This window comes from Phocoena phocoena, chromosome 2 (assembly GCF_963924675.1).
Source record: "Phocoena phocoena chromosome 2, mPhoPho1.1, whole genome shotgun sequence".
Lineage (NCBI taxonomy): Eukaryota > Metazoa > Chordata > Mammalia > Artiodactyla > Phocoenidae > Phocoena > Phocoena phocoena.
Window position 1 is genome coordinate 12,365,480 of NC_089220.1, and position 286,278 is coordinate 12,651,757.

A 286,278-nucleotide genomic window follows, 5' to 3' on the forward strand; every position below is an offset into this window, starting at 1 on the left:
AAAGACTACATACTATATGAATCCATTTATATGAAATGTCCAGAATAGGCAAATCTATAGAGACAGAAAGTAGATTAGTGGTTACTTAGGGCAGAGGAAGGGGGGAAAAAGAATGTGACAGCTAAAGGATACAGGGTTTCTTTTTGAGGTGATGAAAATGTTCTAAAATTGACTGTGGTGATTACTGCAATATCTAGGAATACAGTGAGTTGTACACTTCGAATGGGTAAATTGTACAGTATGTGAATCATCTCAATAAAGCTATTTTTAAAAAGAAAAAAGGGTCTCAAAACAACGATCTAGTTTCCACTCTAAGAAGCTAGAAAAAAAAAAAGAGGAAATGAGACCCAAATCAAGAAGAAAATAAAGAATAGAAATCAATTAAATTGAGAATAGAAAAATAGACAAATTATTTTCCTTTCGAAAAAAATCAAAGTTGATAAACATCTACCTAGAATTATCAAGGGAGAAAAAAGAGAAGATACAAATAACAAACAGCAAAACTGAAAGCCGAAAGGAACATCAGTACAGACACTCTAGACATTAAAAGGATAATAAGAGAATAGTATGAACAGCTTTTTGCCCTAAACTTGACAATTTAGATGAAACAGAAAAATTCCTTAAAAGACACAAACTACCAAAATTTAATCAAGAAGAAACAGATAACTTGAATAGTTTATATCTATTATAGAAATTAAATTTGTAGTTTAAAACCTTCCAGCGATTAGAACTCCAGGCCAAGATGTCTTCACTGGCAAATTCTACCAAATATTTAGCAAGAATAATGCCAACTGTACACCTCTTGGAGGATACACAGAGGAGAGAACATGTTCTAATTCATTTTATGAGGTCAGCATTACTTGACACCAAAATCAGACGAAGACATTACAGAAAAAGAAAACTCCAGATCAGTATCCCTCATAAATACAGATGTGAAAATTCTCAACAAACTACTAGCAAATTGAATCTAAGAACACATAAAAATAACCAATCATCATGGCCAACTAAGGTTTATCCCAGGAAAGCAGGGCTGGTGAAGCATTTGAAAATCAATTAATGTAACCTACTATATTGATAAAAGTGACTATGTAACAATATATGATTTTTTCATGGCAAAAACAAACACTATAAACAAAGTCAAAAGATAACTGATAAACTGGCAGAAAATAGTGCAACAAATATCACAGATAAAGGGGCAAAAAAATCTTATACGAAGAACCTTTAAAAAAATTTTTAGACATCCAATAATCTTATAGAAAAAATGGACAAAAGATTTTTAAACAGGTAACTCACAAATAGAGATTCAAAGGTAGCCTATGAATATGATGTTCAAGTTCACTCACAATTAGAGAAATGCAAATGCAAACTACCTGAGATTCCATTTCTTTCTGATGGGACTGCAAAGGCTCAAAAGCTTGACAACACCCTATACTGGTGGCGTGGTGGTGCAAACAGGTACCTAGGTCTGAACATTTGATCATAAAACGGTGTTTTCAGACCCCGAGAGTTAGGACACTAGTCAGAGCCTACAACAGGCTCTAAAAACGCTTTGTCCTGTTCTGCCTTGGCCGTATGAGCAGAGATTTTCAGGTAACTTTTCCAACGGCCAGGAGAAGTCGATTTCCTGTTGATTTTTTAAAAATCCCCTTAAACAAGTAAGCCTTTGTTGAAGGTATGCTCCCTCTCAAGTGTTGAACAACAGACACCAGTCTCACCTATAGACTGTTCCAAATGAAAACATACTACAAGTCTGGAGTTTTGAAGTGAACCAGCCGGGTCTGGGCCTCAGAGAACTGCCCTCTTTGCTTCTTCCTGCCGTCTCTCTCCTCACTCTGTGACACTTGGGTAGGCCTGTACATTTCAAACCTTGTTTCTCCTCCACTACCCACGTACTTCTGATGCCAGACACAACTGAACACGTTTATACTGTGATGTGTCGTTTAACCCTGCATCTTTACAGTAAATCTACCTTTGCCAAAATGGAGGCTCATGCTAGAGGCCAGCTGGCAATGAAAGGGTGAAGGGAAGCAGGGCGTTCTCGACCCTTGCTCCTCCAACTTCCAAGTGCACAAGAATCCATCAGAGACCTTGTTAAAATGCAGATTCTGATTCAAGTTGATCTTGAGAGGGTTCTAAGGTTTTGCACCCCTACTAAGCTCCCCGGTCACACTGATTCACAGGCCAGGCCTTGGGAAGCGACAGTCTGTGCAAGGCCTTTGGGCAGGGCTGCCAGGGGTGGCGGCATAACGCAGTCTTCCTCCCTACCCCAACATTCAGGGAATTACCAACTCTTCTCTCCACTTCTTCTGCTCTAGTTTGGACCCTAATCATCCTTCAGGTGGATGACTGCAAAAATCCCCCAATCTACCTGCCTTTTCCCCTCTTTGATCCATTCTTTGAGACTGCACAGAGATGATCTTTCTAAAATGCCAGCCTAACCAAGTCCCACCCTGCTTCAGCCCTTTTGATGACTCCTTTTTTTCCTTAAGATAATGTCTAAACTCCTTAACTGGGCCCCCTCAGGCCGCTCACAAGCTGGCCCCTGCCAGCCCCGCCAGCATCACCTCCCTTTATGTCTGTGCCATGTGGGGTTTACCTGCCGTTCCCTCCACATGCCCTGCACAAGGAGTGCCCACCTCTCTGCGAGACGAACTCTTGTTCACCCTTGAAAACGCTGGTCAGAGATCACATTCTCAACAAAGCCAAGTTAACCACAGTCTCCTCTGTACTATTTCTATACCTTACACAGGCTTTCCAAGATGTTCTTTTAAAGTACTTGATTCACATGCTGCTCCCCCCTGCTATGCACCATAACGCTCCCAAGGTCAAGAACCACGTTTTAGTCTTCACTGTGTTCTCACTGAGCACAGAGTTCTGAGCGGACACACAGCTTTGCGATCTGGCACATGTCTCCCATGGAATCAGGATAAGAGAGCATGGGACTCATTCTGGAGGCCTGGCTCTCAGGTGCGAATCTGCCAACGCCCTGCATGTTTAGGCAGATCACTCAACCTAACTCCTCCACTGAGATGCGATGATAAATGACGACGAAAGTGAGAATGCTTTGAAAGATATCAAGTGCTGTAATAATTTTACCAATTAAAACAGTCACTTTTCATTGGTCCCCTTTGGTATGCCAAGCACTTCACAGTGATGCTCCCAACCCTCACAACATCTGTGTGAGGAAGGTAGTAGGAGCCCATTGTGCGGACAGGCAAACCACAGTTAAGAAGCTCATTTAAACTGACACCACTAGGATCTGGAAGAGCCGGGACTCAAACCCAAATCTTTGTTGGCCCCAAATGCACACATTTTCTAGTCAGGTTTCCTCAATACATAAAGGTATATTGCCTCATTTAATAATCCAGCTTCATAACAAATGACAACTTTTATTTTTATTGGCCTCGATGCAGCTTTAAAAAACACTAAAGATTTAACTTGACCTGTGTTCATTTCTTACTCCCTGTTGAGAAAAGGTTCCTGTCTTTTTTTTTTTTATAAATTTATTTATTTATTTATTTTTGGCTGTGTTGGGTCTTCGTTGCTGCACGCGGGCTTTCTCTAGTCGCGGTGAGCGGGGGCTACTCTTTGTTGCGGTGCACGGGCTTCTCGTCACAGTGGCTTCTCTTGTTGGGAGCACGGGCTCTAGGCACGTGGACTTCAGTAGTTGTGGCACACGGGCTCAGTAGTTGTGTCTCGCGGGCTCTAGAGTGCAGGCTCAGTAGTTGTGGCGCACAGGCTTAGTTGCTCCATGGCATGTGGGATCTTCCCGGACCAGGGCTCAAACCCGTGTCCCCTGCATTGGCAGGCGGATTCTTAACCACCAGGGAAGTCCCCATTATAAGTTATTTATATATATATTGGGTGGGCCAAAAGGTTCATTCAGTTTTTTCCATAAGATGGCTCTAGTAGCACTCAGAGCCATTCATTCGAAACAATTTTGCTAGATTGTATGTGACAGCTGTCATATCAGGGTGCATTTAAAAAAAGACTTATCAAAATTGGTGAATTTTTGTGTAGCCATTTTAATATTGAAGATGGAAGAAAAAAAAGCAACATTTTTGGCATATTATGCTTTATTATTTCAAGAAAGGTAAAAATGCAACCGAAACGCACAAAAAGATTTGTGCAGTGTATGGAGGAGGTGACTGATCGAATGTGTCAAAGTGGTTTGCAAAGTATCGTGCTGGAGATTTCTTGCTGGACAATGCTCCATGGTTAGGTAAACCAGTTGAAGTTGACAGCAATCAAATCGAAACAATAATTGAGAACGAGCAACGTGACACCACGTGGGAGACAGCGGACATACTCAATATACCCAAATCAAGCACTGAAAATCATCTGCATCAGCTTGGTTATGTGAATCACTTTGACTGGGTTCCACATAAGTTATGTGAAAAAAACCTTCTTGACCATATTTCCTCATACGATTCTTTACTGAAGTGTAATGAAAACGTTCCGTTTTTAAAACGAATTGTGACGGGCCATGAGAAGTGGATACTGTACAATAACGTGGAACGGAAGAGATCGTGGGGTGAGCAAAATGAACCACCAACAACCACACCAAAGGCCAGTCTTCATCCAAAGCAGGTGATGTTGTGTATATGGTGGGATTGGGAGTCCTCTATTATGAGCTCCTTCCAGAAAACCAAATGATTAATTCCAACAAGTACTGCTCCCAATTAGACCAACTGAAAGGGGCACTCGACAAAAAGCGTCCAGAGTTAGTCAACAGAAAATGCATAATCTGCCGTCAGGATAACGCAAGACCACATGTTTCTTTGATGACCAGGCAACAACTGTTACAGCTTGGCTGGGAAGTTCTGATTCATCTGCCATATTCACCAGACATTGCACCTTCGGATTTTCATTTATTTCAGTCTTTACAAAATTCTCTTAATGGAAAAAATTTCGATTCCCTGGAAGACTGTAAAAGGCACCTGGAACAGTTCTTTGCTCAAAAAGATAAAAAGTTTTGGGAAGATGGAATTATGAAGTTGCCTGAAAAATGGCAGAAGGTAGTGGAATAAAAGGGTGAGTACGTTGTTCAGTAAAGTTCTTGGTGAAGACGAAAAATGTCTTTTATTTTTACTTAAAAAACCAAAGGCACTTTTGGCCCACCCAATATATACATACACTTTGCAGATTCTTTTCCATTATAGGTTATTACAAGATACTGAATATAGTTCTCTGTGCTGTGCAGTAGGTCCTTGTTTATCTATTACATACACAGTAGTGTGTTTTGGTTAATTCCAAACTCCTAACTAATCCCTGCCCCCACTTCTCCCTTTGGTAACCATGTTTGTTTTCTATGTCTGTGAGTCGATTTCTGCTTTGTAAATAAGTTAATTTGTGTCATATTTTAGATTCCACATGAGTGATATACTTGTCTTTCTCTTTCTTACTTCACTTAGTATGACAATCTCTAGGTCCATACATGTTGCTGCAAATGGCATTATTTCATTATTTTTTATGGCTGACTAATATTCCACTGTGTGTGTGTGTGTATGTCTGTATCTATATCTATATATACCACATATTCTTTATCCATTCATCTGTCAATGGACATTTAGGTTGCTTCCGTATCTTGGCTATTGTAAATAGTGCTGCTATGAACACTGAGGTGCACGTAGCTTTTTGAATTAAGAGTTTTTGTCTTTTCCAGATATATGCCCAAGAGTGGGATTGCTGGATTATAACTCTATTCTTAGTTTTTTGAGGAACCCCCATACTGTTTTCCATAGTGGCTGCACCGATTTACATTCCCACCAACAGTGTAGGAGGGTTGCCTTTTCTCCACCCCCTCTCCAGCATTTATTATTTGTAGACATCTTGATGATAGCTTCCCACATGACTAGTGTGAAGTGATACCTCATGGTAGTTTTGATTTGCATTTCTCTAATAATTATAGATGCTGGACATCTTTTCATGTGCTTTTTGGCCATCTGTATGTCTTCTTTGGAGAAGTGTCTATTTAGGCCTTCTGCCCATTTTTTGATTGGGTTTGTTTGTTTCTTTAAGATATTGAGTTGAGCTTCCCTGGTGGCACAGTGGTTGAGAGTCCACCTGCCGATGCAGGGGACCCGGGTTCGTGCCCCGGACCGGGAGGATCCCACATGCCATGGAGCGGCCAGGCCCGTGAGCCATGGCCACTGGGCCTTCGCGTCCGGAGCCTGTGCTCCGCAAAGGGAGAGGCCACAGCAGTGAGAGGCCCGCGTGCCACAAAAAAAAAAAAAAAAAAAGATATTGAGTTGTATGAGTTGTTCACATATTTTGGATGTTAACCACTCATCAGTTGCATCGTTTGCAAATATTTTTCCCATTCTGTAGGTTACCTTTTCATTTCATTCATGGTTTCCTTTGCTGTGCAAAAGCCTTTAAGTTTAATTAGGTACCATTTGTTTACTTTTGCTTTTGTTCTTTGCTTTCCTCCAGGAGTTTTATAGTGTCCAGTCTTACATTTAGGTCTTAATCCATTTTGAGTTTATTTTTGTGTATGATGTTAGAGAATGTTCTAATTTTATTCTTTACATGTAGCTGTTCAGTTTTCCCAGCACCACTTATTGAAGGGACAGTCTTTTCTCCATTGTATATTCTTACCTCCTTTGTCATAGATTAATTGACCGTAAGTGTGGACCGTTGAGTATGTACATTTATTTCTGGGCTTTCTATCCTGTTCCACTGATGTACGTGTCTGTTTTTGTGCCTGTACCATGTTGTTTTGATTACTGTAGCTTTATATTCAATAGTATAATCTGAAGCCAGGGAGCATGATACCTCCAGCTCCGTTCTTCTTTCTCAGAATTGTTTTGGCTATTTGGGGTCTTTTGTGTTTCCATATAAATTAAAATATTTTTTGTTCTAGTTCTGTGAAAAATGCCATTGGTAATTTGACAAGAATTGCACTGAAACTATAGATTGCCTTGGGTAATATGGTAATTTTAACAATATTGATTCTTCCAACCCAAGGACATGGTATATCTTTCCATCTGTTTGTGTCATCTTCAATTTCTTTCATCAGTGTCTTATAGTTTTCAGAGTACAGGTCTTTTTCCTCCTTAGGTAGGTTTATTTCTAGGTATTTTATTCTTTTTGATGCTATGGTAAGTGTGATTGTTTCCTTTTTCTTTTTCTGATAGTTCATTTTTTTAAAAATATTTATTTATTTATTTGGTTGCACTGAGTCTCAGTTGTGGCAGGCAGTCTCCTTAGTTGCCAGCTCATGGGCTCCTTAGTTGCAGCTCATGGGTTCCATAGTTGCAGCTCACTGGTTCCTTAACTGCAGCACATGGGTTCCTTAGTTGTGGCGGGCAGGCTCCTTAGTTATGGCTCACAGGCTCCATAGTTGCGGCTCACCAGCTCCTTAGTTGTGGCATACGAACTCTTAGTTGAGGCATGCATGTGGGATCCAGTTCCCTGACCAGGGATCAAACCCAGGCCCCCTGCATTGGGAGCATGGAGTCTTATCCACTGCACCACCAGGGAAGTCCCTGATAGTTCTTTGTTAATGTATAGAAATACAACAGATCTCTGTACATTAATTCTGTTTTCTGCAACTTTACCGAATTCATTGATGAGCTCCAGGAGTTTTCTGGTAGCATCTTTAGGATTTTCTATGTATAGTATCATGTCATCTGCAAACGGTGACAGTTTTACTTCTTCCTTTCCAATTTGGATTCCTTTTATTTGTTTTTCTTCTCTGATTGTTGTGGCTAAGACTTCCCAAACCATGTGAAATAAAAGTGGGGAGAGTGGGTACCCTTGTCTTGTTCCTGATCTTAAAGGGAATGTTTTCAGGTTTTCACTGTTGACTATGATGTTAGCTGTGGATTTGTCATATATGGCCTTTATTATGTTGAGGTAGGTTCCCTCTATGCTCACTTTCCGGAGAGTTCTTATCATAAATGGATGTTGAATCATATCAAAAGCTTTTTCTGCATCTATTGAGATGATCTTACGGTTTTTATTCTTCAGTGTGTTAATGTGGTGTATCACACTGATTGATTTGCGAATATTGAAAAATCCTTGCATCCCTGGAATAAATCCCACTTGATAATGGTGTATAATCCTTTTAATGTATTGTTGGTTTCAGTTTGTTAGTATTTTGTTGAGGATTTTTGTATCTATGTTCATCAGTGATATCGGCCTGTAATTTTCTTTTTTTGTGATATCTTTGCCTGGCTTTGGTATCAGGGTGATGGTGGCCTCACAGAATGGGTTTGGAAGCATTCCTTCCTCTGCAGTCTTTTGGAATAGTTTCAGAAGGATAGGTGTTAACTCGTCTCTAAATGTTTTGTAGAATTCACTTGTGAAGCCATCTGGTCCTGGACTTTTGCTTGTTGGGAGTTTTTAAATTACCAATTCAATTTCAGTACTGGTAATCTGTCTGTTCATATTTTCTATGTCTTCCTGGTTCAGTCTTGGGAGATTGTATCTTTCTAAGAATTTGTCCATTTCTTCTAGGTTGCCCATTTTATTGACATATCATTGCTTACAGTAGTCTCTTATGATCCTTTGTATTTCTGTGGTGTTGGTTGTAGCTTCTACTTTTTCATTTCTGATTTTATTGATTTGGGCCCTCTCCCTTTTTTTCTTGATTAGTCTGGCTAAAGGTTTATCAATTTTGTTTAACTTTTCAAAGAACCCGCTTTAAGTTTCATTGATCTTTGTTATTGTTTTCTTCATTCTATTTCATTTATTTCTTTCCTTCTGATCTTTATGATTTCTTTCCTTCTACATTCTTTGGGTTTTGCTTGTTCTTCTTTCTGTAGTTGCTCTAGTTGTGTTAGGTTGTTTATATGAGATTTTCTTGTTTCCTGAGGTAAGCCTGTATTGCTATAAACCTCCCTCTTACGCCTGCTTTTGCTGCCTCCCATAGGTTTTAGATCATTGTGTTTTCATTTTAATTTGTCTCTAGGTATTTTCTGATTTCTGCTTTGATTTCTTCAGTGATCCATTGATTGTTTAGTAGCATTTTTTTAAGCCTCCACGTGTTTTGTGTTTTTTGCAGTTTTTTTTCGTATAGTTGATTTCTAGTGTTATAGCATTGTGGTTGGAAAAGATGTTTGATATGATTTCAATTTTCTTAAATTTACAGAGGCTTGTTTTGTGGCCCAGCATGTGATCTATCCTGGAGAATGTTCCTTGTGTACTTGAAAAGATTATGTATTTTGCTCTTGGATGGAATGCTCTATAAATATAAATTGAGTCCTTCTGGTCTAATGTGTTATTTAAGGCCTGTGTTTCCTTATTGATTTTCTGTCTGGATGATCTGTCCATTGATGTAAGTGGGGTGTTAAAGTTTCCTACTATTGTTCTGTTACTGTTGATTTCTCCTTTTATGTCTGTCAATATCTGCCTTATATACTGTGGTGCTCCTACGTTGGGTGTATATATATTTACAATTGTTATATTTTCTTCTTGTATCGATCCCTTGATCATTATGTAGTGTCCTTTGTCTCTTGTAACAATCTTTATTTTACTTTTTTAAAATATTTATTTATTTATTTATGGCTGCACTGGGTCTTTGTTGCTGCACACTGGCTTTTCTCTAGTTGAGGCAAGCAGGGGCTGCTCTTCATTGTGGTGGGCAGGCTTCTCATTGTGGTGGCTTCTCTTGATGCAGAACATGTGCTCTAGGTGCATGGGCTTCAGCAGTTGTGGCTCGCGGGCTCTAGAGCACAGGCTCAGTAGTTGTGGCGCACAGGCTTAGTTGCTCTGCGGCACGGGGGATCTTCCTGGACCAGGGCTTGAACCCGTGTCCCCTGCATCGGCAGGCAGATTCTTAACCACTGCACCACCAGAGAAGCCCACAATCTTTATTTTAAAGTCTGTTTTGTCTGACATAAGTATTGCTACTCAGGCTTTCTTTGGATTTCCATTTGCGTAGATACCCATTTCCATCTCCTCACTTTCAGTACACAGGTGTCTCTAGATCTGAATGAGTCTCTTGTAGGAGGCATATATACTGATCTTGTTTTGTATCCATTCATCCATTCTGTGTCTTTCAGTTGGAGTATTTAGTCCATTTACATTTAAGGTAATTATCAATATGTATGCCATTTTGTTAATTGTTTTGGATTTTTAAAAATTACTTATTTATTTATTTGGCTGTGCCAGGTCTTAGTTGTGGCATGCAGGATCTTCGTTGCCACATGCAGGACCTTCATTGTGGCATGAGGGATTTTTTTAGCTGTGGCACGTGGGGTCCTTTAGTTGCGGCATGCAAACTCTTAGTTGTGGCATGTGGGATCTAGTTCCCTGACCAGGGATCGAACACAGGCCCCCTGCATAGCGAGTATGGAATCTTAGCCACTGGACCACCAGGGAAGCCCCTGGATTTGTTTTTGTAGGTCTTTTTTTCCCTTTCTCGTTTTGTTCTCTTCTCTTGTGATTTGATGACCATCTTCAGTGGTATATTTGGATTCCTTTATCTTTTTTTGTGTATGTCTATGATAGATTTTTGGCTTGTGGTTACCATGAGGTTTTTGAATAGCAGTCTATGTATATTATATGCATGATTGTTTTAAGTTGCTGATCTCTTTATTTCAAATGCATTTTAAATACCCTGCATTTGTACTCTCCTCCCTTCATGATTACTGTTTTTCACATCATATTTCACATCTAATTGTTTTGTGTATCCCTTAACTGCTTATTATGGATACAGATGATTTTACTACTTTTGCCTTTAACCTCCCTACTGACTTTGTGTGTGGATGATTTCCTACCTTTACTATATGTCTGCCTTTACTGGTGAGCTTTTTCATGCCATAATTTTTTGTTTCTTGTTTCTTGTTGTGGCCTTTTCTTTTTCACCTAGAGAAGTTCCTTTAACAGTTGACGTAAAGATGATTTGGTGGTGCTGAATTCATTTTGCTTTTGCTTGTCTGTAAAGCTTTTGATTTCTCCATCAAATCTGAATGAGGGCCTTGCTGGGTAGAGTATTCTTGGTTGTAGGTTTTTCCCTTTCATCACTTTAAATATATCATGCCATTCCCTTCTGGTCTGCAGAGTTTCTGCTGAAAAATCAGCTGATAGCCTTATAAGAGTTCCCTTGTATATTATTTGTTGCTTTTCCTTTGCTGCTTTTAATATTCTCTCTTTAAGTTTTGTCATTTTAAATACAGTGTCTTGGCATATTCCTCTTTGGGTTAATCCTGTATAAGACTCTCTGTGCTTCACTGGACTTGGGTAACTATTTCCTTTCCCAGGTTAGGAAGGTTTTCAGCTATTATCTCTTCAAATATTTTCTTGGGCCCTTTCTCTCTCTCTCCTCCTTCTGGGACCCCTTTAACGTGAGTATCAGTGTATTTGATGTTGTCCCAGAGGTCTCTTAAACACTCCTCGTTTCTTTTCATTCTTTTTTTCTGTTTAGCAGCAATGATTTCCACCACTCTGTCTTCCAGCTCACTGATCCATTCTTCTGCCTCATTTAGTCTACTATTGATTCCTTCTAGTGTATTTTTCATTTCAGTTATTGCATTCTTCATCTCTGTTTCATTCTTTATATTTTCTAACTCTTTGTTAAAAACTTCTAACTTCTCACTCTGTATCTCCATTCTCCTCCCGAATTCTTTGATCATCTTTATGACCATTACTCTGAGCACTTTCTTGGGTAGACTGCCTATCTCCACTTCACTTAGTTCTTCTTCTTGGCCCTCTGTAGGAGGCGTCCTATGCATCCCAGCAGAGCACTCCCCTTGCATCACCCAAGCTATATGCTCTAGGGGTTCCCCCTAAGAGAGCTGCATGGGTCCTTCTGTTGTGGCAGGCTAACTATGAGGGTGGTCTGGTAGGCTTGGTTGGCCCCTAGTCTGAATAGGGTGCCAGGCCCTGCCTTGTATAGATGCAACTGGCTGCTGTTTAGTGGGACCTGGTCACAAGGTGGCTGGCTGCAGAATCCTAGGGGGCCCCAGGGCTAGTGTTGGCTCACTGGTGGGTGGAGTCAAGGTCCTGGTCCTGAAGACTCTGGGGCTGCTGCCCACTCCCTGGCACGTGAAGTCAGATCCTGGGGTTAGTGCCAGACTACTGGCAGGCAGAGGTGGTTCCTGGAATCTGGCTGCAGGGCCCAGGGATTCCAGAGCTCATTTTAAATCACTGGCGGAGTGGGGCTGGTTCCTGACACAACTGGGTGTGGGGTCTGGGGTGTCTTGAAGGTTGCACTGGCCTGCTAGTCAGCAGGGCCAAGGCCCAGATGGGCTCAGGGTAAGGTTGGGCCTGCTTTGTGGGGTCACGGTTTTCTTGCTTCTGGTGTCTGCCCCCTGGTGGATGAGGCTGGTCTAGAGGCTTCAGCAGGCCTCCTGGCAGGAGGGGCCTGTGCCTGTTCACTGGTGGGTGGAGTGCGGTGTTGGCCCTCCGGTGCGCCAGGCCATGTCTAAAGGTGGCTATGCGCTCTTTAGTCTTTAGGCAACCTAAAAATCCAATATGTCAGCTACCAGGAGTGTTCACACAGCTAAATTTTCCCCAATATTCACAAGTGTGTATGTTCCCAGCATGAGTCACAGCCGCCCCTCTCTTCTCCAGGAGACTCTCTGGGACCAGTAAGTATGCCTGGCCGAGGCTAATATGAAATCTGCTTCTGCCCTGGGTCCCAGCACATGTGAAATTCTGTGTGTGCACTTCAAGACTGAAGTCTCTATTTCCCTCAGTCGTGTAGGACTCCCGCAGTTAAGCCCGGCTGGCCTTTAAGTCAAATGCTCTGAAGATTTGTCTTCCCAGGGCTGGACACCTGGAATGGGAAGCCTGATGTGGAGCTCAGAACTCTCACTCCTGTGGGAGAACCTCTGAAATATACTTATTCTCCAGTGTGTCATCTGCATACCTGGGGAGTACGGGATTTGATTATATTGTGAGTCTGCTCCTCCTATCCATCTTGTTGTGGTTCCTTCTTTATATCTTTAGTTGTAGATCTTTCCTGGTAGGTTTTGGTTCTTTTAAATCAATGGCTGTTCTGCAGATTTTGGTGTGCTCATGAGAGGAGGTGAGCTCAGGGCCTCTCTACTCCACCGTCTTAGCTGCTCTCCTCTATAATTCCACTTATTTCAATACTTCAAGAATTTCCAAAATGTCAGATCTGTGACAGAACATAGAACTATTATAGAAGATGACTTTTTATTCTACATGCTTATATTTCACTTATTTTACACTGGTTTATGCAGAAATTATTCTGAAAAAGTTGTATTTAAATCAAACCTTTAAAATGAAAAATGAAATATCAAAGTTAAATGAATTCAACTGAGAACTGACCATTTACTGGACAGTTGTGACAAACCCTGCAGGCATCAATATCCATTCAACTTATTTTTTAAGGTCAAGTTTTCTTATGTAGGTTTGACTTTTTAAAAATATTTTTAAGCTTTTCCTCTAAGATCAGTAACAAGGCAAGGATGTCTGCTTTCACCACTTCTATTCAACATAGTACTGGAAGTTCTAACAAGAGCAATTAAGCAAGAAAAAGAAATAAAATACATTCAAATTGAGAAGGATAAAATACAATTATTTATGTTTGCAGACGATATGATATTAAATGTAGAAAACCATCAAGATTCTGCAAAAAAAAGAATAAATGAATTCAACAAAATAACAGAATATAAAATTAAAACTCAAGAATCTGTTGTGTTTCTATGTACTAACAATGAATAATCAGAAAAGGAAATCAGGAAGACAATTCCATTTTCAGTAGCTTCAAAAAGAATAAATACTTAGGAATTAACCAAGGAAGTGAAAGACTTGTATAATGGAAACTACAAAACATTGCTGAAAAAAGTTAAAGGAGACATAAATGAATGGAAACACATCCCATGTTCATGCATTGGCAAGACTTGGAAAATGTCAATAGAATTGACCCTTGAGCAACATGGGTTTGAATCGCATGGGTCCACTTACATGCAGATTTTTTTTTCAATAAATATGTATTACAGTACTACATGATATGAAGTTGGTTGAAACTGTAAATGTGGAGCCTTGATTACAGAGGGCTGACTATAAAGTTATATGTGAATTTTCGACTATGTTGGGGGGGGTGGCATCCCTAACCCCCCTGTTGTTCAAGGGTCAACTGTATTATCGAAAGCAACCTACAGATGCAGTGCAATCCCTACCAAAATCCTAATGATGTTTTTTTGCAGAAATATAAAAACCACCCTAAAATTCATATGGAAGCTCAAGGGACCCCAAATATTCAAAGCAATCTTGAAAAAGAATAAACCTGAAGAACTCACACTTCCTGATTTCAAAACCTACTATATAACAAAAATAAGAGTTGGTTCTTTGAGAAGATAAACAAAATTGACAAACCTTTAGCTAGACTAACCATGGAAAAAAGAGACGAGAACCAAATCAACAAAATTATAAATGAGAAAGGAGACATTACAGCTAATACCACAGAAACAAAAAGGATCATAAAAGGCTACTATGAACAACTATATGCAAACAAACTAGACAACCTAAAAAAATGTAAAAAAATCTCAGAAACATGCAACCAACCAGGACTGAATTAGGAAAAAACAGAAAATCTGAATAGACCAAACACTAGTAGGATATTGAATCAGTAGTCAAAATCTCACAACTAAGAAAAGCCCAGGGCCAGATGGCTTCACAGGTGAACTTTAACAAACATTTAAAGAAGAATTAGGGACTTCTCTGGTGGTCCAGTGGCTAAGACTCTGCGCTCCCAATGCAGGGGGCCCAGATTCCACCCCTAGGTCCCACATGCTGCAACTAAAGATCCCACATGCCACAACGAAGATCCTGCATGCTGCAACTAAGACCTGGCACAGCCAAATAAATAAATATTTAAAAAAAGAGAAGAATTAACACTAATCCTTCTCAAACTCTTCCAAAAAATATAAGAGGAGAGAATACTCTAAAACTCATTTTATGAGGCCTTATACCAAAGCCACAAAGAACACTACCAGAAAAGAAAACTACAGGACAATATCCCTGAAGAATATGGATGCAAAAACTCTTAACAAAATACTAGCAAACCAAATTCAGAAGCACATCAAAAATATAATTCACCATGACAAAGTAGGATTTATCCCTGGGATGCAAGGATGGTTCAACATATACAAAATCAATGTAATATATCACATTAATAGAATGAATGAAAAAAAACATATGATCATTTCAATAGATGCAGAAAAAGCATCTGACAAAACTGAACATCCATTTATGGTTTAAAAAAACTCTTTAAAAATTAGGTATAGAAAGAATGTACCTAAACATAATAAAGGTCATATATAATAAGCCCACAACTAACATCACATCAATGGTGAAACGCTTCCTCTAAAATCAGGAACAAGACAAGGGTGCTCACTCTCACCACTCCTATTCAACATAGTACTGGAAGTCCTAGCTAGAGCAATCAGGCAAGAAAAAGAAATAAAAGGCATCAGAATTAGAAAGGAAGAAAAAATTGTTCATATATGCAGATGACATTATTTTATATATAGAAAATCCTGAAGACTCCCCCGACCAAAAGTGCTAGAATAAATGGATTCAGTAAAGTTGTAGAATACAAAATCAACATACACAAATCAGTATCATTTCTATGCACCAACAATGAATTATCTGCAAAAGAAATAAAATGATCTCATTTACAATAGCACCAAAACAGCAAAACACCTAGGAATACATTTAACCAAGGAGGTAAAATACCTAATCACTGAAAACTATAAGACACTGATGAAAGAAATTGAAGAAGACACAAATGAATGGAAAGGTATCTTGTGTTCATGGATTCGAAGAATACTGTTAAAATGTCTATACCACAAAAGCCATCTATAGAATCAATGCAATCTCTATCAAGATTCTAATGGCATTTTTTTATAGAAGTGGAAAAAACAATCCTAATATTTATATGGAACCACAAAAGAGCCTGAATAGTCAAAGCAATTCTGGAAAAAAAATAACAAAGTGGGAGGCATCACCCATCCTGATTTCCAGCTATATTTTAAAGCTATAGTAATCATAACAGTATGGTATTAGCATAAAAAAAGACACAATGGAAACAGACCAATGGCACAGAATAGAGGCTCCAGAAATAAACCCATGCACAGTCAACCAATATTTAACAAGGTAGCCAAGAATACTCACTGGAGTCTCTTCAACAAGTGGTGTTGGAAAAAGTGGATATTCACATGTAAAAAAAATGCAACTAGATCTCTATCCCTTACAAGAGTTAACTTGAAGGTGGTTCAAGATGACAACATAGGAAGATCCTGAAATTACCTCCTCCTTCAGACATACCAAATCTACAACTAAATTTGGGGAAATTTTCTTTGAAAAAGACCTACAAACTAGCTGAGCAACTCTTCACATTAGGCAAATGAGAAAAAGGAAACATGGAAGCAGGTAGGAAAAGCTGAGACACAATCTTGCCAGAAACCCCACCCCTAGGGCAGTGACCCACAGTTGGGAGGGAACTCACAAACCTGGAGCTTCTCCCTGAGGAGCAAAGGGTTCCTACCTTACACTGGACACCACAACTTTTTTTTTTTTTTGGTTGTGTTGGGTCTTAGTTGCTGCGCACGGGCTTTCTCTAGTTGCAGCGAGCGGGGGCTACTCTTTGTTGTGGTGCACGGGCTTCTCATTGCAGTGGCTTCTCTTGTTGCGGAGCACGGGATCTAGGTGCACGGGCTTCAGCAGTTGTGGCACTTGGGCTCAGTAGTTGTGGCTCATGGACTCTAGAGCGCAGGCTCAGTAGTTGTGGTGCATGGGCTTAGTTGCTCCACGTCATGTGGGATCTTCCCAGACTAGGGCTCAAACCTGTGTCCCCTACATTGGCAGGCAGATTCTTAACCACTGTGCCACCAGGGAAATCCCTGGACACCACAACTTTTAGGATCTGCACCTGAGAGACAAGCCCCCAAAACATCTGGCTTTGAAAACCAACGGGGCTCACAATCATGAGACCCTAAGGGCTGCAGCAAACTGAGAAATGACTCTTAAAGGGCTCATGTGTGAACTTACTCACCCCAGGGCCCAGTGCAGAAGCAGCTATTTGAAAAGTACCCAAACTTTATACGAAAGAGATTCATTTGATAACCTTAAAGCATCAGCCACAGGGGCAGGAGTCTTCTGGGATACTCTCTGGGGATGGAGGCTGTTGGGTACCATTTTATGCTCTCCCTCTGCCTTGCTAAAGGCAGGGGGAGGGCATCATCTTTATTCCCATCCTCAGTGGGCACCATCTTCACACTCGGTCTCTGCTGTAATCCAGAGCACTGGCAGCTCCTGGAGGGGAGCTTTTACATGTCAGGTGCCCCCGTTTTTATGTCTGGTTCCCAGGTTTTTGTGGCTGCTGTCCAGGGGACACCCCTTGATCATTTAGCTCTGGTGGTCAGTGGGGCTTATACTTACAGGTCCCAAAGGACTGTAACCAATAAAGAAAGAGTTCTTAAACAGTTATGACCTTCAGGGCACAGCAAGAAGCAACAGACCCCAGGAGCTCAGTCTTCCTCTGAAAGCAGCCTAGTAGTTTATCATCATAGCTGCAGCCTGAGGGGAGTTGACTGTAAGCCTTCCAGAGACCTCGAAGGGTGGGTGCCATCTTCACCCTCTTCCTTTCTGCAACCCCAGAGCACCAGTAGAGCTCTTACACATGTCTGGTGCCCTGGATTTTGTGGTTTTCCCCCAGGGAATGCTTCTTGATCACCCAGCTCTGGTGGCCTGGGGGGGCTTGTGTCCCTGAGCCCCACAGCACAATAACAATTAGAGACAGCTCTTGGCAGACACCACCCCCAGGGCACTGTGCAGACAGCAGACTGAAACACACCCCCAGTCTTTCTGTGAAAAAGGCCCACTTGCTTGTCCTGGAGCTTCTGCCTGAGGGGCAGGCTTCAAGTCTGGCACACATCCAGGTGCCTACAGAGATGCTCTCAGGGAATGTAGGGCAGGGGACTCCGTCTTTACGTTCTCCCTCTGCCTTGTTCCAGCTTGCCTGTATCTCCCAGAGAAGAGCTTTACACTCATTTACAGCCCCAATTTTCGCAACTTTCACCAAGGGGACACCTCCAAACTGACGGACTCTGGTGGCCAACAGGGCTTACGCTTGCAGGTCTACAGAACTCTGCACAGTTGGATACTTTATAATTGCATACTTAAAAGCTGCTGCCTGAGGGTCTGGCTTGCAATCAGCCTGAATCTAGGTGCTGAGATCCTCCCATTTGAGACATGAACAGGTCTTGGCACATCCTCAACTACTGGGAGCCATTAAAAGTAAAATAAGCTCGCTTGCACAATCATAAAGGTTTGAAAGACAACCAAGAGCTATAGGGCAAGTGTGAATGCCAAAGTTCATCTTCTACATGTGGCCACTCCTTCAAGACGAAGAGAGGTGGCTGTTTTATCTAATGCACAGAAACCAACACGTAGTCAAGCAAAGTGAGGAAACAGAATATGTTCCAAATGGAAGAACAGGAATAAACCTCAAATAAAAGCTTTAATGAAAGAGATAAATAATTTACCTGATAAAGAGTAATGGTCATAAAAATGCTCAGCAAACTTGGGAGAAGAACAGATGAACATAGTGAGAACTTCAACACAGAGAAAATACAGAAATTAGCAAATAGAAGTCACAGAGCTAAAAAATACACTAACTGTACTGACACTAGGGGGGTTCAACAGTAGACTGGATGAAACAGAAGACAAGATCTGTGAACTTGAAAACAGGGCAGTGGAACTCATGCAATCATATCAGCAAAAAGAAAAAAGAATTTAAAAAGTGAAGACGGGGAATTCCCTGGCAACCCAGTGCTTAGGACTCGGTGCTGTCACTGCCATAGCCTAGGTTCAGTCCCTGGTCGGGGAACTAAGATCCCACAAGCCACATGGCATGGCCAAAAAAAAAAAAAAAAGTGAAGACAGCTTAAGGAAATTATAGGACAACATCAAACACACAAACATTCTCATTATAGGGGTCTCAAAAGGAGAAGAGAGAAAGAAAGAAAGGTGCAGAAAAGTTATTTGAAGATAGAATGGCAGAAGACTTCCCTAGCTTGGGGAAGGAAACAGATGTCCAGGTCCAGGAAGCACAGACAGCTCCAAATAAGATAAACATAAAGAGATGCACACAAAGACACATTATACTTAAAATGTCAAACGTTAAAGACAAGAAGAGAGTCTTAAAAGGAGAAAGAGAACAACAACTTCTTCTATATAAGGGAACCCCCATAAGACTATCAGATATTTCAGCAGAACCTTTGCAGGCCAGAAGCGAGTGGCACAATATATTCAAGGTGATACAAGAAAAAAACTTCCTGGCAAAGTTAATACTCAGATTGAAGGAGAGATAGAGTTTTGCAGACAAGCAAAAAACTAAAGGAGTTCATCACCACTAAACCAGGCTTACAAGAAATAAGGGACTGCTTTACACTGAAAAGGAAGGGTGCTAATTAGTAACAAGAAAATATATGAAAGTATAAATCTCACTAGTAAGGGTAAATATATAGTAAAGATAGCAGACTATTCACTTATAAAGCTAATATGAAGGTTAAAAGATAAAAGTAGTAAAAATAACTATAACTACAGTAATTAGTCAAGGGATACAGAAGATAAAAGATGTTAAATATGACATCAAAAACAAAAAACTTTGGGAGGGAGTAAAAATGTAGAGCTTTAGAGCATGTTCAAACTTAAGTCATCAACTTATAATAGATTGCAACAAATATAAGTTATTATAATCTAAGTCTCATGGTAACCACAAAGCAAAAACCTGTAGTAGATACACAAAAGACAGTGAGAAAGGAATCTAAGCATACTACTAAAGAAAGTCATTGAAGCACAAAGAAATAGAGCAAGAGATGAAGAAAGGAAGAGAGAGGAACTACAAAACATCCAGAAAACAATTAACAAAATGGCAATAAGTATATATCTATCAATAATTACTTTAAATGCAAATGGACTAAATTCTCCAATCAAAAGACAGAGCAGCTGGATAAAAAAACAAAAAAGAACACCCCAGTATATGCTTCCTATAAGAGACTCACTTTGGATGTAAGGACATGTATAAACTGAAAGTGAAGAGATGGAAAAAGATATTCCATGCAAATGAGGAAACCAAAAGAAAGCTGGGGTAACTATACTTACATTAGACAAAATAAACTTTAAAACAGAGACTGTAAAGAAGCATAGCATTACATAATGATAAAGGAGTCAATCTGACAAGAGAATATAACATTTGTAAACATTTATGCACCCAACATAGGAGCACTTAAATTTATAAAGCAAATACTAACAGATCTAAAGGGAAAAATAGCCAGCAATACAATAATAATAGGGGATTTTAATACCCCAATTACATCAATGATCATCCAGAGAGAAAATCAGTAAGGTAACATCAGCTTTAAAGGACACTTTAGACCATACGGCATTAACAGACATATACAAAACATTCCATACAAAAGCAGCGGAACATAAATTCTCCTTGAGGGCACATGCAACATTTTTCAGGATAAATCATATGCTACGCCACAAAACAAGTCTTAGTAAATTTAAGAATACTGAAATCATATCAAGGATCTTTTGTGACCACAATAGTATGAAATGAAATCAATTATAAGAAGAAAACTGGAAAATTCACAAATATATGAAGATTAACAACATGCTGATAAACCAGTGGGCTAATGAAGAAATCAAAAGTGAAATTAAAAATACCTGAGACATTAATGAGGGATTGCTTGCCTCGGAGGCATTTCACAGAAGCAGGCTTGGTCCTGACCAGCAGCATCCTAGGCTGTCAGGATAGACACAAACTGGGGCTCTTCCATCTGTGAAATCCCCCAAATCACAGCTGCTGACCCAGAATTTTTTAGACCCTCTCAGCCTTTTAAGGCCGAAGGAACTCAGTGGCGAACACTCCTGGGGAGGTCTTCCTTTCCTTGCTACATCTTCAAATTAAATTAAGGTGAATGATCACAGCTAAATTTGAGAAATTATTAGCGCAACTGTCAATCAAATTCTCTAAATGGAAAATATTATTCTTTAGAACAGAATCTGAGTTCAGAACCCATCTAGGATTTTTCAGCACCCTTGGGATCAACTTAAAAATTCCATTACCTTTCTTTCCAACGCAGACGTCCATCAGGGTAATGTGGTGGGGTTTTCTTCCAAGGCACTCAACTTGACAAATCTGGTCACAGAGAGGAAAATATTGTAAAGATGTCAAAAATAACAGACAATGGCATTCAAAATATTTGGCCCATCTCTAACCTTAGTCGTTTGCCCTAGTGAAGTAAAGCAAAGAGCTAGTTAGTTGGGGGTTTTTTGGGGGGTAGAGTTTTGGAATTAGTGTAGATAATAATTATTTAGCTCCTACATTTAGATCTAAGAGTGAATTTTTGCATATAATGGGAGGAAAGGTATACTTTTTTTTTTTTTTGCCTTGGCATCTTTCTTGGAAAGCAATTGATTGTGACCATAAGGGCTTATTTCTGGACATGCCATTCTGTTTTATTGACCCATATGTCTACGTTTATGCCAATACAAGGTTGTCCCAGGGAATTCCCTGGCAGTCCAGTGGTTAGGACTCCGTGCTTTCATTGCCAAGGTTGCAAGTTCTATTCCTGATTGGAGAACTAAGATCCCACAAGCTGTGCGTTGCGGCCAAAAAAAAAAAAAAAAACAAAGATTGTCCTGATTACCTTTATAGAAAGCTTTGAAACCAGGTAGTGTATCCCAACTTAGTTTTTTTTCAAAACTGTTTGGCTCTTCTACGTTCTTTGCATTTCCATGTAACTTTTAGGGTCAGGTTGTCAAATTCTATTATACCAAAAAAGATTTTCATGGGGATTATGTGAAATCTCTAGATCAATTTAGGGAGGACTGCCTCTTTAACAGTAATTGAGCCTTCTAATTGATGTGCATGGTACACCTCTCCATTTAATCAGACGTTCAGGTAAGTATCTCAGCAATGTTTTAGGAGTTTTGGTGCATAGTTCTTGCACTTTTTTGTTAAATTGATTCCCAAGTATTTTGTTCTTTTTGATGCTATTGTGAATGAAATTGCTTTTTAATTTCATTTCTGAATTGTTCATTGTTAGCACATTAAAATATAATTAACTTCCTAAAAAAATAAAAATACCTGAGACAAATGAAAACTGAAATACAAAATACCAAAATTTATGGGATGCAGTAAAAGCAAGTCTAAGAGGGAAATACATAGTGATAAATGTTTGCCTCAAGAAACAACAACAGTCTCAAACAAATAACTTTATACCTCAAAAAACTGGAAAAAGAAAAACAAAGCCCAAAGTTAGTAGAAGGAAGGAAATAACAAAGATCAGAGTGGAAATAAATGGAATACAGACTAAAAAGACAATAGAAAAGATCAATAAAACTAAGAGCTAGAAGTTGGTTCTTTGAAAAGATAAACAAAATTGGCCAACATTCAACCAGACTGACCAAAATAAAGAGAGGAATCAAAAAATAAGATCAGAAATTAAAAAGGAGACATTATGGGCTTCCCTGGTGGCGCAGTGCTTGAGAGTCCACCTGCCGATGCAGGGGACACGGGTTCATGCCCCGGTCTGGGAAGATCCCACATGCCGCAGAGCGGCTGGGCCCGTGAGCTGTGGCTGCTGGGCCTGTGCGTCCGGAGCCTGTGCTCCGCAACGGGAGAGGCCACAGCAGTGCGAGGCCCATGTACTGCAAAAAAAAAAAAAAAAAAAGGAGACATTACAACTGATCCAAAGGATGGTAAGAGACTACTATGAACAACTATAGAACAAACTGGACAACCTGGAAAAAAATGAGTAAATTCCTAGAAACATACAACCTTCCAAAACTGAATTATGAAGAAATATAAAATCTGAATAGACCAACCATTAATAAGGAGACTGAAACAGTAATCAAACACTTCCCAACAAACAAAATTCTAGGGCAAGACAACTTACTGGTGAATTCTACCAAAACATTCAAGGAATAAATATCATTCCTACTCAAACTCTTCCAGAAATAAGAGGAAGAAACACTTCCAAACTCATTTTATGAGACCAGCATTACCCTGATAATGCAAAACCAGATAAGGATACCACAAGAAAATTATAGACCAATATCACTGATGAACACAGATGCAAAAATCCTCAATAAAATATGAGCAAGCCAAATTCAACTATACATTAAAAATGATCATATCCATCATCGAATGGGATCATCCCAGGGATGCAATCATGGTTCAAAGTCTTCAAATCAATCAATGTGATACACCACATTAACAAAATGAAGGATAAAAATCATACATGCAGAAAAAGCATTTGACAAAATTCAACATCTGTTTACGGTAAAAACTCTCAACCAAGTGGGTAGAGACGAAATATACCTCAACATAATAAAGGCCATCTATGACAAGGCCACAGCTAACATCATACTCAATTGTGAAAAGTTGAAAGCTTTTTCTCTAAGATAAGAAACAAGATAAAGATGCCTACTCTCACCACTTTCTTTTCAACATGGTATTAGAAGTCCTAGCCAGAACAATTAGGCAAGAAAAAAAAATAAAAGGTATCCAAATCAGAAAGGAAGAAGTAAAACTTACTGTTGGCAGATGACATATTATATATAGAAAACCCAAGAGACCCCACCAAAAAAACTACTAAACTAATAAACGAATTCAGTAAAGTTGCAGGATACAATATCAATATACAAAATCTGTTGCATTTCTACAAACTAATAACTATCAGAAAGACAAATTAAGGAAATAATCCCATTTAAAATTGCATCAAAAAAGGGACTTCCCTGGTGGTGCAGTGGTTAAGAATCCGCCTGCCAATGCAGGGGACACGGGTTTGAGCCCTGGTCCAGGAAGATCTCACATGCCGCGGAGCAACTAAGTCCGTGAGCCATAACTACTGAGCCTGCAATCTAGAGCCCGCAAGCCATAACTACTGAACCTGTGCACCACAACTACTGAAGCCCATGTGCCTAGAGTCCGTGCTCTGCAACAAGAGACGCCACTGTAATGAGAAGCCCGTGCACCGCAATGAAGAGTAGCCCCCACTCACCGCAACTAGAGAAAGCCTGCACGCAGCAACGAAGACCCAACGCAACCAAAAAAAAATATATTGCATCAAAAAAAAATAACATACTTAGGACTAAATTTAACCATGTAGGTGAAAGACCTATACACTGAAAACTATTAAGATAATGATGAAAGAAATCAAAGACACAAATAAAATGGAACGATATTCCATGTTCATGGATTGGAAGAAATAATATTGTTAAAATGTCCAAGCTGGGGCTTCCCTGGTGGCGCAGTGGTTGAGAATCTGCCTGCTAATGCAGGGGACACGGGTTCGAGCCCTGGTCTGGGAAGATCCCACATGCTGCGGAGCAACTGGGCCCATGAACCACAACTACTGAGCCTGCGCATCTGGAGCCTGTGCTCCGCAACAAGAGAGGCCGAGAGAGTGAGAGGCCTGCGCACTGCGATGAAAAATGGCCCCCGCTAGCCGCAACTAGAGAAAGCCCTCGCACAGAAACAAAGACCCAACACAGCCAAAAATAAATTAATTAATTAAAAAAAAAATGTCCAAGCTACCCAAAACAATATACAGATTCAATGCAACCCCTATCAAAATTCCAATGGCACTTCCCACAGAAATAGGAAAAAATAATCCTAACATTTATATGAAACTATGAAGACCATGAAGAGCCAAAGAAATGTTGAGAAAGAAGAACAAAGCTGGAGGCATTATACTTCCTGATTTCAAACTATATTACAATGCTGTAGCAATCAAAATAGAATGGTATTGAATAAAAACATCACATATGTCAATGGAACGTAATAGAGTCCAGAAATAAACCCACCCATATATGGTCAATTATTTTATGACACAGGAGCCAAAAATATGCAATGGGGAAAGGACGTTCTCTTCAATAAATGGTGTTGGGAAAACTGGACAGCTACCTGCAAAATAATGAAACTAGACCCCTATCTTATACCATACACAAAAACTAACTCAAAATAGATTGAGTTGAATGTAACACCTGAAAACAATAAAATTCTTAGAAGAAAACATAGGCAGTAAGCTTCTTAACATCAATCTTGGCAATGACTTCCTTTTTTTTTTTTTTAACATCTTTATTGGGGTATAATTGCTTTACAATGGTGTGTTAGTTTCTGCTTTATAACAAAGTGAATCAGCTATACATATACATATGCTCCCATGTGTCTTCCCTCTTGCGTCTCCCTCCCTCCGGCAATGACTTTCTAGATCTGACACCAAAAGCAAAGGTGACAAAAGCAAAAATAAACTCAGACTAAAAAGGTTCTGCACAGCAAAGAAAATCATCAACAAAATGAAAGGCAACCTATGGAATGGAAGAAAATATTTTCAAATCATATATCTGATAATGGGGTTAAAATCCAAAATATATTAAAAAAAAAAAACTCATACAACTCAACAGAAAAAAACCCAAATAATCCAATTTAAAAAATGGGCAAAGGACCTGAACAGACACTTTTCCAAAGAAGATATATGAATGGCCAACAGGTATGTGAAAAGATGGTCAGCATCATTATACTCATTAAGGAAATGCAAATCAAAAACCCGAGAGATCACTTCACACCTATTAGAATGGCTAGATTCAGAAAGACAAGAGATGACAAATGCTGGCAAAGATGTGAAGAAAAGGACTCCTGTGGACTGTAAACTGGTACAGCTGCTATGGAAAACAGTACGGAGGTTCCTAAAAAAATTAAATATAGATTTACCATATGATCCAGCAATTCCACCTTGGGGTGTATACCCAAAAGAACTGAAAGCAGGGTCTTGAAGTGATACTTGTACACCCATGTTCACAGGAGCATTATTCACAATAGCTAAAACATGGAAGCAACCCAAGTGTCCATCCACTGATGAATGGATAAGCAAAATTCAATATATACATACAATGGAATAGTATTCAGCTTTAAAAAGGAAGGACATTTTGCAATATGCTACAACATGGTTCAATCTTGAGGACATTATGCTAAGTGAAATAAGCCAGTCACAAAAAAATACTGTGTGATTCCACTTAATCAAAATAATAAAGACAGAAAATAGAATTAGGTTTTCCAGGGGCTAGAGGGATGGAAAAGGAAAATTATAGGTATAGAGTCAGATTTACAAGATGAAGAGAGCTACAGGGATGGATGGCGGTGAGGACTGCACAACAAAGTGAACGATTTAATAAAATTAATTAAATTGTACTGAACTGTACACTTAAAAATGGTTAAGATGGTACATTTTATGTTATGTATATTTTAACACAAAAAATTATGCTCATCATAACAAAAAGTAATTACAGACATTAACAAATACCCAGTCTCCCCCCCTCCTCAAAGCTGTACAAATTATTTAAGCTCCTATCAAATTACAGAGATGCCATTAGCTTACATTGATGAGCCAGCATTTTCTGGGGAGAAAATTCCTTTAGCAGAATGAAGAACATAATTAAAATACTACTTCTGTCTAAGAAGCAATGTATAAAGCAAATAAATTATTTTTCATGCAGAAATGAACAAGAAAAAAATTTAAGTCTCAGACACATGGAGTGAAAGCCAAGGTCTGGAGGGACAGGCAGGGGATAGAGGGCTACTGCTTAGTGTTTAGTAGATGGTCTGTGTGTTTGCTTCCTGAAGCTTATGCCCCAACCCGATGGAGACTTACGGGAAACAACTCTTATTAAAGTAGTGATAGAAGGGGGCAAAAGATGAGACAATAGTGAGGAGATACCTTTATAGACCCTTTTACATGCATCACCTGAACCTCAAAATTACTCTGTAATGTCATACAGGGAAAATGTTCTTATTCTGATTTTACGGAGTAAGAGGATTTCTAGGAAGTGCCTCATCCAGGTCATCCAGCCCTTTGAAGCCTTCCACCCCGGCAACCTGGGCACCATCCAGTTTACCTGACACCCTGCCTCATGTAGGAACAATGACGCTGAGCCAGCTCCTTCTGAATGGGGTGAGATGGGGTTGAGCCAATGAACTGCTGATGCATCAATGATAATGAATCAACACAGCAGCTAACTGACCCCAAAACAGAAATTCCTGACGTGTTTGTGGCGCAGGGACTGTCAGTATGCCCTAGTGACAAATTCTCTCCCCAGGAAGGGAAATGTCTTACCACAAATGTCAGAAAGCATTTGTCCAATGTGTTTCTCAGTGTGAAAGATAATGCTTATCAAATAACTTTAAAGATCACCTCCTTGTCTTTCCAGAAGAGTTGGGGTCAATGGGAAAAAAATTTTGCGCGCACAGAACCGGGCTTCTAAACAGAGATGGGCATAGATACACATTTTACCTCTTTTCCAACTGATTTTACAATATAGGCAATTAAGTAATCAAGGAACTAATGAATTTCTGGTGCACAAGAAAACCACATAAGCTCTAAGTTCTTCTGCAGTCTCCCGCTTTCTTTTCTGTCACCCTGACTTCCACATTTCTCTTTAGGGACCCCCTAGCCGACTTGGCTACTGGGGCCACAATCTCACCCCCTCTCACCAGCTCAACAAGGTACTGCAGAATTCGGCTGCAATACCACATTTCACCGGTAGATGTCGGACCCCCAACACTTGACAGAGTCAACGTTCACATTTCTGACAAGCAAACCAGCAGCCATTTAGCGCCTACTGTCTACTCGCCGACAATTATGCTAGGCGCTTTCAGGTCAATACCGCACCGGTGGGCTCATCTGGGAAATGCGTGAGGATTCGATTAGTTAAATTGTATAAAGTGTTTTGCACAATGACTGAATCGTAGTGTGAAATTATTACCGGCCCAAGGTGAGGCGGCAGAGACCAGCCGGGGTCCACCGCAGCTGTCTCAGCAGCGAGGTCTGCGTCTGGGCCCAGGGCTTGCTTTCCATCCAGTTGGGGCACTTGTCCTTTTTCCTGTCGCCTACCACCAAGCTGCTGGTACGTCCTCCAAGTTGGGATCCGGAATTTGGCTCCCCTCTGGCAAAGTGACGGTGGTGTTGGCGGGTGGAGGAAGGGGTGTCACAGTTGGGGCGGGTCCAGGGCGGGGCAGCTACATCATCCGCTTTCCTGCGGGCACTTATAAAAGGCGGGCAGCCAGGGAGGTGGCACGGTGGGGCGCAAGACGTCGCGCTCCTAAGGTCTAAACTGAACACAAACTTTCCTCCTTTGACTTCCGGGCCTGCGCTCTACCTGCCCGCGAGACCGACCCCCGGCACCTGAGGCACGCGGGCTTGGCCCGCCCGCCGCGGAGCCGGGCGGGGCCTCGGCTGCACCTGGGAGGCTGCACTTGCCTGGGGCCGCCAGTCTCGGGCTGGTGGGCTCCGCTGGGCCCCCAGCGTGCGGCGTAACCGGGTCGACTTCGGCGGGCAGGGCGCCCCGGTCGCCCGCCTCCCGGGGGAAGGACAGGCCGGGACCCACGCTCCGGCGCTCCGGCCCGCACTTGGCGCTGGGGCCCTGTGGCCGACGCACACGCGCAGAGAGGAGCCAAGTGCCGGGGCCCCAAGCGCGCGGAGGGTGCGCTCGACGTAGGCGCGCGGCGGCCGCCCCAGGTGCCGGCAGCCGGGACGCCCCCTCCCCCTACGCACGTGCGGGCCGCCGCCCCCTCCGGGCTACCAGCGCAGCCGCGAGGCGGCGCGCCAATCGCCCAGGGCCGCCGAGGGGCGGGGCCGCTGCCCGCATTGTTCCTCCCCAAGCGGCGGGCCCTCCCCTTCCCCCAGTCCCGGGCGGGGCGCGGGGCCGCCGAAACCGCGGAACGTGGGCTCGCGCCCCGCCTTTGTCTCCCGGGCGCGAGCCGGCGCAGACCCGCCCCCGCCGCTCGCTGCCAGAGCCGCTTTGTGACGCGGCGCGGGGGACGGGGTCGCGGGGTGCTGAGCCGGCGGGCACAGCCTCAGCATGGACGTGACCGTCTCGGAGCTCATGGAGCTCTTCCTGCAGAGCCCGCTGGTGACCTGGGTGAGTGTGCCCGGCCCCTCGCCCCATTGTTGGGGCACTAGCTCCACTCCCGCCCGCCTGCAGTCGCAGCAGACCCGACCCGGCCGGGGCCCCGGAAAGCCCCTGGACGCAGAGGATTCATCAGGTGCCCCCGGCCGGTCATCAAGTGTCCCGGAGTACGGGGGTATTTCCAGCTCTGGAGCCCGCGCGCCCGGTGCAGGACCCCGCCGCGCTCTCGGCCCGGCTGGGGGCTGAGCGGGTACACCTGTTCCCACCGGGGCGTTGGGCCGGAGGCCCTGGAGCGACAGTCTTCCGGTGGTCACCCTGGCCTCCCATGGCTTTGACCATTCGAGAAAAGGACCCATTCCCCAAAACATCCTCGTGTAGTTTCTGAACCTCTGAGACCAGCGGGTGGATGGCGGTGGGGATTAGGGGATTCCCAGTGAGAACGTGTACAGGCTGCGCTGGGCGCACTGATTTCCAATGGATTTGAGACGTGAGAAATTTATTGAAAAGTCCCTTTTATTTTTTTTTTCCGCTCTGACACGCCGGAGAAAAGTGGCGAGGAAGTTTTCTTTCTGCTGTCTCGCGTCTGTTGCCTGGCGCGGGGAGGGGAGAGAGGCCCTGGAGAAGGGTGCTGTTTGTTGAAGGGTGGGTGGTCTTGGGTGACCCCCTCCTGCCCACAGGGGCTCTGCTCGCCTGGAGAGCTTTAGACTGTGCGCGTGGAGCTGACTTTTCCTGCCTTTCTCTCCGTGTCCCCTACCCGCAGGTGAAAACTTTTGGCCCCTTCGGAAGCGGCAACCAGGACACCCTGACAATGTACATGGATTTAGCGGACGGCATCTTTTTGAACCAAATCATGTTGCAAATGTAAGTTATATTCGGGGAGGAAGGAAGGAGTGAATGATGCCTCAGCAAGTCGAAATTTAAGCTTGTAGAAATGGAATGTGAAGTTGCAGTGGAGGGTTCTTTGCACGTCGCGCCACTGGTATCTCCGCATTAACGTGTCTTTTCGTCGTTTGTGGGGTATGGAGAACTCCAGGACAGTGGGTTGGCAGCTTGTTTGATGAAAGGAATTTGAAATTGAGTGACTGTCATCCACATGGTGTAGATAGTGCAATTGACTTCGAACTCAGGGACTTGATTGTTGTTTGAGTAATGACACGAAAAAAACCCTTTTCTTTGGGGGGCAAGGAACTGTAACGTAGAGTGTCTGGTTACAGGAAGTGTCGGGTGGGACCGGAGCATCCGTGAGTGACTATAAAGTTTCATTCGAGGTCAGGACGCCTGTGTTTCTGAGCTCCCCTTCATCTTCCATATTCAGTTGCCCCAGAGCAAGTACAGTTGGTTAATAAGTCCCTTCTCAGGGACTGGATTTAAAGTTACTGTGTTGGGAGAGGCGCAGGGAGCCAGGATACTGTGGTACTGTTTGTCTTGAAGCTTGAGGCTTAAACAGGGTCTTGGTGGAAGTTACAGTTGCTAGCATGTTGGTCTGACCACATCCTTTCCTGTTGCTGAATTCTGCAGAGCCTGTCTGATTGACAGCCTGCCACATGTAGGTGTTGGCTCCTGCCGCTGCATTCTGTTTTTAACTCAGGAACTGCAGGGAACATGTTGGCACTGAGTGTCAGTATGGTTCACAGGCACTTAAAGCAACATAAAACATCCTGATCTCTGTGGATCAGGCCCTTATGCTCACCTACTCACCTGCAACTAAGCAAATTGTCATACTGGAGCATGAACCTGTTAGCTGATGAGAATCAGCTTCGTTTTTGGCCCGCGTGGGAGGAGGAACAGTCAGCTTTGGTATATTCAGAAAGTGGCTTAAATACATCTACCTACAAAGATATATTTTAAAAAATTTCTCGAGAACATTGCTTCTTTGGTTTAAGAAGTTACCTGATGTCGTGCTCTGGGAGATACATCTCAGTCTTATTTTTTTTTTTTTTTTAAGGCACTACCACTGTTACCAGTCTTGAGTTTGATTAAATTCTAAAGAGACAAATCTGTTGTCCGCTTTGGCAGCACGTCTCCGAGAACATTGATGAGAAGTTTTCCTCGGGTTGTCTTGTGGCATATTCAGGTTCTGGCAACTCTTCCCCCCTCATCCTGTTAGACCCCGAAAATTGCTGGATTCCATGGGTACAGCAACCAGTGAAACTTAGAGCTGTCCTGTTTAATTAAAAAAAAAGCAGCAGTATCCCCCAGCCTTTTCATTCAGCTTTTACACCCAGGCGAGGGGAGAACAAAAGCCCTGGGACTGTTTCTCTTTCTTCCCTGACCTTTGGAATTCCTGAAGCGTTTACCACTTGCTTGTAAATCAGGAAAGCCTGTTGGACCATTACTTTGAGAAATGCCAGCTCATCACTTGTTCACACTCGGCTCGCGGCTGAATTCAGTTTGACGGGCTTCTCCCTTCCCCTTGACAGTTTGAAACGTTATTTTCTCCTCTGTGCCTCGCCAGGGTAATCGTGCTGGAAGTGGGAACTGATACGTTTGCAGCTCTTCAGGCCTCAAGCAGTGCTTCTGGGTCCTCTGGCCAGGGTTGGACACCGAGGAGGGGACAGTGGGGAAGATGGGTGGCTTTCCAGGAGGAAATCAAGGAGGGAGAGGCACAAGCAGCACGCAGTTTACTGACTGAGTGATAGGAATGACCCTGTTCCAGGTGATAGATATCAGAGCATTGTTCGCTCTTGAAAGTGGGCAGGGATTGACTAGAAAGGGGGCACAAGTGAACTTCTGAGGGTGGTAGAAATGTTCCATATATTGACTGGAGTATATTTCATCTTTCAAAACTCATCAAGGTGTAACTTAAGATATATGCATTTCACCCTAAATGTAAAAGTTACCTCAGGGGGACTTCTTGGGTGGTCCAGTGGTTAAGACTCTGTGCTTCTAATGTAGGGGGTGCGGATTCGATCCCTGGTGGGGGAACTAAGATCCCACATAAAAAATTACCTCAAAAAAACAACAACAATGAATTTCAACCCTAGCGTTGAAAGCCTAGATAGCCAGCTTGGATTCAAACCCTAGGTCTCTCTCATGCATGCTTTGTGATGCTGGGCACGTCACTCAACCTCTCAGTTTCCTCACCTGTGAAGTGGGAAGGAACGTACCTTCCTTAAGAGATGGTTGTGAGGATTAAATGATGTTAGTAATTAGCATAGTGCCTGCCACTTAATAGGTATTGGCGTTGGTTATGTCCTTATGCATCCACCTTCTTAATCCAGAAAGGATTTGGGGCACCCCCTAAGAGTTCTTTTTTTTTTTTTTTCCTTTTCTGTCTACCTTTCTCCTGCATTCCTAGTCTCCTAGATTACCACATACTTCTTAGCCTTAGCTCGCTCCCAGCAAGATCTAGGGCAAAACTGGACTCTGGGACCCATATCCTAGCCCCACATCTAACACTTCTTAAGCCAAGCCTGTTTTCACTTCTCCCAAGTGGAGACGTGTTGGGCTAACCAGCAGGTAAGTGATAAGGCTGTTCTGCCTTGTCTCCCATGCTAGTAGCCCCAGCTGTCTTCAGTTCGCCTATTTTGATAAATTCTCTCCAAGTTGGTAGGACCTGAGAAAATTGCAGAGAGCGGTGTGCTAACCTGTTGCTGGAGTTCAGATAAGAGGCGTGTTACCTAACACTTTGGAGCCATATGGAGGCTGGCTGGGGGTCACGTGACTGCACCTGGGCATTGTCTCTGGCAACTGAAGAAGGCTGCGGTAGTAGTCTCTGGGCCCTGGCCTCCTAGTGACATCAGTGCCTGGAAGCTGGAAAGCCCTGTGGGCTCAGCTTTCAGGGGAGGCCCAGGTCTAAGAGAATTCCTGAATGAAAGTGAGGCATTGAGTGGCGTGGATGGAGATGCTTGGGAAAACTTGCTGAATAGCTCCTCTGTAAATGCAGTTTCTCTGGGTACCTACTGGTAGTCCAGGGAAAAACTAGGTGTCTGATTCACTTTGGACACATTTTTCATGTTCTCATAGGAAAATTAAGAGTTTCGACTCTAGCATCAGGCAGACAAGTTCAAATCCTCCCTCTGCCACTTACTAGTGCTCTTATCTTGGGCAAGTTACTTAAACTCTCTAAGCCTCAATCTCCTGATTTGTAATAAGGGGGATGGTATTTTATGGATTTGGGGAGGATTAAATAAGATTATGCATTATGCATGTATAGGAAATGCCCAACAAATGTCAGTCATCATTATTGTTAGCGTGAAGCCCAGAGCTGGGTTTGTGTGTGTGTGCCCACGTGCGTGTGATGTTGTACATCTGTGCATGTGAGAGTGGACACCTGAACTGACGCAGTGGCTGTTGAGTTCAGCTAAGAACTTAGGACTGGCTGGGGCTGAGAGCTTGTGCCTGGGCAAGGCCTGCGTTAAATCCAACACTGTTTGCTTTGTTCAGACTCCTTTCTAACCCCTTGTACTAGCTGCAAAATTACGGGTAATATGTTAGTTATTCAGAAGTTGGGAATAGCCTCAGACCAATGCGAGAGTTCCTTAGGCTTCTCAAAAGCATTTGAATGATAATTTTTTTCCTTAGTGTGCTGGAGGAGGAGTTATGTTCCCATTTTGCAGATGTAAAAGCTGAGGATAAAGGGGCAGATACTGATTAGTTGAATGAGTTTGTGTTGGTGCTAGAGAGTTGGAGCAAGAAAGATTTTTACTCATGAACTTGAGTGATGTTCTTTCATGGCTGCAGCATATGACACTCTTCATGGGGCCTTTGAGTCTGTAAAAAGTTACACAAAAAAATTCACGTTTGTTGGAGGGAGGTCAGAACATACAGATGAGCAAAACAAACATTGCCTATAATTTTACCATGTCGAGGTAGCAGAATTAATATTTTGGTGTTCCCCAGATGTTGTCTATGGTATATACGTAGAATATACGTTCCTAATGTTCTCTTACACAAATTTGGGCTCCGGCTACTGTTTAACACCTTTTTTATTAACCTGTGATAGATTATCAACATCTCCATCATCTGTATCAAACATAGTTTCTCATTCAGGATTTTTTGGATTCAGTTTTAAATTTAGGAAGTCTTTGGAATATGATGAAAAGTTGGGGGCTGGCCTTTTCACAAAGGAGGGAGGCAAGGTTGCTATAAATCTAAATTATAGTTCTCTTTAAAATTTTAGGGAAAGTTGATTTCTTTTTTTCAAGCTAGAAGTTTTTATCAGAAGGAAGCCCCGGGGGCCCACACTTTGGACTTGTATCTCTCCAAGTTCGGACAAGCTACCAGATGCTTTGTTGAACCCTTGTCTCTCTCCTGTCCTCTGACATCCTGATGTGGGGCTGTGGGGCTTTGCTTTCTAGGGCTGTCGTACAAAGAAGATCCTTATTCTTAATGATGGCTTTCAGGGAAACAGTCTTGCAGTGGTTCTATGATGTCCTCTTCCTGGGATCAAGAACCAGGTACCACGTGTGCCAGTGCGGACCTGGCCTCCCTAGAATGATAACCTTTTAGTGCTGGAAGGATCCTGTGGTCATCTTGCAGATGAGTACAGTGGGGCCCAGAGAACTTTGGCCAGTCCTGGCCCCATTTCCAAACCAGAATCAGTAGCTCCTAACCCACTTCCTGCTGAGGGACAGGGCGGGGTTACACAGTGCTGGGCAGAGTGGGGATAGGCCTTCCTTCACCATAATTGACTTTTGTTCGATTGGTTTCCTAATCTCTCTTTACCCTGAGAGCCTGAGTTAAAGGAGGGAGTGCTAATGATCATGATAATTAGTCTAATTACTCATATAGAACCCCTCCCCGACCTCCGCCACCTGACAGTCTCCCAGGCCCCGACCCTGGATCCTGGGTGTGTGTTGTGCCATTGCCCGTGCAGTGAATGTCCACGTTTGCCAAGGTCTTCCAGCTTCTGGCACTCCTCAGGGGGTCCCCGTCTGACTTAATGAAAGCTGGGACTACAATAGCAACAAAAAACAGAAAAAGCCCTGCGTGTTCTGAAGTTCTGCTATCTTAGGAAGCACGTTTGTTACGTTATGAAATTGCTTCTCATCTCTTAAGGTGTCTATAGTAAAGGGAAGAGCACTGCACCCTTAAGATAAATTACTTTGTCGTGCTAGGTGCACTTCTGTAGCTAAAATGCCTTTGTGGTTTAAATTCTGAATGCCTCCTCTGCTGCTAAATGAATTGCCACTGAACTGTTAACCTTTATTTTCTCAGTAATGAATGGCTCCAGGAGAAACATGTAACATGTAAATGGCTTGGCCAGATTCTAGTACTGTGTGGGGACAATAAGAAACGTTGTCCCCGGGCTTCCCTGGTGGCGCAGTGGTTGAGAGTCAGCGATGCAGGGGATGCGGGTTCGTGCCCCGGTCCGGGAGGATCCCACATGCCGCGGAGCGGCTAGGCCCGTGAGCCGTGGCCGCTGAGCCTGCGCGTTCGGAGCCTGTGCTCCGCAGCGGGAGAGGCCACAACAGTGAGAGGCCCGCGTACCACAAAAAAAAAAAAAAAAAAAAAAAAAGAAACGTTGTCCCAGGACAGTTGAAAAGAGGTCCTCTGGTTGTCCCAAGGAGCCCATGTGACTGTTTTAGGAGATACAGGATGATTGAATAAAGTCCATGGCTGATTATCGCGTGTGATTCGTAAAGGGTTTGCATATACACAATCCAGTGTAGGGACTCATAGTGTTTATATCAAATATTTACTTAATGGTTGAATTTTAAACAGCTTGTGTTATTAAGGAATTGTGCTTATAGTGGCATTTGAAATAATTTCTGTTTTTAGATTTTTTTTTCCTGTTTGTCAGCTTTGTATAAATTATTGGCTTTGAATGAGCTGAATGGCATTGAAATTGATTTGCTTAACTCCCCAAATTCCCCTTCTTGTCCTCTCATCATCATCATCATCATCGAGGGGCCCGAGTACCGAGGAAGGAGGAAGAGGCCTGTCTCTCCTCCATCACAGCAGCCCCTGGAAGGCACCGCACCCTTAGCACAGGGCTCGGACGACAGAAGAAACTGTGAAGACAGCCCTCATTTGAATGAAACATCCTTTGTGGTGCCTTGGGACAGTCGAATGGCAGGGAGGGCTATGTTAGGCAAAGCTGTGTGGGGTACATGGGGAGAGGGAAGGGAAATCCGTTCTGTTGAGTCTGTTCTCTTCAAATAGGAAATATTTTTTGACACTGAGAATTTTTGAGAAATGTCCTGTATGTAGATGAGTGAAATTATAAATCACTTGATTCAGATTTCTAGTTTCATCACAAGCAGACCTGACTTTTGCCTGAGATTGGAAAATAAATGACACTTCGGGGGTTTCCCCCAGGAATTACTTGTGTCTCTTCACATTTCTCGTAGGGTGTGTTGTACACCACATAGCATCGCATACTCATGGTGGTGGTTTTTGAGATAGAATTGTGCCCCTGGAATGTAAATCACAGGCAAGAGCAATTTGGTGACATAGGCAGGAGACCGGTTTGAAATGGAACATCAATGACTTTACTGGTTTATGAAGTCAGAAAGTGTACTGTTTCCCCCTTTTCCATCTTTCTTGATATTTCCCGTATTTTGCTTTGGTCAGCTTTGAATTCTTTTTAATCGTAAAATATATTTGGGGGGTAGGTTATTGATGTTTACACAGTGCAACTTTTGGGTCTGCAGTGACACTTGGTTGTTTATGGGTGCTCTGGGGCCAGAAATAACATTGCTTAAGGGCCGGTGGGGGGCTAAGTGCTTGGCGGGGGGACAGGAGGTGATGTGGCTCCCTGGAGGTCCACGGCTTGGCAGTGGCAGAATTAGGACTTGACTTGAGCCACTCTGTCACAGCTGCATAGTAACCTAGGCTTGGAGAGGACCGAATGCTCAGTAGCGGCTGGGGTAGGATGGGGTGTGACAGATGCTGGGAGATGCAATTTTCCATTATCATTTTTCTTCCCCTAGAGATCCCAGGCCAACAAATCAACGCATCAACAAACACGTCAACAATGATGTGAACCTTCGTATTCAGAACTTGACCATCTTAGTGAGAAACATTAAGACCTACTACCAGGTAAGGCGGGACCCCCCGCGCCGCCCTCCCCGGGTTCTGTGCGTCCGGCAGTACTGTCATTTGAACAGTTTCCCTACAGGAAGCCAAGAGGAAACGGTGGTCAGGCATCTGCTTGTTGAAACTTGGTGTGTTTGCACATGCATCCCTTTTTTTGGCATTGTGAGAAGGGTCAGAGGTGGGATTGCTTTACTTTGTCCAGGGAATGTTCTTTGAGCCGTGTGCAAAACATCGTGCCTGGTGCTGTGAGGGCCCCAGAGACGAGCCTTGGTTTGCAGCCACGGCCCAAGCACACAGTCGAGTGGGGACTGGCTGGCACGGGCTCTGGGAGGAGCAACCTGACACGGTTATCACCCACAGCTCCGTGAGTCTGTACAGGAGTGATTCAAAGGGTTGAGGGACAGAAGGGACCACAGAAGAGTTATGTTCAGGCCAAATATATAATCAGTGAGCGCCCAGCTGGCAGACAGGAACACCGGGTTCACAGTATGGGGTATCTGCTTGTGAAATGCTCCCCATATCTCATTAGAAGGTAGTCGGTGGGTCAGACAGGAGGGTCCAAAGGGGGAAGGGCTGTGAAAATCCCCATCCCAGCCTCAGGAAGGTTGGGTGAGAATCTTTGATGATGTTCATGATCTTTAGATAGCCGGCATTGATGGGAAACATATTTAAACTTTGCACCTCAGAGCCCTGATTGTCAAACTTAGCAGTGAAACGTTTTCCCCCATATGATTTTCTTGAGTCCCCAGGTGAAGCCCTAGCAAATCTGATTGACTTGAGGGCTGGGGAACTCTAGCGCCCTCAGCTCAGCCCCTCTTTCTCCAGGGCATCTCTGTGGGTTTCCAGGACCCCAGGGAACACAGTTTGAGAATCACTGCTCAAGAACCAGTCTCCTTCCAGGTTCACACTGGGGTTTCACTGAACCCTCTGCCTCTGAGACCTCCCCTAGCACTCAGCTTCCTGGGCTGTAACTTAGTCCTGGTTCTGGGGCTTGGGAGAATCTTCAGAGTCATGAGGACCCTGTCACCATGAGGAAGCCCTCCACCCAGCTGTGGCTTCCCTCTCTGCCCTCGTGCAGTGGTGCTGGTTCTGAGGTCACTGAGGTCGCTGGCCAGGCGGCCAGGTGGAGTTTGCACTGTGGCGTTGGGCTGGGTGCTGGGTCCAGTTCCTGCAGAGGGCTGTGGTTGCTGCTGGATCTGAAAAAAGGAGGGAAAAGGAGGGAGTGGACAGTGTCTTGGGTTTTCTGAGATGATTATTTCCATTTTCCTCCCACTGGGGTCGGGGTACATGAGAGGGGGCTTGGGGTGCTGGGATGTCTTGCTCGTGTGGCCAATTCAGCAAGCCCCTTGTGCTCATTCCATGGCCCGTTGGTGGCACAGCACTGTGGACACTCCGAGCAGCCTTTGGGAGGCTTGGCACCGGGCCCATGCTTTAGTAACAGAGGCCAGCTGTGCTGAGGAGGGGTCCGGGGGTGCGGGAGAGCCCTGTGAGAACTGGATCTATAGGGGTGACGGGGGTTTGTTTCCTTGCTGAGGAGAGCCACTGCCAGGGCTGGGCACGCCGTCAGCAGGTGGGTCTCAGCTACTGCTTCCCTCGTGACAGCCGCAGTCAGGGGAAATGGGTGCTGCCAGTGAACTTGGGCCTGGGTGTGGAGGGGGGTTGCCTGGTGGCCATGGTGATTGTTTAGCAGGTACTCGGGGCTTGATCTCTGGCTGCAGGCACCATTCATGGTAAGCAGTGCTTTGGACGCTGTGTGCTAAGTGCCAGGAGAAGCAGGTGGTGCTAACAGTTGGAGACAAGACCCCTAACTCTGGACAGGTGAGTCTCCTGCCCCAGGTGTGGCTGGGAGGTGGTAACCCTCCCTGCAAGCGCTGGGGTGGAGGTGAGGTTTCTGGCTCTGTACGCAGCATGGAACAGTCACGTGCTTGCTGCAGGCTGTTTGGCCTGGCAGGTGCTGCCCTCTGGGCTTGGCGGCCCAGTAGGACACATGCTGGTGGCACTCAGCAGCTCTGACAGTCCAGTCTGGGCCGGCCAAAGGGCTTGAGACCCTCTACTTGGAGGTAACGTGCCCCTCTTAGGGCACTGTGCCGAGTTCCAGAAGATGGGAGACAGTCACAGGAAGGAAACGATCGCTAGTCCATTCTCAGGGCCCAGAATGACTTATGGGTAGAAAAGAGGACCCTGCATCCTTGTTCTGTTTCTGTGCTGTTAGCTCTTTGAGGGCAGGGCTGCTGTGTATTGGCAGCCTCAGCTCCAACCTGGAGCAAATGTTTGCTGAAAGCACTTGCTAAAGGCCATGAGGCGTCCCTGACCCTCAGCCAGCCCTGCTCCCTTGGAGGAAGCTGGCAGGACACTGCCCTTTGGGCTGACACAGCTTAGGTGTGGGCAGTGTTCTGTTGTGTATTTTTTCCTTCCAACTTATGATAAAATAAAGTTTAGTTCTATTTATATAAGTAATATGTGCTCTTAATAAACAGCTTAGAAAACAAACAAGTAGCAAGAAGAAAAGAACCACTCATAACCCCACCACCCAGAGACAATCACTATTAACATTTTTAGAGCTTCCTTCCAGTTTTTGCGTGAATAGTTTTTTGTTGTTGTTTTGTTTTTAACATCTTTATTGGAGTATAATTGCTTTACAGTGGTGTGTTCGTTTCTGCTTTATAACAGTGAATCAGTTATACATATACATATATCCCCATATCCCCTCCCTCTTGCATCTCCCTCCCACCCTCCCTATCCCACCCCTCTATGTGGTCACAAAGCACCGAGCTGATCTCCCTGTGCTATGCGGCTGCTTCCCACTAGCTATCTATTTTACGTTTGATAGTGTATATATGGCCTTGTCACTCTCTCACTTTGTCCCAGCTTACGCTTCCCCCTCCCCGTGTCCTTAGGTCCATTCTCTACATCTGCATCTTTATTCCTGTGCTGCCCCTAGGTGCTTCATGACCATTTTTTTTTTTTTTTTTAGATTCCATATCTGTGTGTTAGCCTATGGTATTTGTTTTTCTCTTTCTGACTGACTTCATTCTGTATGGCAGACGCCTGAAGAGTTTTTGTTTTACACCGTTGTGGTCGGGACATACATACAATTGCATACCCTGCCTATTTTCCTTACCACCTGACAATTGTAGCATAAACATACAATAACAATAATGGGTTATTATTTTAAAGGGACATTCAAGGAAGTTTCCCAAAAGAAGTACTGCCCAGCATCCCCTTGTGAGAGAGACCCTGCAGGTTGTAAGGGCTTGGGGTGAAGTGAGACAAACGTGGTTCTTACTGTGGCTGGGGTGGCTGGGAGGGTGGGAGGTCACCCCTTTGGGAGGGGGACTTCCTCTTGCCATGGCTTTTCAGTAGACACACCAAGGTCATGGAGTCCAGCCCCGGGTCTTGTTTGCAAAGCAGTGGTTTGGCTGCCCCCAGGCTGTCCCCTTCTTTTCTGAGGCTCGTGGGGCAGGGACAGTCAGCAGGGACAGTCAGCAGGGACAGGGGCCTCTCGTGAATAGCGTGGGCTTCTTTCACAAGGAAGCTCAAGTTTTGCCCCTGAAAAGCCCTGGAGACAGAAAAGGTCCTTGACATTTTTCTGGGGCAGAGGACAGGCAGTGGGTGAGAACCAGCACGGCCAGGTTCAGTCTGACCACCAGTGTCGCAGGCCTCCCTCCGACCTGCTGCTCGGACTCTTCCGGGCATGGCGCCTGGAATCGGCATTTTCAGAAGTTCCCCAGCTGTTTGAGTCTTAACATCCTTCCGACAGGATGGGGAATCAGCAGGCTAGAGATAGAGAGGTGGTTCTCAAAGTGTGGTCCCCAGACCAGCAGCATCAGCATCACCTGGGAACTTGTTAGAGATGCGGGTTGTCAGGCCCCTCCCCCAGACCTGCCGTGGAGGTCCAGTAGTCTGCATCTTAACAAGCCCTCCGGGTGATTCTGATGCACATGCGTGGGAACTAGTGGGTTAGAGCATTTCTAGTGATGTCTAGGAGGGGCGCCTTCAGCCAGGTCTCCTGGGGCGGGGAGAGGGCTCAGTTCTCACCAGGTAACTCCTCTCCATCACATACAATGGACACACATCTCATCTGCCCCAGGACGGGAAGAGGAGAGGCTCTGAGGAGAGAGGCTGCAAAGATGAGGGGGTGACCAGAGGGAATAGGTGTCACCGAGGGAGTTGCTGGGAAGGGGCAGAGGAAGCCAGAGTTGGACAGGACCTTGGGAAGAGCTCCCAGTTCAGTCTGTGAATTTTAAGGACGGAAAGGCTGATCAGAATGAGCATAAATGGGACATCTGCGGAGAGGCCTGGGGGACAGGCGGGCCTGGACCAGAACTGCACGCTGCTTTGAGCCGCCTGGCTGGTTAGCGATGAGCCCAGCATCACATGAGGCTTTTTTTTTTTTTTAATTGGTCCCTCAACTCACTTCTTTTTTTTTTTAAGATTTATTTTTATTTATTTATTTATTTTGGCCGTGCCGGATCTTCGTTGGGGCATACGGACCCTTTGTTGTGGCATGCAGGGATGTAGTTCCCCAGCCAGGGATCGAACCTGGGCCCCCTGCATTGGGAGCCGGGAGTCTTACCCACTGGACCACCAGGGAAGTCCACATGAGGCTTGTTTTACTCACTCAACAGCCAAACTCTTTTCCATCTGAGTCCTTTTCAGTTAAAATTTGGATTTATAGAATGGTTCATTGTTTACATTCAGAGCCTTGAGTATGGACATTGAATGCATGTTCATTTGATCATCGAATCAGTAGGAAAATAAGGCAGTATACGCAGAAATCCCCGGTGCAGCAGATGGCTGATACATGCTTATCCTTGGCGGGTTGCTCATGGTGTCAACTGCCGTCCCCTGCCCTGGACACCTGTGACCTAGGTCCTCGCGACTCTTAGAGCCTAATTGTCATGTGAAGTTTCTGAGGTTTCTTTGGCTTTCTGCTGGTGGCAAGCACTTCACACGGCGGCCTGGACAAGTGCAGTGTGTGTTGGTGGATATGTGAGATGTAAGTCTTCATTGTTGACTCACATGTGGATATCGATCCTGAAATCGGGACCCTCAGGTGCATGTAGGGACCCGCCTGCAGGACTGACTCTGAAATGGGAAATTGGCTGAGTTTCTCTGAGCATCTCCCCTCGCTGGCCAAGCACTGGGACAGGCAGCTTTCCTTCTGTGGGCCTCCTGAGTTCTCATCTGTCCGAAAGAGGGTGGGCCCTTGTGGTTCTGAAATTCCACAGTCGCATAATGGCCAGAGACCACCAAGATTTAGAGTTTCAGGTGACCTCGAGGAAGCTCTGTATTAACGAGTTCCTGGAACTCGGCTCTTCTGGTTTCTCACATGGTTGGAAGGCTAGAACGGACCCAGAATATTGTTCTTTGTCTCAGAATGGTTTCTTCTCAGCAGAAGAAACGGTTCAGGGTTGCCCTATCTTCTATAATCTCTTTTTTCCTTCATTGCCTTGAAAAATTAAAAATAAAACAGTACAAATGGTTATAATGAACACCTGTGTATCTGCTCAAAATAAATATGAACATATGTGAATATTTTTCATATTTGCTTCAGACCTCTCTTTCAAGAATCTTTTTTCTGATTGAAGTCTTCAGTGTGCCTCTACTGCATCCAGTTATCCTTCCCTCCCTCCCTGGAGGTACCGCTGTCGTCAGCTTGTGTGCGTATACGTACCGTTTTATGTCATCTCTTCAGATAAAACCTCCATATACTGCCTGTACCTCTTGTCCACTCAGCCTTGCTTTTGCTTTTGAGATCTGTCAGCTTTCTGTGGCATTTATATTAGATAACCACGGGCTGACTACTAAAAGTTAGAATTATCTTTAGGGCTGTGCGCACTCAGTTTGAAAAAACGAAAGACTTGTCAAAAGTAAGAACAGAAGGAAATGTGTATTTGACATTGTTGGTGGGAACAAAGTAAACTGTCTCCTTCGTGTAGTCTCAGGGTTTTTAGGTAAAGTGATGTCTCCTTAGGTGGGTGTGATGTGCTTTGCTCTGGTGGATAGAGACAGTGTTCAAGGGAACTTAGAGTCTGCTCAGGCCCTGTCTACAGGTACCAGTGGCTTTTGCTTTATGAGTAAATACAGTGTATTGAATTTGTAGGGGAGAAATTACTTTGTCCACTCTTTAAAGGTTAAAGAGTAAGGCTGTGAGATGGGTATTCTTGTTGTAGCTTATATCTATGTTTTGAGGAAATTAAAAGTAATGTTTTTGATTATAATTTCTTTTTAACTTTTTTTTAAACATCTTTATTGGCGTATAATTGCTTTACAATGGTGTGTTAGTTTCTGCTTTATAATAAAGTGAATTAGTTATACATATGTCCCCATATCCCTTCCCTCTTGCAATGATTATAATTTCTGATTACAGATTGGGAAATATAAAGAAAATTAAATCTGCCCACTGTCTCGTCACCTAGGCATACCATTGTTAACATTTTGGTATTTATGCTTCCTGACTTTGTGTCTGTTACTACATGTGTTTCAAGGTGTGGGTTGTATGTAACCTTCATTTTCATTTACTGTGTAGTGAGCATTTTCCCATGTCATTAAATATTCTTTCGTAATATGAGTTTTAGTGTCTACATGGCACTTCATTATGTGGCTGTACCACTATCATTGATACCGAGTTATTTCTGTCTTAGAATTATAAACAATACCCCATGAACATACTTGGTCCATAAATCTTTCAACAACTGTTTTTATGTTCTCAGGATAAATTCCTAGCATGGAATTCCTGCGTCAAAGGGCATGAACACTTGGAGGACTTTTGCTACTTATTGCCAAGATTACCTTCTTTACAGGCCTTTTGTTTTTCTTTACTGAATTGTACCTTTGTGCCCTTCACCCATTGTGATGGTACCTGTTACAATGGCGTATTCTATGTTGCCACTGAACACTGAAGTTTTCTGTGTCTCTGCCATGTGGATGAAGGTCTGAGATCACTTTTACCGTACATCTGGGCGAACTGCCTTGAGTTGGTGGGTCACTGGATTCTGGTTTGGAATCTCCAGCAGGGTTATGGCGTGGTGACCGAACACAGCAGTGAGGCGGGGTGGTCCGGACTTAGGACCGGAGGCCTTCGTCAGAGGGGGTCCTGTCCCCATATGAGCAGTGGGAGCCTTTGTCTGCCGCAGACTTGACCCAGGAGATTACCGACTTGCCTGTGAATGCTCTCAGTCTAAAGTTCAAGAGAAAGCCTTCCAGACTGTGTCGGGAGGTGAGGCTGAGGAGGGCGGTGGTCTGTGCGGACCCCGCCTTTCCTCTTTCCTTCTTCTTGCTTCCCGTCCCCCGTTCTCTCTAGTGCAGGTTGATGAAGTGTGGGATGAGGGAGCCGTGGTGGCCCTGCCGGGGCTCACCCAGTTCTCTTCTCTGTCCCGCCTCCTTGTTCTTAAGGCCAGTCTCCATGCCTGAGATGCTGTGTCTTGTGGGGTGGGAGATGGAGCGGGTAGACCAGCTGCTAGAATACCTGTGTGTGCACAAGACATGGATGTCACGGGACATGGGAGGGAGTTTCCCAGCCTGGGGTGATGAAGTGTGGGATGAGGAAGCTGTGATGGCCCTGCCGGGGCTCACCCAGTTCTCTTCTCTGTCCCACCTCCTTGTTCTTAAGGCCAGTCTCCATGCCTGAGATGCTGTGTCTTGTGGGGTGGGAGATGGAGCAGGTAGACCAGCTGCTAGAATACCTGTGTGTGCACAGGACATGGATGTCACGGGACACGGGAGGGAGTTTCCCAGCCTGGGAAGGGGTGAAGCTCACAGAGAGCTTTCTGAAGGGGGTGACGCTTGGCCTGAGTCCTGAAGGATGGGTAGGGAGCTAGACTGGCAGAAAATGGGGTGCATGGGGGGTGTCCTGGGAGAGCAAAACCTGAAAAATGTAGAGACATAAAGCAGCCGGCAGGCTGTCACCTCTGAGTGGCTAGAGCTTGGGGCTTCTGTGAGGAGTGGTGATGGTGAGGCTCGAAAGATACGGAGGTTCCAGAGGGCGGATGCCACGCTAATGAATTTGAACTTCATCCTGAAAGACCTGGGAGTCTTTATAGCATTTTTAAAGAAGAAAGTTTAAAACAGAAAACTCTTGACACCCGTATTGAGAATGGATTGGTGTCAGGAGAGAGTGGGGAGTCAGGGCAGGTCGTGGCAGCCTGGACCAAAGCAGGCGCAGAGGAGAGAGGGGTATTGGCCACGCAGGGCCGTGGACGGCAGCTTGCTAGGTGCCCCACCCAGAGCGAACATCTGGGGGAGGATGAAGTGCTTTCTCAGGCCCAGGAGAGCTGAGCCCTGCAGCAGGGTGCTTGCCCCCCGGGCTTCAGGGCAGGGCCCGATGGGGTTGAGTGGCAGTGGCTCCAGGTCAGCCCGACAGGGGCTGGAGCGGGGCTGCAGCAGGGTGGCAGCTTTCAGGGCCACCCGCATTCTATTTCTCCACACTAAGCAGAAGGTGTCTAGTCCTGACCTGTGACCCTCCCTGTCTTGCTGGCCAAGGATGGAGTGGACAGGGCTTCGGACACCAGGTCATGGGCCACTCAGTCCCACACCTTTCCAGAGGTGGGTTTGTTTCTGCAAGATGTGAGACCAAGTGCCAGTTGGACTTGGTTTCTTTTTTTCTCTTTTCTCTTTTCAGAAGAAATGCTATGGAGGCGTAATGACTAGTAAGCAGGAACTTTGGGACCCAGCTCTGTGCCGCAGTCGAAAGGCTGAGAGGAGATAACTGGGTGCCTGCTGTAAGCCACGCACTATGCTAGGAGCTTTCAGCCCTGTCACAGTGAGGAGGAAACTGCTGTCCCTGTTTTACAGATTAGGAAAGTGAGGCTCGTGGAGTAAGGTGCGGAAGCCCCAGGGAGCTGCAAGTTTTCTTGGTCATCGGCTGCTTGGGGAAACGTCTAAAAATGAAGCTTTCTGCAGTCGTGTAGGGAGCTGGCTTGCTGTGGGCAGACCAGCTGTTCTTTGAAGGTGGGCAAGGCCATTCAGGATATCTGCACCAGTGTGGGATGGGTCCTGAGCCCGAAGCCTCGCCAGGCTGGGAGTGCCGCCTCCCCAGGGTCTCCTGCTTGGGCTCCCCCTTATTAACCAGATTTCACACCAGCCGGGAGCCTCAGAGGAAGGGGCTAGATTGCTTCAGGCGCCTCCTGAAACCAGCACTTCCGGGGCTGGGCAGTGGGTGGGACAGAGGGAGCAGCTGGCCTCAGACTTCACCCTGCTGCATCCCCCAGAGCAGCAGGAAGCAGAGAATCAGGGCTAATTGCAGAGGGTGGGGAGAGGTGAAAGGTGGGTCTGATGTAATTAACGGAGCCAGAATTTGACCAAGCCCTGGCGGCTTAAGGCCCGTAGACCCGGGGAGGGGGGTGGGGGTGGGAGGTGGTGTGTGTGTGTGTGTGTGTGTGTATATGTGCGTGTATGCGTGTGCATATGTGCGTGTATGCGTGTGCGTGCGTGCGTGCGCATGCACAGCTGTTGACAGAATCTTTCTGGTCTCTCTGGGCTCCTCCTCCTGGCCTTGAGTCCAGACCTTGAATTGCTGGGGGTTTCCCTGCTCTCTCTGAGCGGCCAGGCTCTCCTTTGCCTTGAAGGAAAGGAAGCAGCTTTCACTTGGAGTCTTGCCTTTGCACCCGGGATGGCCCCTGAGGCCCCCGTGGGCTGCCGCCTTGCTTTGGTCTGTTCTACACGGAGCTGAGCCCAAATACGCAGTACACAGTTGGCCCTAAAGACCTCCTCACGTTTACAGATCTGGACTTCCTCAGTGATTCTGATATATGTTCTCTCGCCATGTGTTTACTTTTTTATCTTTTGCTCAACTGTTCTCTTAATCCATGGCCATTCGTTTAAAGTGTTAAGTTTTTGAGCCCTTCTTCCTTTTGTAACATAAAGGAGGGAAATGGATTTCTCAAGTTTGTAAAAAGAAAGTCTCTCCCTTGCCTTGGGTTTTGGTGTTAAATGCCAAGATCAGCGTGTTTGATATTATAACTGGTTTGTGAGAGGGACTCATGGGAAAACTTGCCTGGGCAGGCTTTGCCCTCCATAAAGCTGGCTGCGTGGCTCGCGTCCAGGGCTAATAACAGTTTCTCTTACTCAACTGTTCTTTGTGGAAAGGCAGTTTCTCTGCTACTTTGCCGTGGCATTCAGGGCCTTGGTACTTTACGATATAACTTCAGTCTTATTTCTCTAGTAATGAGAATGACAAAGTAATGAGGATGAGGCAGTGCTTGTCTTAAGTTGGTGATCTCAGCTGGGATTGTTGGAGAGGCCACAGCTTGTACCCCCAATTCTGAGTTTGAAGTTTTGAGAGGAGGTGGAGGTTTCAGGAGGGTAAAGAGGCTGTCAGCTGAATGCCGCGAAGGTTCCATTGGTTTGGGATTGGGTTTCAGCAGGTTAAGGGAAGAGGGATGGTGCTCTAAATATGGGGCCACTCTCCGTGGGAACAGGGGGGTACAGTGTAACTTTGGGGAGGAGCCTTGCGTTGCCCCCCATAGCTGCCCACCCCCCTGGGCTGGCCCTGGCATCGGCTCCAGCTCTGCAGGGGGAAGTCAGGTTTGCTTTCTCAGCTCGGGGTAGGCGCTTAGCCGCCACCCAGTGGAAGAGGATGAGCTAGCTCTGTGGGGTCACTTCTCCAGTGCCCTAGAAGGTAAGGAAGGTGAAGCCAGAGGAGGAAGAACAAGGTGGGAGGGGAGAGGGCAGAAGTAAGGGCGAGTCATTTAGTTTTTTTTCAAGGATCTAGAAACTTGTGTGTCACTGTTCCTAACCATATGACTTGGGGTGCATCATTTGATTTCACCTCTAAAATATGGGTAACACCTATTACCGGTCATGTGGGGCTCAGGTGAAATACTGCCTAGTTTCTGAGTCAGTGAAGAGCAGTAATAGCGCTAGCTCGTCCTCCCAGGCTGACTTTGCGGGGCCGCTCCCGTGCGTTCACGCTCTGCAGATGGAGGGGCCACGTCGCTTGTGTAGGTGGAGGACCGGGGACACAGGAGATGCACACCAGGTACAAATAGGAAGAGAGGAGGAAAAGCAGCTGCAAGCTCCTTTGTCTGCAGAGGCAGAAGGTGGAGTCGTGGGCTCCATTGAGCTCACCTCTCAGAGTTGTGGCCTTGGGTAATTTCATCTCTGAGAGTCTTTCTTGTTGGAAAAGTGGGGATATTAATAGTGCCTGCCTCAAGCATTGCAGCGAGGTTAAGGAAGGGCTTTGGACAGGTTCATGCTGGCAGTGCTAAGATGCCCACCGGTCTAGCAGAGGTGGGGGGTCGTTACAGAGACCCGCCACTCTGGGCTGGGCTTCCTTCGTTTGTTAGTGATCGGATTATGGAGGGGCCCTTCCAGAGGTTACACTCTGATTTACTTGGATTAGTCCAATACGCGTGCGCATACGTGCTTGACTCTTGCCCTACACATTTTTCTCCTATATGAATTTTTAATTTAAAGCATACTGTTTGCTTCCAGTGAACTGACTGTCTGAGGCACATTATCTCTTGGCAGCCTCATGAATGTCTCTCCCACCAGCAGTGACACGCCTTAAAAGTAGGTACCGCATCTCTGTCTCTGTTCGCCTCTTACCACACCAGCATGGAAACATGCCTGCCATCAGTCAGCGTGTGCTAGTGACAAGATACAGGGCCACAGAAGCCGTGACTAACGTCATCGCGTTCAGGGAACATATTACTGGCCTGGGCCCAGGATCTATCTCCAGGCTAAAATAACCCTATAAAAGTCCTCGACTCCTTCCCCATTTCTAGACAGTTGAATAATTGGAGCACAGGGCCCTCCTTTATTCATTCTCTGTCCCTTGAGTGCCTGACACATGTCAGGGACTTAGGACCTGACTGTTACGGGGGTCAAGGGGGGCAAACCAGGATGGAGATGCAGTGCAGTGGGGTGAGGGGGAGACTGGAGCCTTTGAATCCCACTCTAACAGGGGTCCCCCGCGGCTTTCACGCCGACCTGCAGGCTTTTCACATGGTGTTTGCTTTGTTGATGTAGATGGCATATGTCAGGTACCCGGGAGGCTCAGTCCCTGGGGGGTGGAAGTTAAATTGATTGTTTTCAACTTTGTCTAGCCAGCTTGGCTCCCTTGAGCTTGCCAGTGTTTAGGCTTAATGACTTTGACTTTAAAGTTAAATCCCTCCTTTTCCAAACCACAGTAACCAAACAGGCGGTCCTCCTGTTCTTGGAACCAGTCAGAAAAGTTGATTTCCCTTTACATTGTGGAATCATGGTTGCTTAAGATATCAGAAACTCTAAAGCAGTTTTGACATTTCTGTGCTAAGTTGGTCTTCTAAACACCTTCCTCTCCTCTCCCCATTGTTCGGATGAGAATTTGTGACATTTAAATGTTACAGAGTAGAGCTTACAAAATTGGATTTTTCCAAGGTGAATGGACTGAGTCTCAGATGTGGGTGTCCCAAGCTTGAGATGCCGAAAGAAGAAATGGTGGTTTCTGATAACTCCAAGCTCTCCTTGAGCCACCTGAGACTGAAGCTTGTCCAGACTTTTAGAGGAAAGCAGAGGAGGACTGAGGTGTGGGTTGCCTGGGAGGATGGCCGCGCTCGGGTCTGTCCGGCTTCTCTTCTCACCTACCACTACCCTGGTTTCTTCCTTTGGGAGGGAAACTCCTCTCAGGCTGCCTTTACCTTGTCAGCCCCTCACCTGCATCCCAGGGGAGCCTCAGGCCAGTGTCCTCCCCATCATTCTGGAAACAGCCGGCAGCTGAGTCTGTCACCCCTGCCCCCCTGCAGCCTCTCCAGGGGCTTCTCCTTCTCCTGAACAAGTGGGAATCCCCTCGCCCACCAGACACCACACACAGCGCTGTGACCTGGGGCAAGCAGCCCGACCCCTCCAAGTCATTTCGTCCTTTGTCCAGTGGGGATAACAACCAAACGCGAAGCCCTGGGTTGTGAGTTCAGAGAGGGTGCCTGCGTGTGAGATGCCTTGGCTTGGTGCTGCTGTAGAGCTGGAGCTGGTGAGGGTGGACTGTGCTGGTTCCTGGGCTGCAGTGCTATCTGTGCTGTGCCATCCTCCGCACTCAGGCATCGTGCCTGGGCACTTCTCCCGCCGGAGCACCTTGCCTTGGTCTGCCTCTGTGAAGCCCACGCAGAGGCTCTGAACCTGAGTGTAATTATTTTCATTACCACCGTCATCACACTCTTCGGCTCTCATCTGCTTTCTCTGGGTCCTGCACGAGTTTGCAGGCTCCCTCAGGGCAGGGACTTTGGCGATCTTTGCTCTCCCAGGGTCTAGGAGCACAGTAAAGGCCAGCTGATGGGCTGCCGTGATACCTGCTTCCATCCCGTGAACTGGGTCCAAAAGAAGCAGACGTGACTGGCCCAACCGTGCCCGCCTGGGCCGAGGGTCCTCCCTGGGGCACGTTTATGTGATGGGCTGGACTCTCAAATGTTCCTACTTTAAGGCGTGGTCTGTACTGAAATTCTGGGTCTTTATTGACCCTGGGGTTCAAAAGGTGGGATAAATTGATTTCTAAAGGCAGACAAAGCCACTTTGATAAGCCTTTTAATCTCGTGCTTTTTAAATAGAAAGTAACTGGAAGTGGGACCAGTGAAGCCTTCCTCTGTTTTTTCCCTTTGGAAGTATTCTCCTCTGGTTCTGACCGAGATTTCCTCCCTTGCTCTGGAAGGTCAAAGTCAGGACCTCAGAGCTCCGTGTCCATAACCATCCCCAGCTCCAAAGTTACTGGGTTTGGTTTTGGTGGGGGGGCATGGTGGGGCACATTTGGGATGGGGTGATCCAGTGCCTAAGTTCATAGGTCATTTAAATTCCAGGGTGTGTTTGAACTCCTCCTAGGTGCAGTCTCAGGAAGGAGAGCTTGAACCCCTGGAGATGGCTGGGTTGGTGGGAACAGAGTGAGCTGGAGCAGCTGTTGTGGTGGCCCAGTGGCCGCCACCTTGAGAGATCCCAGAGGTTTGGGAGCAGACAGATGGAGTTGGGGGGTGAGTTCATCGTGTGGCTTTGAAATCCAAGTGTACATTCAGCTGTGGTTGGAAACAGTTTAGAATATGTGAGAAGAGGTAACTAGACTTTATTCTAGAGTAGACCAGAAATAAATAAGAAAGGAAGAATATGGTATGCTCAGGAGAACTTGACTTTTGGTCTTCTTGATTTGGAAATCACCTTTGACTTTTAAAAATCAAGGAACTGGGGCTTCCCTGGTGGCGCAGTGGTTGAGAGTCCGCCTGCCGATGCAGGGGACATGGGTTCGTGCTCCGGTCCGGGAGGATCCCACATGTCGTGGAGCGGCTGGGCCCGTGAGCCATGGCCGCTGAGCCTGCGCATCCGGAGCCTGTGCTCCACAGCAGGAGAGGCCACAACAGTGAGAGGCCCGCGTACCGCAAAAAAAAAAAAACAAGGAACTACACGCACTTTCATGGTGTTATTCACAGAAGCCAAAGGTGGAAGCAGCACAAGTGTCCATCTGTGGATGAATGGATTAAGAAAATGTGGTACAGGCTTCCCTGGTGGCACAGTGGTTGGGAGTCCGCCTGCCGATGCAGGGGACACGGGTTCGTGCCCCAGTCTAGGAGGATCCCACATGCCGCGGAGCGGCTGGGCCCGTGAGCCATGGCTGTTGAGCCTGCGCGTCTGGAGCCTGTGCTCCGCAGCGGGAGAGGCCACAGCAGTGGGAGAGGCCACAGCAGTGGGAGGCCCGCATACCGCAAGAAAACACACACACACACACACACAAGAAAATGTGGTACATGCATACAATGGAATATTATTCAGCCTTTAAAAAGGAGATTCTGACACATGCTCCAGCATAGATGAACCATGCGGACATTATGCTGAGTGATATAAGCCAGCCACATAAAGACAAATACTGTAAGGCTCCACTTATATGAGGTACTTATAGAGTAGTCAGATTGAGAGAGACAGAAAGTATAATGCTGGTTGCCAGGGGCTGGGGGAAAGGACTCTGGGAATGGGGAATTAAGTGTTTAATGGGATGGAGTTGAGTTTTGCCAGAGGAAAGGAATTCTGAAGATTGGTACAGCAGTGTGAATGCACTTAACACTACTGAATTGTACACTTAAAATTGGTTAAGATGGTAAATGTTAATGTGTATTTTATGTGGTCTTTCTGTTATGTGTTTTCTACCATAATTGTACCCAAAAAGGGACTGAACCCACACTTTTTCCTTCTGGAGGCCCTTGTTCTCTCCATTTTCTCATTCACAGGTGCACCTGGGATGCAGGCAAAGGAAGTATAATAGGATGTTTCTACTCCATTCTATGGACTTGGGGATTTTCTGTGTTGTTTGGGGTTTTGTGTTTGTTTCTAACTCCTTCAGGCTCTGGGAATAGAATGACACCAGCTGTTGGCTCTTTGCGTGTGGAACCTGGAAGGTGGCTTCGGGGATACCTTTAGGAGGATGTGGTGGGTATGACCGTGGGCTGTTAACTCCTAGGGTCCAGCAGTGTGGACCTGGAACAGCCAGTTAGAAAACCAAGAAGTTGGACTGGTGGGTGCTCCAGCCCAAGGTTGTCCAGTCTGGCCTTAAGTTAACACTGATACAGCTGAGGTGCCAGCTGTGTCATCTCTGCATTTAGCATAGAGCATGAGACGTGATTTGGGCATTGCACTGAATTAGATGGGTCCCCACCCTCTCTAATATGGTAATGAGGTGGAGATGCTAGGAGCGTGAACTGAGAGGAGGATAGAAGGTTTTTGTGGAACGTATGGCCGTGTGCCAGATGCTGGTCTCAAGTATTTTCTGAAGGAATGAAGAGGGCATCCAATAAGAATGTCCGTGATGTTAATCATACAGGGTGTGGAACCTCAGCCCCGGCTTTAAAAGTGGTGGGTCTTTCCCACTTAGTGGCTAAATGACCATACATGGCTAGCTGAGCAGAATCGCTCAGCATTTCTTTCCTTTCCATTTTTTTTTTTAACTCCTTCTTTTTTGTTTGTTTTAAAGAAAAAACCTTTTCTCTTGGAGTCAGCATGGGGGTTTTTCCACATTGAAGCACTTAGTCTTAAGCCTGGAGAGCCAAGATACTCCTGTTGGTGATGGGTAGTCCTAGGGTATGAGGACTTCTCAGCAGTTCATGCCTAAATCAAACCATGATTAAACTGTCAGAAACAGAAGCATCCCTTCCTTTTTTTTCTTTTTTTTTTGATGCTCAACGAACTTCATTTATTTTTTTTTACTGAAGTATAGTTGATTTACAATGTTGTGTTAATTACTGCTGTATAGCAAAGTGATTCAGTTGTACTCACACACACATACACATATACACTCGTTTTTTATATTCTATTCCATTATGGTTTATCACAGGATACTGAATATGGTTCCTGGTGCTATACAGTAGAACCTTGTTGTTTATCCATTCCATATATAATAGCTTACATCTGCTGACCCCGATCTCCCATTCCACCTCCCCGCCTTGGCAACCACAAGTCTGTTCTCTGTCTGTGAGTCTGTTTCTGCTTCACAGATAGGTTCATTTGTGTCATATTTTAGATTCCACATGTAAGTGATATCATATGGTATTTGTCTTTCTCTTCCTGACTTACTTCACTTAGTATGATAATCTCTAGTCGCATCCATGTTGCTGAAAATGGCATTATTTCATTCTTTTTCATGGCTGAGTAGTATACCGTTGTATATTTATACCACATCTTTTTTTTTTTTAGGAGTTTATTAATTTACTTTTGCTGTGTTGGGTCTTTGTTTCTGTGCGAGGGCTTTCTCTAGTTGTGGCAAGTGGGGGCCACTCTTCATCGCGGTGCGTGGGCCTCTCACTATCGGGCCTCTCTTGTTGTGGAGCACAGGCTCTAGACGCGCAGGCTCAGTAGTTGTGGCTCACAGGCCTAGTTGCTCTGCAGCATGAGGGATCCTCCCAGACCAGGGCTCGAACCCATGTCCCCTGCATTAGCAGGCAGATTCTCAACCACTGTGCCACCAGGGAAGCCCTGCATCTTCCTTTTTTTTTCTTTTTTTTTTTTTTCTTGTATGCGGGCCTCTCACTGTTTGGGCCTCTCCCCTTGCGGAGCACAGGCTCCGGACGCGCAGGCTCAGCGGCCGTGGCTCACGGGCCTAGCTGCTTCGTGGCATGTGGGATCTTCCTGGACCGGGGCACGAACCCGTGTCCCCTGCATCGGCAGGCAGACCCTCAACCACTGCGCCACCAGGGAAGCCCAACACATCTTCTTTATGCATTCCTCTGTCAGTGGACATTTAGGTTGCTTCTTGGCTATTGTGAATAGTGCTGCTATGAACATAGGGATGCGTGTATCTTTCCGGATTAGAGTTTTGTCTGGATATATGGAAGCATCCCTTTCTTCTTGAGGTCTTTTGGGTCTAGGTCACTGATGTCAGCTTTGGACTTGGAATCACATGTGTCTAGAAGAGCAGTTGGTGACTTGGCCCTGACGAAGCCGGGGAGGATGAGGAGGAAGGTGGTGGAAGAGGTCAGGGTGCACAGCACCCGCTGTTCCCATTTTAGCGTCTGGACTTGGAGGGAGGGCTGATGGAGCCACTTCTTCTTTCTCCTTACTTACCCCTGCCCGGCCTGTAAAGGCCCCACTCCGTTAGCCGTTAGCTGCTGAGGCTTTAAAAGGAACTAATTTGACCCTCGTCCAGGCAGAGGACAGGAGTGTTCCCTGCATGCTTGGTTTTCCTTGGATTTGGTGCTGGTCTGGTGTCCTGACTAATGTCCTGCCTTGGGCTGGTGAACAGACTGGGGGAGGGGTCATATTCCATCTGGGAATGAGCTTTCCCCACCCCTGCGAGGGAGACCTTGGCCCACTGTGCAGAATCAGGAACCTGGATGCTTTCTTGTCCGCCTTGTATTTTTATCACATAGATGATACTAATCAGAATAAAACTTGGCCTAAGAAGAGAGAAGGCAGATGTTCCCCACCATCCTGCCAACTCAGCACATTAAAGTGGTTCGTAGTTCGCTATCCTTTGGAGCCTGTGGCCGTTCCCTGGGAAGGGAATCTGTGGCTTTCATGGGGACAGCTGATGGCTATTAATACCCCGAGGAAGTCCTCTGTGCCAGCCGCAGAGGGGAGGGGTTAATGTCTTCCTCCCCAAGCATGCTTCTGGGCCACGGCCCACTGTGAGAACACATCTCTTTCTTTGGTTGAAATGTCACGTGTTGCGCTCCCTTTTTAAGTCATCTTCTGTGTTCCACAAGTGGCTGTCCGCCTTGCCATGTGCATCTTTTGTTTACAGATCTGTTTGAGAGCTTACTGTGAGCATCTGAGCTTAGCCTGAGCACAGACGCAGTCTTGGTCTGTTCTTCGAGGTTGCTGTAGCTTGTGTCACACAGGAAGGGCTGAGGCCATCAGCCAGGACCTAGAGTCCCCGTGGCAGAGATGACAGACACCCTAGCCTGGGGCATTTCCAGAGCAAGTGCCGCCTGATGCCTGCCCGGACTTCAGAGGGCAGGAGGCCTGGGGGTTAGAGGGTGGCATCATGAGCTGTGGAAAGCTGGGCTGAGGAGGCCCAGAGCTGCAAGGAGGGGGATTGGGTGGGGGTGGCGAGAACGGGGAAATGGGCTGTGGCCACGTGGCGAGTTATTAGCAGAGCTGGAAGCCAGTTCCCACGTGACATGACAGAAATCTGGTCATAGTTGGCTGGGGCTCATTACCACCCATCCTCTCTTTTTCTTGCTGGCCAGGGGCACAGTCGGGACATCCCTGGGCTTCATAAATGTTCCCCTGCGTTGTTAAGCCTCAGCTGACTCTAATGGAGGGTTTTGAACGAGTCCCAATGGCGTGTGGCTGGTGGAATGTTAAAGCCGGAAGTGGCCATGGGTGTTTGTGGCCCCGCCGGCCACATAGCAGGACGCCGGGGAGCTCCTTCCACGCAGGCCCCTCCCCAGAGAATGAGAGATTCTGATGCAGCTGGTCGGCGGGCTTGGGTATCAGTATCGTTGAAAAGCTCTCTTAGGTGCTTCTGATTAGATGGTTCTGATATGCAGCCAGGCCAGGAACCGCTAACCCTCTCCCCCCTGCTCCTCGTTCAGCAAATGGGGAACGAGAAACATGGGCCATCCAGTGGTTTTCTTTGGTCCTTTCAGCGATTCGAAGTCACAGGCAGTTTGAGTCCAGGACCTGAGGTCTGGGCTCCTGTCCCCTGAGGTCACCTCGTCCCCTCCTGGCCTTGCCTTCCCGGCAGGCATCAGCCAGGGATCTTCACGAGGCTGCGGAAAGCCTCGTGGAAGTCGCCAGAGGGGCTCTGGCTCGTGTACCTGGTGTGGGCAGATGGGTCGGAGAACATCTGAGTCTGCTTCCTGGTGACTTTTCCAGCGTGACAGGGCGGGGCAAGAGAGCTCGGGATTTTCTGTTTGCACCCGGCTTTGAACTTTGAGGAGAGTGCTCACAGGCTCGGTGCCATCTGAGTGTGGCTTCTGTGGCACATGCCGCCCTGGAGGCTGGGCCTGAGCAGGTCGCAGGGAGGAGACGCGGGGCAGCCCGCGGGCCAGGCCTCCCCGGGCTGAGGCCTGGCTGCCCCTACCTGGGGGTCCCAGCACCGCGGTCAGGAGAGCATGGAGCTCCACAGGCGCCCCCAGGGGCTCACCTTCTCAACACGGGCCTTTCAACCTGACCGGCTTGGCTTCAAGCCCCCAGCGGTGAGGCTAGAAAACACACACTGTTGTTGAAGACCTGGGCGACGGTTCGTACATGAGCTTATCGCTCCTGCTCTGGCTGGCATGTGATGTAGTTATCTTGTTTTAAATTTCAAACATCCAGGGCTTCCCTGGTGGCGCAGTGGTTGAGAGTCCGCCTGCTGTTGCAGGGGACACGGGTTCGTGCCCCGGTCTGGGAGGATCCCACATGCTGCGGAGCGGCTGGGCCCGTGAGCCATGGCCGCTGAGCCTGCGCGTCTGGAGCCTGTGCTCCGCAACGGGAGAGGCCACAGCAGTGAGAGGCCCGCGTACCGAAAAAAAAAAAAAAGAAATTCAAGCATCCAGAGAGGTGGTTCAGAAATGTCAGGTGCTTTTTGTCCCGTTGAGCCCCTTCTCCGTTGAGAGTCCTTTGCAGAAAGCCCTGGGTGCCCCTCACCCCCATCCCGCTCCAGGCTGGCAGCCTCTGAGAAGGCCGTCCTTCCCCTGAGCACCTGCTGTGTGCCCTCCATCTCCAGGGCCACCCTGGGAGGTACTGCGGATGCAGGAACTGAGGGGCCACCGAGAGGTTCAGCCACGTCGCTCGGCCACGAAAACACCTTTACCAGGTTCAGAGCCCAAACTATCTGACGGCAAATTCCACAGACAGATTAAACAATACTTGTGTGAACATTTTGTGTTTCCAGCCCTGAGGTTCATTTTCTTTTCCAGCACAGGTCCTTGCATTAGCGGCTGTGCGGTTTTTATGTGAATGGCTACACCAAAAGCTGATACCACCTTGGGCCTGATCTCTCTACTTCCCTATGCCTCCGTTTCCTCGTTTATAATATGGGAGTCACAACAAGGTTGCGCTGAGGATAAGTCAGTGTATTTAAAATAAAAGAGGAGGGCCTGGCGCTTAGGGTGTCAGTATTTGCAATCCCTGCTACGGTTGCAGCTGAAAGCAGAGGATGCCCAGAACTGGCCCGTTGCAGTGGGCTCTGGTTGCCCTCTCTGGTGCCATAGTAGGTTCTAAGGCCCCTGAGGTGGTCTAGGGGACTAGACTGGTTCATAACCCACGACAGCAGAGCCCAGGATCCCGCAGGCCATCCCAGCGCTGGGCGTGAGGAGGAAGGGCCTAGGGAATCAGTGAGGACTCCCTCCTGGTTGAACAGTCATGTCACACACTGTGATGTGGGTGTCATGGGAAGCCTACAACATGCCACACAGGCTGTGTGGGCAGAAGACACAGATTACCCTCTAGAATGGAAAGTGTCAGCTACCAGGCCAGGGAGGAATCCAGATGTGACTGTGACGAGGATTGTGTGTGCGCCCACGTGTGCAAATAGACACAAGCCCTGTCCTAACACGAGTCTGCTGCTGCTTTTACTTTTTTAATTATAGGTTCGTCATAGGAGAGAGAACACTCAGTCATTAAAGGATTATAAAAAGTATGAGGTAGATGATTCAGGTCTTATTACCCCCATTTGTCAGATGAGGAAGTAAAGCCCTGGGATGTTAACTGACTTGCTCAGGGCCACATATAGCTAGCGGGCGTCAGGCCTGAAGTTGGCGCCCAGGCCTTTGTGCTCCTGGTGCAGTGTTTTCTTCTGCGCCGTATGGCCTCTGAAGTAACACATGTGGATAGTTTTTTCAGAGATGAGGAAGTGGGTAGAGATGTGCCGTAAGCAGCGAGCCATGTTCCCCATCCAGGATGAAAATAGTTGGGGTTTTCAAACCCCAGAATATCCAGACACCTGTTTGGCACACCCTGGACTACCCAGGAAGGGCACCGGCTCCTGCCTTCAAAGCTACCTGCCACCCGGTGACCTGAAGCCTGTCTCCAAGCACAGGTTTCATTCCTGCCTGTTGGCTCACTTTCTCATTGAGGCTGCGGGAGGCTCCCGCCTTCGTGATGCGTGCCTGGGTACCACTGTCTGATGTGGGCCGTGGGCCCCAGGGGCCGGGGGTGACAGGGAGTGCGACCCTGGCGTCTTTTCCTCTGTTAAAGTTACTTGCTTCGGTTGGGCAGCAGAACCCTGGGTAGGGGAGAGATGGAAAGGCGTGTTGGACCCTGACAGTGGTTGGATGACATTTGTTGGTAGACCTCTTTTTTCCCTAGATTGTTAGACATATCCAGAGTCCTGTAGATCAAATCCCTGGCCAACAGCCTGCACTTTTCACCTGGGTTCCTGAGGTTTGGGGTCCTGCAGACCTGCGAACCGAAACCTCAGAGCAAACCCAGCCTGGGGCACTGTGCTCCTGGTAGAGCTTTCCTGTGTCAGAAAGGGAGGATTTGGCGGTGCAGGTCTCACCAGGTGGCTCGTTGGAAAAGGTTCTTGGGGGTCTAAGTGATCACGTTGCGTTGCTTTACGGGGAGATGTTACTTTGAAAGAAAACAAAGAAAAACTTTGTCTTTAGAGAGTAGGGACTGTATTGTCCTTTGATGCTGGGTGGACGGTGACCTGAGAGCCACCCTTATGCTGTGGACTTGAGGGGCAGGATTCAGAGCATGAGATGCAGCCATGTGCTCTCCTCTGGTGACCAAGGGTGTGCCAGTGGGCCTGGGTCCACCTGGGGGCTGTCTGGACCAGGGAAGTGAGGACCTCAGGGCCCAGAGTCCAGCAGTGCAGGAGAGAGTGGCTGATGGTGGGGGGACAGTCAGCTGCCTTTTTCCCTGTGCTAGTGCATAGTTCACAGCACAATAGTGAGAGTCACGGTCTTTTCTCCTGAGAATATTTAGATGATCCTCGTGGTGTGGATTTTGATGCATTGATTCTCTCACTCCAGTCTTACTGGACGCACCAGTGCACGTGGTCCCCCGGTGTGGTGCCCTCTGAATGCCTTCCCGGGATGCACAGGGTGCCACGGTCCCCCAGGTGTGGTGCCCTTAGGATGTCTTCCCAGGATGCACAGGGTGCCTGTTCCCCAGGTGTGGCTCTCCAGAAGACATCTCCCTCACACGGATGCAGAATTGGCCTTCATAGTGGAGATAGAGGGATGCTGCCTTTCTGCAGGTTTCACAGCATCACCTGTTACTGGAAAAGTTTACACGCACAGATAAATTGGTTTGCCTCACTGTCGGGAAAATGGGCCTCATGAAGTCTGATGTAGCCGCATTCCGATGGTACAGCCCTCTCTGTTGGCGACTCCTCCCTGCCCCAGCACGCAGCGGACAATAAAATGGTTTACAGTCTGTGGGAATGCTTGTGTCTTTTCCCAGCGCTTCGTTTCCCCGAGAACAGCGCTGTTCCCAGGGGTGTCCGGTTTCCCACTGCCATTCACCAAGCCCCACACCGTCTTTAAGCAGCAAGAACTGGTTTTACCAAGTAAACCGATACCTCCACGGGTATCCTGGGCGAATGAGGATGGGGTGGCTTAATAAGTCACTGGCGGACCTTTGAGGAGGCCGAATGGCCCTGGCTCGTCACCTCTCCTGTTCCTTAACACTCGAGTGGTCAAGCAGAACGAGGCAGGGCCTCCCTTGCCTCCAAGTGGGGAGGAGGGCTCGCTCCATCGAACAAAGCCAGTCTTGCCTGGGGCCCACTGTGGCCCCCTGAAGTTCCTGGCCAGACCCCCACTGGATCAGGGCAGGCCTGGCCCTTTAAATAGACTCCCTGGGAGATGGGCCTCTCTGTCCAGCTGACTGCTCCAGGCGCAGGGGCCTGGCAGAGCCGGGCCACAGGGGTGAATCTTTCACCCCATCTCCAGCTCTGCAGCTGATGGTGAGGCGAAGGGGCTCCTACAGGCAGCTGTGGGCTTGTAAGCTTTTTACATGCTTTGGCGGGAAGGCCCTGGGGCTTGGGAGCCTGACAGGTGCTGAGAAGGGGACACAGCGGAGCACGGGAGCCAGATCCCCTGGGGTCTTCAGCCAGAGTCTCACCTTACCTCCGAGGCTGCGGTCAGTGCCTGGAGGGGCTGCGAGGAGGGAGGACAGCCCCAGCCTTGTGGGGGACAGGGAGGCGACTTCAGGAGTGAGGGCCTCCTTCCCTCCTGGAGCAGTTGGGGGTGACCGTAGGCCTGTGCCACAGGGTGTCACAGAGGTACAGCCAGGATGATGCCGCGTGTCCTGAGTGGGTACAGGTTAGGATTTAAACCTGGTGGCAGGGCCAGGTTTGGGGGGTGTGGTTGAGTCTGTGCCTCATGTCCAGGAAAGCTGTGGTCTCCCCTTGAGTTTTCTGTAGAACACCAGCCAGTCTGGGACCCAGGGGCCACCCGCTCATGCTTGCACCCACTTCTCAGACTGAAGTTAGACTTGGTTTTATTCCCCAGCCGTGGGGGCTGTGTCTTTTGCCTTATTCTCTCTCTCACCTGCTGGTTGGCTTCCTTGGGGCCCAGCGTGGATCAGCTCGGCCCTGGGCCCCCAGGAGGGATGGAGAGATGAGCAGACGTCCTCCCGGCTCTGGAGGAGCTCAGGGTTAAGACACCGCAGGATACAGTGGAGACTGGGCTGGAGACGACACAGCTTTGTAAGGGCCATCATTCATTCCTAACAACCACTTCAGAGTCCAGATACTCTGGGGAAGGATTAACCGTTCCCACTCTTTGTGTGGTCTTCTCCTAGGTGCTGTGTTATGGGACCACCATGTTTACGGTGTCCTTAGAAACTGTCTAGTCCAGGGAATGGCAGGTGGGTTTAGATGGCATCTCTTGGGTGCAGATGGATTAGTTGTGGCTGCTCAGAGTGCTGTGTTGAGAAGAGCTGGGAGGCCTCGCCCTGGATCTGTGGGCAAGAGTGCTGTAATCGATTAGCGATGTCTGCCATGCAGGCGAGAGGAGGAGGTGAGTAGTGTTCCCTGCACAGTGTGTGTTATCTCTGATTTTACAGATGAAGAAACTGAGGCCCAGAGAAGTTGTGACTTGTCTCCGTGTTTGGTGTTGGGTCTGGAACTGGAGCCTAAGGCTGCTGCTCCCAACCCAACGCTCTTCCCACTGCCCTGACACTGAAGAGCCCATCCTCGCAAGGGGCCAGACGTACAAGCGTGAAGCAGTGAGGAGAAAGTACCAGACTGGGCCCTTCAGAAAATACACCACAGAAGAAATCAGGATGGAGGCGGGGAGATGGGCTTGGACAGGAGAGAGGAGTGAGCTGGGTCTTGCAGGAAAGGCCTGATTTGGGTGGAAGACAGTTCTGACATACCTCCACGAGGGCTCTCACCAAGGCTGTGGGCAGAAAGTGCAAAAGCTGCCACCCTCAGCTCTCAGTGTGTCAGGTTTGAAAGTGCTTTTCTTCAGGAGCAGGAAGAATGGGTGACTTTCTGGGCATTGAGAATGCAGAGAAGACAAGATCCTAGACCCCAAAGGTTCTTTCCACGTTTGCCAGCTGGTTTGTCCCGCCTGCCCTTTGCCCAGCACCCTGAGACCTGGGGTTTGTAGCCCTTGTGGTCCCTTCGGTAGCGTGTGATGCGTCTGGTGGGTCACAGCCCCCTTCATAGGGCAGGCTCCCCACGGAGTAGCCTCTGCACCTTTAACTTCCACCCAACCAGTGCCTTTTTGGGAGCCATTGTGCGATGCTGGTGTGGCATATTCCGTGATGGGAGCAGCTGTTGTCAGCGGGTTAAACAAAGGGTGGATCAAGGCATACGCTGCTTCACGTCCCCCGTTTTTAGCTCATGTTTCTTGCAGGATGAGAAGTCAGTTTGGCCCTTACAGGAGTTGCTTGATTTTTCCACCAACCACGTTACTCCACCCTTGTGTGTCGTCATTCCCCCCATTTCACAGTCTCCTTGGCCAGTGGTTGGAGTCACAGAGACCTGCTCGGGGCAGGGGGGTGCAAGTCAGAAACACTGCCTGGAGCCTCTGCAGGTTCACCAGCAGGAATCCTGTATCTACGCTCTGCCCGCCCCTTCTTCCTCTTCCCCGCTACCCTTCTCTCCCTCCCACTTCTGGGCTGTCCTCCAAAAACGTTCAGAGTGCTTCATTTTAATAAGCACATAGGGAAAAAAATTTCAGAGCATGTAATTGTGGTTATGTTAGAAAACACCAGTATTCTTTAGAGATGCCTTCTGATGGAGGGGTGAGATGACAAGGTGCTGGAGTTTGCTTTAAATTTTTTTTTTTTTTTTTATATAACAAAGGAAGAAAGATGGATGAAGCAAATCTTGCACATGGTTGAATTGGCATGTTGGGTACATGGGGGTTTACTGTACTGTTGTCTCTCCTTTTATTTACATCTGAAATTTTTCACGTTAACAGTGTTTAAAAGTGTATAAGATTCTACTGAAAACTTTGTGTGTATAGTTTTTGGTGCTCTTCCATAAAACTGCTTTAACCTGCTTAGAGGTGCGTGTCTGGCTGACATGCCAGCACTTTGCTCTGTGTCCTTGCTTCTTCCTCCTGCTTGTTGAAACTGATGTGCTCCTTTGTGTAGCATTTTCTGAAAAGTTGTAGTACATTCAACCACCCCAACGTGACGAGAATTCTATCAATAATATTTTACAAAGGTTTTGGGTACTCTTGCATAAATGGCAACGTGAGTTTTGTTTTTATTGGATAAACATTTATTGAGCATCTCTGTATGGAGACAAAACACATATGAGGGAATGAATGCTGTGGGGCAGGGGCCCTGCCACTCTCAAGATCAACTAGAAGCTGGGAGGTACGGGTCCTTTTAGGATCCCACCCCATAGCACGGAGGTGCTTTCTCACAGTGGGTTTGTTCAGGCCCCAATATCTCACTCCCTTTTAAGAGACTGTAACACCTACATTCAACCCCAAACACCTTTGCCTTTACTTAAGTTTTCTCATCCTGTTCTCAGGGTAACCTCTTTCTCCACTAATTAAACTGCTTACAATCAGAGAAAGTTGATTTTTTTTTTTTTATGTTGGTGTCAGGCAGGCCCACTGGAAATGGGGAAGGAGTCAGGCACTCCAGTGGAAAGCCCAGGTGCCGCTGTAGGTACAGACCTGGCCACGGAAGGCCGTCGCTGGCACCTGGCGCCTAGGAGAGGAGGTGCTGGAATGGAGTGGAAGGAGGTGGGCTCAACGTGAGGAGATGAGGAGTCAGGGGCGGTGAATGACGGACTGAGAAAATGCTGGCCATGGGAGGCCGGGTCAGACTTCGCAGTGGCTCGTCCCGTGGGCCCCCAGAGACAAAGGCCAGATTCTGTACTCAGACTGTCCTGGGGTGTCTGTGTTTCAGCCCTTGACCCCAGGCTTGACCCTACTGGGATGTACTTCTTGATGTAATCCTCTGACTGCAATGTCATCCTTGCCCTTCCAACCCTCTCCCTCCGGCAAGAGTTGGCCAGTTGAGTGGGAGGCCTTGGCGGGAGGGACACCAGGTTTTAGAGTCACGTTGGCTGGGGGCCAAGAGCCAGCTGTCGCGCAGAGTAGTTTGTGATGCGGGGTCATCGTTTGCTCCGTGTGAAGGAGGCGCTGACCCAGGGAGTTGGGAGGGATCAAAGGTCTTGGTGGCCAGTGTGTCGCCAGTGATCGCTGCAGTGTTTCTCATCCACTGCGAAGGGAGTGCAGATTGGCGCAGGCCCTTTGGAAAACAGTCTGGCATTAAAGCCTAAAGCTCAACATCCACTGCCCTCCGGCCCAGCTGATTTCACGCCTAGGTGTATACTGGAGAGAAACTCCCGTGCGTGGACTCCGGGGGACTTGTACAAGAGTGTTCACAGCGTTTCTGTGCAGAACAGCAAAAGGCTGGAAGCAGCCCAGACACCCATCAGTGGGGGAGTGGATGAACACGCTGAGACGCGACCATACGATGGAATATTATACAGCTGTCCAGACAGATTAACTGCGGCAGCACGCAATGACGTAGATGAACCTCAGCTGTGTCGTAAAGACTGGGTAAAAAGATGTGCTCCCAGAGATTACATACGGCACTAAGCCTTTTCTGATAAAGTCAAAAGTAACTAAAATAAATGTGCATTTTTAGGAACATTTTACAGATGCAGTAAAACTGTAAAAAAAAAAAAATGGGGAATGTGCACTTCTGATTGAGGTTGGTGCTATCTGGGATGGGGGGGTCGGGGTGTGGAATGGGGCACCGTCTGGTTAGATGTAGGTTATTGTCGAGGTCCCAGCCTTTGCTGGGGCTGGTGGGTTTGCAGGTGGTTAGTACGTTGTGAAAAAAAACGAAATGAAAGTGAGTCATGTGTGACTACAGGTGAATGCCGGGAGCCAGGGATTATGATGAATAATTAACCCAGTTCTGTGCATGTCAGGTCCAGCACTCCCCCACTCCCACCCCAACTCGTTTTAGCAAAGGCTGTGATGGCCCGGTATTCGCTGGGCTGGGGCGGAGCCTACGTTCCCGTTGCTGCCCCTGCCCTACCCCCCACTCCCTGCTTTTATCCGGCTCAGGCCTCCCTCCAGGGTGCCTGCTGGCTGGAGTGACCTCGGCCGGCTTGTGGCTTTGCTCTCCCTTAACCGCTTGCTTCCTATCTGTGTCACACAATCGGTGCCTTGTTATATGTGGCCTCACCCACTAATCGGTTCCACGTGTGTGTATCTTTCTAACGCGATGGTTATTTCCACGAGGCCAGAGGTCACGCTTTATCTCCTCTTATGTGGCAGATCACTCCCCTGCTCCTGTTCACGCACCCCTTCTTCCTTAATAAAGGAGCCCCCAGCCTCTCCTCCAGCTGGGCATGGCCATGCCGCCGAGGGACGCATAAGCGGCAGCGTTGAGCGCTGCTTCTGAGAATCCTTCCTAAGAGGAGGTGGCAGCATGCCTTTCCTTCTTCCCCCTTCCTGCTGCCTGGAGTGCAGTGCAGTGCCCAGGTCCCTGACACCCTGGGGTGGGGGGTAGGGTCTCGTGTTCTGCTGGTCTTCTAATAGCTTGAACCCTGGGTAAGTCCCTATTTCCGTGTCTTCGTGGCTCACAGATGAGTGTAATTCTCGGGGATACAGCATGTCACCACCCCGCCCCCGTGGCTCTGAGCACCACGAGTGCGTAATGATTGCACCCTGAGTCCCGTGGATTCAAAAGGCCAGCAGCACCTTCAATTGGCACCTGGACTCCAAGGAGCCGGTGCCGGGTCCTGGGCTCCACCCCCCTGCAGGTGACCTGGGCAGGTCACCTAACTCCTGTGAACGCCACTAGATCTGCAAGTTGGGAACCGGGCCTGCGACAGCAGAGGTAAAGCAGCAAAGATGGTCGGCCATCCAGTGCCGCGTGCCCCAGACACTCACTTGCTCGGAGTGTAATTTTCACGGCAGGTTCCACTGCAGAGGCGTGAAGGCCCTCGAGGCCCGCCCCCTGCAGCGGCCTCACTTTCCCGGAATGGACTTGCGGCCTCCACCACACATCTGCCCCTGTTGAAGATGCCCCTCACGGCCTGATGCTTCTGCCCCTTCCTGTTCACTGCGACTCCTCAGCTCTGCGGACCGTGTGAGATGAGATGAGCTTGCTTTGTCAGATGGGGGAGCTTTATTATAGCTTCTGTTTAATTTCTTTCCTTTAGCAAACTGTCTCGGTGGACACAGGGTGAGAGCCGCTCTTTGCAGGGGGGCTGGCGGCCGTGCTGGTGTGTGGCGAGCGACAGTGGGGGCAGCTTATGTGTGCGTGGAGCTGCAGCCAGAGCCAGGCCTGCCCGGAGCAGTTCTGCACCGTGTTCGGCCAGGTTCGGCCTTGCTTTCCTGGGTCTGAGTGGCCAGGGTAGTGGCACGTGACCGTCGGCAGAAGAGGCCTTTCCTACTTCGACAGGCCTGGCGTGCCTGTGGGCCATCAGCCATGGCCTGAGCTAGCGCCGTGGCTTATCCTACTGCCACCGTCTGTCCCCGGGCTCGTGGCCCCAGCTGGGAGCACAGCACATCCTGCTTTTCTGCATCTTTCCTCTCTGCTCCTGGGGATTTATGATGACCGGTTGCCGGCTTTCCAGCGTTCCTTCTCTCCTTTGCATTCATTCAGGGAACGTGTATTTAGAGCTTGTCCCGTGCCCGATGAGAGCCCCGTTCCTGACTCTCAAGCCCCGCTTGATAGTGGGGGCGGTTGACAAATGCCCGTCTCCACCACGAGTCTTGAGTTCCAGGCGGGCAGAGATCCCATGTGCTTTCACTCGCCATCACACCCCCAACTCCTAGTGCACTGCCCGGAGTAGACCCGGGCTTGTTTTAACAAGTAAGTGTTTGCTGAATGTATGGAGGAGTGAACGAGTGAATGTAAGATTGAGGCAGTTTATGGGAACACAGAGGACTGTGGCTGAGTTTGAGGAAGCAGGTGCAAATAAAGTAGCCCCCAAAGCCAGCGGCACAAATGTCCTAAGAGAAGCGCTTAGGTATTTTGAGGCTCTGAGAGGGCAGGACAAGTTGCTCAGGGCGAGAAGCCTGACGTGTTTATTGACAGCCTCTCCCGGGGCCTGAGTGACCCGTGAAGCCTTTCCTGGCCACTGCAGCCTGCGGGGACCACTCCACCTCCCAACACCTTGGGGTCCCTTCTGAGGATGCCCGTGGGCTGCGAGCTCACTGGGTTCACGTCTCTTCTCGCCAACCGTGCTGTGAACTCCCTAGGTTCCAGCCCCAGCTTGGTCATCACTAGCCACATGACCCAAGGCCCAACTGCATCTCAGTTTATTCCTGTGTCACAGTTCAAGCACCTGCCCCACTGGACACAAGATGGTGTGGACACACTGGAAAGGGTTGGACCAGAGTGAGATGCTCCTTACACACGCCCCAGCCCTATGCCTAACAGAGCCTCTGCGTTACTGTGTGCTCACTAAATGTGCAGAGGTGGGCCTTAACTTTCTTTGGCTTAGCCTGGAAGAGTCCACTTGCTGCAGTGGCAAGGTGGGCACAGACTGCCATCCTGCTCGATTCGGGCTCAGGAACAGCTGGTGAGGGTGTCTGTATTTGCTTGAAGTGTGGGCTCTCAACTGGCCCTGCAGGAGGCCGGGCAGCCGGCCTGCCTTGTGACCAGGTGCTGGGGCAGGTCTGCGTGCTTAGTTCTCCTGCGTCTTCTGAAATGTTCTTTAAATCTGGTGGTCCTTACACCCACCTTGCTCACATCTGAGGAAAAGCTTCCCTTTTCTTTTTTTTTTAGAGAATGAAAGTTAGCAGATGTAAACTACTGTATCAATGTATAGGATGGATAAACAACAAGATCCTACTGTAGAGCACAGGGAACTATGTTCAACACCCTGTGATAAACCATAATGCAAAAGAATATGAAAAAAAGAACGTTCATATGTGTATAGCTGAGTCGCTTTGCTGTACAGCAGAGATGGGCACAACATTGTAAATCAACTACAATAAAAAAAATCTTTAAATAAAGAGGATAAAATTTTTTAAAGAATGAAAGAAAGGGGTTTTTTGTTTTTGTTTTTTAGGTCCTCAGATCAGAGCCTCATGCAGTAGGGCCCAGTGATCTAACTGTGGAGCACTGTTTCTGCCCCTGTCCTACAGGATCCACATTCAAGGTCTTCACCTTGTGAACACACACACCGGCCTGGGGCTCGTGGCCCTTCATTAGCTCATCTGACAAATGCCGAGTGAGCCCCTGCTTGTGCCAGGCCCTGGGGGGCAGTGGGGAGGGAGATAGTCCAAGTGTCTACCCTGGGGAGCCTGCAGCCTGGTAAGAAGACTTGGAAAGTGAAGCTGGTTTAGCAGAGGAAGTTCAGGTCGCGGGTTTATAACTAGCGGCAGAGGACTACTGGTCCCTCCCTCACATCCCTTCAGTTTTATACCATGCTACAGTGCTTATCACACTGGGTGGGTTACACAAGGGTGTGCCACGGCCGCTTAAGTCCTGGCTCAGCAGACATCACTAATCAATCATCGCACTCTCTGCCTCTGAGCCCAGACCTGGCCTCAGAATCCTTCTTAACACAGCACTCCAGATACCACTACCAATCACCTGTGCCTGACACCCAGGCTTAAACCCTCTTTCTAACCCCTGGTGTCGTGGTGAGTTACTCTTGTGAGCACTCCTTGTGCCTCCCAAGGCTTCAGAGTGGGCTGTCAGACCGTGAGGACCACTGCACTGCTGGCTCTGGTTAGGCTGGGCCACCACCAGTATCGGGCTCAGTGGGACTGCACAGCATGTTCTAGTCACCTTCCCATTTGCTGTCCCCTCTGCCTGTAAGTCTCGTATTCCACACGTCCACCTGGCGTGCTCTCTCTCTCTCTCCACTTGCGTTTGTTCAACTGTTGCTTCATCGGAGGACCCTCTCTGACCACCTGTCTGTAACAGCTTTATTTTCCTTCACTCTTGGGTCGTCCTACCCTTATTTTTCTTCTTAGCACTTCTTACTTCCTGGCACATCGCATGACCTTTTCATTTACCTCTTTATCTCCCTCATTTACTGTGGCATCCCCAGCAATGAAAAACATTTGATCAAGTGCGTCTTGTGTTGGCAAATCCTAGTGGGCCAGGTGTACCCCCTGCCAGTTCGGATTAAATGAGATAATACAAAGTGTGGAGCCCAGGCTCTGCTTTAGCATCGTTCAAAAGAAAGTGTTCTTTGCACTCTAGCAGGGGGAGGGTGTGCTCAGTTGAGACCCTTCCTCCCTGTGGTCAGTTGGTTCAGTTTAGCCAGCAGCTGGCGAGCGCGTCTGCTGCGGACAGCACATGCAGAGGCCGGGGTGGGCGAGGATTCAGAAGTGAGCACGCTACAGTGCCCTACCCCCGGAACCCAAGGTTCCCAGTCACCTCGAATGTGGGGTACACTGCGCTGGGGCTCAGGGGGCACAGATGAAGTGATTATTTCCAGCCAAGGGGTTTGGGCAGGGAAGGAGGCGCTGGAGGTGGGTGGAGGGGTGGAGAGGATTGCACCAGGTGCCCACCCCGCCAGCGTGGACAGCTGCCTTGAAGTCGATACCATCTGTTGAGATTTTCACTTCCTGCTGAGATGGTGGTTATTACACATTTGTTTCTTAACCTTTCTCCTCCCCAGTTTTTCAGCTGTGTCCTGAATTGCCCTCCCCCAGTTTCCTGCTATAGAATAAGTTCTTGGTGACAGAATGAAAGAACCTTCCAGAGTTTCTCGCTCTCTGGGTGAAGTCTGAGCATTTGTTGCAAACTCGCATGATGACGAGAAGTGACTGGCTTGCAGGATTTGTTTGCTTGTACCACCTGTTTCACCGGCAGCTTTTTCAGAGGGGCACGCGGGGGCGAGGGGAGCAGTAATATGGTCTCACCTCGCTCCCTTATCCGCCACGGAGACTTCCCTGCTCCCTCGGTGCTCCCACCGAACTTGACCCACTTCTCCAGCCTTCACCATTCTCTGAGGCTCAAGTTCTGTTGCTGTGCCCAAGGCAGGGATCGCTAATCAACCATGCACACTTTGCCCCTGGAGCCAAGACCTGCGCTTAGAACTCTCAGCCTAGCACCCCGCCAGCCCTTCAGAGTTGCAACCTCTGCCACCCTTCGCAGTGGAAGCTGTCGTGTGTGTGCTTTTCCTCTTGAGACCAGAGGGAAAAGAGGGAAGGCAGGAGCAAAGGAGGGACACTGAGATGCTCCTGTTCAGCCCCTCCTCCTGCCCGGCCCTAAGCCCCGAGGGATAGAGCAGGAAAGGGGTGTGGTTGAGCCCAGGGGTGGGGAGGATTTCCCTGGGCCTGGGGATCTCCAGGACAAGCCCCTGCACCCCAGTAGCCGTGGCCGTCTCCTTATGGGTTTCACTTTCCGGTCGCTGCAGGCCTCCTGCATGTGTGCGCCGCAGGGCTGTTCTAGGCTGGGACCCTTGAAGCAGGAGGAGGCAGGCGTGCTTGTTCTCCCTGAGCGTGTCTGGGACAGCACCCATTGGGGACCTGATTACATGCCAGGCGCTCCTGTGGGTTGGGTGTGATACCCCCCTGCCCAGCCACTTGGGGGGGTTGAAGCAGTGATAGGCTGGTGGTGGACCTGGCTAGGGGACTCCGGAGCCACTGATGCCACTGTGGAAATAAGCACAGAGCGGGTGCCAGGCCCCAGCTCCCTGTGCAGGGCTTCCCTTTCTCCATTCTGGGGCTGCAGTGGGTGGGGGTGGGGTGGGGAGAGACACAGGGTGGGGGCGGGTCTTCTGTTACTTCCTTTGCCTTTGTTGCCACCTGGACGGCACCTGCTCTTTGTTTCCATTTTAGCCGAACACTCCCTCCTCCTGGAAGCCTTTCTGGATTAGTCCTCCTGTGTGCTCCCATCGTCCCCCAGCTCAGATGCCTCACATCCGCTCTGTTACAGCACCAGGCTTGCCAGCAGGCCCGTCCCCTGCCAGGCTGTGGGCTCCCCTAAAGCAGGGCCCCACCCCGTGCACACACCCTGGACACCCTCACTTCTCCCTCTCGGTTTTGTTGAGCTTGTTTGTCTGTCTGCATTTCCTAGATTCGAGGACAGAGGTCTTGTCTATGTATTCTGCCACCACCACCTGACCAGCACACCACCTGACCCCCAGCAGGTGCCCAGGAAATACCATGGTGTAATTAACAGAGTGAACGGCTACCCTTCTGCTCTCTCTGCCCGCCAGGCCCCTGCCCTGGGGCGATGGGCGTTAGGGAGCAGTGGTGCCCCGAGGCCTGCGATGCTCACGCTCTGTGGTGGCAGCAGTGGCCTGGCTTCCCTGCCTGCCTCTCCCTGCCCTCACGGGTCCTGCAGGCTGCCACCTGCCGCTGATGCGCCCACACACACTCTGCTCCCCCGTGTCCCCCGGGAGTGAGGGAACTGGTGCAGCACCGTCTGGTAGTGGGTAAGGGCTGCCGGGGTATGCCGCCCGCCCCGGCCCTGCCCTGCCTGCCTGCCCTGAGTGGTGGGTGGAGCAGAGTGGGGCACAGTGGCTGCAGAGACAGCTGCTTGCTGGGACAGGGGACGGCTACCCCTCTCCCGCTGAGCTCTTTGGGCATGCCCAGGGCAGAAGGTGCCAGGAAACCAGCCTGGAGCCGCCACCTGGCGAGGGTGCAGGGGAGCAGGATGGGTCCCGTGGACCTGGTGGTGTTGGTGGCTCCACCAGCCCCGCATGACGCGTGTCCCCACCCTGCTGTGACCCTGCACACTGCGCTCTGGCCTGAAGGTGGTGCTGGCTGTGAGCCCCGTGCCCTCCCTCTGCCCATCAACAAAAATGTTAACTTTTGCCAGAAGCCCAGGGAAGGGAACTCTACAGCTGCTGATTTGTAGCTCCAGGATCCCTCACCACCATAAAATAGGGTTCTTCGCATCAACCCCAAGCACGGATGCTGCTGCTTTGCTGGGAAGAGAGGGCAGGGCAGCCCTGAGCCCCTCTAGGCATTGAAGCGTGAGGATAGGACCACCCTCCCTCCCCATCCTGCCTAAACGTCTAAATCCTTCTTCTCCCTCCCCCAAATCCCCACTGCAGCCTGGTCGTGGCATGTAGTAGGCCCTCAGTAGATAACTGTTGAATAGAAGTGAGCTCCTTGGAGCAGAGGAAAGGAGCCCTAGGGCAGAGCTGAGAAATCCTGGCTTTATAGACCCAAATGGGGACGCTACACCCTCTGTGATGTTCCTCTCCAGGCCTCAGTTTCTGTGTTCCGTAGATAATCTATAAGGCTCTACCGGTTTTATTTTTTCTTTTTCTTTCGTTATTTTTTTGTGTGTGGTACGCGGGCCTCTCACTGTTGTGGCCTCTCCCGTTGCGGAGCACAGGCTCCGGACGCACAGGCTCAGTGGCCATGGCTCACGGGCCCAGCCGCTCCGCGGCATGTGGGATCTTCCCGGACCGGGGCACGAACCCGTGTCCCCTGCATCGGCAGGTGGACTCTCAACCCCTGCGCCACCAGGGAGGCCCTATTTTTTCTTCTTTTTAATATTTATTTATTTTTGGCTGCGTCGGGTGTTAGCTGCGGCATGTGGGATCTTTCGTCGCGACGTGCGGGCTCGGTAGTTGCGGCGCACAGGCTCCAGAGCACGTGGGCTCTGTAGTTGTGGCGTGTGGGCTTAGTTGCCTCGCGACATGTGGGATCTTAGTTCCCCGACCAGGGATCGAATCTGTGTCCCCTGCATGGGAAGGCGGATTCTTAACCACTGGACCACCAGGGAAGCCCCCTCTGCTGGTTTTGAGTTCTGATTCTCACTGCCCTCTGCTGTTGGCTGGGGTGGTATGGGTCCAGCTTGCCATCGCCCCTGCTGCCCCTCTGCTTGCTGGTGGCCTCACCGCAGACATTCTTCCCTAGAGCCCAGCTTTAGCTGCTGGTGACGAGGCTTGTATTTACCATGGAAAATGTTTCCTGAGACACCATTTATGGGCAGAATTTCTTCTCAGGAGATGAATGTGGTACCCTGCCCGTGCTTCTGGAGCTGCCCCCACCACCTTCCTTGGTCCAGGAACTCAGCACAGATGCTTCCTAGCATCAGAGCAACCCAAAGGGAGGGTGGCAGGCGTTCCCGGGGACATTTGAATTGTCCTCCAGTCCCGTCCCTGTGGGTTTCCCCTGGCTCTGCTGGGACGTGTGGGCCCTTGGCTGTTTTCAGAGTTGGCAGCCCTGAGTTAGTAACTATAAAGATGTGCTGTGCTTCTCTGTGCCAGCACCCTCACCCCACCCTCCCTCTAAAGGAGCCAGACATCCCTTAGAGAAGGTCCTCCTCCTGTTATGGATGAGGGTGTGGCTCACAGAGGGACTGTGACTTGCCTGAGGTCACACAGCGAGTAGCTTTGCCCTCACTTGGTGTTTGAGTTTCCAGGTGTTCCTTCCCACACATCTCTTCCTCCTGGGTCAGCTCAAAGGAAATATTTGTTTTCCTCTCTGGGAACAAAGGCTGGGCTTGGTTTGTTTCTGTGAACGCAGCCATGAGGAGAGGCAGTCACCAAGTGTTCAGGGGTAGGGGGTTTTCTGACGATCTGGGAACCGCAGATGGCCCAGGTTGGTGGCTTTAAATCACTGGGTTCTGAGACTCGGTGTGGCCTCATTAGGGGAGCCGGTGCTCCTAGGCTTGTGCGGACCTGAGCTAGTTTCAAGCCCTGGGGACCCCAGGCTTAATTGAAACGAGGTGGAACAGATGGGCTGAGTCTATCAGCAGCTTTACGTGACAGTCTCTTAACATAAAAGCACTTCATTACCCACTCATTTCGCCGGGGCTTCCTGCCCCAGTCGGAGGGAACGTGGCGGAAACGAGAGCCTCTCGTCCAGATGGAATCACAAGCACGTGGCCTGTGGGCCCGTCTCTGAACGGGCGGCCGAGGATAAATCATCAGGCTTACGTCTCCGCACAGCAGCTAAATTAAAAAAACCGTTCTCCTGGCTGTAACATCGCAGAACGAGGGCCGTGTCGCTGCGTTTGGGGGTCAAGTCCCCGTTGCTCTCAGATGGGATAGCATCGAGGGAGGCATGATTGGTTGGGGGTGGAGGCAGCAGGCTGTCACTAGGGAAGGTATGAGACAAGCGTAACTCTAGAAAGTGCCCCGGCCTGTGGTCTCGGGGAAAGTTTACCAGCCCAGAGCACCCAACCTGGCCCTCGCTCTGCATCCCGCCGTCAAATCCCTTTGCCAGCGTCGTGCTATGGTTCCCTCCGGTTGGAAATCCTAGTTATTCTTGTCCTGACCCCTTCACATGACGTTGGGAGGAGGAAAGAGAGGGGACCCTCCCTGTGTTTGGGTGTGTGTTTTTGTTTGGGCCACGATGTTGTGGAAGGGAGTTCAGGAACCCCTCTTGGCCAAATCGAGGTGGGAGTCTGGAGGAGTGCTAATCGATGGCAGGAGTATAAGCCCTGTGATGTGTGCAGAGACTGCCAGGAATACTACTCCTGACTTTCTCGGTCTGTCTGTGTGAGCGTCTCAGCTGTTCAGAATCCCAGAGGCACCTCACCTGTGTGAACCTTAGCTGTGCGGTTTCTGGAAAAGTTACGGCTGTGGGGTTTGCAGTCTCTCCTCCTCTCTTGGGGCACTGGAATAGACGCTGGGGACACTGGAATACGTGTGGTGGCTTTCCCATCTGAGTCACGTCTACTGTTGAGGAATTTTAAATTCCCCTTGCTTTGCTTTGTTTGCTCATAAAACTATGACATTTGGGATTTTACAGTTGGAAAGCCTGGCGTATTCAAACCAGCATTACAAATTCACTTTGAGATGTTTTGAACTTGGGTTAACATCTACAAGCTGTGGGATCTTCAGGCACATGGTGGATGATTTGGCTAGGTAAGATAGGAAGTAACTTAACAGGGCAGTAAAGTAACTTGTAGTCGTGGAGCAGAGTAGTTAGTTTTCAGGACTTGGTCCCCTTGTTCATGTGAGAAAGAGAAGATACCACTTCCAAAAAAGAGACTTGAGAAAGAATAAAACCTCAGTATAAATTTTGAGGAATATTTTCTGATCGGTCTCATTTTGTCAGCTGTCACTTAGCTGCTTTTTGCTGCCTGTGCGTGGGGAGTCACGGGCGAGGCAAAACGTGAAAGTGCCACAGAAGTGGGAGGGTGAAACATTAGGAGTTGAGGGGAAAGAAACTCATATATGATTAAGGGCATCAAGGATGGCTTCATGGAGGAGGTGACATTTTCGCTGAACTTCGGAGGATGGATAGGATTCTGACTGGTGGTGATCGGGGCCAGTGATGTGTGAAGATGAAAGAGCGCCCCAGTGGGAAATGCAGAGTATGTACAGTACACTGTGACCAAAGGTTTGACTTGCTGGCCACACTTAGCAGCTAATACATTTCCTGGCTCTCTCCTTCACCTGCGGGACTCTGAGCATTCTCCACAGCCCAGCTTAGAGGCTGCTGCCTCTGAGACGTTTTCCCAGACTTGCCTGGGCAGAGTTTGGCAGTGCCCCCCGTGCTGTGCTGCTCTGGCACCTGTCCTTTTGTGCTGTGACGGTCTACCTCCCTGCCTTCTCCGCCAGCTGAGAGTTCTCAGCTCACAGCCAGGCCACTCGTATGTGTTTCTGAGTATCTGAACCCCAGACTTAAAGGTGTGCTGGGTGCGCACTCAAAGCTGTTATTACTTGTGTTACTGATTCTCAGTATTGGATGGGTCTCTGTGTTGCTTGGACCGTGTGGACTACACATTTTGCTGTCTGGACCATCCTGATCTCCTTGGCAACCGTGAGCATCATCTTCCTCCTGGATGCCTCGTGTGGGTGTTTGTCTTAACTCCTCTGGGATCTCCCTCTCATTTCCTCTATATTAACTCCTTTTCAAACTCTCATGGAGGGTCATTCTGTACACCTAAACTCAAGGCATTTAGCAGCGTTTATTCTTCCTTCCTGGCAAAATGTCAAGCCATAAAATTCACTTGGCAAGAGAAAAGGATTTCTTCCCATTTTGTTGTGAAATCATTGTGCTTAATCCAACAATCCCAGTGTTTCCAGTGGAAACTGAAGATAACCTTTGCCACAGACACACAGAGTGTTTCCACCCTGCAACTTTCCGGGACCTTTCCTTTCTTCCACCAGCGGAGAAAGTGACCTTTCTGTTTGAGCATGCACAGAGGTTGACATGAGCCTTGGCACGATTTTAAGCCTTTTCAGCGAGGCCCCTACGTTGCCTCAGGCGGTGGGTGAACTTCTCTGGGATCCCTGAGCCTCCGTTTTCCAGGGACTGGTGGTCTGGGATCCCACCGCTTCCCCCAGGGCCTCCTGCCTCAGGTCCCAGCGCAGGGCCCAGGGCTGTAAGCCAGCCTCTGCCCTCATCCCTCAGTTCTCCTGGCTGGCATCTCTTCTTCCCGGCCGATGGAGGCTTTGCAATTTCTGATGGGGGATGCTGGAAAAAGTTTGATTGGGGAGGGGGCGGTGATTAAAAGAATCAATAATCCACGTCATTTTTTGTGTTGGATACATTGTGAATTGTCTCCGGAGAAAGGCTTTTTTTTTTTTTTTTTTTTTTTTTTAGTGGACCTGTCATGTTCACGGTTCAATATCTAGTAAATAGATGCTGCTGACATTCTTTGGGGGAAGCCATGCCACAGGGTTAAAATAATTTAAGGTGTTAGAACCACATTACAGAATCTTTTTTAAATGTTGGGAAAGCTTGCTCTTGTCCTGATCACTCTAATAAAGAGAGTTCTGGGGCTTCCCTGGTGGCGCAGTGGTTGAGAGTCCGCCTGCCGATGCAGGGGACACAGGTTCGTGCCCCGGTCCGGGAAGATCCCACGTGCCGCGGAGCGGCTAGGCCTGTGAGCCATGGCCACTGAGCCTACGTGTCCGGAGCCTGTGCTCCGCAACGGGAGAGGTCATAACAGTGAGAGGCCCGTGTACTGCAAAAAAAAAAAAAAAAGAGAGAGAGTTCTGTCATTTTAGTATATTTCCTTTGAGGGTTTCTTCTTTTTTAGCATATCTTTAATTTTCTACATTCAGTTAGGCATCCTTTTATTCATTTCAGCATTCTTTGCCCTCTTCCTACCCAGCATCGCGGCCGTACCTTCCATTATCTAACCAGTCCCCAGCGCAGTTTGCGGCACAAGTACTCAAGTGCCACTGCCTTATACACACCCGGTCATACTTGGATTTGTATTTTGAAGGTGGTTGTTTTAGAGCCTCCATTTAATATTCTGCTGTTGACAGTTTTGTGGTGAAGTAGATAGCTTGCTAGGAGTTTGGGGTACACACACTTATTCTCAGAGGTAAGTTGAGGGGGTCAGTTTTGGGGGGGCCGGAGCTGAGTCCTCCTTTTCCAACCAAGGGAGGAGGTCCTGGAGAAAGCACGGCTTACCTGAGGGCTTCCAGGACATTCACTGCCATGGCTCCGTGGGTGCTCTATTTATAAGTCCTGGATAGAGACTGGCTAGAGAGGAATTAGGAGGCCCATCTCCCACAGGGACTGAACAATTTGATGGAGGCAACTGGGCGACACGCAGAAAATGAGCTTCACCTGCAAGCCCCGGGAACCGCAGGTCACCTCTGGCCCAAGGGACAGACCAGGTGGAGTGAGGCATCCAGGCTTGTGCTGGGGTCTCTCGCAGCTCCCTCTGTGCGGCCCCCAGCCTCTGCCTTCCCTCCCCCTGTCCCCCTGCCTCTCCCAGAGCCCCACCTCCAGAGGGCAGTGACGGATCCCCCAGATCTTGTTATCTCAAGACTTAGCACCACCTGCACATAACGTGGAGGCGCTCGGGAAACCTCGAAGCTTCCTTGGGAGGAGTGAGGTTTGAGGGAGTTTGGGAGGGAAGGAACATTTAGGCTGGAGCGCTGGCCTGTGTGAAGGCTGGTGACAGGAGGGATGACGAAGGCCCAGGTGACTCCCGGAGCCAGCTGGGAATCACAGCCTGGGCCCCATATTGGGTTTTGACATGTGGGGATCCCTGCTCACCAGCTGGGACGAGCGTTTGGTGTAGTGGGTTCAGTGAAGCCACATGCCTGGGTGCTGGTCTCGTTTACTCTCGGGGGGCTGGGAGGTCCTGCCACCACCAAGGCCACTTGCTTAGTTGTAATCATGTGTGAGTTCTGCACATGACCTGGTGCCTCTGAAATCTGCTCTCCTGCTCCTGCATCATCCTTCCTGCCACTAGCAGAGCTCTGTCACCTGTGAAGCCTGGACTGGGGCACCCCCTCCCGTGTCCTGGATTTTCCCCACTGGGTACGTTTGTACTTGTCATGAGAGGATTCTAATAGGAAGGGAGTGTCTTCCTTCCACTCAGCTTCCTGGTTCTGTTCTGAGACCTTCTCTCCACCTGTGACCCCTGGGAGCCAGTGCCACGGCCTCAAGACGGCCCCTCGGCACTCCCCGTGTCCCCCCAGGTTGCCTCTGGAGGGTCCAGATCAGGAAGCTGTCAATCCGAGGGTGGTCTGAGTCTCTGGGCTTATTGACACTGTGTGCGAAACCAGATGCAGCCCCTGGGAGCCCCAGCTGGGGTGCCAGACGCTTCCTGGAGTGTCCTGCCCGTCCCATCCCTCCCCGAGGTGTAGGGCCTTGTTTGTGTCAGGACAGCCCTGGGAGGAACTTCAGAGTCGATAAGATCCTAACTTTTAGATTTGCAGCCTGGCTGGGGTCAGGTGGGTTCTTTCCCCTTGTACTTATAAAGAGCTTTCTAGCCCCGACCCCCTTGCTACATGAGAATCCAAGTACCACCCTGCTCTGACCTACTTTTGTGACTTTTCTTTTAGTTGGTTTCAAGTGGTTAGCAGTGAGGTCCCTCCAGCATGCAGGTAGTGCAGTTGCGTTTAGGAAAAGGAGAATCTGGGGTTTCCCCAGCATCTTATACTAGGACCTCAGAACACACCTAAAGCAGGTGCACAGAGGAGAGGGAACGGGGGTACAAAATCTGCTCTGGATCTCGGTGCTTAAACCCACCCCCTGCCCTGCTCCTGCCTCTCCGCAGGCCAGTTCTCTGTGGAGGCAGGGGTCTCTGGGAGGGCTGCACCCCAAGCCTGACTCTTCCCTCTTGCCATCAGGCCGCAAGGGTGGGATGAGACAAGAGGCCGCAAGGCTCGTGTGTGCCCTTATCCCTCGTCCTGGCCTCGGGATGTGACAGTGTGCTTTGTTTCTGCCTTTGCAAAGGCCCGGGTGGCACCAGGAAGGCTTGTTGGCACATTTGGGGGCTACACAGAGCACACCTTGGGGCCTGTGCTCTCCGTCCTCGCTCCGTGTCCCCACTCCCGCAGCCGGCCGGGGTGTGACCAGTGCCCACCGAGCCCGCCCGTGTGTCAGCTGCGGTCTCCACAGTGGCTTTCTGTTCTGAGTACCAGGCAGGAGGGGCCCCTCGTCAGCAGCCTTCTCACGTAGCGGGAGGGCCTGGCCCGTCGCCCTGGAGGCCCCGCCGCCCTGAGGGGACGCATTTGCTCAGCTTTCCTCGGGGAATCCCCTCGTCACCAGTGTTGCAGAGCACGGCAGCCACTAGCATGTCACATGTGGCTGGCGGGGCCTCCAGACGTGGCTAGTGTCACTGAAGAAGTGAATTTCTAGTTTGTTTAGGTTTGAAAGCTGATGCTGGATTCAGTTACTGGAAACTTTTTAAGTGTGTTTGGAACAACTTCGGTTTGCGACTCTGCTTATGCAGATCGTGTTTCCAGTGACAGTTTAGCATCTGAATTGCGATGTGCTGTGAGTGTAAACTACACACTGAATTTCAAAGACTGAGTGTGAAAAAAGAACGTGAAGTGTCTCTTTCATGGTTTTATGTTGGTTATGTGGTGAAACAATATTTTGGAAATGTTGGTTTCATTAAAGCATATTATTTGTATGTTGTCACTCGTTTCTTTTTACTTTTTTAAGGTGACTCCTAAGAACATTTGAAATTAATGTGTTTCCTGTATTTCTGCTGGCCAGCTCTGACCTTCGTACTCAAACCTCTGAGCCTGTTTTTGCTGGAAATGTGATTGGTGGTCCTTTGGGGGGAGCAGTTAAGGTCTTGGGGGTATCTTTGGCCCCCAAATTTTGGATTAACTTTTGGGAGGCCCATGATGTTTTGAGAGGAACACATCATGGAAACATTGTTAATAAAACATTACTTCTTCATTGTGCAAGTGATACATATTTCTTGTGGGAAAATTAGAAAATACTGATTAGACAAAATTAACCATCCAGTTTTGGAAGGAGAATACATGGATTTTCCAGCAATATTTTCTAGCAGTGTTTCCAGCAGTCTTTTGCTTAGGTAATCATAAGCATAAAAATACCACTTTGCGTTATTGCAATGCAGAGACCTTCAAGATGATTTCTCATTCTGTATCTCCTTCATAAACGTGTGCACCCTTCTTCAAGCACCCTGATAAATAGGGCTGGCACTCCAGACAGTTGGACTGTGGCAGAGGAAACCAGCCAAGACTTCAAAGGGGACTGTAGCTGGTTGGACAGTGATAAGAAGGAAATCTTCTAGAAGTTGGGCTGAGCACTTGAGTTTAGTGTTGAGGCTGGATAGGGACTCCATGACAGGATGGACCCATCTGGTTGGGAGTCCTTCCTTTTGCTAGAAGTGGATTGACCTGATTTTACTCACAGTGTGTGTTTTGCCCCCAGGGCGGGACTGTGGAATCCTTTGGTGAGCTCATTCAATTGAGAAATAGTTTTTTCCGCGTTGACTTTTCCAAGCCCTGAAGGAGAGCTGAGGCTGTAACGCAGCTCAGACTCTGTCCAGCACTGAGACTTGTTTGAGAAAACATTGGCCATCTCTGGTGAGGTGACACGTGACCTCAGATAGTAAAGAAAGACATCCTCCAACACTGAGTGCAGAGGGGCCCGTGTGTTTGGGAGTGGGGTACTCCTCCTGGTTTAGCATCCCCTCCCCTCAATTTCTGGTGTGGCAGGAGCCATGGAAAGATAATAAGGAGAGTGGCTCAAATCATTTTGTACATTCTGTGAAGGTGTTGGCCTTTCCAGGCGTGCTTGCCTAGGCCACCATTCTCAGGATTCAGAGAGCTCTGAGGTGTCCAGCTGGGCCCTGTGGGATTAGCCGGTCGTGTTAATTGTCCCCTTTTTCTTCATCAGTGCTGGTTGGCAGTGTACTGAGTACAGAGGTTCATCACGTCATCAGTAGAGCGACTGCTGAAAAAAAAGTCGTGTCTCAATAGAAACATTTTATTTATTTATTTATTTAATTTTTGTGGTATGCGAGCCTCTCACTGTTGTGGCCTCTCCCGTTGCGGAGCACAGGCTCCGGACGCGCAGGCTCAGCGGCCATGGCTCATGGGCCCAGCTGCTCCGCGGCATGTGGGATCTTCCCGGACCGGGGCACGAACCCGTGTCCCCTGCATCGGCAGGCGGACTCTCAACCACTGTGCCACTAGGGAAGCCCGGAAACATTTTTTTTTAAGGCATAAGAGGAGCTTTGTTGGTCAAGAGTTTCTTGACCACTTTTGTAAGACCAAGAATACTTAGGAATCCTACTACCTTTCTTGTCTTCTGTAAAATTAGATTTTTTTTATCTTCCGATTTGTGAAAAGCAAGGCACATCTGGGCAGGGAAGACCAATGTGCCCTGAGAATTGCTCTGGGAAGCATGAGTGGTGGGTCGGCACACTCTAAGGAGAACTTTGTTAGCCATCCCTGCCCCAAGGGGACATGGCCAATGGCTGGTGCCTGGGCCTTCTTTCAGAGGCCCTTGGTGTGAGGGCAGAAGGCGGCTCACTTCCCGTGTGTCCCCTCTCTGACGGGCACAGAGTAGCTGTGATTTATCCCTCCCCCAGGGAAGTCACTGCTGAAAAGAGAGAAGTCTCACTTACAGCCTGTACCAAAGACCTGCTGAAAGCTAGGATCCCAAATCGTCAGCTTGTAAAGACGCAGTAGCATCCCTTTAATCTTTGTTCTGTATTTTTTAATTGCACAAGCAAAGCATACCGTAAAAATAAAGACATCTTTTAAAGAGAAACTCCTGATCCTGCTAATCTAGCATCTGATATATCTTCTTTTTCCCAAAGTCTCTGTACACACGCAGACCTAATTTTTATTTGGTAATAATCAAGGCGGAAGCATAATTAGCTTTTTTGACTTTTCGCTTACTGGTATCTTAACTATTCCTTTCTGTTATATGGTGTTTTCATAGTTACTGTTTAATGGCTGGCACACGCATCCAGCAACTTGGTAAACTGTAATTGTCTTAATCAGTCTTTATTCTGTTTTCTGTGCTTAATGGTATCCTTTCCCCTTTGTTTCTGTAGGAAGTTCTCCAGCAGCTGATCGTAATGAATTTGCCCAATGTCTTGATGATTGGCAAAGACCCGCTGTCTGGTGAGTGAAAGCCACCCCCCGACACACCCCCCCCCCACCCCCCGTAGAGCCTGGGCAGTGCCATCAGCCCTGGGCAGCTGTCAGAGGCAGAGCTCTGGCTGCCAGCTTGGAGCCAGCACAGTGAAAGCACGTGATCATTCGGGTGTGATCGTAACGGGTGGGTTTATTGCCCTGAGGCATCACGCCAAGAGCACATTTCTTCCTTAAGAATATATCCTCTGACCCCTGGGATTGGAGCGCAGAGGCAGGCGAGGCCTCGGGCTTAGGGCCCCGAGTTGTATGGTGGACGCCCAGGGGTCTCTCCTCACACCATCATGGGGTGTGGTCTCTATTGGCAGGAAAGAATCTTTGGAGGGAGCTAATGTCCCTTCCGCTGGGATCCTGTGCTGCTTTATTCCCCCCATGGTAGATCTCACCGGGACATCCTGTCGTGTGTCTGTTTTCACGTCTCCCTCTGGTCTCTGAGGCCCGGGTGGGCAAGGTTCTAAGTCCTAGTCTCGGACACTCGGTGTGACTTTGAAAGACTGAAATGCCCTCCTGGACACCTTCCAGAGAGCCAGGGCTTAGTTCATCCCTGATAGTTAACACACTGGGTTGGTTAAACAGGGTGATAGATTTCCTCCCCTCCACATTTGTGTGCGTTCACCTGGACCCATGGCTCGTGGATGAAAGCTTGCAGGCCCCAGGGACAGATGTGCTCGCTGACTGGAACTTCCCTGGTTCCCGTGGAGACCTTGTTAGCCTCCTGGGCTAGGTGTGGAGTCAAGGAATGCAGGAAGGATCCCACACATTAGAGACTTTTGCAGAAGGAACTGAAGCTTCCCTCTGTCGGTCCCTCCCCGCCCTGCTCTCCCTGGAATCTGGCTGTCCTTGCTCCTGTCCACGTGAGCTCAGTTGGCTGGAGAGCAAAGGAGAAGTATACCAAGTGACCCATCGAGGACATTTCTCATAGAGGAGCCCTGGCCCTGAGAGCAGCAACTTCTGGGGCCACCGGGTCGAGGGCAGCTGAGCATTTAATCACTTTGTTCGTGGAGGCGGTCCTCCTGGGCCCCACTTCCCTTTTCGCTACAGGAGCCAAAGGAAGGGGGTTCCTTGACCTCCTGTTCATCTTCGGTGCCGCTGACCGGCAGGCACCTCCACTCGCCAGAACCCTGGCTCCAGCCCTCCCCCTAGCTGAGTCTCTGTTCTAGCCCCTTTGAACCACATGGGGCCAAGAGACTGTCCACATGCAAGGAACCCAGGTCGCACCTCGGGTCTGGCGCTGGACAGACACACCTGCAGAGATGTGGATGCTGATTTTTTAATAGCTTTATTAATGTATAATTTGCATACCATGAAATTCACCTATTTTAAGTATACAATTTAGTGATTCTTTTCATAAATGGACAGAGTTGTGCAACCTTCCCCAACAATCCGGTTTTAGAACACTGTGGGGAAGCCGCTTTTAAGCTGACAGGTGAATTGCCTGCCCTCTGGTCCCCAGCACCATATAGAATCAGTGCACGTCAATTGAAGAGGTTCTGGCCCCAGTTCTGATGGAGAAGTTGGATTGATGAGATGGGGATCCCTGGGAAAGTTAAGGACAAGAATCCCAACGGCTGCAGCAAGCTCAGAAGGCCCCTGGCAGGCAGGGCTTGACTGACAGCAGCTTCTGCGGGCTCTGCTGAGAGGGGAGGGGCTGCCTCCCCTGAAGTCAGGGCTGGAGGGCTGAGAGCTGGGCGCACACATGGGTAGGTTTTGACAGGAGTGTCGGGGGGCTCCGAGAGCAGAGGAGGTCGGCAGGAGAGGTGCACCAGCGAGAAGACGCAAACATGAGTGCCAGAGACATATTTGTGGAATAGTGTTTTCTGTTTTAAATTTTAAAAATAGATGCGTGAAGCATTTGGGGTTTCTTTTAAAATAGAGAACAACGTTGATTTCTTTCTTGCCGGGCGGCTTTTTTTACGAATTCTGCCACATGGCTCAGGAGCATGTCTGTGCTCTTTTTGGCAGATGTTGACACTGTACTGTTATTTATAACATTTCAGTTTTTGGTTATTTTTTGTTTTTGGTAAATGCACCTCAGTGGAGCCAGGGCAGGGGCAGGACAGATCCCAGCAGAACATCTAGTCCAAAAACACACACACACACACACACACACACACTCTCTCTCTCTCTCTCTCTCTCTCTCTCTCTCTCTCTCTCTCTCTCTCTCTCTCAACGATCCCAAGACACCAAGCATTTATCCCCCTTGCTCTGACCTAAAAAAGGAAGCTGTCATGACTAATACTATTAGAAGATTTTTCTGTATGTCTGTCCTTCTGCACCCATCAGACAAAAAGATGTTCTCTTTTTTCCTACCCTGGATGGGATTCAAGGACGGTTTAGTGAATGTGGGAAAACACTTCACGTACTTTAAAACTCCATCCTCAGCGTCTGCCCTCCTGGCCCCCAATCCCCCCAATTCTCTTATTTCCTGTTTGTACCTCGAATGACCTCTGGATTTCCTCTCTGATTGTGCCTGATTTTATAATCGTCTCCCTGGATACCCGACCGCGGGGAAGCATCTGTCCAGCGCCTCGTTACTGTAGATGCTGCTTCTTGGAGCCTGACCTGGGGTCCTGCAGGACCCTGCTCTAACCCTCCCTCACGTACAGTGGCGTGTAGCAGAAAAGCCTTCCCCGGTGGCTGGGCCGTGTGTGGACCCCCAGGACTGGATGTTGTAGGGTGTCCTTTGTCTTGTTTCCACTTGGCCAAAACGTATCCTTCTCTCCTACCCCACCCCCATTCCTCAGGCAGTGCCCTGGCTTTAATTTCCAAACAGCTGAGCTCTTCTCTCCTCCTTCCCCGCTGCCCACCGGTTCCAGCCACCACCATCCTCCTGGCTAGCACCGGAGTGGCCTTCTGTCTGCCTGCCTCTCTACCTTTGCCCCGTGCCGTCTGTTGCTGTCTGTTCTCAACACAGCAGCCGGTCCTCGTAGAAAGTTAGATTATGTCCCTTTTCTCCCTGTGCTGTGCACTGGCTGTTCCCTCTGCCTGGAATGCTTTTCCCAGATACTCACAGGAACAGATCCTTCCAGTCTTTGCTTGCATATCACCTTCTCGGTGCAGCCCATCCTGATGACCTCCCTGTTTGCAGCTGCGTCCCTCCCTCGTCCTCAGGGCTCCCAGTGCTTTTACCCTGCTCTGCCTTCCCTTTCTTCATAACCCTTAACGCCCTCCAGTGTACTCTCTCGTTTACTTATTTTTCCATGTCTGTTGCGCTGCTTATTTTCCCCCCTCTAGGATGTAATCTGTCACGAGGGCAGGAATCTTGGGGGTTTTTGTTGTTGTTGCCAGTGTCTTCTAAGTGTCTAGAGCAGTGCCTGGCATGTAGTAGGTGTCGAATAAATAGAGCATAAGCGCTGGAGACCCACTTTGTCGTTTCCGTCTCCTGTCCCCACTTCCCTCTTCCATCAAGCTAGTGATCCTTACGGATGTTAACCGCACGCTCTCACAGGTACAGCGGTCAAGTGTCAGCGGTCAGGGTCAAGTGAGAGTCGACCTCTGCCCAACACCATGTGTGTGGCTGCCCTAGGCCGGTAATGATGCACTGAAAACGGCCTGCACCCCCATCTCGCCAGCTGTGCGTCCATTAAACATATTTACATGGCTTATCGAAGAGCGTATTCTACATGAGAACCAAGAGATCACAGTGTCCACGGCATCTGTAAAATGAGGGAAGGCGTGGGCCAGAACTTCAGGCTCTGGTTTCTCAGCAGCCAGGCTTGTCACTGTGCCACACACACGAAGCAGACTAGATTTGTCTGACAGGAAGCCAGGGTGTTAGCAAATTAATTTCTGCAATGAATCATAGTGCAATCATGCTGGAAGAGAGCACTGTTCTTTCTTCCAAGGTTTGTATCTAAGTGCAGTTGTGGTTTTCAGACTCGTGAATTGCTGACCACTCCTAAGCTGTTTAGAAAGGAAAGGGTGGAGCCATGTAGGTGTAGAAACCCAGCCCAGAGAGGGGAGGGAACTCATTCAGAGACACACAGCACGGTGGTCCCATAGGTAAAAGATGTATTCATTACCATAAGTTACGCAGATGGTTATATCTGTGGACGGTCAGCCACTGGTTCCAAGCCGGAGGACCAGCCACTGTCATTATTCTGCCTGGTGTCTCTTGAGTTCTAAATGCCAGGCAAGATTCCTGGGTCCAAGGAGGGGCTGATCCCGTATTCGCAGCCTACAGGGTCCTGTCTGTGAATACAGCTGGAACCTTTGAGGATAGCCTCCCATTAATTGCTGTTCGGTGATCTGGTCCTCGTCCTCAGTTTTTTCTCTCGTGATGGTTACAGAAGGGGCTTGCAGGGACAGAGAAAGCACCTTGAGGAGTCTGAGATTCTGTGTCCCCGGATTCTGTAAATGTCGTTCCTTCACAGCTCTTGCAAACCTCTGTTCTCCTGCTGCTCTGACCAAAGAAACCAGAAGGCCAGTTTCTGACCGTCCCAAATAGAAGACGGGAACGCGCTTGCATCGCTTCTCCTCACAGAGGAGCTCAGCCCGAGCCCCCCTCCAGCTTTCTCTGTCAGATGCCCACCATGGGCGCAGTGGCCATGGAGACGAATAGGCTGTCTCTGTTCAAGGAGCCCCCAGTCTGCGTTGGGGCAGGAGGGGAGGAAAGTGTCCATGACTAGCCTGTTCCAGGGCGAGAAGCGGTGCGAACATGCTTCCCAGAGTGCAAGGCGGGCAATCAGTTCTGCCTGGGCAGGTCAGGAGGACTTCCTGGAGGAGGCTGTATGTGGCAGGGCCTCAAAGAACCCTCGACAGCAGCAGAGGGAGGTGTCCAGGTGTGACAAGTTCAGAGGAGTGGAAGTGTGCTGACAGTCCCATGAGGAGGAATAAGCTCAGGGCACAGGGAGGAAGTCTCTGTCACAGCTGAAGTTTAGGTTTCAAAGGCCAGAGGGAAACGGAACTCCTGAAACTCCTTGGAATTTAATATTTAACCCTCTAGGATTTACTTGCTCTCCTATCAAGGGCGTCCTTGAAGTGCTTTTCGGTTCCCACGGAAACCTTCCCTCACTGCACCGCTCTGCCTTTTGATGACGAGCTGGAACCCCTGAGGGCCAGTGCACCCTGGTGCTGGCTCACCTCCAACCCCGGCGACCGGAGAGAGGGCTCCAAACCTGGTTTATTACAAACGGTCTTCCTGCCGCTGAGATTGTTCTTTTAGAAAGCGGGCGGGCTGCCTTGCCTTCCCTCCCCTGCCACCTTCCTGCGGCTCTGCCCGCCCCAGTGCCCTGCTTGCCAAGTGACATGGTGGGTTGAGGGTCTGCCGTTAGGTGTTAATGAGTGATTCTTGAGTTCTTTTTCTCAACCCTAAGCTATTTTTTCATTTCTCCTGAATTCTGGTCTTGTTTATATATATGTATAAAACTTTTGTGTTTGCAGAAACCTTAGGTCCTTTAAATGAGGAGGGAAGAAGTAAGTAAATAAAGAAAAGCTAATCTCGCCAGGCATTCGATCCTCATCGTGCTTCCTGTTTTCTCCTGGAGAGAGCACGTTCAGAAAAGCACCCACACGCGATTTCATGTGGCACGGCTTGCGGCCTGCTCCTTTGCTTCTGTGCTGCCTGCTGGATTGAGAAATGAATTCTCTGGTCCCTGTAGAGCGCAGGGGGTTGCCGGGCCCTTGAGCTGAATGCCAGCACTTGGCTCTTCTAGGAACGTGAAAAGCTTGGTTAGCAGCAAGCACAGCGATCGTTAGAGCACGGCCAGATGCCAGCCTTCGGAGCAGCCGCGGGACCTGCCTGGAGACCAGACTTTGTTTGGTCACCTCCTAGTGATGGGCTGTACACAGAGAGGGGGCTCCCCAGCTGCATGACCGTGCATGGCGTCCAGCGGGACTGCTCTCTGTGGCCGTGGCTGCCCGAGGAGGAGGGATGAGCTGTTATTTGTCAAAGGTCTCTATGTTCACCGATAATATTGGGGCTTTGCATTTTCTGCCTGGTGCATGGGAGGGACCCTTTCTCAGATCACCTCCTGCCTCTGCCACCGTCTCACCTCCAGCCGGTGGAGACTCTGGGTTGCAAGCTGCATTCTTGTGGTTGCTGCTCCTTTTCTGATCTTTAGTCGTTTGGTGCTAGGGAATGCATTAGTTCTCAGCTTCTGTGGCCTAGGCAGGCTGGGCTAAGGAGGCAGTTTTGATGATGGCGCTGTCTGAGGGGCTTGATGTGGCGGTTGAAGTTGCTCTCTGGGAGTGGCTGCCTTGTGGCATCTGGGCAGAGGTTCTCGTTACCCACACAGGATGGTGTGATGGATCCCTGCGGGTGGGGGCAGACTGTGGGGGGTGAGAAGGAGAGACGGTGCGATAACGGGGCCCTGGGTCAGGGTACGCTCTGGAGCCACCCACATCATTTCAAACGGACATGTGACTTCGAGCCTGCGAAGTCCACATGTGAAAAACGTTTGCTGAATGACTAATAAATGGGGGAGTGCCTGGTGGGGGTCACACGTGTAACGTTCTAGGTGTAAGAAATCTAAGTGAGGGTTTCCTAGGAGTCGCTCTCCAGGCTGTGAGGTGGTATGTAGAGGTGCTTGCCTCCCATCCCATGACCTGTGACGGGTATTACAGAGGGTCCCTAAGTGCCCACCCGCAAGGAATTACCGTACACACTGTTCCTCATGGAACCCAAGGTAACCGTGTTAAAATAATAACAGCTTTTCTCAGCGTAAGCAGAGCCCCCAGGAGGGCCCATAGAACTGTGCCCTTGTGGGTGAGTCTTGAGATGTCATTATGCATTGAGGAGGAACAGGGTCACGTTCAGTGCAGTGCTATTTTCAAATCAGACAGCCCCATAATCAATCATACTTATGAAATGACTGGTTTTTAACTAAGAAACCAGGGAAAGCACAGTGAGTGGTTGACTCCAGCACGTAAGTCAGAGGAGAGCAGAATGTAGAATTATTAAGAAAAAAAAATACGGGCACACACACACACACACACACACACACACACACGTATATCTCCATCCTAACAAGATTGGAAACTGAAAATGTTCTTTTCTCCCTGGGACATGATGCTAACAGTTACCATCAGTCACTCAATCAGCAGACACTGGCTAAAGACCTGCACTGTCGCATTGGGATCAGAAGCTAAACCAGAGAGAGCCCTGCTCCGAAGGAAATGTAAATAAACAATGGCAGTTTCAGGGAGGGGGATGGTAGCGAGTTAGGCGAGAGCAGGTGGTGACCAAATCTCAGTTCTGTGGCTCAGCTTGTCTGAGCCTCCTCTTGTTTGTAACATGGAGCTAATACTGGCCTTTGGGGATTGCTTTGGGGATTAAGTCAAATGATAGCATGTTATATGAAAGTGCTGTAATGGTCCGTAGACGTGAAGGGCACTTGTGGAGGGCAGGATTAACTCCAGTGGGTCAGTCCTTCCAGGCTGAGAGGGTTAAACCCTCACCCTGGCTGGCGACTCACGGACCGAGGGCCTCTGGGGTTGTGGTCCTCCTGGAAAGGGCTGTTTGCCTTCCTTTGTCTAAATCCCCACCTTGACACCCCAGTGGTCACTTATACACAAGATTGATTTTCCGTATCCAGAGAATGTATGAACGTTCAAATGACTGTGTCTTAGAGAATCAAAGAGTAGAGAGCCAAAAGGACCCCACTGACTGTGTACCAGGCATGGAAGCTGGGTTTTGTTTCATGGGCCAGCTTTCATCGCGTGTCAGGCAGTGGCTACATCAGGCAGTGCTGTGTTCAGAAGGATTCTGAGGCCTCCTTCCAGGCTTGGTAAGAAAGTGTTATGATTGACTAGTTATGTCTGCCACAGACTCAAGATCAGAAAGTCAGGAAATTTTCCAATCCTGATCTGATTCAGTCTCCACATTTTAGAGGCTGGTGTACTTTAATTGCCCCACTATATTTCTATGCCCAGGTCCACCTTTGTCACACGTGCGGTATCAGTTTCCCTTCTGTTTTGGAAGCTGATTGCTACAAACACCTGTAGCTTTATGTGTAATTTGGGCCAGCCTATATGCGTTCCATTCATGCTAAGAAAGGCTGGAGTGAGTTTCTCTGTGTCAGGACTCCAGGAAGCAGGTAGTAAAGTAAGTAAGTAAGATTTTTCTTAGACTCGACCATTAGCTCAGGCTGTCATGGGATTCCCCCTGGGGTTGTGGGTAGGTGCAAAGGGTGTCTGATGTGTTCGGCCCTCCCCCCATCCATTGGTTGCTTGTGACTCACCAGGTACAGAAATCCACGTTGCTTCCTACCCTGCCTCCCATTTCTCATGAAAACCCACTTTAATAAGCTGAAGTACAAAGCGTTTATAATTTGACAAGCACCATATTCTCTTGTGTCTAGGCCTTTGCATATGCTATTCCCTGTGCCTGAAGAGCCCCCAGATCTCTCCTCATCCTGGGGTCTCAGCTCAGAAGTCATTTCCTTTAGGAAGCCTTGACTCATCCTTACTGCAAACTAGTCCTTCCTCTGGGTTCCTATAGAAGTTGCTGGTTTTCTTGGTCTGAGCTCAGAGGACTGTGTTGATTATGGGTATGTTCTCAGAAAGTACCCAGCACCTAGTAGGTGCTTGGGAGGGAGCTGTCTGTAGGGTTGTTTCTTCTTTGCCTGTGTAACTGTGTCACTGAGCCATCCTTGCCGGCGAGGACCCGGTAGAGAGTCTTATGATGTGTTTTTGAACTATTCAAAACCCACAATCTGGTAGATTTTAAAAATAGTAGAAATCCTGAGAGAAATTGGGCATCAGCTTTCCATGAGCAATGAGGGAACTTCTGCTTCTCTCTCTCTCTCTCTCTCTCTCTCTCTCTCTCTCTCTGTCTCCTTTTCTAAGTTTGCTAGGAATTTGTGTAGGGGTAAAAAGCACAGGATACATTTGTTATAGCAAATGTTTTTATTCACTTAGCTTGGTGAGCACGGCGCTGCTTCACGTGAATGAAGGCAGAGGTGAATTTCCTAGTGCCCTGTTCACCACCAAGACGCTTATTTTAAATAATTATTCCCTGAACATTTTTCTGAAATGAATTCTCTACTTTTAAAATCCTTTTTCCCCTTCTGTTACAAGACCCAGCAAACTGGAATTCCATACTTTTCCAACAGTGCTCTAGATCAGATTTCGTTTTTTCTCGCTCTCTGATGGGTGTAAATGAATGAATGAAGGGATGAAGGAATGACTCACGCTTGTCATTGTGTATAGCTACAGGCTGCTGAGGGAGCAGAGCCCTTCATTCTTTCACTGAACAGCCTCACACTGTAGTTTTAAGCCCTCGTGTATGTGCGCAGGGTTTCTCGTCTCTTCCTTGCTATCACATGACCGGCTTATGCCCTCGCTGCTCACAGGGGGCCTTTCTTGTGCTCCTTTCCACTTTTAATTTGCCGTTTTCATCTGCTGTAGGCTGGGAGAGTGGATCATCAGAGTTGCTCAAGTTATCCAAAGTATGATATAATTAGGTCCTGTGGGGCCTTTGCTGGGAAGAGTACGTAAAGATTCTTTGTGAACTCTGACCTCTGTTTGAGCTGATCCAAGGCCTTTAAAATGCTTTCTTCTTGTGTGTCAGCTCTGCTGGCTACAGCACCAGGTACACGGCCTATGAAAGGTGAATCACTGCAGACGAGGAGCCTGGTGACGGCTGGGAGGGGTCTGTACTTGTTATATCCACCAAAGGGCTTACGAGGGTCCCTTGCCAGTCATCTGGGGACTGACTGTGAAGGGACAGAGGTGAGGACAGCCACGTGGGCTGGCATGAGCACCGTGGCCAGGGGAAGATTTTGGTGAGACTGATTGGAGTTTTTAATACTCTGGTGGGCATGTCCTTTTCTTTTTATCAGAACTAAAACCGTGACTGATCACCACCTCAGCCGTAATAGAGAAGTGAGTCATTGTGGTGTTACACGTATTTATGTCTATGGATTAGAGCCTCTTGGGCCAAATAAAAGTCCTCAGGTGGGAAAAAAAAATCCATTAAAGTCTTTGAGAATTTTTCCGTTTCAAACATTGATCAAGTTCTATGCTTATTAGCAAAGAGAAGGTTTGATCATCATGGGTTGACCTGCAACACCAGACCCGATTGACTCTTAAGAGTGTGGAATCTGAATGCTCTGCAGGGACCCTTTTGTCCAGCCCCCCAGCCCGTCCCACCCACCTTCAGACTAGGCGGTGGGAAGGGCGATGCCAAGCCCCCAGTTCTGAGACTCGACCATAATAACGTCATCTCAGGAAAAGCTGTTTTTAGCTATTTCTCAGGTGAGAGATATTAGGATGAACTCACATGTTACTCCATACACGCCTGACACCCAAGGACCCGAAGTGAACCACAGCACTGGTTCTTGGACATGAGTTTGGTTTTCTTCATCCCGGGTGTCCTGGATGATGCCTTGGACCATTTTAGCACAATGTGAGTGGGTGTTGGTAAGCCTTTCCGGAAAACAATGCTTTTCCTAGCATGTCCCTTCTCCCCCAAAGAGAACAGGATATTATGAAAAGGGCAGAAAACCGTAGAGCTTCTCACCCGAAAGGCACCCTGCACGTCACCCAGGCCAGCTGCCTCCCTTTCACAGATGTGGAAACTGAGACTGGGAAACAGAGTACGGCTTGTTCTGGTCACAGGCCTCCTGGTGACCAACTCAGGTCTGGAGCTCCTGTATCCTGACTCTGTTTATTTAAGTGACTGAAACTGATAAACAGATGAAGACGCATTTGGCCTCAAGCATAATGGAAAAGACACAGTGTAAAATGATGAAATACGATTTTTTGGCCTGATTGGCAAAGCTGAGGAGTAGTAAAGCCGTGTTGGTCTGGGCATGGGGAAGTGGGCCTTACGGTATATTGGCTGTGAGAGAAAAATGGCAGAGCCTTTCTGCAGGGCAGTTTGGAAGTAGGAAAAGCTTGAAAGATGAGTTTATCCTGAAGGCGGGAGTCAGGATATCCATAAAGAATTAGCTGTAAGATGTTTTTTGTAGCATCGTTTAGATTAAAATATTGAAAAATCGGATCTCTGGAAAGGGAGTGGTTGAATTTGTTTGTGGCCTTTGTACAGAGTAAGTATGAGACCATCAAAAATGATGTGTGTGTCGTGTCTGGGACTTGCTTTGGGGGATGCTCCAGCCAGACATTGAGAAACAAAGGCGGTGGCGGTGAGGAGGAGATGGAATAAACGTGCAAAATGCTGGTAACGTGAAGCGGGTGATGAGCATGGAGGTTCACTTTACTCTTCTTCATCTGTTCGAGATTTTGCAGGACGGAAGGGCAAGTTTGTGTCCATTCTTATTTCAGAATCGATTGAGTATTTTCCTGTGGGGACTGTTCTCATCCATTGTACTTTGCTTACCACACACACTAAAAAGCGATGCTCGTGTTCATTAATTATCGTGGAAAGATTTTATGATCTATGTGAATGGAAAAGGGCCACAAATAGTTATGAACAGCATTCTCATTTGGTTTAAGAAAAAAACAAACCCATATGGAGAAAACAGATGGAGTGTGTACACCTTAAGTGCATATCACTGGGTAGAGAGGGTTTTTTTTAGCTTATTTGATTTTTTTTTTCCCCCTGCAGCAGATATGTATATATCACTAGTGAAATTTTACAAACGGTTGAGCGTAATTAACTATGTTGCTCTTTTGATTTAGGGAAGAGTATGGAGGAGATTAAGAAGGTGCTGCTGTTGGTGCTGGGCTGTGCTGTTCAGGTAGGGATTGGGCAGGGGGCAGAGAGGAGGGCTCTTAGGTTTGGGTTTGTGGGGATAAAACACCCCGTTCGCTGAGGTAGGAGTGAAGCTGCTTTCAGCCCAATAGGATGGAAGGTCGCAGGGTTCCTGCGAGAGACGTGACACCGACTTAGGCGGCAACCATTTCTAGCACCTTGGGCAAGAGGCCAGGTGGGGATCCCTGGGGCTGGGTGCCATTAGCAAATTGTCCCCAGTGTAGGAACATCTAGAGCAAGGATCAGCACACAACCTGTGGGCCAAATTTGACCTGCCACCTATTTTTCTAAATAAAGTTTTAGGGGGACACAGCCATGCTCATTCCTTTACATATTACCTGTGGCTGCTTTCACACTACACCGGCAGAGCTGAGACCCATGGCCTGTCCAGTCTAAGATATATATTTTTTTTACCATCTGGCCCTTTACAGATGAAGTTTACCAAGTGCTGCCCTAAACCAGCTGTTCTTGATCTTTACTTGTTTAAGAATCCCCTGGAAAGCTTGTCTGTGTCCCACACCACCCCCCGCCCCCGGTGTTTTTAAAGACAACCCCCACCCCCCCCCCACAGGTGATTATGTTATAGGTAGTCTGAGCCGCTTCTAGAGAAACCTCAGTTGTGAGGGGCTGGCTGGTAGGAGGGCAGAGCACTCTTGATTATAGAAGAAAAACCCAGGGGTGGGGTAGGTGTCTCCTTTTGAAACTATTTCTGTGGCTCTGGCGGCCCCAGGTTGCCCTTGTAAAACACTTTCATTAACACTTGTAACCCTCCACAGTGTGAGAGGAAAGAGGAATTTATCGAAAGAATCAAACAGCTGGACATTGAGACACAGGCCGGGATCGTGGCCCATATACAGGAGGTAGGTGGGGAGCTTTGTGGGGCTTAGCCGTGGACCATTGCTCCCATGGCACCCAGCAGGCAGGCCCTCTCCACCAGTGAAAAGTCTAAAGAGCACATCACCCATTAATGATTTTGCTAATTTTAGGTTTCAGACACTACAGGCAAATTGATTCGATTTGGAAAGGTGGCTGTTAGCAAGCTAAAATAAAGTGGCGGCTAAAATGAAAAAAACTTTTTCAGAGACTTCAATCAAGTCTTCTTTTGCCTCTTCTTCTTGCCTAATATGGACTCAGACTATTTTTAAGAGCTGTCAAGTGGTTTAGGCTCAGAATTTGATTTACAGTCCCTGAAAATGTATTCTGGCAAATGTCACCCTGCTTCAAATGGTTGATCCTTGGAGAGAGAGATTCACTGCTTCTGTCAGTGACGTGGCAGAGAAACAGCTGCCACCCCTTGGGAAGTTAAAAACCAGCGAGTCCCAGAAGGGCTGTATCCGGAGACTCGGCCCCCTGGGTGGGGTCAGGAGAGCTCCGCACTAAGGGCAGCCGCTCCGCCCGTTGACTTTGGCAGAGGTGGTATCAACTGAAGGGGTAGTTGCCCTGGAAACCAAGCACCCCCGCCTGAAAGTTAGTTCCCTGACCTCCACCCCACCCTCCTCCAAAAGAAGCCTTGTACGTTTTAATCATCTTAGGAGGTATGGTTCAGCCTTCCACCTAATTGGACAGATGAGATAAATGCATGAAAAAGACATGAGCAGGAGCACGTAGGAGCAGGTGTGTAACTGGCAGAGGCAGCGGAACATAGAGCTCCCCACGCCGGCTCTGGGGACAGCCTGCTGGGCTTCCGCAGCCGGCTAGGGCACTGTGGGTTGCAGACTCAGTCAGGATTTGAAGCAGGAGGCGGATGCAGCGTATGGCAGGTAGAGGGTCCAGCAAAGCCCGTCAGGCTTGTAGGAAATATTCTCAACCATTCGTGTCAGCGACCTGTTAGCCTAAGTGCCATTCTGCCTTTTAACTTTCCTCGTGTGTCCGTGTGTTTTGAAGATGTATCTGAGGACTAGGTCCTCGAGACTGGCTAGGTCTTTGCTACTCGCTGTCTCCCCTTCCCTGTTTAGCCAGCAGGATATTTTTTTTTAAAAAAAGCATGCACCCGAAAAAGAAGCCCTGCGAGATTATCAAGTTCGGTGACTGGCTGTGGGAACAGGACTTCAGAATTAGTTGGGTGCTTCTTTTTTTTTTTTTTTTTTTTTTTTTTTTTTTTTTTTTTTTGCGGTACGCGGACCTCTCGCTGTTGTGGCCTCTCCTGTTGCGGAGCGCAGGCTAAGCGGCCATGGCTCACGGGCCCAGCCGCTCCACGGCATGTGGGATCTTCCCGAACCGGGGCACGAACCCGTGTCCCCTGCATTGGCAGGTGGACTCTTAACCACTGCGCCACCAGGGAAGCCCAGCTGGGTGCTTCTTAAACATCCAGGTGCCCGGGCCCCACGGGAGATCCATTGAGTCAGAATTGGGAGCAGGACCATAAGCCTCTAATTACAAGCTCCTTGAGTTACTGATGTGCAGCTGTGGTTGCACCCCTGGACCCCCTTTCCATAGACCTTTCCCAAACACTGGTATGGAGCAGGCCTGGAACCCTGCCTCTCAACCCCAGTTCCGGGCCTTTAGGGTGCCCTGTACAATGGGGTGAGATTTCTCCTAATTTTTGGAGATTTACTGAATCCCAGCTTTTCTTCGTAAGGGAGGAGCGGTAAGAAAGCAGGTGTCTTTTGAGAAACTGAAGGGCCCTGTCTTTGTTTCTTTGTTTTTAAACTATTCTCTCTCTCCATATACTGCTCTGAAAAACTTAAGAACTTTTTTTGGTGTGCCTCTCGGAGGGGATATCCCTGGTTTCTTTTCGTTTTCCCCTGTTGAGGTTTGAGTGTGCTAATACTCACCTTCCCAAACTGGAAGGATGGGGACTCAAAATTTGATCTTCTGGCTGGTCTGGGGGTGTCGGGTTGAGAAGGTCAGGTCGGCAGAGTCGTTGCAGAGGCTGCCCAGTGTAGACGTAGCCGTGGGCCTCCGCTCACATCTGATGAAAAGGGAAGATCCAGGAGGTCTTCTGTGGCCTGTGGGGATGAGATACAGGCTTACCTGAAAATTGGTTTAGACGATGAAATATTTCCCCAAAAGTAATGTAAGATCGTTACGCACCCAACATTCCAACATAAGATTTTTAACATTTGCCATATTCTCATTAGATTATCTTTTTTTAACACATAGTCCCTCTTTGCACCCGTGGCATCCCTAGGACTTAACCTTCTTTGTGTTGTACATTGATGCTTCAGTAAGCATATCTGAGGGCAGTATATTTTTAGGGAAATACTATATTATAAGGAGAGCACTGTGGTATTAAAAAAATCCGTGTCCTCTTGGAGCCGGTGTTGAGACTGACTTAACACCCAGCCTGACCTGTGCTAGTGGAACTTGGCTGAGGGGCGTCTGCACTCGCTTGAGGAGCCCCCTGCTCTCCACGGAAGATCTGTCAATGAGGGTGAATGACGTCAGGGGACCGAGTCAGCTGTGACCCCACCCCCTGGCTGCGGGGTCGGGGAGCTCCCAGAACCCCCGGCCGTGCCCTGCCCATCTCTGCAGCGCCTGACCTGTGCCCGCAGGTGACACACAACCAGGAGAATGTGTTCGACCTGCAGTGGTTGGAGCTCCCAGACGTGGCCCCGGAGGAGCTGGAGGCCCTGTCGAGGAACATGGTCTTCCACCTCAGGCGGCTCATCGATGAGAGGGACGAGTGCACGGAGGTGCGTCTGCGGGTGGGTGCTGGACTGGCAGGTCTGGGAGGGACGCCTGGGCCCTGGCCACGCGGCCACCCTCCTCGTCCTGACTCTTCGTCTCAAGCCTGCTGCCCCCTGGTCCTGTCTCTCTGGTTTCTGGTGGCGGTGGGAGCCGGGCACTTTCCCTGCAGCCAGCGGTCGCCTCCGAGAGCCCCGTGGGAAGGCATTTAGTTGTTCATCGAACGTGGAGCTCGGAGACCTTCCTCGTTCACGTGCTCCTTTTGACATCCCGTTGCTCCTGCTGCCTCCTGGTTTCTCAGTCTCGGCCGACGCCTCTCACTTTCTTCTGGTCCGCTGACCACTGTGCCCCAAGTTCGGGTGCAAGCGCTCCTTCCCTTCCCCCGCCCGCCCCGCTGCAGCTGATCGTGGACCTCACCCAGGAGCGGGACTACCTCCAGGCCCAGCACCCGCCCAGCCCCCTCAAGTCCTCCAGCGCCGAGTCCACCCCGAGCCCCACCAGCAGCCTCTCCAGCGAGGACAAGCAGCACCTGGCCGTGGAGCTGGCGGACACCAAGGCCAGGCTGCGCCGCGTCAGGCAGGAGCTGTGAGTCCTCCGGTCGGCTGGGCTGTTTGTTCTGCTCTTGCACTATGTGTCACAAACACCCGTTTCTAGCACGTGTGGTGCAGCGAACAGGAGAGCTCTGACTTGGGCCCTATAGAGTTAGCTGGGCTCCGCCCTGAGCGCTGTCGGCGACCCTTCCCGGGCCTGCGCCAGGAGGGGTTCTCCCAGGGTCTGGGCTTAGACGACCACCCACTGGTATGGTTTTTGGCTGGAGGGAGGATGTGGCTGGCCCCTGTCTGGGGAGCTGTCCCCATTGCCTGCAGCTGGTGAATATGCCACTTTGCCCATCACCTCGGCAGCTGCCCGCCTCCACCTCGGCACCAGTGGGCCCTGCTGCCTGCCTGGCAGTGAAGTGGTGTCACTGCAGCCGGGGTCTCCTTACCTCTCTGTACCCCCAGAGGGAAACCCGCGGCCCAATGGATGCAGTTTGAGGGTGGGCATTGAAAAGTTAAAAATGGAAGAGACTTTGAGTCAGGAACGTTTCTGCAAGCCCCACGTGCCGTTCCCCTCCTCACCCCCAGAAGTGCAGTTCCCTTTCCTTTTCCTGCTGGGGGCTTGCAGGGTGGCGGGCAGGCCCCTTCACCACACTCGCTCCGAATCGCCCCCAGGGAGGAGAAGACAGAGCAGCTTGTGGACACCAGGCATGAGGTAGATCAGCTGGTGCTGGAGCTGCAGAAAGTCAAGCAGAAGGTGAGCGGGGAGGCCTGTCTGTGTGTCCGCGTGTGTCGAGGGGACGGGGTGGGGTGGGGCTGGTACTCCCCGGTAGCTGTGGCCCAGGGGTTCGGGCATGCAGCAGGGGGAGCTTCCAGCAAAGGCTTCTGTTTCCTTCCCGCTCAAAGTAACACTGCCCGAGAGCCGGTTGTCCTGAGAACGGCCGAGGGGGTGACTGTTTCTTAGTGACAGCGAGCGGGGACCCCACGCGGTGGCCTGCACGTGGAGCCCCTCGGCCACCGAGATGTCCTGGAAACGCTGCGCTTCAGAGACTTGGCCCCCTCTTCCCTCCCCAGAGGGGCGCCCTAAGCTAGGCTCCCCTGTCCCTGCCTGTCTCCCAGAACATCCAGCTGGCGGCTGACGCCCGGTCTGCTCGTGCCTATCGCGACGAGCTCGATGCCCTGAGGGAGAAGGCGAACCGTGTGGAGAGGCTAGAGATGGAGCTGGTGCGCTGCAGGGAGAAGCTGCACGACGTGGACTTCTACAAGGCCCGCATGGAGGTACGCGCCCAGCCTCCGGGTGAATGCCGGGGAGAGTGTCGGGACTGAAGGGAGCACAGAGGCCAGGATCCAGGTGGGGTCACTGATGCTTTGCCCACCAATCCTGACTGCCTCGCATCAGCTGCAGGTTCCTGGACTCTCCTTTCTGAGAAATGAGGTGTTTTGCCCCCGTTGCCAGTCTTGGGGTTTGGAGATGGGTTTAATGAGCGGGGTGAGATCGGGATGTCAGGACGTACTGAGTGGCCTGTTTGACGGTAAGAAATGACCCGCAAGTCTCTTCTCGCCACCTAGGTGGCTTTTGAAGGGGTTGAACGCAGGTCGCGGGGACCCTGCTTGTTGCCCTCTCCCTGCTCAAGGCCTCCTGCCGAGCCGCTGGCAGGTGTGCGTGGGGACGGCTGTTTGGCCCTGACATGCTCCCCCCCAACTCCTGCCCCGCTGTAGACGGGCCCTGGGGCTCCTGGGCTGGGCGGAGGTGGGATGGGGAAGGCTGTGCTGCAGGGCCCGTGAGTTCCTCAGACCTACTTAAGGAGTGTTTGTTCCCTGAGGAATGTTAGTGGCACATTGGAGTCAGTGCATTGTCCTTGCAAACCACCTGCAGACGTGCCATCCGCCCTGCTTAGCCAGAGGCTGCGTGTGGACCTAGAGCCCTGAGGGCAGGGCCTGGGTCCTACCCAACTACCCGGGGAAGAAGCATGAGTTTTTGTCTCTTCTGGAACAAGCCAGTGTTAGGTGTGACGGGCAGTAGGGCAGAGAGAGGAGCACGGCCGTGCTCTCAAGCTCATTCACGGCTGTGGACAGCCGCCATGCAGGGGTGCTCCTCTTCCTCCCGGGGGGGGGGGTGACAGGCAGCGCATGTGCTGTCCCCCGGAGCCTGTCCAGTCTCACCGCTGAGAAATAGCTGCCTGTCACAGAAGGAAGAATGCATTAGTGCCATGTGGGAGGAAAAGTAAAGGACGGGGATTCAGGGCGAGGGCGAGGTTAATTTTGGTTAGAATAATATGGAACACAAATTTCCATGTTTTGTTTTTAAACTTCTGGTGGCTTTCATGTGGGTCCTAATCTAGTTTACATAAGGATTAAAACAGCAAGGCGAGGAGAGCGGCGTGGGCACCCCTAGGTACAGGGGGACTGTGTGGGGTGGATGCACAGAGTGGTCCTTGACTTGCTTTTGCAAAGCATGGTCGCACCTCACTGCTGTCAGGGCACGGGGGTTGCTGTCCAGAGGGCCGCGTGGGAGGAGGACAAAGGCAGAAAGGTTGCCTGGGAGATTCCTGTTGTCCCATGTTGTGTTATTGTCTGAAATTCCCAACACTGAGGACAGGTGCATTGGTGCCGTGTGCGTCCTGGGTAAAGATAAGGTGGGCCTGTCTCTGCTCCTCTCTGGGAGTTACAGCTTCCTGGTCTGTGCTGGCTCTGAAAGAAACAGTAATCTGAGATGCAGAGACGTAGCAGGGCACGGTCCTAGCTGCCACACCAACTTGGTGGGTGTTGGGCAAGTCTTGTCCCCATCTGTGAAAGGAGGAGTGGTCTGGGCGTCTCTGAGACCCTCGTGCCCTGGCGTCTCGTGACACAGGAGCACGTTTCCAATGAGCTTATGCTAGCGAGCTGCTCTCCACAGAGATGGGGGCCATTGGAACCAATCCATGCAGTGATTGCTGGGTTGTTGGCAAGGCAGTCAGGAGCTGGGTTAATGGTCAGTCCTGGGGTGCGGTGCACACACACATCACATTCTTAGGATATCCCCCCGCAGTGCCCAGGTTCAGGAGGGGAGATGGGCTACGGTTTGGTCTGCCCTGCCCATCTGGCTGGGCCTGGGGAATGGGGCCGCAGCTCGACTTCCACCCTGGCCGAGCCCCTCTGACCCCAGGCAGGGTCGCTCGCCCGCGCTCTGGGGTTCCAGCAGCTCTCCCCACAGAGTGCAGTCCGTGAAGTCGGAAACTACATCTCTGCCGTCTCCAGCAGGGGGAGGTGCTCCAGAGGCGTCTGTTGACTTGAGTCCCATGCTTAGGATCCTCAGGATAATCTCACCTTTAATTAAAAAGAAAATCAAACCCTTCCCACTCTCCCCCGACCCTCTCGAGCTACCCCGGTCCCTCTCCGAGCCTGTCTGAAAGGAGAGAGCACCAGCTGTGTCCTTCATTGCCTCACCTTCTAACCCAGTCCTCCAGGTCTGCCTCTCCCTCTGCTCGCCTGAAACCATGCTTGAGAATCAGGGTCCACGACTCCTGTGCCAGTCCAGTGGGCACTTCCCAGCCTCCCTCGCCCACCCTCTCTGTGGGCTCGGACACCACCACCCTCCGCCCCTCACTCACCTGGCTTTCCTGAGTCCCGAACTTCATCTTCTTGGGCCCATGCGGGTGGTGGTCACCTTGCTCTGCGTCTACCATCTGGCCTTTCTCCATGATGTCTTCTCTGCCTCCTGCCCCTTCTTTAGCTGGCACGTACAGACTAACAGGTCCCAAATCTTCATCTCTGGACTGGGCTTCTCCCGCACTCCAGACCTCAGTCTGTCTCAAGGTCAGTGTGTCCAAATCCAGTGTCCCTCCCTCCCTCCAACCCACCCATACTGTCTCTGGACTGGACTCGCCATCCACCGAGGCAGGTACTCAAGCCAGAGCCGGCTCGGCCTTGAGTCTTCTTTCTTCTCCACCCGCTCCTGCAGCCCCAAGTGCTGTCCATCTTCCAGAGCTCATTTCCCCACCTCCCAGCCTGTCCCTGGCCGAGGCGGATGTTGGGAGAGTGAGTCCCAGTGCCCGGCCGGCCTTCTCCATGGTTGCTTGTCCACATTATTCCAGTGCCTGCGCAGGAATGACGTTATCTTTATTCCAGAATGCCCTCCGCAAGCATCTGAGTTGGCTGTTCTGCCCCCGCCTCTTCTCGTTCACATCGCCTGGGCCGCTGCCAGAGTGGCCTTTCTAAGAGCCCCTCAGGCATCTCCCCGTTGCTCTTGGGATAAAGTCCACACTCCACCCCTTCTTCTGACACCCACTCTGGTCCCCGTGGAACTCTCTGCTCCGGCCAAACCGAGTCCCCTTCAGGTCCGCTGGTGCCCCCTGAGGCCCCTCGGCCCAGCGCATCTCCCCGACACAGGGAGGGCCGGTGAGGGGTGGGCAGGCCACACTCTGCTGGCTGCATCCCCAGCCCCGCCCCCCATTCCTTTAGGCCCCTTCTTACCCCCAGGCAGACTCATCGCGTGGTGTCGTAATGATGCATCCCGTTTCCCACCCACACCGGGAGCTCCTTGAAGACAGGATCTGTGCCTTCCTGACCTTGAGTCTGAGTGCCTTGGTGCCCACATTGTCCAGCTCAGAGATGGCCAAACTACCATCAGTCCCGGGGCGGTGTCTGACCCACCATCAGCTTTTTAAAAAAATATATTTATTAAACAACCCACACATTGTTAGTATAGACATCGTGCAAGGTTAAAACATATTCAAACATCAAGATCCACATTCAGGGATTCCCTGGTGGCGCAGTAGTTGAGAGTCCGCCTGCCGATGCAGGGGACACGGGTTCGTGCCCCGGTCCGGCAAGATCCCACATGCCACGGAGCGGCTGGGCCCGTGAGCCACGGCCACTTGCCCTGAGTGTCCGGAGCCTGTGCTCCGCAGCGGGAGAGGCCACGGCAGTGAGAGGCCCATGTAAGTTCTAGAGGCTGGAAGTCTGGGGTCTAGGTGCCAGGGTGGTTGGGCTCTGGTGAGAGCTCTCTTCTTGGCTTGCAGATGGTTGCTTTCTTGTTGTGTCCTCACATAGCAGAGAAAGAGGAAGAGGAAGAGGAGTAAGAGAGAAAAAGAGAGAGAGAGAGAGAGAGGGAGAAAGAGAGGGAGGAGGGAGGGAGGGAGGGAGGGAGAGAGAGAGGGAGAGAGGGAGAGAGGGAGAGAGGGAGGGAGGGAGGGAGGGAGGGAGACAGCACCATCAGCTCTTATAAGTAAAGTGTTACTGGAACACAGCTACACCTGCTCATTCACACAGCCCATGGCTGCTTTTGAACTGTGCCTGCACAGCTGAGTAGTCGTGACAGACTTAGGACCCGAGAAGCCAGAAATATTTCCTCTCTGGCCCTTTACAGACCCATGATCTGGCCCACAGTAGGTGCAGTGAGGTTTTAAATGAGCAGCAATAACTGTGTGTTTATGCAGCTTTTCCCACACACCAGGAACTGTGCTAAGCTCAAACCGTAGCATCACATTTAAGTCTCCTGGTGGCCTGGTGAGGTTGAGTAGCCAGCGTCTAGGTCCTCTCCTTTTTTCAGATAACAAAACTGAGAAGAAATTAATAACTTGCCCAGCATCGCAGTTGGCGAAGAGGTGGACCAAGGTGGCGTTGAAATGCCTCTCTCCACCTCTGGGACCCCAGCCTTGCCAAGGAAGGAGGAAATAAAAGGGGTGGGGTCACGCAGACAGGAGGAGAGCTGGGGGAGCGGGTGACGGCGGCCACTGCCTCAGACGCCATGGGGGCTAGAGGGACGCCCGGCCTCCGGCAGCTCATGTCCGCACCTGGGCATCACATTGTAGACCGAGAATGTTGAAATGCAGGGAACCAAGATCACCTTGAGCAGGGAGACCTCTGTTCCCACTTGGGACTCTGTGTTTCCTAATGACTTTTAAGGAGTTTTGATAAAATTCAGTAGAAGGAGAAGTTAGAGCAGGGCAGACCTGATGCTTGGTTTATGGTTCAGTCCACCACGCTCCTCGAATCAGAAATGTAAAAGCAGGCTGGTGCTCTATGAAGCTTAAGGGGCTGCAGCGGAACCAGACGGAGGTTAGCGAGGGGCTTGGGTGCTGTGGTCCCAAGTGCAGTGGGCAGGAGCCCATTGTTTCTTTGGTTCTATCCCACCTCCTGGAGTTTGGTGCTTTTGTTAGCCTGTCGCTTGGTGACGCTCAGTGAGTGCTGCCCTGAACAGTGTCTCACGGCGGGGGGGGGGGCGTGACAGGATGGTGATAATGGCAGCCGACCTGATTACTGGGCCTCGGGCCCCATGCACTGACTACTTCACATGCGTTATCGCCTCTGAACCCCACCTCAGCCCTTTTTTCGTGCCCAGCAGAGGACGAGGGATTGGTGGTTGAGAGACATGCGTTTGCTTCAGGCGCCACGGCTGGTAGCGCACGTGGCTGGCGGGGGACCGGAGCCATCGGCCCACTTTCCCAGTCACTGCTCCTGGTCATCACGTAGACGAGCAGGGGCAGCTCTCCAGCCATTTGGGGACCAGCCGTCAGGCCTGGCCTGTGATTTCCTGAACGTGGCCCCTCAGCTGTTTGCCGGGCTGGGTCAGGCCTTTAAGTAGCCACCTGATTCAGTTGGGATCAGGTCCTCAGCGGCGGGCTGGCCTTGGGCAGCTGCCCAGAGGCAAGGAGGCGGGCGTCTCCCTGGGGGCCGAGCCCTGGGCTTGCTGCGGGAGCTTGGGCTCACTTTCTTGCAGATCTGGCTTCTCGCTTCTGAGGCAGTGAGGTGTGCAAGGCTGGTTATTTCTGTTGCCTAATATATGGTGGAAGTTGATACCACCAGAAAATTGAGATGTTTATGAATAGTACCGATGGTTAGAAGTCATCCTACCCAGTGCTGTATTCTGCTCCTGGTCACCCTTGTCTGTCCCTGCCTGTTGGAAATCTCTGAGGCCTTCAAGGCCCGCCTCGCATGCCACCTGTGATTCCCCCTCACGGCATGATTCAGCTGACAGGTGTTCATTGAACACTTCCGTGAGGCCCGCAAGAGAAGTGGAATATCCTGCCCCCAGGAGCTCACAGTCTGGGGGAGAAGGACAGGCCAGCTCACCATTGCCTCACAGCATACCCAGGGTGCTCTGGGAGCCCAAGTACCTGACTCAGCAGGTGGGACAGAGAGAATCTGCCACCCCTTCTCAGAGGGGCCAACTCAGGCTGGGCTTTGGAGGTTGAATAGGAGTTGGTCATGAGGATGAAGGGGTGGCCTGTGCTGTGAGAGCTCAGGGCTGGGAGTGCTGGTGTGTAGACCTGTTGGAATGCCAGGTGAGAACAGTGGGGATGGGACGGTTGCCAGAGAGGGGGGACCAGGTCTTCTTCCTGCTCGAAACCCCTCTGTTTGCTCTGGCTCACACTGTTACTGATAGTCTGGGCCTCTTATCCACACGAGCCCCTTGAGGATGGGTTGCAGGCAGCTTGAGGGCGGTAGAGAGAACACAGGTCTGGAACTGTCTGGCCCAGCTTCAAGTCCCAGCTTCACCCCTTGCTGGCTTTGTGACTTTGGGCTTATTCCTTAATTTACCCAAATCAGCCTCTTCCTCCGTAGGAAGGCACTGTTCCTACCTCCCCCAAGGGCCATTGTGAAGAGTGAGTGGGGCAGGGACAGGGAGTGCCTAGTGCAGGGCCAGCCACATAGCGGACGTCATCTCCAGCAGAGAGAGGGCACCCAGGGAATTTAGAATTTCAGTGATTATACCTTTTACGGCTGCCGGGCTTTGATCAGAACTATGTCCGCTGACCGGAAGGCTTGCGGTTTTCCCTCTACCAGGTATCTTGGATTCTGGCCTTTGCAGGGCGAATGAACGGGTGGTGGATAAGCAGAGCTCCCCGCCCAGCTCCCAGCTGGTAGAACCCAAAAGCGGGGCAAGCCTTAGGACACTGCCCACCGGGAGAAACAGACACGTTCCCCTGTGTGCATGTTCACCAGCTGAAGGCATTCAGGGGAACCTCAGTCCCCCAGAGATGCTGAGTGGTGCTGGAAGGACTCTGGGGAGAGGAGAAACCGAGAAGCCCCTTAACCGGTGGGGGGCGGGGGGTGGGGAGCAGAGATGAGGTGAGAGATCAGAATCCCTTGTGTGTGCTGGGCTGCGTGCACAGGACCGAGAGTTCCTTGGACCCCTTGCCTGTGAGGGACCCTGCAAGGGAACAGCCATTATATTCCACACCCAGCACGTGCCGGGCACACAGGAGGCCTCGGGACTTATTTATGGGGTTCACAGTCTTAAAGACTCCCTGTTTCCAGGACATCGCTGAGAATTGTTGTTTTTCCAGGAGTATGTATGTAAAATGTTTAGATACGAGCTGTGCATTGAATGAAAGCTTGTCTGAATAGCTGTTTTTCCCCAAGACGCTGATCAGTGGAATGAGTGTTGAATTGAGAGGACTAGCTAGACTCAGTCCTTGAACCTGGGACAGACTCTTAGCCCCACCCCTTCCTTGTTAAGGAAATGGAGGCTCAGCGAGGTCCCGGATCTGTCAGTGGAGTCCACTTGTCCGACCAGACCAGGTTACAGATGTCGCATGCCTTTGCACTGTGGCCGGCATAGGAAAAGTTACCTTCCCGGATTTAAATATTTTCTTTCAGTCGAGAAAGTCCATTTGGCCTGACCCGATGAAAAAGGTGGAGGTGCTCAAAAGTGGAGACAAAACTCTCGCAGCTGCAGCCTTATCCCTGGATTGTTTGTTCTGGTCTCGGAGCCCTGTCGTCCTGAACCAGGTGTCTTTATCTGATGGTGCTCATGTCTTTTTTTTGCTGCCCAGGAGCTGAGAGAAGATAATATCATTTTAATTGAAACCAAGGCCATGCTGGAGGAACAGCTGACTGCCGCTCGAGCCCGGGGCGATAAAGTGCACGAGCTGGAGAAAGAGAACCTGCAGCTGAAATCAAAGCTTCACGACCTGGAATTGGTATTGCAGGCTGTTGTCGCTCAGATCTGTCTAAACAGATTGGGGAGGTTTCGGGTTTGTGCTGCGCCCCTCTCTGGCTTCTCCGTCACTGGGTTTGGTGCCACTGCCGACACAGTGACTCGCTGACTGCAGACAGTAGCTCGCTCAGCTCAGCGGGCTCAGGTGGGCACCACTGAACGCCTACTGACGGGTAGGACGGTACCTCTGGGTTGCTCCTCTGTACAGATGAGCTAACGTGTGTCTCTTCTGCAAGAAGGGTCTCTGCTGGCTTTTACGGTGTGGGCTGAGCTGTGATTTGTGAGTTTCTTTACAGGCTTCTCAAGGCATGTTAGGTTCCCTAGAGCCTCGAAGCCACCTGTCACCATGGTACTTGCTCTAAAGCCCTGGGCCATAAGTCACTTAGTTCAGACAGCATTCAGTTAGAGACCTCGGCTCTCTTATCACTTCCGTTGCCAGTCAAGGTGTCTTTCAGTGGCTGTAACTCTCACAGCCGGGCCCCGTGTTGGACTCATTTCTGTGCGGGGAAGTGAGCGGGTGCCTGGGGTCCATTCATCCTCGGGGAATGAGGGTGAATGCACGGGGGCCGGGGCCTGTCCAGAGGGCCCCCCCCCCCTACCGGCCACGTTCTCACTCCGTCCTTCTTCCTGCGCTAGGACCGGGACACGGATAAGAAGCGAATAGAGGAGCTGCTGGAAGAAAACATGGTCCTCGAGATTGCCCAGAAGCAGAGCATGAATGAATCCGCCCACCTCGGCTGGGAGCTGGAGCAGCTGTCCAAGAATGCAGACCTGTCGGACGGTAGGTAGCGCCCGGTGCCTGGGAGCCAGCCTGGCTGAGGCCGCTTCCTCATCCAAGGAGCAGAGCCCTCAGCTCTATATCTTCCATGTCAGGCCATCCATTCACCCCAAGTAAGTAGGATTTCCTTCAAGTGCCATTTGGAACTGTTTCATTACCCTTCTCCCCGAGGAGAACAGGAGGGGTCTGGCAGCCTTGATGTCAGGACACGAAACACAAATCAAGTGTTACCAGGTTTCCCAGTTCCCATATGGACGGTCCCAGGAGCTTCCAGATTACAGCACGCTGACACCGGAGGGCATCATAGGCCTGTCTGTGGACGGCTGAAAGCTCTGGATGGCAGGAGACGTCCCCAGTGGTCACTAATCCCCACTAGAAATGTACCTTGGGCATTATTTCCTCCATTCATTTGCATAATTGGGCAAGACGGATGCAGTCTGTTCTCTGTCTCTCTGGGTGGGAGCTGCTAAGAGGCTGCTTCTCACAGGACCCAGGCCTCTTCTTTTCCCTCCTGTGCTTGCACCGCTGCCCCTGCGCAGACAGATGGGGTGTCGGCCAGGGGAAAGTGGGTGGGGCAGCAGTCAGCACCGCAGCAGGAAGCTTCGGCGCCCAGCAAACAATAAGCCAGTTCCTGTGTTCAGAAATAGCACACGTGTCCCTGATAGTGCGAGTTATTGTTTAGTTAGAGCTGGACAGAGCGAGGTAGGGCTTTTGGCTGGTTTGGGGGCTGCTTTTTCAGTTCTGATAAACACCCCCTCAATTAATGGCAAGGTCGTTGAGCGTAGCTGGAAACGTCTTCTCTTCGAGGGGTCCCATCAGTTCCAGACAAAAAAATCAGCTTATTAAACTGCTCATCTCTGAGGGAAGTTAGTCGTATCTGTGCTTCGGTGCCCGCACCCTGTGCTGGGGGCTGGGGGGGGGTCACCCTGATTCCCGGCTCTGGGAGGAGTACAGGTCCGTCGGGGAGGACCACTGCCCCCTGGCAGAGCGGAGAAGTGGTGCAGGCCTCCTGGGACAGTCCCAGACCAAATGAGAGTATTTCTGTTAGAAACTAGGGTGACCTGTGGGGTCAGAAAGCCTCACCCCTTTAGATGACTACTCGGTATAGTCTGTGGGCCCTTTCAGGTCAGTGAGCATGATTTATTCTTGGTGTTCCCAACTCCTGGTGCTTAGCTGGGAGCTGATGAACATTGACTTGAATGAAGGCGTGATGCAGGCAGAGCCTGAATATACTTTTGCATGTGTGGTGTGCTGCCTTCTTGATTCAGAAAGACCTGGCTTAAATTCTTGGCTCCTCCACTGGAGGTTAGCTGGGTGACGTCTTTCAGACCTCAGTTTCCTTATCTGCAAAATGGGGGTAATGAAGCTGCCTCATAGGAGGAGACAGTGAAACACGATGCCATGCCTGGCCCACGGCCAACAATAAGGGACAGCTGTTCTTGTTGCCAAGGTCTTAATGAAATACATCCCATCACTCTGGTTGCTTGGGGCGCTAATGAGCGTAGCACTCAGTAGTAAGCTGTTATGTCATAGTAATAGTCTTTGAAGCACTGGCTTTTACGGAAGAAGAAAGGAGGCTCGTGGTCAGTGCTGTTGTTTAACTTGTAGGACCTTAGGAATTAGTCCCCATGAGTACAGAGTTTCCGTTTGGGATGATGAAGAAGTCTGGAGGTGGATGGTGGTGATGGTTGCACAACAATGGGAATATAGCTAATGCCACAGGACTGTACACTTTAAAATGGTAAATTTTATGTTAAGTATATTTCACCCCAATTAGAAAATGTCCTTTTTTCATGAATGCTGCCAAGGTACTGTCCCGGTGATCCCAGGCTGAGAATTAGCTGAGTTTTAGTTGAGGTTTGTTTCATTTGTAGCGTAGTTTCATATGTTGCAAGCATGTGTGCTTGCGTGCATCAGTGCTGGGCCTGGGTCAGAGCCGCGGGCACTCTCTCCACCTCCACTGCTTCACTGCCCGTTGTTGCTTGGGGTCTTGAGGACGTTCGGGCTTGTTGGGTCTGAACTGCTATCCTGGGTGCAAGATGAGAACTCAAAGCGGGTGGCACGTGCCTCTCAGTCCTTACGATCGCCCAGAGGATCTGAACACACACACCCTTGTTTCTAGCTTGATGTGCTCACTACGGAAGCCATCGTCCTGTATGTACCCCTGCCCCTGGGGTGATGAGTAAGAAGCAGGTCGGGGCGCAGCCCTCTTAACAGTGTCATAAGGCTCCCAGGGCTGAGTCCGTGGCACTGATGGGACAGGCGGGGACGGAACAACACCAACCCCTTCTTTCAAGGACTTTCGTACACGTTCCTTCCTCCTCCTGAAAAAGCCCCATGACTTACCTAAAGTCATGCACCTGCTGGTGGCAGGAAGGAGCTAAGAACTCCCATTTCTGACTCTCAGGTCTATGCCCCCCTTCTCCATTTGTATTCGAGCTCTTTAAAGAAAGCAGAGTAGATAATCTCCCTTTTTCTATCTTTAGCTTATATTTTCATCGCACTTAGAATTTTTAAAGCAGTTTACATGTACTATCTCATATTTTTGTCAATGTAATCGTGAAATTAAAAAATGAAATCACTGTCCAAAGGACCTTATTCAGGGATGGCAAGTACTGGGCATACGTGCCCACAGAGCCTTCTGCCACCAGTGGCAGACATAACTAGTCGATTACCGTGCCCCTCCTGCTGAGCCACCCAGACTCCCACTAGTCTCAGAGCTGGCACAGAAAATGTCGCCTATTTGCCATCTCTATTAGGCTCTAAGATCCTTGAGTTGTACGGTCGGTCAGCTTGGTTAGCAGCTTGGTTAGAAACAGGTCCCAGCAGTTAACACAGTCTTAACTTTTGCACTGGCTTCTTCAGTGTAAGCTGCTTTCCTCTTGAGCTCTGGGCCCAGCTGAGCCAGCAGAGGGACCGAAACTGCCTGAGGGACTTTGAGGCACTAACAGCGACAGCAGCATGTGAAATGGGGAGCACCCAACCAACCTATGGGAGCCCTTCCCAGCCCCCTCAAACCTAGGGCATGGGGGCCCGATGGCCCCAGCTCATGGCTGGAAGCAGAGGCTCCTGGATCCTGGGCCTGACTCAGCTTTGTGCTTCAGCCTCCAGGAAGTCGTTTGTGTTTGAGCTGAACGAGTGCGCCTCTAGCCGCATCCTGAAGCTGGAGAAGGAGAACCAGAGCCTCCAGAGCACCGTCCAGGGGCTGCGGGACGCGTCCCTGGCGCTGGAGGAGAGCAACCTCAAGTGCGGGGAGCTGGAGAAGGAGAATCACCAGCTCAACAAGAAGGTAACCCGGCCTAGGCGGGTGGACACCCCTCCCCCAACCCGGTCTGCCCTGTAGAGGCTAGTCGGTGGCCAGGCAGGGCAGTCAGGTGTCGGTGAGGATGCACCGCTGGGAGAAAAGCAGAAGCCAGTGCAGCCGCAGTTAATTACACAATAATAGAAGAACAAGAGCAGTTGCGAGAGGAGTCAAGAGGCAGCGTGGCTTGTGCCTGCACTGCCTTGAGGATGTGTCTCGGACAGTACTTGACCTGTGTGTGCCTCCTTGTCTTCATCTGTGAAATGGGGTTAGTGGGCTTCGCACCTAGCACATGTTGCGTGGACTCCATGAGCTAGTGTACGTAAGGAGTCTGGCACGTGGTAAGGGCTCAGTGAAAAGAAAACAGTGGACTGTGAAAACGCATAGGATGGGTCATAGGGGAGAGGAGGCAATGATGTAAGTCACACCTATGTGTGTGGGGAGTAGGGACCATTGATGGGCATTTTAGGGCACTGCTGGTGGTAAAACAGGATCAGTGCTCACTCCTTCCTCTCAGTCTACGAGATGGAAAAGAAGAGATGGCTGAACGGTATTTGCCTTTCAGGACACCTGCTGGGTCTTCCCAGGAGCGCAGGAGAACCCAGACATCTGGGAGAACAGACAGAGGCTTACAGAGCAGTCTTCCTTCTACAGTTAGGAGGACCCCCCCCCCCACTTGCACTGGGGATTCAGTCTCAGGTGCAGAAAGGGGCCGCTGAGAGGCTAGGGATCGCCTCCAGGTCTTGGTCACTCCAGGTCAGAGGGCCTCAGAGCACCTAGGCCACATTGCGATGGCGCAGTTGTATCGTGGGCTCCGAGCACACCAGCTGTCAGAGTCCAGCTGAGGAAGAGGACACGAGCCCCGTTGCTTGCTGACCGCCATGCAGGCCGGGTGCTTTCGGGTGTCCCACCTGCCCACGAGTCCTGCCAGTGTCATTCACTGCTGCACGGGCAGTGGGAGGGGCACGGGCTGCAGGGAGAGACCTGGGCTCCGCTGGTCCTGGCTGTGTGCTGGTCCCTTATGTCTGTGTGAGGCTTGGGACAGCCCCTCCTGTGAACTGGTCTCTGGAGCCCCCTCATGGGACCTCCCAGGCTTGATTACTTGCTCTTCTTGTCCCTTTGAAGCATTGTGTGCCATGCAGCACTTCGGCCGACAAGCATTTTGTCCTGCTTCCGTAGGACAGTAGAAAACCCCACCCCATCGCATGCGATGTCTCTCAGTGTGGAACAGCATGGGGAAGGCAGCTATGCAGTTTAGGTTTTTTAGATTCACATGGCCCTAGCACAGGAAATGTCTTTATAAGTGGCAGTTCGACCTTGGCCAAGATAAAACAGAATCAGCCTTTAGAAAGATGAGAACCGTTGACTCTGTGGGTCCTCACGGGTCTGCTGCAGAAAGCCCGCAATGTAATAGCGCTGGCCCAGCTCCCAGCAGCCCTCTGAGATGACCGCTCACGCTTTTCCCCGTCCTCGTGGTTCACTCTGGCCCCTCCTCTGCACAAACAGGATGGCAGTGGGTGCTGCCTGCCCGGCATTACTCCTCAGCCCCCGTCTCTCAGGCCCCACCCTCCTGCTTCCTCTCGGGGTCAGTTCCCTGGTGGGACACCAGCCCTCTCCTGCCACGGTCCTTAGGAGGCATGTGTTGGCATAGAAGCCCTGGCAGGAGGGAGGTGCCACAGTTCCCAGGCCCGTCCTGTGTCTGGTGCCGGGATCCCTGGGAGGCGGCCCTCTGCCCACCAGAGCGCCTCTTCCCAACCTGCTCAGTCTGCCCGCGGCCTGACCAAACCTGTCCTGGCCCAGCAGCCGTGGTTTTGCTCTCTCCCCACAGAGCCCAGCACTGACGGTGCCCCCTAACATTGGATGGGTGGACACTCAGCCCCAGCTGGAGGGCTTACTGGACCCTGATCCATCTCAGCTTACCCCAGTTTCCCTCCTCCAGCCTCAGCCATCCCACCCTCCTCGGCACCCCGCCATGTGGCCTGTCTGGGCCCCAGCTGACACTCGTCAATCGGTGAACCCCCAGGTCCCGCCTCCTTCCTGCGACTGTGAATCCGCATTGATGTCCTAAGAGTTGACTCCTTAAGTCAAGAAGTTAAGAATCCTTATTTTCAGGGGAAGGGGGCAGCCCTCTGGGGGCCTGTTACTAGAAGGAAAGAGCAGCCTGGGGCTGAGAGGCAGGCCCCCTGGCACCCACATGCCCTGGGACCCGGAGTGGCACCTGCAGCCCAAGCCAGGTGCTTTGGGAAGGAAGGACGGGAAACCTCTCAGGGCTGGAAGGCCTGTAGCTAGCCCACATCTCAGCCCAGCGAGTTCACCCCAGGGGCACCGAGGTCCTTCAGGGATGGGCTCTGGTTCCATGGCAAAAAGAGCCAGAAAAGGTGAGAGATGGCTTGGGTGTGGGACCTGGGGAGATCACATCTTTAGACCAGAAGCAACAGCAACGAGAAATGCAGAGGTTGGAATAATGTTCCTTTCTCTGGGAGAGAAGGGGCAGCAGGGATAGGCTATTAACAGTAAGGTTGGGGGTCAGCCAGCAGGACCCCCTGACTGTGAGTGAGGGGACTGGGGGGTCGGCCACGGGGGGTGTGCCGCAGCTCTGCCCCGTCCTCACTGCGAGGCCGCGGGCCAGTCGCTGAGCGCCTCTGGGCCCAGTGTCCTCCTGAGTACTTGGTTGCCTTTATTCCCCAAGGCCATTGTCTCAGGTGTAGGCTTTACCATCGGAGGTGATCCCTGGTGCCCTGCCAAGTCCCAGGCCTTGTGCCGGGAAGTGGGGCAAAGATAAGGAAGGATTAGAAGTACGTTCTTGCTTTTGAGAACCACTCAGGTGTTTGCCGTGTTATAGCGTGTTTTCCTGTCGACCCCAGCTGGGTGGGGCTCCCCAGTTCTGGGGTCCCCGGGTTGGGGCAGGGGGTGTTGAGGTGCTGACGGGATGTGACAGTAGGAGTATGAGCTCGGCCCAGCTCTCCCCTCTGGTAGGGGAAGAAGCCTGCCTGCTGCTTCCTCCTATGAGGGTTTGAGAGCTCCCAGATCTGTGAGCCAGGAAGGCAGGGTGCCCCTCACCCAAGGACAAGTATGCAGAGTCTGCTTTAGAGCAGCGATCCTTCCGGGAGCTTTGGAAACCTCTCCGCGCAAGGCCCCGGCCCAGATGGGCTGAACTGTAGCAGGCTCAGACCTGCTGCCCATGGGGGTCGTTGGGCATCTCGCGGTCGTGGCCCGACGTCCAAGATCTTTCAAAGCTTCGAGAGCCATCTGGTCTTCGCAATCTATTTTTTCAGGACAGCCATCCCAAACCAGTACATCAGGATCATTTAGGACCATGTCAGACTGCAGACCGGCTAGTCGGGAGCTCTGTGGGTGGCCGGGCCCGGAGCTCTCATGGGGAGGGGCAGCGAACATCGCTGCACCCGCCGCCTGTTAGGCGTGTGCCGAGCACGACACAGTGACAGAAGCTCTCAAGGATGCTCGCTGCTGGTCCTGCGTCAGTTACAGAAACTTGCTCGTGGTGACGTCATTAGTAGGGAGGGACTGGACTCTGAACTCTATCCCTGTGACACCAGAGTCATGCCTCTTTCCCAACTCCAGTCCCCCACGCTGAGGGGTTTGGCGTTGGCGGGAAGGGGAGCAGCATTGGCGGGAAGGGAAGCCCTCGCAGTGCAGACACCAGCATGGGCATTGCCTAGGAGCTCAATCTCAGGCCCTGCCCTGGACCTACTGAGTGGGTCAGGATTCACCACCTGATCCAGGTGTTAGACACGATGAAGTAGCTAGTTCGTGTTTTAGGAAGGTCAGGCGGGGTGACCCCAGCAGAAGAGCTCGGTGTCAGGGAGGTGATTGGATGGTTGTCCAGGCCAGAGGGAAGGTGGCCCGGCCCTAGCCAGGCAGTGGCGGTAGAGCAGCGTGGGTAGAGAGGGCAGGACTTGGGGACAGAGTTACTGGAGGGTGAAAGAGGAAGGAGGGACATAGCGGAAGACCCCTCTGAGCAGCTGGGCGAATAGGTGTGTCACCAGGTGAAGTCCGTGGGACATCCAGTGGTGGTGGCCCTGGGCATGCGGTCTGACCCTTGGGAAAGCGGACAAGGCCTGAGATGGGAGCAGGGAGCCCAGAGGCACTTGGGCACATGGCAGTGCGGGTGAGGAGAGGTGGGCTGGGAGGAGGCTGACTGATGGTGCCCCTGAGCTGGAGATGCAAGTCGTGGGTTAGCAGCTGAGGCTAGAGGGGGCAGGGAGGTCCCTTCAGAGCAACGCCTGGACACTTGCCCTTGAGAAAAGTCCCGTTAAAGTGTTCTGTGGGGGCTGATGAGTTTTGGATTTATTTTAAAACGTAGTTCACTTCGTGAAGCCAACTGTTGCCCGGCTGGGTCTTTTGGGTCTGCAGATCGAGAAGTTACAGACCCAGCTGGAGAGGGAGAAGCAGAGTAACCAGGATTTGGAGACCCTGAGTGAGGAGCTGATCAGAGAGAAAGAGCAGCTGCAGAGCGACATGGAAGCCTTGAAGGCTGACAAAGCCCGGCAGGTAGGCACCGCCGGAACAGATCCTTCTCCTGAACCCCTGCCTGCAGGAGGGAGAGTCCAGGATTTAGCCATTTCCTGGAAATCCATCGGGGAAACGTGCATTACCAGGTACCTAGCCTAGCTGCAGCTCAAACCAGCAACTCTCAATCAGCTGTGGGGGTCACTGGCAGTGCCTGAAGACGATTTTGATTGTCATGACTTGGGGAGGAGAGAGGAGATGCTCTTGGCATGTGGTGGGTGGAGGCCAGGGATGCGGCTAAACGTCCTGCAACACACAGGACCAGCCCCGCATGACAAAGAATGACCCAGCTCCAGACGTTCACGGCGTCACGCTGAGCACCCGAGGTTTGTTTGCCTCCCACCACAGGAAGTCCCGGATAGGGGGCAGCCCAGTGCTGGTGCAAAGGCTCCGTGATGCCGCGCAGGGGCCAGGCCTCTCCTCCCTCTGCTAGTCTTAGCAGTGGCTGCCACACACCCTGGAGGGCAAAGGGCAGAGGGAAACCCTCCCAGGACCTTCTGTCACATCTTATTGGCCACACCCAACACATGACCACCGCTACCTGCAAGGGAGCCGGGGGTATCCAGTATTTGAATTTGTCAGCCTCTGATGTAGAGCAGAAATGGGGGGAATGGGATGGTGCCACGTTTCGTGAAAAGACAGGCAGGGCTTCTGCTCAGGTGTGGCTTACGTAGAGGGCAGAAGGACGGGCGACAGGCAAGGCAGTTTCAGACGTGTGCTCTTGAGGGAATAACGCAGAGAACCCTGCTGGATGAAGGCGCTGAGGAGCCCTGGTGCAAGGCTGTCCTGAGGAGCTGCTCACGCTGAGCCCTGGAGAAGGAGGGGGAGCCAGTGATGCTGAACACTGCTGGGGGCTGGGGGTGGTCCAGGGCAGAGGGAGGATCCTGTGCAGGGGCTGCGGGAGGGGAGAGGCGTAAGGGGAGCCCACAGAGGTGGCGGCCAGGATAAACAACTATCGTTGTTTTACGTGAGAGGGAGAGAGATGGGGTTTATGTTTCTAAATCATCCTGGATGCCGTGAAGGCATTTTAATTTGAACTGTCTCTGTAGGGGTCTCCATGCTCTTCACCTTGTGTCCATAATAACCCCTGGAAACGTTAGCACTTCTTTTTTTTTTTCACTGAAGTATAGTTCAGTTCTGGTGTACAGCAGGGCAGTTCAGGGGTGTGTGTGTGTGTGTGGTGTGTGTATGTGTGTGGGTGGTGTGTGTGTGTGGTGTGTGTGTGTGAGATGTGTGCGTGTGGTGTGCGTGTGGTGTGTGTGTGTGTGATGTGTGTGTCTGTGTGGTGTGTGTGTGGTGTGTGGGGGGGTGTGGTGTGGGGGGTGTGTGTGTGGTGTGTGGTGTGTGTGTGTGTGTGTGTGTGTGTGTGTGTACTTTTTTTAGATTCTTTTCCATTATAGATTACTACAAGTTATTGGATGTAGCTCCCTGTGCTGTGGAATAGGACCGTTAGGCTGTTTTTTGGGTACACGATGGGATGGTCTTCTAGGGCCTATGCTTTAGTTCCCCCCAGATTAAATCAGACTTTAGCCCCAACTCACCGAAATACGTTTGTGCAGCAGCCGCTGTCGCTCCCGTCGTATCTTCCCGCAGATCAGGGACCTTGAACAAGAAAAGGACCATCTCAACCAGACAGTGTGGACGCTGCGGGAGAGGTCGCAGGTCAGCAGCGAGGCCCGCGCGAAGGACATCGAGCAGGAGAGCAAAGCCCTGCAGGGGACGGTGACAGAGGCCAGCGGCCGGCTGAGCAGGCTGGAGCTGGAGCAGGCGCAAGAGAAGGCGGGGCAGGCAGAGGAGCTGCAGCGGGAGCTGCAGCGGCTGGAGGAGGAGAAGGGGAGGCTGGCGCAGAGGGTGAGCTCCCTGCAGGCGGCAGGCGAGCGGGCGGACGCCATGGAGCGCGAGAGCCGCGGGCTGGCGCTGGAGAACCGGCAGTTGCGCAAGTCCCTGGACGCCCTGCAGAACACGCAGGTGCAGCTGGCCAGCCTGGAGCTGGACAACAGGCAGCTGGACAAGGAGAACCTGGAGCTGCGCAGGACGGTGGAGGCCATGCGCTTCACAGGCGCCAAGGTGGCGGAGCTGGAGCGGGAGAAGCAGGAGCTGAGGACGAGCGTGGAGCTGCTCAAGGCGCTGGGCAAGAAGTCGGAGCGCCTGGAGCTCAGCTACCAGAGCCTGAGCGCCGAGAACCTGCGGCTGCAGCAGAGCCTGGACAGCGGCGGCCAGAAGGCGCAGGCCCTGGAGCGGGAGCTGGGGCAGCTGGAGGCCGAGAACCAGGCCCTGCAGCGCGACCTGGAGGCCCTCCGGCTCGCCAACAGGCAGCTGGAGCGGGCCGGCCAGGACCGGAAGGCGCTGGAGCAGGAGGTGGCCCAGCTGGAGAAAGACAAGAAGCTGCTGGAGAAGGAGGCCCGGCGTCTGTGGCAGCAGGTGGAGCTCAAGGACGCCGTCCTGGACGACAGCTCCGCCAAGCTGTCCGCTGCTGAGAGGGAGAGCCGCGCACTGGACAAGGAGCTGGCCCGCTGCCGGGAAGCGGCCGGCAAGCTGAAGGAGCTGGAGAAGGACAACAGGGACCTCACCAAGCAGGTCACCATGCACACGAGGACGCTGACCACCCTGAGGGAGGTGAGACGGGGGCGGGCGGTCCCTTCGGTGGGGGTTGGGCAGGGTCACCGTGCTGCCCGGCAGGTGCTTCTGCAGTAGAGGTGAGACAGGGAGAGGCCCCGGCATTTGTCCCCTGCTTCTAAACAGAATGATGCCCAAAAGCATAAAGAAGAAGTAGAAATCACCTGTACAATCTTATGGCCCAGGGACAACCAGGGCTAACAGTCCAGCATATTTTATTTCTTCTTTATTCCTTGTCCGTTTGTGTATACACACACTTGATACCCTACCTTCTCCATCCCAGTCCTGTTCTGTTTCTGTTACTATACTTTTTCTCATTACATTAAATAGGTTTCAAGCCATGATTTCTAATGGCAGTGAGGTACTGATTTTATGGACTTACTGTGATTTCTTTCTGGACATTTAGATTGTTTCTGATTTTTCCCACAACTTTAAATAACACTGGGACTTCCCTGGTGGCGCAGTGGTTAAGAATCCGCCTGCCGATGCAGGGGACACGGGTTCGAGCCCTGGTCCGGGAAGATCCCACATGCCGCGGAGCGGCTAAGCCCGTGCGCCACAACTACTGAGCCCACGTGCCTAGAGCCCGTGCTCCACAGCAAGAGAAGCCACCGCAATGAGAAGCACGCGCACCGCAAAGAAGAGTAGCCCCTGCTCACTGTGACTAGAGAAAGCCTGCGAGCAGCAATGAAGACCCAACACAGTCAAAAATTAATTAATTAATTTTAGAAAAACACTGGACATCCTTGCACACACGCACCTTCACGAATGTATTTATTTTCTTAGGATATGTGCCTAGAAGTGCAATTACAGGATGAAAGGGTACGACTGTTTTACAGTTTCTTGGTAAATATGTGTCTTACTTTTCCCTGGTAGTTTTTGCGTGGCTCACCTGGGCTTTCCTGCAGCTCCATAGGGTGAGTCACTGCTCTAGTAAACGACTCCAGCGTCTGAGTGGCCCATCACAGAAGCCGAGTGTCCACACGTGTGGAAGTTCCATGTGACTGTTCACAGACACCTGGTGCCCTCCATAATGTGGCCCGGCTGTCCCACAGTGGAGCCCTCTTCTGGCTCCTCTACCTGCAGCAGGAAGATGAAGAAGAGAAGGACCACACTTCATGGGGCAGAATCTGGTCTCATAGCCGCGCCTGACAGCCAGGGAGGTTGGGAAATGTGTTCCAGCTGTGTGCCGAGGAAGAAAAAGAAATAGACTTGGTGACCACGGCGAAGTCTCCACATTAAAAAAAGATCACTGACCGTCAGTGCAGACAGATCAGTACGCTGTTGGGGAGAGATGCAAGACACCGACCTGACCCATAGCCCCTGCCTATGTAAGCGTAAGTTAGGTTATGCTGCAGTGAGGAATGACCCCAGGATCGCAGGGCTTGTCACATCCAAGGCTGATTTCTCTTTCACGAAAGTCCAGGTGACTCTCTGGAGAGCCTGTCCTCTTTGCTGGGGCTCAGCATCCCAGGCGGCTTTGATCTCACGGCTCCACCATCTCAACGTGGGGTTCGGGCAGGTCCCGAGGCAGGGGAGAGGCAGCTGGAAGATCACACACTGGCCCTTCCACGCTGCAGCCAGGGAGCGACCCCGGAATGTTTGGCGAGCACCACCCTCCGTCACACTGCCGTTCCAGGCCTTGGGGTGTGTGTGGTAGGGGGTCCTCATGTGTGCACATAGCTGTGACACTGGGCAAAAAACAGTATAACTACCTGGAGAGTTACAGAGGTGTGGACTAGAGTAAGTGAACCCCTAAATGAGGTCAACATCCACTTTTGAAGAGTAAATCAAAACCAGTGTTTAAAGTAAAATCTTTCCCCTCTTTATACTTTGTTCTCTGCAATGAGCTAACTAGTTATTGATCCATTACTCCGTGGAAAAGGCAATCACGTTCACAGAATGCAAACCCGCTCCTCAGAGGTCACCATAAGTGGTATTTCCGACGCTTGTCTGGATGTGTTTGGAGCACGTTCTTTTTTTTTTTTTTTTTTTGCGGTACGCGGGCCTCTCCCTGCTGTGGCCTCTCCCGTTGCGAAGCACAGGCTCCGGACGCGCAGGCTCAACGGCCATGGCTCACGGGCCCAACCGCTCCACGGCATGTGGGATCCTCCCGCACCGGGGCACGAACCCGTGTCCCCTGCATCGGCAGGCGGACTCTCAACCACTGCGCCACCAGGGAAGCCCTGGAGCACGTTCGATCCTTCCTGGACACGCTGCCACGTGGTCTGGTATCTTGAACTCCGGGGGCTGGGAAGGTGTGCTCATCCGTTCCCTTTGGAGGCATCCCTGAGGTTCACCGTCCCCACAGAACCGCCTGCTTGGCCCTCGAGACACCCAAGCTGGCCACGGCTCGAGAAGGTGGTCACTCAGCCCTGAGACTGGCCTGCGCCAGGCCCTCCTGCCGTTTCCGCTGGGCTCTTTTCCCACGCTCGTCCTCACTGTCCCCACAGGACCTGGTACAGGAGAAGCTGAAGAGCCAGCAGCTGAGCAGTGAGCTGGACAAACTGAGCCAGGAACTGGAGAAGCTTGGCCTCCACAAGGAGCTGCTGCTGCGGGATGACAGCAGCAACGGTGACACGTGAGGGCCCCTCCCTGGGTGGCTGCAGGCTTTCTCCGCTCACGTCTGCGTCCCAGCACCCCCGCACCCTGCAGGCTCCGCGCCCCAGCCCCACCCCCACCCCCGGAGCTCAGTTTACTTTTCACACTTGAGGGCCTGTTGACACGTGGCACTTTCTATCCAGGGCCTCCTTCCTGGACATTCCGAGGCAGGAGTGGAAGGAGATTCTTTTGTCCAATGAAAAGGCTTCTGAACTTTTTTCTAGTTAGGCTTTTATCGAGCAGTTTTAACTTCACAATAAGAGTGAGGAGAAGGTGCAGAGATTTCCTGTAGACCCCCTGCCCCCGGTGCGTACCCTCCCCCACCATCAACACCCACCACCAGAATGGTGCATGCATTACGCTCGGTGAACCTACACCAACGCCTCATCATCACCCAGAGTCCACGGTTGACATTGGAGTCATTCTCAGTGTTGCATGTTCTGTGGATTTTGACAAACATATGATAACCTGTATCCACCCCTATAGCGTCATACAGAGTATTTTCACCGCCCTAAAAATCATCTGTGTTCCACCTGTTCATTCCCTTCTCCCTCCACCAGCCCTTTAATTTTTTTAAATTTTAACTCTTGCTGCCTTTGCCAGCAGTGCTTTCCTAAATCATCTCGCTTTTCAAGGAAATCCAACACCTTGGACTTTTGTTGGACTTGTAACCAATGTGATGTCCTTTAGGTGCGGTGAAAAGGCCACACAGATTTACCACTCACCTAGCACTGTGGTCTTGGATGGATTCCTTAACCTTTCTGAGACTCTGTTTCCCCATCTGTAAAATGGCCATAACAATACATGAAACGACGCCTGGAAAACTATAGCAGTGATGTTTCATTGACGGTGTCCCAGACATATCTATGCCAACAGCCTGGGGGAACAGCTCTAGGTGATGGTTTTTGACGCCTGCAGTTCTTCTGGGACACATCTTGCAGCGTGATGCGGAAACCAGCTTAGTGGGGGAGGGGTGTATTGGCAGCTGGGAGACTGGGAGCTTGCGGGTAGAAGAGGCAGATGAATACTACTGTTTATTTGTATTTTTCAGGAAATACAAGATTTTGGAGAGCATAACTGAATCAGCATTCAAAACAGCACTAGCCAGGAAAGAAGAAAAGATTGTGTTCTTAGAAGCACAGATGGAAGAGAAGGCCAGCCTGACTCACCACCTACAGAACGAGCTCCAGGTGGTAAGAGCAGCCCCCGTAGGGTCAGGCCGTGGGTCCTGGCTGTGAGGTCCCTGCCTCACCTTTCCCAGCCCCTCACCTGGGTAGCAGAGGGGCGGCCTGGATGCCCATGTTCTGGAGCAAGTGTCGACGGAGTGGACCCCTGAGGCTCGGGAGGGAGAAGTCTGGCTGCGCTCATGTGGCTATAAAGTCGGGACTGGGTCCCGGCTGCTGCCCGGCAGTCACCTCTGCAGGGAGGGGGCAACATGCAGGACGGAGGTCCTCCCCGCAAGAGCAAAGGCAGGACTCTGGCGGGTCCAGTGCCGGGCGACGGGGTCGGGCACGCTGAGGGGGATGGGTTTGGTGCGGGGCCCCGAGCCCGGCCTCTTCCTGCCCCAAGTCTGCTTTCCCGTTCTCACACCCGCAGTTGAAGAAGGAATGTGAGATCCTCAGGAAGAGCCAGGAAGAGGGGAAGCAGGTGCAGAACTCTTTCAAACACCCTGTGGGGCCGTTGGTCGAGGGTCACCCGGGGAAGGAGCGCTGGGGGCCCAGCCCCAAGGAGGCCACGATGGAGCTGCTCCGCGTGAAGGACCGGGCCATCGAGCTGGAGCGCAACGTGAGTGGGGAGAGTCCGTCCTGCCGACAGTCCCGCAGACGGAGCAGGAACTCCCATTACCGGGAAGGACCCGGGGTGTCAGAAGCTGTTGAGATTTATCCAGGTCTCGTTGGCCTCTTCTTGAGTTTCCTGGCAGGTCCCGTTTGCTCCTTGCCACTTGAGGTCCCTTCAGCCTTTCTGACTGAAGGGGCAGGTCCCCCTTTTTCCTGGGGACTTGCTCTATGCTTCCTGCACTGGGTCTGGGGCATCTATCTCCACCAGCACTGTTTCCGCAGTGATCTGTGTTTCGGTGCTCTTCTGGGGGTCGACAGACCATGGTCCGCCCCCTGTTTTCATAAATAAGGTTTTATTGGCCCACAGACACACCCTTTGCTTACATATCGTGTGGGGCTGCCTTTCCACGGCGACGGCAGGGGTCACTGGTTGAGGTAGAGACCCTATGGCCGGAAAACCCCAAAATAATATTTGCCGTCTGGCCCTTTACAGAGCGAGTTTGTCCACGCACGTCTAAACCCCTGATCTTGTTTGACGTCTCCCAACAGCCTTATGAAGTAGATAGTGACTATTTTCCTTTGACAGATGAGAAAGGTGAGACGGAGTTTAAGAGACTTGACCCTAAGCCCCATGCTGGTCAGGGAGAGCGCAAGACCACACCCCACGCGTCCGGGCCCAGTCGGTGGCGTATCTTGCTCGGCCTTTATCGGTCTCATGGAGCATGAACCTCCTCCTTCTACCCGCTGTCACCCGAGTGGGGTGAGGCTTTAGGGCAGGCTCTGGCTCCCTGTTCTGTGCGAGAAGCTCACAGACATGCATTCTCGGGGTGGTCAACAGAAAACAGAGAAGAGCACAAAAGACAGAAAGGATGAAGCAGCTCTAGCCCCAGCTCACCTTTGCCTCACACTCACATGCTCAGGTTCTTTGCAGCGTCTCCATCATGTGTATTCACTTCTCTTGTGAAAGCACGTACCAAAAAATTTTTTCCTAATTCTGTTGTCTTTCCAAGAGGGAAAATGCTACTTCTCTCATCCGGTGGATTTTGGCTTTGGCCCCCAAAGGGTTCCTAACGACTCTGTACCTGCTAACCAGCCATCCCTGCGGCTGCTCAGCAGGTACGGAGCCGGTGTCTGATTGTCCTCACGCTTCCCCCTTCCCCAGAACGCGGCTCTGCAGGCTGAGAAGCAGCTGCTCAAGGAACAGCTGCAGCACTTGGAGACCCAGAACACGGCCTTCAGCAGTCAGATCCTGACGCTGCAGAAGCAGAGCGCCTTCCTGCAGGAACACAACACCACGCTCCAGACGCAGACGGCGAAGCTGCAGGTGAGGGCATGGCTGGGCAGCTCTTGGGGGAGGATGCTCTGTGTCTCCTAGAGACTGGCCCCAGCACTCTGACGACTCCTAATCAGTAAGACAAAGCATGGGAGAGTTCGGTGTTTTGCTTTATTTTTGATAGACTCATTGTAAACCGAGGTTCCTAGCCTCAGGATCTCTGAAGTTGGTTTTCAGTGACTGAACACGGCTGCCCAGGCAAAAAAAAGTTTATTTCCCTGCTTTTCCCTTGCAGTCTTGTCTGTTTCCCAAAATTTGTTTCTTGAGATGCTGTTAGGAATGACTTGGAAAAGAGGTTCTGGGATCAAATAAGTTTGGTTCGACAGAGTTAAGCACATTTCTTCACTGTAGGACCTGGCAGAGCCTTTTTGAAGCAAATGTGAATTTTTGATCTCTACGAGTGAAGTAAGGTATGAAGTAGCTCCCGGGCTGGTGAGAGCATCTAGCCAAAAGAGTGTTCTGGACCACACGTTTTAGGATGTTGGCTTTTATTTACCATTAATAGATTGTGGGAAAGTAAATGATCGTTTATTGCAGTTTCTGAGAAAGATGTTTGAAAATATGTAACGTGTGGGTCAGAGACAATAAATAGGAGACTGTCAAAGAGGTTGGGATTCGTTCTATTAAAACGAGCAAATAGGACGTTGGTTTGTAGTTTTGTTTTTGTTGGGGTTTTTGGTTATGGTTGTCATATCTTTGTCCGGTCTTGATATGAAGGTAATCCTGACCTCAGAATTAGATAGGAAGTACTCCCTTCTCCTAAATTTCTAACAATTTTGGACGTTGGATGGATGTTCTGTAAGCGTCAGTTAGCTTAAGGTAGGTTGTTCAGGTATTTTGTGTCCTCAGTGATGCTCTCGCTTTTAAAAATAGGCTTTTAAAAGTATTCAAAGAGGGTATTATTCAGAGAGAGGACCTCATTTGCCCCAAAAGGTCACGTCTGTGGAGAGGGGCTCAGGAGTGAAGCGCCACGCGACAGTCTGTTGATGCCGTCTGGCCTCCTCCAGCAGTTCCTTAAGTCCTGGTAGAACTGTCCTTGGTCCCAGCTGCGTCTTGCCTGCGCCGATGGTCTCTGTTATCTTGGTGTCGGCCTCCAGCCCCTTCTCCCTCTCGGCAGGTGGAGAATTCCACTCTGGGCTCCCAGAGCGCCTCACTCACCACGCAGTACGCGCTGCTCCAGAACCAGCAGACAGCCAAGGAGAGCGAGCTCGAGAACCTGCAGAAGCAGCAGGAAGAGCTGATGGCCACCTACCAGGCCCTGCTGCAGGACCACGAGCACCTGGGCGCACTCCACGAGCGGCAGTCCGCGGAGTACGAGGCCCTCATCCGCCAGCACAGCTGCCTGAAAACACTGCATCGCAACCTGGAGCTGGAGCACAGGGAGCTGGGGGAGAGGTATGTGCCGGCGGGGCGGGCTCCCCTGGGTTCCTGTCCCCGCCTCTGCTCTGTGCCCCTCGGGTCTCCTATTGGCCTGCAGCTTCACACTGTCCGGGGCACCGGAACTTTCCAAAAGGGAGGTAAATCAAAGTCACCCTTAGCAATTTGGAGTTAGTGCGGCTGGAGACCGAGTGTCGGTGGATCTCCAGGTGGAGAAGGGGCGTCGTGGCCAGTCTTGGCTCAGGGAAACCTGTTGTTGGTGTGGGGTCCCTGCTCCCCTAAGGATTTTCTTCTCTCCTCTCTTTTCTCTCCAAACTAAGAATAAGGAGGAAGTTCACCACAGCTGCCAATTTACAATGACACATCTTGCCCTGGCTTCTCAGTTCTTTTCGCGCCCGTCAAGGTCTGGGCTGCGTTTTTTTTTGCGGTACGTGGGCTTCTCACTGTTGTGGCCTCTCCCGTTGCGGAGCACAGGCTCCGGACGCGCAGGCTCAGCGGCCATGGCTCACGGGCCCAGCCGCTCCACGGCATGTGGGATCTTCCCAGACCGGGGCACGAACCCGCGTCCCCTGCATCGGCAGGCGGACTCTCAACCACTGTGCCACGAGGGAAGCCCTGGGCTGCATTTTTTTTTAACCTTTAATTTTTTTTTTTAATAAATTTATTTATTTTTGGCTGCCTTGGGTCTTCGTTGCTATGCGCGGGCTTTCTCTAGTTGCGGCAAGCGGGGACTACTCTTCATTGTGGCGCGCGGGCTTCTCATTGTGATGGCTTCTCTTGTTGCGGAGCACGGGCTCTAGGTGCGCAGGCTCAGTAGTTGTGGCTCACGGGCTTAGCTGCTCCACGGCATATGGGATCTTCCCAGACCAGAGCTCGAACCCGTGTCCCCTGCATCGGCAGGCGGATTCTTAACCACCGCACCACCAGGGAAGCCCTAATTTTAAGTATATAGAAAGTAAACAGAATGGTAGAGTGAAACCCCTGTATACCCACGACTGGCTTCTGCATTTATCACTATTTTGCCACCCTCGTTTCATCTTTACTTCCCGTTCTCCAGCCCCACACTCTTCTTTTTTTGTAGGTAAAATTTACATACCTTGAAATACACGAGTCTTAGCTTTGCGCTCTTGACAAATCGGGGTCCTGGGTCTTGTGTGCATTCAGTCAACCAGCGTCACCTGAGCTCTTGCCCTGGCAGATCCTTGATTGTTCCAGGCCGCTGGGCAGGGGCTGCCGGACCCAGAATCTGGGAGCAGGTGTGGTGTGCACATGGCTCTAATACAGGAGAGAGAGGCTCTCAAACACTTGGCACGGGTGGCTGGGTGGGTGAGGAAGAGAAATTGTCCTTGTCCTGTGCTTGTGAGGCGGCCCTGCTGCCAGCGTTCTCCTTGACTCGGCCTCAAGATGCTAAGTAAAGCTGAAGTGCAGGGCGTTTCATCACAGACCCAGGGGGCTTTTGGGCCAGCAGAGCCTCATGAGGGCATCTGAGGATGCTGTGGGCACGGGGTGATGGCGTTCATTTATCCTCTCACCCGGTGCTTCCTTTCTGCCTCTGTCTGGAGTCCTCCACCCCTTTGATCCACGTGGATCGCCGTCCTTCAGGGGCTGCTAGCCCAAATGAGCATCTTCTGCTTCCTCCTGCACCCATCCTGGATCCATGTGACACTTAGTAAGCACCTGCTGTGTACGGGGTGGTGTGTCTAGCTGTGGTAGGAGAGGCATCCAGTTGACTAATGATGTGGAGTGAGGAGTGTTCGCTCAACTCTAAAGCTAGCACGGCGCCCAGCACTCACCAGGCGCTCAGGTGTCCTCTTATGTGTTATAATAACATCTCACGATATTCTTCATGTCTACTCAGCAGGAGAAGGTTTTTGCAGGTGGAATTTGGACTGGCTCTGAAGGAAGAGTCCATTGTTGCTTTCCCTGTAATTCTTTGCTCAGTACAGCACAGAACCACTGTGTCACCCAGTACTTTGTTGGACAGAGGCTGGAGGCCCCTTGGGTCTGTCTGCGGCAGGGCTACACGTTCAGGAGTCTGGGTACCTGGAATACAGGGATGATGGCTCTACGTTCATTTCGTTTGACACTTAAATCAGACACTCACTCATTCGTTTTTTCAACGGATACTTAGCACTGTGCCTCGTACTGGGACTCGGTGGTGAGCCAGACTCGCCCGGGTTCTGTTCTGCAGTGGCGTAGTTTACTAACGGTCAGAGAGATGCTTGATCAGTGAGCTTTTCCAAGACGTTACAGAAGGGAAGCGGGAAGCGGGGACCTTGATGGTCAGCCGGAGGCCCTAATTTGTCAGACCTTGGATGACTTTTCCCAGAATCGTTAACCTGGATGCGAAAGGTCACCCCTGAGAGCCAGGCAGAGCCCCATGCCCAGAACCACGTCGGGGATCCTCTGCTCTGCAGCTAAAGGCCACACAGATGTCTGTAAACAGCTGCCTGGGCAGGCTCCTGAGCTTGATCCCACACAAGCACAAGTCTGGGTTCCGGTCAGACGGTGCGAGTACAGCTGCGCGGGGACAGGCGGGGTCAGGGTAGAGGTCTGGAGACGAAGGCTGGAAGCCCCCTGGACTTGGGGGCTCTTGAGTCATCGTGAGCTTGGAAGGTTCCAGCAGGTGGGAGGAACAGCCTGGGCTTATCGGGGACTCTGTCCTTGTGCTCTGCTGCCCTCCAGAGATAGCTGTGCAGTACCCCACACAGAGAGACAGAGGAGAAAATACAAAGAGGAAAACGAAAGGGCGGGAAGGAGGGGTGTGTGTGTGTGTGTGCGCGCATGCGCGTGTGCACGTGTCCCCCGGCAGCTGCCTGGGCCCCCCAGGCAAGCCTCTGCCCCCCACTCGAGGTCTGGCAAGAGCAGGAGGGGCTCCCGAGGGAGAGGAGGGCTCACCCCGGCCCCAGTGAGCAGGGATTTGCTGTGAAATTAGCTGTCATGTGCAGTGGAATTCAGCTGTTTATTCCGTGGTTTCTTCTAGATGAGTTTGTGTTGAGTGAACGCCCTGTTAAGTCATTTGCACTCCCTGAGAGGAGGGTGTGGGGTTCAGAGGACGTTGTCTGGGCGTTCCCCGGGGGCCAAGGGAGGAAGGCTACTGCGACAGGGAATCGAGGGGGCCGCGGGGGCATGTCGGGGGGGAGGACGAGGCCTCTGGCCCTGGGGCTGGAGGGGACCCCGAGCCTTCCCGCCCAGTTGCTGCTCGCACCCCCGGTGCCTCTCCCAGCCACCTCCCTCCAATTGCCTACCCTGCAGCCTTGCCCCCTGCCTGCCCCCCTCAGCTCTGCAGAGAGAAGCCACCAGACGAGCCCCGCTTTCTCTGTGGAGGCTTCGCGGTCTCCCAGGGTGTGCGTCGCCCATGGGCAAAGAAGGCCCGGGACGGGCTACCAGCGGTGTGTCCCCTCCCACAGGCATGGCGACATGCTGAAGCGCGGGGCGGAGCTGGATGAGCTGGAGAAGGTTTTGAATGCTGAGAGGGAGGCTCTGCAGCGGGAGCAGAGGACGAGCGCCGCGGTCGCGAGCGAGAACCAGAGGCTGCAGGAGGAGCTGGACAGGTAAACGCCGGGGCCCGGGGGCCCACCTTCCCGCGGGCGGCAGCAGCTCACTCACTCTGCCCCCGCTGAGCGGAGGTCAGCCTGCCAGTACAGCCCCTGTCATGCTAACAGCTGGATGGTAGCGAGGTCAAAGGGATGGTGCTGGGATGGAAGGGCCAGTGTGGTACCCAGGGACAGCGCGTCGCCCAAGCTGGTGGCCCTCACCTCCTGCCCTGAGGTGCCGATTGGTTGCGTCAGCCATGGGTACATTCGTCATCTAATGGGTTCCCTGTTTGTGAATTCACCTCCTTGCTGACATTGATCTCTAAGCCCCAAATCAGCGCTCGTGGAGCTATCATGGACATTTGGGTGGCGAGACGTTTGGGTTCGCCTGATGCACACGTTTCCAGCAGTGGAGGAGCAAGGCGTTCGACCCCTGCAGCTCATTCTGCAAATGAGCATCCTTTTTTTTTTAAGGTACGCGGGCCTCTCACTGTTGTGGCCTCTCCCGTTGTGGAGCACAGGCTCCGGATGCGCAGGCTCACGGGCCATGGCTCATGGGCCCAGCCGCTCCGCGGCATGTGGGATCTTCCCGGACCGGGGCTCGAACCCGCATCCCCTGCATCGGCAGGAGGACTCTCAACCACTGCGCCACCAGGGAAGCCCACGAGCGTCCTTTTTGTGGCCTGTTTAGTGCCGTGGTTTTCGTGGTTTTGTGCTTTTGGGTGAGGATTTCGCTGTTTAAAATGGCCCACGAGCAGAATGCTGTCTCGTGTTCCTAAACGCAAGGCTGTAACCTACATTACGGAGAATATGTGTGAGTGAGGTAGATGAGCTTCCTTCAGGCATGAGTTACGGTGCTCTTGGCTGTGAGTACATCACATAAGGTGTCTTTAAACAGAAACCATGTAAAACGAGGTATGTCTTGATCAGCTGACAAAATTGTGTGACCAGACTCACAGGAACCCACCTGTGTGTTTCCCCCAAGAGCTAATTTAGTGTCTCAGGGACCTTATAGAATGTTACTACCAAGAGTAACAAGAATCTACAGAATTACTGTCCTTTTTGTTTTAAACAGACGAAGAAACAGGCTGAGGTTAAATGCCTCGTTCAGAGTGGATGCTTGTAGTCAATGGCAGAGTCAGGATTTGAAGCAGGTCTTGTCTCTGGCATGGCCGTGGGTACTGCTTCCTCCTCACCTCCTTGCGTTCATGTGTACCAGGGGCTACAGACTCCGGTGCCAGGCAGGTCAGGCACGTGGGTGAAGAGTGCCAGTGGTAGACTGGACATGAGTGACACGGAGAATATACACTAACAGTTGTCAGCTGGGAGGAAGGCCTGGGGCCACCAGATTATGGTTTATGCTTTTTCTCTTAAGAGAAGCTGGACATTGGAATGTTGATGTGAAACTTTCATAATTTTAAATGTTGACCCACTAATTCACTTAAAAAACACTGTAGCCAAACAAGACACATCCGTGTCTGAATTGAGGCCATGAGCCCCTGGTACTTTGAGCTTTCTGTTACAAATCTTTCCCCGGGAAAGCCCAGTTGGATAATAGTTATTATGATGGTGATAATCTTAGTGGGTTTACATCATACCCCAGCATCTCATATTTTATCTCGGGAGTTGAAATGAGAAAGGGGCTTGGAATTGAGAAGAAGAGCTGGGCATAGACAAAGAGTTTTAGAGCAAAAATGTCTGGTTCAGTATTCAGAAAGAAAGCTTTTAACAACAGAACCTTTTTTTCCAAGTAGGCAGATATGCCAGAGCTCTAAATACATAAGAGGTCATAACAGTGATGCTCTGTTGACGTGGGTATCCGAGCCTGCCTGTTCCGTCCCCCCAGTGCAAGTTGGGGACACCAGGGGTACCTTCATAGAACCCCAAAGAATCCAGTTTGAAAGCCTCTGATTTTGTTCAACTCCCTCATTGTGAGGCCCAGGGAGGTTGTGGTTCGGTCTAAGGTTGCACAGCTGTGACAGGGCCCGGGAGCACCCTTCAGGCCTCAGCCCTGTGGCTCTCCACCCCGCCAGGGTCAGCTTCCTGCACCACCAGCTGAAGGGGGAACACGAGGAGCTGCACAGCCACACCAAGGAGCTGAAAACCTCGCTGAACAGCTCGCAGCTGGAGCTGAGCCGCTGGCAGGCCCGGTTCGACGAGCTGAAGGAACAGCACCAGAGCATGGACATCTCTCTGACCAAGCTGGACACCCACTGCGAGGTGGGGCCTGGGGCTGGGCGGGGTCTCGGGACACCGGGACGAGTCCCCCTAGGGTGACAGCCTTGGGCTCAGAGGGGTTGCGATGGGTCCTTCTTGGCGTCTGTGCTCGAAGACTGTGTGAAGGTGGTACAGAGGCCGGGAGGAGACCAGAGGCGTTTGAAAGGGGGACAGGCACCACAACTGGTAGGGATGCATTAGAAAACACCTTTACATCTGACCTTTGCTTTCTGCAAAGGGTCAGAGCAGGCGCACGGAAACAGCTGAGTACTGTTTTATTTCTGTCCTCTTGGCTGTGTCCACACCGTTTTTCCATTTCCTTGCATGTAGCAGCTGCACCGTTCTAGAGAAAGGTCACAGATTTTCTTCCATGCTTGGATTTGGCTGACTGGCTCCTCGGGATGGAACTTGCACACAAATCCCCTGGTTGCAAAAGGGGCAGAGCTCTGCCTTCTGGTGCACTAGGTTGGAAAGTACCTTCTTAGGCAGCAGACCCCGGGACAAGTAAGACAGGCAGAGTGGATGGCACGGGGCAGAGCAGCTGGGTCCCGTCCCAGCTCCAGGACAGCCAGGACCCCGGACACAGTTCCTCTTGCCCTTTGTTTGTTGAGAAACACTCTGGGGAGCCTTTTCCTTTGAGCTCACGGTAGCTCACGGGGCGCCACAGATGAGGAAGCAGAGGCCAGGGTTCTGGGATGCCCAAAGGCCCCTCTGGGCTGGGGCTGGGGCCTGTGGAAGAGGTGGGGTCCAGGACACAGGCAGAGACACTGGCTGAGGGAGCCCTGTCACCATAGGCTGTGCCTCACAGGGCGCTGCTTGAGGATTTCCGAGGGGACCTCAGGCCAGGGCCTGCAGTAGGAGATTGCCACCCAGTCTGTCTGAAGCCAAAGCTTGTTATTTTCCTGCTACACCAACCACGATAAATGTATTCTAGACAAGAGTTGGCCATCCTCAGCCCAAAACTAAAATCCAGCCCCCAAACCTGTTTCCATACGGCCGTGAACTGAGAATGACCTTTACATTTTATAATGGTTGAGAAAGTGAAAAAAAAATGTTTTGTGGCAAGTGCAAATGGTCTAACACTTAAATGTCAGTGCCCATAAGTCAAGTTGTATTGGAACGCGGTCACACCTGTGCATTTACATATTGTCTCTGGCTGCTTTCCTGCTGTAACAGCACAGTTGAGTGGCTGCGACAGAGACCACCGTCTGGCCTGGAAAGCCTAAAATATTTCCTACCTGGCTCTTTACAGGAGAAGTGTGCCGACCCTCATCTAGGACGGAGCTGGTCGCTAGAAATAATAATGTAGCCACCAGATGTAATTTAAAATTTTCTAGTAGCCACAGTAAAGAAGTGAAAGGAAACAGGTGGGATTAATTCTAAGTAATATATTTTGTTCAGCCAGTATATCTAAAATGTCATTTCCACATGTAACCACAAAAAACTCATTAACGAGCTCTTTCACATCTTTTTTTTTTTTTTTTTTAGTTAAGTCTTTAGGATCTGCTGTATCCGCCCTTGTGGCTCTCCTCATCGTGGGCTAGCTGCGCTTTAAGTGGTCAGCGGCCACGCGTTGCCCGCGGCTGTCGGATTGGACAGCGTAGCTGCCAAGGGAAGAGGCCGTTTGGGTCCTTTTGAATTGTCACAAGTGCAGATAGCACTGAGATGGACATCTTGGTGCACGTGGCCTTTGCCTTCTTTTGGAAGCTAGATTCCCAGCAGCAGACTCCCGGGGTCACACAGTATTTAAGACGTTGTTGGTCTGTGTTTTAGCTGCTCTCCCGCCTCAAGGGGAACTTGGAGGAAGAAAACCATCACCTCTTGAGCCAGATCCAGCTGTTGAGCCAGCAGAACCAAATGCTTCTAGAACAGAACTTGGAGAACAAGGAACAGTACCACGAGGAGCAGAAGCAGTACATGTAAGGGGCCCGGGTGGGGGACGCCTGTCGACACGGGGGTCCTGGCTTCTCTGGCCAAGACCTGCCCCGCTCTGGGCAGGAACAGCCCCGGAGCCTGTTCTTAACAGCCTGTCCTTCTCTCTGTTTCCCTGGAGTGTTTCTGGGTTTCTGCAAGTGGTGGTGGTTGGCTTTCATTTGCTTTTTAAAGGCACTGCCCACCGCCAGAAGCTTCTTAGTCTGCTTTTGGAATTAAGTGCACTTCTAAAAATACAGCTGTGCCAGCAAGAGAAGTATCTCAGGGAAAGAATTCACATCGGAGGCTGAGCACAGGTGCCATACCCAATCTCCTTCTATCGCCTGTGGCTGTGTTCCCTGATCATCTGGTGCGGTGGGTCACCCGTGTGCCACGGTGTTTGTTTATGTGGCTTTGCTGTGGCCCCTGCGGTGGTAACCAGGGACCTAGTGGGGGTGATGGGATGTGGGCATACCAGACAGAGGTTGAGGAGCTTCACGGAGAAGTGGAAAGAAGAGCCGGGGTTCTGCTGCTGACACAGGATGGGCCGAAGGCAGGGCAGATGGGGGACATGAAGGTGGAGCACGGCAGGGCTCTGGGTGCAGGGAACGTGCGGGAGCCTCAGCGGAGGAAGCTGCCGTGCCTGGCTAATGAGTTGGGATTCATTGGGAAGTGTTTAAAGGGTGCTGGTCTCACAGGGCCTAGGAAGCTGCTAGAGATGAGGTCAAGAGGAAGAGCCTGGCACTGAGAACCTTGTGGTTTGCAAGTGAAACGATCCAGGACGCATCTGTGGATCCAGGGGGTTTCCACCGCTCTGCCGTGGTGGTTGAACTGTCCTTGCTCGCGGGTGGCAATGGCTGGCCAGCATAGGGAAGGCAAGAGGAGACAGGCTGCAGAGGGACGTGGTCAGAGGTGGCTCGCCATCTACCAGGAGATGGTTTACCTTGCAAACCGCAGTGTAATTTTGGGATAGAAATGACCGTTGCCTGAAGCTGGCCCTCTGTAATCCAGCTGATAATAATTCCCAGCGGACACTGGGCGGTTGCTAACTAGAAGAGTAGGCGCCCGGACCCCAGGGGGATGATGGGATGACAGTTGTGCAATAGAGAGCGTCTGCAGAGGGCCAGGAGTTGGCAGGCTTCCCGGAGGCTGCTCTGAGCGGAGCACTGTGCTGGGGGCCGAGAGGGGCACGGGACCTGCTCTCTGAGTTTGTGCGCATCTCTGGGGCGAACCCAGCCGCGAAAGCACTCCGAGCTTAAGGCGGGGCAGCACGGCCGTGAGGACACAACAACAGATCACAGACATCGAGTCAAGGAGGCTGGGAGCCGCGAGGGGTTGGGGCTTGGGGGTCGGGGCCCAGTGGTTCGCAAAGCTACCACTTTTCATGATGTACCCCCTTCGTGGGGAGCTCCTGGGAAAGTCCCCAGTTTGGGTGGAAGCTTGGCAGCTTCTCGACAGAAAGAAGCCTGAGCAGAAAGTTGCCTCTGGCCCAGAGGCCTCATTTTCCAGTGAGGAAGCCGAGGGTCCGAGCTGTAAAGACAGCACGGGTGGTGAGAGGCCGGAAGGGACAGGAGTTGGTGGCCCTGTGGGCAGCGTTGTATGGAGTCCACCTGCCTGATTCCTGAGATAAAACAGAAGCACACCCTTCGTATCAGGAAGGCCAGAACTTCCCTCCCAGGAAGCAGAGGTGCCCTCTGGCAGCCCAGGGTTCAAGAGGTATCTCTTTGGTCTCTTGTGTGTTTTTGAAAAATACAAACTGGTTTCCAGCTTTACAAGTCAGGAGGTTTTGCTTCACAGTCTGAGTTTCTGGCTGCTCTGAAAAATGGGAAGGTCTACGTGCCACCCCAGGCAGCGATCTGCTGCGGTGGCCCAGTTGTGCCTCAGTCCCCACCACACCCTCTGGTTTTTCCAGGCCCGCTCTCTTCCTTATCTTCTCTCTGGACCCTAAAATCTTCTGAGTTTGTTCCCATGGAAGTTTTATCAGAAACCCAGCATTGGAATGGGTCCAGGTCAGAGGTCTGAATTTGCTGAAATGACTTTTTCAACCCTGATGCCCACCAAACTCCCTGAGGGCAGACCTCTCCCACCACCAAGGTATTGTTGACGTGCACGCCAGCAGCTGGCCTCGGGTCTGACCCTGGGGTGTCCCACACCCTGAATGGCCTGGCCAGAGAATCCTTGCTTCCGAGCTTGGGTTGTCAGACGGGTCTGGGTTTGCTCCCTTGAGTTCACTCACAGCTAGATCCTGGGTGCTTCAGCAGGCCTCTTCAAGGCGTTAGGGCTTCTGGACCTATGTCAGATGCTTCCATTCGCATAGTCCCAGCTCAGCGACTGTGTGCTCGTAAGCGCTGTGGTGTCCGCTGGGCCAGGTCCCAGGCCGAGCTGGTGAGTAAGTTCGTTTGTTTCATTTAAAACCGGCTTGTCTTTCCCCTCTCTCCAGAGACAAGTTAAATGCCTTACGAAGACATAAGGAAAAACTGGAAGAAAAAATCATGGATCAGTACAAGTTCTATGATCCTGCTCCAAAGAAGTGAGTTGATTTAAGTTTCAGGGACTTGAACACAGAACAGAAAAGCTTCCTTGTTCACACTCAGGGTGAAACTTTCTGTAGGGCCTGTGTCTTCCACAGTGACAGGCCACCCTTGTGCACATCAGAATGATTGTAGAATTTCTTTCAGCCCCATCCTCATGCTTGTCCTGTGAGGGGTGGCAAATGCCGGCTGACCTTGACGAGACACAGGCTTAAGTGAGCCACAGCCCTTTTAAGGGGGCAGAGTCAGTGGTTTGGGAGCCATTAAAGCGGGATGGAAGGGTTGCCTTGTCGGCCTCTTCTCAGGATTTAACGGGGTGTAGAAAACCATGTTTCTGTTTAGGGAAGGAACCTTGGATAGGACACCAGGCCCAGCACTCACAGTCTTCAAACAGGGGCACCTCTGGATTCACTGAACCCCAGGGCGGCTTCACAGACATGTCCCCTTCTCCAGAGGGCAGTGGGTTTCAGGGCTGGCTCCATCCCCCAAGACTGCCAGCCTTGTCCAGCACCGCTTCCCCCAGGAGTCGGCCCTGCGCGTGGTCCTGTCCCAGCCCAGCCTCAAAGTCAGGATCGCTGTGCACCCTTCGAGGCCTCTCTGTTGAAATCACACAACCACAGAATTTCAGAACCTCAGTCTCAGCCTTCTCTTTGACAGATGGAGAAGTTGAGGCCCAGACGAGGAAACGGAGGGATTTGTGTAAACACAATGCAGTTCAGTTCAGAGCAGGAGTAGAACTCGGGTGTGGTTCTCTTTTTTTTTGCGTCACGCGGGCCTCTCACTGCTGTGGCCTCTCCCGTTGCGGAGCACAGGCTCCGGACGCGCAGGCTCAGCGGCCATGGCTCACGGGCCCAGCCGCTCTGCGGCATGTGGGATCTTCCCGGACCGGGGCACGAACCCGAATCCCCTGCATCGGCAGGCAGACTCTCAGCCACTGCGCCACCAGGGAAGCCCTGTGGTTCTCTTTTTGTAACAGCGGAAGCCTCCATTTCCCGTTAGCTGCAGCTTCGTCGCTTACTCATTAAATTGCCTGTTTTTAATTCACACGGCACACTCTTCCCTGCCCTCTGCCACCTCACCCGGATTCCTCGGTGCCGGGAGTGGTCAAGGAATGCCAGCTTATTACGCTTACCGTGAACTTTAGCAGAGGCTGAGGAGGAATGTGACGCTGAAAAGGGCATTTTGGCAGAAAAATTGCCATCACATTAGCAGAGCACTACTTCATTTCCCAGAGATGATCAAGAGTTAATGGGCGTACTTGACGTTCTGTTTTCCCAAGAGACTAGTGTGACTTCCTGACCCGATACATGCCTCTAACTATCCCCGAGCGCATGCGTGACCGAGAATTCTGTTCTGCCTCCTGAGCCCCAAATACAGTGGTCATGGTGGTGGTTACTGGCCAGCTTCCCAGGCTGGTGATGGGAATCCCAGCCCACATTAGGGCACCCAGTAACCTGCTGGAGGGGGCAGTGAGGGTTGATTGTGTCCTAAAAATCTACTCCTAACTAGGAAAAACCACTGGATTGGAGCCAAAGCTTTAGTCAAACTCATCAAACCAAAGAAAGAGGGTTCCAGAGAACGATTGAAGTCAACTACAGACAGTCCTCCCCGGCAGCTGGAGTCCCCAGACCCAACCTCGCCATCCACTTCTCAGCCGCTCAGATCCCAGCCGGAAAACCCCGAGGCCACCCCGTTGGGCTCAAGCTGTGCAGAAGAGTGCGACATCCACAAAGGGACCCTGGGAAAAGGTAGGCGGGCTGACCTGGCTGCAGGGGGTGGTCTAAGGGACCCTCTCATTGGACCGGGTAGAGGGAGACGGCGTGTGGCTGTGCGCACCTGTGTGTGTAAGAGCGTGAAGGGGATGTGCTGTGTACACGCACGTCTGCCTCCATAGGTGTGTTAATAACCAAGAAAATACAAACCCATGTCGAGCGAGAAGCATCGCTAATCCTGTAGATGGTGGGAGGGACTCAAACCAAAGCTGGTAACCATGCAGGCACCAGAGGCAAGCTCAGTTGCATATGTTTGGGGGTTTCCTTGTACGTGTCAGAGTTGTAGAGTAGACTATTTCTGTAGGGAGATCTCCGGCACGTTTAACGGGCAGCGTGCACATGTGCGATCTTTTGCAAGCCCACGTGTGACTCCAGCCTTTTTAGCACTTAGATAGGCAGCCAGGTTTTCTTCTCCAGCCTGACCCGGTCTTCAGTCTTACCAGCCAGGGGGCCCGGCTTACCTTTCCATGAGGGCTGCCATTTGGAGTTTGCCAGGGGTTCTGAAATGGGTTCCTAGTTGAATGTGCTTTATTCTGTCAAACTCTAAGAGGTTATCAATTATAAACTGCCCAGTTACTTTATATACCACTGGCAATCAAATGATGCAGTGCTTTACCACTTAGAATTTTTATTGTACTCTTGTTGAAGAGCTCTTCTAAAAGACTTAATTCGACAGATTTTTGTGTACACACATGAAAGGAAAATATGAGTAAAATATATTGGTCACGGCAGTGACCGTTCTGTCACAGTTCCATCTGGCCCCAGTGGTGACTATAAGACACTGTGGAAGCTGCATCCTGATTTCAGTGATGTTAAGATGGGGCGGTGGGGGTGGGGACGTGCATCTTAGAATCGATTAAACGCAGCAGTTACTTCAAACAAGGTTAAATTTCCAAATTTACTTTTCAGTATCATTTCATGGATTATTTATGCCAAAACTGCAGCCTGAATAATTTGAATCTTTATGAAAAAGACACCAGGACTTTCTGAAGGTCGGGCCTATGCCTGAGACCCACACACTGTCGGGGGTGGTGGCTGACATTATAGCACTAAGGGCCTGTGACAAGCCACCCTCTGGGTATGACATGTGCACAGGCCTTTCAGGAGGCCGCATTCACCACTTCAGGTACTGCTGTGTCACTTTCAGATGCACAAAAGAGAATGCATTCCCGCACACATTGTTTGGGGACTAATGCTTGCACTCCTGTTCTTTACAGGAGGTCAGATTAGGTAAAAGGCTCTTGTGCAGATAAGTGATAATGAAGCTTAACATTGGTTTTTATCTAGAGGGGATCTGTGGCCCCAGGTTGTCATTTTGACTATTTAAATGTTTTGACATTTATCACCTCAATTTGTATTAAAGTTGACAACTATAACCAGCCTAACCGAGTCAGGAAAACTTTCAGAGGGAAAGAAATGCTGGCACCCATCCATGAATGAGCAAGTCAGTGATGATTATCCGTAACAGCTGCCACGCACTGGGTGCTTTCTTTGGGCTCAGTACCCTGTCAGCTAATTTACTGTATCTGCCTCGGGTTTAGTCCTAACTACCCCGTGAGGTAGGCATGATTAGTCATCCCCTTTTCAGAGCTTAGAAAGTGAGGCTTGACAAGGTGAAACACCTGCTGATGTAGTAAGTGGCAGAACTTGGATTCAAACAGAGGTCTGTCAGCCCTGGAGCCTGAGCTCTTCACCAACAAGTGCACTGCCTGCAGTTAAAGCTGAGGCAACACGCTGCCTAACCAGGAGCCCCGGCAGAGCCACGGGCCCCAGCATCACATAAAGTCGGTCCCTTATCCTGTGGTGTGAGCATTGGCCACCAGGTGGTGCCACAGAGGAAGAAATAATGGAGGTTCTGGTACCAAATTTAACTCTAAATCAGAAATTGGATATACTGGTTGTTTCTGTATGATATGTTCAAAAAGTTAGACCAGTTGTCTGCTCTGATAAGACTCTGTGATTTAAAGGTCATGAATTAGAAGATGCATAGGAGATCTAAAAGCATATAATAATTCTTGGTGTTGAGGGCTTTGGGGTATGAAAAAGAGGTACTTTCATTATTTTTAAACTCATCCTGCCAAAAGAAGTTATTGCAGATATACAAGAACTATTAGTGGATACTTCAGGTAGACTATTTCATTACAGCAGGCCAGAAACGTACTGCGTAGCACGTGAGCCAGATTGTCAGGGAGTCAGTCATTAAAATGGATGAGTAAGAGAAGCCGCGGCTCCTAAATTAATAAACATTCTTATTTAATAATTTCACACTTTGAAATTGAAAAATTGTCTAAGCCCTTCGGCTCCTCGAGCGATACGTAATTCTCTTCACGTGCTGAGTAAGTAAAGTGTTGGCACTAAGATGCCACTAAATTAATTAGAGGCAGAGCGTAAGTGACTCGCTGAGTCCTGATTCCGGTCTTGCAGTGGCTATTGTTTCCATCTTTCCTGGGCTGGACAGGATACTGATTTCCTAAGTACATTGAGCTAATTTAGAGTCATTTGTTATTATTCATTTCATTTATTTCTTGTGTGTTTTTTTTTTTTTTTTCCTTCCTCTCGGGTTATCCTGGGGATAACGATTTAGCAACTCAGCGCAGAAAGAGTTCCTTTTTGAGAAGCAAAAGCAAGGACAAAGACACGTCTCCACGGGCCCACCCGGCTCTCTCGGCTCTCTCTAAACACCTGCAGTTCTGGTCTTCCTCTGACAACCCCATCCTCTCCTAACGAGCCCCTCCCTTTTTCCGAGATTGGAGATTTCTAATCCTTTTCCTTTACCATGTGTCTTCATCGTGTATCCTTCTTCATTTCTGAAATTCAAACAAATGAGAAATAAAAAAAAAAAAACAGTACCTAAAGGCCAGATGACCTATAACGGACCCCTCCTCCTGACCCCAGTTCCAAGCCAAACTTAAAGTAGCCAGCGTGGATTCTGAGTTCAAAAGAGAAGATGAGTTGTCACACCCTCTGGACCGTTTCTCCAGTACAGCACAGCTGTAGGGGAGCCTCGGGACATCTATGCACAGGTCCTTTGGCCAGGATGGCCGTGCTGAGTAAGTCCAGGGGCCGTGTGCTGCCCCCCTTCTCTCTCACCTGCAGGCTTTTGTCACGCCCGCGTGTAAAGCAGAGCTGGTCTGTTGTCGCTATGCTTCCTAAAATATACAGTCTCTGTCAAGTGAGTTTTTTTAAGACTTACCTTTAAGCATCTAAATTTAAAACTGCTGCCCTTTTCTCCTCTTTCTTTGTCAGAGCCCTGAATTGTTGGCTTTTGCCAATAAGGTCCTTTTTAGAGGTGCTCTATGTTTTGAAGGATTTATTGTGCTCCATTCAAGCGTTTTGAATAATTGCATCGATGTTGCCCAGCCAGAGTTCAGTCCAGAATGAAGTTTTATGACTGTACTGTCGTTCTCTGACACCTTGGATGCTGAAGTTAAAACAGCAGTGGACAGAAAGAACATCACGCCAATCACACTCAGAGCGGGGGAAAGGCTGGTCGATAGAGGCCTTTAGCTACTGCCGTTTTTGCTGTCTGCAGTCATTGTTGTACCATCTTCATGATTTTGGCCACATCTTTACATCACCTATGCGGTTACTTACATATTTTCCCTTGAATTGACTCACCGTTTCCACTTAAATTTATCCTAAAAGGAAAGATTATTACCTGTATTGTAAATGGAAAACCAGTACCATAAAAATAAGGTAACTATAGGGCTTCCCTGGTGGCGCAGTGGTCGAGAGTCAGCCTGCCGATGCAGGGGACACGGGTTCATGTCCCGGTCCGGGAGGATCCCGCGTGCCGTGGAGCGGCTGGGTCTGTGGGCCGTGGCCGCTGGGCCTGCGCGTCCGGAGCCTGTGCTCCGCGGCGGGAGAGGCCGCAGCGGTGAGAGGCCCACGTACTGCAAAAAATAATAATAATAATAATAAGGTAACTATAAAAAATAAATACATATGTATCAGAATGCTGAAGTCGGCTGATGTGGCAGTGACTTTGCCTCACGCACCCTGCCTTGGGAACCCTGGGCTGCTGAGGTCCTGGCCTTCCAGGCCTGTCCTCCGAGCATGCTGCTGGAATGGTGCTGTTTCTCTGCTGTCCGTGCTAACTGTGTGGTCATCTCCGCCTCCCCCTCTGCTCCTCATTTTAACCTCACCTGTTGGATGTCTGTCCCGTCCATCCCACCAGACTTGAGTCTTGCTTCTCATCAAGGTTATCTTTCAGAATCCAAATTTTACGTTGATTTCAAGTCATAAGATTTAGGCACGTAAAACTTCACAGTGAGTCCAGACTTGGAGTGGCCAAGGGGCAGACAGAGTCAGGTCCGTGGAAGAGGCTGGAGAGGGGCCGAGATCCTGACACAGTGGTTGTGGCTCTGTGTCTGCAGCCTTGGGGGTGCCTAGAGTGAGACATTATGCAAAACAGCCCTGTCTTAATGCCAGTAGGGACTCCAACTGCATTAAGTTTTGTCTCATTTTTGGAGAGCCCATCCCCTTTCTTATTACTAGATAGTTGGAGGGTTTTTTTTTTTTAATGTTTTTATGACAAGAGTATGTCTTCATGGTAGAAAATTTAGAGACTGCAGAAAAGCATAAGATACAAGGTAAAAATCCTTCTTGTAGTCAGTGTCACCATACAGAGATTAAAGGCTTCTTACCCTACTGTTAAGGTGACAGTGAATTTTTCCGCAGATTATAAGTGAGGCCAGTTGGCAAGTTGCGTGTCCTGGACCTTCGGGGCCTCAGCCTCAGATCCGAGTGATCCTGAGCAGACATCGGCAGGATCTTTTTAAATCAGGGATTTGAGTTATATACAGTGCTATGCAGCAGGCGTGCTCTATAGTTAGTATGTTGGACTTTTACCAATATTTTGTTTGTCCTCTTGAGTTTTTCCTTTATTTCCTCCCAGCCAAAATTTCAGGGCTCACAGTTTGGCCCATCATTGGAGGCGGGCCCTCCGACACAGACCTGTAGCCAGGGCCCTCCTGTTCAAACCACAGCCCAGGAGGTGGGCAGCTCAGCTTTTGTACCTGTGGTCCGTGTGTCCTGCCAACCCTGCTTCTAGGCCTCCGTGTGGTAGCCCGGCCTGAGCACAGGGTTCTGCAGCCCCGTTTCTCAGTATCCTTCTCTGCCCCAGGTCCTGGGGACCTAAAGCCAAAGCGAGGGTCCCCGCACAGAGACAGCCTTGACCGCAAGGATGCCTCTGCTGACCCAGCCATGAAGCCCTGGCCCGTGGAGCCGGGCCCCCGGCCCTGTTCGTCCTCAGCCATCACTACAACCCCTTCCAGCTCCACCCCCATCTCACGGCACCCAGGCCGCGCCAAAGGTGAGTTGTGGGCCCCTCACCTTGTCCAGAAACGAGAGGGTTGAGAATCTGGGGCTCACGTTCCTTCTTAAAGACCCCAGGCTCTCAGGGCCAGGAGGGGTCTCAGGCTGAGAGGTGGAGAGCAGAGTGCTTAAGCTGTGGGCTGGCTCTGGCGTCACACAGACAAGGGTTCAGGCTTCAGCCCTGCCTGCCAGCTGGGTGAGTGATTCTGGACAGACAGCTTCACCCTCTAGAGGCCTGATCCCAAGCCACTGGTGGGAAAGCCCCGGGACCCTCTCTCACCACCACCGTGCAGGCCCTCGCGGCACCAAGCAGCTCCAGAAGGGAGGTCCAAGTTTGGGCTAAAAGCAGGCAGCCTCCCTCAGCCCAACTTGGTAGAAGTCTGGAGGTTTATTCTCTACAGAGGATACACAAGAGGGTCTCTGAACTGGAGGTCGGTTAGTAAAGTGGAAGGCACGTTTCCCAAATGAAAAACAAGGAGGTTGCAGGGAAGGCTTTACAAACTGAAGGTCTCCCAGGTTGCCAGTAGCCATGTGTGTTCACATCTTTAGATGTGAGATTAAAACATTCTCCCAGTCATGTGATCAGCTTAAGGAATTCCCAGTTGAATGTCCCCATCAGATCTGGCCAGGTGAGGCCCACGGATACCTGAGGAGAGCCTCCAGTACCAGAGACCAAAACCAGTGTGAGAGGCAACAGAGTAAACAGAAGCACAGAGATGAAAGCTTTACGATGTCCGTCATTAATATAGTCAGATGAGCCAAGCTGTTGCACCCATGAAACAAGAACGGGATGCTACCAAAAGAGCAGTCGGGTGGGTGGAGCAAGCACCGGGGAATTGAAAAGATGCCAACAGAGAGGAAACATGAAGCTTCAAAGCAAAAAAGACATTCCGCTGATAATTTAGCGATCTGAAACCATCCAAAGAAACAGCTGAAGGAACTGAAAGTGACTGCCTCTGGGGTGTTAGAAATCGGAGAACAAGAAGTGGTAGTTATTCTTCATAATAATACCACCCACTTGGCTCTTGAAACCAGAGACTTTCACAACCTTGGTTTGACGAGCAAAGCAAAGACAGGGTCCCTGCCCTCATCCCCGTTGCTTACAAGTAGGAAGCCCCGCTGGGGAGAAGGTGAGTTGGGTGGGCACAGGGCAGCCGGACAGTCTCTCCCCACTGCTGGCCAGACACTGCAGGCGCATTTACTGTTGGATGTCAGTGGAGCCGTGCCATGTGCTGTCTGGAACAGGCACGCTCTGAGCCCAGTGTGGCAAGGGTGTCTGTTGTCCACAGTCATCAGTCTCCCCTGGCTTCCTGGGCTCTGGGGTGCAGAGGCCCTGCGTGGTCTTGGGAAAGAGCTGGGAACACCGTCTCCCCTCAGTGTACCAGTGGTCTGTGTGGCTCAAGGTCCAGCCCTCCAGGCTAACCCTGGGCTGTCTCAGTCTGGACCCCCATCCCTGAACCAGAGCCCAAGGCTGGAAACATCACTGGCCAGTCACACGTCTGCTGAGCATGCATGAGGGTCCATCAACCCTGCAACCCCAGCACTGCCCGTGGCGATTCCCTGGCAGCCCAGTTCTCACACTCTGGGTAGTCATCGCCAGTGGGCATGTAACCGTCTTCGAAATGGAACACCCCGCCCCCACTCCCTGCCCTTAGAATCAGCATTTCTTCAAGTAAATCTAGTTCCTTTTAGAGCAGAATTTAATAATCAAGATCTGGACACTACAGAGTTGTCATTACTTTTAGACCCTTTCAGTAAAGAAAGGACACATAGATATTATGAGTTCATATCAATATTTCAAATTCCAATTTAATATTATAGGGATTTTTAAATTTCATGCATGTGTCCTTTTCTTACACAGAAGTCTCGGCTCTTGAAAAATCTACTTATTTTTCCTGAAAATATGCAGTAATGGTAAAAAAAATTATATTATTAACAATAAAATTACTAAGTGATGTTCGTTTTGTACTTCTTTTAGTTCTGCGATTATATCTCACTAAGGATGCACAGAGTTTTATATTCAAAATTCACTGGAATTTTTTTCTCTAGGTGATTATGTTAGCAGTTTGATATACAGTAAGGTTCATTTGTTTCTGTTTTCAGTGTTAGAGTTTTTTCTTTTTAAATTAATCCTGTTTTTTAATACATAAAATATTTATGTAATTTAAAGCTAAATTATGTAGGAAGACATGCTTAGATTTCTGAGTCTCACATCTCTCCCTTTCCCCTCCATTCCATTCCAGAATCAGCCTATGGATAACCATTTTTTTTTTTGGTTCCTTGTTTATACTTCCAGTGTTTCTTTTTGCAAAAATAAACAAAATAATGCACCTTGATTTTTTTTTCGTTTAGCCGTATATCATGGAGATCTTCCTCATTCTTTTTAAGAGGCGTATAATAATTAAAATGGTGGTATGACAGTTCATTCAACCAACCAGTCCCCAGAGTTTATTCCTAGAGGTAGAATTGCTGGGTCAAAGGACAAATACAGATAAGCTTTTCCTAAATAAGATTGCATATTTTTTCAAAGTTTTCCAGAAAATTCTGATATTAGCCAGGTTTAACGACCAATAGCCTACGTATCACTAGCCATGTTATACTGTAGTAATCAAGGCAGCAAGTTTTCATTAAGCCACTACATTGAGTTGGTCATTAGGGCAGAATTCAAAATGTAGGATTCTCCTGCCTTCAATGAGTTAAAAAAAGGAGTCGTCCCGCCCTCATCTCCAGGAGACAAAACCTGCAAAGGAAGCAATTAGATCATACCTAACTTTTTTTAAAAAAATTTTTATTGGAGTAGAGTTGATTTACGATGTGTATTCCTTTCTGCTCTACAGCAAAGTGAATCAGTTATACATATACATATGTCCACTCATTTTTAGATTTTTTTTTCCCATGTAGGTCATTACAGAGTATTGAGAAGAGTTCCCTGTGCTCTACAGCAGGTCCTTATTAGTTAACCTATTTTATGTATAGTAGTGTATACATCATACCTAAATTTGGGTGTATCTCACTGCCAGAACTTTTATAATAGGAATTGGGGACAGGGTGGAAACCCTCTTGCCATTTGGTGGGGCCCAGGGTCTACTGTCAGAGAGAAGTTAGCAGGCTTGAGGCAGAGGGCATCTGAATCCCTCTCAGGGAAAGGGCAGTTGACGGGTGGCCTGTGCTTCCAGGTCTATTTCGGGTGAGGAGCTGCGGCGGCAGGGCTGTTTCCAGGGAGTCAGCCTCTCCCCTCAGGTGCTGGATTCTCTCCTCTGCCTTCCTCCCGCCTCCTGAAGACAACTGTGGTCTCCAGACCAGAACTGCTGGCACGGCTTGGCCTTGGAGGTTGGGAGGCGCTCCCCAGGGCCCTGAATACTCGCCTCCTTTTGCTGTGTAATCCTTTGGCCAGATCACTGCTTTAGTCTTCAAGTCCCTGTCACTGCACAGGCGGAAATGGGATTTGAAGTTAAATCTAACAGGAGTCGGGAGTGAGGGCCGTGCCAGCAGGAGGAGTAGGGGGAGGGATGGAAGAGGCACGTCCACGCGTCCCTCCCTTGCCTCCAAGGGCTTGGCGCTGCCGTGGCTCAGGTGCCAGTCAGAGGTGGCCGTCCGGCACAGGACCCCGTGTTTCCCTGTGGATGTTCCGGGACCCCTGTATCATCACCTTATTTTCACCACAGGCTATAATTCTGATGACAGCCTCTGCGAACCGTCCCTGGAGCTCGAGTTCGCTCCCCACAGGCAGTACGGTGAGTGGTCAGTGCGATGTCCCCTTCCTCCTGGGTTCTCAGTCTTGTTTTATCAACAGTGCTTTTCGGGCTTCCCTGGTCGCGCAGTGGTTGAGAGTCCGCCTGCCGATGCAGGGGACACGGGTTCGTGCCCCGGTCCGGAAAGATGCCACATGCCATGGAGCGGCTGGGCCCGTGAGCCATGGCTGCTGAGCCTGCGCGTCCGGAGCCTGTGCTCCGCAACGGGAGAGGCCACAGCAGTGAGAGGCCCGCGTACCGCAAAAACAAACAGTGCTTTTCCTTAAAGCTAAGGTCCTGTATGGAAGTCCAACACACAAAACAGGTGAAAGTGAAGTTGTTGTATGAAGTGGGAATGGGGGGGTCCACAGTTCCTCCAGGCTCCTTCCTTGCCCTCCCCAGGGCCTGAGCATGTGACTTCTGCTTACATACCTCCAGTGACGGGGAAGTCACTACGTATCAAGCATCCCACTTCTGGAGAGTTTAATTCCTTTTGCTTTAAAGCACCCCTCGTGTTTGCCAGGAAGTTCTGGTGGCCCACACGGGGAGTGTTGATTTCAGGAAGATCTCTCACTGTCCTCACTTGGATTTTAGTTGCCCAGTGTGGCTCCAAGTTATATTTCGTCTTAGAAATTGTTAGAAGCGCTTGCCGTTTGATTCAGGCGTATTGTGAATTTAGGCAGAAGGGAAACCAGGAATTATACCAACCTTCTCAAAAATTATAAACAGCTTTGGGTTTTTCTTAAAGTTTTGCACAAAAAAAAAAAGTCATAGGAGGGTTGGAAGGTAACTCTTAAAAAAAACCTCAAAGTTTACATTGAATTCAGTTTATTTCTGATCGACAATAAGCGTTATCTCGACCCTATCCATTGTCTTAAAAGTATTATGATAGAAATACAGACATTTCCAATTGACATGAGTAAAGACAGGCTCTGCGATGAAACAGGGCGCCCTTATGTCTTTACATTGAGTGGTGGGTAACACAACAGCAGGGATCTCCTGCAACATTTGGTAAACCTGAGTAGCCCAATTTATGCTTGTCAGCTGACCAAAAGGGTTTTCTTCCTAAGTATTCTGGTTCCTTGAGCTTCTCTTATTGGGAAAAAGAAGGGAAAGGGTTGTTTGATGCAATGCTTAGATAAAAGTGCTTTGGGGTCCCATCGATTTGTATCACAATTTTAGTGAAACTTATTTCCTTTTTAATGAGGGATGTGCTTTTTTTCATTTCAAATATTCCCTTCTCAAAGAGAGGACTTATTCTGCTCTTATATCATGCACGAAAACCATGTATTTTTTGGCTCGTCCCCAAACCCCGTTTGCTAGTAAGTGTTTTCCAGATGCCTTCTATTTGCAGAGAACACATCAGCACGTGGGAACTGGGTGCCCTAAAGACCCAGAAAAACAAAAGCAAACTTGCAGGCAGATGGGGAGGTGGCTTGTAAGTAGTGCGTCTCCAGTTCTCAGTGCGGTCAACACCACCTGTGTGCTGGGAGGATGCAGAGATGACAGAAACACAGTCCCCGTCCCCCAGGGGTTCATGGTCCAGCAGGACAAACACTGACACAGGGCAGGCTGATGAGGGCCGTGATGCTGAGTGCTGCTGGCAGAGGGGACCGGGAGAGGTACCCTGCAGGCCTTGAAGACCCAGTCTGCCCTGTGCCGTGTGGGCGGGGTCCCTCCCTGGACCTGGTTATTCACCCTGGGATCCAAGAGTCGCCACCGCAGACCCGCTCAGGCACAGACAGCAGCCGGGAGGGCTGGTTCCCTCCAGCATTTGTCACCGTAAAGGTCAGGTTTTCCCTTTGGGGCAGATGTGAATTTGACATGGATGAGCCGAAGGACAGCAAACAGCTGGGAAAAGCAAATGCTCCCCCTCCTGCTGAGGGTCCCGTTCCCGGGATCAGGGAGCTGAAGCCACCTGCACACGGTACACACTCCCTTTCACACACATAACACACGTGTGCACACACTGCCGTTTCCTGGCTCCCGCCCTCACCAAGCTACACTGTCATGGTCTAGGCAGGAGATTTTCACACGTGTTCCAGAAAGCTCTGTGCAGTAATAGGGGTGGGCATCCCCACCCCAACTCTTGGCTCACCCAGAGCAGCCGGGTTTTTTGGTCTGCTTTTTCGATTCTGCGTGAGATTTTCCTCATTAACAAAATTGTTTTAAGCCACAGCCCTAGACCTAATAAAAAATATATATATATACCATAGGCTTTCGTTTCTGGACAGTCTACTGGGTGCCACGCCTGGCGCTCAGGGAAGTTAGCTGTCCTCGTGGGAGAGCACAGAGGATCCCGAAGCTCGTCCTTCCTGGGGACGCTCAGCTTCACTTTGGCACAGAGTTACTTTGTTCCATAGTTTTTCTCGGATTAGATGGTTTACCATCTGCCTTTAGGTTATATGTTGGCGTTTCCTTTCAGCGTCCCGGCCGGGGAGCTTGGAGAGCAGTAGAAATGCGTCCGGCGACAGCTCACCTCTTAACCTGAAAGGTGAGCCGGCCTTTCCTTCTGGGCACTTTGCAGTGTATGTGGATCTTTGACTCTGGGCTTATAGTATATTTGTAATTTTAAAAATACAGTTCCCAAGATCCTCCATGCATTCTGCGTTTGCATTCCTAGGCCACCTCACGCGGTTTCAAGTGAAGGCCCGGGGTTTGGATGGATTGGGGTTCAAATCCCTTCACCCCTTCTGACAGGCTCTGGGCCCCTGGGAGAGTCACCCATCCTCTGAATCCGAGTTACTTCATCTGTAGAGTGGAGAGAGTGACGCTAGTTGCATTCCACTGCGGTCAGAGGACATAGTGGATGGCTTTGGTTCTTTTTGAGTTTATCTTACGGTGCAGAATACGGTCTGTCTTAATGAATGTTTCCTGCACATCTGAAAAGAATGTGTTTGCTGTCCCAAGACCATAAACCCTTACGCAAATCTTTTCGCTTCTCAGAGTCCACATGACCAGCCTCTAAAGAACACCTGGCACGAAGCAGGTGCTAAGTAAACCTTTAACTATGTGAACAGACAGGAGCTAATGAGTGTGGTGCCCTGTAGCTCCTAACAATGGGAACTTTAGCAGAAGCTTTTCCACTTTTATCTCAAGTTACTTTGATCTGAGCATTCCAGAGTGTTCTTAACGTCCAAAATCCCAGCCTGGGAGAAGTGCGCCCTGGGTTCTTAGGCAGCGTCCTCTCTGTCTTAAGTGAGCTGGGGGCAGCACAGAGCCCCCTGGAGACAGAGAGGGGGACTCACGTGTGTTCTCTGTGTCGCCCGCCCCGACCCCAGGTTCCTCCGACCAGCTGCACGGCAGGTCCGAGAGCTTCAGCAGCGAAGACCTGATCCCCAGTAGGGACACAGCCACTCTGCTGCGGGATGCCAGCACCCCGGGGCGCACTGCCCTCAGCCGCCATGAGCACCCCCCACCCCGGAACGGGCCTCTCCCCCAAGAGGGCGCCCGGAAGAGGGGCACAGCCCAGCCCCATGGCGGGGTGCGGCCCTGCTCAGCCTCCCCGAGCAGTGAGATGGTCACCCTGGAGGAGTTCCTGGAGGAGAGCAACCGGGGCTCCCCTTCCTCCGTGAGTGGCCCAGGGCTCAAAGGGACACAGCGAATCCCTCTTCCTTTGCTATCTCCCAAACTGGGACAGTAGGCAGAAACCGTGGCAGCAAAGTCACAGAAAGGGATGGGGCGGGGGTGCGTGGCCTAGGTGCAGGGCTGCTTGGGTGGGGAGCAAACCCGCAAGCCAGCAGATCCCTGGGTGCCAGCAGCCAGCCCCAGACCTCGGAGGCTGTTTCTCCGTCTGTGAAGTGAGTGGGCAGAACATGGTGCCGGCATGGAGGGCAGGGGTGCTGTGTGCCCCCCGCTGGGAGCTTCTCAAGAAAAGAGTGACCAGCCCCCCACTCACGGAGTTAGCATCTCACTAGGTTTTGTGGCAGAGCTCGGAATGCCCACTTCCCCTGAGCCTTCACCAGCAGAGATCAACCAGTTTTTTCTATAAAGGGCCAGATAGTAAATATTTTAGGCTTTCCAGTCCAGACGGTCCCTGCTGCAGCTACTCGACTCTGCCACTTTAGCGGGAAAGCAGCCCCAGACCATCTGTCAATGAGTGGGCATGGCCACATTCCAGTAAAACTTTACTTATGGACATTGACATTTGAATTTCATATCATTTTCACATGTCCCAAAAGACCGTTCTATAAAAAAATATTTTTTTCAATCATTTAAAAATGTAAAAACTATTCATAGCTTGCAGGCCATACAAAAATGGGCAGCAAGCTGGACCTGGCCCGTGGCTCTGGTTTGCTGACCTCTGCTCTGCAGCTCTAACCCCCAAACATCACCTGTATTAGGATTCCCTCTGCTGTCACCTTTCCAGCGTCTCCATTTAGCTTTTCTGAAGCTGCATGTCTGTCTTTTACATACTCTGTCTGAATTCAGTCCCATGAGCTATTGGGTTATTCAACAGGTGACACATACAGTGTCTTGCACTTGAGACCTTTTAAGGTTTAATGCTTCAGTGATTCTCTCTCATTTACCTTAAACAAATACAGTCGAACTTTCTCTAGCCCTATAGTAGACTGTGGCCCACATTAATGGGTCACAGTGACACAGAATACAAAATATTTGTTTGGGAGATATTTATTGAGCAGCTCCCATGTGTTAGGAAGTATGCATGGTGCCTGCACTAAAAAAACAAAGCAAAGCAGTTAATGGGCAAATTTCTATCGCATACTTGCTAGGTGCTCGGTCTTGTGGTTGTCTGTGTATCAGGCACTTACTGTGTGTTAGAAGCTGGAGAACCCAAGGTGGGAAAGACAGAAAACCTGCCCTCCAGAAGTTTACGGTCTGATGCAGTGGGTCTTAAACTCCAGTGTGCATCGGACTTGCTTGGCAGAACACAAGCTGGACCCCAGAGTTCCTGAGATTTTGCATCTCTGTGAAGTTCCCAGACGACGCTTTCACTGTCAGCGTGAGTCCAGGCATCATGCCCTGAGAATCACTGATCTAATGGAATAAACAAGAACGTCCAGAAATCAGGGGTGCCTGCATCTGGATGGTTCCTCTTCTTAGTCCTTTTCTGATTATGTGCCGGTCCCCGTGAGTTTCCTTTCTCTGGGCAGATCTCAGGGCGTGGGTCCTAAGCAAGGCTCAGGGCCCCTCCATACTCAGCTCAGACCTGCCCAGATACTCACCGCTGCTTACCTGTCCCTGCTGGAAGCTGATGCTCACCCTCTGAGAGCCACCGGTCCTCTCCCCCTCTGCCCAGGTGCTCACCCCCATAGCCCCACCTGGCACCCCTACCCTCCTCTGAGCAGGCCTGGAGAAGCCACCCATGCCCCCCTTCCCCAAGCACTGATGATGCTGGGGGGAGGGGGTGTCACAAGATGGGCTCCCTGGGTGGCCTTAAAGGTGGGGGTTAAAGAAGTTAGAAGCGTGCAGAAAGGGACCAGGAGGTGCTGAAAACAGCTGCAGAGTCTGACAGCCGCGGGTTCTAATCCCCAATCTGCCACTCTCTAGATGTCTATCTATGACCTCAGTTTTCTTATATATTAAATATTGTTTTAATACAATCTTAAGCAACCCTTACAAGGGTTGCTTTCAAAATTAAACTAAGTTTTTTGCGATTATACCCCTGGTTCCTAGCTCAGCACCTGGCCTGCGGGAAGCACTTGATAAACGGTTCTGGTCCATATTGATGACCCAGGGTCTTACTGCACACACATGCCAAGAGTGAGGCTTCAAACTAGCATGAAACCACAAGATTGCACCTCTGTCAAGTTGAGCATCCAGATGTCAGGGGCCAGGAGCTGTTGGCAAGTGGTTCCTGGGCTGCTGACCCGTCCTGCGGACTGACGCCCCCTGACAGGTCACAGCGGGCTGGGGTCTCGTTGCAGCAGCTCTCGGCCCCTGATCTCATCGCTGATGTGGACTCACTTCCCTTACGCGTTTTGCAGCGTCGGCCTCAGGAGAACCCTCCGCTTGCCTCCTCTAGGCTGTGAGGTGTTGGCAGAAGGCTGAAGTGAGCCTGAACACGGCCATCGAGCTTGGCCCCTGGCGGCTCTTCCTGTCCCCACGATGGTGCCAAAGGACACCAGTTCCCTGGCCGGGGGAAGCCCAGCTAGGTGGCAGCTCCGTGGCAGGGGGCAGCTGCTTGAGGGGGACAGTCTAGAGGGCTGAGCCACCTCCCTCTTCTCCTGGATGGTCGACCTTTCTGGTTCCCACTGCCCTCCCCCTGCCCCTTGTGCCTCCTTTTCCCCTTACTTCTCACATTAGGAGAAACATCTGGGAGGCAGTGAGGGTCCTGAGTGTGGTTGATTCTGGCTTTTTGGGAGCTGGTCTTGTTTCCCTTCCTGTCTGCGGCCCACAGTAAAGCCCTTGCAGTGTGTCCGAGCCTGGTGGGCTGACAAAGGAGGTCCGGTCCTGCCGGTCAGCTTTCTGCCACTTGCTCTGCTTGGTGAAGAGATGGGAACCAGGTTGAAACAGTTGGCCTGACCCTTCCATAAAGTGGATGAGCCTTGTGGGAAGTCACTTCCTCTCTGGACCTGCTTTCTTACTTGTGAAGTTAAGGGGCTACTTGGGAATTCCCAGGCGGTCCAGTGGTTAGGAGTCCGCGCTTCCACTGCAGGAGCACAGGTTCGATCCCTGGTCGGAGAACCAAGATCCCACGTGCCACAAAGCGCAGCCAAAAAAAAAAAAGAAAGAAAAGAGGGGGCTACTGAGTGGCATCTGGGTCCTCTCCCTGACGAGCCGTGTATTGTCCCAACCCCTGACCAGAGCAGTGTGTATGGTGGGGAAGTTAGTCCTTCAACAGGCCGAGCAGGAAACTTCAGTCCTGGCCGTGTGGGTGGCACGGGACATCCTGGGTGGGAGGAGGGGTCTCCAAGGCCCCTCTGGCCCTCACTCAATTCTTCCTCTCTTCCCTGTAGGATGCTCCCAGTTGCCGGGATGACCTGCTAAGTGACTATTTTCGAAAGGCCGTCGGAGGCCAGCCAGGCCCACCCACCAGGAAAGAAGGGGCCAAGATGCCCACCAGCTTCGTGGCCCCCACCATCAAGATGCCCGTCACCACCTCCGAGGGGAAGCCGCTCAAGCCCGGGCAGTACGTGAAGCCGAACTTCAGACCCGCTGAGGCCGAGGCCCTGCCCAGTGCCCCCCAGAGGCAGGCCCAGCCGCCCCAGAGCCTGTCCCTGGGCAGACTCCGGCAGGCCGCGATGCCCCCCGCTTCCCACACGCCCACTGGCCGGAGTGCATCCCTGAGCCGGGCCTTCAGCCTGGCCTCCGCCGACCTCCTCCGGGCCAGCGGGCCAGAGGCCTGCAAACAGGAGCCAGGGGCTCCCGAGGCCTCGGTGGGCAGAGACACAGGCAGCCACATCCTGCAGGGCTCCACACCTCCCAGCTCCCACAGCCTGGCCCGGGAGCGGACCCCGCTTGTGGGAAAGGCTGGCGGCTCCTGTCAGGGCCCTGGCCCCCGAAGCCGGCCACTGGACGCGAGGCGCTTCTCTCTGGCTCCCCCGAAGGAGGAGAGGCCAGCTCCCCTGCAGCAGTCTGCCACGTCCCCAGCCATCGCCGCTGGAGGTGGCAGTGGCAGCAACTCCCAGTTACAGCACTGCTTACCTGCTGCGGCCCCAGCTGCCAGGACTAAGCCCCAAGCCTCCCCGCACTCGGGAGAGGCGGCCACCATCGCCCCCGTCCGGGCGGGGTTCAGCCCCTCCGAGGGGGACGGGGTCCCGGGGCAGGGCTACAGCGAGGGCCTCCCTGCCAAGGGCCCAGGCAAGTCTCCCGACCTGGCTCCCCATGGCAGCCGGGCCTCCGAGGACTTCAGTCGTGGGAGCAGCTCGAAGAGCACGCCGGCATCCCCCGAGCCGGCTGGGGACCAGCAGACCGTGTGGTACGAGTACGGCTGCGTGTGACTTGGCTCCTGGACCGGCAGCTCCTAAACCTTAAAGCTACTGACGCACCTGCTCATCATGATGGCCTTTCCCCGTCTGCCTGTGGTGCCAGGAAAGGGCTTTACAATGAGGAAAGGGTTCCCGTGCGTTTCTTCTGTTTGTTTTGTTACTAAAACACCGTGCCAAGCCCTGAGAGGGTTGCACCCTCCCCCCGGTGTGTAACGTGTCTTCTGTACCTGTAGCCTCCAGCAACTGGTATCTTTTGAACAAATCCACTTTGGCATGGGGACACTCAGAACGCAGTGACAAACTGACCCCAAAGCAGACACTATTTGAGCACGCCCCTGTAGAACACTCGTTTGCAACGTGCTGACCTCCACTGAAGTGCGTGTGTATGTGGGCGTGTGCGCACGCACATACACTCACAGGACTGAGCCCTGGTGGCTCTGGAAACTCTACTCCCCTCCCAAAAGCCATTTGATCCTAGGGGAAGCCCCCATTGGCCAAACTACAAAGATCTGGAGGCCCTTGGGTGGACCCCAGAGGCAGGCTCGCTGTTGAAAACCAGACGCACTGCGGTGCCATTGCTGGGGTCCCAAGCGCTTCCCTTCACCCCAGAGCCAAAGCGGCCTTCCAGGCAGGCGGCGGTAGCCTCGGGTGTTTGCCTTCCCACTGCAGCCAGCTCCTGGGCCCTGCAGGGTGGGCTCCGAGGCCACAGGGCCACCTGCCTTCCCTGACTCACGTTTCTACAAACACTGGATCTGCTGGGCCTGGGGGGCCGGGCAGAGAGAAGCCCGCCCAGCAAGTGTGCACAGCATACAGAGGGGAGGCGTGTACAGGAGTGAGGTGCGCCTCGGTTTATAACGTGGCTGCAGTGTCCCCACTTCCCTGTCTCAGGTGAGATGTTGACTTGTTATTGCTGAGTAACTTCTCGTGGTAGAAACCAAATTTCTTTTAATATATTACATATGTATGTACACACTCATGTGAAATATATGTGCTTCGAGGGGATCTATTTATGTTCCGTGGGGAGTCATTCTTTCCCATCAGGAGTCTCACCTGCTGCTTTGTGTATTTGGTCAGATTCCTGGCACGTTTTGTTTCCTGTTTAGTAAAGGTGCTCTTCCAGGGATGCACTAAACCTGGTGATTTTTTTTTTTTGTAAGATTTTTTTTTTTTCCCTTTGATTCAATATAAGAAAGAAATGGGAAGCTAAGATCAAAGTTAGGAGTGCTTCGGGTTGTGTATTCAATAGCCATTCATTCTGGAACACAAGGACAATTGTAATAAAAGGACACGGAACAGTATTGAGTCCTGGTTTTCCTCACTGCGCATTATATAGCAGCATTGACTGGGCTCTGGGGGCTCAGGGTCCCTGCCTCAGCACCAGTCACTGGAACCCACAGCCCCCTTGGCCACTAGGTCATCAGAGAATGTGGAGGGCAAGGTTTTTCCCTTTACAGCAGCTTTTTTCCAGACTTGAATTTATTTTAACTTAGTGTAAATTGAATCCTGTTTTGCTATGGGATTTGTGTCATGGCAGGAGCTCAGCTTAAAGTAGTCCGTTGGATTTTCCCAAGACTACTCTACTAGGGAGTGCCAGACCTGGAATTTAGGCCTTGGGGGCCTCAGATCGGAGGCTTAAGTCAGATGGAGGGATGAAGGCAGGCATATAAATACCCACACATGTCGAAATCTTTCTTCTAGTAGATTTCTGTCCAGCTGCTGCCTCAGCGTCTCCTTTGCTTTCTCACCGGACTTTTTCGAGAGGGTCTCCTCTTGTCTCCTCACCCGTTCTTTCCCGAGCCTCTGCAATCTGGGTGTCTCACCACTCAGCAGAGATCCTGCAGCATATGAACGGCGGCCACCTTGCAGGCTTCATTCCCTGTGGCCTTTGCAGCATTTGACCCCTGGCCAGTCTCCCCTCGTGATTCTCCCCCTTGTGGGATGGCTCTTCAGCCCTCAGACTTGCCGGCCCCTCGTTCATTCACTCATTCCTTCCACAGACAGTCATTGGAAGCGTCCGTCCTGTTGGCCAAGTCCTAGGTTGCACCTTCGAGGCCTCTCCCTCCTTGCACCACCCCCCCCGGGGCTGGTCCCACCCTGCTCCCGGAGTACCGACTGCCCCTCAGAGCCCCTGCCTGGACGACAGGCTTCCTCAATTCCTCTCCCTGGCTTCTCCAGCGACACCAGCTGTCGCACAATCACAGATGCCTGTGATGCGGGCCTCATCCCTCCTCTCTTCACATCCCACGTTTTATAGGTCACATCCTGGACCTGAGAATGTGTCTGGAATCTGGCCCCCCTTGTCTTAGCCAGCCGTTCTCATCCTAGGTCACACACATACCCTTGACCCTGGGTTTTGGTAGTAGCCTGCCAACCAGTTTGCCTGCCTCAGACAGCTCAGCCTTCATGGCACCTCAGGAGGTCCACCCAGGTGACCTCCACACCTGCCACACCCATCCCTTTGTGGCTTGGTCCTTTGGCTCACCTCAAGGCACACCCAGACCTCTTATCACTCCCTTCTCTGCCCCAGACAAGCTCATACACATCCAACAACTTTCATTACAATCTGCTCCCAGAGGCTCCAGATGTATCTCCAACCCCAACCTCTCCCCGGAACCTCCAGATCTGGTTCCAGCTTGGATGTCCCGAGACACCACCAATGCAAGGTTCTCAACATGCAGTTCCCCGTCCTCCCCCACATCTCGTCCCTCAAGATAGTGTTTGATGTCCCCCACCCTCCTCCCCATGCCCTATCCATCACTCCATCAGCTGGCTCCAATTCTGACACCTCACTCGCCTACACAGCCAACCCCAGGCAATGGTCCCAGGCAGTACCCCGGGGTCCTGTTACTGAGGCAGGCAGCCCAGATCATGCCCCTCCTGAGCTCCCAGGCCCCACCTTCTCTGCACTGGCCTGGGAGACACATGACCCAGCATCTGGGAAATATCCAGCTGGCCACTGGATATTCATGCCCACAGCTCAGCAGTGAGTTCTGCCTGGAGGGAGATTTGGGATCATCTGTGCGACAAGAGGGGCTCACCCTGCAGAGAACATTAAAGTGAGAAAATTAGAAAGCATAGGACAAACCTTATGAAGCACCAGTCAACATTAAACATCCAGCCAAAATGTTTATCAACCAACCTGGGGAAGGGAATACACACATACACACACACACACACACACACATATTTACGGATGTAAAAGATTGTGACACAGAATCTACAATACTTTTTATTGTAAAATCCATACAGCCGATTGATTCTCTTAGAATGCTGTCACTGATTTTTGCCAAACTTGTATATTTATAGCCAACCTATTCTTGCAACTGACGAACGAGTGTAGTTCCAGTGTGAATGTTGGTTGATGTTTTTTTTATGTTAGCAAGTAAGATGAAACTGAACAAGCCGGAGACGTATATCAGAACTTCACTCATCTGTTGATGGAGTGACTGCTCAGTCAGGTAGCAGTTTCTGACTGTTGGCCAAATTTCCTCAGTTTTTTGTGCTGTTCACATTGTAATGGCTTAGAGACACAGCACTTTTTTTTTTAAACTAAACATATAGTTTACATGCTGGAATATTCACCGAAGACACACTTTTAAGTTTAATCTGTACTATTCACATTTTCTCCATCACTTTCTTTTTTTTTTTTGCGGTACGCGGGCCTCTCACTGTTGTGGCCTCTCCCGTTGCGGAGCACAGGCTCCGGACGCGCAGGCTCAGCGGCCATGGCTCACGGGCCCAGCCGCTCCGCGGCATGTGGGATCTTCCCAGACCGGGGCACGAACCCGTGTCCCCCGCATCGGCAGGTGGACTCTCAACCACTGCGCCCCCAGGGAAGCCCCCATCACTTTCTTAATTAAGTCAAGAGACTCTAGAGACTGCAGAAGACATAAATCAAGCCCTAACTGGTAACACTTGCCAATTTCTGTGGCATAAACACTCTCATCATGGTCGAGTTCAAGCTGCCGCCACAGTGTTCCTAACCACAGAGGTGGAAAGAGATGTGCAGTGTACCCTGTCATATAATATTGCTTCCATACAGATGCAACAGGTGTAAATAACCTCAAGGGCACAGGTAACAGTAAAATAATTAGGAAGTGGCACATTTTGAGTGTTTACCATTGTTTTTAAAATGAATTATTCGTACGTTTACATAAATTCATCTTTAATGACGGCTGTGTTTAACAACTGACTTGCAAAATTCCGGGAAATTCACTAATCTGCTCTCACAAGCCAGGGCAGGCTGGCTCCAGCGCACCGCTGGGAGCGCCACTTTTTAGGGATGGGCTGAAAAGGAAGAGACAGAAAACTGGGAAGAAGGGGCCAAGGAGGAGGAACGTGAAAGAGGAGAGCAGCTGGTTTGCAGAGCTGACCAGCCTAGCGGATGCTGCTGTGCGCAAACCGTGTTCCTCGGCACAGGGCACACAGAGGCCACTTGGGCTGAGTCTGGAGGCTGGAAACTCTTCCCCAGGCTTCTCGCTCCTTCCATTTTCCCTGTTTGCCCTTCTCCACCGAGTAGAGCAGAAGGATGGGCCCGGGGCGGCTGATAGACCCGAGAGCCAGGGGAACCTCTCCATCTGTAACGGGGTCAGAGGTCTCCGCAGGGCAGGGTGGACAACATGAAGTCAGGCAGGAGCCTGGAGGGGCGGGGGAGGGGAGGTTTTGGCGGGGGGCGGGGGGCGGGGAGGGAAGGGAGGTCCTGGCAGGCCCGGGAAGAGGTGGGGGTCATGGCAGGACTCAGAAATGTCCTTCCCTTTCCAAGCTCTGCCTTTTGGGCCCAGCCCACTGAGGTCAAATTCACCGAGTCACGTGGCAAACCGGCCACCTGCTTCCCCACCTCCCCTCCCCGCAAGAGACCCCAAAAAAGCAGGTGGAGAAGAAGCCTCCGGGCCCCTCCGTGTTCCCCACGGGAGAGCAATGGCCCTTCGGAGACCTTCTGGAAGCCGCACCCCGCCCAAGCCGCTGGGTCCGCCTTGCTCCCGCCGCGGCGGCTCCGCCGCGAGCCTCCGCCCCTTCCTCCGTCTCCAGGTGGCGGCGCGGCGGGGGGGCGAGCTGGAGCGGGAGCCGGCGCGCAGGCCGAGCGCGCCACGCCCCCGCCGGTCCCTGGTCCCTGCCGCCGACGCTCCGCCGTCCTTCCCTCCCGTCCGCCGGCGTCGGGCTCAGCCGGGCCGGACGGAGCCGCGGCCTGGCCTCCGGCACCGGGACCCGAGAGAGGTGAGTGCGCCGGGCGGCTCGGGTGGGGCCTGGACAGCTCGCGGGCGGCGCAGGGGACCACCGACCTTCAGCAGCCGGGCCCGCCCCCTCCTGGGACAGAAGATTCCAAATCCAGTCTCGGATAAAGGCCTCTGGGGGGAGTGGAGAGGGGGAAGGGCCGGGAGGGAGGTCCTTGTCATTCCAGGGTACAAATTGATGGTGCTTTGGGGTCCCCCCTCGCAGAGGGTGTGCCGCAAGGGTGGCTTTTGGGGCGCTGCGGGCCAGAGGGGGCTGCCCTGCCCTGCCCAGGGCCCCTGGAGGCGGATCTGCAAGTCCAACACCGTCCAGATCCCCTGGGGACGTGCCCTGCCCCTGGGTACCTGCAGGCAGGTCCAGGGGAGAGCACTGGGGGAGAAGCCCAAAGACCCAGTCCCAGGCTGGGCGCTTTCCCGAGGGGGAGGAGGGTAGGGGGACTCCTATCTACTGAACGCCTGCTGGTGCCTAACTAATGGATGGAGATGAGCCCTCCATCCATTCTAGACTTTCAGCAAATGGGCCCTCAGCTCGGCAGTCGCCTCCGGTGGAGGGAGCTGTCTCTGCCCAGACAGCTCACACTATAGCTGGGGAGACAGACTGTAATTCAAGAAGTAAATGGGGGGAGGTCCGTCTTGCTTCTCCTTCTTGCCCCAAAAGACTAAGCTGACTGAGGGAGCACCTGCCCCCAGCAGTACAGCCCTGGACTAGTTAGCAACCCCCACACCTCCGCCATCAGTGCTCACAAGGGCCCCTTCTGTATCCACACACCAGTCACTAGGAGGATTCCCAGGATACCTGCTAGTCCCCTTGCAGGTTTCAGTTGAGGAGTCATCTCTTCCAGGAAGGCTACCCTAACTGCCCTGCTCTTGATCAGGTGCTTTTGTATGTTGGACTCCCACAGTGTGGCTCCTCATGTCACATCATCCTCCAATCACAGCTGTTATCAGAGTATTGTAATTGCTGTGTCAATCCCAGCTTTCCCTTCTAAATCAGAGTTTCAGAAACTCAGCCATTCAAGTTCCATTTTATTATATGCATGATGTTTTTCTATGAATATTTTACTTTGGAGACTGGGTTGCTGCAGAACTTCTATTCAGGGAATAGAAACTTGAAACTTGCCATCACTATTTTCCGATCTCCCCTGTGCTCCTCAACAGCTTCTTGGGCAGAGTCCATCACTTGTTTTGGTACCTTGGATACAAACCCTGATACCTCAGAATGACCCCTGGGGTCCCCAACTGAAGACAAAGAGGGTCTAAGAACCCACATTCTAAGGAGAGGTCAAGGCCCAAGGCCCCTCCTTCTCCACTCCTCCAGGGCCTGGCTGCCTCGGTGTGTTGGGGACAGGAGGGAGAGGGACAGGAGTTTGTGTCCCATGATGCAGCTTGCCACCACTGAGATTCTCTTGCCCTGGGTCATCTCTTCTCACTGTCTAGCCTGCGCTGGCCCTGCTGCCCCCTGTGTGGCTCCTCAGGGGCACAAGGCAGAGTTCCTCAGAGGTTCCTTGCTGGCCAGCTCCCGCCCCCATCGGACAGCCCTCCTGGGAGCTGTCAGCTCTTTCCTCCTCATCCACTCAGCCACATAACCCTGTATGACAGTTGCAGGGCGTGTAGGTCACTCACTGTCCACTGGCTGCCTCCTGTCTCTCTCCAGGTTGCTTTTCTTCCTGTCCAAAAAGGCACGCTGAGCCGATTAGCACATCCCTTGCCTAAGCAGGCCCTGTCCCCTGGGCTCCTCTCCCTGCAGCAGCCGCCCACCCCGCAGCTCTAGGAGAATTCTCCTGCAGAATCTCATAGCCAGTCAGTGCGCACCTCAGATCCCAATTCCCACTCCCCCGTCCCCAGTACTGAGCGTGTGTGTGTGTGTGTGTGTGTGTGTGTGCGCGTGTGTTGGGGGTGGGGATTAGAATGGGGAGGTCTTGAAGGAGTGGTCAGACCCATCACTGAGGGACGCTGCCTTCAACTGGACCCCAGTGGTCAACTCCAGGGCAAGAGGAAGAACCCCCAACTCATGGTTCTAGTATACTTAAATACACTTATTTTTAATAAAATTTTAATAGAAATTGTGATCTACTCCCAGAAGTGGAAAATCAGTGCCCCCTGCCACAAAAGGAAGGTAATTAAACAAATAAAAACAAGGAAAACCAAGCCGTGGTATGAAACTTTAATTAGCACCTGTTGCCTGCAGAATATGCCTGAGGCTGGCTCTCTAGGTTACAAAGGGAGATTAGCAAGAATTAAAGTGGTGCTTGAGACATAATGGCACCCACCTGAGACTTTATCCTTAGTGTGATAAAATGGATTAGGACAGAATTGGACTGGGGATAACAAACTTTTATGGCTAAACTCCTATCGGTCAGCACCTGCTGAGTGCAGAGCACCACACAGAGCCCAAAGCAATAAAGAACAAACCTTCAGTCCATCCTGTGATGAAGGGTCACTTCCTCCAGGAAGCCCACCCTGATGCGCCCCTTTGTACAAGCCATACCTCCTGCTGTAAGGCTTTTCGTGTTTTATTATAATGGCATATTGGCTTCCACCAGGTCTGTCTCACTCACTTCACTGTCCAGGTACCCCCGCAGGGCCTGGAGCACAGGTGTTGAATGGACAGATGAATGAATAATGAATGAATAGCTAGGCTGACCTCCTTGACTTTGGTCCCACGGGGCTGCTTCCAGTAATGCCTTACCTTCCTCCTCCTCCTCGCTGTCCAAACCCCACACCCTCCATCCTTCAAGGCCCTGCTGAGGGTTCAGCTTCTCCAGGAGGCCTTGTTCAACCCACTGAGCCTGCCCTGAGCTCTCTTGCCCCTGAATAGTCCCTCCCTGGCTGTGCCTATGCCCAGGGGACATTCGGTTCCAGGGTCCGGTGTATCCCCACACATCCAGAAGGAAGGCAGTACGGGTGACACCACAGGTACTCAGTAGCTACCGTGGAGTGACGCAACATGGTGCCTCCAAGGATGCGGCTGTGTTGGGTCTCGGCAGCTCTCTACTGAGTTCCCTGTTGGTACTGTAACAATCTAGCACAAACTCAGAGGCTTCCGACAACACAAGTTGATTATCTTACAATTCTGGAGGTCAGAAATGGGATTCCTGGCTGAGTTCCTCTGTGGAGGCTGTAGGAGAAAATCCATTTCATTGCCTCTTTCACCTTCTAGAAGCTGCCTGCATTTCTTGGCTCAGGGCCAACTTCCATCTTCAAAGCCAGCAATGGCCGGTGTCTCTCACCCTACATCATCCTGACGCTCTCCTTCATCTGCCTCCATCTTTCACCCTTGTGATGACATTGGGCCCACCTGGATAGCCCAGGATAACCTCCCCATCTCCAGATCCTTCATCACATCTGCAAAGTCCCTTTTCCCATGTAAGGCAACATATTTACAGGTTCCAAGGATTAGGACATGGGCATCCTTGACAGAGGCCACTATTCTGGCTACAGCTGTCCCGTGGTAGTCTGAGGGCACTGTGGCCGGTGGTATATTAACAATAGCTGACATTTACCGAGCCCTACGCTGGGCCAGGAACTGTTGGGAGCACATTACACAGCATTCTGTGAGGTAGGTGCCATTCTTACCAGCCTCACTTCACAGATGAGGCCCTAAGAGGTTCAATAACTTGGCAAGTGGCAGAGCTGGGGTTTGAACCCAGGCTGTCTGGCTCCAAGGAACAGCTCCTAATTTTGAGGCTACACGGCTTCTCTGGCACCATTATACCCCCAGGACACTAGCCAACAGCCCGGGAGCAGGCCAGGCAAGTTCTGAAGCCCAACACAGAGGGAGAATTTTCGCCAAGATTTTCTGGGTGAGACCCCATATAGGCTATGAATTGTTTGCCAGTCATCTCTCATTTCAGCCCTTTCTCACCATCCTACCATGCACACACCATCAGAGGCACCTAAGCTTATCCAGGGAAGCTGAAGGGAGCTTCCAAGTGTTCCTTTTAGGGGCTCCAGGCAAGTAAGTCTGGAAGAGTTCAGGGAATCTGAGCCGGAGGGGCACACATAAGGCTTCCGCAGGCACTGGATGAAGAGGGTGTCCTACCATTTAGTGAGCACCCACTAAAGGCAGGCATAGTTGTAAGAGATTTATTCTTATTAACTCATTTAATACAACAGCCCTGTGAGGTACTGTTGTTATCCCCATTTCACAGATCAGGAAACTGAAGCACAGAGAGGTCATGTGACTTTCTGAGGTCACACAACCAGTGCGAAGAGCCACTATTTGATCCATTCTCCATAAGCAAGAGAACGAAGGAAGAGGCTGGTCAACCCCAGCCTGGCCTGGCACACCGGACTTCAGTCAGCCAAACCCTCTTTTGTGCCTTCCCAGCATAACCTACTGTCTTTGCACCTGCTAGGCTGGGCTCCTGCTTTCTGTGTCAGCCAGATTTATATTTCATTCTTACACCCATCTCCATTATTAACCCCATTTTCAAGAAGAAACTGAGCCTCCCAGAGGCTAACTTGCCAGAGCTCTTAACAACCAAAGCACAACAGATACGGGATTTGAACCCAGAGATTCAGATGCTACCGCATCTCCCAACTGCCTCAGCCTGAGAAGCCCAGCCTGAAGTCCTCCAGGAGTCCGAAGCCTAGCCAGGAACACGACACGGGCTCCCCAGCTCTCCAGGTGCGCTTGTGCTTCACCTGGACTCGAGCTCAGAGTTTCCTGCCTTTGGGTGTCCACATTAGTCACACTCTGTCTGAGAGCCCACAGATTATCTGAGTGGGAGCGGAAACACTGTGGCGTTAGGTCAGTTGTCCGATTAATCATCTCAGGCCTGAGCCTGCTGGAGTGTGGTTGATGCCAGAAAAGATAATTTTCAGAAAAACCAACTCCTTGTTGCCTGAAACCATCGTGGGAGTTGCTTGACTCAGCAGTGGCAAGTATTTCTCAAAAAGAAAATTGTCCACCTGAATGAGGAACTAGGAAGCGCTCAGTGACAGGAAGTCCAGGACAGGGGAATCTGACGGAGGAGGCCTGGGGCTGAGCGGTGCCAGAGATGAGCTGGCACTGGAGCCGAGTGAGGAAGTAGGGACTCATTCCGTCGTTTGGGGGATAAGGAGAGATTTCCTGTGAGTCTGGCCAGCTGTGCTAATTGGAAGAATGAACCGGCAAAACAGTGTTTTAAAGTAGATAATCCGTATGCCTTGTGAAATATGCACACATCCTTCCATTAGTGTGAGTTCGCCATGTAGATGCATCTGGCGACATCCACTTCTGCATCAGTCAGAGTCCCTGCGGGAAGCAGAGGCCACTCAGGTGGGGTGACTGGGGAGAGGTTAACACAGGGATGGTTTTCAAGGGTGTGTGTAGGGTTAAGGGGATCAACGTAGGACGGTGCAGCACCTTGGGACTAGCATCTCTGGGGAGCTGTTACTGTCCCCAGGCCTGGAGGAGGAAGCGGGGAGAGAAGAGCAGGAGAGAGACTCCAACAGGAGCAGACGACTTCAGTAAAGAGAGGCAGCCACCTGGAAGCAACACCGGCTGGGGGATAAATACACCCCCAGCCCCACTCCCCAGCCATCCTCTGATCCCAGTGAGTGCTTCCCCTTGGCCAAACCCAACAGAAGCCGGAGGGCAAGGGAACCCTGTGATACTGTCAGTAGAGTAGGTGGAGAAGGGTGAAGGGTGGATCTGGGTGGGCCAATAAAAAGTCCTCCACACACTTCCAGCCTCAGGCAACAAGCTTCCATCCTTTCCATCAGCTGCCATTTCTGAGCTCCTGCTGTGTGCCTCCTCAGGCTTGACACCGGTAAAATGCAAATGCCAAGACCAAAACCCCACAAGAGCCTGGAAAAGAAGAAATGGACACAATTGTCACTTGCGCCGGGTATGGAGAAATTCTGACCACGTCTCCAGAGCCCAGCCCGATGTGGGAGAGGATTTCTGTGGGCGAGAAAGACAGTTAGTGCAGCATTTCAAATCAGCATTCCATGAGCATGGGCCATCATTTACCATTCTCTGGGTCCCGAAAGGTTCTGGAAAACAATACATGCTTCACGTTAACTGAATAAGCTGTTTGTTGTTTATATGGCCAATGCCAGATTTCGTTACAAATTCTGCTGGCCCTGCCAAGGACTGGACATCTTGACGCCAAGAGGCACAGCAAAGTCTAGCCAAAAGGTGACTTTGCAGGCAGTGCAATGAATCTCTTTGCTTCTCCAAATCTAGCATTTTCTTAGGAAGAACATAGCCAGAGATGCCAACCCTCTATTCCACAGGCCAATTCTGGATCTTTAAGTAAGTGGTATAGGTACCATGCTGTTCCGTCTCTAAAAAATGAAGTGTCAGTCAAAATAGAGTTTGTTTTAATTGAAGACTGTTTAGACTGTGGAAGGTTCTAGATATGTTTGGACATCTGTAAACAGAGTCTGAGGGCTAGAAAAAGAGAGGCAGGGAGAGAGGAACACCAAGTACTGCCACACGGCCCCAACTCCAGAGGCCACCACCTGATAGGTTACAACGTGTACAGGCCCACCCTTGGAACCGTGCAATATGGCATCCCTGGCAGGATTCACTTGGTAATAAACTTTCTACACGGCAGGCACTGTACCCCCTGAGAGTCCGAATCCTGGATCTAGCAACTGGTGACGGACTTTAACAGCCCGCTTCTTACAGCCCGCTTCTTTCCGGGAGGGATAGGATGAGGCAGAAGGTAATTGCTGCAGGAAGCAGCTTCGCGGGTGGGACTCCATTCAAGTCCTGGCTCAGACACTCAGCACTGAGTAGCCTTAGGCAATTCACTGAACCTCAGTTTCCTGATCTGCAAAATGCAGAGAATAAAACTGCAGTAAACGTTCAAAAGATAAGAGCTATATGTAAAAGGGTATTTGGAGTGTACAATAATAACAGCTAACATCGGCTGAACCCTAATAAGTGCTGGGTGTTGAGCTATACTTGATTTAACTCATGCAATCATCTCAACCTCTTTGTTTTGTTTTAACGTCTTTATTGGAGTATAATTGCTTTACAATGGTGTGTTAGTTTCTGCTGTATAACAAAGTGAATCAGTTATACATATATCCCCATATCTCCTCCCTCTTGCATCTCCCTCCCACCCTCCCTATCCCACCCCTCTAGGTGGACGCAAAGCACCGAGCTGATCTCCCTGTGCTATGCGGCTGCTTCCCACTAGCTATATTTCCATGTCCCCATTTCACACACAAAGAACCTGGCACAGAGAAGTTAAGGGATTTGTCCAAGGTCACCCTACTGTCAGGTAGCAGAGGTGAAATTCAAACTCCGGAATTCAGGCACTCTGGATTTGGTCCAAGCCAAACTCTTAACAACTACTTTCAGTATGGCAATCTTTAAAAAGTATCTTTTGGGCTTCCCTGGTGGTGCAGCGGTTGAGAGTCCGCCTGCCGATGCAGGGGACACGGGTTCGTGCCCCGGTCCGGGAAGATCCCACATGCCGCGGAGCGGCCGGGCCCGTGAGCCATGGCCGCTGAGCCTGCGTGTCCGGAGCCTGTGCTCCGCAACGGAAGAGGCCACGACAGTGAAAGGCCCACGTATCGAAAAAAAAAAAGTATCTGTGCATTTTTATGGCATGAATATAGTTAATCCAGAAAACTCCACTTATGAAGATTTTGCAAGGAGGAATTTCAAAATGAGGACCAGCAGAAGAGGCTGTTGCGGCCTGTGAGAAGAGCCCGCTGGGAGGTTGCTGGGCGTGTGCCCAGCAGGAAAAGCAAAATGCCCTGCCTCCCCCTGCTCCCTCGGCCTCTCCTTCCAGGGTATCTTCTGCCCACCTGCCCACTGTCCATGTCCTTCCAGAGACTCACCTAGCAGCCCCATCACAAAGTGTGGAGCTTTGAGGTGCCCAGAAGAGTCAGCAGAAGGTGAGCCATCAATCTGCCTCTTTACCTTCCTACCTGCACTCCAGCCGCCCTCTAGCCCTAACCCCCGACGTCTGTCCTGACAACCAGCCACACAAGCTTCTGCAGACTCCTGCAGCACCCAGTCCCAGACACTCACTTCGCAAACAGGAATAGGGCGCCTGGCTCTGAGCCCGGCACTGGACCCGGAATGAGGGCCCTGTAGAGGGGTAGCTGTGGGCCAGTGACCCCAGTGGGCAGTGCAGAGAATGCTGGGAAGGGAGCTAAGGGACCAGGGAGGGGGCTCAGCACGAACTGCCTGGGACGACCAAGAAGCCTTGTTAGGGGAGGTGACGTTCACGTCTTAAAACCGCGGCGAGAGTTCCGGAGGTGGGGGCAGGAGGCCTTCTGAGTGGAGACGGACACAGGAGCTCAGGTGTGCAGGTGTGAAAGAAGATGCTGAGTGTAGAGCAAAGGGTGGCTTGGGATAGGATGCAGGTGGTTATGAGGGCTCTGGACTCACCTGCTTGGGTTTGAATCTCATGGCCTCTACTTATTACCTGTGTGACCTTGGGCAGGTTACTTGACTTCTCTGTGCCTCATTCCCCCATGTGTAAAATGGGGATAATAATAGTATGCTGAGGATCAAATGAGTTCATGCGTTTAAGTGCTCAGAACAGTGCTTGGCACACAGTACGTACTCAGACACTCAGAGCTGTGACTATCGTTAGTGATTTTGTCTGTGAGCTTGTGGGGCAGAGGGCCCTAAAGCCTCCTTGCATTCTCAGCAAAACCGTTAGGAGGTCCCCTATGCTGTCCCTGGCCACCTCTGCTGCAGGCCCACTCAAGTCTTGGGAGGCACCCCAGCAGGGATCCAGGAGACAGCAAACCTAAGTGCAGACCCACCTCACTGCCCATCGCCCCCTCCCCCCACCCCCGGGCTCGGCACCGAGGTCCAGCAACGGGGAGAGGCGGAGAGAGGCCCTGACAGCAACAGGACACTGCATCTGCTGAGTGGCTACTGATGTGCTGGTGCTGGGGACACAGAGGTGAACGGTACCGAAAGGTCGCTTCATGGACTCTCCTTACCTAGAGGTTCTGATGTGGCTGGAGAAGGACCCTGGTCCTTTTGCAGCCATGCCCAGAGTGAGCCCACACTGGCAGCTCCGGATCCTGTCGCCGGGACCCAGGAGAGCTGGACCTCCAAGCCGGGTCTGCGCCACTTTCAGCGGCTCTTCCTGGCCGGCGCCTAGCCTGTGGACTGTGGTCACAGCGAAAGGCAGGGCGCTGATGGGCAGGGCTGGGTGTGCCCGAGGGGGACGGGAGGAATGGGGGGAGGGGTCGGGAATCGGGACACATTGTGGCTCCGTGTTCCGAAGAGGAGGAGGGGAGTCTGGCCGGGAAGCGGGCCGCCAGCGTCCGCAGACCACCCTGGCCGGCAGCCCGAGGACGCGGTGCCCACCCCGCTGGCCGCGCGCCGGCCGTAGGAGGGACGCGGGCGACGCGCGGGGTGACTGCGGCCGGCGCCCCGGCCTCTCGCCGCGCAGGTACGTGCCCCCGCCCCCCATGCCCAGGGCCAGTCTTCTTCCTCTCGCCACCGTGGTGCGGGCAGCGGCCGGCCCTGGTCCCCAGCATCCAGCTCCGCGCCTTCCCCCGCGCGGCCCCGCCAGCACGCGGCGACGGTGCGGGCACCCGGCCCCAGGTGCGGGCGGGGCGGGCGCCGGGAGCGGGCCCAGCAGGTGCGTGACGGCGGCGGGCAGGCGCGGCAGCGGCGAGGCGGCCGGGCGGGATGTCTCCGCCTGCGGTTGCCGCCGGGTTTAGCAACCACCCACTTGGCTGGCACCGTGGCCACCTGGTAATTACTTCCCTTCCCCGCCCCCCCAAAAAAAGTCAGACAGCTAACTCTTCTCCTCCTAGAGCTCGAAGGCACAGGTGATCCAGAGATGCCGTGTGGGCCAGGCTTTCCTTGCCCCAAATCTGCCCGGTCCCTCTCACACGAAGGGCAGCTCATTAGGCACACGGCGGGATTACAGGGGCCAGAATAAGACCCCCTGCCACCGAGGGAGGGGAAAGCTTCCGTGACTGGACAGAGGAGCGCGGGTGGGGTGGCTGGTTGGCAGCCCCCCCACCCTGCCCCCGCCCACCTGCAATCAAGCGGGCCCAGGTAATCCTGGAGCTGGAGAACAGACAACCGCGGGGAAGGCTCTTTGGGCTTTAGCGGTGGGCAGAGGAGAAAGCGCTGATTTGGAGCCAGAGGCTGTGTGGCTTTGGGCAGGTCACTTGCTGTGGCTGGGCCTCTGTTAAATGGAGATTAATACTGGCCACGCCACTTCACAGAGGGCTTGTGGGACAAAAGAGATGTGGGAATGGTCTGAAACTCTGCAAAGCTGAGATGATATGGTTAGGTTTGGCTTCAACCCCCATGCCCACCAACACACATAAGCTTCCAAAAGAAGGAATGAGGGAAAAGAATTCCTGAGCCTAACAGAGGAAGCACGGCTGGAGCAATGTGGTTGCTTTAGACTATATAGATTAGAGTATCTGTACTCGAGAGCCTAGTTCCAGAACCAGATGGCTTGGGTTCAAATCTGGACTCTAACACCTAGAGCTATTACCTTGGGCAAGTCACATACCCTCTTTTAAGCCTCAGTATCACCATCTGTGAAATGGGCATGATAATAGAGTATACCTCCTAGAGCATGAGATCATGCAGGTAAAGATCTTGCCCTAAAAGCCTTGCAGTGTCCCCTAAATATTAGTTCTGAGTATTCTTGTTATTACTATTATGTTGCGCCCTTCTGGGTACAGGACACACTGTAGGGAAAGAAGACTGGTCTAACAGCAAACAAAGAGTGAAAAACAGAGTTTCATCTTTCCTATCTGGCTGCTCTCAAACAAGATGCCTTACCTCTCTGACCCTTAGTATCGCATGGGAAAAATGGAGACTATTACACTCATCTCACACAGTGTGATAAGCCCTCATGTGATTTTGGAGGAAAAAAACCCAAAAAACCTTTTGTTCCAGTTATCTTCTGTTACATCACAAACCACTTCAAAAGATAGTAGCTTAAAATAGCTCAGCCCTTTTGCTCATGAATCTGCAATGTGGTCAGGGCTCTGTGGGGATAGCTTATCTCTACTTGCAGCATTAGCTGAGATGACCCAGCTGGGGCTGGGGGGTCTTTCTCCAAAATCACACACTCGTGTGGTAATCCAGTTGACCCTGGCTGGCAGCTGGGGCTGTCGCCCAGGGTCTAGGTTCCTCTCAATGTGGGCCTCTCTGAGGCTACTTGGGCTTCCTCACAGCATGGCACCTAGGTTTCAAGAGCAACTATCCCAAGAGACAGGAAGTAAGAGCTGCCAGTGTCTTTAGACCTGGACTCAGAAGCTGATACAGTGTGGCTTCCACTTTATTTTATTGGTCAGGTAGTCACAGAGGCCACCTAGGTTCAAGGGGAGGGGACTTATACCCCACCTCTCCATGAGAAGGTGAGCAAACAATTTCCAACCATCTTGAATCCACTACAACTCGAAAGCTTTTCCTTTTCCTTTTTTTTTTTTTTTTTTCTCTGGGTGCCATGGTAACAAATTAATTAATCTTGGCAGGGGACATAGGTTTTCTCCTAGGAGAAGACCAGCAGAGATACAAATATCCATGACTAGGGCCTTATCGCAGAGCTTGTTTGGTCAGGATCAGTTTCTCTGGGTCTGATTCTGGGCTGAGGGAGCAGGCGTGCAACATGGCAGCTCCTCTAGTGTCTGTTTTCTTGGAACCTCTGAGGCTTCAGTCATCAGCTCTGCCAACCCCATGCCTTTCAAACAAGAGGGAGAAGCCAGAGAGAGTAATTTGAATTCAGAAAACTAGATTTTAGCAGGTGGCCCAGGCTGAGTGTAATGAGCATCTCTATAGCTCTTACTCACTGGGGAAGTCTGTTTCTCAAGAGGGTTGCTGCCCGGGTGTTTGGAGTGATTGCTGTCAGACATTATTCGGTTATTAATTGATAGGTTGGAGCACTCTGGGGCTGGAGGCAGGAGGCTGGTGGGGGTGGCAGGTGGGGAGGGGGGTTGCCTTGGCAACCTTGGGGCCTGTGGTTGGTGCCCTGGCCTCAGAGCAGGAAGGATGCCCCAGACAGCTCAGACCTTCTCAGACAGACCACAGAGTCTCCAGAGAGATACCAAAGTCTGTCAGGCTTCTGCTGTAATGCATTTTCACATGTGGCCACCCACCCACGTGCCCTCAGAGTCAACCCTCTTCCTGTTGCCTCATCCCATATCCTGACAGCCTCCCCCAGTCTGTTAGCTCCTAACTTCAATTTCAGCCACACGGGCCTTCCAGGCGGGCTGCAGAAAGCAATGGAGTTCAGATTCATTTCTTCATTCAAATGTTCAACACGTTTTTGTTGTGCATTTTGGGCCAAACCACCTTCTCTCCAACAGAGAACAAAATAGACCCAGCTCCTTCTTCCTCGTGGAGCTTACTGTCCGGAGGGGAAGATGGGCATCGACACACCATCATACAAATTTCCGTGCACTGCATTGAGAATTATTAAAATACAGTTAATTCAGAACTTGACTTGAATCCCAGCGCTGCCACTTGCTAGCCTGGTGACCCTTGGTCTCTTCGGTGGTAAAGCTGGGATAATAATAATTTTCCTGCAGGATTGCTGTGAGGCACCATCAAGACAGCTTGTGGAAGCACAGTGCCTTGTACGTTGAGGTAGCTCACAGCGTGTAAGCACCCACCCCTGTGCCCTAGTCCAGTGCCATTTGTCATTCGGATGTCACGGGCCACCTTCAGTCTGTATGAAGAGTCCTGGTCCCAGCTCCCTGGCCAGCTCGAGACTTCTGAGTGGTGAGGCCTTTGTGTTTGATCGCGCTGGCTGCCAAGATGGGAAGATGCAAGCAGAGGTCAGAGTGGTACAATGTGAGATGGACTCAGTCTGCCACTGCTGGCTTTGAAGACGGAAGGGGGCCACAAGCCAAGGAATGACAGAAACGTCTAGAAACCGGAAAAGGCAGGGAAATGGATTTCCCCCCATACCCTCCAGAAGAAATGGAAGCCTGCTGACACTTTGATTTTAGCCCAGCGAGACCCACTTTTGGCGGCCAGACTGTAAGATAAGAAATGTGTGTTGTCTTACGCTGCTAAATGCTGTGGTAATTTGTTTCAGCAGCAACAGGAAACTAGTCAAGAGCCCTGTCTTTGGAGTCAAACAGCTCTGCAGTTTCCCCGCTGTGTGACCCCAGGCAAGATGCTGGCGCCCTCTGAGTCTCGTTGCCTTGCCTACAAAATAGGGTTGAGGTGGGGGTTAAAACAGGAAACATTTGGAAGGCGCTTAGCACGTGCTCCCAAAATGGCAATGACTTTGCTCCCTGATCCCAAGTTGCTCCCACCTCTTCTCTGACGCCACTTGGGAGGGCAGCAGTGCCAGGTACTTTGGGAGGTTCTCTGCTGGTCCTCCTCTGGGTTTTTAAAGCCATCCTAATTCACACCTGGCCACTTTGGAACTTGCAACAATGCGCGCCTTGCATCGGCTCCTCTGACGGAGGTGTGTGCTGATGTGTAAGGCCTGGGAAGGCCAAGGCCAGCGTCCAATGCGCAAGTCAGCGAAGGTCCCTGCAGTCAAACAGCAGACGGCTCGTGATGGGCATTTCTTGTATTTGTCAGAGCCCTTTGGGAGCCCCCAAGGCCTTTACCCCAACTAGCCCCAAATCAGTAGAGTACCCATGGGGAATACAGTAGGACACCATAACAAACGTCCTACCAAGTTGGCCTGCCCATCCTTCACCCTGTCTAGGGAGACTCAGATGGTGGGGCAGGACCTTCTAGCCCGAGGGAGTGGGGTCATCACCAGCACCGCCACCACCATCCTAGTTCATCCTAGTTTCTAGTCCTTCCTTCCTGTTTTAGATTAAAGAAAAAAACCTTAGCACCAAAGTAGAACACAGTAAGGGTGTTCTTTTCTCTTCCTGAGTGGGCATTTCACAGAGGACCTGGGCTAGCCGATTCAATGTCAGCTTCATCTCTCCATCAGCAGTTCCAAAGGCCAAATAGGAAGGGAGGTGGAGGGGGTCCCTGGGCCTGGGGAAAGGGGGGGACACAGTGCCATCAGAGGTTCCCACAGGTATAGATGCTGATGGTGTAGACAGCCTGTGTGTGCGAGTCCTGTTAGGCTGGGCCGCCCTGTACAGAGAACCAGGGGTGTGCTCTTTGGTCGGTGTGTCCTGGGGGTAGCCAGGCATTCACCACTGAACCGATCCTGCACTCCTCCCTGCACAACTCCTGTCCTTTCATATGGCATCAGGGAGAGCCCACAGACTTCTACACTCGGAAACAGCTTCTGGGGCTTCCCTGGCGGTTCAGTGGTTAAGACTCCGCTCTTCCGCTGCAGGGGGCACGGGTTCGATTCCTGGTTGGGGAACTAAGTTCCCGCATGCCACGCTGCACAGCCAAAAAAAAGAAAAAAGAGAAAATAGCCTCTATGTCTACAGGCACCACTGCATTGTAACAAGGCAGAGGCTTCTGGTGCGGCTGACAGAGGAGCATTTGCTTGAAGGCCCAGGCCCTGCAGAGGGGGATTTTTCCTGGGCCCCCTACCAAAACAGCCCCCCATCAGGACTGTAGTGATTCACTCTCTGGAGGAGATGAAACCACAGATCACCCAACAAAATAGGGGTAATGCACATCCTCAGTGACCCCCACTCGTGGTGGACGTTGGCTTCCTGGCTCTAGCAACGTTCCTACAGTCAGCTTCCAAGGGGACACCTTGGAGGGAGGAGGTTAAGCCGAAATAGCGCCGCAGCCGATTTGGAGAATCACAGCTCTATCATTTAGCTGTAAGACCCTATCTAGAGCCTTTGCCCCTTTGGGCCTGAGTTTCCCCATCTGTAAAATGAGGCTGAGCTAGGTAACCTCCGGGGGTCCCGTCGGCCCTGCCGTGCTGAGGGAGTTTAGGAAAGAGTCCTGAGAGCCAGAAGACCCCATGAGGCCAGAGCCCCGTGCTGGCTCCCCGCTCTGGGCCGCGCTGTTTAAAGACGCTGACGCTCGCCTTACTCACGACCCAGAGAATTCCTCTGATGCCGTAGCTCTGTTGGTCTGCACAGCAGGATCCACCCGCCTCCACATCAGTGCTTCTCCTCCTGGCCGCCCTCTGGAATCGCCCAGAGAGCTTTTAAAAACACTGGCGCTGGCACCTTGTCTCCAGAGAGTGTGATTTAATTCATCTGGGGTGTAGCCTGGGCAATGGTGTTATTTTTTATAAGCTCCCCAGGTATTTGCTAATGTAGTCGTGACCCACTGACCCAGATGTTGGCTGCTAGCGGCTGAAGGGTGACTGCCCGGGGGTGGGAGTGGAAACAGCTTCCCCTGCCCCTGCTGATGTGCCATTGCTCTTGTGTCCATGGTACTTTCTAGTTATCTGAGTGTCAGCCTGTCTGGCTCAAGTCAGGATCCCTGGCTCAGGGAGTTCAACATCCTGTATCTCCTGGTGTCTTGTAGGTGCTCACAGGTGGTTGGATAGGAAGAATCAGGGTACCCTGCTCCTCCTGCATCCCCCAAGTCCCTGGGGTCCCTGCCCCTAATTCAGGCTTTAGCATTTTCCGCAAGGTCTGGGGTGCGCGGGAAGGCAGGCCCGGGGTGCCTGGAGGGAGCTGTCCTGCCGCCCTCATCCTCTGGCTGGCAAGTGTTCCTCACAGCCACCCAGCCTGACGCCAGATCTGAGTTCACATGATTCTGCCACAGCTCAGGAATGGGCAGCCTCCAGCTGGGATTTTCTAGTCTGAGCTGGGAGGAGTGGCCGGCAGGAGACCGCAGGAGGGGGAGCTTGGGTCCTGGCTGCAGGGTTACCCGGGGCGGGGTCCGCCAGGGCTTGGCCAGGGGCGTTCAGTCTCCTCCCCGGGCCTCTGCGAGCCAGCGAGCACTGGGACGAAGCCGGCTCTTTGAGGTTTGAGGGCAGAGCTTTGCCGGTCGGGCAGAGAGGACCCAGATCCCCTGAGGCTGCTGCTCCCTCACCTGGCGGCAACCACAGTCCCCTTCCTGGGGTCCGGACCCTGAGCAGGCGGGGGTCAGTCCAGCTGTTTCTAAACAGGATCATGACCCATGAGCGGCTCCGGAAATCAATTTAGCAGCTCACGCCCTTAAGGAAAACAAAATAGAGTGGGATGATCAGAGTGCATGACAAGTGGTAGGGTAAGTACTGCTCTGGGTCTATGTGTGTCTGTGTGTGTGAGGTCTCTTTGTGCTGGTTACAATGACAAGTGCATTCCTCACTGTGGTCTGTGGTCAAAAGAGCTCAAAGGCAGCGAGTTGGTGCCTAGAAGCCTGGGTTCTGGATTCAGATCCACCCCCACTTACTGTATGAACTTGAGCAACTAGGTTAGCCTCTCTGGGCTTCAGATTCTATGAAATGGGTTCACAGTGTCAGCCCCATCGACTCACAGCAACTTTGTGAGCCCAGATGGGCTTGAACTCTGAGACCGTTATGAGGGCTTTAGAAATGAGGTTGTGTCCTTGCTGTTGCCGGATTGAGGCTATGTAGGGGAAAGCTGGGGACTAAGGGGAAAATGCAGCCTGATTCTACTGCCACCCCAGAGGGAAACATCAACAGCCTCTGAAAAGGGTACTTTTAGGAAATGAAACAGCCCTGTTTAAAGCGTGTTTAAACACGCTGAGGAAGCTCCCCAGCTCGGCGTGCTGGGGGTTCCCCTGAGCAGGGCCGCCCGGCCAGGGACTAACTGTGTGCGTGCCAGTGTGCCACGACCGGGAAGAGACGGGCGACAGATTAAACCACTGTTTATGTGGCAGCTGAACGGCACTGGCCACCTCTGCCTTCTGGTTTGGAATGTGCAGGCGGCTCCCAGTTTGAGTCAGAGGCCCTTCATGCCTTTGGGGAGCTTAACCGCTCTTGGACGTTCAGGTCCTCGGAGGCCTCTGTGCTGACGGGCGTTTGTCTAACAGTCTCGCTCTTAGTGCTGTGCTGCTTGCTGTGTAGTCTCCCGGTTTCTTAGCTGGATGATAAAATGAGGTAGATGCAGCAGCTCTGTGTTTTGATTCTTTGCCCCAATCCCCTCCACCTTGGGGGTCCCAGCCCCAGGCACACAGTAGGTTTTCCTCCATGGGTGGTGAGGAAATGGTTGACCGGCCAGGTGCAGGGGGCTGGCCCAGGCCCAAGCCTGGTGGCCTCGTGGTGGCATATGTATGGGCTGCAGCCTGGCAAAGCCTGGAGGTGAGGGTGGTCACTCTGTAACAACTGTGATGAACAGAAAGATAGCGCGGTGTGAAGGAAAGCGTGGACCAGTCTGAGTTCAAAACCTGGCCTACGTCGTAGCTGTGGAATTGTTGCCGAAAGCTCAGCTTCTCCGCACACCAGAGCCGAATCGCATCTTGGAGACAGAGTTTTGGGTGAAGTAGAAAAGGATAGCTTTATTGATTTGCCAGGCAAAGGGGGACCCTGGGCAGGGGGGAGGGTCCCACCTCGAAAAACTATGTGTTCCAATCCCAGAGGATCTGATGAAGGGTTTTATAGCAATGGTTCAAGGGTGCGATCTCCGACAAGATTAGGGTGTGCTTAGGGCCTGCACTGCTTTAATCTTGTCTCAGGTGATTGGTCTCCTAGTCTTGAGGAGCTTCTCTGGTCCCTTTTTTTTTTTTTTTTTTTTTTTTGCGCGGTACGCGGGCCTCTCGCTGTTGTGGCCTCTCCCGTTGTGAAGCACAGGCTCCGGACGCGCAGGCTCAGCGGCCATGGCTCACGGGCCCAGCCGCTCCACGGCATGTGGGATCTTCCCGGACCGGGGCACGAACCCGTATCCCCTGCATCGGCAGGCGGACTCTCAACCACTGCGCCACCAGGGAGGCCCCTCTGGTCCTTTTAATTTTGTCTCAGGTGGTTTCTTGGCTGCTTCTTCCTTGATTAGCAACTGTTCCAATCTGCCCTTTGGAACTCAGGGAAGGTCATGGAGGCTGGAGTCTTGCCTACAAGAAACAGGGGACAAAAAAAAGGCCTCCATGCCTGGGAACCCTGCAGGGCCTCACTTGGTTTCAGAATCTTGAGCAGCCTCAGTTTCTTCATCTGTAAAATGGGTGCTGGTGAGACTAGTGTTGAGAGAGAGAATGAATGTGCAAAAACGTTCCTGGCATGTGGAGGGCTCTCACTTGGTATGGCTTGGTCCTTCCATCCCATCTACGTTTTTCCATTTATAGAACACTTTGCACCCACTATGCCTTTGATTTGGGGGAGCAAGCTTTCTGTGGACAGCAGGTAGAGAAGGGACATTCCTGGCAAGATGTAGTTTCCATGGAGGGGTGCCTGTCCTCAGGGAGTGGATGAAGGGAGAGCTGGTTGTGATGAGGCCCGGGTGAAAAAGCAGGGCCCTCTGTGACCAGCTCAGGCAGCTTAAACAGATGCCAGGTGGCTGGAGAGGAGGCCACAGTGATTCCTCCCTCCCACTTTTCTGTTTCTATTAATAATATTTCCATTGTCCCAGCACCCAACCTCAAAACCCCCCACCCATCCATCCATCTTTTCATCCATCTATCTACCCATTGACCCATCCACCCACCCATTCGTCCATCTATCCACCTGTTCACTCATCCATCTATCCACCTACCCCCTCATCCTTCCACTTATTCATCTTATTCATCCACCTACCCATCCATCCATCCACTCATCTACCCACCTACCTCTTCACACATCCATCCATCTAACAGATAATTTGAGGGAGATTATGAGGACCAAGCGCTGAAGAACATCTCAGATTTGTCCCTGATTGTCCCCAGCTCCTTCTAATTAGTTGGCAGTTTCTACAGCTGTGTGTTGTCCCCTCTCTGGCCACGCCCTCCTCACACCTAGCTGTTTGTGCCAAGCTACTTTCAGCTCCACCACACAGGTGCCTGTTCTCTCTCTCTCTGGCATTTGGCCTGTTGCATGCTCTATTTCCACAGGCAGAAACTTCCCTCTTCCCTGGCTGCCCTTCCCGCTTCTTCTGGTCTTCGAGCAAAGTGCCCCTCAGGAAGGCTTTTCTAGCTGGGTTAGTTCACCTCCTATGAACCCCCTTAATGTCCTGTACTCTCCCTGGGAGCTAACCCTCTCTTTTCTTCTCCTGTCTCCCATGAGACTAAAAGCAACTTGAATTATGCCAGGGGCCAGCGTCTAGTACAGTGCCTTCCATATAATAATAGACACTCGATAAGTATTTGCTGTAACAACGAATAAGTCAATGAGTGGATGGATGGATGGACAGATGGATGGATGATCGGAGAGCCATTGAAGGGTTTGAAGCAGGAGTGATTAGGTTAGGTTTTTGTTTTAGAGGATGGCTTTGAGGGTGGTGAGGCGGAGACAGGGAATCCCATAGGAGGCCGTGCGCTGATTCTGGGGAGGAAGTCTTGACCAAGCCAATCTGGGGCACTGGGGAGGGAGCTAAAGAGGAGGAGACGGATGTGGGAAGTATTTAGGAGTTGAAAATGGTAGAACTGAGTAATCAAGTGGATGCTGTGGACAAAGATGAGGGAGAAAGCTGAAGGCCAGCCATCCAACGTGAGTGACTGGGCAGGAGGAGAGGCCACCTCCAAGAACAGACTAGTGGAGAAGATGAAAGCAGGCTGGGCCTCACAGAGCATGCCCTGTGCCGCAGAAGGAAGCTGGTTCTGTCAGCCTTCCACCTGGGGGTGGGGAGGACGTCTGGGAGTCATCAGAGTGTTGACGGCATTGAAATCACAGGGGCGATGCCGTGTGTGTGGAGGAGGTGTTTTCATCTAAACGTCGTATGTGTTTCTTCTTTGCCCTGCAGACTTGAGTATTTCTGACTTTGCTCGCGGGAATTCGTTTATCCTCGGCCTGGGAAAGAGGAACCCGCAAACAGTCACACCAGCCCGCCTACACATGCGTACACTCAGCCCTAGCAAACGATAGGCTTCGGCCAGGTGACTCTCAACAAATTCCTAAGACCTGACAAGACGTGTTTCACTTTGGTTTCCTTTGCCAGATTTTGTTGGTGCCTGGGAGCCTGTGTTGAATGAATTTTTATCTTCCTGTGGGTAGATTTTATGTGGACTGTGGAGAACCCGAGGTAAATTCAGAGACACGGACGTCCTGGGTGGGTGTCCCTGGGGGACCACTCAGGTGTGGGCCTGGGATCCAGGGACAGGAGGGCTGGCAAGAGGAGGACGAATGGGGCCAAATTTTGACTCGCGGGGCTGTGCAGGGTTTAGGGGTCACAGGCCTCAGTTGCCCCTTCGCCCCTTCCTCTCACCATCAAAACGTATAAACAAAAACACAAAAAGCAAAAACAAGAAAACACCCTTGTGCACTGTTGGTGGGAATGTAAAATGGTGCAGCCTGCTGTGGAAAACAGAATGCAGTTCCTCAAAAAATTAAAAATAGAGCTGCCATATGATCCAGCAGTTCTACTTCTGGGTATATACCCAAAAGAACTGAAAGCAGGGACTCAAGTAGTATACCCATGTTCACAGCAACATTATTCACGATAGCCAGAGGGTAGAAACAACCCAAATGTCCACTGACAAATAAATGGAAAAACAAAACTGCGGTCTATACATATAATGGAATATTATTGGGCCTTAAAAAGGAAGGAATTCTGATCTATGCTACTACGTGGATGAACCTTGAGGACGTTATGCTAAGTGAAATAAGCCAGCCACAAAAAGATAAATTCCGTGCGACTCCACTTATATGAGGTGCCTAGAGCAGTCAAATTCATAGAGACACAAAGTAGACTGGCGGCTGCCAAGGGCTCGGGGGAGGAGGGATGGGGAGTTAGTGTTTAATGAGTACAGATTTTCAGCGGGGGAAGCTGAAAAAGGTCTGGAGGTGGATGGTGCTGATGGCGGTACAGCAGCGTGAACGTGCTTAATGCCACTGAGCTGCGTGCTTCAACGTGGTTAACGTGGTAAATGTTATGTTGTGTGTATCAAACCACAATTGAAAACAGCAACAAGAAGCACCTCCCTCCACCACCAACACTGACATCCGGGCCTGTAGGGCTTCCCTGGTGGCGCAGTGGTTGAGAGTCCGCCTGCCGATGCAGGGGACACGGGTTCGTGCCCCCGTCCGAGAAGATCCCACGTGCCGCGGAGCAGCTGGGCCCGTGAGCCATGGCCGCTGAGCCTGCGCGTCCGGAGCCTGTGCCCCGCAACGGGAGAGGCCGCAGCGGTGAGAGGCCCGCGTACCCCGCCCCCAAAAAAGAAAAAAATCCGGGCCTGTATCCTGGAGAGGATGGGGAGGTGAGCCCTCCTGGGAGTCCTCGTCTTCCAGGGACTGAGAGGGTGCGGGGAGGCTCAGGTGGGGACTAGACGTGGCAGGGAGGTGGGACTTGGAAAAAGGAGACCTGGATTCTAATGCCCATGCTTCCTTCCTTAGACTGGCTTTGGGCACGTCACTTCCCCTTTCAAACCTCAGTTTCCTCATCTGTAAAATGGGGAAGTGGCATTCACTTATTCATTCTAGAAGTACTCAGGAGTGCCTGTGGTGTGCCAGGCACTGTTCAAGGTGCACAGGGTCCTCTTGGAATTTACATCCTCGTGGAGGAGACAGATCATCAGCAAGCAGACAAGTAAATAAACAAGAAAAATCTCAGACCCTGATGGGAGCTCTGCGGAGCCATGAAACAGGAAGGTGTGATGGTGATGGTGATGGGGGAGGGGCTGCTTTAGTGGGGTGGTCAGGGCGAGCCTCTCAAGGGGGTGGTGTTTAAGCTGAGACCTGGTGGCAATGGAACAGCCCTGAGGTGGAGGTGGAGGTGGGGAGAGGGCAGGGGGCAGCACTCCAGGAGAGACTGGAGCGAGGCCAGATGACGAGGCCCAGAAAGCTGGCCAGTGAGGCTGGAGTGTGGTGGCAGCAGACAAGGTAGGGGGAGCTGGGGCCGGATCATGCTGGGTCTTGTAAGAGTCTGGGAGTTTTACCGTGGGTGTGATAACTCACTGTGAAACCGTCTCAGTGGGTTTTAAACGAGGAAGAGGAGGATCCAGTTTGTATTTTGGAAAGATTGCTGTGGCTGCCTGGGGGATAATGGTCAGGGGCGTGACTGGGAGCACTGGGGTGGGGGGAGGCTTGGCCACGGAGAGAGCCACAGGGAGTCCAGGTGAGAGGGGACAGCTTTGGGCCAGACCCATCTCTCGCCCATTTTAGAGACTCTTATGAAAGCCACAGGACCCTTTTCCAGGAAAAATGCACATACTTTCATATTTACAAGTTTGAGCCTGTGATTTCGGGGGAAGTCCTCAAGTTTATACCTCATGAACCCCAGGACTGGAACTGCTGGGCTGGAATATCTCTGGGCCCCTTCCCAGAAGGCTCTGCCAACTTCCAGGTTGAGCCCGGGCTCTGATGCCTACAGGGCCAGTCAGGAGCTAGCAGGAGGGAGGCTGCAGAGGGAGGGACCCTGGACAGCAGGTGATGAGACGTTGTTGGTTGTGGAAGGGGTTTCCCATCTGGTCTGTGAGTCCCGGCTTGACTATGGTGAAGAGACAGCAAAGGGCAAGATTGATCTGCTAATACCACAAAACAACTTAATGCAGACCCCGTTCATTTGGAACTTGCAGCCAGATAGACGATGCATTCTCAAGGAGGGGTGAAAATTGGTTCTTAGGTGGGGTGAAAAAAAATCTTAGATATTATAGTGGTTTGTCATCCTCCAAAAGCCCATGATACATGAGCAGATATGAAATACATCTGGGTTATTCAAATTTCATGGGGGCAGGTGGTTAGGGAAAAAAAAATGTCAAAAAAGTATCCTTGGAAGGATGATTACAAACAACAACAAAAAAGTTAATTTAGACACAGTGAGATTTTTCATCGGAGCCAGAAGTGTTAAATCAATAGAGCAGCTCAGTCCTTTCATTCTGATATATTAATTTATAAAGTAGGCCTACAACAAAAAATTTTTATTCTGTCTTGTTCAAATGTATTTGTATATATAACAATAGCATTTTCTTTGTTAAATTCTCAACAATGTGAACTTTTCACTAATGAGAGTAAGACTACCTACCATCTTTGGGCTTCGCTGGTGGCGCAGTGGTTGAGAGTCTGCCTGCTGATGCAGGGGACACGGGTTCGTGCCCTGGTCCGGGAAGATCCCACATGCCGCGGAGCGGCTGGGCCCCGTGAGCCATGGCCACTGAGCCTGCGTGTCCGGAGCCTGTGCTCTGCAATGGGAGAGGCCACAAGAGTGAGAGGTCCACGTACCCCCCCCCCCAAAAAAAACAAAAAAAACCCTACCATCTTTTATTCTGCCTCATTGCCTTTGGAAAAACAATGACATGCATTTTGACATATTTTATGTGGCCCTGATACTGACCCTGAGGGCAGGTGTTTTCATCCTCATTTTATTTATTTATTTATTTACTTATTGCCCTCGTGGCACGGCTTGCAGGATCTTCGTTCCCCAACCAGCTATTGAACCCAGGCCCCAGCAGTGAAAGCGCCGAGTCCTAACCACTGGACTGCCAGGGAATTCCCATATCCCTGTTTTATGGATGAGGAAACTGAGTCTAAGAGAGTGTAAACGACTTGCACAGCCTGTGAGCAGCTGACCCTAGCCTGGTGCTCATGTCTGTCGGTGCCTGGCCCCCTGTGCTAGGTTCCCAATTCCACGGAGGTGAGGTAGCAGTGCCCTGCGGGAAGCTTAGCCTTTTTTCTTGCCAGAGCACAGCAGGATGTGGACCAGGCTGGGCCTCTATTGTGCTGTATGGAGAGGCCCCGAGGAGGGGCTGTGGCCTTACTGACCTGGTACATCCCTGTGAGCAAGTAGGAAAAATGCGAATGGTGGTAAATAAGAGAGTGGCCAGGGCCCTCACTGTTATGTGGGCTGGAATTGTTCTTCACCTTGAGCTTCCCTTGGAGCTTCCCTGGAGCCAGCTCCAGGCCTTGCTTTGTTGCACCGAGGGACCAGGAAAGTAAATAAGGGACAGGAAGCCAGGGAAGGGGGGTGGGGAGACATAAGTCACATTTCAGTTGAGTTGGAGTTGGTTGGCTGGATCACCTTCTAAATTACGTGAGGCGTTTAGAAGAGTGCCTGACGTACAGTAGGTGCTGTATAAATGTTGGCTCCTCTTATCCTAAGCCTTAACACCTTTGACTTTCAGGGCCTTCCCCGTCACCAGTGAGGCCCGGCCTTTACTACAGCTTGAACCACATCCTAGAAACAAGGTGGCGCTAGAGAGACTGGTGCATTCCTGAGCCCATGAGGGGTGAGGCCCCTCCAGGCCCAAAGATGGGGAACATCACCGGAGACAACGGCTCGCTGAGCTGTGCCATCGACCACACCATCCACCAGACGCTGGCGCCGGTGGTCTATGTCACGGTGCTGGTGGTGGGCTTCCCAGCCAACTGCCTGTCCCTCTACTTCGGCTACCTGCAGATCAAGGCCCGGAACGAGCTGGGCGTGTACCTGTGCAACCTGACAGTGGCCGACCTCTTCTACATTTGCTCGCTCCCCTTCTGGCTGCAGTACGTGCTACAGCACGACAACTGGTCCCACGGCGACCTGTCCTGCCAGCTGTGCGGCATCCTCCTGTACGAGAACATCTACATCAGCGTGGGCTTCCTCTGCTGCATCTCCATCGACCGCTACCTGGCCGTGGCCCATCCCTTCCGCTTCCATCAGTTCCGCACCCTGAAGGCTGCCGTGGGAGTCAGCGTGCTCATCTGGGCCAAAGAGCTGCTGACCAGCATCTACTTTCTCATGCACGAAGAGGTGGTGGAGGACGGGGACCGGCACCGCGTCTGCTTCGAGCACTACCCGCTCGAGCCCCGGCAGTGCAGCATCAACTACTACCGCTTCCTGGTGGGCTTCCTCTTCCCCATCTGCCTGCTCCTGGCCTCGTACCGGGGCATCCTGCGGGCCGTGCGCCGCAGCCATGGCACCCAGAAGAGCCGCAAGGACCAGATCCAGCGGCTGGTGCTCAGCACCGTGGTCATCTTCCTGGCCTGCTTCCTGCCCTACCACACGCTGCTGCTTGTGCGCAGCCTCTGGGAGTCCAGCTGCCACTTCGCCAAGGGCATCTTCAACGCCTACCACTTCTCCCTGCTCCTCACCAGCTTCAACTGCGTGGCCGACCCCGTGCTCTACTGCTTCGTCAGCGAGACCACGCACAGGGACCTGGCCCGCCTCCGTGGGGCCTGCCTGGCCTTCCTCACCTGCGCCAGCAGTGGCCGGGCCCGGGAGGCCTACCCGTTGGGTACCCCCGAGGCCCCAGGGAAGAGTGAGGAGCCCAACGTGCTGACGAAGCTCCACCCGGCCTTACAGGCCTCTCACCCACCCGGAGCGGGAGGGTCCCCAGCGGGCGGACTGGCCTAGCTGTGTCGCCCCATCACCCACGCGCGGGGCGAAGCAAGGCCTGAGCTTGCTCGACAGCTGCTGTCCACTTGGCCGAGGCAGGTGCCTCTTGCTGCTGGAGGGGACGATGGACCTGGGCCACGGGGCCCTGGGTCTGGGCCGCAGCACAACCTCTCTGGGTCCAGGGAACCTGCTGTGGCTGCCGAGTCCGACGGGGCTGCTTGTTGAGTGTGGGGATAAGCTCCGACAGTGCATGGGGGTCGTCTGCTGCCAGCTGGGCGGCTGGCGGGAGGAAGACCTGCTCACGTCCAGGAGGTTTTCAAAGAGAAGCTTGGGTGGGGGACGCAGGGTGTGAGGACATGGAGAGAGGGGCCTGGGAGATGAGAGTGGGTACCTGGGGGCACACCTGCCAGGGCCTTCCAATGCTGTTGTCACAGATGACACCAGTCCAAATGCACTGGTGTGATCGGGGGAGGTGACACACGAAAGTGTACTGTCATCATTCATACTTGAGCCTCACTCCACGAAGGGGTGGGAAGGAAGGTGAGTGGGCCCAGAGGCTGGATGGGGAGAAGGAACGTAGGGAGGGGTTTGGGGCACTGGGAGTGTGTGTTTGTGGGAGACAGTGGGGGAGTAACAGGTGGAGGAGAGGCACCAGATACAGCCAAGTCACAGTTTCACAGGCGAGGAGGGTTGAACAGATTCCTCAAGCCCCAGGGCTGATGGAAAACAAATCCTAGGGCTCCCTGGGGCTCCATAGGGCGATGTCTGTGGTCCTTTAAAGTCAGCATTGAAGTTCAAGGGCCAGGACAGAGGCCTAAAGCAGTATGTCCAGCTGAGTTCCCTACACAGATTCGCCTCAATTCATCTTTTGTTTCTATCTACCTTGAAGCACCAGACCCGGAAGCCTGCGACTTTGTGTGTGTGTGTGTGTGTGTGTGTGTGTGTGTGTGTGTGTGTGTGTGTCCACGGTTAAAATGCCAGGGTCTCCATGACAGCTCTGCCCCAAGCCACTGAGGCTAGGGTCATGTGACTGCTGGCAGTGTCCCCTGCCACACAGACTGGAGTGCCCAGCAGTCTCAGAGAGGAGCATGACATTCTCCCCAAGTTCTTAGAACAAAACAAACAACACGGAGATGCATGCTCTGTTATCTCTCAGCCCAAAGCCCCGGGGTGAAGCTCCACTGTGGTTTAAATAGCCCCTGTGACAAGAAGAGGAGGGGACCTTGGGCTCGCCTTGTCTCCTTGGTCCTTCAGCACTGCTCCTCTGCCAGATGTCCCACCCCACCCACCTGGAGAGTGACAGTGGGCCCACGGGCCACATGCAGACCAGGGTACTGACCACTGTCTCTTGTTCTGTCCTGGAAGGCTGGTGACGGGGCTCCTGCAACTTCCTGACCAAGCATATTAAGCCTCTGCCTGGGGGATATACCAAGGACCAGAGGAGCTTCCTGCTCCTCCAGGGACCTGCCTACCTTTTTAGAAATGCTAGCCCTTCAGATTTCCTGGTCGGTGGGCTGGAGACAGTTCTGACTTCCCCCAAAGACCTGAGATTTGAGCTCTCACAGCTAAGAGGCTAGGTGGGCTCAAGCCCGGGGAGGGACCAGGGATGGGAAGATAGAAGCTGGCATCAGTAGAAGATTTCTGGAATCTGTTAAAGGGCTGCCAGGGAGAATATTTTTTTCAATCTCTCTTCATGTCTCCCCTCCCCTCTCCCAGAAGTAGATTCACCCTGAGTTTCTAAACCCTCCCATCAGAGGTGTCCAAAGACTGATAGCCCAGGGTGGGTGTGCCCTAAGGAAGTGGGGTTCCAGGGCTTGCTCTAGCTCCTTCTGGATGGCCTTCCATAAGCTGGGGAGGTCCTCTTCCCCTTCACGGAGGAGGAACTGACCAGGTCTGCAGGTAGCAAAAAAAAAGGCCACCCAGTCCCAGACCAGGATTACAAGGGCAATGACACTGGTTGAGACCTCCATGCTTCCTCATTCCAAACTTCCTCCTGTTTTGATCTTAAACATGGACATTCCCATTGGGATAAACTGGCGTGAGCTGAGGGCAGTTCCATTTACTATCAAGAGTTGTATTTTTGTATTGTCCTCTCTTTTATGCCAAGTATACATGTGTTGGACCATGCAATGGATTTATGTAGCAAACTTGAGTCTGCAAATAAAGCAAAGTAACCAGCCACAGCTGGAGTGTGCTGCAGTTCTTATGGGGAGGGAGGGTCTTCTGACACCAGGGGCCTCTAGAAGGCCCATGGAATACCCAACAGAGTCAGGAAAGTCCAGGGATTGACATTCTCAGAGAAAACTTGAACAGCAATTAGGGGATTTGTCCTTGATTATCCAGTAGTGGCCAAGAAGGATGGAAGCCTTCAGATGAAGTAGGGCCTTCTTCCTCTGGAGATTCATGAAGTGTCTTGAGCTCTGCAGCATTGTTGCTAATCCACTCTGGGACTTAATTTGGCCACCTCCCCTCTGAAGACAGAACTCAGCCCTGCGGTTTGGAAAATATCATTCCCTGTCCTTGGACACAGGACCCCTTCTACCCCCTGAATAGCTGCTTCCCACAGTGAGGGAGGGCTTGATCAGTCCCCTCATCACTAGTGAAGATTGCCAAAGCAGGAAGGCCTGTTGTACCCACCCCTTGAGGGGCTCTTCTTACTGTTTGGGTTGTGTTTGGGGAGCCCCACATTTAGTGATCATCCTTCTTAAGCTGGAGCATCTTCTCAACAGTGGCACCTCCATGTTTATCATGAAAGATTAAATGCATTCTGTTAAAATGTAAATTTGGTTTTAGTCACTTAATCTTTCCCTGGAGTCAGATTCCTGGAGTCCTGGACTGCTCTGGAAGAATCGATCCTTCTTCCAAACAGACTTATTGGGGATTAAGACTCCTTTCTTTCCTAAGATAAAAGGTGGAAGAAAAGGTCCATCTGGTTTGGACTGAAGGTGGCAAAAGCAATTAGATTCCTTTCTCATTCACCACTGTTGCTTAGTAAGATGAGGGCTCATCTTCCTGTTTATACACACTGGTCTGTGGTTTGGCCAGACAAGTGTGGGAGAAAATTTCAGCACAGAATACATCCCCATCTGCTGCTTTTCTCTGGCTGGTACAACCAAGAAAGAGCCAGAATCTGGACCTCCTTTGTTCAATGCTTTTCTGAAAAATGTGCTTCTTGCAGCCATGATCCTGCAGCCTCCAGGAATTCATCTGGCAAGATGATGGTCTTTGATGGCAATAACCCTGGGGTCACAATGGTGCCCAGTGCTCTGGGGAAATGGTGTGTCAATTCCATTTGCTTTAATTCAACAACTATCAGAAAGACGTTGGTAGATTAGACATTAGATATCAGTGTTAGAAAGTCCTGCAGAGGTCATGATCTCCAATTCCTTCCCTATGAATTATCCCCTGTATATCTCCCCAAAACGACAGCCCAGTTTCTCTGCAAGTACCACCAATGACACCGGTTCACTACTACCCAAGACAAGTTATTCCAAGGTTGGGCAGAAAATCTTAACTCCTAATGAGCCAAAGTGGAACCACTTTTACCACTGGCCTTAGTTCTGGCCTCTGGAAAGACATGACCCTTTAGGTACTGGTATTTGAAGAAAAGTCTCATATCCTACTTCTCAGTGTTAAATCTCCAAACTTGTATTAGACAGGGCTGGATTATACTGCAGTAACAAATATACCCCCAAATCACATTGCCTTAAAACAATAAAAGTTTATCTCCTGTTCCTGTGAAGTCCAACGAGCAACTACTTTCTGGCAAGTCTTTTTCCCAAGTGATGGCAGTGATTCAGGATTTGCTCATCAAGAGGTCCCATCATCTCGGGGTCTTCCCCTCCCATCCACAGAGGCAGGGGAAGCAGCACAAAAAGAATCTCACAGGGGGGTTATGGCCAAGTCTGGAAGTAGTTGGTATCCCTGCTACTCACATTCTATTGGCCAGATCCCAGTCACATGGCCCCAACCTAACTACAAGGGAGGCTGGGAAATGTAGCTTTCCTATGTATGCAGGAAGAGGAAGCAGAATTAGTGAGCATCCAGCCAGACTCTGACATACAGATCTTCAAGCCGCCTCCACTTAGGGTTTGAGCATTCACCTTCTTGTACCTCATCTGAACAACGCCCACTTCTTCAATTGTGTTGCTCGGATCTGAAGTGAGACAGTCTGTCCAACCTGTGCTGGGGAGAAAGGGACCATTTACCTCACTGTGCTTCTACTGACGTAATGGCCTTTCTGGCAAACACATCACATCACTGACATATACTGAGTTTATGTGAATTGCTGTTAAGCCACACCTCCATCCTCCCTAGAGCAGTGGTCTGTTGAATCTGAGAGTTAGACTCTGTGGAGCCAGTGGAACCCACATGGAATGGGCAGAAAGTAGTAGAATGCAGAGGGCTGGACTAAGGTGGGGCTGGCGGTCAGCAGGGCCTGTGCAATGAGAAGCAGGAAATGACCTCAGAGGATTGCCTTGCCCAGCTGAGCGATGAGGGGGCCACTTGGGCAGAAAGTAGTAGAATGCAGAGGGCTGGACTAAGGTGGGGCTGGCGGTCAGCAGGGCCTGTGCAATGAGAAGCAGGAAGTGACCTCAGAGGATTGCCTTGCCCAGCTGAGCGATGAGGGGGGCACTTGGCCAGAGGATAGCCGGGGCCTAAGGAGCCCTGCCCCCCTTCCTGGCTCGCTTAACTTCTAATCCCACCTGCAGGGTCTGTGGGGCATGTGCACCTTGATGTGCCCAAGGTCTCCAGCCTGCCCTTGAACACCCACAGAGCATCCCAGGTACTGCTTACCAGAATTCTCTCTCAATATTCCTAGAAATGCCCAGGAATGCTCACACACCTCAGGACTCCATCCTGGTGGATACCCCAGCCCATCTCTCACCCTGGGCCTCCCCACTATTCCTGTAGGTCACCTCTTGTCCCCCTGTAACCAGCTTCTCGAGGTCAGAGCCATGCCTACCATGCTGCCTCAGATGTGAACACAGGCCTTCCCCAAAGGACAGCCAAGACTAGAGTGAACTTGAGCAAAACTTTACTAAAGGCCTAAGCAGGAATCATATTGTAGACAGAAAAACATAAAACTGGATCCTAGAACTCAGAGCTCCAGTGGTCCCTGGGCTGGATCCTGCTAAGGGATCCTCTCGTGGCCCTTTCTTACACCTTAGCCCCTGCCACAGGGCCACAGGCCTGTCTCTCCCTGCAGGGGGACCTTTGAATGCTTTGCTGCAGAACTAGGACCTGTACTCTCAGCTTTCTTTGGGCTCCACCCAGGTCTTAGCCTCTTTCCCAAATGTCTTAAATCTCTCCCCATAAACTTCTGTCCACAGGGAAGATAACCTATTACAGTTATCTTCAGTCACTGAAGCCTCTTACAGTCAGGCTTCAAACCTCTTCATGCCAGAATAGAATTCTGCTATTACTACTGCAAAACCAAAGGCCCATTAGTGTGTATTCCCCAAAAATATGAGTCAGAAAAGTCCCGAGAGCCTTAGCAGATCAGCGCTGTTTCATCTCTCTCTAGCCATCAAGATTTCAGCAATGCCAGGATGCACCCTCAATCAGAGGCCCCCATTACATGGAGCTCTGCAGACCCAAATCAGGGACACAGATTGGAACTGGAGGAGACCTGGTCAGTGAGGCTTAGAGCTGAGGTGGGTTCACTGATCTGTGAGAAGTCACAAATGGAGAAGGACGGTGAGCACATTACAGTGGCCCTGATGCCACACCAGCAGGAGCACAGACACGTAGGTGGGGACTCCCCACCAGAATGACAAAGGAATGTCAGGACAGCACCCACCCCAGCTACTTCTGGCCAAAGGCTTCACCACACCATGTGTAGGGAGCATTGGAAGTTAACCCCAGATCATTGAACTACACACTTAGGTTTTGCTGTTGAGTATACAATTTAATTTCTATAGTATGTGTTCCACGCTTTACAATGTATGCCCTTAAAAGAATCAAACTTGACATGCTTAAGGAAATAAAACAGGCACAATAAACATTTGGGGCCATAGCTGGGAAGCAGGACTACTATTTCTTTTCTTTTTTTTTTTTTTGCAGTACGCACGCCTCTCACTGTTGCAGCCTCTCCCGTTGCGGAGCACAGGCTCTGGACACGCAGACTTAGCGACCATGGCTCACGGGCCCAGCCACTCCGCGGCATGTGGGATCTTCCCAGACCGGGGCACGAACCCGTGTCCCCTGCATCGGTAGGCAGACTCTCAACCACTGCGCCACCAGGGAAGCCCATGGACTACTATTTCTGAACTCAGGTCCAGCTGCTCGCTGCTCAAAAATCAATACTCGAGAGACAAGTGTTGGTAGAAATGGAAAATGTTGCTTTTAATCAGAAAGCCTGCAATCTGGGGAGAAGGTGGACTAGTGTCCCCAAAACCAGCGCCAAAGATTCTGCTTGGCCTTGAAAGTTTTTAAAGGGAAAAAGGAAAGTCATCTCAGGTAGTCATTGAGATAGGGCATCAAGCTCATTGACATCTCCCACTGCGTGAAAGGCTCGCTGACTCCTTGTCATCTTTCTTTAGATGCTACCTCATTCACATAGTTTGTTCTTGAGATCACTGAAGGGGAAGCTAGGGAAGAGATCTGGTCATCTGTTAATTATTCTTCATTTTTACTTCTTTGATCTACAGAAAGAACCAACATCTTAGGCATGGTATTGTGTGAGCAAAAGGTTTGAAAGCTGTGCTTGGGCCAGAGATGAGTAGAGCAAGGGGGTGCCTGGTTTAAGTTAGTTACAATATAATTTTGCTAAAGTGACAAGACAAAAGCTCTTTCCTGCCAAAAGCTGCTTCCATTACCCCATCTAGATGATCCAGCACAAGATACTGTACTGGTTCAGTACGTGAATGTAACGGGACGTGGTCAGGGATTCCGCTTCCGATTTTGTCGGGGAACGTACAGTGGGAAGTTGTGAAGGAGATAAGGGCAAACCGATGAGTTGTCCAAGAGGACTCTGTGAGTGATCTAAGCCCTGGAAGGTCCTGACCCACCCCCGGGCTCCAGGAATGTGACTGCCCTTCTATGCAAGGAGGGCAGAGTCTGGCTCTGGAGTGGGGGGTGAGCAGATGGGAAGGAGGTGGGAGAGGTGTCAGGCTTTGTGGAGGGGGATCAGGATGTAAGGGAGTAAGGGAGGGGGAGGGGCACAGGGGAAGTGATGGATGGAGATAAATCTTTTGCCTAAATAAACAGAATGTTGTTTGAAAAAGAGAGCATTTCGAAGGTATAAATATTTTGTTGTTGGTGGTGATGAGTAAACCTTTAGTGAAGCCCCAGAGCTTCGTAATATACACTACACATTTGTACATTTTGCTGTTTCTTAATTAGCCTGGGGGGTTATTCCGGACCCTCTGTGTCTGCCTGGAAATTCATTGCTCACTGGCGTCCCCGTTAGTGATTGGTCAGAAGACTCTCAGAGCAGACTGCGTGGGTGGCCTGAAGAAGCCAGGGTGAGGAGGTTGAAATCAATGCCTCCTGGCACTTAGGAATAAAAGCCAAAACTGGGGACCCCAGAGGACTGTTTTACTCGGTCCACATCACCTGCATAACCCGCCGCCCCCAACCCCGACCCAGGAGGTGGGCACGCGTGACCCAGGCCAGTGTGGAGCACGCTGCTCACCCAGGGCCAGTGTTTATTTGCAAGGCTGTTGTAGAAGAAAGCCGGGGCCCTCAGGGAACTCCTCCCTAGATCCGTCTAATACGCAACCCGCATGCCTGTAATGTGCATGGTCACCCTTGCGCCATGGTGATGTCTACCAGCTTCTGGATCATCTGGGCGAGAGTGCCATGGAAGGGCAGCCCGTCCACCTCCATGCCTAGGGTGCCCGAGACTCCGCTTCAGACTCCATGCTGCACCAGGATGCCCAACATTTTTTCCTCCTGGAAAGAAATGGGGCAGAGATAGAAGCAGTGGAGGGGGAGGAAAAAGAAAGAAATCCATACATTTATAAGTGGAAAAAGAACGTTTGACTTGACATAATCTCTTTTTTAAAAATAAAATGTTGTTTAAAAATACTAACGCCACTGGAAGACTCATAGTGAAAAGTAACAGTGTCCTACATCACACCTCATGGGCTCCCCAATCCACTCCCCAGAAGCTGCTACTTTGAACAGTTTGGGCTGTTTCTTCATGTAACTATATAGTATGTTTTTTATGGAAATCTGCATTTTCTTAACAGACGCTAAAGATTCACTTCTGCAGGGGCAGCTTGGCTACTTCCTGCCAACCTAGCCCTGCCCAGCTCTGCATTATCTGTCAATGGCCTTTGTGCCAGGAAGGCCCCTGTTCCTCCTGAGAGTTCCTCCTCGCTATTAGCCTCTGTTAGCCCTGCTTCAGTCACCTTCTAGACTTTACCCGGCGCGGTTGTGGGAGAATCTGGAGGGAGCAGAGCCATGGAGAAAATGCAACCCCATCCTGGGCCCAGCAGGCAGAGTGGTTTACAATCAGACAGATCTGACTTGGGTCTTTCCTGGCAGGTGTGTTAAACCTCTCTGTGCCTCAGTGTCCCCATCTGTATAATGGGGAGGTGGATGATAATAACAATGCCTCCTTAGAAGGTTGTTGTGAGGATTAAATGAGAAAATGCTGGACTTCCCTGGTGGTCCAGTGGGTAAGGCTCTGCGCTCCCAATGCAGAGGGCCTGGGTTCAATCCCAGAACTAGATCCTGCATGCATGCTGCAACTAAGAGTTCACATGCCACAATTAAGAAGTCCACATGCCACAACTAAGAAGACTACATGCCACAACTAAGAGTCTGCAAGACGCAACTAAAGATCCTGTGTGCCGCAACTAAAGATCCCGCATGCCGCAACTAAGACACGGCACGGGCAAAATTAATTAATTAATTTAAAAAAAAAAGAGAAAATGCAAGTAAAGCACCTAGCACAGTCCTTGGCACACAGTAGGTGCTCATGAAATGAGGTGGATTATAGTTGGCAGGGCTGGGTCCCCTGGTCTTTAGCCCAGAGCTTTCTTCCTTTGACTTGTTGATTTTTTTTAAAAAGTGATCTGATTTGCTTTCTTCCATCTCCCTCCAAAAACAAGGTGCCAAAGAACCACTTGTCTAAGCCACTAACGTGTCTGTCCCTTGTTGAGCAGTTCAGGTCCCCCTGAGGAAGGTGGGTCTTAGGTGAAGACACAGGAGAGAAGATGGTGCCCGAGAGGCAGAAGTCAAGCACAACATCCTTCTTCTCCTCTACAGACAAAGGAAGGGGACAAAAGGATCTAGAGCAGGTGGATCACGACAGACCAGAGGAAGGTTCTCATCTTCCTGCTCAGGCATTTGCTCATTCATTCCGCCACCCATCAAAGTTTTATTGAGTACCTGCTTTGTGCCAGGACCTGAACCAGGGATACAGTGGTGAATGTGACGTGGTCCCTGCTCCCCACACTCCCGGGGGCGTCACATTCTAGACGACTGATCAGGCAGGCACAGTCCATGGGGATCACGGCGCAGAGCAGGGGCCTCCAACCCCATTTACTGAAGTGGCTCAAGAAGGACTTTCTGGAGGAGGGGCAACTAGGACCACAGGTGACAAGAGCAGGAGTGAACCGAGCCAGGGGCTGTGGGAAGCACTCACTGAAAACTTTTCAGAACAAGGGAGAAAGTGTTGGCAAATATCACCTAGGACCTGTCTCTACGTGCACCTGGCCTGAGAACCTGCATTTCCACTCTTCCCTGGGGCCCAAGGTCGGAGGGAGGCCCGGAGCATTTCCAGGCAAGCCCTTTGTCCAAGAGCCCCTTCCCAGGGGTACCCAGCCCAGAATGGCATCTTCCGTCAATTGTCTGGACTTTATTCTCCCATTTCTCTTCTCCATTGGGACATATCCTCTCTTTATGGGGCAAGGTTCCTGGGACCACAGGGCCATTTCCCCCTAGCACACTGCCTGCCCCCACCATTCACAACCTCCTGGGTCCCAGTAGAGCTCTGGGAGTCCTCAGGGTGCACGAGATCAGTCAACAGCTTAGGAACTGGCTGGCACTCAGCCTCCAAGAGCCACAGGGAGCAGCTGGGCCAACAGTGATTGCCTGCAAATTCCCAGGAACCCTTAAACGACCAGACCATCTTCAAGGAGGCCCCACCAAGAGGAGGTGGTGGGGCGGGGAGCGGGGAGGAGAACTGACCAGGGAGTGGCTGGAGACACAGGGCCTGGGGGCTGCCACACCAGTCCAGGCTGAGACGGTGGGGCAGGAGGAGAGGGACAGAGGACTGAATTGGGCAGAGGGGGCAGAGCCTGGGGCCTAGTTCATTGTGGATGTGGAAAGAGGCCCCAGGATGAGTTCTGGATGTCAAGGCTGAGTGTGTGGGTGTCACTATTGATTCATGCTTGGAGCATAACGGGCTGATTTTCAGGCGATGCTGCTGTTCAGAGTGGGGTGGGAGAAAGGGGCCTCCTGGGAAGTTGGAACTGCTCTGCATTGTGACCTTGGTGGTGGCTGCATGGATGTGTACGTGTGTAAAACTTCACCCACTGTACACTGAAGCTTATGTGCTTTACTCTGTTAGCTGTACCTCAATTTAAAAAGTATAAAGAAAGTGGAGTGGGGTGAACGTGCTGGAAGAGAATGGTAGCCAGGATGAGGCCAAAAGTCATGTTCCTGCCTCTCTGTATCATCCATCCAACCATTATCCATTGATCTATCATATCATTCATCCATCCAGCTAGCCAGCCTACCAGCAGTCTGTCCATCCATCCATCCATCCATCCATCCTTAGTCCCTCCTGTAAGGTGTCATCAATCAGCTCTTGGCTCCTGATAAGCTCTAGGAAATGTCCTCCAACAATTTGTTTTGCCCTCAAGTAAAACCCCTGGGGCACAGCCAAGGGCCAGAGTGGGCAGGGCATGCCCTGGATGGTGGTGGCCACCTTCCCTGGGCTCCTCAACATGGTGCCCACTCCTGCTGCAGTCATGATCACATCTGCTGAATATGGAAGGCCCTTCTTATAAGCAACACACAGAACAGGGTTGAGGGACATTCCTCTGCTCCTAACCAGCCAAACTTCACCAAAACTCAGGCCACAGTTCTGTCCGGCATCTCTTGATGACCCAGGGCTCTCCATGGAGTGACCCACTGACCTCCAGTAGGACGACTCTAGTTATCCCCTGCACAATGCACTGCTTCATGTCTCTGCACCTTCACTTCTGTGAGTCCTGCTGCCTGGAAGGTCCTTCCCACGTTTTCTCACCTGGCTCCTTATATCCTACTCACCCTCCAAGACCCAGTTCAGTGCCACCTCTTCCAGGCAGCCTTCCTTGAGCTCTCTGAACGAGCCAAGCACCTGTTCTCTGTGTCCCCACAAGCAGTGTTCACAGTTCTATCCCAGCTCCTGAAATTAGCCCCCCCGCCCCGTGGACCCTGGGTTCTTTACCCCTCGTTATCTCCCAGAACAAGTCTGGGCCTGGCCCAGAGGAGGGGCTATACAAAAATGTGTTTGTAATTTTGGTTTAATGATGTTCCCTTTTATTTTCTTTATAAGGGTGGTACCTTATTAATATATTTATGAAGACTGGGTGGAAATGTGGAAGGAGAATTTCCATCCCCAGAGGGTAAGTGTGGGGCTGCGTGAACTTGTTTGGCTGGGTTCTGTCTTTTGTGTCTGCATGAATCAGGAATCATGTGTGAGGCGGCCCTCTGAGTGTTTTTTTCCAATTCAGATCCAGGAAGTGTAAAGAAAGCATAGAAGGCCCTCTGGGCCCCTTTAGGGCAGACCAGTTCCCCTGAAAATGTCACTTTAGCTGCGCGGCTCCTCCTTTCCCCTCCTCTCCTGCACCCTGGCATTGCCGGAAACTAGGAAACTACTGAGCCACATCAGGAAGAGCTCAGAGTATGGGGTCAGAGAGCCTAGACTCAGCTCTGCCTCTTAGCTGTGTGGCTTTGGGCAAGCCACCTTCCCTCTCAGAGCCTCCGCCCCCTCCTCTGTAAAGTGAGGATAACAAACCAATCCGGGGAGGTGTTGGAGAGAAATGGGGGCGGGTGCAGGAGGGAGACAGACACAGAGGCAGAAGGAAAAAGGGAGCAGAAAGGGTGCAAGACAATGTAAAAGAAGGACAGGAAGGAGGCAGGGAGGGGCTCTGGACGCAGATGCTTCGCACAAGTGAGGGGCCCCAGGACCTCAGCTGCTGGCTGGCTGGGGGACCTGCAACAGCACCAGCCCCGTCTCAGCTGCTGTCTCCAGGCTCAACGCTCAGGAACCTTCCTGCTCCGGGATCGCCTTCCCATCTCTCCACACCAGCCTCTGCCACGACGCTGGGAACCCACCCTCTAGTCCAGGGTCTCAAATGTGGTCCCCGCAGCAGCAGCAGCAATATTGCCTGAGAACTTATCAGAGGTGCAGGTTCTCTGACCCATCTCAGACCTACTGAATCAGGAGCCCTGGGGTGGGCCCCACCGTGCTCTTTAAGATGCCCCTGAGGTGATTCCTGCTGTCTGGAAGGTCCTCTAGATGCCTCTAAACTTGGAAGAATCACTGCTTTAATAAAGCACGGCATTCATTCATTCATTCATTCATACACTCATTCATTCAACAAGGATTTACCAAGCACTGGGTTTCCCTCCACTAGTTCTTGGGAAAGCAGATAAGAAAGACCTGGTTCCTGATTTCCAGAAGGTTTTCTTTGTTTTGTTTTTTCTTCATTTAGCGATCTATGCCTTTGGGTGGGATAAGACTGGGGCAGCCTTAAGTTGCATGAGACTGTTTGGACTGTCTGGGAGTGGCCTTGTGGTCAGCCTGACGGAACTCGAGAAACCTCTCCCCCGACACTGACCCGTTCCCTGTGTCCGAGCGCTCCCTCCTCGCAGGCCTGGGCAGTAGCTCTGAGGAGAACAAGCTCTTCCTCACAGTGAACCAGAACCTCTGCCTTCTGGCCTGCTTGTGTCTCTCACGCGGCCGAGGAGGGTATCTGTGCCCCTCCCCCAGGAAGCTGTTGAGATCTCAGCCCCCCCCAAATCCTCTCTCCAGCAGGCCAGACACCCCAGCTCCCTCTGCTGTTCTCCAGGTGTCCCCAGCCCACCCCCACTCCTGCCTGCCTGCCCTCAGGCGGAGCTGTCCACTCACAGGTGAAGTCACCTGGGACCTGGGATTTAGATGTAAAGTCTGGGCTTTGGCCCCAATTTCCCGTGATCCAGTTACTCTGGAGAATTCCCCTAGAAGGTGCCTGGTAGAGACTGACACGCCACCAGCTTCTCTCCGGGGTGGGCGGGTCCCAGCTCTGCGAGGGGCACCCGCTGGCGAGGGGGCTTGAGGCTGGAATCCGTGTCACGAGAGCCGTGGGAACTGAGGCCTGAGGTAGGAACAGTCAAGTCTCCAGGAGCGCATCTCGCTGCCCGGGGTCCAGGACCGGGAGCAGAATGCTGGAACCACTTAGAGGGCTGGCTGGCCTTCTCTCTTTTTGTTTTCCCTGCAGGTATATGTGAGTTCACGTAAGTCAGCCATGCGTGTGCACGTGTGTGGGTGTGTGTGCATGCGTGTGTACGTGTGCGTGTGTGTCCTGCCTCTGCGCTGGTCTATGGGGAACGCCTGGAACTGCACGCAGCCCTTCACAGTTGGCTCTGCAGTCAGAGGAGCTCACTCAAAAGCCACCCAGTGGGACCCTGGTTGCTCGCTCAAAGCCCTCGCGTGGCTCCCTATTACTTCTCGGCTAGAAGCCTCAGTCAGGAGTCGGGTTTGCTTGGGTCTGGCTCATGTGACCTCCCTCTGCCAGGGGTTCTTAATGGCCCCAGACTACTTGGAGACTCTGATGAAACTAGGGCTTCTTGCCTAGGAAAATCCATGTATGAAACAATTTTGCAAACTGTTTCAGAGGACTTGCGGGCCCCCTCTTTGGGGACGCTGGGGTCAGAAGCCCTCCTCTGCTCCTATCACACCCTGGCTTACTGTTGCCAACCTCAAGAGCAGTCTCCCCAAACCAGCACTAAGCTGGTCCGCATCTCCCAGCTTTTGTTCCCTCCGGTCTTCCTGCCCAGATGCCTCCCCTTCCACTGGCTTTATCCCTCCCAGCCTTCAGCACACAGGGTCCTCTTGCCACCTTGGGCCCTCACACCTTAGCACCGTGTAGGATGGCTGACGGTGCCAGCGGAGGTGTCAGTGCCCTTGCCGGGTTGTAAACTCCTTGGAGGGAGATGCTAAGGACACCTCCAGCTACCGCTATGAAGTGCCTACCATGGGTCAGGTATTCCATCCTTCCAAGAATGCTGACTGCCCCTCTTTCACAGAGGAAGAAAATGAGGTTCAGAGAGGTTAAGCAACCTGCCTAACGTCAAATTAGAAGGAAAATGGTCATTTATATGAGATCTTTCATAGTGATTTAGAGTCACTAGTAGGTCAAAGTCCAGTCCAGTGGTTGCCTGATGGGAGATCTTTGTTTTTTTCTTTTTTTTTTTTTTTTTTTTGGCGGTACGTGGGCCTCTCACTGTTGTGGCCTCTCCCGTTGCGGAACACAGGCTCTGGACGCTCAGGCTCAGTGGCCATGGCTCACGGGCCCAGCCGCTCCGCGGCATGTGGGATCTTCCCGGACCGGGGCACGAACCTGTGTCCCCTACATCGGCAGGCGGACTCTCAATCACCGCGCCACTAGGGAAGCCCGAGACCTTTGTTTTAAGGCAGGCTCTGCCTCTGGCTTCTGATGGGCAGTAGCGGTGCTGGCTCCTGGCTTATGGATTGAAATACCATGTCTACTCCTCATCCGGGGAAAAAGTTGCATCCATGAGAGTTGCCTGCTGGGCTATGTTACCTTAGTGATGGATGGGAGGGCCTGAGTCCAGTTCTGTCCTCCAGGTGCTCTGAAGGGCCCAACTGCCTTCCTCAGATAACGTCTGTGGACCTCACATGAGTTCAGGATGTACAGCGCACAGGCCAAGGCATAACCTCCCCAGTTAGAAACGCCTGGAACAACAACAAAAAGATTCCATCATAGGATCACAAAAGTCATGTCATTTGCCTGGGAGGAAGAAATTTTCCTCTACTCTTCTAGGTTCTTCTGGCTGGTCTAACAATTAAATTGACATGAGACAGATTAACAGGAGAAAGTCAAACAAAAGTTTAATAACACATATACACAGGAGAAACCCAGGAGAATAGAGAAACTCACCAAAATGGCTGAAGCCCTCACCTTAAACACCATCTTCAGCTAAAGAAAAAAGGATTTTAGGGGCATTGGTTTGGGACCAAACCAGTAATCAAAGACCTAATAAAAACAACATAGGAAATTATTTTGATAAAACATAAAATCCTTTCTTTACAGGCAGACTAATCAAAGGTAAAGAAAAACATTTTATAAATTATCAAGAGCAGACTTTTGTCTTCTTAACACAGAGAGAAAACAAGATTCTAATTTTGTATCAGCTTACTTTTAATATTAAAATTCATTCACTCAATTGAATATATTCTAATCTTTGCCAGTCCTGACTACACACAAAACTCTTAGAGTTCCTTTTCCATAAACCTACAAATCCTTTTTTTTTTTATCACATTCAAACTTTGTCCTATGCTTTTCCTCTTTCTTTTTAACTTTTTTTTTTTTGCGATACGTGGGCCTCTCACTGTTGTGGCCTCTCCCGTTGCGGAGCACAGGCTCCGGACGCGCAGGCTCAGCGGCCATGGCTCACGGGCCCAGCCGCTCCGCGGCATGTGGGATCTTCCTGAACCGAGGCACGAACCCGCGTCCCCTGCATCGGCAGGCGGACTGTCAACCACTGTGCCACCAGGGAAGCCCTTTTTTAACTTTTCACTTTATTTTCCCTTAACAAAATGCATTCCCATTCCTTATACCTTTTAAACATTTTCCTTACATATGAAGATGTTTTCCTTATTTATTTTAGTAGTTTTATGGTATATTAATTAGAATTCTTAACCCTTAGAAAACTTAATTTCTAGTGAAAACTCAGAAGTAAGCAATTGTGAACTGTTTGTTATACCAGTATTTTTTTTTTTTTTTGCGATACGCGGGCCTCTCACTGCTGTGGCCTCTCCCGTTGCGGAGCACAGGCTCCAGACGCGCAGGCTCAGCGGCCATGGCTCACGGGCCCAGCTGCTCCGCGGCATGTGGAATCTTCCCGGACCGGGGCACGAATCCGTGTCCCCTGCATCGGCAGGCGGACTCTCAACCACTGCGCCACCAGGGAAGCCCTACCAGTATTTTTAAAATACATTTCATAATGTATAATAGACCCAAACATCTTTAGGGTTTTTTTTGTAATAAGAAGACAAAAGTAGGTAAACTTAGACTTGTTTAGCAATTAATTTTCAGTATTTTATCTTATTTGGAAATGATCTAGACATTCAATGAATTCCCATCATTTAACTTACCTTAGAAAAACTCTAAAGTTTTAAATTACCAAAAGATTTTCGAAGTTATTTTTAAGTCTTACCCCATGTATATCAATATTTATCTAAATCATTGGTTCCCAACAGTTATGTTTAGAGTACTCATGAAAACTTCATGAGACATTAAAGTCAACTATCATCCCAAGCTATTCTTCTTGCTGATAAACTTCGTAACAGACATAATGTGAACTTATTTGATTAGTAAACCCAGGTAGAATAAAAGTTTTATATTTAATGCTGATAACTCTAAAGACATGCCTGTTTTACTTAAAGCAGTAAATTTAAATTTGCTTTTATTTACTAAAGGTTAATCTTAGATCGTGTGAACTCGAAAAATATTTGGGTTAGTCTGTTATATTTAGAAATATTTAATTCAAAAGTGCTTCCTTTTAAGCCAATTAGAGTTCTTCTACAAGTTACTTGTGGCAATACCATCAGAAGGTAGAAAAATACCCTATCTATAACATGCATGCATAGATATACAGACAGACACAACCAGAGACCTCGTAGCTTTCATTTTAAGACTTTAGTCATGAATCAGGTATAACAATAAAAAACTCACTAGTTCATAAACATCAGTTGCAATAAGTTAAGTTTATCCACTCAGATGGCAAAGGCTTTTTACTATATGTGGAAAAGACGTTTAAGATTTGTATTTGTCCTTGACAAATAATATTAATTAAAGAAGATGTGAATTAGATTTTTGGTGAGGGAGCACTTCCAGCAGTTAGTAATTTTTTTTTTTTTTGGCTGCGTTGGGTCTTCGTTGCTACGCTCGGGCTTTCTCTAGTAGAGGCAAGCGGGCTTTCTCTAGTTAAGGCAAGCAGGGGCTACTCTTCTTTGTGGTGCACAGGCTTCTCATTGTGGTGGCTTCTCTTGTTGTGGAGCATGGGTCTTACAGCGCGCGGGCTTCAGTAGTTCTGGTGCAGGGGCTCAGTAGTTGTGGCTCACGGGCTCAGTAGTTTTGGCGCACAGGCTTAGTTGTTCCGCGGCACGTGGGATCTTCCTGGACCAGGGCTCGAACCCGTGTCCCCTGCACTGGCATGCGGATTCTTAACCACTGTGCCACCAGGGAAGTCTAGTTAGTACTTTTGAAAAGCTCTTTTTCCCCCCAGGCTCTACTGATTGATTCCCCAGGCTCAGTCTCAGGTGACTGTGGGCTGTGCTTACATTTCTGATTTTGTAGAGATGTACAAGACAAAGACAGTTGCTTTCAATTCCACAAAGAACTGGGCTACTGCCTAAATGATATCAAAAGGCTGATCTGCTCATCCAACTATATTTTCTTCAATTTGCTTCTTTATATCAGGGAGAAGATTTCCAATTAAAATGGAAATCAAAAGATTTCTATGTTTTAGAACTTCAGAGATCAATGCATCATGCCTTCAAAAAGTCTGCACAAGGTATTCAGTAAAGGCCCTCTTTATGAGTCCTCAAGTCAACCCCAGACCAATTCACCCGAGGGGCAAAAAGCCTCCACCATTGCTCCTATCAGGCCCCAGTATCAGCCCCCAGTTTTCATCTCACATTGTGTGGGCTCAGGCAACCCTACTGACTCTCATTAGCATGTCTAATTAACATTGCCCAAAGGGTGGATTTATGTGCCCTGTCTTACAATACCAAGCAGTGGAAACATTCCCCAGGGGGACGCAATGTCTACCCCGACAATACAATCAGGCAAAAGACACATAACCACCTTACATAAATCCCATTCAAACATTACAATTTTCTTACAAGCTTTCACCTCAGTTTCATCAACTCTTATACCTTTGACCATAGCTTCCATTAGGACCCCATCAATAAGTCTCAGTCTTACAATACTGGGTCGGAGAAGTGTTCCTGGCCATAACATCCATTACCATAAAGCATTGCAGCAACGTCGTTTAACCTCTTCATATAACACCCACTCAAACATTCCGACTTTTATAATCTTATTAACTCTTGTACTTTTTACTTTTCTCAATCTTGTTGTAGCCCAAGTCAGGGTTCCACTAATGGGTTTTGGTACCACAGCTTGTGAGGTTCTGGCACCAAGGAGTTCCAGAAACTTCTTTCCATCCCCCTGCCATCTCCCCACTCTTGTGTAAAAGGCTTTGCGTCTGCAGTGAGGGGTTGCGCTAAGGGACCCAGGCCCTTTTGTCAATCTTGAACTCAATTAATCGACCTAATTCTTGACCCAAGTGATTGTTGGTTAGGTTTCACATTGTAATTTTTGCCTTCCAGTTTAAAATATTTCTCCCAACTGAAGTAAGTAGAGAGGACTTGTTTGGGGCCCTTTAATGTTTTGGGGATCAAAGAGCATCCCTTTGGCCCACCTAATCTTAGATAGTGCTGTATTAAAAACCTTTATTTTAATCCCATCAATGTCCATTTTACTTATCCCATTTCTTAATAGCCATCTGAAGATTTCCATCCTGCTGGGACAAGTCCCCTGAGTCTTCTGTTTCTGATTCCTCTTTATTCTGCAACTTTCAATATTTGCTTTATTTACCTTCTTAATAACCCTTTAACACTTTCTACCTTTTGGGGAAGAGTACCTTGACCTTCCCCTTGGTTTCTTCCCATTCCCTTGTTAATTAACTGAATGCTTTTATTAGCATCTGGAAGATCCATGAGGGGAAGCTGAGACACCAAATTTGATAAGGTTTCCCAAATCTTTTTTTTTTTTTTTTTTTTTTTTTGCAGTACGTGGGCCTCTCACTGTTGTGGCCTCTCCCGTTGCGGAGCACAGGTTCCGGACGCGCAAGCTCAGCGGCCATGGCTCACGGGCCCAGCCGCTCCGCGGCACGTGGGATCTTCCCGGACCGGGGCACGAACCCGTGTCCCCTGCATCGGCAGGCGGACTCTCAACCACTGCGCCACCAGGGAAGCCCCCAAATCTTTTTTGTTTTGTTTTTTAATTAAGGGAGTTCTCAGGGTTAGCCATTATATTTTTTTGTTTCCACCTTTTAATTTGGTCTTTCCACAGGTGCCAATAAAACAGCTGTTTACAATGAGAGTTCTCTTAAAAATTTACCAGTTTAGAAGTTTTTCCAATTCAAAGGATCCATCATCTGCTATTGACGAATAGTATCTTAATAGCAACACAAACCAATAAGTCTTTTTATGCCTTAGCCTGGATGAAAGAGGCATCCCACAAGCATGGAAAGGACACAGCCCTAACGAGATCCAGAAATTTCACTCCCCAAAATAGTCTAAGGAAGTGGAGACTTTTGTTGCATCACTAATGAAGCAACAAAGGTTGAACAACAAAGGCCCCTATGGACTGGACCCTTTATGACAAACTCCCCTGAGAGCTGGCATGGCCACACAAAGAGACGCCAGTTAGAAGCCTGGGTTGTTACCTGGGCTTCTGACCAGTTAGCTACAGCTCCTTGGAATCCCAGTCTATCTGACTGCAAAATGCATACCAGTATGTGTACCCTTCTGATGGCAGAGACCAGAGAGAGTTTTCTCACTGGTCAGCAAACCAAGCTCTTCAGGATGTATAATAAGATGGAAGGAAAAAAACTCATCCAGTTTTTTTTTTTCTTTTGAGACTAGCAAACTCACCAGTGTGCGGGGCCAGCCTGGACAGCAAGCTTAATGGACCTATGCCTGCGTCCTACCCTATGGAATTTCCTTCTTATGACAAACAACACAATAGAGAGATAAAGAAAAACAATAACCATCTTTGGGAGGAAAAGGATCAACAGATCAAGAGTACTCTGCCAGTTTTCAAAACAAGAGTCTCTGGGTCCAAGGAACTAGGCTCCATAAATATTCCTTCTGTTAGTCTAACTTTAGAAAAGCAGTAAAGGGCTCTTACCACTCTCGCTTCCGATAGACGCTGCAAGCAGAGACCTGGGAGACTGACTGACAGGCAAGAACTCTTACCGTCTGTGGCTTCTGTCAGTTGTCCCAGGATCTCTTAGCCGCAGCAGCTTCAGGGAGAGCAGTATCCAGCCAGTAAAGGGAAATCTGGTGATTATGCCAATTGTCGGGGAGAAAGGAATTTTCCTCCATCTTTCTAGGTTCCTCTGGCTGGTATAAGAATTAAATTGACATGAGTTAGATAAACAGGAGAAAATAAAACAGGAGTTCAATAACATGTATACATGGGAGAGGCCCAGGAGATCTGAAAAGTTTACCCAAATGGCCGAAGCCCCTCATCTTAAATACCATCCTCAGCTAAAGACAAAAGAGGATGTTGGGGGCACTGGTTTGGGACTTCAAAGGGGAGGAAGGCAATGCACATGGAGATGGAAAAGCAAATGTTTGGCAAATAAATGTTTGCTGGGTCACGTAGAGACAACAGGACACAGGGTGGGCTTGGATCTCTAGGCCATGCTGAGTTTCTCCCACTGCACCTAGCCCGTATTCTCTACAGATACCTCTGCTTGTAGCTCTATTCTGGGAACAGGCCCTTTAACTAACTTCTTTATGCAGCTAAGGGGGAGCTGAAAAGAAAAACTTCCTGAGTCTTCCGTTTCTTAAAAACCATCATCCTCTATACAGCTGAAACTAACACGACATTGTAAATCAAATATACTCCAATAAAAAATTTTTAAAGATCATCCTAAATTAATCCTCATGCCAAGGAGACAGATTTCTTTTTTTAAAAAAAATAGATTTATTTATTTTTGGCCGCATTGGCTCTTCGTTGCTGTGCGCGGGCTTTCTTTCGTTGCGGCGAGTGGGGGCTACTCTTTGTTGCGGTGCGCGGGCTTCTCATTGTGGTGGCTTCTCTTTGTTACTGAGCACGGGGTCTAGGAGTGTGGGCTTCAGTAGTTGTGGTTCATGGGCTCTAGAGCACAGACAGGCTCAGTAGCTGCGGCGCACGGTCTTAGTTGCTCCGTGGCATGTGGGATCTTCCCGGACCAGGGCTCAAACCCGTGTCCCCCGCACTGGCAGGCGGATTCTTAACCACTGCGCCACCAGGGAAGCCCCAGGGAGACAGATTTTGGGGTCACAAACTTTGCTCCCCAACAGGTTCCTCACCCTGCCTCTAAGCAGCAGAACTCAAAGAATGGTCCCAAGACCAGTGGCACCTGTAGTACCTGGGAACTTGTTAGAAACACAAATTCTTGGGCCCCAGCCTAGACTGACTTAATCGAAACTCAGCAAGGGAATAGGGGAGCAAACCGAGTTTTAATAAGCTCTCCAAGTGATTCCGATTCAAGTTAAAGTTTGAGAACCATTGCTCTAAACCATCTGGGTTATGCACTGTTAGTGACCAGAAGAGAAGAACATTCAAGCTATAACCCCAGGAAGCCATTCCAGAACTCTCCCTTATGGCTAACCTGAATCCCTCACGCTGCACGGAAGCCCACCATCAGAGGGGTTAGGTAACAGCCCCATCACGCTGTGTTGCATCACTTCTTCTTGTGCTTAAAGATCACTCCTAGGTCAGTCAGAAGCCAAAAGTGGGTTTGTACTGAGTGCAAGAATTAGAAGCCAACAGGCAAAACGAAGAAATGCTGATTGTGCTGTGATGAGATGACAGTATTTTTGTCCTCCGTCACCCTTCACTACCGCCTTCTGAGAATGTCTATAGTATTGTTACATCATCTTTTCAATTAAAAAAGTGAAAGCTATGCTGTATTCAAGCATGGCTAGATCATGGGATACACAGTGGAGATTAGGGAGATTGCGCTGAGAGGGTCCCCAAGACCAGGAAAAGGGATTAGGCTTGAGCCCGTATTCAGGAGCCTGTTCTGGGAGGCCCCCTGTGATGTCCCACAGCAAACTTTGATCTCTAGAGGCACCAGATAGCGCAGAAGAATACACCTTTAGGGCCAAGGCACCATTCGCTTGTGGACCCTGTCGTGGGTTTTTTCTCTTCTCACTTCCATCATACCTGTCTGCCTAGGGCTGGGCCTGACACCTTGCTGACCAGCCCTGGTGTCAAGAACCAAGGATGGAGTCAGCAGGGCTTCTGTGCCTCCTATTCACTATCCTTGGGAGATCCACTACCTGCCCCCTCTTGACTTCCCCTCCTGGAAGAAGAATAGCAAATCTGCTGTGATTACCCAGCCCAGGGCCAGCCTGGGTGACTTGGAAAAGGCTTTCTCTAATCCTCAAAGAGACTCACTTTCTGGGTGAGGCTAGCGAAGCTTGGAGATAAGAGCTGCCATCTCCTTACTGATTCCGGAGCCCTTGATCTTTCTTGTCTTTGCTGAACTGAAGGAGCAGACAAACTTCTCTGCTTTCAGGCCCCAGCAGCTCCCAACCCTAACTGGATGGGCCCCTTTCCATCTCTCTCAGCCCCAAACCACAGATTTTCATCTGAAACTCTCATTCCAGATAACAGCCTCCTCTCCCCACTGCCAACTGGGATCACCTTTTCTCTTTGGGGAAATTCACCTGCTGCTAAAATCGCATCAGTGATGCAGTTGGCCAAGCCTTTGAGATTTGTTCAATTATACAGAGAACCTACATTCTGTGTGGCAGATAAACAAGGAAATCTGGGGACTTCCAAAGAGATTCTCCAGAGGCTCCCTTCCACTGAGATCCAAGACCCCAGGATAAAGGGGACTAGTAAATAACAGACGTGCCGACAGCAAGCAAGCTCGGCACGCCTGAGGGGTAGGGTTTGTCTGGGTGTCCCAGCCGAAAAGCTAACCCACGGTGGAGACCTGAGACATAAGATGTTGAACATCTTTTCATATCCTTACTTGCCATCTGTACGTCTTCTTTGGTGAGGTGTCTGTTCAAGTCTTTTGCTCATTTTTAAACTGGACTGTTTATTTTATTATTAGTGAGTTTTTTTTTTTTTTTTGCGTTACGCGGGCCTCTCAATGTTGTGGCCTCTCCCGTTGCGGAGCACAGGCTCCGGACGCGCAGGCTCAGCGGCCATGGCTCACGGGCCTAGCCGCTCCACGGCATGTGGGATCTTCCCGGACCGGGGCACGAACCCGTGTCCCCTGCATCGGCAGGCGGACTCTCAACCACTGCGCCACCAGGGAAGCCCTATTAGTGAGTTTTAAGAGTTCTTTGTATATTTTGGGTAACAGTCTTATCAGAAACGTCTTTTGTAAATGTTTTCTTCAAGTCTATGCCTTCTCATTCTCTTGGCATTGTCTTCTGCAGAGCAGAAGTTTTACATTTCCTTCTTTCAGTTTTATTGAGATATAATTGAAATACAGCATTGTATAAGTTTAAGGTGTAATGTAAAGCACAGAGATTTGACTCACAAATGTCATGAAATGACGACCACAAGTTTCGTGAGCATCCATCAACTCAAATCATCTCCTATAGATACAAAATTAAAGAAACAGAAAACAAGTTTTCCTCGTGATGAGAACTCTTAGGATTTATGGTCTTAACAACCTTCACTTATACAGCAGCGTTCATTATACTTATCATGTTGTACATTACATCCCTAGTACTTATTTATCTTATAGCTGGGACTTTGTGCCTTTTGACCACTTTTATCCAATTCCCCCTCCCCCCACTCTTTTTCTCTGGTAACTACAAATCTGATCTCTTTTTCTGTCAGTTTGTTTGTTTGTTTTTGAAGTGTAATTGACCTACAACACTATGTTAGTTCCTGGTATACAGCATAGAGATTCTGTATTTCTATACATTTCAAAATGATCACCACTGTAAGTCTGGCTAATATCTGTCACCATACAAAGATATTAGGTAATTATTGACTATATTCCTCAAACTGTACATTTCCTACCCATGACTCATTTATTTGTAACTGGGAGTTTGTATTTCTTAATCTCCCTCAGCTATTTCTTTCCTCCCCAACCCCCTGGCAATCACCTATTTGTTCTCTGTATCTATGACTCTGTTTCTGTTCAGTTATGTGTGTTCATTTGTTCTGTTTTTTAGATTCCCCAAATAAGTGAAATCATACAGTACTTGTCCTTCTCTGTCTGACTTATTTCACTTAGCGTAATCCCCTTTAAGTCCATCTGTGTTGGTGCAAATGCAAAGATTCAATTCTTTTTTATGGCTGAGTAATATTCCCTTATATATATATATACCACATCATCTTCATCCATTCATCTATCGATGGGCATTTAGATTGCTTCCGTATCCTGATTATTGAAAATAATGCTGCAATGAACATGGGGAGCGGTGCATATACCTTTTCTAATTAGTGTTTTAATTTTCTTTGGATAAATACCCAGGAGTGGAATTGCTGGATTGTATGGTAGTTCTATTTTTAAGTTTTTGAGGAATCTCCATACTGTTTTCATAGTGGCTGCACCAATTTACATTCCCACCAATAGTGTACGGGGTTCCCTTTTCTCCACATCCTCACCAACACTTGTTGTCTGTTGTCTTTTGATAATAGTCACTCTGACAGGTGTGAGGTGATATCTCATTGTGGTTTTGATTTTCATTTCCCTGATGATTAGTGATGTTGAGCATCTTTTCTTGTGCCTGTTAGCCATCTGTATATCTTCTTTTGAAAAACAAAATGTCTGTTCAGGTCCTCTGCCCATTTTTTTTTTTTTTGCGGTACGCGGGCCTCTCACTGTTGTGGCCTCTCCCATTGCGGAGCACAGGCTCCGGACGCGCAGGCTCAGCGGCCATGGCTCACGGGCCCAGCTGCTCCGTGGCATGTGGGATCTTCCCAGACCGGGGCACGAACCCATGTCCCCTGCATGGGCAGGAGAATTCTCAACCACTGCGCCACCAGGGAAGCCCAGTATGTCATTTTTAATCAAATTCATGGGCACAGAGTTGTTCATGGCATTCTTTTATTATTCTTTTAATTTCCATGGCATCTGTAGTGATGTGCCCTCATTTATTTTTAGTAACTTGTGTCTTCTCTCTTTTTTTCTTAGTTAGTCTGGCTGGAGGCTTATCAATTTTATTGATCTTTTCAAAGAACCAGCTTTTGGTTTTGTTAATTTTCTCTATTGATTTCCTGTTTTCAATTTCATTGATTTCTGCTTTAATTGATATTATTTATTTCCTTCTTTGGATTTAATTTTCTCTTCATTTCTTAGTTTCTTAAGGTGAACACTTAGATTACTGATTTTAATATACACATTCGATATAATAAATTTCCTTGCTTTCACTGCACCCCACAAATTTTGATAAATTGTATTTCCATCAAGTTCAAAATATTTTAAAATTTCTCTTCAGATTTCTTCTTTGACTCATGTGTTATTTAGAAGAGTGCTGTTTAATCTCCAAGTATTTTGGGATTTTTCCAGCTATCTTTCTGTTACTGATCTCTAGTTTGATTCCACTGTGATCTGACAGCAGACATGTTATGATTTCTAGTCTTTAAAATTTGTTAAGGTGGTATTTATGGTCCAGAATGTAGTCTATCTTGGTGAATGTTCCATGTGAGCTTGAGAAGAATGCGTAGGCTATTGTTGTTGGATGAAGTAGGGCATAAGATGTCCATTATATACAGTGGATTGATGGTGTTGCTGAGTTCAACTATGCCCTTATGGATTTTCTGCCTGCTGGATTTGTCCATTTCTGATAGAGCGGTGTTAAAGTCTCCAGTTATAATAGTGGATTCATCTATTCTTCCTTGCAGTTCTATCAGTGTTTGCCTGACACTTTAGGAGTATGCACATTAAGAATTGTTATGTCCTCTTGGAGTATTTACCCCTTCATCATTATGTAATGCCCCTTTTAACCCTGGTAACTTTCCTGAACTGTTCTGAAGTCTGCTCTCTCTGAAATTTATATAGCTGCTCCTACTTTCTTTTGACTAGTGTTAACATGGTATATCTTTCTCCAAACCTTTACTGTTAATCTATACATTTCTTTATATTTAAAGTGGGTTTCTTGAGACAACCATATTTGGGTTTGTTTTGTGATCCACTCTGACAATCTCTGTCTTTTAATTGGAGTATTTAGACCATTGACGTTTAAGGTGATCATTGATATGGTTGGATTACTATCTACCATACTTGTTGCTATTTTCTATTTGTTGCCCTTTTTCTTTTTCCTATTTTGTCTTTCACATTTTTTCTGACTTTCATGGTTTTAATTGAACACTTTATATGATGCTATTTTCTCTCCTTTCTTAGCATATCAATGATACTTCTTTTTAAAAAAATTTTTTTTAGTGGTTGCCCTAGAGTTTGCAATATATGTTTACAGTGAATCCAGGTCCACTTTCAAATAAGCACTACACAGGTAGCTCAAGCATGTTATAATAACAAAATATTCCTAATTATTCCCTCTCATCCCTTGTATCATTGCTGTCATTCATTTCATATATATATATATAAAATATATATATGCCCATATATACACATAAGCACATATTATTGAACACATTGTTGCCATTATTATTTTGAACAAACTGTTATCCATTAGATCAATTAAGAATAAGAGAAGGGCTTCCCTGGTGGTGCAGTGGTTGGGAATCTGCCTGCCAATGCAGGGGACATGGGTTCGAGCCCTGGTCTGGGAAGATCCCACATGCCGCGGAGCAACTAGGCCCGTGAGCCACAACTACTGAGCCTGCGCGTCTGGAGCCTGTGCTCCGCAACGGGAGAGGCTGCGACAGTGAGAGAGAGGCCTGCGCACCGCGATGAAGAGTGGCCCCCGCTTGCCGTAACTGGAGAAAGCCCTCACACAGAAACGAAGACCCAACACAGCCAAAAATAAATAAATAAATTTATATTAAAAAAAAAAAAAAGAATAAGAGAAATAAAAATTTTAATTTTACCTTCATTTATTCATTCTCCAATGCTCTTCCTTTCTTGTGTAGATCGAGTTTCTGACCAATATAATTTTCCTTCTCTCTGTAGAATCTCTCTTTTTTTGTTGTTTTAAATATTTATTTATTTATTTGGTTGCACCAGGTCTTAGTTGCAGCAGGTGGGCTCCTTAGTTGTGGCATTCAAACTCTTAGTTGCGGCACTCAAACTCTTAGTTGCGGCATGCATGTGGGATCTAGTTCCCTGACCAGGGATGGAACCCAGGCCCCCTGCATTGGGAGCACAGAGTCTTATCCACTGCACCACCAAGGAAGTCCCTAGAATTTCTTTTAACATTTCCTACAAGACAGGTCTACTAGCAACAAATTCCCCCAATTTTTGTTTGTCTGAGAAATTCTTTATTTCTCCTTCACTTATAAAGGAAAAGTTTCCAGGATACATAATTCTAGGTTGTTGATTTTTCTCTATCAACACTTTAAATATTTCACTCCACTTTCTTCTTGCTTGTATGGTTTCTGAGGAGAAGTTGGATATAATTCTTATCTTTGCTCCTCTATTGGTAAAGAGTTTTTTTCCTCCAGCTTCTTTCCAGATATTTTCTTTATTGTTGATTTTCTGAAATTTGAACATATGTCTAGGTGTAGTTTTTTTGGCATTTATCCTGCTCAGTATTCTCTGAGTTTCCTGGATCTATTGTTTGGTGTCTGACATCAATTTGGGAGAAAATTCTCAATCATTATTGCTTCAAATATTTCTTTTCTCTTTCTCCTTCTGGATTCCTATTACAAATAGGTTACAGCTCTGTAGTTATCCCACAATTCTTGGGATTTTTTTTTTAATTAATTAATTTATTTTGGGCTGCGTTGGGTCTTCGTTTCTGTGTGAGGGCTTTCTCTGGTTGTGGCAAGCAGGGGCCACTCCTCATCGCGGTGCGCGGGCCTCTCACTATTGGGGCCTCTCTTGTTGCGGAGCACAGGCTCCAGACACGCAGGTTCAGTAGTTGTGGCTGGGATATTCTTTTCTGTTCCTTTCAATCTTTTTTCTCTTATCTTTTTAGTCTAGGGAGTTCCCATTGTCATATCATCAAGGTCAGAGATTATTTTCTCAGCTGTGTCTAATCTACTAATGGGCCCATCAAAGGCATTCTTCATTCTGTTACAAGTGTATTTTATCTCTAGCATTTCTTTTTGATTCTTTATTAGAATTTCCATTTCTCTGCTTACATTATCCATCTGTTATTGCATGTTATCTACTTTTGGGTATTTCTCTCCCCTAGGTAAGTTAGGCTCTGTTAAAACCCTAGCAGGCTAGGCTCTGGTATAATAGTTTCTTCCGAGGGCAGGCGTTGTTCAGAAGAACAGGTGCTCTGGTGTATTTCAAAAATGGCTCACTTTCCCCTCCCCTACCTAAAGCATGAGGGGATTTTTCTCTAATATTCAGTGTGGACCTGGTAGAGCCTGTGAAGGTAAAGCTCACAGAAGGTGGGAGCCTCCTATGACTAGGTCCCCTTGGAGCTTCTAACTCTCAGACTTGTCCACACGAAGCTTCCAGCAACTTGTCAATTACAGTTCACGTTTTCTTACCCAGGCACTGGTACCCTCAGATATTTCTGCTTATCTCCACGGCTGTTTTTGACTTTGACAATGAAAAGGGAGAGGGCCTTTCTCAGGTATGGGTCAAAATTCCTGAAACTTGTGACGAAGTCAAGGGAGGAAGGGTGGGGCCTGGAAGGACCCAGACACAGGAAAGGTTGGTTCTGATGGGAAGGGCAGCTGCAGGGAGGGGCAGGGAAGCCTGGGGCAGAGGTAAGTGAAAGGAGAGCTGAAGTCTCCTGCATCCTCCAAACGTTTGCCAGATTGTTCTCTTCCTTTCCACCCCACAGGAGGTACAGATAAAAGCAGAGATGACCCCTCTTCAGAGCACTGATCTAAAGTGGCCTGCCTGTCACTCTCTCTCATCTACCTGTAGCTCTTCTCACTGTTTAGCACCATCTGGTATATTTCTTTGTTAGGGCTCATTGTCCATCTCCCAACACTAGAGCAGGCATTCTGTGGAGCAGGGCCCTTGCTGCTCCAGCCTCAGTACACAGAGCAATGTCTGGCCCACAGCAAATGTTTGTTGAATGACTGAGAGGCCAGAGGCTAAGAACCAGGTCCCCTTCTTACCCTGGTGCCCTCTAGACTCCACTCATGGAGGAGATGAGTTTCTGGCTGGACAGGCTCCAAGCCAGGTCCCTCCCCCGGGCAGCCTTGCCAGATTGGCTGGCCGTCTGAGCACTCACCAGCGATGATGACCGCAAAGTCAGTCTCCACGTCACAGGCAATGACGTCTCCATTTCGTATGTGCCTCTTCACGGCCTCCATGACTTTGCCCATCCCAAGCTCGTTGCCTCCATCATCGACCCCTGGAGGGAAGGGAACTGAGTCAGGGCACAGGATCAGGCAAAATGTGGCATGGTTATGGGACAGAGCAGCCCCTTCACACGTGCCTCAGGGTGGGGAAAGGGGTTGGCTCTGGATACATTTTCACACTACCAGGAGATGCTGGACTTCTTCAGGTATTCTAGAAACTTCTCCAGTTAAAAAGGAGTCCAGGTTTGGAACTCAGCAGAGTGTGGCCGTGTCCACCATTGGGTCACATTCTCCAGTCACAGATGGGGCACCAGGTCCACGAGAGATGGTGGCACCCAGGACTTCCTCTCCTTGCCAGTAGCTCTGGCTCAGGGAGGGGCCACAAGGCCCTGAGTCTCATTACTGTGACCAGACAGCATTCCATTGGCAGAAGGGAACGGGTATAGGTTTGTTAAAGTCAATTCTGTAATTTAAAGCCTTCTGTTTCAAGTATGTGAAATGTATGTGTGTCATTTTAGTTAATTTTAATCTACACCAGATAGGCGCCTGGTTAATATGTGGAGCAGCATAATGAGGAATTCACACCCCAGGGGTGGCCTGTTAGCATTTGAAAGAGACCACAGAGTAAAGGCCAATCTGCTAGGCACAAGAAGGTCTGTTAATTATTCTAGCATAATAAATGCTAGAATAAGTAAATGTCAGAAATTTTCTTTTTTTTTAATTTAATTTTATTTATTTATTTTTGGCTATGTTGGGTCTTCGTTGCTGGGCGTGGGCTTTCTCTAGTTGCAGCGAGCGGGGGCTACTCTCCGTTGCGGTGTGTGGGCTTCTCATCGCGGTGGCTTCTCTTGTGGAGCACAGGCTCTAGGCACGCGGGCTTCCGTAGTTGTGGCTCGTGGGCTCTAGAGCACAGGCTCAGTAGTTGTGGCACACGGGGTTAGTTGCTCCGCGGCATGTGGGATCTTCCCGGACCAGGGCTCGAACCCGTGTCCCCTGCATTGGCAGGTGGATTCTTAACCACTGCGCCACCAAGGAAGCCCTGTCAGATATTATTTAATTCATTGGTGAAATAAACGGTGTTCAAGAGAGGTGAACTTGTTAGAAGTAATTACCAGGTAACTCCACCCTTGTAGGAACAAGATGAAAAAAACTCTAACACGCCCTGCAGCCTATACCCTTTGAGGTGGCACCCTAGGAACACCCTTTCGTCCTGCGTTCAAGTGTTTCTGGAGGAGTCTGTAGACTAGAGGTCAGCTGAATCTGCCTCTGGAAGATGGTTGCAGCTGCTTCAAGGGGATTATCCCAGTGCCCCAAGGACAGAGGGCTGGGCCCCTCAAGCCTACAGAATTGTTGTATGACTGTGTTTGTGTCTATTTCTACAAATACGTGGAAGAATTCCACCAGAGGCAAGCATTCATTGCGTGATGGTGGAGAGGGGCCTGGAGCTGACTCACCTTGGGCATCAGAGACCTGGTCTCGGCCAAAAGAATGCGATGATTGTGGATGACCAGATGCCCTAGGTCCTCACCCTGAGGATTTTTCTCAGAACAGTTTTCTAGATCCATGACAGTCCACTGAATGAAAGAAAAGAACAACACCTAGCACTGATATCTTGTCTATTTCTGTCTCTGCCCTTTAACATTTTATGAAGTTCATCTTGTTCGCTCCTCAGGTGTGTCCCGTCTGTGGACTTGACCTCACTTTACAGAGTCTCTGAGAGGGGCGGGACCTGGGTAGTGAGTGGAACATGGGTGTCTTGATTCTCAGTTGAGTGTGATTCCCTGACAAGGCAGCTGCCTGTGGAACTGAGGAACAGGGGTGTTGATGGAGCAAAGGAGGGAAAGGAGGGTTTGGGGGGTAACTGTTGAGCAGGGGGCTGGTCAGCCACAGGAGGGGCTCAGGCTCCTGAGGCCAAGAGAAGGGTCCAGGGGTCCAAAAAGGGGGCAGCTTGAAAGCACAGCCAGCTCCACCTGCTTCCTCTGGGATCTTGCGGGCATCGTTAGGGGGAAGAGCACAGATTGGGGGTCCATTCAGTGGGGGAAGAGTGTTTGCTCTACAGCTTCTTTGGACCCTGCTGGCCCGTGCGGACACAGAAAGCCCTTTCGCTCTATCCTGGGAGGCCTCCCCAGCCCAGAGAGGCAGGAAGCATAAGCCAGCCGCACTGGGGGCACCACACCCAAGGCCTCTTCTGGGAATGACCAGGGCGATTTGCAGAAATTTTCTACTCGGCCAGGAAGGCTTTCATTGTCTCATCAAAACCCCAAAAGCCAAAGGCAACTAATGGGCCTGGGAAACATTCTGAAGTGTTTGAATGGACAGAAAAAGTAAATATGGAACACGACAAACGTGCCTTCATTTCTCCATGCTCTGGTTCCCACCCCAGGGGAGGAATGCTGGCGTCCCAGTCACATCAAGCCTTTCAGAAATTCATAAAGGCAACACGGTCCCACGAAAAGCATAGTCGGTAGGGCCCTGGGAGTCTGGACTCTACTCCTAATTACCTCCCTAGGCCTCACCTTCAGAAACTATACCTGCCTTACCTGCAGGTTTTAAGAGAGGCTTAAACAATACAATGATTGTAAAACCTCTTTGAGTACCATACATTTCTATACAGACATGAATGATCCCATTATTAGCAATCAAAATGTCACACTGATCATACATTCAAGATACATTTTAAAATGTATCCTTCAAACTTCTTTTGGACCCTGCCCTTCCACTTCATAAGTGGTACAGTTCCAGGTCCTGATGCTGCATATGGTACATTCACCCTGTATGACCAAAATAATATACCATGGCTTGAGCTTATTATTGTCATTATTTTTTTATTAGTTTTGATGTTTTAGAGTTGGACAAATAGAATATGCTCAGTTAAGCGTCATTTCCCTTTCCTGCTCGTGGGAACACTGGATTTCTAAATGTCAGCATCATTGTCTATACCGACCAGAATAAACAAAGACCAACTCTGAAGTGGAAAACAATGGTCCCGTATAACTCTTTTCTGTCATGTGTTCAACAGTCAATAAAAAAGGCCTTTAGTGCTGACACGTTCTTGTCGCATTCTCAGTGCCCCTTGCTTACCAGCTGATGAAATTCCAGGAGTCTTCTGCACTGCAGGGAAAAGACCATTGATGGCGTCCACCAAGTGCTTGGCGTTCCTCTTCCCTGCGTTGTAGTAATTGCCATCGGCAGCCCCTCCCGTGCGCTCGATTGCGGCGAGCCGCTTCTGACCAGCAGAAAGACGAGTCACCACACGCTAGATTCTTCTCGTATCACACTTTATTGGAGTGCAGCTTGGTTATAGACAGATGGAAGGAAGACCCCGAGCTTTGTTCACACTGGCTTTTTATAATGCACTAGAACCTGTGGCAACCTGTGGTTGGCTGGTTAACTCAACCTGTGGTTGGCTGGTTAACTCAACCTGTGGTTGGCTGGTTAACTCAACAAGATATGTGCTGTTCACAATTTATTGGTTGCAATTCTGAGCCTTTATTAGCATATTGGCTCATCGTGGCGCATGTGTGGCACATAGCCTGGCACATAGCCTTGCACATAGCCTTGGGGCTACTCCCTGATAAGTGTTATCTGCGACATGGCAGAACAACGGCTTCCCACATCTCCCCCTTTTTGTTTTCTTAGACCCAGGAGCTGAACTCGAACAATGCCCGCACAAACGCTCACCCCATGGGATGCTCGCTGAGCAAGAGTTAGTTCGAGAAGCTGGCTCATCACCCTCCCCGTCGTGCAATGTCCATACGGACCGCGGAGTGCAGGGGCTGATGTTGCCTCGTGATTCCCATCAAAAGTGCAATGGTCATAAACCTTTTTGTGCAAGGGCAATCACTACGGGTCGTTCAAGATGGAGATCCAGGCGCCAGGGGAGTCGCCTTTACTAATGGCCACCAATGCCTGCGTGAACAACATCTTATCTCGCTTTGTCCGAGTTCGTAAACGACATATCAACCACAGGCACACCACAAGTCCCGCCATGCAACACACTGCAAACATCCCTACACCGACCCACTCCTTAAAAAAAGTAAAGGCAGAGGACAGCCAGGTAGTAAAGTCCCCAAGCGTAACGGGGTAAAAATTGGAGGCGTATTGACAATGGCAGCACAGTAAGGAGCAATCCTGGTCCGGTTAGACTCAGTGCAATTTTTTGTATTGTTCGGTAGGGGGACCACGCCCTCATGTTTCAAAAGTAAGGTGGTAACATTCATTGCATTCTGGCTAGAGTTCCCTGTACCAGAGCCAGAATGTTGACCCTGTGATATTTTGGTCAAGGCTTCATTTAGCATAGACAGAGGAACCTGATTTCCCGTAAGTGGGTTATTCCAGGCAGTCAAGGTTTTTCGAACTAAATGAATGCAGTCCACAGAGGCATTCCAACTAAAATAAAGGGTATTATTTAAAACAAAATTTGTAGCATTATATTGTACCCATTTATCGTCTAACGATACAGTGCAGGCTGTATTCATCTCACAACTGGTGGAATAAAATATTGGAAGCACTCTGCTATGGGAATGGACCGGTAGAGGAACTGGCCAGGACCGGCTAATTCCCCAAAACATCTTGTCCTCCGCCTTGAGTAGGGAAAGGCTCATCAACACCATCCAGCTCAGCATCATCCCTTGAGCGCCCTGCATCGCCCTTGGGATCCTCTTCCACGACTCTTGTTAATCTTGTTGGGACCCAAATTGGATCTTGATCCTGCGGAAAAACACAAAGAGATCCCCTGGATCGCGTGACAACGCGATCCGGGCCTTTCCATCGATTAGACAACACATCTTTCCACATCATTCTGCCGTAATCCTTTCGTTCACGTATCATATGGCGTTCAGCAGAAGTTTCTTTCTCATCATGTAAATTCAAAAAATTAAGAGTAAATAAGGCAAGCGACAATTTCTGCTTCGGGGTGCAATTCTCCGCTATTCCCCCTTTTTGTTTTAAAAGCAATTCTTTAAGTGTGCGATGAGTTCGCTCTATTATACCTTGGCCTTGTGGATTGTAAGGCAGGCCCGTAACATGTGCTATTTGCATTTTTTGACAAAAGAGAGCAAAGCTCTTGGAACTATAAGCTGGGCCGTTATCTGTCTTTAGTTTAGCAGGCTTGCCCCAGGCTGCCCAGGCTTCAAGGCAATGAGTAATAACATGTTGAACCCGTTCTCCAGAGAGAGGGGTAGCATGTACCACCCCGGAATAGGTATCCATAGACACATGAACATACTGGAGTTTCCCAAAGGAGGGAACATGAGTGACATCCATTTGCCACAGCTCGTTTGGGGACAAACCTCTGGGATTTACACCAGTCTTTTGGGCTGGCAAAAATTGGGCACAAGTGGAACAAGACTTAACAATATGTCTGGCCTCGGCTCTAGTAATGAAGAACTTCTTTCTCAACACTGTAGATGATACATGATATAGCTCATGAAATTCTTGTGCTTGCTGCTTTTGATCCAAGGATAAGAAAACACGCGTTGCCATATCAACTTGTTCATTGGCTTTTGCCATTGGACCAGGCAACAGGGAATGAGCCCGTATATGGGTAACATAAAAGGGGTGTTGGCGGCGCAATATCTGAAACCTTATCCCGGCCAACAAGGATGCCACTGTGTTGGATGAGCGAATATGGGGGGTCACTGCAAGATGTTTTACTGCATTAACCACATACAATGAATCAGAGATCAAATTAAAAGGTTCTTGAAAGCGTTGAAAAACTTCCAAAACCACATGACATTTCACCATTTGAGGAGCATCAGGTCGATAGTCTATAACGACAGGATGTTGACCCTGAATCATATAAGCCCCTTTTCCGGATTTTGATCCGTCCGTATAAATAGTCAGGGCATCATTTGGTGGTCGCTCTACAGTGACCCTTGGAAAAATGACAGGTTGCTGGATAATGAATTTCAAAATTTCACTCTTGGTCAAGTGGTTATCAATAATTCCAGAAAAGGTATACATGAGTATAGACCACTCAGAGGTAGTGGCAGTTAATATTTCTATTTGATCTTTAGTATAGGGAACTACAAGTTTTTCCGGCAACATTGCAAAGGCGGAAACACATTGTTTAATACCCAAGAAGGCAACCTCAGCAACCATAGATGGATAGTGAGACAGCGTCTTCATCCCCAGAGACTTGGTATGAATCCAAAGCAAAGGTCCATCTTGCCAAAGAACACCTGTTGGAAATCCTAAGGTTGGAAGAACACACATCCAAATAGGCAAGGCATTGTTATAACGCTGTAATTGTGCTTTTATAAGAGCCTGTTCCACCTTCTGAAGAGCTGTTTGGGCCTTGGGGGTCATCTGACGCGGGGAATTAAGATCAGGATTACCTTCCAATACAGCAAACAAAGGCTGTAGTTCAAAGCGAGTCAGACTCAAATACGGTCGAAGCCAATTAATATCCCCGAGCAATTTCTGAAAATCATTCAAAGTTGTTAAATGATTAGTTCTAATTTCAATTTTCTGAGGTATTATTGTGGTCTTATTTATAACGGCTCCCAAAAAACTAATAGAATCTCCCTTTTGAATTTTTTTAGGGGCCAAATATAAACCTCTAGTCTCCAAATTCATTGATAAATCTCCTAAAACCTGCTCAAGCAGTGTCATGCTAGGGGCTGACAGCAAAACATCATCCATGTAATGAATGATTTTAACATCCGGGAACTTCTCCCGTACTGGCTGTAAGGCAGTGTCAACATAAAGCTGGCACATGGTGGGGCTATTGGCCATACCCTGAGGAAGCACCACCCATTGATACCTTTTATCAGGCCTTTCATGATTAATTGAGGGTAATGTAAAGGCAAACCTCTCCTTGTCTTTCTTATTCAATGGGATAGAGAAAAAACAATCTTTTATATCAACAGCTATAATAGGCCACCCTTGCGGGATGGCTGTCAAGGCCGGTAGACCGCGCTGTATGGGTCCCATAACTTGCATTTGTTGATTTATTGCTCTTAAATCATGGAGCAAGCGCCACTTCCCCGACTTCTTTTTAATAACAAAAATAGGAGTATTCCAGGGTGATTGAGAGGGTTCCAAGTGTCCCAATTGTAATTGTTTCTCCATAAGCTGTGACGTTGCTTCCAATTTCTCCTTAGACAACGGCCACTGAGAAATCCACACGGGCATCGTGGTCTTCCATGTAATAGGAATCATTAACTCAGTGACCCCTGAGAAAAACCCAACCCCCTGCGATTGGGGTTTCCCTGAGCTTCTATAGGAGCAGCAGTACCTTGTAAATTTTTCTTTATCCCTCTGCTTGGTATAAAACCAGACCTGAGCATCATTTGCTGTGCAGTCTTGGAATAATCATTAGTAAGTTTCAATTTCATCTGGCTTTGCACATCCCTTCCCCATAGATTAAGTGGCAATCCTTCAACCACAAAGGGTTGAAACTTCCCTTTCTGATCTTCAAAAATCCAGGTCAGTGTTTTAGAGCTAATTTGGGGTGCTTTGGCATATCTTAAACCCTGTAAGGTCTGAGAGGAGGTCTGTAAAGGCCAGGATTTTGGCCAGTAGGTGGCAGTAATAATACTGTGATCAGCCCCGGTATCAACCAGACCGGAAAATACCTTTCCTTCTATAATTAAATCCAGCATAGCTTCCAGATTCGCCTCCTCCTTGGGATTCAACTCATCCTGAGACAAATAAAGCGCTTTAAATTCATCTAAAAGTGGATACAATCCTGGCGTTGTATCCGATTTTTCTGTTTGTTTTTCTCTTGGATCCGATTTTTCTGTTTGTTTTTCTCTCCTTTTCCTAGGAGTCTTAGGCCTATCTACTGTAGTCCCTATATTTTCACTTTCCTAAACAAACAACTTATTAAAGTGAAAAAAACATACCTGGACTACTCACCGACGGTCCACTCCGTGTGTCGAGTTCTGAATCGGTCTCCCACGCGGGGTGCGAAGTTCCCGGGTTTCGGCACCACTTGCGGCGAGCCGCTTCTGACCAGCAGAAAGACGAGTCACCACACGCTAGATTCTTCTCGTATCACACTTTATTGGAGTGCAGCTTGGTTATAGACAGATGGAAGGAAGACCCCGAGCTTTGTTCACACTGGCTTTTTATAATGCACTAGAACCTGTGGCAACCTGTGGTTGGCTGGTTAACTCAACCTGTGGTTGGCTGGTTAACTCAACCTGTGGTTGGCTGGTTAACTCAACAAGATATGTGCTGTTCACAATTTATTGGTTGCAATTCTGAGCCTTTATTAGCATATTGGCTCATCGTGGCGCATGTGTGGCACATAGCCTGGCACATAGCCTTGCACATAGCCTTGGGGCTACTCCCTGATAAGTGTTATCTGCAACATGGCAGAACAACGGCTTCCCACACTCGATCGCCACCAGATGGTCAAACCTGCCAGGGGTGAGGGCACAGGGTCCTTATGGAGAGCCAGGTGCCTGGCTGCCTCATGCCTTCCTGTGTTTGTGCGAAGGACCCTTCCGTCTTCGTTTCCTTCTTTCCTACAGAACTTGGTTGAAAATCCACTCTGTGCCAGAGCCTGTGCTGGGCGTTGGTCTCTCAGATCATTTTAAGAAACAGTATCAGGGCTTCCCTGGTGGCGCAGTGGTTGAGAGTCCGCTTGTCGATGCAGGGGACACAGGTTCGTGTCCCGGTCCGGGAGGATCCCACATACCGCAGAGCGGCTGGGCCCGTGAGCCGTGGCCGCTGAGCCTGTGCGTCCGGAGCCTGTGCTCCGCAGCGGGAGAGGCCACAACAGTGAGAGGCCCGTGTACGCAAAAAAAAAAAAGAAAAGAAACAGTATCAGAATCTTTAGCAGCATATTAGAGACAGAGGCTGTGAGAGCAGGAAGGCCAATGGTCAGGGTCACCGCGGTAGATGCTGCTGGTGCCCCGCCCAGGTCTCCGTTAACCAGAGGGGCACCAGCACCCAGTGGGTTCAGTGTTGGCTGCTACTGGCCCACTGCTGCCCTATCCCAGGATCTTGTTCGCTTTACAGACACAAAACAGACTAAAAAGGAATTGAAATAGAAGACAAATGACTCTAACACAAGATAAACTTATTTAGACAGCAGGAGATAGAGAAAGGGCACAGATAGGGTGATGGTAAGAAGGTGGGTTGCGGAATCAGACTGTGTACAGTTCCAGGTCCTGATGCTGCTGGCCTTGGCCGAGTCGCTTAAACCCTCTAGCCCTCATTTTCTGCATCTGTCAGATGTCCTAACAACAGTACGTGTCTCATACTGTGTCGAAAGGCTTAAGTGAGAAAATGCACAAGGGACACTTAGCACAGACCTCCACACCTACTCAGGGCTCGGTAAGGGTTACTGGTGTGGCTGCTATCATGATTAGGAGGAATACTGTTTTGAAAATCTAATTTAAGAACATGAAAATTGCTCTTTTATATCTCTCTAAATCCCCCCAAGATGGAGTTCTTTAAAATCTTAACTCTGCTATGGAAAACTATACGGTAGTTACTCAAAATATTTAAAATAGGATTACCATATGATCCAACAATTCTGCTTCTGGGAATAGACCCAAAAGAATTGAAAGCTGGGTTCCAAAGAGGTCTTTATGCAACCATGTTCATAGTGGCATTATTCACATTAGGTAGAAGGTGGAAGCAACCGGTCCATTGATGGATGAACAAGGAAGCAAAATGTGGTCTGTACATACAAGGAAATATTATTCAGCCTTAGAGAGGAGGGAAATTCTGACACCTTATAACATGCGTGAACTTTGAGGGTATTTTGCTAAGTGAAATAAGCCTGTCACAAAAGGACAAACACTGTATGATTTCACTTATATGGGATACTAGAGTAGTCAAATTCTTAGAGACAGGAAGTAGGACAGTGGTTGCCAGGGGCTAGGGAGACGGTGCGGGGATGGGGAGTTATTATTTAATGGGGACAGAGCTCCATTTGGGAAGGTGAAAAATTTAGAGAGATGGATGGTGGTGATAGTTGCACAGCTATGTGAATATACCTTATTACCACTGACCTGCATGCTAAAAAATGGTTAAATGGTAAAATTTATGTTGTGCATGTTTTACCACAATATCACAAAAGAACACTTCACTCTGAATGCTTTTGCTGTACATGTTTTTTTTTTAATTAATTAATTTATTTATCTTTGGCTGCGTTGGGTCTTCGTTGCTGCACGCGGGCTTTCTCTAGTTGCGGCGAGTGGGCTTCTCACTGCGGTGGCTTCTCTTGTTGCGGAGCATGGGCTCTAGGCGCACGGGCTTCAGTAGTTGTGGCACACGGGCTCAGTAGTTGTGGCGCATGGGCTTAGTTGCTCTGCGGCATGTGGGATCCTCCCGGACCAGGGCTTGAACCCGTGTCCCCTGCATTGGCAGGCGGATTCTTAACCACTGCCCCACCAGGGAAGCCCTGCTGTACATGTTTTAAAAATCAAAATCTACGTGCCTGTCCATGTCCTTTAGTTGTGCTAGAAGGTGGTGCACCTTGTATGCTTGGATGGCAGGCCACGGAGTAGGTGTTAGAATGTGGTCCTGAGGCTACATGCCCAATGCAGGAAAAGGCAATCACTTTTTCTGAGAAGCAGAACCAGGAAGTGGAAAAAGCTTTGACGCTGAATTTCCTCTAGACGTATATCAATGGCGATGAAAAGGCAGTTCAGAGCAAGAGCTCCAGTTGAGATGAATACATCCTCTGGTCTGGACTTTTCCCCCAGGGGAACTCATTACATACCTTGTGACGGTGGATTGATTGCTTTAGGCCATAAGGGTCCATTGAGCTACAGCGGGAAGTAATCCAGTCCTGGGAGGCCTACGCCTTGGGAAGAGTTAATGCATCTTCTCCAAAGACAGCGGAATCCTCTCCCCGCACAGTCAGATCTGGCTCACCCGCCTCCACGCAGCAAACAGAGCAATACCTGTGTTATCTGGCATCAACGGTCCCACCCGAGAGAATTTTCTAGTTTCTCCCTGAGTTGCCAGAGCTTTGTTTGTATGCCAACCTTTTGGAGAAACAAACGTTTCTAATATGTGCCACACACGTTCTGGCAGCTTTAAATAGCATGTCGGATCCCCCATCAAACTTTTCCTTGTTGACTCAGGGTCCTCATTATAAGTGCCAGATTCTGCTGGGAGCTGCAGGGCAGCTACACCCTCCAGGCCTCTTAAAGCAGTGTTTTAACATTTGAAGTGGATACTTGGTAGGGGTTGTGAAATAAACATTATTTTTTAAAAAACATCTTTCTTGGAGTATAATTGCTTTACAATGGTGTGTTTCTGCTTATGTGAAATAAACTTATTAGGCCAGGTCGGCATTTTCTGAAAAGTGGACTAGAACAGGATACAACAGGATAGGATAGGATAGGATAGGATAGAAAATATCAGGGTATATTGAACATAGCAAGAGTAAATATTGTTTTTTGAAATTTCTGTTTTAGTTATGTGTATGTGTGTACTGGTTTGCAATGCAAAATGTATTACTGTGGATTGTTGTCAAAAAAGTTTGCAAAACACTCTTAAAAGTTACAAGATCTGAAATACTTCCCTACATATAATTAAGAAGTATTTTTCAAAAATGTTTGACCACAGCACACAGTAAAAAATACACACATACATACACACAGTTTCTATACAAGAAATACAATGATATTTCTATTTCTATTTCATTTTCCAAAGATGCTGGTCACCCCCCACTGAAATTATTTCACTTCTCTTTAATGGGTTGTAACCGAGTTTGAGAAACTGCTAGTTTTTGTTTATTTTATAATTTTCCGATCTTCTCCCTCTGTCAGGAAGACATGCCATCTCTCGGGGACTTGCTACTTCCAGAAATCCTCTGCAAAGGCCCCAGACACCCTGAAACCCCCTAGCCTCACTGGTGAGTCTGGCCCATCAGGACACTGGACTCCTGGCTCTGTCCTCTCTGGGGGACTGAGGTGTGCAGAAATGCTGTTGTCAAAGTTAACAGCACGTGGGCTGTTACATGTCACCCACTTAAACTGGGATGGGACACACATACCTGGGTGACTTGGGGTTCCCGTCTCTGCATAGAAATGCCTGAGCAGCTTCCGCCGATCCGCCTTGGTAAGTTAATATTGGAATCTGCCTCTTCAGAACACCTTGAAAATAAAGGCAAAGGGTGGAGCCATCAGCCCTAGTGCTGCGTTTGGGGAATTCATTTTGGCTTTTCAAAAGCTTCTTTGGAAAGTATCCATTAGTTACCATTATTGAATGACATCTACCTGTAGAATACTTTGCTAGGTAAGCCAAGACCTAGACACAGAGGATACTGAAGTTTACTTTCAGTCCTGAGTAAACCCTAGAGCTGGCCAGCATTGGAGTGGAATCGGGCTAGTGTCACCAGTCTTGTGGGTGAGCACAAATGCTGCACACAGATGCCCGCAGTACCATATGACCAGAGCCCTATCCTGGCCCACTGCCATCGTGAGTGCTGGGGACATGGTTAGGTGCCCTTGGTGACAGTGAGCCAGCTCTCTGCTAAGCATGTGACATGCAGACTCTCAACTTTCACAACAACTATGTGTGATAAGAACCATTATTTCCCCATTTTACAGAGGAGGAAAACTGAGGCTCAGAGATGTTAAATAACTTGGGCAAAGCCAAGTAGGTAGATTGGTGTCGTGACTAGTTTCCAGCTTAAGTTCTCATCTGCTCCCCAACCCCACCCCCCCTTGACTATCTTCAGGGAAGTTCAAGAAAACAGAGGAAAAATCCCAGAGTCTGGGCCTTGAGTTAATTACTGGCATCAAGTAATTTCCAAAGTGAATTTGACTCTTAAAAATAGCACACTTTCGGGCTTCCCTTGTGGCGCAGTGGTTGAGAGTCCGCCTGCCGATGCAGGGGACACGGGTTCGTGCCCCGGTCTGGGAGGCTCCCACATGCTGCGGAGCGGCTGGGCCCGTGAGCCATGGTCGCTGAGCCTGAGCGTCCGGAGACTGTGCTCCGCGACGGGAGAGGCCACAACAGTGAGAGGCCCGCGTACCGCAAAAAAATAAAATAAAATAAAAAGCACACTTTCTAATTATAATAATAATACATATTATTGTAGAATATGTGGAACACACACACAAATCCCATAATAAAATAAAATTGATTTGGTTTCCATTAATTAAACCCCCTCAGAGCCGTTTGAGGTAGAATCTTTGCATATTCGCTGGCCCAGGATGAAGTCTTATCCAGCGGCTAACAGAGGGCCTGGGACAGGGATGGTGGACCCAGTACTCACGGTCCCGCTGGTTCTGCAGGAGCTCCTGGACTGCTCTGTGGCCCAGCAGCAGTATCAAGGGGCGGTTGGGGGAGCTTTGGTTACCCCCATAAGCTCCATCATCAGCCCCTCACCCCCTCACATAAAGCCAACCCAAATAAGCACCTTGTCTATGTTAAAACCATACGGCCTTGAGACAGCTGCTTCCCACCCCAGCCTCCCCATGTTGTCACCGCAAGCCCTTTGGGAGCTGTCGCGGCCACCCCAGTGGGTCGATGGGGCGAGCTGAGGGCAAGGAGCCAGATCACTGTCAGAGATCCTGAAGTGCCCGTACCGGGGCTCTCCCAGCCCCCCTTCTCCAGTTCCACACCCCGCCTAGGGGGAAAGACAAGTGGAGGGCAGTCGTCCATCAAGGGATACCCATGAGGCACAATCTATGTGTGACGTGACACCCCAGGGAATGGGGGGCAGTCACGACAGGTCGAAAGACCCAGTCCCTCTGTGTGCTGTGAGGGACAGACTGTTGGCCCCGCAAGGGGGTTGAATAGAACCAAACAACAATTCCTGGCTGTGTGACCTTGGGCAAGCCACGGGACTTCTCTGAGCTTTGGCTTCCCCCTCTTGCAGAATGGGGGTAATCAGGCCCTCTCCCAGGATTGCTGTGGATGCAATGGTGTGATGTTTGCCAAGCACCAAGCTGGGGGCCTGGCACAAAGCAGGTGCTGTGTAAAGCCTGGCTCTTTATTTCTTTGAAATTGGATTGAGGATACAGGATACTAGTAAGACGGGGCAGCAGGGAGCCACACAGGTTGGGGAACATAGCATATCTCCAAGGGGGGCACACAGAGAGAAAGAAGCCCAGGCAAGGAAGGTCGGGACGAGAGGAGACCCTGCACCTAAGCTATAAAGAACCAATTTATCAATTTATCTTCAAGACAGGGAATCAATGACGGAGCTTTCTTCTTTAAACATTTCCCAGGCTTCACTTATAAAAGAAGAACTGAAATCATTGTCATTAAAAGGCCAAATTGCTTCTACTTTCTTCGTCCACATGTAATGAAAGTTCTGCAAAATCTAATACAGTGAATTCCAAATTCCAAGCCACTGTGTGGGCAAGACCCAGTTCTGAGCTGAGGTCCAGCATGGAGCCGGCGGTCAGGTGAACAGGAGGGCAGAGCGACTTCTGGGAAAGTGGGCAGCAAAAAACACCCAGCAGGGCGTGGCCAGATGGAAGAGACTGCCGGCCTATGAAGCAGTGGGCACAGCCGGCTGTTCCTTCTCCTTGGTGACAGCACGGTTCTTGGTTTTCCTCCTTCCTCAGTGCTGATCCTTCTTGGACGAAGGATCCTGCTCTTCCCCTTGACCTCTGGGCGTGGAGCGTCCCAGGGCACAATCTGGGTCCTTCTCTCTGTCTCAACTTATTCCCTCCATGATGTCATCCAGTGTCTTGACTTTGAGGCCATCATGTGCCAACTGTTCTCCAGTTCCTCTTTCCAGCCCAGATGGCTCTCCTGTACTCGACTCGTGGATCTGATGGCCTGCTGTCTTCCCCACCTGCACGTCTAATAGGCACCCACACTTCCAGTTATCCAGGCTCAAATCTGCACTCTTATAAATTTTTTCAAATTGTAATTGTGGCAAAACACACCTAACGTAAAATTTACCATCTTATCCATCTTTAAGAATACCGTTCTCTGGCATTAAGCACATTCATATCATTGTGCAAGTATCCCCACCATCCATCCCCAGAACTACGGGTCTCTCACTGTTGTGGCCTCTCCCGTTGTGGAGCACAGGCTCCGGACGTGCAAGGCTCAGCGGCCATGGCTCACGGGCCCAGCCGCTCCACGGCATGTGGGATCTTCCCAGACCGGGGCACGAACCCGTGTCCCCTGCATCGGCAGGCGGACTCTCAACCACTGCGCCACCAGGGAAGCCCCCGGGGGATCCTTTAAAACCTAACCGTGACCTCTGTCCTCCATCCAGCTCCTCTTCTCCTTACCTGCTCCAGGTTGGTCAGCTGGCTGCTGTCCTGTCTTAAGCCTGCCGGGCCCCCACTCCACCTCATGGCCATTGTCACAGCCAGGGACACTCTTCCCGCAGCCAGTCCAGGCCTCACTCTTGCACCTGCTTCAAGCCTTGCTCACATGGCACCCTGTCCAGGAGGTCTTCCCTGACCCTCTTGTTTAAGAGGGCAGCCCACCCCTGCATGCCCCCCTCACGCCTGGCCTGTCAGTCCCCGTTCCCTGGGTCCCGGGCCACTCTATTCCATAATGTATCACCTTCTAACACACTACACACGTATTGTATTATTTTCCTATGCTGTTTACCGTCTCCATTACTCCACGAGGGCAGGATGGCTGTCAGTCTGGTTCACCGATGGATCCCAAGAGCCTTAAATAGCGCCTGGCACATATTAGGTACTCAATACACACTCATCGTGTGAAATGGGTTTTGTATGTCCAGACACAGCCTTTTCACAACTTCTAACGTGGCAGGCGCTTTAGGATATGCCTTCCTGAGGTGGAAGCCCTTTTCAGAGGCTAAGAAGACAAAAGTACTTCTCTGAAGAATGCATTTTGAGGGACACAGAGAGACAGGCAGTCGGAAGCGCGGTAGGCTCCCGGCTGATGTCTGAGTGACACCCACAGAACGACGAGAGATGAGTAGCAGCTGTTCACCCTGCACCCTAGGCTGGTCCTGACACACTGACAGCAGCGTCCCAGGCTCGCACGGTCAGCACTCTCGGCTCTGATGCCCATCTGGGTGTTCCGGGAACCTGGGAAGTGTGGGGCATCCTGCCCACTTGGGCTCTGTGGGACACGGCTGTCTAAGTCTCTCCACCACCCTATTCTCGACCACTCTACCCTCAACTCGGGGGTCCAGGCCTGTCCTGGGTGGCTCAGTGTCCTCTGCAGGTCACCCCTGCCTCTCACGGGGGGAAGCATGTGCACAGGTGGGATCACGGGGCCTGGTGGACCCGGCTTCAAATTCCAGCTCATCATCCCCACCTGGTTAAATCACCTGGCCCTCTCAGAGCCTCAGTCTCTTCATCCATAAAATGGGGATAATGCTGTTGCTATCACAGAGTTGTTCTGAGTGTTAAGGAAAATGCCCCGTGTCAGGTGCCTAGCACTGTGCCTGGGCACCCGGAGGAAGTCCCACAAACGCTGACTCCCTCCACCCTCCGCCCATGAAGCCTCATCTGGCTAAAGGGACTCCCCTCCTCTCACTGCTCACCTCGCTGTACAGCCTCGTCAACAAGCTTCTTGTGCAAGTTCAAGGCTCTCTGGTTGACGACCATGGAGACCCCCTTCTCCCAGGCCTGCAGGAAGCCGCGGCTCCCGGCGGGCCGTCCGTCTCTTCCGGAGGCTTGTGGTTGAGATGCGCGGGGAAGCCGGTGGTGCGGAGCATGGAGCGGATGTGGGACGGAGACAGGAAGGCCCGCAGCAGCTTGCCTGGATGGAGCAGGTGCCCGAGACCCCGGCTGCCTAAAATTAGGCAAAAACAAAATTAAATCACAAAATCACATAACTGTGTTCCAAGTAGCATCTTATGGGGACAGTAGCTTGTTTTTTTGTTCGTTTGTTTGTTTTTGTTTCAGAAGTGGATTTGAAGGTGTGGCAGACCTCTCCCGGGCCAGTCGAGAAGGGTCACTGGGTAAGGGGCCCACCAGCCTCTCTTTCAGTTAAGTGTGGCCTCGAGACCAGGTCCTCTCCATGTGACAATCGAAGAGCAGTGGAAAGAGAGTGGGAGTGGTGATGTGGCCTCCCCCTGGCCTGGTCGTACACCTCCAGGCTCTACTCCAAGCTCTTCCCTTCCTGGGAGCTGGGCTGTTGACAGCCAGCGCCCCCTGGGGGTCTCACGTTGGGATGCGGAGCTGCTGGGTCCCTGAGTGACCGCGAGGGAGCAGATCGCCTTCCTGCAGAGCTATAACACTCACCCTGGAGGACCCGCCCTGGACTGTTGTGTGAGAGAGGCAACATTTCTGCTGTATGTATTGGAGCAAAGCCTCTTGGGGGTCATTTGTTAGAGCAGGTTAGCAAGCTCTAACCAATACAGGGAATACAGAAGGAGGAAGGGAAACAGGGCTGTCTTAGCTGGGGATTCCCCCAAAGCAGACCCTAAGACAAGGGCTTGGGGGCAGGTATTTCAGTGGAGAGGGAGCCCAGGAAAGAAGTCAGAAGAGGGAGGAGGTGAAAAGCCACGAAAGGATGTGTGAGTGAGCAGGTTAACTCCAAAGGCAACGGCGGCTCAATCCTGCTTGAGATCCTCTAAGAAACCGAGCAGTAACCCCTGGGGACTGTCCTGCCAGAGGACAGGGAGACTGAGCCGTATGCACCAGCTCTGCCCCCTACTGGGTGAAGGCTGCCCGTCGGGGCGTTGACTCCTCGGCACTTCTGGGCCGCACCTGCTCTCCTGGAGAAACAGAGAGACCCGAGGCCCAGGTGGGAAGCTGATGTGCTGGGAACCGCCCACTGCAGCTGCAGTGAACCCGGGGGTGGGGGTGGGGGGGTGGCCGGGCACCAGCTACATCTTACAGATGCCACCGTGGCTGCCAAGCCAGTCCCAGAAGGCTGCACAGCCTCCGGACTCCCATCACATACCATTGTGCCTCCGTCCATGCTCAGGCCACCTTGGGGCGTATCTGTGCCGTGGAAGAGGGGGGGATGTGACTTAGAACTCCCACCCCAGCTGCGGCTGAAACGAGAGGGGGACCTAAGGGACGCGGGGGGCGTCAACTTGCATTCGAGGTACCTGGACAACGTGGAGGGACACAGGGTGTGGATTCTGGTTATGGAGGAACAGCTCCAGATTCAGCATCTGGAAACATACATTCAAGTCCAGGCATTGGCACATCACAGCTGTGTGACCTTGGCCTTGTCCCTTGATTGCTCTGAACATCAGTTTTCCTACATGGAGCTGGGGGTGGTCCAGGTGGAGGAAGGCTGTGAGGCAAGGGCCCCTCACGTACTGCCCGTGGGAGTGGAAACGGGAACATTTGTCTGGAGGGTGATTTGTACCTTAGATTTGTACACTCCCCTGGAGCCAGCAATTCACTTCTAGGAATTTATCCTAATAAAGTGATCATGGGTATGTACACAAATGTAGTCATAAGGATGTTCAGTGCCTCATTGTTTGTGGTGTCAAATAATAGGCTATTAATAAAATGGTAGAACATTCATAAAATAGAATTCTATGTAAACACTATAAAGGATGTTGTGGTGATATTTAATGATATAGAAGGATGTTCACAATACATTTAAAAGGGAAAGAAGCAAGTCCTAAAATAGTATCACAGTATTATTCCAATATATATATTGGAATATACATATATACGTGTGTATATATATATATATATATATATATATATATATATATATATATACATATATATACATTCAGTCTTATAGGTTCAAGACTGAAGAAAAAGACTTTAAGGGCAAACATAAAACTGTTAATCATGGTTAATTGTGATGGGATCCTGGTAATTTTTATTGCCTCTTTCATGTTTTCTGATGTTTCTACAATAAACGTGAATTACTGTTGATAAGTGGGGAGAAGAATAACAACATCTTAAAAGAAAAAAATTGGAATGTAACCTATTTAATAGGATGTGGTGCATAGAGAGAAGAGGGGAGAGAGACCTTTGTCAACTTGAAAGCCGTCCATCCATCTGTGATGACGTTATTATTAGCACAAACATTACCATTATAAACCTGCATTTCTTCATCTTCTCCAGGCACCTCAAACGCCAGCCATGTGAGGTCTTCTCAAAAATGACTGAGTGGCTCTATTATTATGCTCCGTGACTGGTGTTCAATATATGGCCATCAGTCTTATACCTGCTTATTTAATACAGTGGGAATCAGAAGCCTCTGTTGTTCTTGAGGGTTAAAGACGTTCCTTGATAAACAATGTTGGCACCTCTGGACAGTCATAAATCTGCCTATCCCCCGAGCCTCGTGCTTCAAGCCTTGACACAGAGTTCACCCAAGCACTGAGGGTATTGCTGTGGACGACCTCCCAGATCATTTTGATTAAGCAAAGGGAGCACCGTGTCTGCAGTAAATTTACTTCCCAGTTACTTTTTTATCTGAGCTAATGGCAGAGCTAATAATACATCTTCCCATATGACGCTTGTACTGAGCAGGAGAGCCGTCAGCCTGGGTAAGAATGTTTGTGAGACAGAAAGTATTGCAGAATTTTAAAAAATATTCACCACGGAGACCGGCTATGTCAGAGACTCTGTGTATACACAGCCACGACTCGATGTATGTGTGTGTCCTGAAAGGTGTGTCTGTAATGAGCAGATATCCCAAATTTACTCTGTGTTTGCATGTAAAGGAAACTGTTTTCTGCAGCATGAATGAATGAATGAGTGAATGAATGAACAGACAAGCACCTTTCAGCAAACCTCGTCCTAACTGGAACCAGCAGACCCCTACTGGACCCCAGCAGCCCTGTCTCATGTCTAGAAAGTCAGTGGCTCTCAAACCACAGAAGGGCTATCCTCTGAGACGCCAAATACAATATACATGTCGGCTGCAAACTGTTGTGAGGTTGTCTCTGCAGGGTCCTGCCCCACCAAGGATCCGCCAAGGAGGAGCAATCCAACACCCCCTCATGTCTCCGCTGCCCGGTGCACAAAATCTAGTCTACGCCCAACCCCAGGCAATGGCACAAAAGAAGACGATCAGAGACATTATTACGGAATGACGGATGACATTGGTTAAACAGTGGCAGTTGACTACCTAGAAACCATTCCTCTCCCTTTTTCTTCCCTACTCAACCCCAATTTAGTTCTGGATGGGAACGTGCCCACCTCCCAAACTCCCTCGTACATTTAGTGTTGAAAATTTGGGGGGAAAAATGAAGCAAAAAAGTCACCCGCAATCACTCTATCCAGAGATCATGACCGTTAGTATTTTGGTGCATTTACTTTTTTCCGGCTTCATACACAGTATTAGCATTAAAAAAAAGCATACTGTAGATACAGTTGGCATGCTGCTTTTTCCCCTGAACATTCATCAGTGATGAACTTCTCCAGGTCCTTGAGGTGTGACTGCTTGGTTTCTTACCTGGGTCGATGGCAATTATCATCTCCAGTTCTCTGACCTTCTGAGCGACTGAAGCTGACGCCATGCTGCAGTGCAAAGGATCCTGGGAAATGTGATGGACCTCTGGCATTCCCTCAAGGGTGAGACATCTGGCTGGAGCCACTGTACCCTTCAGGTCAGTCATAACTGTGCAACCCGGTGCGCTGGTGAAAGCCAGTGGCATCTCTAAGGCACACAACAGGAGGGTCTGAGCCCAGCCCACTTCATCAAACCCTGTCCATGCCCATCTAGCCCACCGTTAATGGGAAAGATGGCACCCATGCCTTGACTTAGCCAACGGCACTCCTTAACCATTTGTTGGCACCAGGTCAGGACAAGCTGGCTTACGACTAAATCAAGTTCCACATTAACGGGGGCCCCTGATTTTTAGGAAGGTGAAGATGGGTTGAGTGTGGGCAAAGAAGTGAGGTACCCACAGCTACAGTTGGGGCTCTAGGAGTTTCCATCAATGCAATCCCGTGGATATCAGAAAGTACTTACTAAACACTTGCAACGCATCAAGCCATCTTGCTTTACTTTGCAGCAGTTGTTAGATCTGCTAACAAATAGTTCTCTCTGAACATAGCTTCTATTTTTCTCATGTCCCGTATATTTTGCTTTGGTTTATGCTAATTTTTTCTCCCCCACTAGATTCTGGGCAACAGATGCACTGTAGCATGGTTACTAAGACATGACTTTGCATGGGGAACACACTTGAGCACGAGATGTGACTTTATCCTCTCTAACCCTGTTTCCTCAACTGTAAAATAATGAAAATGCCTCATCTGGTTGTTGTCAGAAGTGAACTGGAAAATGCACATAAAAGTGTTCGGCAAAGTGCCTGGTCCAGTGTAAGCCCTCGGTATAAGTGATGGTTTGCATTCTTGAACCAGGTGCCATATATTATCCATTCTCATGTCCTTGTGCCTGGCCTGTTAGGTGCTTAATCCTCACCATAACTTAATTTAGACCTTCTGCTTTCTTCAGTGTCATTATGTACTGAAGTGTCATAATGTACAATGTACATTATGTACATTGAGTACTTTAACCCCACTCAGCTGTATATTCCCAGAGAAGACGGACCATTGCTTATCCATCTCACAAGTGCACACAATAAGTGCTCAATAAATGTAGACATGAATTGAGTGAGTAACAACGTCTTGGATTTCACAGGAAACTGTAAAATTTCTCAGATCTAACGGAAAGCCAAAGTCAGCCAACACTTCAGAAGGAAAACCTACTGACAGATGCGTCAAGCATTCTAACTTAACTTTCAGCTGTGATAAAAAGTGGAAGAACTAAGGATTTCGACGAATGCAATTGTTTTTCTGTGTTTGGGGCAGAACCTAAAATTTGTCACTCTAAAGCCATCACACACTAGAACAGTCAGCTCGAAGTGTGACATGGCGTTTTGGCCCATCTGTTGTGAGATGTACAGCAATTAATCTATTGCGAATAGAAGTTTAAATGTTGAGGTTTGAGCATGATTTTTATAAATTAGAAAGATTCAAGGTGGTCCCCGACCAATGATGTCATTTGTTCTCATTTACAATCAAACATGCTATCACAAGTCACAACTGAAGGGCTATCGTGTGCTGGGATCCCAGCCGCAGTGAGAGCTCTTCTGCAGGGCATCCCCCTGGCAGGGGACAGGAGAGGGCTGAGACCATCGTGCTGGAGGATATTTACTGTGGGTGTGTGGATGTGTGTACACACGTGAGCACACACACACTTGTAAATGACCACAAGCTCCCTGAGAACTGCATCTTGTCTCCTGCAGCATTTTATTCCTAAGATCTGGGCACAGAGTAGGCTCCCAATACATTTGTGTGAATAAACGACTAGAATCCCCTGGATCTTGGTGTTTATGCCCTATCATCGTATTAGAGATAATCTTCCCCTATCATGAGGCCATTCTAATAGCTAAGCGTCCGTGAATGCTTTAAAAATAAATTGAAAGTAGCACTAAATTCTATGATTTGTAGTGCAAGCCGGGCTGACCTGGCTAGAATCTTCCTCTCTCTACAACAATGGGCTGCGACAGTTATTTTTAACGTTTCTGTCATATCCTTACCTTACCGTGTGCTAGTTAGGGGGCCCTCGTGTGTCGCTTCAGTGTAATATCACCCTTGGCCTTTGAAAAAAATGGACCGACAGTATTGCTTTCGAACACCCGGCAAATACCACGTGAAATGCTTTGCTTAATTGAGTTGCTTGCCTTCACCTTTGCTTTCAAAGCCCCACCAACCTCCAAGATGTCTCAAAATAGCAAGCAAAACTGGCACCTCTGTTAGATTGGACTGTGAGCCTTCCGCTGATAGAAATATATTCAATCAAAACATATTTGAGCTGAAAGACAAGCTGCTCTGGTGAGACCCAGCACTGGGATGAAAAGAAAGCAGTCAGAGGGATCTTTGCTGTGGTCTATAGGCCTGTGTTTTATGACTTTATTCCTTAAGTCATTGCGCCATAAGCCTATGCATTCAGGAACTGGAAACCCACCCAATTCCCTCCTAGGTCAGAGTAACAGCCCCCTTAAGCCCAGACGTACTGCAGGCGCGGACACCTTCGAGACTGGTCAGCTGAGAAGGCCAGAACACTGGAACATGCCCTAGCTGACACACCACAGGCTCCCCGTGGTCAGGTTTGGAAAGATCTTTGATACCCAACAGTTCTGCAGATGGAAGAAGAAAGTGAATTCCACTGGGTCCTGCACTAGCTGGCACTATCTGATTTGAACATGTTGAGTAGTTTATGGTTCTTTCTCCAAGAGCAACTCTAGTCACAGAACCACTGTAAATTGGAGAAGTCCAGGGAGGACACCAGGAATCCAGACTTGACCAACCTGGAATACTTGCTGACTTCTAGTGCATTTTGAGGGGCATAGCTTCAGAGCACGGAATCTTAAATGCGCGGTGTGATTGCTGGAGGAGACTAGGGGGCATTTAGTCCAACACTGTCATCATACAGATTGCGATTCTGAGTTTATCTTGGTGCAGACCGAGTCACATAACCTAGACAGAAACTCTGTTGTTTGACGACCAACAGCATCCCTACCCCTGGCCGGATATCAGAGCGCTCACGAAGACAGCAAAGATGGATGTATTGGGTTCAATTCATCCCACTCATGATAAAACTGCCGACACTCTGCTTTGGGTGGCCCTGAGACCATCTTTCTGTGAGGGAGGTGACAGGTGCTGACAGAAGGCCGGGCTTTGTCTGATTTTGTTTGTTAGGCAGCTGTGTTAGTTCAGTTACTCTGAACTCTGACTCACCCAAGACCCAATCCCGAGCTCTCATCAGGCCCTCCGAGAGCCTCCAAGAGGCCTGGGAAGCTTCCACGCTTGGATCTGCTCACTTGCCATCAGACTGAGTTAATACACTGGGGATCAATGGCTTTCGGCTCAAGTTAACATTTGGAAGGAAGCCGCCCCCTGCCCAGATATGCCACTGAACAATAGCCTAGATTAGTGGTTACTATGATTTCAAATTTCAAGGCAAATAGCTCTGCTGACATCCTCCACCACCTGCTTCCCCAACCCCCGGTTCACTTGAAGTTCACAGGGACCAATGGATGAGGCTGGCTATTCTGCCAAGGGCATCACCTTCAAACCTGAAGGGCACCTGCAAACCCAGCCCTGGTGCTACTGCAGGAATCTGGGTCTTGTCCAGGGCCTTAACCCCCAGGACCGCTGGGAAAGATGAGGACACGTCAGGGGAACTCAGGAACACAGCAAGTTCCCGTCTTCTCAGGCAGAAGTCCACGTGCAGCTGTCAGAATCATGAACGAGAGTGGACACTGACCTGGGTCACCAGTGTGAACCGGTTGTCCATATGCTCACCCCCCACGGAGCAACAGGCCTGCACCAGCTGTTCCAGTTTGTCCTTGGGAACGGGCCTCACTGTGACCACCAGAGGGCAGCAAAAGCCAGCAATGGTGGCACAAGGCACCTCTGTCTGCCAAGAAATCAAGTGAAATAATGTTAAAAAATAGAATAAGCACAGATGAAAGCCCTCAGAACCAAGAGTTCAAAGCAGCTCAGTGAAGGAGGAGGTCCAAGTAGTCATCATAAAAATATAGCTTCTACTTTTTTTTTTTTTTGTGGTATGCGGGCCTCTCACTGTGGTGGCCTCTCCCGTCGCGGAGCACAGGCTCTGGACGTGCAAAGCTCAGCGGCCATGGCTCACGGGCCCAGCCGCTCCGCGGCATGTGGGATCTTCCCGGACCGGGGCACGAACCCATGTCCCCTGCATCGGCAGGTGGACTCTCAACCACTGCGCCACCAGGGAAGCCCCCTAGCTTCTACTTTTACGTGACATAAAGATGAGGAAGATGGCTGGTAATTATTGGTCTAAAACAGGGAATCTTAATTTTGTACTCATCCTGGACCCCTTTGGAAGTCTGGTGCAGCTACGGACCTGCGTCGAAGTAGTATTTTTAACTGTGTAAAAGGGAATGCATAGGGTTACAAAGGAAACCAATTATGCTGCAAATGCAGTTAGCAAATTATGAAAAAACTATGATACGGTGATAGGTATGCTTCTTCATTAGCAACTCAAGCAAGGAACAAGATGGGAGACCTACCCTTGGAATTCTGAAGTAGTGATCAACATACGGGATATTTCTGAGATGTCAGGAAGGACTGCAGTGTGACATGGGCATGTCTGTGACTTCTTTGGGCAGCCACCAAATCACAGGGGCTGCTGACGTGGTGCTCGGTTTTTTCTTCACTACAATCATAACGGAAGGAAACACTCCATTTCAGTTTGAGGCTATGAAAAATAAATGCAAATTTTTTTCCCACCCAATTTCATAGACCCTCTGAATTTTCTCCATAGACCTCAAGGGGCCCGTGAACACAAAGGAAGACCTCTAGGAGAATCAGAGGCAGAGGGTCCCCAGGAAGCGGGAGCCTCGAAGGAGGCCCCAGGGTCTCCTCTGCCCCATGAGTCCACAGACCCCACTGAGCCCTGCTCACTCCTCCTGCCTCAGTAGAAGCTGCCCAGGATGACCTGTGTGACTTTCCCTGCTTATGTTGTTGTTTCCCACCCCCACCCCCGAATGTTTTCTGGTCCCTGTAGTGGGGCTTATGAAAGCTTCAGGCCATGGCCAGGAGGATATACCACTGGGACAGTCTTGGCAGCTGCCTGAAAGGCGTGCTGTTAGCACCCTGGCAGCAGCAGGATGAAACCTTGGTGTGCCTGCCAGGTTGACGTCTGCAGAACAGCACTCAGGAGGGAGCACATGCCAGGGACACTCACAAGAGACCGGCAGCACTCCTCAAGGCCAAGGCGCCTCCTTCTGGGGGACTCCCTGCATCCCCTCAAGGCCGCCAACCGAATCCATGATGGCAGCCTGGCCATTTCTCCCAGCAGCCAACGGGCAGAGGCATCGATGTTAAACAGAAAGCTATCTGGTATCCACTGGGATGGTGAGGTGTGGCTAGACCGTGGCTCTGCAGAGCACTTCCTCTGGGCAGCAATGGGCACCTCTGTGCAAAGCATCTTATAATTGTCACACCTCCACTATGGGCATTTTACAGATGGGAGCCAGGAGTCCTGGGTTCCAGCCTGGCTTTGGGATTTAGGCAAGTCCCTTTCTCTCTTGAGCCTCAGCTTCTGCATCTAAAATGAAAGGCTGGCCAGGATGAGCCGCGAGGCCCTCCCAGCTCCTACCTGCCACAGACAGCGGTGTGTTCCAGGGCCAGCCCTGCAGGGGCCCAGCCAGCAGCTGTGGTTCTGCAACCCCCCTTCCCAACCATCAAGAAAACCGCTCAGACACATATTTCACACATGAAAAGCAGCATGCACTGTGGGCAGCCTTGTTTCTCATCAGAGGCAGCCTGGGCCCCTCTGGCAGGAGCCCAAACCAGGCAAGTTTTAATAAACGTCTCAGACCCAAGATGAAATCTCCAATCTGCGTCCTCCGTAAAGAAACCTGGGGCTGGCTGTTGACACTGGCTGCCCATCCACCCAGCAGAGTATGTTCCCAGACTTCACACAAGTGTCCAGAAGGGGTCAGGGGAATGAGCGATCTGGTTCTCCACTCCCCCCATCTCCCCACCCCATGACAAGCAGTGGCTGGAATAAAACCTCAAAAACACTGCAGGGAGGCGGCCCCATGGCGGGCACGTCCTCCGAGAGGCAGCCACTCTGCATTAGTGACCACCAGCGGCCGCCTCTGGCCAAGAACATGACCCAGCTTTCCTGACAGAGACATGACCTAGCAGCTAACAGCCTGGCCAAGGCTCTGCCACAAATCCCCGGGCATTTACCCAGCCAGGCGTGCTCTCCCCGCTGCCAGGGAGCTTTTTCAAAAATCTCACTGAGGTGCCCGAAGTTAAAGGAGCCAGACAAATTCCAAACAGGTTTGGTTTACACAGCACAATGATCTGCCCGGAAGGGCTTGACTCGCACTCCCAAGGGCATGCTGGGTGCTCACAGAGGTAGGCAGGGGAGAGGCTGGTGGTCCCATTTTCCAGATGAGGAAAAAAAGCCCAGAGAGGTTAACCGCTTGTCCTGGATTGCCCAGCTAGAAAGTGGGAGAGCTTAGGTCTCTTGCCTCCTGCACCATTGTTCTCCCCACTGCAGGAAAATACAAGATGACCCACATTCTCAAGTCATTCTGCCCCTGTGGATTGCATCCCTACCTTATATGCACCCATGTGGCCGTGGCCTGCTGAGTCCCTTCTGGGGAGTCCTCCCTTCTCCCAGGCCCCTTCCAGGGAGAAGCTGCTGCCCAGGAGGAAGGCCATCATGTCCTTCAGCTGCCCCGAGGACTCCTCCAGCGAGGTCAGGCTGCCGTGCAGGTGCCGAACTCATACTTCCAGAACTGGGGACAGCCCGTCCTGGAGACACAAGGGAAAGCTCATAGGCCCTCAGACTCGGTATGGACTCTGACAATGCATTTTTAAAAAGGACTGGGGAGGGAGAAGAGGACATCTGGGGCTGAAATTTCAGACACCAGCACCAAGGTGGTGAGCACAGTTTTGGGCAGGGGGCCTTGCTGGCATCCTTCAACATCCTTCATCCTTTCCAGACTGGAAACTATCAAATCAGCATGAATATACTGTAGCCCCTGCCTCTACCCTATTATATTTCCTGTAACCTCAACCGGAAACCAGCCAAACCAGCAAGTAAAGGACAATGGTGCCCTCTCTGTCATCGAGGCGAGGCCCGCAGACCAAAGGGACAAGGAAGCTCTCAGCGCTAACAGTGGAAAGGCCTTTCTCTGCTCTCTTAGAGAAACTCCTCCACAGGGTTGAAGGTCTTTAGTCATAAGCCTATTCTTCATTCACTCCAAAACCATTTTGCTGAGTTGCTCCTCCGTGCCAGGCACAGGCCAGGTGATGGGCTATAGTGATGGAGAGGATAACGGCCAGCCTTTAAGAAGCTTGAAATCCTACACTGGCAGGCGAGGCTCCATTGAAATCAGATGCTAGCAATACAGAGCAGTGAGTGCTAACTGCCTAGATAGAGGAGTGACTCAGAGAAGGGAGAAATCCATTCTCTCCCACAAATGGGGAGATGCTGGAGCTGGGTCCTAAAGGCTGAATAGGAGTTCACCAGTTGGACAAGGGAGAAAGCACATCCTAGGCAGAGGGAGCGGCATGTGAACAGCATGCAGGCATCAAGCCCCTAAAAGTCGCTGAGATGGCAGCATGGGAGGGGCTCGTAAAGGAGTTGACCTCGGGCCCAGGTGGGGCTCTGAAGGACCCTCCCAACCCTGGAGTCCACAAATGATAAGAGAAGAATGTTCCTGGGAACTTTTTCTCTGAGGAGACAGTTGGGGATGACTGGACTGTCGGAGGGGGGTAGGTACTGAGCCAGGACCTGGTCACTACAGGCCTGATATCAAGTAAGGTACAAGCCACAGGAAGGCACCAAAGAACTTTTCTTAAAAAAAATATTTTATTTATGTACGTATGTATGTATTTGGTTGTGCTGGGTCTTAGGAGCTCCTTAGTTGTGGCATGTGGGCTCCTTAGTTGCGGCATGCATGTGGGATCTAGTTTCCTGACGAGGGATCGAACCCGGGCCCCCTGCATTGGATGCGTGAAATCTTAACCACTGCGCCACCAGTGAAGTCCCTACACCGAAGAACTTTAAAAGAGGGAGTCACGTGATCAGACGTAGAAAAAGTCATTCCAGGGGGAGAGAATATGGGGATGGGGTGGGAGAATAGGAGAGGGAAAGAGTGGGACAAGGAGAACAGTTAAGACGTCACAGGATTTTCGGAGAGAGATGTGAGCCTGAGCTAGGAGGGCAGGAGAAATGTGGGCTCCCCAAGTGCTACTATGGAAGCAGAATCAGTAGGGCCATTTATTCCATATGTTGTATTTTAAAAGTCTGGGAGGGCTTCCCTGGTGGCGCAGTGGTTGAGAGTCCGCCTGCCGATGCAGGGGACACAGGTTCGTGCCCCGGTCAGGGAGGATCCCACGTGCCGCGGAGCGGCTGGGCCCGTGAGCCATGGCCGCTGAGCCTGCGCGTCCGGAGCCTGTGCTCCACAATGGGAGAGGCCACGACAGTGAGAAGCCCGGGTACCACAAAAAAAAAAAAAAAAAAAAAAGTCTGGGAGAACATTCATGACAGTATTAACAATGTCTGTCTCTGGATTTAATTGCAGGTGGTTTTATTTCCTTCTGAATCCTGTGGAGTCAGGTTTCTAGCTTGGGTAATGAAGTGGACGGATGGCAGTGCCATCTGTCCAGGGCTGGACTTTCTTGGTAGTCCCAAAGATTTCTCCCAGGGCAGGGGTAGGGGCAGGGGACAGGGGTAGGAGTGGACATGCGAAGACGGCAGCCCCTTCCAAAGCAACAGTCATGAGTTAGGCTCCATGCCAGGCACCATGGGGTCCCCGAGGCTGGACAGAGAGGTTCCTGGTGACAGACACACCTGGCTGCAGCATCTGGCCACTCCCAAGCTTTAACCCCGAAAACTCAGGTTTTTTACCTGGTACCTGGGACAGCACCCAGGGCAGGCAACGTCCACTTGCCTGGCTCACTTTCGCCCAGCAGCGGCAGAGGGCCACTGTTGATCTGGCAGAACTTTTCAAAGGCTGGAGCAAGGGACCTGGGCAGGGCCACCACACTGGCTGGCTGGAGCCCTGGGTTTGGTGAGAGAAGGGAAGAATGCAGTCAGTTCCTTGTAGAGGCTTTTTAACTTAACTTTTTGTTGAAGCGTAACATACACACAGAAAAACGCACGTACATGTACAGCTTGATAACTTTCACAAAATGAATACACCCATGGAACCGGCATCCTGGTCAAGACACAGAGGGTTACCAGCATCCCAGGACCCCCTATGCCCCTCCTGGTCATCATCCTCCACACGCCCCCCACAGGGATAGCCACTGCCCTGACTTCTAACACCACAGATTCCTTTTGCTTGTCCTTCGTACATGTTCTTCCTAGAACGGAATCATACAGTATGTGTCTTTTGAGTCTACCTTCCTTCACTCACCAATAGTGGGTTCATTCTCATTGCTCTGTGGTATACTCATTACTACAATGCACTTACCTAAACCTATTGCTGATGGATATTTGAATCGCTTCCGGTGTCAGGTTATTACAAATGGTGCCTCCGTGAACATTTTAGTGCATGCATTTTGGGCACACGTGTGCACGGTTCTGTTTGGCACATACCTACGGTTGTAGGAAATATAATTGCTCAGCTTTAGTAGATACTGCCGAGCAGGTTCCAAAGTGGTTGTGATATTGACCAGGGCTCCTGGCCTTCCCCAATCAATAGAAATTGATAAGAGGTCAATCAAGAAATTCTGGGTTTGGTGATTGGCCCCTTTATTGGGGCCCTTGCGGCCGCAGGAGGGAACGAAAATAAGTAACAGGTTCCCTTGCTCGCTTCCCGACGCAGGGTAAGCTGGTTCCTTACATGGGGTGAGGGTAGGGGTGTGTCTAGGGGCTGGGCCGGAGCGGTGGCGTAGGTGTTTTGCCCACCCTTTTGGTGCCGTTGAGTGCAGGAGTCATGCACAGTACCCTGCTTTTGCTCCTGACACCCTGTTTTTGCTCCCAGCTCTTGAGAAGTGGCAGTTGGGTTTTTCGGTCTTTTTGTATCTTTTGTCCAGAATTTGCCCCAACTGCGCATGCACACAGTTATTTTTAGTCTTTGCATTTTGTAGCTCGAGGAGACGTTTGTCCAGGTGCAAGCGTCGCAGCACTGCAGCCAATGGTCCCAGGTCCCAGCCGATCCTAGTTGTACCGATTTATACTCCCACCAGAGGGCGCGTGAGTTCCTGGTTGCTCCATACCTGCTTCAACGCTTTGGTGTTGCCTCTGCCTTTTTCATCCCAGCCTTTCCAGTGGCATCGAACTGTGGTTTTGATTTGCATCCCCCTGATGAGTAATGCAGATGAGTGCCTTTTTGTATGCTTTATTGGCCATTTGGGTATCGTTTTTGGGCAAGAGACCGTTCACTTCTTTTGTCTGGACAGGTTCTTAACTGGGCAGGCTCAGAATCCTCGACTCTCCTCCAAAGAGATAGTCTTACTGGAGTTTTAGAGGAAGACCCCCACGTGCACGCCACAATCTCCCCCGGGGGCAACCAGCCCACCTCTGGAATGGGAAGTCCTTTGGCTTTGGAGGTAAACATACCCGAGTTTGAATCCTGATTCTGCCTCTGGCCAGTGCTGTGACCCTGGGCTTGGTTTTCCCATGGATAAGATGGCAGTAATCATACCTACCTCAAAGAGAACTCCTTGAGTCCTTTCCTGTGTGTAAATTACCTAACACACCGGTATTCGGGAAGTAGGGGTTGGAGTTACATTCATTCAGTGAATCTTGTGTAGACATTTAAAATTATGGTACAGAAGAAATATTTAAAGATATTAGAAGATATTTGGGATGTACCATTAAAGGAACATTACTAGGTAACAAAACATTATGTTCAGCATATTCTCCTTTTTAAAGGCGATAAGAGAAAGAACTAGAAGGAAACACATCTTCGTGTTAATCACGGCTATCTCCACTGACAAGATGGTGGGTGATTTTACTTTTCTCCTTTGTGCTTTCCTCAATATTCTAGAATTTATGCAATAAATAGGTATCTGGAGGAAAACTGTGACTGGAGGAAAAACAAACAAGAAAAGTTATGTTTCAAAAAAAGGGACTATTTCCTTAAAAAAAAAGTTCATCCCAAAGAAAAATATACTCTTTTGGAGAAATAACCTTGGTGACAAATCTCCTAAATGCCAGGTATGCTCTGCCAACAAGTGGACATTTCTTTTCTGCAATAATATCTGTCAGCTAATATTTTCTGAGCGCTTGTTATGTACCAGGATCTCTGTGCTAAGTCATTTACATGTGTAATCAATCATCTGTATTTTATGCAAGAGAAGAGTAAGGCTCGGAGAGATAGAGCGACTTTCCCAGGGTTACACAGCTGGTATGTGGCACAGCCAGGATTCAAGCCTCAGACTGATGACCCCTGTGTCCCTCTGAGGTCACCACTGGGCTGCGGGCACGGGCCTCCCCAGGATGGGTCCACCACCACCTCCAGCATCTTCCTCCTTGGGCATGGGGTAGTGAAGCAGATGTGACCCTCTGCAGGGAAAGTCTGGGACTGGCTCCTGCTCTAACTGCCTGGAACTCATTACCTCGAACCCTACCGAGCCTGCCAATGCTACAGACTTTCCAAAGGAGGTCAAACTGAACACCCCCTGCTGCTAAAAGCTCAAGGAAGCTGGCTGCATGGCTCAAGCAAGCCCAGCATGCCCCAAAAATAATCTGGAGTGAGGGAAGGGAATTCAGCCAGCCTAGAGGCCTCCCATCCCCTACCCACCCCTTTCTTACCTCCGAAGCCTGTTTCAAGAGCAAACTGGATTAATACCATAAATCACGAGGTATTACGTACACAAAGCTTCTCTGTTTCCTTTTTAATTAAATGTACTTCAGAAGGCACTGTGTTTCGGTTTTGCTCATCTCTACTGTTGGTCATAGAAAGTCCCAGAGTCGTCTCCATTAGTAACAGGACATGGAATAGAAGTCTCCGTGGTGCCTTTTTGGAGGGGCGGTGGACACACGAGGTGGGGCTACTTTATGGTCTGCTGTCTCGGGCTCCATCTAAGGTCACGACAGCTTTTTCTTTGTGGTGAGAAATCAAGTGAGTCCTCTGAGTCCTTTTACCCAAAAAGCAATGTTTTCATTTTTTTAAAAAAAACTTAATAACAAGAGAAAAAAGAAGAAGAAGAAGAAGAAGCAGAAGCCTTTTAATGTTCCTAATCTGATCTAAAGCCCTGGAAGACGTAGTCCCAAGCTGGAGAGCGCCAGCTGTTCCACAAAATGAACTGCTTTCCTTGTGGAGAATCCACGACAGACAGCAGCTAACGTGGGTCCCACATCTTATGTACATCAGCTCTGTGGGGAAGATTCCGTGGTTACTTTCAGTAATAGATGAGGCTCAGAGAGGTCACACGGTCTGCCCATGGCAACAGCCAGTAAGGAGCCACCTGCGCCCTTGGCCCCCCAAGGTTCTAGTGAGCAGGGTTGACCTGGTTGAGCTAGGGTTTGCTGGTCCATCATGTGTACGAAGGGTTGTGGTCCACTGTTCCTTGCTGACTCTGTAAAGCACACTTCCCGGTATTCACATCATTGGGAGCCCCCTCCCCCTTGACGCTGGCCTGGGCCACATGACTTGCTGTGCTAACGGGACATTAGGAGGTGTGATGCAAGCAGAGGCTTCATATGTGCTTGTGCATTAGGGCTTGTCCTCTTGGAATATCTCCCACGGAGGCCTGAGCTACTCCGTAAAGAAGTTTGGCTTCCACTGCTAGAGGGGCTTCCTAGAGAGAGAAATGAGAGGTTAGTCCCAGTGGTTCCAGCCATCCCAGTGGACACTCCAGACATGTGAGGAAGAAGCCATCTTGGTTGTCCAGCCCAGTGGACACCTGTGGAGCCCAGCCTCAGGGCAGAATTATGGTTTAAACCACTAAGTTTGGGGTGGTTTGTTAGGCAAGACTAGATAACTGTTGGCCCACAAATAGCGACAGAGGCTGGACATGTCCATAAACAAGGAAAATTGTCCTGCTTTAGTATTTTAATCTGTGTTGCTGGTGACTCCACCAGAACCAGAAAAGTCTTTCCCATTGTGAAATTTTGCTGGGATTCAGGTCAGTGACAATTTGGATATCTGTTTTCTCTTGCAGGACCTTTTAGAGCCTTGGGCGTCACTCCTGGGATGTAGTAGGGAGATGGGTGCCACCAGTCCAAGCAGGGAGACTTGGTCTGAATCAAAAGCAGATTAAAATGTGGCATAACATGGGGGCACTCTCCCCAGGAGGGAAAACCTTTCCATCATCGGAGGTCGTTGGCGGTTCTGCCTATGGAGCTGTGGGGACCAAGCAGAGCTGGTTGGTGATAGACTTCGCACCTGAGTCTGGTCCAAGGTGCCCGCTCCTTCTGGGAAGTTAATTAGTGACCAGCGAGAATCTCCTTCTGCTCTGACTTTCTGTCTCCGGTGCAGAAGCTAGGCGTCTCAGGAGTTCCTGGGCCCTACATGGCTGGTATTTCCAGGGAATATTTTTTTAACATCTTAGCACCACTCACCCCTAGCCATGCTGGACATGTTTCTGAGGTTTGGTTTCTTCTGTAGAATCAAACTCCTCACAGCAGAGGGAAGGCGGGACTTCAGGGGGAGTGGGAAGGTCATCCCTGGATGGGCCACAGAGGATCTGGGTTATGGGACAGGGAGGGACAGATGAGAAAGCACAGCTCCCTGGAAGGCAGCAGATCCAGCATCAGGACTGCCTCCCGACCTGCCCAGGGCTGCTCCTGGCCCTGTCCTGGGGTGGCTGTTATTTGGAGCAAGTTCTCGCCCAGCCCTATCCCCTTCATGTCTCAGTTTCTAATGAGAAATTCCTGACACTTCAAGATGCTCTTTCTCTGGCCTGGAATGTCCTCCCTGCCTCCCTCCCAGAAGGCCTTTCCATTCCTCAGAACTGGTTCAGAATCTTCTACCTCCGAGATGCACCCAACAGGCTTGTGCTGGCTGGCGCTGAGCTGCCTTGCCCCCAAAGCATTCTTTGAGCCACTGATTTTGGCCTGGAGTTGCAGTCAGCCTGATGTTCTACTTGACCCTGAACCCCCTTTCTCTCTCCCAGAGAGACCCCGAGTGCCTAGAGGGTAAGTCCATAACTTAGGGCTCTTCCTCAGCCCCCAGAGCACTTATCACAGCCTAAGCACATAGTACACACCAAACCTACTTACGAGTAAGTGAAGAAATGAATGCATACCACGTGAACTCACAAAGGGATTAATAGGCTAGATTTTCTGTCTACTTATGACTTCTGTTATTTAGATTTAGGACCTAGAAGGTAGAGTTTTTTTTTTTTTTTTTTTTTGTGGTATGCGGGCCTCTCACTGTTGTGGCCTCTCCCGTTGCGGAGCACAAGCTCCGGACGTGCAGGCTCAGCGGCCATGGCTCACGGGCCCAGCCGCTCCATGGCATGTGGGATCTTCCCGGACCGAGGCATGAACCCGTGACCCCTGCATCGGCAGGCGGACTCTCAACCACTGCACCATCAGGGAATCCCAAAGGTAGAGATTTTATGTTTTCTTCTTTATATCCCCTCCTCTCACCACTACTATAGGCACAGTGTCTTATACAGATTTTTGGTGAATGAATAAAAACTGTAAAATTTAAAATATAGAGATAGTCTCAAAGTTCTAGGAAAATATGCTCAAAAAGTAATCCTATAAATTGACTTCTTATACTCTAGAAAGAGAGGCATCAACATGTCAGCAAAATCTAGGGCTAGATAGCCACGTTGTGTTGGCCTCCAAGGCCCAGCCCATGTCTTCCTCATCTAAATATACCACATGCCTAGCATAGTGCCTGACACAAAAGTGGGAGTTCATACGTGTTTGTTGAATGACTGACTGCAGGCTGGTTGAAAGCAGGATTCAAGGGCAGTGTCCATAGTGAAGGTTCTGGACAAGCCTGATTTTCCACAGTTCTTTCTATCTACAGAGACGAGCCCAATGGAATTCCAAATCACCAATGTGTGTTTTCAACTCTCATCTCCCAGACAGAAGATCATGTAAACCGCATGGCTATTTTCATGAAGAATTTGAGATTGTATAAAATCTCTAACACAAAAAATATAAACGATACTGTCCTGGAAGGGGTAGAGATACATTTGAAACTGACTGCAGGTGCTTTCATAGCTGCAGGAACAAAGGGCCGTGGAGGCACAGAGGAGAGGACAGTCGGTCCCCATGGGCCGGGGTAGGGGTGCCGGGAGGGTCAGATGAGATTGGGTTCCATACCCCAGTTGAAGACACTGAGGCTTAAAGCAGCTGCTTTGGCAGGTCAAGCCTGTGCTTGCCTGCCGGACTGAGCAAGCCCCCGCTGGCCCTGGCAGGCCTGTCCTTTTAGCCAAGCATCCAAGGTACCAGCTAAGGTCCTGGATGTCTGTGGCTCCCTTGAGGTTTGTGGAGGGCTTAGCACCTCAGCCAGGCATTCAGCAAAGTTTGAAGAGAGAACCATCCCATAACCATGTGGGTCAGTGGCCAGACCCCTCTGATAACTGACCTCACTTCACATCCGGAGGAGAGAATGGAGTTTACCCCGAACCCGCTGAAATGAGACACCCCACAGGTATCTGTGGGCCCTCGCTCCCCATTATTGCTCTATAAGGCAGCAGATGCAAGCTGGGTGCTGTTTTGCAAATAAATTGTAGCCAGAAGACCCAAATCTGAGAGTAATTGTCTTTTATTTCCTTTATTTATTGTTTTAATGTAAATGTAAGTGGATCTAGGTAATTCCTATAATAATGTTACTTCCCTAGCCTGGAGATAGATGAGTGTAGCTAGAAATCCTGCCCTGTGCAATGCATGCGGGGAGCGTGCCAGGTACTTAATGTCACTGGCTGTGCACGCTGGGAGGGAAAGAAGGTCGAGGACCCCCACTCAACAGGGTTGTTCCCTTGAAGGCAGGGGCCAAACAGCGTGAAGTACATGTTCATTGGCTCCTGCCAAAGAAATGCCCTCAGTAATCAACCAGAGCAAGTCAGTCATAAAATAAATGATAGGGAGAGCACTGTGGGCCAGGCACTGTGCTGGGCCCTTCACCCTCATTGGTTTACAAGCACTGGCTCCCCACCACTGCCCCACAAAGAAGACATTCCCACTATAGGCAAGGAAACTGGGGCTCAGGGAAGTCAAAGAAGTTCCATAAATAGGAAGTAGCAGAGCCCAAATTCAAAAGCAAGTCTAAGTTCATGCTTGCTTGATCAATACCTATTTATCTATGGATATTTTCTATGTATCTATGTATCCATCCAACCTTCCATCCATCCACCCACCCATCCATCATCTATCCTGTGGTGCTAATAGGAATCAAATCCTCAGGAACATCAGAGGCCTTGTCCCTTTGTCCCTTTCCCTACAAGGTGATTCTGGGGCCAGGGTTCAAACATGTTTCTTTGTGGACTGATCCCTGGACTCAGGCTTCTCAGGACCTCCGTGAACTCACTGCTGAGTGGCCCAGGTGTTGCGTTGTCCTGCGAGGTCTTACTCTAGAAGTAAGGTCAGATGGGATCCAGTCAGTAAGACTTGGTCAGACTCCAAGAAGCCACCTTTCTGCTGTGAGGTCTCTCTTTTCTCCTTAGAGAATAACAAACTATCAAACCCACAAATATCATTCCCCAGTATCGAATATGCCAGAGAGGAGGACCCATGGCCAATCAATTCCTTAGCAGGATCTGAAACATCCAAAGCCTCAGTGTAAGCATATCTTATCTGTGCCTGTCACAGATGACTGAAATTCTACCATTAGAAAGTCATTCCTCTGCTTTACCCAAGCAATCCAATTCTGGGAATATAACCTCCAGATGTGTTCAAAAGTGGATGAGATAATGCCAGCACAGAGGCAGCACTGTTTATAATAAAAACAATTTAGAAACAACCTAATAGAGGCTGCTTAAATACATGGAGGACTGGTTAAGTAGAGAGAAGCTAAACTACGGTACATCCATACCATCCATCTAAACCATACATAGATAATATGTAACCATTAAAAGAATAAGCCTACTCTATACACCTCAAATGCAAAATCTCCCAAAGATGTAAAACGAACAAGGCAAGGTGAAGAATTCTGTATTGAATAACACACACACAACCGATCAGTTCAAATGCACAGAAACCTGCTCTGGAAGGATGGAGAAGAGCTTGGCACCAGTGATGGCTGTAGAAAGGGAAACTGAGCAGATGGGGGCTTGATCAGGAGCAGTGGCTGCTACACGACTTTATGTGAATGGCACCCTCTGGAGTTGTGCCACAGGGTGGCCCTGGTGGAAGAGGGACTCCCTGCAACTTTGAATAGCACAACATGTTAAGTATTACCTAATGAAAAAATGGAATTTAATTTAAACACACGTTAGGAAGGTAGAATCAGGTCATTATGATAAAATAAGTTACTCCTTATACTTCTGAGGATCTGGGTCACTTGGTTTTCACTCTTTCAGGAAATATTTATTTCGTCCCAACCATGTGGGGTATGCTGAATATACGGAGGTGAGTAAAACAGATCCTATTCCCATTTGAAAGGCGTGGATGCCTGGGAGTGTGAAAACCATAGTGATAATAACAACAGCTGTCATTCACCAAGTGCTTGCTCGATGCCCAGGGTCCAGGCACCATCCACCACCCATCCATGCAACAGGCACTGTGGTCCAGAGCACAGTTTGGGGGCAAACTGTCTGGATTCTAAGTGTGCCTCTACACTTAAGAGGGAACCATTAACTGCTCTGTGCCTATTTTCTCACCTGTAAACAGGGGCTAATAACCGTTTGCTCCTCATTGAGTTGTGGTGAGGATTTTAGCGACGCTTGTGAGGTTCTTAGAACAATTCCTGGCCGGGCCCACAGGTAGCAAGGTGCAAGCATTGTGTATGTTTATTCCTCCTCGCCCAGCTCAGTGTGCTGCAGATACAGTGGGAATGAGACAGACACAGCCCACGCACACAGAGGGTTTACCATCCCCCAGAGACAGACATTAAACACGTAATTACCATTGTGTCGTCTCCCAGGGAGAGACAGAAAAATAAATAGGTAACTATAACTGCATGTGCTGAGCGCTCCTGGGCCACATGGACTGCAGGTGGAGGAGAAAAAGGGGCTGAGTCTAGAACGAAGAGTAGGGGTCAGACTAGCAGAAGTGTGGGGAGGAAGGGTGATCTAGTCCAGGGCACAGCACAAGCGAGGTCAAGGAGGCACGTGCAGGAAACCAGCTTCCGGTGCCGTTGGAGTACACACTGCACGGGAGGAGGTGAACGGAGCAGGGGCTGGGAGGGTAAGCAGAGGCCAGCTCCCGAAGGAATTTGGATTTGTCCCCAGAGCAGTGGGAAATCACGAAGGTTTTCAGCAATAGAGTGACTTGGTAAGATGTGCCCTTTATGAAGATGGCTCTGGCTACGGGTAGCAGACGGACTGCAGGGCAGGCAAAGCAGGAAGCTGGCAGATGAGATAGGAGGCCAGGCCAGAGAGATAAGCGTCTAGAAAGCCTCCCTCCCAAAAAAGAACCTGGCAGGAGAGAGGCTGCCTTAACCCTTCATGTGCCCTGCTGGACCAGCCAGTGCTCAGCGGAAGTTGCTCCTGTGAAGTGGGACCACGGGATCACACACCCACAAGGGAGAAGGTTTTCTGTTTCCCTTCAGTTCTGCCAGGACAGGCCTTTTGGTCTGTTTTACTCCTTGCAGTATTTCCAGCACCTGTAACAATGCCTGGCACATGGAAGGCACCCAATAAATGTCCTCTGTCGGGGAGGCAGGGGATGGGCAGAGCAAATAGGATGTATCAGTACAAAGGCAACCAAGACGAGGCAGCCAGGGAGGCCGGAGATGTGGCTCAGCAGCCAAAGAAGCAAGTGTCTTAAAGAACAATTTGTGATCACGGAGGTCAAGGAGGATAAAGCCCAACAGGCATCCGTCGGACCTTGTAACTTATGCTCTCTCTCCTTCACTACCATGAGGAAGCCGTCACAGCTCTGTCGGCCAGCAAGCCCGGGAGGCATCACATATGTACGTTCACAGATCATACTTAGGACCTGACCTTGAGGGGTACAAAAAATAGTAGAAGACACAGCCCATTTCCTTGATATTCACAGTCCAGCCAGGAAGATCTCATTATTCACTACAAGGCAGTTCACAGTGTTACAACACTCCATTTCTGGTTTCTGTAGCTGTCCCTGGATCACCTCCCCAGAGTCCTATAATTTGATAACAGAAGCATGGAATTAAGTAGGTGTACAGACCTTGTCTTCACTCATTAATTTTTGTGGTGGGAGTTGCTCAATGTTTGCCAAGAAAGTTGCTGGTGGCAGCCTAAATACAACTGCAAATTTGCAAAGTAGATGTTGCTGTAAGGAAGACGGCATCCTGGCTGTATAAATATTTCATAAAAATGTTTCATTACAATAACAGAGACAAAAGATTGGGGAAATGCTGGCAGTCATGATTAGAATTGTCTATTTAATAGGTCAGACACAAGTGTTCCCAACATGCAAAAGATTGTTAGCAGTACAATTACTTTCAACCAAAGCCAGTGGTGGTCCCTTCCACTTCCTCTTCCTGAGCAATTTGGTCCTAAAGTCATTCGGTGGAGTGGAGAGGTAGGAGTCCATGGCGGGGATGGAGGGCAGGAAGCCATGAAGGCCCAAGGTGGGGGTCAGGGCCAAGTAATGAGGAGGACATCCGCACGGAGGGTGGCCTGGCCTGTGGTGTCACAGCCCGATCAGGGTAAGGGGGGATTCTTCAGAGTGTTGGGGAATGGCAGCCTGGCAAATGGTATCAGAGGGTAAGGAGTGTATCTGTGTATGTGTGTGTTTGCAGAGAAACAGATATTCCTTAGCCCTGCCTGGGAGCAGCAACAGCTCAATAGGAATGAGCACATCTACTGCCCAGATCTTGGATTCTAAATACCATTTTCCATTAAAATGAATTAAGACTCCTTGGAGAAGAGGCTGATTTCCAGAACTGAGGCAAGAACAGAAGATAAGCCTTGAACATCTTGTCATGCCAGAACGCACATGGATGTGCTCGAAGAATGATGGGCCCATACAGAAAGGACACAGATCAAAGGGGCTCTCACTGGTCAAGCTGGGGCCAAGGTGCACTTTAAATAATGATGGGAATGGAGTATAACTCACTAATACAGGAATCCATAAGTCTATACGGATATAAAAAATAATTAGGGCTTCCCTGGTGGCGCAGTGGTTGAGAGTCCGCCTGCCGATGCAGGGGACACGGGTTCATGCTCCAGTCCGGGAAGATCCCACATGCCGCGGAGCGGCCGGGCCCCGTGAGCCATGGCCGCTGAGCCTGCGCGTCCGGAGCCTGTGCTCCGCAACGGGAGAGGCCACAACAGTGAGAGGCCCGCGTATCACAGAAAACAAAACCAAAACAAACGATAAGAAATAAACTATAGAAAAGTTAAATGGTCGATAAAATGTGGTATATACAAACAATGGAATATTATTTAGCCTTTAAAAGGAAGGAAATTCTGTCACATGTGACAACATGGATGAACTCTGAGGACATTATGCTAAGTGAAATAAGTCAACCACAAAAGGACAAATACCATATGATTATATTTATATGAGATACTAGAATAGCCAAACTCATAGAGACAGAAAATATTAATAGAACAATGGTTGCCAAGGGCTGGGGGCAGCGGGGAATGGGGAGCTAGTGCTTAATGGGGACAGATTTTAAGATAAGGATGAAGAAAAAGATCTGGAGGCGGATGGTGGTGACGGTTGCACAACAATGTGTGTGTATTCAATGCCACTGGACCGTACACTTAAAACTGGTTAGCGTGGTAAATTTTGTGTTGTACATATTTTCCCACGATAAAAATTTTAAATTAAAATTAAAAAAGGAAACTGTGATTGTTAAGGTGCATTCACATTAAATGTTTAGTTACAAATTGTTGGGAAAAGTGACACAAGGGTTTGTGTGTCTCTTGAATTAAATATCAGCTATTCTCGAACTCAGGCTTCCTGTTCCAACTCCACGGAAAGGAGCTTATCTAGGAAAGGAAGGTTTCTTTGTTTATGCTTCACATGGCCAAACATTAACTTTATGACTCTATGAAAATCTGGGAAAACTCTGTCTGCCAAACATAACTGTGAATGTCCATTCTTAGAGAGTTATAGAAGATTTGTTCTTCAAAGCAAATCTGCTTTTAGTTACTAGGCCAAATAAAGCAATCCAACCAAGTGGCAAAACTCCAAGGTATGAGAGGGCTATGGGCAAGAAAGGCAAGCCCTCTGTTTCATAGTTTGCTTCGCCTGTAAAACTAGAGCACACGTGTTTGCTTATTTAATTCAGAGGCTCTGCAATGCTCGGTCACACCAAATTCCTGTAACCACAAAACATGATATACAGAACCCAGATGCAGGTTACGTGTGTGATGCTACGAACAGTAAATGTGGAGGGACATGGTTTCACGGATGAGTCCTAGGGACAAACCAGGAAGTTGCTTTAAAGTCTGGCTACCCTTCTACTGCACAGCTCCACCAATGGCATGACCTACAGGCCTACTTCAAGGTCACTGTGAGCACCACTCGCTAGTTGGAGGGGTGGGAGACTCCATGCATTTCCACTGCTGGGAGAGAGCCGGCTGTGTGGTAATGACCTGACACACTGCCTGCATGCCTGCATACACAGAAGATATGCTGAGCTAAACAGCAAAGCACCTCGACTCTTTGGGGCTCAGCGTCTTCATGTCAAATGCCAGATGTGCCACGATAGACATTACTTTTAGCGCCTTCCAATGCTATGATTTTCACAATCTGTAACTACCTGGGCAATAATTCATGAGTTGATGGTGGTATGGATTATTAATTTTTTTAAAAAAAAATTCCTTTGTTAAGGGTTTGTGTGTATGTATTTCTTTAATTGAGAGTAGAATTAACTTCAATTGGTCAATGCTTAGAATTACTGGTCTGAGGACCATACTTTAGTCCAGAATTATACTTCTGCTGCCCTGAAGGATGTATGCCATCTGATAGTATAAATGTATGGAAACAAGTATATGTAATAGAGCCCCATTGCAGAAGTAAATATGATGGAACAGCTATTATAACATATGTCCTTTCAACTTAACCCTCTTATGCCAGGCCTAATATAAGACAGTTAGGTTTAAAGGGCGTGTGTACACATGGGTTATATTGCAGAAGACGTGTAATTGGTCTAAATCCAAATAGAAACAGGCTAAGCTCCAACAGGATCATTTACATACATCTACAGACAGCGATGCCGAGATGGTTGTATAAATGCTACGGGACAGCTCGAGCAGTTGTTTCAAAGGGTCTTTCAGTGCATTAAAGCTGCATCCGGAAGCAGTTGTGAGGCTGGGCCTGAGTCTACACTGTCCGAGGGTTCACAAACTGAAAGCACGACCTCAGACGTGATTGATGACGCCCTTTCCTGCTCTGCTTTCAGGTTGAGATCCTCTGAGATTTCAATTTATGAGTGTTCCTGGTTACCAAATGTCTGGGACTCAATCCCAGTGGTAAAAGCTCTTTATTACCATTGCATAAAACCAGTGACAGTTCCACATCTAGTCAGGATGGGGACAGGGTGTTCCCAACAGTGGGGACAGGAACGCTGGCAGTGTTAGAGGCCACTATTGGCCCGGATGGGCAAAGCCAAAGCTCCGTAAGACAGTCTCTGGTATGACTCAGAGAGCAGCTCCCATGGGTGCCCTCGGAGGGAGGATGTGCTATCAGGGACCTTGGACAAACTTGGTGAGAAAGTTGGAAGCCTCAAGGGGCCATCCTAAAGCAGTATCACGTGGTTGACTGGAGCCGGGCCCTTCAGGGAGCCTGCTGTGCGCTGCAGCCGGAACACAGCAGAATCCTGGGCTCTTCCCAGGGCTCGGTGCATTTCCATGGGAACGGCTGGCTCGGCAGCCCCACGCTGGGCGGTGTGCTCCATCTATTTCTATGGCACCTATCACCATGGCACCTACTTGCTCTGAAAAACACAGGCTAAAAACAGAACACAAGGAAAAGGGGGGCAATCCACTTCCCTGCAGTCACCTTCTCCCGCAGCTGTTGTTATACCTTCTGATTGCTCACGTGGACCTTGCTCATTCCCAGTTTCCATGTTTTTGTTGTAGTTGGCCTTAAAAAATAAAAGGCTTACTATCAGCACCAGCATCATCTTGGGGGTGATGTGTCCCGAGGCTCCGGGAAGTCTGCACTCTACTTGCTGCAGATAGAAAATTCCTGGGGCGGAGGGAGCCCGCACAGGAAGTGACTCCTCTGGGGCTTGTTCAGGTATTGGGGGAGGGGGGAGGAAGTGGGGAGTAGGGGAGAGGGATGGAGACATCAGTGAACACAGGTGACCCAAGAAAGGATCTGTGCTTATTCCAACAAAGTGGATCAGACGCTCTCCAGGGAGCACATGACGTTCTCTTTGGGGAGGAATCCACAAGGCCAAACAGCTTCACTGAAGGTTTTCCCTAAGTTCAAGGTCACCCTTCACAGCAGAGCACTTAATCCAGTCTCTGGAGTCAGACAGAACTTGAGTTCAAATTCCAACTCAGTCACCTGCCAGCCACGTGAGATCGGTGGGCAACCTCCCAGAGGTTAACGTACTCATCTGTAAAATGGGGATGAGAAGACACACCCACAGGCACAAGCCACTTGCTGTGACCTCAGCTGTCATGGCCGTTCCTTGGTTTGCTCATCTAGGAAAGTTTGTGATGTTCGAGCAGACACTATACATAAAGCAGCGAGGAGGGGAGGGTGTGAGGAGGACAGTTATGATTTCCGGAAAGGATGCTCAGCACCCCCTCTGCCCCCGGTTCTCCTGGGCCTGACTTCCCGTCCTCGGTCCGATGGGGAAGGTACAGAGTCCTTGTTCATGAGTAGCCCCCTGCCTCCAGACTCCCACATTCAGTAGGGTCCTCGGGCACAACCAATGTAGCCGAGGACAAGCTTGTGCTCTGAGGCAGGTGTCACCATGCAAAAGGGTCATCAGCCCAGGCGCTGCTGTGATACAGGACAGCGGAGTTCTCAGGAACCGGAGAAAATCCCAGCCTGGTGCCCTGCTGTGGGCTTGGGAGTCAAGCAGCCATGGGGACTCCAGGTTCCCCACTGCCATCTCTTAGCTGAGTGACTCGGGACAGGTCACTTCCCTTCCCTCTCCCATCTGCGAATGCCCGTAAAGCCTCCTGTCCCAGAGGGAGGTTGGGAGCATTATTAAAGGAGAATACACAGGAAACTCCTCTACCCAGAGTCAGCATGTAGTGGGCTCCCTCTCTTCTAATCCCAACACTGAACGTTTTCAGGTGGAGTGAATACTCTGTTTCATGAGTAAAGGATTAGCCTTTATAATAGAAGGAAACAGGCTCATTTCCTGAATTTGCTGGTGGTGCCGGTATACGCTACAGTAAAACTCCCAGGCTCACACAAGGCCCCAGGCCCCAGAGGCTGGCATGGCCTCCTGCAGGGCCCCCACTTCCCTCTCAAATGCTCCATTTCTCACAACTCCCTCTGGAGAATGCACTGCTCCCCCCAACAAGTCTGTGGGTTCACTCTATCCACAGTTCCCTCGATCCTTTTTACTTTATAAAAGCAATTTCCCTGTTGAGGGCATTGTGTCTCTCCCTGCCAAATCCCACCTCTCAACAGTGCCCAATTCCCATTTGAGGAGCCATGTACTTCCAAGGAACTGGTCCCTACTCCAAGGCTCTGGGGATGGAACATGTGACCTAAGCTGAGCCAATCACATAATCCCAACCTCCTGTGTGCAGGGATTGGTTCATGTGGTCTAGATTGGTCCAATCAGAATGGCTCTTGGGACTCTTCCTGAGAATGGAGGACAGAAGGTCCTCAGGGGCTATAGATGCGAGGCTTGGACTGTTTCTCCAGTCACTTGACTATCATAAGTAAAGTCAGACTAGGTAAAACTGCACATGAAGAGTACCAACAAAAGCACTGCCAAGAACTATAGCTGCAACCATGATGATATTATCAACACCTAGAGCATCTCAAACTTGCCCTGTCTCTGAATTTCTTAGTTCTATAAGTCAATCAATTCCACTTGTGTTTAAACCAATTTCAGTTGGATTTTCTATAACATGAGGATAAAAAGCACCTGGAACATTACTTCCTCTCTATAGTTTCAGGGCCTTCACCTCATTCAGAGCTCAATTCCAAAGTCAGATCTTGAAGGAAGTCCACCTAATTCTATTTCCTCCTTTATCTCCAGACCCTGTGTACTGTTTATTAAGTATTGACATATATGTGCCCCTAACAGTAAAATCCTTTGAGATTGGTAGTGTCTCCATTTTTCCAAAGAGGACACTGAGGTCCAAAAGGATGTGAAATCATTTTCTCCAAGGCTACACATCCAGTAGTGAGTAAGATCCCAACTAGAAATGAGAACCCTGTATGATACGTAAACTATTAATAAGTTCTGAGTTTTTAAAATAAATATTCAATTCTTTCAATACTCCAGTTAGATTACAAAGGTCTTAAGTCCAAGGCTATTTTTTCTTCCTATTTTGACCATCCATTGTAGTTGCTTGAGAAGTGTTCGTTACCAAATGGTCAAGGGAACCTCCTGCAGCCTGGAACACACCTGACTCAGGCCTGACAATGCCCGGAGGTCTGCTGAGTCCTTTAAAAAGTATCAGGCACTGGGCTAAGTGCTTTACATACAGAATCTCATTTAAAAAAAAACGGTTCATTGTATTAATGTTATTCTTGGACGCAAGGGCGAGTGGCCTTTCGCCAAGGCCTGTGAGTGGAACCTGTTTAGACTGGAAGTAGGGGATCTATTTTGAGGGATAAACACAGAGGGCAGTGGTGCCTTACAGTGGCACGTGGCTAGGTGAAAATGACAGGACTATGGGTTTGATTCCTGGTTCTACTTCTTGTTATCTGAGTGGCGTTGGGCAAGTTACTTTGAGTTTTGTGGTTCTGTTTTCTCATTTGTCAAATGAAGATACTGATATAATCCCAACACCTCTCTGGGCTGTTGGCAGATTAAATCATATCAGTCAAACACCCGGCAAAATTCCTTGCATAGTTTTTCTCTTTCCCCCACTATATTTCTTCTTCGCTGGGCACTAACTAGTAGCTGGCCCTCATAGCCATGTGTACCCCCAACCTCTGCTCTGTGAATGGTGTCCAACCCCACCCAGGATCCAAAGAGATATAGAAGTTCAAGAAAACACTGGCCACGAGGTGGGGAGAAGTTTCCATCCCATTCCTTGCCAAACATAGATTTGCTGCTAGAAAACCAGGGCATGCCCAGGAATGGTTGTAGCCCAGGCTGCTTTGTTCCATTGCAAATTCATTGTGTTTAGATTATAACTAAACCTTTTTCCTTTCGTCTCTGCCTAGTGAGCCATGAACAGTTCCAGATCTGACAGGCTGAGTACCAGGTCTGACTTATTAAAGAAAGGAAAGGGGATTTGCTGGGCAGCTCAGTACACATTTTCAATGAAGATGTGCAATCGTTCCTCAGAAGAGCCAGGCTTCCCTTAGCTGCTGAGTGTTATCACACAACCAGTTGATTACTTGCTCAGGGCTGCTTGTTAGCAAAGGTGACTGTTACACCTCTTTAGGTAAACTTGATGGAGCAGCACTTCTCTGGGGTTTAGTTGAGGGACAGGAAGAGATAAGATGCCTTTACATTTTATCACTTCTTCTAATCTCTTTTACCCAAAGAATGTGGGTAGGCCCAGCATTTTGTTCCACCCAAGAATGAAGCTTCTGGTGTTGAATAGTTAGATCCTTCTGCTGGAAGCAGTTCAGTTTCTATTTATGGGAGGCAGTGTTCTCAAAGTGTAGATCTCCGGGACACCCGCCTCAGAACCCTGGAGCGCATGCAAATGTCTGGCTCCATAGATTCCCTCTGAGTTAGACTCAGTATGAAAGACTGAGAACCTTAAGTAGCAGTTAAGAACATGGGTGTTAGAGTCAGATATATATGGACTAACTCCGAGCTCCAACTCCACTACGTGCTACCTGTACAGGGTATCTAACCTCTCTAGGGCCTTGGGCAGGGTATTTAGCCTCTCTAGGTCTCAATTTTATCACCTGTACAAAGGGAACGCTCAACAGTCAAGGGATATGGAGCTCATGTGGTTGTTATAAGGATGAAATGAAATAACACATATTTAGCAATGCTTGGCATATACGAAACGTTCACTATGTGATAATTCTTCAAAAAGTCTTAGGATCCTATGAGAAATAGCAAAATTGGCCATCACAACCAGTGTTAAGATCCCTGATTGTATTTTCTACTGGAGCAGGTTTTGACAAGTCCACAGACCAGCAACCAGACCTGAAGTTATTATGAGCCATAAGAACTCCACCAGGACTCTCCTCTGAGCCTCAGCAATGGGCCAGCCAGGAGAGGGCAGCAAGAGAGAGCCAGAGACTAACTCTGTAGCTGTTAGAATCACAATGCTTACGAGTTAGGGGCATTTCCTTGGTGTGTCCAGGTTGGTACTAATTTCAAAAGATACTAAGTTTGGTGGATGCAGGTCTGGCAGCGTGGATCATGCGCTGGGTGGGTGTACATTAGTACTGTGGGTGGTGGCTGTCTATCTGACTCCTTATTTTCATAGATTATTTACTTTAGGAAACCACACAAGCATCACTATATTGTGGAAAACAACAGAACTTAATTGTGATGTAGATATCGGGAGACAGTCTAAACCAAGAGTTGGCAAATTTTTTGGCACAGCCTGTGAGCTAAGAATGGTTTTTATATTTCTTAAGGTTGTTAAAAAGCAGGAGAGGGGGAGGAGAAATAATAACAGAGAGGTAGTTAACTTTATGCGTCAGCTTGACTGGGTCACAGGGTACCCAGATATTGGGTTACACATTATCTCTGGGTGTGTCTGTGAGGGCATTTTCAGATGAGATTAGTATCAGCAGACTGAGTAAAGCAGATTGCCCTCCCCAAAGTGAATGGGTATCACCCAGTCCATTGAGGGCCTGAATAGAGCAAAAAAGCAGAGGAAGGGAGACTTTGCTCTCCCTAACTATTTGAGCTGGGACATTGGTCTTCTCCTGTCCTCTGGCAAGGACTTACACCATCTGTGTTCCTGGTTCTTAGGCCTTTGGACTTGGGCTGGAACCACACCACTGGCTTTCTTGGGTCTCCAGCTTACAGACAGCAGATTGTGGTACTTCTCAGCCTCCATAGTCCCATGAGTCAATTCCATATATCTATATATCTATGCATATCTTATTGGTTCTGTTTCTCTGGAGAACCATGACTAATACAGAGATGTAAGTGTTGCACAAAGCCTAAAATATTTACTATTGTCCTTTGCATAAAAGTTTGTTGAGCCCTCATCAAGCCAACTCAGGAGCTGACTGTTCAGTACATGGTCTGAATATAATTCAACATCATGCTCCATCAAAACACAAATTCTCATATGCTGTTGGTGTGTTACCAAGTCGGCAAAAACCACCGATCTACTATCCTTATTTAGGCAGGAAACAAAGCTTATCTGGATCAAAGAAACCCTCAGGACCAAAAGAAGACAAGAACGAAACAGGATAGCAAAGTGACAGGCTAATCTAACTCCTGAATGTAGATGCAAAAATCCCAAACAGAATATTAGCAAACTAAATCCAGCAATGTATCAAAAAAGTTAGTACGTCATAACCAAGTTGGGATTATGCCAGGAATGAAAGGTTGGTTTAATATTAGAAAAGTGTTTAATAGAATTCATATTACCAGATGAAAGGCAAAAAATTTACCACCTCAATAAAATCAGAAAAAAATTAATAGCATTTAACATCCTATTAAAACTTTTAAAACTCAGTTTGACTTAGAACTTGATAAAGAACATCTAGCAAGAAAAAAAAGGACAAAAAACTTATATCATACTTAATGTGAAATGTTGAAAATATTCCCTTTAAGAGCTGAAACAAGGCCCAAGAAGTCCCATTAACACCACATTATAGCAGCCTGTGTAGTAAAACAAGAAAAACAAAGCAAATGGAAATGTGTAAGGATTGGAATGGAAGGGAAAAAACTGGCAGGTCTTGTGATTGTCAGCATGGAAAACCCAACATTATTTACAAATAAATTGTTAAAATTAGTAAGAGAGTTCAGGAAGGTTTCTAGATACAAAATCAATGTGAAAAGTAAATTGTATTTCTATTCACCGGTAACTGCTAAAAAATACAATTTTAAAGATACCACCTATAATAGCATGAATAAATCTCAAATATCCAGAAGTAAATATAACAAAACATGTGAAAGTCCTTTCTGGAGAAAAACTTTACTGCAAGTTTTAAAAAAATGACATAAACAAATGTTCATGACAGGAAGACGATATTGTGAATATATCATTTCTCTCCAAATTGATGCATATATTCTAGGCAATTCCAATCAAAATCCTAACAAGATTTTTAAAAGGAACTCAACAGCTGATTATTTGGAAGAGCAAAGAGCCAAGAAATGCCAAGTCATATTTAAAGAACAACCAACAAGAGTGTGTGTGTCGGGGGCATTTCCTTTACCAGATATCAAAATGTATTATACCGCCATGGTAATTAAGATTGACAGAACTCCTACAACCCAGCAACAACAATACCAAAAAATCCAACTAACAAATGGGCAAATGACTTGAGTAGACGCATCTTCAAAGAAGACATACAAATGGCCAAACAAGTACATAAAAAGATACTCAACATCACCGACCATTACAGAAATGCAAATAAAACCACAATGAGACAACACTTCGTACCCATAAGGATGGCTATTATTTAAAAAAAAAAAAAGGAAAAACAAACCCTCCAGAAGATAACAAATGTTGACAAGGATGTGGAGAAACTGGAACATAGTGTTCATTGCTGGTGGGAATATAAAATGGTGTAACCTCTGTGAAAACAGTATAATAGTTTCTCAAAAAATTAAACATTGAACTACAGCTCCACTTCTGAATACATACCCAAAAAGAATGAGAGGCGGGTATTCCAACAGATATTTGTGTACCTATGTTTACAGCAGCATTATTCACAACAGCCAAAAGGTGGAAGCAATCCAAATGTCTATCAATGGATGAATGGATAAAAAATATGCGGTATACTCATATAATGGAATATTATTCAGCTTTAAAAAGGAATAAAATTCTGATACACGCTGCAATATGAATGAACCTTGAAGACATTATGCTAAGTGCAATAAGCCAGACACAAAAGGACAAATACTTCACAATTCCACTTATATGAAGTACCTGGAATACTCAAATTCATAAGACAAAAGTAGAATGGTGGTTACCAGGGGCTAGAGGGAGGGCGGAACGAGGTGTTATCATTTAATAGGGACAGAGTTTCCATTTGGGATGCTGAAAAAGTTCTGGAGATGGATGGTGGTGATGGTTATATGATAATGTGAATGCCTGTAATGCCACTGAAGTGTATTCCCAAACATGGTTAAGATGGTAAATTTTATATTATGTATATTTTACCACAATAAAAAAAGATTGAGTGATACTACAGCAGGAATAAACAAACACATCAGTAGAGCAGTACAGATTAGCATGACTCAACTGTGACCTGTACCCTGGTTACCATCTTTGAATTCCTTGCCATGGGCCCACGATCAGTGCAGAAGTGAACAGTAAGCATTTAGAAACTTTCACAACAACTTTACAGAGCAAGCTTATGCCCACTGAATCTAATAACAAATAATTGAGGCCTTTATTTTATGCATGTTTTAAATGTTTTTAGTAATTAATTTTCGTTATATCTACAAAAATATTGATCTGCCATGGATTAAGGGAAAAACTGGAGCTCAACACAGAAAATTTGAGAGTTCAGAGGAAAAAAAACCACTCCTATTTGGAACTTGATTTGTGACAGAGGACATTGCAGGTAAGTGAGGGGAAAAGTAAAAATGGAAGTCTGTTATCCTGTAACAGTTACAAAAATCGAATCCAGGTAGAATAAAGGCTTAGATATGAAAGATTAAGTACTAAATATAAAGGGCAAAATAAAAGGATTTTAGAAGAGAATAAAAAAGAATTATTTTTGTGACCTCAAGTTGGGAAAGTTTTCTTTGACAAGGTAAATTTGACGTGAAAATTAAGAGCTTCTGTTCAAAAGTCACCATAAATAAAATGCAAAGGCAATCCCAAACTGCAAGGAGATATCTGAGAGATATCTGAACATATAAAAGCTAACATAGGATTATAATCCAGACCATATAAAGAGTTCTTATGAATCAGCTGTCAAATACCAACAGCTCGTTAGAAAACAGAGGAAAAGACTTAAATGGACATTTCACAGCAGAGGTAAAAAACAGACGGTTTGTAAACATGAGAAGATTCTTCACTTCAATAGTTATCAAATAAATGCAAATTATAACTGTAATGAGACACAGACCATACCTATTGGAATGACAAAAATTAAAGCTGACAGGAATGAGATCAACCAAAATACCACCATCGATTGCTAGTGGAAGTGTAGATTGTTATAATCACCTTGGGAAGACAATTAGCAATATCCAGGAGAGTTGAAGATGTGAGCACACGTGAACCTAGCAATTTCTCTCATAGGAGTGTACTCTGAAGAGCAGAACAGATGCATGCAATGTGGGATGATCACATACTGGATGATTACACAGCAGTGAAAAGTGAACTGCAGCTACTTGCATCAACTTAAAGGAATCTCAAAAACATAATGTTGAATAAAAGAAGTCACAGAGGGCTTCCCTAGTGGTGCAGTGGTTGGGAGTCCGCCTGCCGATGCAGGGGACACGGGTTCGTGCCCTGGTCCGGGAAGATCCCACATGCCGTGGAGCCGCTGGGCCCGTGAGCCATGGCCGCTGAGCCTGCGCGTCCGGAGCCTGTGCTCTGCAATGGGAGAGGCCACAACAGTGAGAGGCCCGCGTACCGAACTCACAGAAGAATATATATTGTATTCTTAAATACAGCATTAAAAATAGGCATCTGTACCCTGCCAAACCAAACAATATACTGCTTAGAGATTTAAGTGTATTTGTGTGCGTGTGTGTGCAGGTGTGCGTGCATGCATGTGTGTGTGTGTGTGTGTATAGTAAAACTATAAAGAAAATCATGGGATGATGAACACAGAATTCTGTATAGTTTCCATCTGATAGAAGGATACGTGACTGGGGGGAGCATTCAGATATATCTAAGAAACTGACACTGTTCTATTTCTTAACTTGGGTGGTGGGGATGCAGGTGTTTGTTTTGCTATTCTTAAGCTGAACATATGGTTTATATGTATGTATGACATATTTCACAATTTTTTAAAAAAATTAAAAGAGAGGATAAAAAGTCTCTCGGTGATGGCTAAGAATGCAGAAAGAGGGTCAAATCCCCTGAGGGTGAAGGCAAAAACTAGGCAGGCTGCATGCTCTGGACTAACAGGAAAATGCAAATCAAGAGCCTGCTCAGAGGCCTAGCCCCTCAACACTTATTTTTGTCTCCCCAGCACTTTTTTCCTTTCAGAAACTGCCTTCCCCCCAACCCAGAAGGTTGTCGTTCATGTGGCACATCAATGGTGGGTATATGACTCAGGCCAGCTAGAGTATTTCTACTTGCCTGGCCTCAGTGGTTAATACAGGGATGAGCAGAGGTCCCAAGCCAGCCCAATCAGAGCCATCCCTGCCCTTCTGTTGGATCAATCAAGAAAGAGGTGGGGGCTTCCCTGGTGGCGCAGTGGTTGAGAATCCGCCTGCTAATGCAGGGGACACGGGTTCGAGCCCTGGTCTGGGAAGATCCCACATGCCGCAGAGCAACTAGGCCCGTGAGCCACAACTACTGAGCCTGCGTGTCTGGAGCCTGTGCTCCGCAACAAGAGAGGCCGCGACGGTGAGAGGCCCGCGCACCGCGTTGAAGAGTGGCCACCGCTTGCCACAACTAGAGAAAGCCCTCGCACAGAAACGAAGACCCAACACAGTCAAAGATAAAAATAAATTAATTAAAAGAAGGCTCAACATTAAAAAAAAAAAAAGAAGAAAGAGGTGGGATTACTATATGTAAATGAATGCATGGTAAGCCTAGACCTCCATGAAAATCAGCCTGAAAATGAAGCCAGCAGAGAGAAAAGCAGAAAGGAGGACTAGAGAATCACAGAAAGGCAAAGAGAGGGGGTAAGAGAGAGAGAGGCAACGTCCTCATTGAGTATCTGGATCCAGCCATTCCTGATTCCCATTAAGTAGACAGTTGCAGATCCAGCTGCAATCAAAAGTGTCCTAAGTAGCATAGAATTTTGGACCAGGAGCAGGATTTTGGAAGTTGGCTGTGTTGGGGTGGAGAGCAGGGCAGTGTGAAGCCCCGCCTCCGTGACCAGGAAGTGAGCCATATCTGTTAAGTGGAGCAAAGTTGCTAAGCTCTCTCCTGTTGAATCCGGTGAGGTTGGAAATTTAGAGGACTTGTTATTTTTTTATTTTAAAGCCAGGTTACTGGGGTGTGTCAGCCCTTTCTTCAGCCCTAAGTGAGGGTCTCTAAGAAAAGATACACTTGAGTCTCAGCTGGGCCTTTCTGAAAGCAGGGAAAGGGAAAAACAAAGACTCTTTCTGTTGTGGCCTGTAATTCAACTGAGCTGAGAGCCAGAAAATCATTTTTAGGATTGCAACAGTCAAATTCCTGCCCCAGGCTAAAGTTGGTGCAAGCACAGGCTGGGAGAAGGAAACACAGGGGAAGATAGGAGAGGGACCCTGGAGAGGGCTTCTCCCCCTCCAGCAGCACCTGCTGGGCACTCCCTGCCTGAGTGAAGTGCCTTTTACCCCACTGTAGGCAGCTGTCCACTGGGAAAGAGCCTGAGGGCAAATGGCCTCCCCCTCCCCCAACCCAGTGTGTCCAGGGCAGAGGCCAAATGGACAAAGTCTAAATGGAAGCTGGGAGCGAGCAGAGCACAGAGACGGTTGTTAGGGGATAGACGTGGTGAGGACAGGGTCCAGATTCCAGAGCATGACTTGTCTGGGTTCTGGCTCTGGTTGCCAGCTCATGGAGTTATCAAAAAACTAACTTCCCAGCAACTATCTAAGAGTTTGAGAGAGTCATACTGCCAGAGACGTCTCAGTCCAGCAAACCGCAGCACAAGATTGCACAACCACTGGAGCCAGATCCAGATCTCTGGACTGACATCCTCAAACTGTGGCCTGCTAGAGTCTATGGTTTCCAGAAGGGACATTCTCTCTGATCCACCCATGCAGGGCCATGGGCAAGGGAGAGTCTTCCAGAGATAGAGCCCTGGGTACCCCTGGCTGATTGAGGAACTCACATCTCTCAGGGATATGAAGTGGCTCCTTGTCAATCCTCTTCTGCAGGATGTTGGACAAGAGACTGGAGCCTCATGTTTCCCCTTTACTAAATGCAAGTGGCTTTTATTCCAAGTATCTTACTTTTCTCCACTATTAAATGCCAGGGGTGTTTGAAATGATCATTTAGCTGTTGGTTAACAGACTATTAAGAGCAATAGTCTTAATGCAATAGTCTTAGTCTTCTTGACTAGACCTGCTCAAGAAGACGGTATATCTGCTAGCTTTGCTTTTATGTGGATAGCCTGTACCATGTTCCAGGGGGTGCATTTCTGAAATTGTATGGGAAAAGGGCACAGATGGATGCTAGGAAGTCAAGGAGCAGAGTGTAATGGCTATCTATTACTCTTTCTGCCCTGTAATGGGTTGAATTTTGCCTCTACTCCCCACAGCCCCAGCCAAAGATATGTCCACGTCCTAACTCCCAGCACCCGTGAATGTGATCTTATATGGAAAAAGCATCTTTACTGATATAATTAAGCACAGGGTCTCGAGATGAGATCATTATGGACTAATCCAGTGGGTAGAGACAGAACAGCACAGAAGGGGCAGTCATGTGAAGATGGAGGCAGGGCTTGCAGCCATGCAGCTATAAACCAAGGATTGCCTGGGGCCAAAGAAGCTGGCCGAGGCAAGGAAGGATTATACCCTGGAGTCTTCAGAGGGAGTATGGCCCTGCTGACACCTTGATTTCGAACTTCTGCCCTTCAGAACTGTGAGATAGTACACTTCTGTTGTTTCTAGCCACCCATTTCCTGGTGATTTGTTACAGCAGCCCTAAGAGACTGATACATGCCCAAACGTTTTTAAGACTGTCCCTCCCCTGGCGGGGCTGTCAATCACTATCTCAGAACTAGGTGACCAATCAAAATACCCCACCCCCATGATCACAGTGTTTGGTTTGGAGACGATCACTACAATGGACTGAATGTTTATGTGTCCCCCAAATTCATATATTGAAATTCTAACCCCCAATGTGATGGTATTAGGAGGTGGGGCCTCTGGGAGGTGATTAGGTCATGAGAGTGCAGCCCTCATGTATGGGATTAGCGCACTTCTAAGACCCTAGAGAACTCTCTTTCCCCTTCCATTATGTGAGGACATAATGATAAGACAGCCATTTATGAACTGGGAACTGGGCCCTCACCAGACACAAAATCAGCCACTGTGTTGATCTTGGACTTCCCAGCCTCCAGAATTGTGAGAAGTAAATGTTTATTGTTTAAGCCACCTAGTCTGTGCTATTTTTGTCTTAGCAGCTCAAACAGACTAAGACAGTCACAGGAGAGAGCTGGCCCGTGAAGGAGCCTGCAGAGAAGTAATCATGCCACCCCTGGACCTACAAAGAACCATGTCTAAATACAGATCTCCCTCTAGACTTTTCTTTTTGTGGTACGCGGGCCTCTCACTGTTGCAGCCTCTCCCGTTGCAGAGCACAGGCTCCGGACGCGCAGGCTCAGCGGCCGTGGCTCACGGGCCTAGCCGCTCCACAGCATGTGGGATCTTCCCGGACCGGGGCACGAACCCGTGTCCCCTGCATCGGCAGGCGGACTCTCAACCACTGCGCCACCAGGGAAGCCCTCCCTCTAGACTTTTGAGTTAGTAAATTCATCTTTTTTGCATGTGTCAGTTTGAGTCGGCTTTGTCATTTGCAAACCTTCCAGGTCCTGATGTGCATATCCTGTGAGGTATCTGACCCCAGCAGATATCCTCAGTCATGTGAGAGCCCAGGCTTAGAGGAGCAGCAGATGTAGAGGTCCCACTTGGTGGTAGGCACAAGGCTCCTGATAGGTCTGGCTCTCAGGGTCTGGGCCATTGGACCTGCCTCGATCCACACAGCTGGACAGAGGGCCTTATTTGCCAGGCTCGGTTGATGACCAGAGACTAGGGAGAATCTCATCTATTGCAGAGAGCAGATTCGGCAGCAAGCACATTTCAAGTACAGTAGGTAACACTGCATCATAACCAACAAGGAAGGCTTCTGTAAAACATGAAGATTTGCTTCTGTTCCACCACAGAATCAGAGTGAGTCACAACCAACTCTACTGGGACATGACCGTTTCCCTGGCCAATGCACCATCGCCTTCCAGCAGCACTTTGTCCAAGCCTCAGCGTGCTCCTGGTTGAGGAAAGCCACGTTGTTGACAGAAATTCTAATCCACCTCAAATCAACAAGCAGCTACCCCCACAGGGGCCCCAGTTCCTACCTCAAGCCTTGAGTGCTCCTGCACTGTGAACCCCAGAGCCGAATGCAATCATACATGGAATGCAGAAACCCCACAGTAAAGAGGAAGTGGCAGCGAGGAGAGACACACGGTGCTTCCCTTTGCTTAACTCCTTGAGGAGTGAATTAGTAAGAAATAGCTGTTTCAGTGGGCTGGGTATGCAGCTTCTAAACTTCTCATTATTGAAGCCAAATGATGTTTCTATTTAAAAATCAGACACATGGGACTTCCCTGGTGGTCCAGAGGGTAAGACTCTGTGCTCCCAGTGCAGCGGGCCCGGGTTCGATCCCACGATCGAGCTAGATCCCACGTGCATACTGCAACTAAAGATCCCACACGCCACAACAAAGATCCCACGTGCCGCAACTAAGACCCAGCACAGCCTAAATAAATAAACGTTAAAAAAAAACACAGACACACCCTGAAGAGTTGTTACAATGCACCTTAACGTGATGCATCGGGCTTTGTAAGAGTTAAAAGTTTCTGAAAAAATGGTGGGTCTGCTTTACCTTTTATAGAGCAACTTCTGTGTGTTGGGCAACGTGCTTAAGCACTGGAACTGCCAGTGAGGAAAGAGATGCATGACACTGTGATGACAGCACCAGGCAGTTATGGTCTGGGAGGTGATGTATGAGCTGAGTTTGGACGGACAACTGGAAGCTAGCCCGAGGAAGAAGGGATAAGAGGACACTGCAGTGAAGGCACGTCCCGAGGCAGGAACCTGCAGCACGCTGAGTGGTTGACACACAGGGAGTAATGTTCGAGAGGCGCTGGAAAGGTAGACAAGAAATGGATCAGGAAGTGGATCCATGGATATGATTAAGCGAAGGAGTGTGAACTTTATCCAAGAGCTTTGGGAGTGCTGAAGAACAGAAGGATGCTCTGAGCAGACAGCCTTGGATGGATGACCCAGGCAGGACCCCAGTGGAGGATGGGAGTGGAGAAGAAGGTCCCTCAAGGGCCCTTTGACATAGCTGTGTGAGAAGCAATAAGGGCTTTCACCAGTGGTAGGGGAATGAGAGGAAGGGGAGATTCAAGGCATTGGAAGAGGTAGACTCATCTGGACAGGATACTTGATTGAATGTAAAAGGTGACATGAGAAGGAGGAATCTGAGATAATTACTAGATTTCTTTTCTCTGGCATGAGCAACTGGGGTAAGGGTGACATTCCTGAAAATAAGAGATACAAGTAGAGGGTTAAGTCTTGGAAGAGGCTGGTGTGGAGCTTGGCTTTAGAACTGTAAGTAGGAAGAGCCTGTGGGACAGCCACCAGCAGAGGTCCATGACAAGCTGGGCATTCAGATGTCAGAAGAGAGATCTGTATGGAGGAGGGAGAGCTGGGAGCCGTCAGCTCATGGTGGTTGGGGACACCAAGGAAGAGGGGCAGAGGGCAAGAAGAGCAGGGGGTGGGATACAGACCCAGGGGACGTTCAGGGAGTGAGTGGACAGGAGGTCTCTGTGAAGGAGATGAAAAAAATGTCCAGCAAACTAGGGTGGAAGCCTAGAGAGTAAAGCCAAGAAGCGAGAGGCTCAAGGGGCAGGGGAGTGTTATGGCACCAAGGTTCCAGAAAGAGGGAGTCAGGTGAGGGAAGAAAAGCACCTTCTGGACCCAGAGTATGGCTGTCTTTAGTGACTTTAGTCTAGGCATTGATCATGAGAACAGAAGCCACATAGCAATGGGTGATGGAGGACTGAATAGGCAGGTAGGCAGTAGAGATGAGTTTTTCAAGAAGGTTGGCCATGAAGAGACAGAGAAAGGGAAACTGAAGATAGAGGTTAGAAATATGGGATCAAGAACTGGGTATTTTCCAGATTGAAGAGACTGAACACGTTCAGGTACTGATGAGAAATGTTGGTAGAGAAGAGGGTGAAGATGTGAGTGAGAGAAAAATGACTGGAGGGAGGCTCCAGGGGCACAAGGGGAAGGGCAGCTGGGGGCTGGAGCACACTCCTTCCCTGGCATGGGGGGATGGAGAAGAAGAGCAGGAGATGTGTTAGGTGCTTGAGCTGGAGGACCTTGAGAGAGTTTCTTGGGACCTTAATTTTGTTGTTTTATCAAAAGGCAAGTTGGGTTCTCTGTCAATGACGATGACAGACACGGAGGTTAAAAAGAAGAGTTGGTGAAAGAGGGACGGTCAGGAGGAGATGCCAGTGGCAATGGACAGGGAAGGATCTAGGGACATCTGGAAGGGTTTCCAGGCATCCTTGGGAATTTCTCTGGCAGCAGCCGGCACCCCAGGAAGGAGCAGGGCAGAAATGTCCTAGAAGTAGGGTTCAGCTGGGTGGGTTCACACAGAAGGATAAGTGGACAACAGTGGTTAGAGAGAATGCAGGTTAGAGAGAGAAACTGACCATCATAGTCAAACAAATCTGACCGCCGAGTTAACAATAGTAACCGGTTCAGATGTTTAGCAGAGTGGTCAAGGTCACTTCTGTGTATAGACTAGATTCCTTCTTCAACAAAGAAAGTGACGGGGGGCAGATGGAGTAATGATGGAAAGAGCAGGATTTTTTTTGGCCGCACCGCAAGGCTCTCGGTATCTTAGTTCCCCAACCAGGGACTGAACCCCGGTCACGACAGTGAAAGCACCAAGTCCTAACCACTGGACTGCCAGGGAATTCCCAAGAGCAGGACTTTAAGAATCAGCCAGGGCTTCCCTGGTGGCGCAGTGGTTGAGAATCTGCCTGCTAATGCAGGGGACACGGGTTCAAGCCCTGGTCTAGGAAGATCCCACATGCCGTGGAGCAACTAGGCCCGTGAGCCACAACTACTGAGCCTGCGCGTCTGGAGCCTGTGCTCTGCAACAAGAGAGGCCGCAATAGTGAGAGGCCCGCGCACCGCGATGAAGAGTGGCCCCCGCTTGCCACAACTAGAGAAAGCCCTCGCGCAGAAAAGAAGACCCAACACAGCCAAAAGTAAATAAATAAATAAAATTAAAAAAAAAAAAAAGAACCAGCCAGATGTGGGTTCAAAAGCATCCTTACTATTTCCCTCTCTGAGCTTAGCATTTTTGTCTATAAAATATGAAATCCTTTATATTAATTCTTTGCAGAGTTGCAAGGATTAAACACGATGATTAATGTAGAGTAATCCTGTTAGGTTGTAATCTCCATTAGGTGTCTGTCTTGTTATTTACTGCTCTAACTTCTTCTTGTAGGTGCCTGGCACATAATAGGCCCTCAACAAATACAAATTTCCTTCTTCATCTCTTAGGCAATATTCATCATAGCACCTTCTCTGGTAAGTTCCCCTGAGACAACTGGCATTCCCTTCCTTGACCTGTCCAATCTCAATTATTTGCAGTAATGAGAATGGAACATTGATCCACACTTCCTTTAATTGAGCCAGGCTGTTACTTAACTTTGATTTCAGGAAAGTATGCATCATTGGAGGTTGAACTCTAAGACCACAGAGATTCAGGACCAGGTGGCTGGCCATCCATCCACCAAACAAGGGGCTTGGCTTCTTTATCACAGCTTTGTGGGCTCATAGATAATTCCTGATGAGGTGGGGATAAGGTTCCCTCCTCAACACATATAAAGATGGACTCCAAGGGAATGGAAGGAACATAGGTACCTTTCCTTAATCAGCCACCAGAGGCCCAAGATCCAAGGGACAGTGACTCTCGAGAGACAAGGGAGTATGGAATTTACTTTGCATGTTGAGAAAGTTGTCCAAAAATTCAGAAGAAAAAAATTTAAAACAGAGCCCAATGCTACTCTTGCTGGGAGATTTGGGCAGTGAAGGAACAGGCTGCCCAATCCAGTGGACAGTCAGTCTGACCAGCCTGTTGGAGAGAATCACACTGCCACCAGAGGTGTTTATCTGAACCATGGAGCTAAGAGCCATCCTTGGATTTTGCTAAAGAAGAAATCCAAGGGTAAAGCAGACATCCAATAGACAAGATGTAGCACACCAATGGGCTGAGAAACTGGTAGACCAAGAAGACATTAATGACTTCAAATTCAGGTCCAAAGCACACGTCTCTGGCAACATGGCACAGAGACTGAATTATCCCAATTTCCACTCTCCCTTTCTTCCTTCTAATAAGAGAACTCCTAAGTTTCAGCTGGGCATATTTAGCTGGCCCAGGTAGATAATACATTTCCCAGGCTCACTTGCAGCTTAGTGTGTCCAAGTTCTGGCCAATGGAAGGACATGGACAACCTCTGAATGACATCATTCAGAAGGGGGCTGCTGGCCTTCCCCCTCCTCTCCTCTTCTCCTTCTCTTCCTCCAGGCAGGAACAGGTGGATGTGATGTTGAGCCAGCTTTGACTATGCAGAAGAGGACACCATAGGGGATGGGGAGCAACACAGTGGAGGGAACCTGGGTCCCTGAATGACCCTGTGGAGCAGAGTTGTTTACCTGTCCTGGACTGACTAGCATCCTCTTAGCTATGAGGTGAAAGAGAAATACATATCTCTCCTTTTTTGAGAAAATGTATTTTTTGGTCTTTTTGTTACAACTTAGCCGGCACCCTAAGTAATACAGAACATTTCCCAAAGGAGCAGATAACAATAATTTTAGTACCGATAGTAATATTTACTGAAAGCTTACTGTGTGCCAGACATTGTTCTAAATACTTCACATGTATTATCACATTTAATCCACACAACACTCCCTAGATAAGGGCCATTATCATTTTACAGAAAAGAAGGCACAGGTAGATTGAGCACTTTGTCCAAAGACTCATGGCTATTGAGTGGCCAAACCAGTAGTCAAACAAGTGATCTGGATGGAGATCATATCCTTAGTCACAATGCTTTTCAAAGCATAACTTTTCACAATTCCAGGCAGCCAAAGAACATGGCTTAGTTTTCCGGAGAGCTGTGCCCAAATGTTAACTTTTCTTCAAAATTACTGCAGGACCAAGGGAAGTCATTTAGCTTCTCTGCTAGTTGGTTTTCTCCAAGAGAGCACAGGAAGGAGACGCAAACTACTTGACCTCACGCAACTGCTAGAAGGATAAAATCAATTCATGTACGTTCAAGAAATGTTGTGAAGCTATAAAATGTGGCATAAATGAAATATGGCCTTAAGGCAAGCTGGGAAATCCTTAAAACCAAAATAACAAAATGCACTCAAAATTTTTTTAATGCAAATACCATCTAGCACTTTGGCAGATCACCTGGAAAGGCTGCGAAATCTAAGGAGAAAGGTACGTTTGGTTTTGTGCATCTGTCATCCTCAACTGAAAAAGGGAGAGATTAATTGAGGTTAATTGAAAACGAGCATACCTGTGTGCCTGGTGTGTGTGTGCACACGTGCGTACACGCACACCGGCTCTCGACAGAAGAGAACCATTATTATCAAGAGCAGAAGTAGCAGTAATCCGCAATGCCTATGGGAAGCAGGCACACAAGTTGGGGCGTGGGGTGGGGATGCAAAATGCTTGCAGGGTGAGTGGGGACTTTGGTGAACAGGCAGCTCCAGCTTCAGCTGCCCGGCTGCAATGTGAGCCTGGTGTTTCAGAATTTTCAGGGTCACGTATGAAATACTTCCATTGTCTAAAGATGCTCAGATTTATACATCAAACATGTCATGGGCCAGCAGCTGATTTCCTGGAATCTAGCCCTGCATCTGGAAGTCACATCTGACCCTTTAAGATGTTTCATCATAATTAGGTATAAGCCACAGTTTAGCTTTCTCTCAGCTAACCCCACCCTGCCCTGCCGTGCCTCACCCCAGGCCACCTTCCTCTTCCTTCTTCCCCACTTTAACTCCACCCCCTCTGGGCTTTCTCTTTGCCTTCTGCCCTTGGACCTCTCCTTCCCTTCCTTTTCACTTGTACCCAGTTATCTTGAAGACACAGAGTAGCTTCCCTCCTCTGCATGCCAATCAATGCCAACATAATCGCAACCTGCTACCCGCCCCCAACACATGATCATTTTTGCATGCCAAGTAAGGTGGATTACAGCGGGCTCTTGATGGTCCGTCACCAAGGAGGGGGGCAGGGGGGCACAGGTAACTCTACGTAGGGGACACCCAAAAGTCACAAGGCTTTGTCTTTAGCGTTTGGTGGCCCACAGGTCAGAAGCCCGCCACGGCGGTCACCTGCGCCATGTTGGTCCTGCCCCGCCAGTGGAGACCGAGACAAGGGGGCTCGCGGCTGGGAGAAAGCTCTGTCTCCAGCCAAGGTCGGGGTGACGGCCTCGCCTCCACCTTTCCTTCCCCAGAGGTCCCCGCCTGTGTCCTGTGGGCGCCCAGCTGACTGCCCATGTCTGCGGCACCTGGAGTCTCTGCACCCCCGCTCCCCCCACCCTCACCTTGGCCATTAGCTTTATCGCCTCGTCGCCAGCAAGACTGTGGCCCAAAGGCCAACGGTTACTTCTGACAGGTTTCAGTTTCTCTTTCTTTGCTTTCACATGACCTTGGGTCCTCAGGGCAATGACCTGAACTGAAAGGCCCAGGAGTGAGGGAGGACAGAGAGGAGGCAGGCTACCCACCCGTGGGGTGCGTCCGTCATCAGGTGCTACCTATCATGAGCGCAGCTTTCCAAAGCTAAGAACAGATGGGAACCCCTGGGGAGAAGTTCAGGAAATTTTGTGCCCTGCTAACTGGCTTTGCCCTGCGCAGGCTCCGCAGGCCCTTCAGCTCCTCCGGTGGCGGCGGGGTATGCGGACGTCGCCTGGGACAGAGGGGGGCTGTGCTGTGTTCCGTGCCCTCCTGACTTACTGTTTGCTTGGGACGTCTGGACTAGGGCTACAAACAGTTCCTCTCTTTGTTTACCGCCTTGCAAAAATGTATGCTTCCCTCAAAAAGGCACAAAGGTTCCCTTTCTTCAGCTCGCCTGCACCACCCGGGTTGTTCTGCAGGGCTCGGGTCTGCAAGCCCAGACCAGCCCCAGCGCAGACTGTCGCAGCCTCGCTCGGCAGCCCGTGCTCACGTGGCCTATGCGCTGACCGGTGGCCTCCTAGGCAGGCAGCTGGCCCCAGTTCTTAAAGGCGCAGAGCCCCCGGAGGCTGGGTGGATGCTACCAGCTTGTGCCTAGTTTCTCTGCAGGAGTTAGCCTGCCCTCCCTGGAAACAGGGACACATAATGCAAGAGCTTGACTGACATCACCCAGGGAACTTTGAAAAATTCCGATGCCCCAGAAATTCTTTTTTTTTTAACTGAAATATAACTGATACACAATATTGTGTTAGTTTTAGGTATACCGCAAAGTGAGTCAGTAATATATATATATTTTCCAGATTATTTTCCATTATACTTATTACAAGATATTGAATATAGTTCTCTGTGCTATACAGTAAACCCTTGTTGCTTATCTATTTTATGTATAGTAGTTCGTATCTGTTAATCTCATACTCCTAATTTATCCTCCCCTGCCCCTTCCCCTTTTGGTAACCGTAAGTTTGTTTTCTGTTTGTGAGTCTGTTCTGTTTCTGTTTTGTATGTAGATTCCTTTGTATTATTTTTTTGATTCCACATACAAGTGATACAATATTTGTCTTTCTCTGACTTACTATGATATTCTCTAGGTTCATCCCCATTGCTGCAAATGGCAATATTTCATTCTTTTTATGGCTAAGTGATATTCCATTGTGTGTGTGTGTGTGTATATATATATATATATATATATATATATATATATATACACCCACATATTCTTAAACCAATTGTGTGTTGATAGCCCCAGAAATTCTGATGTAATTGGAGTGCAACCTGGACACCAAAGATTTTCAGAACTGCCCAGGAGAATCTAATGTTTTGGGAATCACCATCAGTGCTTTTCAAACTTCAGTGTGCTCAAGAATCACGTGGGGATCCTGTGAAAATGCAGGCTCTGATCCAGAAGGTCTGGGGTGGGGCTGAGGTTCTGCATTTCTAACAAGCTCCCAGGAGATGCAGTTGCCTCTGGTCCACGGACCACACTGAATAGCCGAGTTGATGGTTGGGTCTGCATCCTGCCACCCCCACTTGGAGCCCTTGGTGAGTTTCTCTCTAGGCCTCCGTTTCCCTGTGATTCATCCTGGTCAGCTGTTGTGAGGATTAACTGAGATAATAAGCCTGAAGTACTAGAGCAGCACCTTGTACTCGGAAAGCGTGCAGATATCGGCTCCTGTGACTTTCTGTCAGATGCCTTCTTCTTCAAGGGAAGAACAGGATCTCTTTCTTCTGATTGGTCCCTCTCCTACTTCAAAGCCATCAGGACTTCTCTTCTGCCCCAGGATTAAGCCCAAACACCATCCGAGGTCCCTCACCAAATGATCTCTGCCCGCACCTGTGGCTTCACTTTTCCGGCCTTTCATGAATCTTAGCACCCTTACCTCAAAACACAAGTCATACACCTAAGCTGTCCCTCCTAGGCCTGGCTCACTCTTCCTGACCTCTTCCTCCACCTGGCTAACTTTTTCCCTCTCCTTATGACTTGACACAGGTCTGACTTCCTCCGAAGCCTTTCCTGGCTTCCAGGTACAGGTGAGGGGCCCCCTCTGTGTTCCCACAGCCTGCCATTCTTCTCCTCCCCAAACCCTCGACCTCAGATGTTGTCAGTAGCGATTTACTTGTCTCTCTGCCTCTAGTGGTTGGAAGCTCAGGGCAGGCTGAGCTCACTACCTGATTCAATAATACTGGAATGAGTGAGTTAATGAATGAACGGATAAATGAATGGGTTTAAATGAAAGGTCTCTTTTCTTATAGAATCAGAAACCCTGTGTCATACAGCCCCACCCACCCAGGGTGCTATCTCTGACCAGCTCTGCAAAGGTCCATACATAAATAAGCTACCCATGCTTCCCCCTCTCTAGCCCTAGCTTGCCTTGCCTAGCCCTGGGTCCAAGTCATACTGTTTGATATCCTATTTCCAGAGAATGAAATAAAGTAAATCGAAAGGTAGTTGTTAAATTGGTCCTGATCTCAGAGAGGCAGCAGTGAGTGGTGGTGTGAAGTGAGATCTTAATCCCCTGCCCAGGAATTGAAGCTGGGTAGCCTGGATGAAAACCAGGAATCCCAGCCACCACACCCCCTGGGTCTTGCCACCAGTGAAAAATGCATTTCTCACGTAGGCAAAAACTGTGAAAACGGGCTCAAAGTTTATTATTAGAGACATGGCACAACAACAAGTGGGAGAGCACACAGAGAAACTGTTTAGTTGAGACAAAAGCAAGGCAGAGATGCACACCCCGAGAGCAAGGGTGTGGGCGTCCTCCCCAACGAGGAGGAGTGTGGTAAAGAGGCGGTTGAGTCATTCATATAGGGCAGTTCTTCTGGGTCTTTGCTTACCTTTGGCCAATTACCTAGTTTCTTTTTCCACACCTGACCTGCCCTAGGACTCTCCCCAACATGTGTGCGCAAGTTTTTTCCAAGATGGGTTTCAGCCAAGAGGCCTATGGGACGGCCTTAGCATCACATATTATGGGGCGGTGCCCCCTCCTTTTTGACCCCCAAGGAGCCTTTCTGCGCATGTGCAGTGTTTCCCTTGCCCCAAGGATAGGAAATATGTGACCTCTTGAGCTTTTTCTCAGACAGGGTTTAGCCCCTCTCTGTCCCTGCCGTGACTGTTATCTTAAGGCATCCAGGGGAGACAAACCCTGCCTATTTACCCTGTTTCTGTTGTTACTTCCATTTCGGAGAGCAAACAGGGGGCTGATTTTTTTTTTTTTTAAATAAATTTATTTATTTATTTTTGGCTGCATTGGCTCTTCGTTGCTGTGCACGGGCTTCCTCTAGTTGCAGCGAGCAGAGGCTACTCTTTGTTGTGGTGCGCGGGCTTCTCATTGTGGTGTCTTCTCTCTCTTTTTTTAAAAATAAATATATATATTTATTTATTTTTGGCTGCTTTGGGTCTTCGTTGCTGTGCGCGGGCTTTCTCTAGTTGCAGCGAGCGGGGGCTACTCTTTGTTGCGGTGAGCACGGGCTTCTCACTGCGGTGGCTTCTCTTGTTGTGGAGCACGGGCTCTAGGCGCACGGGCTCAGCAGTTGTGCTCTCCAGCTCCAGAGCGCAGGCTCAGTAGTTGTGGCGCACGGGCTTACTTGCTCTGCGGCATGTGGGATCTTCCCGGACCAGGGCTCGAACATGTGTCCCCTGCATTGGTAGGCGGATTCTTAACCACTGCACCACCAGGGAAGTCCCAGGAGGCTGATTTTAAATGTCTGACCTGGAGCCCATCTATCTCCTGCTTCAGTCCTAGGTCACGGAGGATCCAGATCCCACCTATTACATTAAAGGTTATTAGACAACAGCCAATGGAAACAACCCGAGTCCATCGACAGATGAATGGATACACAACAAGTGGCATAAACGTACAACAGAACTCTGTTCAGCCATAAAAAAAATTCTGATTCGTGCTACAATATGGATGAAGCTTGAAGGCATTATGCTAAGTGAAATAAGCCAGTCACAAAAGGACAGATATTGTCTAATTCTACTTATATGAGACACCTAGTATTGGCAAATTCATAGAGACAGAAAGTATCAACAGAATGGTGGGTACCAGGGGCTGGGGGAGAGAATAATGGGGAGTTACTGTTCCATGGGTACAGAGCTCCTATAGGGGATGATGAAAATGTTTTGGAAACGGACAGGGATGAAGGTTGCACACATTATGAATATACTTAATGCCACTGAATTTTACATTTAAAAACGTCTGAAATGGTAAATGTTATGTTACGTATATTTTCTCACACACACAAAAACTATTAGAAACTTTGTGGCAACAGCCTAACCTGCACCCCTCAGGGGATGACTGTTTATAAAGAAGCACAGCTTCAGGGCCAGAAACGTGCCCCAGCCTTTCCATTTTCCTTGAGGCTTAAAGCTGAAATGCAGAGCCCCAGAAGGTTAAACTGTGTGGATGACCAGAGGGGCAAGGAATGTCAAATATTTACAGTTGGTTTTTCAGTGGGTGAGATCCAGGCAAAACTGCTAAGGGAGAGAAATATTACGGTATTCAGATAGCGTCAGAGCCCGCTTTGCGAAAGAAGCAATTGCTTGTGTCAAAAGAATTTAGAAGTATAATCAGCTATTGTTTGCAACTGTTTAGCTAAAATGAGGCCTCCTCAAAAACAAAATTTAAACCCAGGTAGCTATCGTATGCCAGGTAATTGTAGCTATTTAAAAGTTAAGGAAAGGGAAGGCAGTTGAAGGGATTCAGTGGGTGATAGAAATTGGAATTCAAGATACTTTTCCTAAAGAGACACCTCAACCTGAATTAGATGTGAAGCTTCCAGAAATGGTCGTCTCCGACAACGGCAAGGCTGAGGGATTAGGCCTCTGGTTGGAATCATGATTTCTGCAAACCGTTGAAGAGAGATCAAAGTCCATTTCCTGCTTTGGCTCCACTGAGCTGGAGTATCCAGGGCCTGCCCTGAAACCCCAAGGAGACATGGGCATCGGGCAGCTAGCACCCTCAGTACCTTATTGCTGTTTTTTTTACGTCAGCCCCAGGACATTTAAGTTAGGGTGGGAAAAATGCAGGTTCCCTTGTGTGCTGGGTTGGTGCTCCAAGGACAATGGTGCTTCAAGGACAAAGGTCCACCCTGCCTGTAAAATTGTCAGTGTTACACCCCCTACGGGGGGGACTCTTAATCGCCCTCCCCACAATGTTGCCACGGTTACAAAATTCCTGAGCCCACCTGGGTGACGCCCACCTGGGCAACGGGGGACCTGTTCCAAATAAGGAAAGGCATCTGTCCTGTCCCACTCCTACGCTATAGAAGGAAGGTATATGTGCCTCAACCAATCAGTAAATGAAATTTTCACCTCGGACTATTCCTTTGTTTTCTGGCTATGAAAACTGATCAATAGCACATGTTCGGGCTCGACCCTCCCAGACTGCTAGGAAGTCTGCCCACTGTTCTGGCAGCAACACTTCCCTCTAATAAATTCTGTCTTCTTTACATTCTGCCTTGTGTCTGGAAATTCTTTTCCAACCCGTGTTCGGACCATGACACTGGGTCCACAAAGGTAGCTGGGAAGGACCTGGTTTCTGGTTTCCTGTTCAGGCTGTCTCCATCTGGGTCTCCATCTTCTCAGGTATTACACACCTTTCCCTTTCTACAAAGGGCTTTTGCACCGCTGATCTTCTCCAAGTAACTGCTCCAGCTCTCCAAGGGAAAGGGACGGAGGCAGATGGCTGAGTATTACAATCTGAAATTTATACCTGTGGGATGAGGCGCCCAGAGTCTAGGGCAGCCAGGGCATAAAGACAGCCAGGCCTCAGAGACCCCACAGGTCCAGGGAGGTACAGCGGGACAGGCTTAGTCACTTCCATCATCTTCATATCTTGAATCACGCTTTACTTCCTCTAGAAGTCACCCTGACCCACCAGACCAAGGCAGCACCTCCTGTTATAAACTCTCAAAGCTGCCAAACCTTTCCTTCAAAGCACCCATTACTTTAAGGAATTCTAAACCCATAAAATTATTTGATTGTCTGACTCTTCCACTAGACATTAGGTTGCATGAGAGCAGGAAATATCCCTGTTTTGCTGGCTGCCGTGTCCCCTGTGCCTAGCAAAGTGACTGGCACATAGTAGATGCTCAATAAATACTTGCTGAATGAATGAATCAAGGGAATCAGAGGAGATGGAAAGGGAGTTCTGAAATATTTCATTGAGGTCCTGAAAATTAAACTTGCTCCTGTGTTTATTCCACGTTATCCCACAGTTACATTAAGAATAGCTACCATTTCCAACCATACTAGTAATTATAGTAACCATTTACTGAGTTCCTACTATATGCCATGTTCATGGTTTACCTAATCTAGGGGTTAGTCTCATTTGATCCAGACAGCTATGCTCTGAAGTAGACACTATTACTATTCCCATACCAAGGAGGAGAAAACTGAAGCTTTGAGGGGTTGGCTAAGTGTCTTGCCCACAGCCATACAGATAGCAAGTGGTGGAGCAGGGATTTGACTATTGCTGGGTCCTTTATACACATAACTGCATTTCATCCTCATGGAAATTCCATGAGGGAACTGAGGCTCAGAGAGGTTAAACAATTTGCATGAAGTTACACAGCTAGGAAGCCATGGAGTCAGGCTTCAAACCAGGCTCTGATTCCAAAAGACCACTCTCTAAAAGAATGCCTTCATGGCTTAATGAAATGTGATTTTTAGAAAATGATTAGAGAAGTTCAGATGAGTGAGGCCAGCAGGGTGAATCAAAACGAGAAATCCAGATTCAACTGAACAGAAGACTAGAATTTCCTGCTTGAGGGGCTGGTCCCCCAACTCTAGCTCGGTGTCTACTGCACATTCTCGTCTGCCTCTGTCTCAGGAAATTACCTCTGAGATCCCCCATCCTGCAGCCACTACCTCAAACTGAAATGTTTGTGTAGGACCAAACCCTGGGGCAGGGGAGGGTTTCCTGTGACCTCCTTGTAAATCTCTCTGCTTTCACAGGGCCTGGTGGGCACTCAGCCAGCCTCGCTCTCTGCAGTGCCAGGGGCCCACACCACTGGAAGTTCCTGAAAGGCTAAGTAAGCAACCTTGTCCCCTGTCCTAGGAACACAGCAGCTCTTGAGTCCATTCTGCTGGCAGAGCAGAAGGAAATCATGGCGCCTGTTGGAATAGGGCCCAGCCAATGAGAGACTCCTCGAGCACAGCTGAGCTTCAGCACAAGGGACCAGTGGTTTTCATAGTTTTCAAAAGAACATTTCTCAGCCACAAATAATGCCATTGTCACGGTAGCCCTTCCTGTTTTGCACAAATCAACCACATTAAAATCAGAAAGAGGCTGCCACTCGCTACATCTGCAGTTGTTTGGGAAATGTTGGCTTCTGGGGATGGTTTAAGGCAGGCAAAGGCATATGAAAGGTGGGGGGCCACCAGCTTTCCTTTCCACTGCCTTCTGTTCCAACACCCGGGCCTAGACCATCACAATAAATTTCCCGACTGGTTCCGGTGCTCTGGTCTCTTCTTGCCCCCCGCCGTTCTCCACACTCTTCCAGACCAACAGTCCCCAGGTGGTAGTTTGGTCACATCATCTATCTGGCCAGACCCTTCAGTGGCCTTTCCAGAGACCACAGAGTAAAGTCTGAAGACTTAGGCATCTGAGGCCCTCCTCTAGTGACTGCGACTCCATTTACACACACCCCGCTTCCGGGGCTGAAACCAGGGTGAAACTAGTACAAAAGGTAAAAGGGTACCAAATAACTCAGTAACCGAGATGAGCACTGATTTAAAAAAAAAAAAATTAATGCAAAAAAATCCACGATGAGCAAATTACCAAAATTTCATCTGCACTTCCGTGCTCACCTCACTGGCCTATTGCCTGTCTCTTGCCCCTTCCCCACCCAGCTCCTGACCCCTCTCAGCCTGCTTTGGTTTTTCACAGCAGGTATTGCCATCTGATGTTCCATTCATTTATTTCTCTCCAGTTTTTGCACTACAATCTAAGCTTCATGAGAGAAGGGCCTGATGTCTGTTTGTTCACGGCCGAGTTCCAGGGCCTAGAACGGGGCCTGGTATGTTTCAGGGTTTCCCAGCTGCTGCACGGTTGGCACCTATGGCCACAGAATTCTGTGTGCAGGGGGCTGGCCTGTGCACTGCAGAGTGTCCCGCGGCAGCCCTGGCCCTCACCTGCTGGCTGCCGGTAGCACCCCTCCCCGAGCAGTGACAAGCAAACGTGTTTCCAGACGTTACCAGAAGCCTCCTGGGGGACAGAAGTGCTCCTGGTTGAGAACTACTGCTTTGAGAGTGGTGGGGGCAGAAGCTAGTCTGGAATAAGTAGAGGAGAGAAGGGGAGGTGAGGGAGAGGAGAAAGCCAGAAATGAGGTGGGGCTGGAGGTGGCAGGCAGGGCCAAGAGACATGTTTGTTGCTGTTGTTGTTGTTTTTAAATATTCATTATTCATTTGGCTGCGCTGGGTCTTAGATGCGGCACGCGGGACCTTCATTGCTGCGTGCGGGATCTTTAGTTGCAGCCTGCGGGAACTTTCTTTTTCAGTCGCGGCATGTGGAATCTAGTTCCCTGACCAGGGATTGAGCCCGGGCGCCCTGCACTGGGAGCGTGGAGCCTTAGCCACTGGACCACCAGGGAAGTCCTTCTGTGGTTGTTTTTAAAACTCATATATACATATTAGGTATATATAGGTATGTATATGTATATAAATACACATTCATATACACATATATATGAAAGTTTTAAAACTCTCATTATGTCTCTATGTATGTGTGTATGTATATATACACACACATATATATGAAACAGCAGAGAAGGCCTATAGGTTGATGGCATTGATCCAGGAGAGTGAAAATTTGTTGATGAAGGAGAGACAGAGAGAGAAACAGTAGGTGTGATTTTCTGGGGTATGCAAAAAAAGGAATGGGATCCGGATCACAAGTTGAAGGATTTGCCTATGAAAGGAGTAGAGACACTTACTCCAGCCTAAGAGTAGAAAGAGAGGCCTGCTGCCAGGGTAGACGTTGGAAGGTGTGTACATTCGGTGGTGGCAAGAGGAGGGGCTTCCATCTGTTGGCTTCTATTTTCCCAGTCAAGCCTGCGGCTGGGTCAGCAGGAGAGCTGGGATGGAGAGCAAGGAGGAGGGAGGAAAATGCACAATACGTGTTGGAGCAAAGCAAGCTAAAAAGGAGGAGAGGGTAGGATTCCTAGGCGGTGTCATAGCCCATTTGCAGCCTGAGGCCAGGAATTTCAAATGAAGCTAGCCTACGTGGTGTGAGGATTTTCTGCAGCAACTTCACCTGCACTGGGGACAGCAAGGAGCAGGTGGGTGGAGCCTCGGTGACTGGCGGAAGCTCCCCAGGCAGCCGGCAGGAACGGAGCCCCAGCATTGGGTTGTTCATCCTCCACCCAGAGGGAAACCCGGAGGTATCTGTGCACCTTCAAGATCAAGAACTAGGGGCGGATCATCAAAAAAATCTACAAACAATAAATGCTGGATAGGGTGTGGAGAAAAGGGAACCCTACTGCACTGTTGGTAGGAATGTAAATTGATACAGCCACTA

The 286,278-nt window shown here is 49.7% G+C and overlaps 3 protein-coding genes across 3 annotated transcripts; 2 read left to right on the forward strand and 1 right to left on the reverse strand.

The window, feature by feature from the left end:
• Positions 1 to 28,854: 28,854 nt before the first annotated feature.
• On the forward strand, positions 28,855 to 153,905 carry CCDC88C (coiled-coil domain containing 88C). The gene is made up of 30 exons (XM_065872000.1): positions 28,855 to 28,914; positions 29,663 to 29,763; positions 36,780 to 36,888; positions 81,832 to 81,901; positions 93,515 to 93,573; positions 94,364 to 94,447; positions 97,082 to 97,222; positions 97,615 to 97,799; positions 98,426 to 98,507; positions 98,870 to 99,028; positions 106,510 to 106,656; positions 107,310 to 107,454; positions 110,556 to 110,740; positions 115,127 to 115,264; positions 116,876 to 117,898; positions 120,352 to 120,479; positions 121,551 to 121,692; positions 122,096 to 122,284; positions 123,440 to 123,601; positions 124,728 to 125,005; positions 128,398 to 128,541; positions 130,557 to 130,743; positions 132,514 to 132,659; positions 135,092 to 135,181; positions 136,692 to 136,930; positions 142,080 to 142,268; positions 145,936 to 146,004; positions 148,427 to 148,495; positions 149,283 to 149,572; positions 152,922 to 153,905. Exons 1-30 carry the CDS (start codon positions 28,855 to 28,857, stop codon positions 153,903 to 153,905), a joined length of 5,994 nt encoding a protein of 1,997 aa, XP_065728072.1.
• A 29,234-nt stretch (positions 153,906 to 183,139) lies between these two features.
• GPR68 (G protein-coupled receptor 68) lies at positions 183,140 to 184,255 on the forward strand. The gene has a single exon (XM_065872502.1). The coding sequence runs from the start codon at positions 183,140 to 183,142 to the stop codon at positions 184,253 to 184,255; it is 1,116 nt and encodes a 371-aa protein (XP_065728574.1).
• A 7,731-nt stretch (positions 184,256 to 191,986) lies between these two features.
• DGLUCY (D-glutamate cyclase) lies at positions 191,987 to 247,507 on the reverse strand. The gene is given in 15 exon segments (XM_065871640.1): positions 191,987 to 192,136; positions 198,991 to 199,142; positions 213,498 to 213,620; positions 216,649 to 216,793; positions 225,535 to 225,638; positions 229,985 to 230,083; positions 230,086 to 230,235; positions 233,827 to 234,030; positions 236,396 to 236,518; positions 237,649 to 237,676; positions 237,679 to 237,801; positions 240,495 to 240,649; positions 240,652 to 240,692; positions 242,797 to 242,950; positions 247,405 to 247,507. Coding segments are annotated over 15 exon segments (1,854 nt in total).
• Between the last annotated feature and the right edge of the window lie 38,771 nt (positions 247,508 to 286,278).

Coding starts and splice junctions, on each gene's coding strand:
- CCDC88C (XM_065872000.1), top strand. CDS start 28,855: ATGGACGTGACCGTCTCGGAGCTCATGGAGCTCTTCCTGCAGAGCCCG. Junction 36,889..81,831: donor ACATTAAGACCTACTACCAG/GTAAGGCGGGAC, acceptor TTGTTTCTGTAG/GAAGTTCTCCAGCAGCTGAT. Junction 110,741..115,126: donor ATCACCAGCTCAACAAGAAG/GTAACCCGGCCT, acceptor TTGGGTCTGCAG/ATCGAGAAGTTACAGACCCA.
- GPR68 (XM_065872502.1), top strand. CDS start 183,140: ATGAGGGGTGAGGCCCCTCCAGGCCCAAAGATGGGGAACATCACCGGA.